This window comes from Pagrus pagrus (genome assembly GCF_965226575.1).
Source record: "Pagrus pagrus genome assembly, chromosome: 3".
In the NCBI taxonomy this organism is placed as follows: domain Eukaryota; kingdom Metazoa; phylum Chordata; class Actinopteri; order Spariformes; family Sparidae; genus Pagrus; species Pagrus pagrus.
Window position 1 is genome coordinate 18,385,767 of NC_140187.1, and position 283,230 is coordinate 18,668,996.

The following is a 283,230-nucleotide window of genomic DNA, read 5'->3' on the forward strand; positions in this document are numbered from 1 at the left end:
CAACAACTCTTCCACCACAAGAATATTTTCTCCCCTTAATAATCTCAGGTATGGCATTTCCTCAGCCGCTCTCTGTCAGTGCTCGTTACCATGTTTAATAGCATGTTGAGAGACTTCCGCAGGAGGAGGCATAATGCGGCAGACGATAGGTTAATTAGAGGTGAGACACATTTTCATCAAGGCTTTTTTTTTTAATCACTGAAACATGATGAGGATCTACCTCTTATAATCGTAAGTAGTTTTCAAATGAGCTCCCCTCATGTCGAGGCTCTGGATCCTAATTCTTTAGCACATGAATCCCAATCTGCTTTTAGATGAGTGATGTATTAAATTCACATGCAATTGCAATTAAAGCTGGGAATTAGTAAGACTTGTGCAAACAATATATCTCCTCTTGTCAATAGCTGGGTTTCTCAATGGTATGTTCATCTGAAGGGTTAACTCAGAGAAAGTCTCAGAGAAAACGGCAGAGGAAATCAAAGGATGTGATTTGAATTGATTTGGAAACTCATGTCGAGTTTGGCCAATATGAAAACTCTTTTTTTTAGGTTTGCTTGGGTAATTTAAGTTTATTTTGGCAACCCACAAATGTCATTTTGTTGTTTGATAACCACATTTTAGGGATCGTCGCAAAATATATATTTATATCAGCTGATGTATCGTTATTGGCATCAGACCAAAAAAAAAAAATCACTCGGGATACAGTCTGCAGCACGCTCCTCACCCCTACTTGAGGTAAGCAGCTCAAGGCTTCATCAGCCACTGATGCCCAAATCACTGACTAGGCCACTATGACAGCATGTTATGACAAAGAAAAACAACATATAGAATAAAAATGTTTTAGCTCTGATTCTTCTGTGTTGAGACCAAGACTGAAAATGTGACAGGAGTGCAGTGCTAAACTGGTGGAAAACTCTTAAGACGTGCAAAAACTCTTTCAACCCATAATCCTTCGTTTTCAAGTCAGCACATTTTGAGATAGATGGTTTTCACTGGAGAGTGACAAAGACTAAATTCATATTTGGTTATGAATGCATTCTGTTTGTTCCAGTGATGCGTGCAAAACACAGTGATGATAAGAGCTGGTTCACAAAAAAACAGAAAAACTGATGACATCCAGGTCAGTAATTACATAGCATACGGTAGATTTTACAGGAGAAAAGTAATGAAGATAATACACAAAGTGTATGTCGTGTCTTTTTTTCTGTGTTACAACATGGTTTTTAGATTAAAGAAGCATACTATAATCATGCACTGCACTCCAACAATGGATACAATAAAACAGACACTTTTAACTGTACTCCAATGAACTTTTTGCTGGTTATGAAACAGTCTCGATTTCATAATAATGCCTCTATGTGACCCACATAGGCAAACACAGCCATCAGCTAGAAGATTGACTACTTCTGTAGGATTATTATAGTTATTCTTAATGCGAAACCAGCCTATCCAGGTTGCATAAGTCACAAAATTACTGTAAAAAACATTTTTTAATGGGCGAGTGCTGAGGATGACATGAGGAGTCTCGCAACCTGAGGAAAGAAGCAGCTCTGTAGTCTGATACAGTACAGCACTTAAGTGAAGGTTACTTAGTTTCAGTCTCTTCATCTTCTGTCAAAAGAGGGCTGCTAGAGCCAACAAAAAAAAAAGAGTTTCTTATAGCTTTAACAATCTACACTGGGGAATAGATGGTAATTACAAACCCCAGTCTGTCTTTTTCATGCAGCTGAACATACTTCAATCTGACACACTGTCCGTGTTCTCCATTCTCATGTTTTTTTTTGTCTTTGTCGATTAGCCGACACTTTCCCCTGAATCATCCTCTTTCTCTGTGTAACCTATTACAGCACTGTCCATTTGTTCATTGTGATTGTGTTCCAAGAAAGGACTAAAAAACAATCTTTTCCTTGTCTGACCTGTGTTCTTTCTTTCAGCAATGCACAGACCTCAATATATCATCAAGTGTATGACGAAACGGACTATAAAACATGGGTCCTTCAATGTTGATGTAAGAAGTATAGAAGCAGAAGCTCAACCTACTAGTTTTCTTGCATTGCCAGACCTTTCTCTGTTATGTTTGCACTATTCCGGCGCAGGAGAGAGTAATATTATGACCTCCTGTACCACCACTTTGAAATATGTATTAAGGGCCTGCAGCACTGACATCATGCTTCAGCTGTGTGGACTCAAAGCTGCAGTTGTCTCCAGCTCATCAATTCATCAACTCTTTAATTTTTTAGCACAGCCTCCCTACTGTTGTCATATTTGGAGAGAAACTCAATAATTACCTTGTTATCTCAGGTCAAGCGCATCCCGGTCATTTGAGCCGGTTATTTAAGTTAGCGCGAGGATAACTTGGAGCGTGGAGCTCGTACACAGAGCCATAGAAGGCAGTGAAGCGGGTCTGCAGCATCTCCTGTGTTAAATTCTTGTCAGCTTATCTCACCAAGGGGGAAGAAAATCCACAAAGGAGGTTAACTGGAGGGAGAACTGGTTTTCTGATTTTGTAACTGCTGTCTGTCTTTTGTTAAGTTTCCTTGTGAATCAATTGAAATAAATGTGTGGTTTGGAATCAATATGCAGGCAGGCGTCATTCTGATTTCTCAGAGCCTTGCGCCTACATGAGATGTACTCTCCCACTAATACACACAGGATAATAATCACTGTTCCTCAGTGCAAATCAAAATCAGCCTTTTTCTTCTGTTCTCATCCATTAGAGCTCATTTGACCACAGAACTATTCCGACTCTGTGAAATATCAATACATCAACTAAAAATAGAAAAATCTGCACAGGTGTTGGATGTTGACTGCAAATGACTTGATTGAACGGTTACGAAACATGTGTTCGTCCACGTTTGCATGCGAGGGAGCTGCTGAGTGGCTTGCTGTGTATCCTGTTTATCACTATAAGCGTTCTATAGGGGACATGACCGCTTCACTAATTTTCCCTATGCTTCCGATAGAACACGACACATCATTACAAATCACATCAGGCTGCAGGAACATCTGCCTTAACACGTCTCACAGCCACTCCCAGTCCCAGTTTGTGACTCACAGTCACCGGGATGAGTTTCAAAAGGTTTCATTTCTGTCTCTGCCTTCTAGATCACTGTTTCAGTGGCATCTCCTCTGGCATAAAAGCAATGCCTTTCTGGGAGCTCATCACTGCTGCAGGGGTTTTTTTCAATGTTTTTTTATTTACATTTATTTTTTCCCTTATCTCTCCTGCTATCAACATGATTTTACTCTTTGCTGGCTGTCAGAACCGGTTCTTAATGTATTTGTCTGGTTTTATGCAAAGGTTGAGTAGAAATAGAGGTTAAATCAGAATAAATATTGGGAAAGCCAGCAGGAAATTGAAAACACCAGACCAATCATGCATGCCCTCCAGGCCTGAACCCCTTCTGAATTTCATGGGATAATTTTTGTCCCTCAGTTACACTCACTGACTCAACCTTGTCCATTTTGTCTGTTGCCTTGGTGGATGGTCACACAGTTACTCTGAAAGCATTTCTTGCGTATGGGATTAGCATTCAATTAATATTTATCAAGGTAATATTATTGCTGTGAGGAATAATTAAAGCATTTGGGAAATAAAAAGCACCCCTAGCATTGCAGAATCCTTGAGATATTTTTATTATTTCCTATTGGCAATATCTTAGCTGATAACAGTGAAACTGTGGCATTTGTGTATTTCACTTCTCAAAGGTCACTGCACAGTCACACAGTGTGAGGAGTCTTTGTTCTTGATGTCTCTCTCTGGGCTCCAGCCTCGACATTTGCGAGGCATGATGGACACTGCTGCTCACGATAACAAGTCAGTTATTTCTAATTTTTTGTTCTCAACTAACTGTTGTTGCAGCTGAGAATGTCATACTTCCTGTGACTTAATTGAAGCTGCGTGTTTCAATCAGAAACTGTAACATTTTTGGAGCTGGGTTGAAACATTGGTATGTTCACGAGTTATACTTGATATGAATGTCTGAAACCGCCCTGTGATGTACGTCAGAGAGATTCAGAGATGGAATGTTACTGAGTACATTTACTCAAGTACTCTACTTAAAGTGCTATTTTGAGGTACTTGTACTTAACTTGAGTTTTTCCATTTTCTGCCATTTTATACTTCCACTCCACTACATGTTGGAGGCAAATATTGTACTTTGAAGGGAGGGAGGGAGTCATGCTATGGGGGGACGAGGTGAAATCTAAACAAGTGAGTCTTGAGTCATTTGCAGAAGTCGCGACTTTGCTGAGCGGCCTTTGTTTGCTCTCAGTGATGGCGGTACCAGCCGGCACATCAAAGACAACATCCCTGGACCAACCGATCCACGGAGGATGCCATATCCACTGCCCTCCACTCGGTCTTCACACACCTGGAGAATAAGAACGCTTACATCAGGATGCTGTTTGTTGACTTCAGCCCAACATTCAATACAATCTCACCCATGAGGCTGATTGGAAAACTTCACACTCTGGGCGGGAGAGCAACACTCTGCGATTGGATATGGGACTTCCTCACAAACAGACCCCAGACAGTGCAATTGGCAGTCACACCTCGTCTACATTAGTGCTCAACACCGGAGCCCCCGAAGGCTGTGTGCTCATCCCCCACCTGTTCACACTTGACACCCATGACTGCACTCCCAGGCATCAAGAGAACTCTTTTTTTGAAGTGTGAAGTGTGTGGACGACACCACCATCATTACATACATCGATGAGAGCTCATATCAGAGTGAAATCAACAATCTTGCAGAGTGGTGCACAGAGAACAATCTACTGCTCATCGTCAGCAAAACACACATCCCTGTCTCTCTCAGAGGAGCCGAAGTGGAGCCGTTGCAGAGTTTTAGCTTCCTGGGAATCAACATCACAGAGAACCTGTCACGGTTTTCACACATCATCCCCCCCAAAAAAAACTACAAAGAAAAAAAGCACAGAGAAGACTCGACTTTCTAAGGAAACTTAAGAAGGCTGAATTCCGCAACCAAGTTCTTGGTAACTTTTACAGATGAGCGATAGAAGAGATAGATAAAGCATCCACTATAATTTTGTCTTGTGTAGTTTGAAGGGACTACAACTTGCTTTCCATACAGCCCTGTGCGGCAAAATGACAATTAATGGACCGTGAATCTTGACTTAGACGTTTAATTTGCGTATTTTCAATAGCTAAAAGGTGAGGGTTAGGTGATAAGTGTCTCCAATTCCAGAAATAAATCCAGAATAATACGATTCAGAATTTGAAACTGAAATAACTTAAACTGGAGTGTCAAAACTTGAAATGTCTTTGAAGGCATTTTCCCACGTATTTTTTTGATAGTCTGTCTTGTTAAAGGTCAGCGAAACAATTCCCTCCAGAGGAGCAGAGCTCTCCACTGGATGTTTTTTATGACATCCCTTCTGAGTCGTCCCAGTACTTTGTTTTTCTTACATACCCCAGCAGTGTAATCCCTCTCTATCACATTGTTGTCGGGATCTAGTATAGCCTGTGGTGAGGCATGCTATGGTTACCGAAGTGTCCCTGCATTCGCAAAGTGGCTTTGCAATAGCAAGAAACACAACAGTTCTTCCAGAGGGCAACATTTCATGTGCTTTCCTCTCATCTGCCAATATGCCACAAACAATTGAATTTGTTATTGCGAGTCGAGGCCCAGCGGGATGCAGGACTGATCCATCTCTTAGCTGCCGATAGGATGTAGTAAGATTTATGAAACACAATTTCAATAAACAAGAAATTCAAGTACGAATGTCTGCGAAGGTGAAAGAAAGGCTGAATAAGACGGAGAGTGGTCATGAGCTTCTTTGTAAAAAGTCTAACTGAATCACTGTCCACTGTTTTCCTTGACTGCTGACATTCTGACTGAGTTTATTAACTCCTGCACTGCCATTTGCATGAATCCTCTACTGTCTCCCATCAGTGTGGCCCTGATTGATCACTGTCAGAGCGTGAAATGGAAAGAGAATAAAATGTGTTTTAATGGAGGTGGATCACGGCACTTTCAGCTCTCGAGGGGATTGTAAATACGACGGGGCGGGTGGGTTGAAGGGGGAGAAGAAAACATCAGCTCTGTGTTAATAGGTTCAGAACATTGTGCATGTAATCATTTTGACGGCTTGTAGATTAAATGGTTCCTTGGAGACAGCACACAGTGTTCATGTTGTCAAATCTATTATCTGAGAGAGGCTCGTCACTGGGGGCAACCTTCATAATCCTGTGTGCTATGACTTTGTAACTGTCCGCACTTACCTTGTGTGTTGTTGGCTGTACTGTCTGTGCCATCTACCACGCTGAGTCATGCTGTAGGACCTAGGCCGACACATTAAAACATTAAATATTCTTTACTTCCTGTACTGACAGACGCTTCAGGATGTCATTTACATCCATAAACGCCCCCTCACTCCTCCTAGCTGCTGCCTTAAACCGACGATGACATTCTTTAAATGACGCTGTACGTACTTTTATTCCCTGACATTTAGTATGTCTCACAATGTCTTCCTCTTCCTATATGGGGAGTAAATGTGTGGAGTTTCCATCTAGATCCTTTCTCTGCTCAACTTAATGCTTGCAGCACATACATTATGCATGGTTATGAGTTCACACTCACATTGCCTTCTGCTGCTCATCAGACATGATTTGGTTTCAAAAAAACTTCCATAAGCTGCTTCAAGTTCGCAGTGAAAAAGCTGACGCGGCAGACGCGGTACAGTCTAACTGAGAGCTGCTGAATGTTGTTTTGAGATGACAACTGCACATAAAACGATGCTTAAAGGGGCTCTGTAACAATCTGTAGCAATTTAAATGTACCAATCTCTTTTTTATTGGCCATATATGAGTGGATTGTAATGTGACGTGATGAATATAAAACCTTCCTTCTCCCTCAGTTGCCTATGCAAACCTGAGGACGATTTGTTTAAGTTGTTTAATGCTGCTGGACTGTGGGTTTCTTTGTAAAGGACTCGGGCCAGATTTACCGAAACAGTCTCAGACTCAGAGCCTCCCTCAGCGCCAAAGTACAATATTTGCCTCCAAATCTAGTGGAGTGGAAGTATAAACTAGCATGACATTGAAATCCTCAAGTAAAGTTCCTCAAAATTGTTCTTAAGTACTTCAGGAAATGTACTTAGTTACTTTCCATCACTGCAAACAAACAGCTCACCACGCAACACAAAAGTTCCACAGAGCCCCTAAAAACACTGGACATCAAATGAGAAGCTGCTGTAGAAAATATAAAACAGCACAAGAACATTCACATTCTCATTTAACATTTTTTTAATTAGCTTTTTCTTTTTGCCTTCAAACTAGAACTGGAGCAGCTGCTTCTGAGAAGGTTTGTAACAATTCAATTAAGCTTCAGTGGAACGCCATGCAGTGGGATTTCTGGATGGACAAAACAACAGGGTCTGACTTCCTGCTCTGTCTCTGTCTCCTTCTCAGAACTGTGAGACTCAGTGTGAATAGAAAAGAGCCTGCAGGTACACAGCATGCCACACAATGCAGGAAACAGTTCAGTAACCGAACACCCATGCCTGTCACGCCGTGTCTGAAGCAGCGAATACGAACAGGACTGATTGTATGAGAACAGTTGTTTGTTTAAGCTACAAAATCAGATCCCTGAGGAATCCTGAAAAATATTCCCCAAACCTTTGCTATTTATTTGTGTTTGTATGCAGCTTTCTGTTTGAGTAGATGTGCTTATTAAAATCTCAGACCCCAGGGTCCATCCTGCCACTCATCCCTTTCTCCTATGAAAATTTAAACCTGTAACATGAAGATTTGCACAATCCTCTCCCTCTGCAAGCCAACTTCTTTTGTTCACAGCATCACAATTCAATTTATCCACTTGTGTGAGTTAACTTTGCCAAAGAAGAGAGCGCAGAGCTCTCAAGGGCCGTTTGACGAATGTTGTCAGTTCCTGTCTTGTTTGGTTAGAGTTTCTGAACATTTAATATGTTTTTGGGAAAGTTTCACAAATGCAGAATGTTAAAACAAAGGAAAGTGTTAAGGCTGCAAAGAATCCCCTCAGTTTGGAGTAGGACACTCACAAAATAATGATTTTGCATCCTGCTATCCGCTCCACACACTTGATAGTACCCTAACCTCGGTGGATCTCATTAGGACCCCACATTACCCCTGCCTCGAAGTATTTCCATTCCCATGCGGCAAATCCAAACCAAGTGTGCAAAACAGCCAAAACAGTCAGACAGTCTGACAGCACAACTGGCCACCATGACTCAAACAGATTTTGGAGGAGAATTCTTCTGCAATAGCAACACTGTCACATTAATTGCACTGTGCAGAGATGCAATGCCTAGTTCGGTGGCCCAGATGGCTCGATTTCTATCTCTAATTAGATGCGCCCTTTCTTTTGTGATTCGTATTTGTGTGCAGAGGCACATATGCTACAAAAATCATTGTTTACATGCTCAGAATGAGCGATATCAGCCCTCCTCTGCACAGTCTAACATGCCCCAGCACCGCTGAGCGCAGTAACAGAATAGCTCAGAAATGAGCTGTTCTCATCCATCACAGCAATGTCGTGACCTCCCACTCTTCAGCAAAATGAAAAACCAGTTATGGCTTAAAGGTCCTTGTCTTCTATATAAGGAAGTAATATATCTTTTTTTTTAATGTCTATTCTTAAATATATTGCACACCGCACTGGAACTTCCAACGCCACTCTGGATTTATTTGTTTTTTTGTCAGAATTTCAACAAGTTTTACGTTGCATAATTAATGACTAGCATCAATAAATAACATAGGAATAAGTTCAAGTTTCAATGTATTTTTTTTATTTTTTTGTGCCATTTAATCTTTAATCAGATGTGTTGAAGTGCGTTTTGATGGCATGTCAAAACATGGTAAGGATTACTTTCCAGTGCGTAAGCAGGCTCTTGAGGGAGAAATATTTTCCAGTTATTTTGTTGGCTTCAGGCATCAGTGTCTTTTCGTCACTCTGAGGAGAGAATTCAGAAAAGTGAATTCTCCTCTTATTCTCTATTTTAACATCGCCTGGCCTGATTATGTCTTTCCCTTTACATCCCTGATGCAATGATGTGTATCATTGGCATGTCATGTGTGGTCAGGATCATTAATTTTTCAACAAGTCTCAGGTTGCATTTCAGACCTTATTAAAGGTTTCCAGGAATTAATTATTGTGCGATTTAATAAAGTGTAATCTTATTTGAGACGTAGTTCATCGTTTTTACAGTGACTTAATTATCTTACGAGCCACAAATCTGATTAGAAATCAAGATGTTTTATGAAATCATTAGGAAGAAATCTACTTTGTGGCTCCCACAGGGCATCCTCATTTATACAGTTAGTCAAAAAATATGGAGGCCGTTGGATGAGATCACACCTCTGCATGAAAGCAGGCCCAAAGTGCTTTAAGGTTAAGATGGTAAAAGACTGCTGCAATCAAGCGCTGTCAAACATTTTCCTCGTATGACTGCTCAATGCTGATAAACGTTTCAAATATCTGTCATGAGCAATGTATTTATAGCCATCTGTTTATTCCCTCATTTCAACTTTGTAATTAATTGGCCTCATATTATTGGCAATAATTTCAATCAGCCCGGTGATGCATGTTCATTGAAGCTGCAGCCGACATCAAACATTTTCTGTAATGATACTTAGCATGGATAAGTCAGGAAATGATGCAACAAATAAAATGAAATCCAGTTACTGCTCTGGCAGAAACTGGAGACATGCATTAAAAAAGACAGAACTGAAGAAGCCTCTTGGATGAGAGGTGAAACGTCTTCAAGAAACTGAAACAAGTCCAGCTGCCTACGATACAGCACTTACCCTGACCTGGATGACTGAGAACCTTCATCGAGTTGCTCAGAGCTTGATTGACTTGATTCAAGAGTGACCTTGAAGAGGTTGTACAGCCTATGATTCTTTGTTGTAGTTTTGTTGCACTCAATAATAAACAAATCCTCTCTACCTCCTCGAATAAACTGTATATTGTGTGTTCCTCAAGTTCATGTGAGGAAAATGATGTGATAAATCCATCTGTCACCAGTAGTTTCACATTAATTTAAGGGTAACTCCACCAATTTTACACAGTAAAATGTGTTAACAGGACTTGTGGACTACTACTGTATATGTGAAAGTATTTTAAAGACTTTTAATCTTGTGTAATCTGATAAATTGTCTTAAGTAATGTCGCTCAGTCGCTGTTGATTTCTGGGTAATGTAGGCACCAGTTTTTGAAAAGGAAGAATTAAGCGTTAAATAAAAAGGTGTAACCTCTGGTTCTGCTGTATCAATCTTGATCTTTTGTTTTCAAACTGTCCACAATCAGTTATTTAATTATACTACTTTTTTCACATGTGTAGGAGTACTCCCAAAGACCTGTATAGAGACTTTAATGTGTTAAATTGGTGACGTCACCCTTTAAAAATGGTTTTGCAACAACGGGTAAACAACATCAACCATTGTTCTGACCAAAGGATGTCCAGGCTAAGCTAGTGTGTAACACTAACTCCCCCACGTGGGTCTTAAACAAAGATAATACACACACAGCTCAGCATTATAACACAAAACAACACAACACTTTTGTCAGGCTTTTAATCCAGGACATTCTGGCGTGGTCAATAGGCCAGGTCTTTGGCCTTGGTGCAGTTTACTTCCTGAAACCACTTTAGACGGGGTGAGCGCTAAGGCTTTCACCAAAGTGACTACAAAATGGGATCTCAGGTCTTCCAAAGACTTTGATTACACTTGACGAGCTGTATAGAGCAATTTGTTGTTCTAAAGGTTTTTTTCAGTTGTTTTTTTTTTTATGTTTTATAACAAGTCCCCATCTACTTCAGTTGTTTAGGAGAATGCTGCAATACTGTTTTGCTGTGAAGCTCCCGAAATGTTTTGTGGACTACGAAACTTCACCTGACTTTCCATCGACGAAGTCACAAGGAAATAATGACAGAATGGGTGAGCTGTTCCTTTAAGCCGCATGAGTTCACTGGCTTTTCTACTGAAATTTGAATTAAAATGTGTTTAAGTCCATTAATTGTTTTTCTCACACATTAGAAGGTCATCTTCTTCCTGGCACAATGGACCCTTCGCCCATGGCTATTTAGACTACATGGAAAACTTGACTGTAATGCAGAGTGAGCATAATCCTCAGTCTATCTCTTAATGGGGTGACAGAGAACTGACTAATAAGCTAAATTTCAGCAGCAAAGCGGATTATGTTTTGTTTCAACTAAATGGGATTATTGAGCACTGAGTCCCCTGCTCTTTGGTGTTGGGCAGGATCAGGAGCAGAAGTTCACTTTCATGATTGTCATCCACTGTCTAACAATAACATCATTACACTCCGGCTGCAGCTGAAGCATGAAGTTGGAAAGTCTTTGTAGTTAGACAGTTACGTAAGCATCAACATAAATCTAATGTAAGTAAAATCTCTGGAAAAATTTGCTGCATTGGAGGAGTTTCACAAGAGCGTTAGTGCGTGAATAAATACAGATCATTTAGGAGTAGGGTTTAATGTGGTTTATTTCATTAAATACATGACATAGCTCAGCAGACATACAGAAATGTGTATCATCAATCTATGCAAGACATAATGCTATTTGTGTGTTGGTGTACTGGCTGCTAAGACCTGACTCACTTCAGAAAATTATTCTTGAAATGCCAAACAGTATTTGGATCTTACTGCTGGCAGCTTCACCAGTTTGACTCCAATTCAGAGATGGCCAGTCAGGGCAAAATCACCTTTTGTGTTTCATATTTGATGAGTCAGGCCAGTTAGTTTCAAGTAGTGTATTTTTTTATAACTTAATTTCAGCCGAGTAATACCTCATGTGCTCAAATTGTAAGAATCGTTTAAGAAAGTTAGGTAAGGGTGTAGATTACAGCCCACAATGTACAGTATAATTCTTCCCATTTTAGCAATGGTGTACTCAAACTTGCACACACGTCAGATAAAGGATCAGTGTGAGTCAGACGGACTAGACTAACATATTCATCTAAACAACCTCTCTGCCCTTCACTCCCTCTGCTACTGGGAGATGCACGGGGGTGGCAGGCTGGGCAAAGTCACACTTAAAGTGTGTGATGCAGGCAAATGATCATCGCCTGGTGATGCTGAATGCCGTCAGTGAGGGATGTGAGTGTCAGTTCGCTGGTTTATAGTGTGTCTGAGGGGGTCGACCACACACACGTCTGCGCTGTTGATTGTGGCTTCAAAGTTCACCAAAGTCAAATCTCCACGCGATGCAAATTTGCTTCTCAATTGGCTGTGGCTGTGTTTTATTTACCGCTCACACGCATAGAATGGAAATAGACCTGAAGCACTGATGCATGTGTGGGACTGTGCCCTAACTGCACTGTGTCTAGATGAATATACAGCACTGTCCATTAGCAGACAGAGCTGTAATTATTCTGTCAGTTTTGTTGTGAATCAGTAACATTCTTGAAACTATAAGGACTTAATTCTTCACTACATTAGAGCCTATATACTCGTGATCATGATCCAAGTGACAGGTAGCAATAGAAGTAATCGTGGAAGAACAAGAGGATCATAGAGACACACTGCTGCCTGTAGTATTCCTATTATATTATTCACTAGTGGCTGTGCTGCTACAAAATACACCCCCCAGACCAAGCTACCTGTGTACATCCCCTAATATTTGAGGGGAGACATGACTACAGACATGGTTTTTACTATAGGGTTGCATGAAAAAGATTAATAAATCAGCTACTGACTGAAGCGTACCTCTTGTTATATTTTAACATTATTAATAATACAAAAACATACACTATTAATTAGAAGGGATTTCACTATACATCCCATCCAGTGGCGACTCAGGATGTTTGAGGGGCAGGGCCTATGTTTTGTCAAACATAGGGGCAAAAGTTGTAGAGTTATACATCGTAAAATGTATTTTTACAACTGTGCCGCATTATGTAATGAGTTAAAATGGTCATACTGATCATGATAGGACTAATACGGAGCACAGACATCCGCTCATCGTGTCACGTTATAACCAGGACAAGGTTTAAATCTCCCTTAAGAGCACTGCGGTTTTATGGTCTGTCACTCACTGTTTGCATTTATTTTATCAGGATATTGATTGGTTTGCTTTGCTGCAGTGTTGTAAATGTGCCACTGTGTTTCTATATTGATTCTGTCATTCAAATTGTAATAAAACTGTTATTTTCTGAGAAGAGCTGGGTGTAAAGTGGTTAGTCGGGATACAAATGAGCCTGAACCTTTCAGATTTACCGTTGTAGGAGAAAGTACACACAAACACTTCACTTAAAGACTTTGAAATGCACGGGCACATTCTACATGAGGACGTCAAGTTTACTGATGGCAGCTTTCTATGTGGTTTCTGAAATCACTGTGACTTAGTGGCTGGAAGCAGAATTAATCCATCGTGAATTACACTTCAGATGAGAGCCACAGGCCTACCGCTGGACAGATACTAGAGCTTTGGATGCAGTTTTTTCAGGTGTATGTGATGGTACAATTGAATCAAAAAAAACCCAGAGCTCACCTCCCACAACAACACACGCTCACATGCAGGATAACAAACAGTCCGATGGCCAGCAGCTAACTGGTGTATTTGGAGGTAATGATCCAAGAGATGGGAGCTACCGGTATTTCAAAGAGCTCTGATTATCCTCCCTCACGTACAGCTTGTTGCCAAGTCTGTTTGTCTTGGTCCAATTTGAAGTCCAATAAGCGAGTATCCCTTACCGTGCTGTGTAGGAGGTAGTATGATAGCTTTGAAAGCAACACTCGCTTCACTCCATGCACATACATGTCACATCTTGTTCAGTTCAAGAACATCTCAGCGGCCCATTTTTATGTAGCTAAAAAGATCAAGTCCAGTCCACAAAGACATTTGAGTGTTTAAATCGCATATTCACGTCTTATCATAGAGCCCAAGGTCATTACATTTGTTCTGCCTTCATCAATACACAGCAGGTGAATTCTTTTTTAATTTAAACAACTTAACAAAAGATTCACCAGAAATCCATCAGAAATAGAACGTGCATTGAACGTGTAGGGCAGATGAGCTTATTTCTTACTCCTATAATTTCCTTTCGTTTGAATTTACCTCGTACAGCGCCTCTGCCTGATCAACTGCTCGGTCACTGAAGCTTTCTTGAAAACTGCTCATCCAAACATCCTACTTCAAACTGAAATTAGCTGAAGCCTCGTTAGATATAACCAGTGCCTATACTTCAGCCTGGCTCATAGCTGGTAACTCATGTTCACCCTCAGCTGTTTCAGAGGTCGTGTTATGTTCCTGCTGCTGAAAACCAAACATTTCCTAGTTTTGGTGCTTCATAATAAAAGCTTTTATATACTGGGGGACTTTTATTGTGAAGGATTTATAGGAAATGTCTTTATCACCAAATTAGCAGAGCTTTTAATTTGACTTCTGCGGCTGCAAACAACACGCATCGTTTCAGTAGCTGTTACACTGCAAACCAAGTCTATCTACAATTGTCTGCAGCTCTGTGTGCGCGTTTGTGTGTTGTGTGTGTTTCTCAGTGACTTTCTTAATATTGAAAGTGTTGTTTGTTCAAAAATTGCACCAAATTTGGCACTGCGCTTCCTTGTGTCCTCAGCAACAGACCTGCCATGTTTAAAGTAGATCGGAGGAATGGTTCTCAGGATATGTGGACCACAGAAAGACAGGCAGATATTTGTGGTTTATAGTAAAATGTTTCTTCCCAAGACAAACATTGAAAATAAGAGTTTCAGTGTTACCTGATTCTACGGAAGCTCGAGGGGCAAGTCAGATTTTTTTTTCTGTTGATCCATTTTCTAAGTTCTCACTTGTGCTTCAGGGCTTCCTTAGTTTCCTTTGTGAAATGTGTGCGTGGAAACCTTTTTCCCCAACAAGCATGTGATAAACCAAGTTAGACAAAATTAAAATTGTGCTTAGATGGATTATCTTCTTTATAGACAATGATTTGTCCTCCGTTAAACATAAAGGGTGTCATATGTATTCATGGAAAAATCAGGAACATTGTGCTTTCTTCTCATTAACTTTTTGTTTCATCTATCTGTTTCTACTTGATCTTATGCAGTGAGATTTATCAGCAGCAGTTTCACATCTGTGTCCAGCATTTCATTTGTTTGTTTAGTGCATGCTAGCTGCTTCAGCACACGGTACACCTGCAGTAAACGCCGGCTTGGCTTCATCTCAACCTTGCAGTGAATTACGAGCAAGGAAGGGATTTGTGAGGCAGGTGCATGTGTGAGGTCAGGATGTTTGAGAGGCGCGAGTATGACTCCTCGCTCCATACAACCAGAAACTCTAAACAATGTCACATTAAGCGCTGACATATTGCGAAGGTGCCCACTGCTCAAACAGCGATGTCCTCTGCTGCGCTGCTTACTCGCCCGTTTGAATTTCCATTTGTGTCAAGGTCACAGTGGAAGTAGTTTTGTTCTGTTGACTCCAGTGTCGTTTATGATCATTATTTGCTGCACTGGATTTATTTTGCTTGCCCATTGCTTAGGAAGAATGGTATAAAAAGTACCATAAACATTGTGGTTTTTAACAATTGTCATTCAGATGTAAGAAAAAGCCAATCACTAATGAAAATGTTCAGTTCAAATGTGACATTATTTTCTTTTTACATGTTAAAATTGTAGTTAATATGTGGAAATAGCTAATTACGTGTGAAACTAGTCAATTCACAACAATTTCACATGAGAAAAGGCAAGTCACAGTCTCACAGATTTCACACATATTAGTGATATATTACATATATAAATCATATACGTATTTCAGCTGTGGACCAAGGTGGTGGACTGGCCGATCAACCGTCACAACTACATTTCCATTCTGCTGATGGCCAAAAATACTCAGGTAACTTCAATCTTTAGACAAAAAGCAACATTTTTTGGATTCATCAAGTCACCTGCTACTTTACAAAAACACTTGTGCTGCTCTGCCAGATCTACAGTAATCAGAACAACATGTTGTGATCAAATGACGGAAAGAGAAGTATAATGGATGAATTGCTATTCATAGTGATGACAGCCCTGATTTATCACATCAATAAAAGCCACAAGAAGAGGAATTACAGTTGACTGGTCACAAAGCATGATAAGCCCAGTGTCCCTGCTTTTATAAACTCAGGCTTTGTGAATGTGGAAAACCCAATTACATTTATCTGACATCACAGCAGCTTGTAATGAAAAGTGATGCACAACAACACATCTCCGATCACTGTGTTCCACCAAGTTTCCAATCTTCACCCCTTTGTGGCATTGAGTCATTTGTATCCACCCATTTATTATACAGTCAGTGTTTTTCTTCCAACAAACAGGCCAAATATGATCTGCGTGTTGCCACACTGCTTTGAACAGTGTGTGCTCTGTCCCACAAACATAAAACGGGCATTAGGTAAGGGGCATTGTTGAGTTGTTTACTTTCTGTCAATTCAAGATCCACTGCCACTTCCTGTAAAATGGCCTTCAGAGTGGGCAAACCCAAATACAAGCAACTTTTCCAGACGCACCACAGGAGGCCTTATCCTGTTATTGTTTTGGAAGCCGATGAATTAGATCCTGACTTTAAAAAAAGCCCAGGGCAGAAACTCAGGAAGCTCCTGTAATGAAACAGGGCATTCTCTCAGAAGTGAGGCCCACCTGAAGAGCCCTGCATGCAATATTGTCTAACACATTTGCAAATTAGAACGCCAAGCTTGAGTGAGATATGTCTCAGGCTGGTGTGATGTATGACTTTAGTTCACTTGTTTACACTCAATCGTACAAGCTTCTGAAACATCGCAGAAATCGCCAACACCCTCTCCTTTATGAAGGTAATGACTCACCATAGTTCTTTAAGTGATATTAGCATGCAGAATATATCATGTACCCACTGAACCAGGATTGGCAGCATCCCTTTGCGCCCTGCTGCGTGTTGGTCTACTTTTTACATGCGCCTCATGTCACGAGATCACCCAGAGGAAAATGTTAGGCTGAGAACCTCATGTACTGACTGATTACATAAGCAGCGGGAGTATTAACGTGCAGATCCTTTGTATTTTACTTCATCAGGGGCTTGGGCCTGAACCTTGTCTCTAATTAGATCTGTCAACTCAAAGCTCAAAATCTGTGGGAATGGCACAGAGAACTGCTGAGCAGCTGGGATCAGTCGGGGGGGATGGGATGGAAACCCTGTGCAGGTTTCCATGGCTGGAGAAGTGAGAGAACATGTTAGTTTATTCCTAAAACACTGCATGTGATCACCAGCAAAGTTATCAGTGGCTAAAACAAGGGCTTTACCAATGTATGTCCACTGCCACCCAGTCATCAAAATGTGTAATAGCTACGTTGGTCCACAGCGCAAAACTTGGTACTTTCTCGACAAAAGATCTAAAATTGTGAGATACTTAAAAAAGAATCATGAATAAAATCAGTTTGAAATAAATGATGGTTTTGTAACAAAAAAAGGCAAAGAAGGACCGGCGGCTGTGGCCCAGGAGGTGGAGTGAGTCAGTAATCAGAAGGTCACAGGATTGATTCCCTGGCTCTTCCAGCTGCAGGTCCAAGTGTCCTTGAGCAAAATACTAAACCCCTAATTTCTCCTGATGAGCAGGTCAGCATCTTGCATGGCAGCCTCTCCCATCAGTGTATGAATGAATGAATGGGGGATTGTGACAAGTGTTTTAAAGCGCTTTGAGTGGACGGTAGACCGCAAGAGTGCTATAGAAATCCAAGTCAATTCAATGGCAGTGGTTGAGGATCATAAATTTTGCCTTCCACCATTCAAAAATGACCAAAAAATCTTTTTTATTCATCAGAATGAAGCAGAAACAATAAAAACTGACAGCCATGACATCAACATATCGTCTTGTTGTATTAGCAAGGACACTTCTGGGATTTTTTTCTGTTATACTAGAAATATAACACAATAATTAGGATATACACAATAATATGATCATACAAAAGCACAATAATAGCAACATAAACATCTTTTCATTCTGATTTAAGACGCCAAATGCTTGTCTTTTTGATTTTCACCTGACTCATTTTTGAATCATAGCATTATATGTCTGCAGAGCTACTTTACCGTTTTGTCCTTCATCACTCTGAACCGCGCCTGACATTACATAAATCTGTTTAATATTTTTTAAAGACTCTCTCCGACAGCATCATTAATATCAGGAAATCCTAGAGCATCACATTTTCCATTTGCCATCTTTCTTACTTCAACTGTTTCCATGATAGCTCGTGCTCACCACAAGGAACCTGGACTTCTCTCAGCCTTGTCATCTTAATTTTCTCTCTTCATGGCAAGAAGAAGCTCTCCTCCACACTCCTCTCTATATTCAGCTCTTCTCGGCTTCAACTGTCACAGTTGTCTATCCTTTAAATCCAGCGGCAGAAACTTCAAGCCAGACCTCATGCTGTTTACCTGCTCACCTGAATTCACAATGCGTCACTTGCAGTTACACTTCGTTTGGAGTATATCACTTTTTTGCCAGTATGAATTATTTAGACCACACCCTAATCCGACACTATACCGGTGTCAGCTTTCAGAAGCTGAGTGTTTTAAAGCATATGGCCCATAAAGATAGATCCAGCTCCTTCTGCCTCAACATAACCTCTCCAACATTAGTACAGAGGCCCTGAGACCCAAGTGAGAAAATATTGCTTTTTGTGTCATCTGTGAAAACAGCTGAAAAGAAGCTTTGGCAGGTGAGAAAAAAAACAAACTTTGCCAGGATCATTTTTCATGTTGTTTTTTTTTCATCTGTGAAAACAGATGATTTATTTTCTTATTTTTGTCCCGATCATTTTTCTAAGCTTTGTTTTTTTTTTTCTATCTGTACAATTAATCAGATTTTTTCTTATAAATGGGCTCGATGTGACAATTTGTTGCAATTTACATGTATTAATCACATTTTTGTTGGCCATATGTGAGCAGATTGTAACTAGACGTGAAAAATGAGCCCTTCCTCGTCTCTCTCTAATGCCTATACAAGCCTGTGGAGGATTCTGGTTGAATTTTTTCAGCGACAGCTTAAAGGATGTATTCATGCACATTCTCAAGTGTCTCGTCTCAGCGCCTCTCTCCGCTCCACAAACAGAGAGCAACAGTAGCTAATGTTAGTTTAGAAATGGAGTCCGCAAACAGAAACTAACGACCAGCTTCCAGCGAAATGCAGAAGTTCCTCAGAGCCCCTTTAATATATCTAATACTCAAGAGGCTCAAGTGCACGTCTGCCTCATGTTCGAAATAGGACCAAAAGCATTCATGTTTTCCTCCAGATGAGTTTTAATTTTACTGTGCACTTTGAACACAAGGTACATAGATGTGCGTTAGAACGTTAAGTGGCAATGTTTTGTTTTTCTTTTGGCTTTAAATGTATTTTAATTGCCGCTAATCTGCTGTTTGCAGTAGCTAAACTGACGTTAGCTGTCAGCTTGCTAGCTAGCAAATGAAAAACATTGTTCATGGCTAAACCAAGGTCAAAATAACCCTTATAACATAAGCTGATTATAACGTTTGTCAAAAAAAAAAAAAAATCCTAATATATAAGACATTTGGAAACTTGCTCATGGAATAAAGTTATTTTGTACATTTAATGATGGCTAAACTACGGAGGAGTATTAGGGCCAGGGGTTAGGGGAAAAATGAGAGGAACAAGTTTTTTTTTCATTATGCACTTCAAGAAAAAAGTCGAAGCATCGAGAATAAACTTGACATGTCAAGATCAAAGTTGACCTTTTGAGACTACATCAAACAGCACGTATGACTGCTTCAACAAAATGCCTTGTGTAGATGAATTGGTGATACTGTACTTCAGAGTTAGTAACAAAGAAGTTATTTCTCTTTTTGCTCACAGTCGTCAGCATTTGGATTTAGGACTAGAGATTGTAACACTACACACAGAACGTTACACTCGTAGGCTCGGGCAGCTCGCATAGCTGTCAGTCACTCTGCTAACTGGATTTGATGGACCAGAAGAGTTGACTTTACTCTCAACATTTCAAATGTACTCACAAAATTGTATTTGAACTTTTTTCTCGTCATTTCAGCTTTTTTCTTGAAGTGCATAATGCAGAAATAAACTTCCTCCTCTCATTTTTTTTCTCACACCTGGCCCTTATACTCTTCTGTACTAAACAGAGCGAAGTATACGCTTTAAGTGGATTTTGATTTTGACATTGTCAATTAATATGGTTATTATTTATATCTATCCTATGATACGGATGCTGTTTTGTTAAATATTACAATTATGATGCAATTTTTTTCAAACAGAAATGTTTCATAATTGCTAAAGCACAATATATGCACTTTGCTCATTTGGAAGGAAACATGAATGCAGTGCTGCCCTTCTGCCTCTTGTGGCTGAAATTAGTATTACAACAACAACGATAATGACAAAAAAAAAAATCACTTGTTTTTCACAGATGAATAAAAAAACCTTAGAAACATGATTTTTTTTTTCACCTGCCTCTTAGGGCTTCCTTAGGATAGTCAAAAATATGAATATATTTTTCTTTAAGGACCATGATGAACTACGTACCCGGGCAAATTGTTTCTCTCGCGTCACTTATTTAAGTCTTGCAGTAGTTTTTTCATGGTGTAATTTGTAACAGCATGTAGCTGGAATACCTGGTAAATATGATGTAGTCACCTCATATTTTTGGACTTTACGAGTTGATGAAGGACACCTGAACGCGCCATTAAACAATTTAGCAGCACACCGTGGATTGTGGGATACTTACTGCAAAGTAAACATAGGTAGTGTGCGCCAAATTCAGACTGTTTCTTGGCTGCACTTGGAGGAATCTTTGAAATGGGACAGACCTTGCCAACTTGTTATGACATATTTAGTCTAGAAATGCAGACTTTGGAGGATCCAGCCCCCGAAATGGGACAAAGCTTATTTCTGACAATAACCCCAACCCAATTACTTTAAGTCTACTATTATTGTAAAAATTCAGAAGGTGCTTTACTGTCACGCCTGTGTCACTCCACAAGAATTTGAGTATCAACAGACCGCACAACTGACTTAATCTCTAACATTTTGCACATTCCTCCATCACATACTCATTACACGCTAACTTTTAAAGCCCACGGTCATAAAACTGTGGAAAAATATTCCTTTTGTCACATCAACGAACACTCATCAATATACTAATTACTTTCTGCTGAGCTGCAATGTCAAGTGGGACTTAACTTTACAGTTTTCAGGTTCTGACTTCTGCACTTGTTATTTTGTTGTTGTTGTTGTTTTCACACCAGCCCCAGTTTCATTACTCACATGCTGGCTCTTTTCATGTGGCTCACCAAAAATGTAATTAGAGAGGTTATTAAACGCTTATTCAATTTGATTTAATATACAATCGCTCTTCTTTTCTTTGTCCATTTAATTCCCCGTCAGTGCTAAATCATCTTCAATCTTCATGTTCGACTTTGAGATTCCTGTGGATGTGCCATTTTCCAAAACCCAAAGCCACAAAGTGAGGGAGCATCTCTCTGCTGCAGATTAGACCAGAGGCCTGGAAATTTAAAGAGCAGAGCAGTAGCAGAAAAATCTCACTTTTCAGCACCTCTAATTGATGCGACTGTGTCCAGAAAATCGTATAATCCGGCATTTCCATGAATGTTTCAACATGTGTGAGTCACTGATAGCACTTACTAATGGACATCATCCACATTTATGGCGTATATTTTTTCAGTACCACGGGGCACGAGAGTGACAGACGATTGGTGTTTTATGTTGAGATGAAGGCAAATCCACCATCATCATTTCAAGTCCTTTAAGTTTCAATGAGGATTTGCACTTGCAACACAAATGGAAGAAATATGTGTTCACAGGAATCACTGGAATGTAGCACATGGACATTAACATAGGCATCACACACATAGGGAAAAAAAACTATATATACCAAAATGTCAATATGGACAAAACATCCCAGAGATGGACTGTGTTGACTTTGTTTCGTTGCACTTGTCTGAAGTGTTTATTTTAATCTTTCTTGGTACTTTCTTTTTTCCCCCACATGTACGAGGGTAACAGGTCATTGTTGAAGCGAAGCAAAGTCAACTCTAAAATAAACCACGTTATTATTCCTGTCATGTTGGAGTGTTTGCTTGATTCCTCAACACACCAACAATATTTTCACAAAGCTTAAAGAAGCCGAGTCATGAAGCCAGTCTGACACATGTTGACGGCACCCGATGTGATAATCTAGGAACATGTGTTTAAAGATTTCTCTGGTCTCAGTGCCTCTCCTGAAAAAGCTCAAAGGGAAAGCCCACCCAAAAATAAAAATTCAGTCATTATCTGCTCACCCCAATGCTGATGGAAAGTCGGGTGAAGTTTCATAAACCAGACAACTTTTCTGGAGCTTCACAGCATTCTTCTAAACAACTGAAGTAGATTGGGACCAGAAAAAAAAAACATAAAATGTATCTGTACAGCTCATCTGGAAGCACTGAGACCCCAAATTGATTTAAAAACACATAATTTACAGCCTTTTTTCAGCTGAAATCTTCACTGCTGCTAAGCTACAGCGTTGAAACTTCACCTGACTTCACACATCAGCATGGAGGTAAGTGGATAATGGCTGAATTTTCATTTTTGGGCGAATTTATCCTTTAAGGATTTTTCACACCCATTCACAATGAGCAGATCACACTGAGTCCATTTATTTTTAAAGCTTTGTTTCTAAACGAACTGTGTAATCTATCCTCTTACAAACACAAAGTCTAGTATTCTGTTCCCTCATGAGCTGTAATGCAATTTGCCGTGCTGTTAAAGAGAAATGTTTGCATGTTTTTTTCAAGCACTTCCCATGAGAAATTCATTTTATTAATCACATTTGCTTGTAATCGTATTATTTTGACTCATATTTTCCTCTCAGTGATGTGGGAGGTTGTGAATGAGCATTTGTTTGTTAAATAGCTGTAACTTATCAACCACTAGATCAAAAAAGAAAACAACTTATCCAAGTCTCCTTCAAACTGTTTAGTCTCGTTTTCTCCCCGGATTTCAGCAAAACATGAAATAATGGAAATGTTTGTGATTTCATACAGTCGCACAGTGTCTGACAACAAAACACCTGCTCAGTTGGGGTTAAAACAAAATGAGAGCTCTGTCTCAGAGCAGATCTGGGGGTTCATGCTCTGAAGAGCTCCGAGCTGCAGAGCAGGACAGGGAGGAGGCTGACAAATGCGTCACGTCGCCACCCCGTGGTGGTGATGGGTAAGGCTGTTTACTGTTAGTACTGAACCAGGGACAGATATAACAGGAGCTTATGTGCTGTGGTGCTGGCCACTCCGACTCTTACCAGAGGTGATGATGGAGCTTTCATTGTCTGCTGCATTTTTTTTTCTTCTAATAATTTAATTTTCACAGTTTCATTTTGGTTTTTTAAAGTTCATATTGTCGCTCGATCATAAAATATTTCTTTGGATTTACTAAACCTAATTTTGTTTTTGGATTAAATTACCTTTGACCACTGAGGTGCACTTCTCACGTATCTGAGACTCCAGTTTTTCTTTTTTCTTTTCTTTTCTTTTCTTTTTTTCTTTTTTAGATCCACGGTGCAGATTTCTGCGCCTTGACTTCACTTTTCTTTTGCGCACAGATTTCGTCATTTATCATTTAGATAAGTGCAAATATTTCTCTTCTCCTCTCAAGCGTCTTCAGTTTTTTTTTTTTGGAAACCATGGGTGATTGAGGCTCAACCACTCCTCGTTATCACTCCAGGGACATGTTCTGAGCCCCACGCTTCGTCTTGTCACCCGTGAGGACGCACGAACAGACTTTGTCACTCAGGACCCATTCAGGTGACCGTTTCAGCCATTGCATGACTGCACAACCCTGACGCATCTGCAGAGGACAAGACTGCGGCAATGGAAAGTGTTTCCAATGAAAGTGACTTTTGGCAATTTAACGAGTCCTGGCGCAACTCGAGTCTCGTTAACGGGACCGGGTGGTTGAACCAGACCAACCCTCTGAAGCGAAATGAGGAGGTGGCGAAGGTGGAGGTGACTGTGCTCGCCCTGGTGCTGTTTCTGGCGCTGGCGGGGAACCTGTGCGTCCTGCTGGCCATCCACACCACCAAGCACAGCCAGTCCCGCATGTACTACTTCATGAAGCACCTGAGCATCGCAGATCTAGTTGTGGCGATATTTCAAGTTCTCCCTCAACTTATCTGGGACATTACATTTCGGTTCTATGGACCGGATATTTTGTGCAGGTTGGTGAAATACCTACAGGTTGTTGGGATGTTCGCCTCCACTTACATGTTAGTTTTGATGTCCGTCGACAGGTGTTTGGCGATTTGTCAGCCTCTCCGCTCTTTGCACAGGAGAAAAGACCGTTTCTATGTCATATGTTCCTGGGTCCTCAGCCTGCTCTTCAGCGTCCCGCAGATGTTCATTTTCTCCCTGAGAGAGGTCGGCGCGGTCGGATCAGGAGTGTATGACTGCTGGGGCGACTTCGTGATGCCTTGGGGAGCCAAAGCTTACATCACATGGATCAGCCTCACCATTTATATCATTCCGGTGGCAATACTGAGCATCTGCTACGGGCTGATAAGCTTCAAAATATGGCAAAACTTTAAACTGAAAACGAGGAGGGAGCAGTGTATCAGCCTGACGCCCAAAACCTCCAAAGGCAACACACTGGCCCGCGTGAGCAGCGTGAAGCTCATCTCCAAGGCGAAGATCACCACCGTGAAAATGACTTTTGTGATCGTCGTGGCTTACATCGTCTGCTGGACCCCCTTCTTCTCTGTTCAGATGTGGTCCGCGTGGGATCCAGCGGCGCCCCGTGAGGGTAGGTTGAATTTTAAAGTTTAACCTTAAGGCGAGCGAGTGCGCACCACTGCTGCGCAAAGGCTGATGTGTTACGCATCTGAAACACTTAAACACTGCCCTTCTTTTCCCATCCTTTGCACATTTTCCGCACAATACTGCTCAGTGGAAATGAATGTATATTTCTGACTGACGCGTCCTTCTGGCTGTGCGCATCAGTGCTCTTTACGCACGAGGATTCCTGGCGCTTGCTTATCCAGCTGGAGACAAAACAGCATTTTTGTGATGTGTTTATTTTGGATTATTCATTCTGGTGGGTCGAGCACTGGGGCTCTGTGGTCGACTCGGTTAGGATCAGGTTCTAGGTGTGGTGCAGATGACGAGGCGACACGGCTAAAGCTCTCAGGAGGTTTTTGACGCGAGGCAACATCCAAAATAAAAAGCCAAAACAGAAACGTAGAACACATTTTGGATCAATTCATGTGTCTGAAACACAAATTGGTGGCACATAACTTAAATACAAACACAAATGTCAAATTGACTGACAGGTCTTACAATAGACTAATGCTTTCTGATGCTGTTAATGGTTTGTTTTCATCAGGAATACAGAGAAGGAAAACAGACTGTTGTTTTTCCACATATTCTTAGATTATACATAATAATCCCCCTGTCTTTTGTGTGGTAAGAACAAACAACGAGGCCTTTAAAGTGCAAAAACTGCATGAGCAATAAGTTTCCTCTGACCTCCTCCTCCTCCACACACTGCAGAGACCGACTGACGGCTAATCATTAATCAAATTAGTGTGCGCCACCACGCGCCAAGCAGCTTGTATTTGTGCCTGTGGGGCACGGTGGAGTGCGTCGTTGACATTTAGCCACAATAGGCCACTAAGCAGCCGTCTACTGTATGTGGTCCCTGTATTTATTGATCTGCTGGGCCGCGGCCACACCCATATAACAACAGACTGAAAGAGATTAAAAAGATTTAATGTGCCAGTTTGACTTTTGCACTCTGGCTCTGTGCTCCATTCATCATTTCATTACGTTTAAGTGGAAGTAAGTAGAATGCACAATTTAGGTAAAAGCCTTGAGAGGAGTAAAGATGTGTTTAATCTGAATGGGGCTGTGATCTGTCTGTTTGTGTAAGGGGGCATTCGTTGTACTGGGAAAGTGAACTGTAAATCTAATTAGAGCTTTTAATTTGAAGGATTTGCAGAATAATGTGTGTGAATTGAATCTGTAAATATATACAAATATTAACACAAAGATACAAAACTTGTTTTCCAGGCAGTTTTACTCATTGTTCCTCAGACAAAAAGTAAAATGAGGAGCATTTTCTTACAAAAACAGACTAAAGTGAGACCATAATGTCAGGAAGTAGAGAGTAAGCAGACGTTGCTGTTTCAGGCCTTTTCTGGTTCTTTTCTTTTGCCTCTGTGTGTTTGTGTGAAGGGATCCAGCTGACTGTCTCTGCAGTGCTGTCAGCCCCCTCAAGCTGCATTGTTTACACCAGCTATTAACACTTTGGAGCTAAACAGTTGCACAATACACTGAGCTGTCAACGCTGAGGAGGCATTTTGTTCCACGCGCTTATGATATGCCAGTAATTGGCTCTGATGCTACGTCTGTCAATGATATTTCAAAGTCGCAGTAGCTAAAAAACTAGCGGCAAAAGTGCATTCATTTACTGTTACAGAGTCTGGATCAGTGCAGGGAGGAGGAGTCTGAATTCTGATGGCTCTCCTCCACGTGAACAGCACTCAGAAAGGCCAGAATAGGCAGCGACACGTGCCAGTGTTTGTGTACAAAAGATAGGCTGGAGTGTCACCTGTGTGTGTATAGATAAAGTGTCCATTAGAGTCATACAGCAGAGTGAGCCAAGACCACACGGCTGAGAGCAGAATGCCCTAAAGGAAGAACCGCCACACGGCAAAGATTAGGCTCAGTTATTAAGTGAGATTGTGTGTTGATGTCAATTTGGAAGAAATACCAGGTTGTGATCATATGTTTTATAGGCAACACATAATGCTCACTTTCAGGTTCATAGTTTTATTATGGGTTACTACTAGAATAAGTTTAAATGCTTTAGTGCCCAAAGAACACATCAGTTTTCTTGTACTGTCCAGTGCTGCAGCTCCTGTCGCTTTAATACCCAGTCTGCTCTGATTGGTCAGTTCACACACGCCTGACTCAGCACCACTAACAACAGAGCACCCGTGCTAAAACAATTATTATTTGCCAAACCAGCCACTAGGCATAAACTATGCAAATGTGTGACACGGTGATGTAGTGTGATGTCATAAAGTCACGGAATTAAACACTGTTTCCTGTTTCCCACAGGAAACAGTGTTTTCTGTGGGTGAGAGGAGCTTCTGTTGGACTTAGACCTTTTTAACTTTTCAACAAATATAAAACACTGAAGGAAAGGGAAAAAACACAAAGCATAACAGGTCTCCTTTAAATTGTAGTTGTTGTGGGGTGACTAAATTACAGATTGTACCTTTAAAGCTGTTTGTGTTGCAGTGAAAGATTAGTGAACGGTTAGGAGCACATACAGTAAAACAAATTATTAATGTGTAATTATTGCTTATCAGGTAACCTAAGCAAATATTTAGATAGCAGCAGATCTCAAACACAGAATATATTGTTACATGGGCCATTCCTTATCATGGATTCTATTATTTTACCATGATAAACATGAAACCTGATTGAAACTAACATTATTAACAGACATGAAAGCAGTCATGCAAACACATTATTTGATGGACATTGCACATGCTGCAGAAAAAAGTCTGTTATTCCAACATGTTTGTGAGCGACTGGCACCGCCATGCCACCACTCGAACTTGAAAGGAGGTTTACTACTTAAAGGTTGCTGTCTGTCTTTAAAAGGCCACTCTTAGCACTTTCTTCAGACCCCCTCCTCTCCACATGAGCCCATTACTAAAGTAATCATGTCTTCTGCTGATGATTCATAAATCCTTCCGGACAATCAAAAACCAGATTTGTCTAATTAATAGTTTGACATTTTGGGAAATACGTTTATTCTCCTTCTTGCTGAGAGTCTGATGAGAGGCCTGGCTCTGTGCAGAGATATTTCCGGCTATGTACAAACTATTCTTTGGCCTTGACTGGTAAATTCCTTGAGTTTCTGCTCGTTAATCCAGCACACAGCCCACCATAAAATGGCAAATTTTTGTTTTAGACAACAACATTTTTAATTACAGACTAAACAAACTATGTACCATATTGACATTTCTACAAAACGTATCACATCACGTTCACGTTACATGTTTATGATCTGACAGTAGCACTTTACCATAAGGTTCATAAAAATGTGAGTAGTTACTGAGGAGTGAATAAGGGATGAATCAGGAATGACTTGATAGTTAATAAATTGTTAATGAGTAATTCCTGAATAACTGTGATTCATGGACTATACAGTTGATAATGAGGAGTTACTGGAGAAAAGACTGGGAGACAATACATTAATGAACCATTAATGATTAGCTCATAAATATCTGTGAATCAACATACTGACCATTTTCTTTATGAGTTGTTCCTGATTAACTATCAACCAGATGCTGAGTGGTTTGAACTCGTGATGACTCATTAATAACTAATAACTGAGTCATTGGTTACAGTTTTTTTATACCTTCAACTAAAGTGAAATATTATACTGAATAGTTACCCAATAGACTCATTAAATACTAATGACTTAATCAGTAATTCATATATTATTAATTAATGTGTCATCATTAGTTTGTGACAATAACATGATCTTTTCCAAACCATAACCCCTACGTGTTTTTTGTGCCTGACCTAACCAGACCACAGGCACTGCGCTGTCACAATAGACAATAGAAAATTGAACATTAAGAAATGTAATGTTTCAACATATCCGCTGTCTGCAGGAACATATATTGCGTATGTATAACATTGTTGTGATTGGGTTGTCCCAAATGTGAAACTACTCCTTTAACCAAAATGGTGTTGCATAAACAACTCAACCATGACGTCTTGTTGAAGAAGTGGTATTAGTATTAGTATAGTGGTATTGTTTCACTTAATCTAAGTTGAAATGATGGAGCTGGAACAACATTAACTATGATGTTCATGGAAGAACATCAACACGGCGATATCTGATACACTGTTGTAGCACGCACACCTTTTTAATGTATGAAATTTTGACCTCTCATGAAAAAATTCAGTGTGATTGTTAAGATGCATGAACAGCATGGAGCTCCAATGGACCTTTCACAGATCAAAGAAGTTCAGCACTGTATTTGGCTTATCAATATGATTTTTGGAAATGTCAGAAGATGGTAATTCCTCGAAGCTTTGTCATCATGGTGACATCAGTGTGATCTCACATATAAAAACTATAAAGATTTCATTAGGCGGAGGACCAAAACACCTCGAGGTTAAAGCCTGACTCAGACACTCACACAAGCTCCCCAAAAAATCTATGCACACAAACATCTCCCCCTGCTGAGCCTGGTGCCCTCGAACGCTGACTCACTCTGTGGGCTATTGATCTGAATTAAGTGCCTGATGGACACAAAGCCCAGAGTTCAATCTCTTCGTGTTTAATTCTTTTTTTTATAAAGGTCGGTTTATATATTCTGAGTTTACAACAGTGAGAAAAGCAAGGCAGACGGAAGCAAGACTTTTTAAACTTATAAAATAATGTCAAATTCGTTAATAGGTAAATGCTAATGGCTTGTGTGCCTTCGAGGAAGCAGAATCATTGTTAAGAATTCTCATTAATGAATCGCAGAAGAGTCATTGTGGCTGCCCAGTCGGTATCAGCCCTGACAGTCAGACAGATGTACCACCCAGGGGATGATTGTTCTGCAGTTTCATTCGCTCTGTGATTTATCATTCTCTTGTGAAAGACACCGTGAGATAATTCACTAAAGACTTTTTTCTGATAATTCCCCCTATTATTCAAATTAGATCCAGGCTCTGCTCTCGTCCAACCTGATAAGAATGCTCGATAGCCCGCCATCTCCAATAAGGTGTATTCTTCCATCCACGTCAGACCATATTCCATATTAGAGCAAGGTGATGTGTGTCTTATGAGCTTTGTTGAACATAGCAGTTGGCCAATTAACACATTTCATTATAGTTTGAGTATTCGCTCGATTTTTCTGCCATTGTGATTTGTAATGTGAAAAATCAAAACGCAGCGCTTACTCAAAAGCAGATTACAGAAGCTATGACACGGTAGTAGAGGGGTAATTGAATGATCTACACTCAGTTAAACGCGTGTTTTAGTTTCATAAATCAAACCCTTAATGGCTCACGGTCGATTCTTATTAATCATGTGTGTGACTCTCGTGCCCTTCCAGAGATCATTTGCACGGACCAATTTCGTCGAAGCTCAGGGAGTGTCTTTAGATACTGTGAGAATAGCGGGAGCGCAGACAGCCTGAGAGACAGATTAGCAATCAGTAATAAGAGGTTAAACACGGGATACGGGCCAATTACATGAATCTGAAACTCATTTGCCAAATGTCAGTTGGGTGGAGTTGACGTAGCGTAAATGTCATCCAACATGCCACTGCAGGTTACTCGTCTGATGTATCACCACAACGTAGTTAGTGCAACATCTCCACCTCTCCCCCTCTGTCACGGGAATTTGCTTTGTTTTAAAACAAATCAGTGCTGTGATAAATTCTTTTGTTTTAAATATACTGGAACTGTTTTCCTCCTCAATGATCCCTCCAGCTATAATCATGCAGTTATGACTGTATGACTGAAACTTTTAATTGAACTGACTCCAAATTGGCAGAAAATGGAAGATGGGTGAAAGTAAACAAGTGTATCTGAGTCGACAGCCATGACAGCTGCTCTGTGAGGCTGTTCTGACTGCTAACTGGTTGACAGTGCGAACATGCTCGTGTTTAGCAGTTGATTAAACATTAAACATTTCAGCCTAACCGTGTTAGCAATTACTGTGTGCTAATTAGATCTTAACACAAAGTACGGATGAGGCTGATCGGAAAATAATTAGTTTTGTAGATTTTCGGTCATAAACCAAGTATTGGACAATTTTAATTAATTCAAGGATAATTCACCCAAAAATGAAAATGCAGTCAATATCTACTCCCCCCCCCCAAGCTATCCACCTTCTCTTCAGTTGCAAGTTAATCTCAAAGCAGTAAAATTATACAAATTTTATTCAACTTGCTACCTGGAACACAGCATCAAAACATTATTCCAGCATTTGAGCGTGGCTTCGGAGGGAAAATGGCTGCCATGTGAATGTAGACCGTACCTCAGAGAAAACAAGCCGCTGGTTCATTTTTGTCGTCACATCACAGTAACCTTCCTCTCTCTTTCTCGTCTCCTGCAGCCATGCCCTTCATCATCTCCATGCTGCTGGCCAGCCTCAACAGCTGCTGTAACCCCTGGATCTATATGTGCTTCGCCGGGCACCTGTTCCAGGATCTTAGGCAGAACTTTCTGTGCTGTTCGGCTCACTACCTCAAGTCATCCCAGTGCCGCTGTGAGCGTGACTTTGACTCCAGTCACAAGAGCAACTCCTCAACCTTTGTCATTAAGAGCACGAGCAGTCAGAGGAGCATCACACAGACTTCCACCACATGAGCACAAGCCCTCTCATCCCTTTAACAAGCTCCCTGCCCTGCCTTTCACCACATGCCGTCAGCCATAACAATATCCAGCAGTTGGACAGATACCTCTCGCCCTGAGGCCGCTGTTCGAGGCCAGAAGGGAAAAAACAAAAGTCTTAATTCTTGGTATTGGAAATGAAATAATGAAATGAATAAATGTACAGAATATCATTAAGGGTGCTTTATTTTGTTTATAAAAACTTACAAGATAATCAGGTCCAAGTTGAGCAATCACCTGAAATCTTTTTGTTGGTATGCTTTCATTTTTGTTGTTCATTTAGATGTACAGTATATATTTACATATTTGCAATGCAGAGAACTTAAAGGAAAAGCAACCTTTCAAGCAGCCTTGGCCAATCACACTATTAATTCAGTTGTTGTCACCAGCAGAGCTAATGGATTCTGTTTGTCTGTGTTATGATGAAATTGCTCACCTGTTGTGAATATTGTGTACTATGTTGTTCACTTTGTTACATTTGCAATGGATTGCATACATGTAAACTGTTACTTGAGATGTTGTTAAATGTCATTGGGTGTCAATGGTAAAGATTTTAAAAAAGCTTAAAAAATAAATAAAGACTCAAGCATTAAAAAGCATGTTATTATTTACACCTAGCTGATGCTTGTTAGAGCTCCTTTTGCCTCCCAAATTGGCTGAAGAAATCTTTGGCACGCTCTCAGGAAATGTGCTGGAGGGATGTTTGTCGGTGATAAATCAATAACGTCACCAAGTTCCTGCAAATTTTTTGGCAGTACATTGAAACTTTGAGCATCCTGTTCACCTAAGCCCCAAAATGCATCATTGGGTTGAGACCTGGGGACTGTGCAGACCGCTGGAGGTAACTTGAGGCAACAATCACTGCGTGACGTGGTGCATTATCCTGCAGGAAGAGATAACAAAGGTATTCACTCTGGCATCCTTTTTTTTTGCAAAGCTAATTAAGTCTGAGGCTGTTGTTTAGTCAGTTGTGTTTATATTCACTGTGAATGTTTCAAGTATATGAGCCGTGCAGGGTGGGAGCTGTGATTTTCATTACAGAGCATCGTTTGTCATTGCCAACAATGAGGAGGGACCTGAATGAAAGTAAAAGCTGTACAACAAGAACAATCCAAAACAATATATCTGGAATAATATTCAATTTTAGTTTAGACAGGTGTCGACTCAGCTTTCGACTCTGTTATTTACACGCTAACTTACACTTACACTCATCAAATCAAATCAAATCAAATTTTATTTGTATAGCCCAAATTCACAAATCACAGTTTGCCTCAGAGGGCTTTACAATCTGTACAGAGACGACACCCTCTGTCCTTCGACCCTCGATTCGAGTGAGGAAAAAAGCCCTTTTAACAGGGAAAAAAAAAATGCGGAAGAAACCTCAGGAAGAGCCACAGAGGAGGGATCCCTCTCCCAGGACGGACAGACGTGCAATAGATGTCGCATGTACAGAGCAGATTGCAATACAACATTATGTATTTGAACCACAATCTAGAGAATCATAATTTAAAGTAGTTATTGCGTTCACCACTGAAGTGTTGCTTTTATTTTATTATCACAGGAACTGAAGGATTAAAGTGACAATATGATACTTTTTGAATAACATTGGACAGAGCTGCAACAATTAATCAATTCATCACTTAGTTGTCAACTATTAGATTAATCTGCAGCAATTTGGATAATCGATTAATTGGCTTTTAAGAAAATGTCAAAACAAGACATTTCAACATCATCTTGGGCTTTGGGAAACACTAATGGACTTTTTTTTTTACCATTTTCAAACATTTTAGACCAAACAATCGATTAATGACTAAATTAATCATCAAATTACCGGCAATGAAAATAATCAGGAATCTTGAACATCTGTAAATATTTTTTTTCATTTCACTGTTATATTTAATGGGAGTTTGCTTCCCTTGTAGCCTTGATAATGTGACCTTTCATAAAACAATCGTGTGGCAGTAGAAAATATTGTATCAGGAGAAATTCTGTAAAAACATAAATCTTTTAGAGGCAGCAGTTTGCCCTAGTGTTGTCAAGATACTGGAATATCTAACTTCGGGACAATACCTTAAAACATATTGATATTTGATATGTCTGATGCCAGAGGGAAAAAATGACACAACACTGAGGGCATAAAATGATAGCTTTTTATTAAAAGATAAATATAACAAGGCTTGTTAACTATGTGTCAAACACAACAGCCTCTAAGTTAAAGCTGAAGAAGGCAGTTCTAGAGAGAGATAGTTGATTATTGACTCTCATTCCCAGGTACTGTAGTCTGAAATGGAAACTTTAGGTTGGCCAGCTTCTCGGTGGCCAACCTAAAGCTTCAGCCAACTGGGACGCTGGCCAACCCACAGTGTCAGTATTTGACGACCTGGGAATGAGACTCGACAATCAAGTATCTGGCCAGAATCGTCTACTTCAGCTTTAATTTACGTCTGAGTATAGTTAGAGGAGTGGGAGGAGGTGAGCCTGTGTGGGCGCTGCAGCAGTGTGTGTGTCAGCTCGCTGTCAGAGAGACGAGAGAGCATTTGCAGCTGGTACCAGTATACAAATGAGTATTGAAGCCTTTTCAAATAATCAGAATTGATACATTAATATTTTTAAGGCATTTAAGATTTACAGACTACATTAAAGGGTAACTCCAACAGTTTTACACAGCAAATTGTGTTTACAGGTCAGTACTACTGCATAGGTAAAAAAGAAAATAGTATAAAGCTTTTTGTGGCTCCAGAGGAAGCTGCATGTGATGTGATAAATGACCTCCCATGGTGTCACTAAGTGGCTAAGTTGCATTGTGGGTAATGTTGGCACCAGGTCTTGAAAAGAAAAAAGAGTGTGTAGAATAAAAGAGATGACATCTCTGTCTCTGCTGTATCTATTATGATCACAAGGCTTATTTTTGTAGACCAACAGTGTTTTAGGACTGCAATACTAGACCAGTTGATGTTTTCAAAACCTGGCACCTTCATTACCCACAATGCAACTTCACCACTGAGTGACATCACTGGAGGCAATTTATCAGATTACAGCAGCTTCCTCTGGAGCCACACAGAGGGCTTTTTACTGTTTTTGAACTCACCAAGACCTGTAAACACACTTTAATGTGTTAAATTGGTGGAGTTACCCTTTAAAGACCTTTACTATGAATCCCATGAGCCGATGTTATATTTTTTTCTATCTTTAAAGATGCTAATTAGTGTGGAGGGCAATTTATGTATGCAATATGTCTGTGATTGTACAAGTTAAATTCATTATTTGCAGAAGGAAAAAATATATAAATATATTGTTAAATAAAATAATGAGATCTGTATTTGTGGAGGATTTGTTGCATGTTGGTGACACCAAACGTGTATTTATTCTACATATTAGCTGTCTCTCTAAAGTTTCGGCCAAAATAAATCATCTTTGCTCGTTAATTACGCTGCTTAATGCAGTTCATTAATCAGAATAATGCTTCAACACAGTGTTCTGCTCCTGTGCTTATCAACTCTGGACAGAAAGAAACACACAAAGGTTATGAACAAAGACAGGTATGCTGACACTGAATCATCAATAATGGATCTCTGTAGACAGGGAAGCAAAGCAAAGATACATGTCAAAAATATCACAACAAAAAAAAAGCAGCAGATGTTTGGTGAATCTTAAAAATGTATTTCTAAAGCCTCTCAGAATGATTTGAAAAGATACAAAGAACTCACTTTCATTCAAACACTGAACCAGTGGCGCAACAGGCTCATTATCATGACGACAGTTGTATAATCGCAGGTACATAATATCAGCAAACATGTGACATTTTTCCACAAAATTAAAATACCACTGTGGAACATTAAAATGGGTCTCATACTACATTAGTAGTTAGGTTCATACTTGTTTACACATACTTGATTGAAACAAGCAAGTAGCTATTAATTCATATTCCACTCATTACACTTTGGTAAAAGGAAGTAGACTGTCTTACATCTGCAAGTCTCCTTATCTTTGGTGGAGTCAACACAAACTAAGAGGGAGATACATCAGAATACATGTTTTGAAAACTTCAAGCAGTCGCACAAAATAATTACACACAGAAAATGTTTTAACTTCCTTTCTTTCCATTAGAGCATTTCTACTTAGGTTACATTAATTCAGTTCAACTCAATCAGAACAAAGTTAAACAACAGCACACACAGCAACATACAGCTTCAATGTAACTTTTAAGAAAGGCCGAATGTAATGCATACAGGCAGTATTGTCCACAGGTGCAGCAGTGTTTGGGGAGCTCATTCATTTATTGTGAATGAGTAGCTGTTGTTGGGATCCAAATAAATGAGGGCAGACGATCCTCCTCATGGCAGGCGGCCCTCCTCTCTCTCCCTCAGTGAGGAGCACTGAGCCCTCCAGGAGTGCCAAAGCTGTCAGGGAACAGGGCCGCCTGCTGCAGCTGTCGCAGAGCTTCTGGTGGCAAAAGGCACACGAGTCATGTCAGGACTGAGAGCAGAGAGGTTGAGAGTGGGAGGGTTGGGTGCAGCATTTGATGAAAGGAGGAGGAGTAGGGAGGGAGTAAGCGAATATGCCAAGACTGATCTTTTGGTGTATAAAAAGATACCGTACTTCATCCGATCATACTATAAACACTACTGTGTGAGTACTTAGACTTCTTTGCGCAGTGCGACGCGCACACTGCTGAAGATCTTGCCCAGGGCTTCGAAGAAGGGATCGCAGAAGGTCTGGATGCAGAGGGAGTAGATGCGGCTGATGCACTGCGACTCAATCAGACAGCTCTTGATGCAGGGAACCACAGCCCAGATGTGGCAGAAGGAGATGCACGCAAACAGGAAGCCCCAGAGCAGAGCAACAGGGATACCGAAGACTGCAGACAGGACGCGGTAGCACCAGTACTTGGACACAGTGAAGGTGGTGTAGCTGAGCTTCCACACCCCATCCAGGCTGTGCGTGCCATCGGGCTCTGCAATGACATCCTCAAACTCCACCTAATAAGAAAAGAGCTTACATTAAAACACAATCCTGAGTGCGCTTTGCTTTTATGCATCTCCAAACACCAGACCTCTGCAGGCTCAAAGTAATATTCACACGCCGTTGTTAAGTGTAAAGATAATGCTTGTGAAAGCTGCAGAGTGTTAGGATCAAATTTATGCAGAGGAACCAATTATCTGTTGCACTTCTGAGAGGAAAAAACTTAATGTAGTAGCATACAGGCAAAGTTAAAGAGGGACTTTTAATGCTGTCTCCTTCTAAAAGCTCAGTTCCAACATCAATTTATTAGCAACTGAAGTTCACCTAATAAAAATGCATGAGAGGAACTGTACAACGGTCCAATTAGTTGAGTTTCAGTATGTGCCAGCTGGTCTTTTTGGCACTTGGCTATAATGTGAATTAACTTGTGTGTAATCATGGCAGGCAGACACACGGCGCATCAAAAAAACCATCTATTTTCTTCCGGACCACTGGATAGGATCAGTAAAGGGAAGTAACAGGTCGCTGTCCATTTCCCGCAGAGATAGCAGGCAGAGATCATCCACTGAATGAATGGCTGGACATGTTTTGTAATTTTCTCTGCAAAGGTCTGGCCTCTTTCAGCTCTTAGAAATTCGGCAAAAGAAAAATCAGACAACAGATGGACACCGGTGGCAAGCTAATAAACTCAAAAGATAAGATTCCTGGAGTAATCAAGGGCACTGCTTCGATAGATATTGCTGATCCACTTTATTTTTATGGTAAGGCAAAGGAAAATAAGAGTAAGAAATGTGTGCAGCAGGTGCTTATCTATCTTACTCAACGGACTATAAAACTGTTCAGTTTAAAATACGTCATCTTTATCAACTTCTTGATGTCTGAAAACACACCCGAGTAAGTCGCTCCAAACTGAGCCCCGCTGACACTAACCATGCTGTACTGATAACTCGTGTTTTACCAGCTGCTTCCAGTCAAACACAAGATAACCTAAATGTTTATTTGGTCCTGACTTCACAGAAACTATTTTGTGGTAATAACATAGCAACAATCACAGGATAAACAGTAGTCCACCCCGGTGTATCAGTTTCACTCTCTTCTACCCCATTCCCAAAATAAACTCTATGTTCTGCTCATGCACGGGAATAGCTCTTGGTCTATTTAAGGATTTTCCAGACAGTGTAATAACCTGTCCTCCTGTCTTTGCTCCTGCTGATCACTTTATTCATTTTCTCCACATGCTTCCACACATGCCAAGACAAGGGTTAAGTTCTTAATCCTCTCAGTAGCAGGGTGGTGTCTTCATGCTGCACAAACCTTCACCACGTCCTCATTGATCTGCTTGGGGTCTCTGTTGATAAGATCAATCTCCTTGGTGTGGCTATCCTTCACGATCTTCTCCTCGTTGGTGTACTGGTACTGATCCGCCATGGTTGGGCTGCAGGTCCTGGCCGGGCCGGAGACGTTGAGAGTAAAAACCTTGCTGGATCAAACCCTCCGTTCACTTCTGAACCCCTGTATCACCACTGTGACGCTCCCTCTGGCATGCCAGTGGACAGCTGCTGCAGACGTCCTGGTAAAAATGGAGGCCTGACCCCCACCCTGCATGCAAGTGTACACACACACACACACACGGAAAGTGTATACACACACACACACACACACACACACATTGTAATGCACACAGACAGAAAAGGCATGCCTTAAAGGAGAACCCAGGGTTGTGTCACATTTCACATGGGGTTGTGGGGCTAGCTGGGCAGGGTTTGCACAGTGGCACGAACTTCCACCACAGAGTGAGGCAGTGAGCACAAACACACCCTCCTGCTCTGGCTTCAGCTGGGACACCGTGTTTGAGGCCTAATACAGGTCTTCATTTTTAAATGAATCTTTTTTCTTTACACCACAACAGAAGAGATGTAGAAAAAACAGATTTAGTGTTAGCATGAGTACAAGGATTACAATGCAAGAATCACACGATTACTGTGAGTTGTCATTCAGAAGGAGGCAGCAGTACCGAAAATCTGTACTCAAGTACAAATACAGTTACATTACTGAACTATTACTCAATTACAAGTAAGACTACTGGTATTAAAATAATACTTTAGTAACAATACAAAATATTCTTCTCAGGCACTACTTAGAGTAGGCTATAAGTTACTTTTTAGCCTTTGACGTTTAATGCATTAAAGTGCTCTGTGTTGTGCTCAGTAGTTATGGTCACCTCTCCAAAACCTGGGCCTGCAGCAGAGTTTTGTTTTCTTTATCCGTATGTCAGGCTTGTCATTTGGCCTGTTAGTGATCAGAGCCTTAGTGGCTACAAAAACGCAGATGAAAAGTTCAGTTATTCATTCAAATTGTACTCAGTATGTAACTATCACTTTAAAAGTAACTAAGTAGATTACATGGTGTAATGCATACTTAAGTACAAGTACAATTAGAGACTTGTGTACAAGTAATCAAAAAAGATGACGTACAGTCACTTTCATCATGTTTAATACTTGCGGTAACTAGATGGCAATAACAGAGTTCATAGACGTCACCTCGTTAGTTGACATTATGCCAGTTTGAAAAACTATACTGTAGCTTTTCTGGTACTGTAACCCTAGAGCTAGTTTACAAACACTCTGTGGAGTAGTAAAGTATTTCTGTTTCACTCAGAAATGTAATGATCAAAGTTATTCTGATGCTTTTGGTTTTTATTTATCAACGTATTTCTTGTAAAATTGACACCAGAGACACCATTCACCCTATTACAAGACACTGTACCATCAACATGATTTTGAAGCTGTTATTTTAAGGTAAAAAAAATGACATAATGTTCCTTTAAAGAGAATATAATTCAGTCATTAGGACGTAGACGAAGAGAAATTAAAATATATAATTTGCCATTACATTAAAATCAACTTACAGTCATAACAATAAAGTGTTTCAGTCCTTTTCTGTAGAATAGCCACTTAACATGGTGGCTCCTGCGCCTCTTATTGTGGCAAGGTCCAATACATAAAATTCAATAGTCCCCTAAAATAAAACTCTGATTCAGTCTTCCTTAAGCTGAGCAGTTGTTGCTATCACTCATAGCTTTCTATATCAGTTTGTTGCATAAACAAACTCCAGAGTAGAAGGAGGCGCCTGTAAAAAGTGATACAAGGGCTCAAAACCCCCCAGCTGCTATTTATCTCGGTATGTGGGGTGTAAGAACAGTATAGGAAGAAGCGTGACTTGGGCGCATTGGATTGGCATCCCTCGCCCCGGATCCCTGGTGGCAGAGACAGGGAGGGTAGGAAGGGGATCAGAGTCCATGTGATCGGGAGCCAACCCAATTAGAGGAGTATTCTTGGCGTGGCAGTGGAGAGATAGGGGCCAGTTAGGCGTGGAGGTAGAGAGACAGAAATAGCTCAGCAGCAGAGAGTCATGGTGGGCATACCTCTGCCTGTATGGGTGTCAATGCGATCAGCTGAGACTGCACTGGATCCTGTCTTCCATTTAATGTAGACAGACATACAGGGCTCTATATTTAGAGTCACATTGAATGCAATGGTAAGAGTGGGTATCAGTAACCCGGGTTACTCTACAAATATCTGTGGTGCTTCCTTTGAAACAGACAGTGCTGTGTTACCAGACACATACAAAGTAATTTTACTGTCTGTTCAGTGCGACACCAGCAGCTGGTTAGCTTAGCTCAGCATAAAGACTGGAAACAATGGGGGAAAGCTGGCCTAGGTCGGTTCGAAAGTAATGAAATCTGCCTGCCACCACCCGCGAGGCTCACTGGTTAACTCGTTCTATCTTGTTTGTTTGAAGAAGAGCTACTGCATGTAAAAACATCAAGTCTTTATGCTAAGCTAAGCTAAGTTACTGCAGCTTCATCACTTTATTGTAGTTGGTCTATTGATTATTTCGTCACATAAAAGGAAATAAACATATTTCCCAAAATGTCAAACTATGGCTTCACCTGTGCACGATCACTGAAAAAAATGTACCGTCCAAAGTTATGTGATCATGTCACAACGAGAAAGCTTTGTTTTCATGTCATGTCAAGTTCATATACTTTAGTTTTGCTTGATTAAGTCCTCGATAGCAGTCTTAAAAATTAGCTACGTAATGTAAATAACAATATTGCGAACTGTACTTGAGGACTCGACTTCAGTGATGTGAGCGGTAGACCTTTAACTCTACTTCTAGTTGTCCAGTGTACTTCACATCTATCCGATTTGAATTCATATAAATGAAACTAGGGTCACCTTATATGTTCTAATCTTTTAAGATAACATTTTTTATTTATATTAACTTAAATTTGAGATGGAAAGATGTTAATATCTGCAGAAATGTGTTGCACTGTGTGATTGCTGCCTTAATATGAACTAGATCTGATCTGAAAGTAACTAAGATGCAAAATAATCTTAGTTACCTCCGCCAAGGAGGTATTATGTTTTCACCTGTGTCCATTTGTTTGTTTGTTTATTGGTTGGTTGGTTTGTTAGCAGGATTACACAAAAACTATTGAACAGATTTCCACGAAACTTCAGGTTCTTTTTTTCTCACTTTCTTGAACATTGCGAGATTGGGCTTTTTTTTTTTTTTCTCGACACTTTCAATAATTTCTCAGGGAATAATTCATGGATCTTGATGAAAAAAATCAATCATATTTGAGTGGCTGGTATCTATACATGAGCACAAATGGTGACTCGTGGGTCTTGGTGGAGGTATGCACTCTGCTAAGTGCCATTCTAGTCACTGCTGTTTTTTGGTCTGTGGCTCCTGATGACATCCTCTGCATCCCTGATACAAAAATAATGGTGCAGTCATGTCAGTGGGAAAGCAAATGTTTTTATTAAATTCAACCCCCCAACAAACCCGATTATGTCAGCCTTATCCCCACACAAGACTTTATTACAATCAAATTAAGACAAACCATTATTGAAATTTGTAAATGTGTTTTCATTCAGCTTATTTACAATTTCATTACATCAATATATATTATTAATACAGTAATTTAGAAAGTTGTTCTCAACTCTATTAACATTCCTGAAATGTTTGTTGGTAAAAAGTCATAAACCTCTAGGTTTATATGTAGATCATTTGTAATTTAATGCTGTGGCTTATACACATTATTTTGCTTTTTTGTCTGTAATTGTGCATTAAATTGTTTTTGGTCCATTTACCCAACATCTTCTCTCAACACATGAGAGTTAATATTATTACAAAGGAGCCAAACATCATGACAGTTGAGAGAAAATGCAAAACAATTAAGGACAATTATGATGCAGCACGTAATCTGTTCCCACTTGCTTTTTCCTCCATATCCTCCATTTTAACCACACATTTACACACAGCGAGTTTTTCTATCTGTCATCCTCTTTTGCCAGACGGATGACGATTCCACCACAGCACTTTCCAATACTGGTAAAGAAGGGAGTGATGAGAATGTTCAGTATGCTGCTCCACACAGTCTGGACCCAGTGCATGTTGATAAGAAGGAGCTGCACACAGGGCATGATCAACCTGGAGTGATACAGGGACAATACATCAGCTCACCTCACTGATAGAAAACAGAAATCCTGCCACACTCCTAAAAAGGACTCTCAGTGGGACGGAAAAAACATCATTCAGCTTCCAAATAAGTGTTTCTTATTTTGTAAAAGTTGTTTTGCACTTCATCCTTGCCTGCGAGTCAACCTCATCTAAGTGTAACAACAGTCCTACCAGATGTGAAGGCAGCTGAGCACGGCAAAGAGGAGCCCTGCTGCCAGAGACACAGGCACTGCCAGGAGGAGGGAGAGGAGGCGGTAGCACCACAGCCTGGACACCTCGAACAGGGCGTGACTCCACACCCACACTTTATCAAAGCTCCGCACGGAGGGAGGCTCTGCAATCACATCCTCGAAAGTGACCTCAAGACACACACAGAGACACTGATTTCAGGGACAGTTTTTCTCATGTGTGTAAAATATGACATGCAGAATGAAATCTGAAGGGTAATGCACACAAATGTAATGCAGCGAGCAGTTTTTAATAGCAGACGATGTCATTTTTATGTCACCTGTTTTACTTTGCGGAGTAGGATCTTACAGGCAGGGGCAAAAATAGAACTGTGTGTATGATCACGTCCACTTGAGGTCAGTATTATGCAGCATATAGATATTTACTGCATTTAATTGCTCCTGAGGACAAAAATTAGAAGTCATTGGTCTAGATAGACATTTAAGTTAAATTTGTGTATTTCATTTGTCCTCAGAATCATGAATCCTCGCCAAAGAGATCTCAGCTTCAGTGTTACATGTGGTTCTGTGTTAGAAAGGCAGAGCATGTGCAGTGGGTTTGTTTATTCAATAGACCCATCAAGTTCTCTGTTTCTCCACACATAAATAACATACCTCAGCTTGTGGCCTGTTCTGTGTTTTTTCTGTAAAAAGGTTAAAGTGTGTTCTATGTGGATTAAATCCCTGTGACACTGAACATTAGTTACCTTAAGACTCTTGTTGACTCTTTTGGGATCCCTGTCGTGAAGCAGAGGCCTCGTGTTGCTGCGGCTGGAATTTGGATCCCCAGATGGCATATCGACTTTGACCTCCATCAGTTCCCCTGCTGGTCTCTTGTCTTTTAATCTCCGTTCCTCCATTTCCACTGAGTCGAACCGCGTCTCGGCTTAGTCGACTGCTGCGGTCATTTCACTGGAAACATGGAGGATGAGCAGGGTGTAGCAGGAGGATGGCTTGTCACTGACACCCAGGTGGAAAATAGTGGAGTGCTGACTGCTTTGCTCCTTGTTGTGGAATGCCTTTATTGACTTTTAAGGGCCTGTCTTCAGTGACATTTTCCATGTGACACACTACAAATCTCATTTAGACCTGCATGACAAATGTCTAATGGCTAACCCTTAATCGCACAAAATCTGCCTGCACTTCCTCCTTAAATGTTGATGGAGCCATGATGATAAGCAGTCAGTATTTTGGCACTTTCATGGTTATACAGTCTCCTCATCATCAAAGCGGAGTTGGCAGTGCTGGTCCATTAAGAACAGACTTCTCTCTACTGCTTCTTGCCAGCTGTCCTGCTAATCGTTCATCAGAGCTGGAACTTTGCTTCTCTGCTGACCTTGTCTCTAGAAACAGACTGTAGTCGCAGCAGCTCGGTTGCCAGAGAAATGTTGCCGTTTTATCTTTCTGCAAACCACAGAAAGGTTTAAATTTTTACGTGCCATATGTTCAATATGTGTCATTTTGTGTGTCAATTTCACATGACTTTCATGTCAGAAGGTGGAGAGGATGTTGCTGGTGTTAGAGTTAGACCCCCTTGTAAACGTGAAACCACTGGATAATTTTAAATGAGGGACCATGGGATTTTCAACATGTGACATCAGGACATTTCCAGCTGTGTTTGTGGCAACAGAACAGGGTATTTTAGACCAAAATGTGATCTCTTACAAACTCTATCCAAGTTTTTGTTGGTGCCTAAACCTATCTAGACCGTAAGCACAGCGTTCTCACATTTGGTAATATAACAAACCACCAGCTTTAATGAGCTGAAAATCCAAAAAATCCAAAAGTCCAAACAATAAAAAGGCATGCAAAGGAGAATACCAAAGCAATAAAAAAAAAACTGAGGACAAACCAGAAACCAAAAGGGAACAAATCAGGAACACAGAGAACACACATGAACTGGGAAACGGAACAGACACAGGACTAACATGAGGACAACAGACGGACTGACAAAGAGAGGGATGCACAGACTGAATTCACAGGAGGCTAATCAGGTACAGGTGAGACTAATCAGGACAATCACAAGGGAGGGAAAACAAGAGGAAGACAGGACATAAAACATGACACATGAGGATGAACCTTACAAAATAAAACAGGAAGCAATACCTAAACCAAAAACCCTTACCATAACATCATTTCAACCTATCTGTGGTTTGCAGAAACGCATCTTACCTGGCAATTTACCAAGTTACTCTCAAGTGTGGCACCACACATAATGCCTGCGTGTGGACTGTGCACACTTACACCTCATCACTATCTAGTGCAGTTGGTGTGGCTCGCAAAAACTTCAAACCTATCTAAACTCCTCACAGTACCCCCAGGAACTAATGCTCCACGCGGTATGATACTAAAGGCTTTCATTTCACACACACAACTTCATGCAGTGTAAGTACATCTCAGTATATCGGTGTGGTGGTTGCAGCTTAAATACATCTCAGTATATTGGTGTGGTGGTTGCTTATGATACACGCCAAACTCTCCACATGCCCCCGTGTAAGTTGTTATTAATGTAATGATGTTTCTACTTCATACAGCCATGTAATCACGTACTTACCCTGGGGCAAAAATGAGCTGTGGCCCACCGTTGACCCACTGCCTCCCACTCTGTGGACATTGTGTATAAATCCTGTGGCCTTCAAATGCCCCTTAGATACAGAGCACCCAGCAAAGAAAATGCTGAGGTAGTACTTTGACCCAGGTCATTAAAGTGAGATTAGGCAGGAATATGAACACAACATTCCCAAATAAAGACGATATCTACCTAATCTGATAAAGATCTTAAACTGCACTTCCTGATGTTTGGTCATACGGGTGCACAGCACTCACATACATTGTTATCACCTTGTAAAGTTGATATGAACTTGTAAGCAAACAGTTGCTTATTTATACATCCAGTAGATGCAAAGCAGCATTAGCCTTTGTTTGGAGTTCTGTTTTTGGCCGCCTGATGAATGTGAATCTATTGTACTTGAACGCATATCCGGAAATATCTGGCTCTTTAGCTGCTCAATGCTCTGTATTCACTTGCTAGTAGCTGACTTTGCCTGTGTGCTGTTTGGTGCCGAGCAGGTACAATGGGTAAAAGAGGTTTTTACCTGAAAACAGCTGCCCGCTGCAGCCAAACACAACTGTATGGGAGAGGTGAGTGTGAACCAAAACAGTTTGCTGCTGGAGGATCAAAACAATAAGATAAAAAATGCAAAGAAAACTGCAGGTGTCAGATAGTAATTCACTTATTTTGTCACTGCAAGCTACTCCTTTGACATGCAAGTAATCATGTGATCTTCAGTTTGTTTCTATTGAATTTTAAGGTGTGCTTATTATATAATTTAGGCCAAATGGCAGTTAATACTGTGCTTTACCTTGTACTTCTTCTTTATTTGGTACATAAAGTCAACTTTGTGTATATATCACTAGCACTGTCTTCATTGAACACTGACTGTGAGTGCCTGTTTTCTTTGAGGAAGACCCAGTCGGTCTTGGCTGATCTCAGCCACTCTCTGCCCAAAGAGCTCATGTTGCCTCCATCTGGCTGCAGAAACATTTTACCATGATGAGGACTGATAGACTTCCAAACTAATTTGTCCCCACTGCCATTAGTCTTTTAACTGACTTAATATGACATGATCATTTCTATTTTTTGTTGCATTTTCTTTTTCTTTTTTGTGTTTTCTTTTTTTTGTTTTGTTATTGTTGCATGGCTGGCTGTATAACAAATTGCCCCTTGGGATGATAAAGAAGCCCTTAACCTTGAATTTGTGTATTTGTTACACTGCATTACTTCATTTCCTCCAGGTTTTATAAAATGTGCTGCCTAGTGCGTTCATCGTTTATGTGAACAGTGTCTGTTTGCTTCGCTTTAACATACAAATGTCTTATCAAATTGCCTCACAGGTTCTATGACAACAGGAGCGGGGTTTTTTTCTGTCCCTCAATAAGCAGCAAGCTGCCTCTCCTAACCTCTGGATTAAATCAACCCTACCTTCTTTCCAAGCGGACTACTGAACCTCCGCACTTACCTGCATAATTGTGCATGTTAACGCACTGTTTATTTACACTGATCACAGACATTCCACAGATAGACAACAATCTGACTCCAGCATCTTGAGTGAATTAGGACGTCATTCACAATTTGAGTAAAATATGACCAGACATTTGGCAGACAACACGTATCTCACTGTTTGTTGAAAATTCCTAGAAGCCTTCTCAGTCAGAGATATCCAAACAGAGGAGGGAGGGGAATTGACTGGTAGACAGCGCACTCTGTTGGTCATGGTTTGTCTTTGTAGTGCTACAAATACAAATCCTCATCATGTGCCATTATTGGCTAAATCAGCAGCGTTTCCACTCACACATGTCCAAATGGCTCATTTTCTTTCAGTGTTTCCAAAACCGACAGTAGTTGTTTTCCTAATCGCACAGCAGCACTACAGTGGCCGTGGAGTGGAGGCAGGGTCTGATTAGCAGATGATTAATGGTGTGTGTGTGTGTGTGTGTGTGTGTGTGTGTGTGTGTGTGTGTGTGTGTGTGTGTGTGTGTGTGTGTGGGAAAACATTGTGATGAAGAGCCTCCTATATTGTGTCATGATTGTGTCTGAGGTCTGTAGATCCTCACCTTGTCACATCTGGCTTATTTCCTGGTAGTACAATAATCATCTGAATTAAAACTAGTATAATGCATTAAATTGAAAGACAAATATCACAGTTAAACCAATTATTCTGCCAATTTCAGATGCAGGCAATAAAGGCGAAACATAAGTGTCCTGCTAAAATTAAAAACATCGAGTATGCTTTATCTAGATTAGGTTCTGTCAGTGCATGCTGTCTGGTACGACTTTCTGAACCAGCAGAAGACACATTTAAGCCCTGGTTTGTAGCGTTTTACAGGTATTTTGGTGAAAAACAATGTGTATACTGTTCATGTTGATATCATTTCTACTACTCTGGAACCTAACCCCTAATGCATGAATTATTAATCCCAAAGTCAGATTTTGTTTGTTTTTACTCTTACAGTTACAGAAATGTCCACTGCAGTGGACACCATGCAACAACAATGTAAAGTGATTCAGGGATAACTGTTAAACCCTTTTATTCTTAAACATAACTAAACTATGGGTAAAAACAATATTTTTCAGCTAAATAAAACCTTGATACACATTTTAGTCATATTTTTTATATTGATAAATACATCTTTTCACTCCAGAAGACATTATGCACCAAAGGGTATATCCCATCTATTGTGCTAAGACTATTTAATATTGTTATTTAATAAAACTATTCAAGTCTAAATACATCAGAATTCTTAATAAAACATACAAAATAAGCCATCAAATAATGAGACCAAAAATAGGCAAAACGCCTGCATTGGACAGATGTATTTTCAGTCACAGGAAAAATGTGAAACAAAAATGTAAGTAAAATGTTTTTGGTAAAATTTATATCTATTGTATTATGTGTAAAGACTTATTTTCAAATACTGCTACAATATATCAAGTTCTTAATGGTTCACAAATAACAAGAAGTGTAACAGTATAAATGTGAGTACTGTGGTCATAAATCTACTGTGAGGATTTCAGACATCTATTGTGAATGTCTTGTCCTGAGTCTGGAGGTCAAATGGTCTAAATGAAAGGACAGTGGTTATGTTAATCATCAATAAGCTTGTCAATAAGATGTCCTCTGCTGTCACCTGACTAACAAAAGATATGCCCTCTGCTCTTTTACATACCAAGCTCCTTAATCCACTTGTCTCATTACTGATTACATTTCAAACAAGCAGGCATTTACTGCTTCATAAACAATGGTTATTATACAACGTTATCGAGACATTAAAGTATGTATGTTACCTTACGTAAGTCTTGTCTGTGTTGTTGTTTAATCTGTTCAGCCCATATTAGACCTTTTTCACCATGGCCACCACATTTTGGTGGCCTTGTCTTTCTTTGCAGCTATTCAGCCTGATGAGATTACAATACTAGCAACACTCTACAGAAATATCAGGCTCAGTAGGTGATCTTTGCTCCTGCTGTCTTCTGTGATCAATACAGTGTATAGACCACACTCAGATTCTACACATCTGGATTTAAAATTTCCAGACCGAGAGTGTCAAAGATGCACACATTATGAACATCAGCAAAGAAGCAGGGAGATCCTTTCATGAAGATAAAAAATGGAAAGATACAAAAATACAAGGCCAAAATGATCCAAACTGGCATTTTCCATTTACCCACATGTCATTTGATTAAATCTGAGAGGAGAAATCAAAGTGCTGAGCTCCAGCAGTCACCTGCCCGTCCAGATGCTTCTGGAACAACATGCCTCTGGAACAACATGCTCTTGTCTGGGTTTTATTTAAAAATCTAGTCTGAAAGCACAGAGCTCTGAATGTAGTGAATAGTGATGTGACAGAGAATAACAGAAAAGTTCTTCAGACAGGTCATAATGAGGGATTTGATGGTCATCCAGACTGTGTCCTGATTTGTATTCATAGCTTATATCTAGGTCCATTTGATGTCTTGTTCCAACTCTATTTTTTATCATTGTCTGTCCACAAGGGTTCATGAACTCCAAATCCTAGCATGCACGTTGTACCTTTTATTTTCTTTACCTCTGTTGTCAGCAGCTGTCATGCCCTGAATTCTGAGTAGCGGATAGATACTATAACATTTGCTCTGCCAGCCTCATTATTAGAAGTTTGGGTGGATAAAATTAGCAAGAGAGAAGGAGTATAAAGAAAGAAATGATCAATAATCCACCATGATATTCATTCATGTCTCTGTGCTGTGTGTGTTCAGCAGTGCTGACATCCTCCTGGTAAAAAGGCTAATGCAGTCCTCACCTCAAAGTATCGTTAAATACACAACCACAGTTATGTAAGAGCAATACAGCAAAATGGTGTTTGCCATTATTTGCTTTAACCTCACTGTTCTTCTTTGTTCACCATTTCTGCTCTTTGTGAAAGACTAATACAAACAGCAGAGGCCATAAAATGGCACTTTGTTACCACTCTCAGAGCATTATCAATGGCCAGTACTGATTTCCATTGCAAATTCGCTATCTCCGCCTCACCGTACCCCTGTCACTATTACAGCAGTCCATACTCGCAGGGACTTGTGGTACCTTACCCTCAGCCTCTATTCACATGTTAATGTGCCTGCAGCTGAACTTAAAGGCTGCGTGTGCGTCAATCTGCATGTGGAAAGCAGGCATGAGACAGAATTATTAGACTCCAATCAGGATTCAAACGTACAGAAAAGCGTACATCCAGCCAAAGAAGGGTCCTTGTTGCTATGTGAGTCACAGGCTCACTCAATTTCCATGACAGCATGAGCAGATGATAATCACCGTCTATCGGCATATCTGCTGCTCACAGGAACTCCAAGGTATTGTCCCTAAGATTCATAGGAGGACACTGTGTCAGTGGTCTGAAGGGATCATTCAGTGATGTGCGAGGCTGCTGTTTATCAAATTGTTCATTAGATTTATGAGACCGCTGCTTGGCAACGTTTACATCCAAATGTTTACAAAATACAACAGTCAGTCACCAATATACACATTGTTATTGACATGAAAAAGATGATACAGGAGAATCAAATCATATTCATATGGAGAACAATGGTTCCTAATTAAATACAATAAAAAATTTCAATATTCATCAAACAACGTCCTTGTTATTGCAGTTACACTCCAGATTTTCACATTTATAAACATATAAAACATTTCTACATACATCATTAAAATCAGGTCCATTGTAATATGAATGGAAAATATGCACAGGGGAACATTTACGGTATCACTACCTCAATATTTTATGTACAGTACAGCCATAGCACCTTGGCCTGAAATGAGAATGCCTCCTGCATGAGATAATAAAAGGCACTGGGCATTTAAGATGTATTTAAGGGATATGTTCGTATTTCTATCTTAAAGGAATACTCACATGTCAACACTGATCCCCTCAAAAAAAAAAAAACGTAAAAATGAAAATTCAGTCATTACCTACTCACTGGTGGAAAGTCGGATGAAGTTTCGCAGTCGACAAAACATTTCCGGAGCTTCACAGCAAAACAGCGTTACAGCATTCTCCTAAACAACTGAAGTAGACAGGGACTTGTCTTAAAACATAAAAAAGTTACAAAAAAAATACAAGATTGCTCCAAACAGCTCGTCTGGCCTAATTTCAGTCTCTACGTTACAGCTTCAGTTGATTAGAAGCATGCTGTTGCATGAAGTTTTAGATATTTTTTGTGGACTACAAAACTTCACCTGACTTTGCATTGGCATGGGGATGACTACTGATTTTTCATTATTCAGTGAACTTGTCCTAAATTCAGCCGAAGATGATATGAGGCCTAAGTAGATTGAGTTATCTGAATCAAGTGTATTTCACTGTAAATATGGGTATGTCAGTATTGTTTTCAGATAAAAAAATACCTTTTGCACACGTATAGATCACCAGGTGCTTATGTAAAGCCCATGGGGTTGACAAAATCAGAATAAAAGAATAAACCTAGATTAAGACAGACTTATATATGAACCTATTAAGACAAAAATAAAAACAAACATACACTGACAAGGCTTAAATATTAGCACAGTAATCCATAACTCCATTGGTCAAATTTTTAAGTGTGGTCCTCGGGTATTTGTCCGGGGATCTTTACCCCCTGGTCCGTAGTGTTTTTTGGACGGGAGTTTGCACAGCTGGACGGTGTTTCAGCTGTGCTGCTGCTGGTTCTCTGGATAAACTGGAGGAAGTTCTCCTGAAGGGAACCCTCGTGGCTGGATGCCCCAAACTCTGCCGGCTGGGTCAAGCAACAGCGCCGAAACTTGATCAGCTCTTCTCTGATCTGCCTGTTCAGCAGGCCGTAGAAGAACGGGTTAACTGCAAAGGAGGAGTAGGCCAGCCAGGTGACTGCCTCCTCTAAGTCCCCGGGGCTATGCATGGAACCGGTTAGAGACATGTGTAGGTGGAAGATGAAGTAGGGCAACCAACAAACCAAGAACTGGCCCACAATGAATACCAAAGTAAGGGCAGCCTTTCCTCCGCTGAAGGCCCTCTCTGGAGATAGTCTTTGGGGCAGAGTGCGGGTGGTGGCGATCATGGTGGTCTGGCTGTTAATGGAGTCTGAGCGATTCTTAGCAGGGCTTGCATTTGTCCAAGTTGGCACAGCAGGGACCTGCTGCAGGGCTGCAGAACGAGCTACCTTGTACACAGCACCGTAAACGGCAAAGATAACCACAGCAGGAACCAGGAAACAGACCACACTGAAGAGCACTGCAAACACATTTCTTAGACGACTGTGGCTCGCGTGGAGAGAGCAGTGAGCTGCAGCTATAGAGCTCTGATGTCCATAGGCTGGCCATCCTAACAACGTAACCAAAGCTAAGAGGACGGACTTAACCCAGATTAGGAGCATGACACCAATAGCAAGGTTGATGGTCATCTTGACCTCATAACGCATGGGGTGTACGATATAGAAGTAACGCTCCACACTGATGGCTGTGATGGTGAGAATAGTCAGACAGATGAGGAAAACATTGAGGAAGATGTAAACCTGACACTCCAGAACAGTGAACACCACGGTGCCAAAGAACGGCGAGCTGGATATGATACCCAAAGGCATGAGGAGGATGGCACACAGCAGGTCCACTCCACAAAGGTGACACACAAAAGCGAACCTCTTCAGGTGAGGTGCGCGAGCAATGGCCACCATCACACCAGTGTTGGCCAGCAAAGCAATGAGGTTAAGGGTCACCATGCAGAACAACCCAAAGAGGTCTTTGATCTGCGACTGGGAGCTCGTGACGACGCCCACGTTGGCAGGAACCGTAGGATTGGGCTCCCATTGGGCAGTGGTGAGATTCGCCACTGAGTGATTTGGCACAGAGGCAATCATGGGACCAGTCTTGTCGGCCATTATTCATTCATAACTTCCTCCATTTGGATCTCAGATGTCATCATGTGGGGATGTCCTGTGTTGAGAGGACAGGAACAGTTATTACAGAAACATAAATAACACAAATATAAGGCAGTTTAGATCATACACCATCCATCCTGCTATATATACTGTACGTTATCACCTCCACCTGTACAACATTTAGAGAAAGTCAAACATCGAAGAATATGGATGCAGGATTAGGTTTGATTATTTCATATCACGTTGATAAATAAACTTATCTCCAATTGAAAACTACAACAGTTGCTTACATGTTTTGAGTGTAAACAGATTCACTTGTGGGTAAATAGGAAACTGTTTACAGTAAAATAAAGAAATGACTTACCTTCATTATGTAAAATCAGTATTAGGTGCCCTGAGGGCCATTCTACACTGCTGTTACAGATAAGATAGAGTTGTGAGGACAATAAGCAATGACATGCTTCAGTAGCCCGAGCCATTCCCTGCCTACAATCTTATTTAAGGTGCTTTTGTTTTAGGTCCAATATATTAGTTTGTTTAAATTTACATATGTGAATCCTCTTTTGAGACACACAAATGTCTTTGATTCTTGAATTTTATAGAAGAAATGAGAATCTATGAAGGAGTATCAAACTGATGTGATATACTAGATGGTGTCGTACACAACCAAAGGACTGCTTTAATGAGGGACCAAAAGCTAATAAAAACAACATTATAATGCTATAATATTGGACATTTGCAAGTCTGTCCTGAGTGCCAAGCATTGTCAAAAAAAAAGTAAGCAAGGCTTTTACCCTCTCCATCTTTAACAGCTCTGAACATGTTGTTTATGCAGTCTCAAGACAAAGATTATCACCACATTAGTCTGAACTCACAACTGTTCCAGAGAATGAAATGTTTAGGTTAAATCCATTTCAGTTTTTAAAACAGAAAGAAACATATAAAAATATCAATACCTGAAATTCATCATATCTGCAGGATGCAATGGTGTCCTGATAGTAAAAAAAAAAAGATTTGAATCATCAGAAAATATAAAAACACATACAGCACTTACCCATGATCCACTGTCTGTGTGGTGTTCAGTCAGTTCAGACTAAACAGGTTAACCAGGTGTCTGACTTGACAAAGCTCCTGTTGAAATCCCACATATGTTTAGATATGCTCAAACCAGAGGCAGCCCACTGTTACTTATTTTTTTCCAGAAAAGTAAGAGTCACACCTCCAACTGAAAATGCAGTTTTCCACGCAATAAGGTCCAGTTAGGTGTCAGAGGTTTGGTTCTTCTGTAGAGAAGATCCAGAGGTCCACACTGATCACACATGTGTATCTCCAGTTAATTAAGAACTGATCACTGATTCCATGATGATTTTAGATGTGACATGATGCTTCCTGTCTCCACTAACACTCTCATTCCTGTCCTGTGCTGTGTATGGCAGTGACTGTCACACATTGTATTGTGAGTGTTTTTTTTTCTCTTTCAAATAGACACACACTCCACTGTCCCACTTCAAGAGCCCAGTCTCCCCTGGGTCCTAATTCCCACCAGTTTAAAGGGGAAACTATTGAAATTAGACTCAACTGTAATGTCACTGAAGAATATAACTGCTCAAGGAGTCAGGAATAAACTAAACACAAAAAATAAAAATGCACTACAACAAAATGCATACTAGTTTAAACACTGTATATAAAGGTGATTGTATTTTTTAAACCCAATCACCTGAATTCAATAGATGTTTACCTAACATTTCTATAATAATGAACCTCAAAAGCCTGTCTTCATATGGCTGCATCAAGTACCTCAGCTGAATTTTCTTTTCTAATTATATTTGTTATAAAAGACAATAGTGCATGTTTCATCCACCCCCCAAAAGTATTGTTACTGAGTTAACAGAACCAGTGTGTCAGGTTGATCTGGCCTGTAGTTGTAGTGACCTTCTTGATCTAATTAGTGTTGTAAAATGCAAAATAGTATGACCAGCATTAAATGTATGAAGGTTAACCCTGAGCAGCGTTAAAACAATATTTAGACAGATGCATTTTTATCTCAATTTAAGAACCAAAAGGTCATGCAAAATTAACTTGTTTATGTTGATTAGATTTCCAAGTTTGAAATTAGAATTAAAAATCATAGGTGGGGTAGATAAATAAAATTCTCTGGGAGACTTATGGACAGACATTTCCTTTATTTTCCATTTCTTAGAGTCAGAGATAACATGAGAAGATGTCGTAATGTATCGTAAATGCATTGTTATGTAATTCCATACACCTGCTTCAGGAGACAGAAACAATTTTCAGTGTTGGAATAAGGTTAGCCTCTACATTATTATCATTATATTTGTCTTTTATAGATTCCCATGCACTTTAATTTCCTCTTCTTTCTGGTAGACCAGAGAGCAGAATTATTATCTCAAAGTCAAGAAATGTGGTACAGTATATCAAAACGATGATCATTTGATGATGCTGTTTCTTCCTTTTACAATGTGATTATGTAAAGTGTCTTTGAGAATCATGAAAAGTGCTATATCAATAAAATCTATTATTATTATTACTGTTGAAAATATACATTTCCAATTTGCTACACAGGATGTCAATTTGAAGCTGAACTTGAACTTGTTCACACACCATCATCACTGTCTTTTTCTAGATGTTTTACTGCTATAAAAGTAATGTGTATTGCCTTTTATCAAATATAGTCCAGCAGCATACTGAAAATGTCAACAAAAACAAAAACATTATAATTAAACAATGACCACCATAAAATGGCAAGAATACAAGTTCAACATCTTAACGCTCATAATCCAGAAGGAAAAACAACTACAGCAAGTAGGAGAGTCACTTTAGTTTATTAACCAAATTGCCATTGATTCAAGTAATATCTTAGTGCAAAAATGCTGAGTTTGCAATTACATTACAAAGGGAGTCGCTCATTACTGACACCATATGTGTCATTACATTTGTAATGATGCTAGAAGACCTACTGGACACGAGTTTGCCCGGGCTGTTCATGACTTACACGTTACATTATTTTGCATTGCAGAAGCACTTTCAGTTTCTTTCTTAACAGCTAAAGGAGGATATTAGATTTATACTAATGCCTGAACATTAGCCACAAATTGCACTTTATACCTTCGCCTGTAAAAATATCTCTGCATAGAGTATCATTTTTACTTCTGCTTTACTATATAGCAATATTCAAAATGCCTATATGACTGCAAAAGCATGTAGAAAATTCCTCCTTCATTTCAAAGATATTTTCTTTCTTCGGGACAGGTGAACATTAGCATTATCATTTGGATTAAATAAAGCAAAATGTAAAAGGTAAACTACTCAGTGCCAAATAAAAAACAAGGTGCAGCAAGAAATTAAAACAAATATCCAGAGGCCTTTTGGACATTAAAAAATCAAGATAAAGTAAGAAGTGAAAAACAACGAGTTTTTCATCATACAGAGTAAATACAATTTTTGTTAAAACAGAAGTGCAATCTATCACACTCAGGCCAATTTTTACAGTGTGCAAAATATAAGGCACAGAGAAGTATGAGTCATTTAGGCATCATGGAAGGTATATCTGCACAATAACTGTAATAAAGACAATATCCATATTATTTTAAGAAAAAGCACAGCAAAGCCTTTTAGGAAGCCCCATATACAGTAGAGAAGAAACGTGATCTTTCTAAAGGAGCTAAGCAGTATTAATACATTTTCAGCTCCAGCAGGTAGCGAATGCGACACTGGCTTTCTTTGTAGATGAGATATTCACTGTTACCAAAGCTGCTACCTGAGAACTGGGGCTGGTCTATGGGCTTACCCTGAGGCACAGCAACTTTCTTGCCATCCAGGGTGATGAAGATGTCCTTGGATGGATCTGAAAACAAAGGAGTTAACACATTTACCAAGAAAAGGATGCTACATGATATCATATTTGATCAACTAGTCACAAAAGGAGGCAGTAGAATTCTTATGGAAACAACATGATCTCAAACACTGACTACGTGTTTGTTTTTGTGTATGTTTCTTGTGAGTTGCTAAAGTATATAAGTATAAAATGCTAAAATGGTTGAAATGGGTCACCAAATATACTTAAGTAGCCATTCATATACCTGAACAGACCGCCCAAGTAAAATCTATGAGGTGATTGTGAAAAGACAGCTTAAGACTGTTTCACTGAGTTTTATTTTGTTTATGTTGAGTTTGCTAACAAGACAATTAAGATCATCTTAGTTTATTAAAGACAGAAACTTGATGGAGTTGAACACAGTAGTATTTTTTCAGTTTAGTAAACAAAATAGATGTGCCAGTATTTATTTTCTTGACATTTGTGGGTTTATTTTGTTAATGTATTTAACTGTCGCCTCTATAGGTCCGAAGTGGAATTAGCATGCCATGTTCAGTAGACATAACTGCATCTCTGCAACACAATACATAGATGTCTTTGACTTAACATCGAGACTGTTATTTCTCCACATTCCATTGATTGTTAGTTAATTTTTTCATTTTCAACTAAAATTTTTGCCATATCTTACACATTACACCTTTAAACTGCTTTTGTTTTTCAGCACAAACTACGTGTAGCTCTTTCAAAATACTGACATAGGCTGTTTATAACTGTATGAATAAAGCTGAGAAAGAATAGTACCTGGTTCCACTGTTCCTCTTGCCACCACACAATCAAATCCTGCAGGAGCCTTCTTCAAGGAAGAGTCGTCTCTGGTGATGGTCTTCTCTTTGCCGAGTGCGACCTCATTCAGAAACATCACTCCAGTAGTTTTAGAGGTGCTCACTAAAAGCACATGGCAGACAAAATGTGACAAACACCATATTATTGTTATGATTGCCGTGTCATTATTCTCTTATTCAATCTTTGTCTATTTATACAGCCTCACCGTAACCTGCAGACTTGCTGTTTTCAGATGCAAAATAGATACCGCTACCAACACGGCCTCCTGAATGGGGCATTATCCTCAGACCGCTCTTCAGGATGGCTGCCACCACTGCAATGTTCGTACCGTGCCACAGCAGACGGCGGTTCTCCAGATTGTCATTCTCACTAAACCGTGCTCCCTGCAATGCGCAATGTATGTGTCAGGTAACGGGAGTGCAGTCTTCTGTAGCACATAAAGTAAGACTGACTGTAATAGTTTTACCTCCGTCTCTCGATCGACCTCGAAAACATTGAGAATTTGGGGTTTACGATACGAGCCTTCTGACGTCATTTTCAGATATTTTTCAATGATCTTTAAAAACAGAAAAAAAAAAGTTAATATTGGTGGACAAGAGGACAACATGAATGGAAGATGACCTGTCATGACAGTAAAACTGCTCTTTAGTTACTGAACCTTGTAATAACTTATGACACAGCACCTTATATGTGTCTGAACCCCTGTCCACGAGAGTGAGTCTGCAGTGAAGAGAATTGTAGTCCTGGTCTACAGGGTGAGGAACTGTCTCTATCATCTCTTCCTGAGCCTTTTCAGTCTCTGACTTCAGAGTCTGTGCAAGCTCGATGTCAGCCAACACCTTTCCAGGGCATGTCGAAAAGAAAGTTACTTTAGGACTGAAAAAACATCATTGAAAGGAAGCTCATCCAAACATATAATCTTAAAAACAATCTTACCATGAGCATCTCTTTCTTCTTCTCCACAATCTCCTTGTTGTCGATGGTTGGCGGTCTTTGGCGGCCAAAGTTGTGCGGGACAGTGGTGAAGAACTTGGAGGAAAGTTCCTCCAGACGTGCACGTCCTCCTTTTTGGTTCATTGCTGCCTCGATCTCCTCCAGCACATCAAAGCCCTTTGCAATCTGCGTCTTACTGAGTTTGCCCAAAGGCATCTTCTTGATGTCTACATAAAACACACACACGCAGAGAAAAAAAACACAAATCCAAATCAAATTGGATTCAGAAAAGGGATTTCACATTCTGTATTTTGCCTATTTTAAGGTGAAAATCTGTTACTTCACTTACTTCCAAAAACAAATGTAACAACAATGATCTTGTTATCACAGCCCATGCCACTGATTGGATATGTTCAAAAGGCTGAGATAAGTGGATATGCTGTATAAATGCAGACTTTACCCTCTGGTCAGTCATTTACATGTCACATTCTGCTCTCTTTGATCTCGAGTTTCCTACATTTTAAAGCAAAAAAGCTCAAGGATTTTCAAACTTTTTCATTTAGAGCAACAGGCACAAACAGGCATGTTACAAAACTGGTCTTCATGTATGCACACTAAGCTTTATGCAAGCTGCATGAACCTGTTTGCATAAAAGGGTTGGTGAATTGAGACACACCTACCTAGGTTCATACACTCCATGGCCTCTTTAAACATGTCATTGCTGAAAATGAGCTCAATGAGGCTCTTCGTGGCGCCGTCCAGGGTGCAGGGTAGGACGTTATTAGTGACTTTGACGCTCTTTCCATCAACAGTGTCCACCTGCAAGTACAGCCAGTGAAATTTCACTAAGGCTTAAACTGAATTGCAAAGGTATAAGATGAAGTACATCATTGATAGTTATGTGGTTCTATTAGATGATGCGCTCCTTGTCCAGGTAAGATGTACATTTACCTTGACCTCGGCGTCCTGCTCCCCATCCACCTCGATCAGGGTGTACTTCCCAGCGTGAGACACAAAGTTCAACCGATCGCTCCAGTTGTTCTTTGTCTTGTCCTTAAACTTTTTCTCAAAGTCCTTGACGGCACTTTCAAGCTTATCCATCTTGTTAAGTTTGCTTTGTCCCAATTCCCCCTGAATTTAGATCAGAGATGAGGCAATCAGCGTCAAAACACGCTATTTCACACAATGTGTGCAATAATTATTTAAACTCATTAATGATCTACTTTAGACATTTGTTTCAACAAGCTTTTGAGTATGGACGGATACACAAATAAAAAGAAGGAAAATGGGAATCAAATAAGTGTTGTCATCCCAGTGTACAAGTACCGTAGTTACTAAAAAATAAAAAATGAGCACAAAGCAGAATGAAGTAGAGAAAACGAAGAAACTCACCACTCTGCCCCATCTGTTCCACGAATAGTAACAGCTGTTTTCTTGAACAATTTGAATTATATAAAACTTATTATTGTTATGTCCAATGTTCGTCTGATTGAGCATGCAGTCATAGTCCTCATACACCTGTTAGAGACAGCACAGAACATTATTTTTCTCTTTGAATATGACATAAACCTGCTGCAAGTGAATGAGGACACACATCACCTGTCTTACCTCTGCAGAACTTGACAATGGGCACTGCTCATCCACCTTCCTCTTCCCTTTCACCTGTGGCCCTGCAGCCAGGAGGGCCTCTTTAGCAGAGGTGAAGGCATCTTTGGGTTTTGCTGCCTGCTCTTTTTTCGCCTTCTTGCCACCTGCTTTGGCAGCAGCAGCAGCAGCAGCTCGTCTCTTTGGTGGCATGATCCTGGCTGAAGACCCTGCACAGAAACTTGCCATGGTTATTATGTGGGCATGATGCCTGGACAAGCTCAGACATGCCCTCGCTGCTCAGCTAACCCTCTGAGGCAGTGCAACAACACGAACCAATCCCAGTCCCCCCATAAATGTACTTACTGAGTTATTACAAGTCAGCTACTGTGTACTACCACAACTGAAAGCGATCCAACAGTAGTTTTGATGTGTTTGAAATCAAGGCCGGAGGAGATCCTCAGCACTTCCCTGTTTATCCCGAAGGCGACCTGAATTCCCCTCAAGCTGAAACTCACCTTTAACTTTAGCGTTCAGTAGTGTCAGTGGAGGACAGGAGCGCAGACGGGCAGGCAGGTAGGCAGGTAGGGTCCCCTTGCTGCTGGTTGTGTCTGAAGTCGGCTGTCTCACAGTGATTATCGGGAAGTTTACATTCAGTTTACAGTCATAGGAAGAGGCGGAGCTCGACTGTATGACTCCGGCTTCTTGCTGCTGCTCGGGTGGAGTCCATGAACTGCAGAGCTAGCTAACGGTTATACCGCCACCTAGCTAGCTGACGCCGGTACGTAGTTTGTACAGTGGTGTTTTAACAAGCGGTACATAATAGTTCTTGTCGTGTTTTAATGTCCACTTGTGTCTTCTGTTAATATCTGAAGATATCATAGCCTCATTGTTGGGCATGTTTGGTACCTAAAATAAGAAGATAACAAGGAGTCATGGAATAAAACAGCTGTCCGGACAAGATTCACACAAATAACGTCAACTAAAGTTAGCCTGCTAACAGAGGGGCTTCAGGTGACCAGCGGGGAAACAACATACTCCTGTATTCATACTGATGTAAAAGTAAGAGCACCACAGTGTTATAATACTCTGTTAAAAGCTAAAGCCCTGCAAATCCTGTTACTGAAGAACTGCTTGGGTAGTACAAAGTAAAAGTATTACCAGAAAAACTGACTTGTAGTATCAAAAGTAAGAGCAAAATAATAGTTACATTATGGAGTTTTCAGGACCATATATGTGTATATATAGTCTATATATATATATATATATATGTGTGTGTATATATATAAATATAAATCTACAGCTTATATCAGAAGTGAAAAGGTACAAAGTACATTTATTTGTACTGCACTTTGCTGCAATTTTGAGTTACTTGTACTTGACTTTAAAACTAGTTCATGTTACTTTCTACTTTTATTCCACTACATTTCAGAGGGAAATAATATATTTTACAACCATAATTACTTTGATTTTACATACAAAACATACGCCCACCTTATTAGATACGATTCATAATTGTTATAGATTAAATGCCCCTCATACCTGCACAGGTGTTTTCAGTTATGTTGCTAATTTGACCTAGTTAGGTTGAAGCAAAACAAAAGAAATTACAAAATTTCCCTCTGAATTGTAGCGGAGTAACAGTATGAAGTACCTTAAAAATTACAGGTAAGTATTATAAATAGTAAATAGTCCAAGACATGTACTTGTACTGTGACTTTTCACCACTGAAATTGGTTGTAGATTTATGCATATGTGCGTATATATATTTATATATATATAAAAGTATAAAAGTTTTAAACAAACCAGAATATGTTTTATATTTTATATTCTTCAGAGTAGCCACCTCTTGCTTTAATGACAGCTTTGCACATTCTTGGCGTTCCCTCAGTCAGATTCATGAGGTAGTCACCTGGAATGGTTTTCCAGCAGTCTTGAAGGAGTTCCCAGAGGTGCTGAGCACTTGTTGGCTGCTTTGCCTTCACTCTGCGGTCAAACTCATCCCAAACCATTTCAATTGGCTTTAGGTTGGGTGATTGTGGAGGCCAGGTCATCTGACGCAGCACTCCATCACTCTCCTTCTTGGTCAGATAGCCATTACAAAGCCTGGAGGTGTGTTTGGGGTCATTGTCCTGTTGAAAAACAAATCCCATCTGGTTTACACTAAGCGCAAACCAGATGGGATGGCATGTGGCTGCAGAATGCTGAATATTGAATAAATCACCAGCAAAGCCTCCCCACACCATCACACCTCCTCCTCCATGCTTCACGGTGGGAACCACACATGTAGAAACCATCCGCTCACCTTTTCTGCATCCCAAAAAGACATGGTGGATTGATCCAAAAATCTCAAGTTTGGACACATCAGACCAAAGTAGTAAAGATAAGTCACCTTATATACGCTATTTGTGACACTGTTATCTTGGATTGGGAGCACTCTACCACTTTTACACTACATTTCGGAGGGAAATGTGCTTTTTTACATTACTAAATTCATTTAACTTCCATAATTACTTTGATTTTACATCCAATTAGAGAGCCTCAAAATTGCGAAAGTGCAGTAGTTGAGGAAATGTTCTTTGTAACTTGTCACCACTATAACTGGCTATGAAAAAAACTACTGGTTTGTTATATGTAACATTTAAACGACAGTAAGGTCACAGTTGAGGAGTTATGCTTTGCTTTTTAAAAACATCTTAAATTCACTTTATCTGACCAGCAAAATAAAGTCTTACTAGCAACTGACAACAGTAAAGTTTTGTTTAAACTGTTATTTGTAAACACAACACCATTTACTTGTCCCAGTTCAATGTTGCTGTTTTGAAATTTAACAAAAAGGTGACTGCAGTTCACCTTTCACCTTGCAATGTTTATTACAAGTACTTAAAGGAAGGAAGAAGGAAAAAATATGTTCATGACCTCCTTATTTTCTCTTCTAGTTTTGACTTCCATAGTACAAACACTGTTAATTCCATTATGAAACTAAGCTCCCTACATGGTACCTCTTTAATAATACATTTAAGTTGGAGGATTTCTGTCCTGCATTCCCAAAATCATCAGAGAAGACACCTCTAAGAAGTGTGATGTAGAATAAGTGTACAGCTGAGTAGTGTGTGTCTTTACTAATTACTAATTAATATTACATTTAGTAGGTGGTGTTGTTGGCATTAATTTTTAATTGCAGTCTCCTGTGTTTGATCACTGTGTTCTCCCTTTTAGAATATATGACATACCAGAATTTTGTCTCTAAATATTTACCTCAATATGCTGGGGCTTATTTCTTCACCTTAACACACCGACTGACACTTGTTCTTACAATTGCAGCAAGAAGATTTTGCAGTACATGCTGTACCTGGTTTATATAATAACAGTAATTTGATGATGGGCACTGAGAAGATCTAATAAAGTGAGACAGTGCTCCGATTATCTGTCCACTTCCTCCATGTGTAAATACTCTATTTACAGCAAGCCTCCGGGCTGCCTACATATTGCAATGTGCAAGATTAGATCAAACAATTTGGACACAAGATGGCAGTGTTAAATCACAGATACAGTATGGGTCTATTTTTCAAAGCATCTTCCTTGTGTACACATGGGTAATGACTGCTGTGTGTATTCCTGGGACAGCTTTGGTAGATTTTATCCCAAATCCAGCAGATGATGATATTTGTGCTGGTAATTTTCATGGAGAGACCGTTTGGTCTTGGCAGATGGTGTAGATTGAAGCTGATTAATATTAGACTGCCCAGAATTCAAACCCAGACTGAGTCCACATTTAATTCAGCTAACATCATCATATATTTTAAATAGTCAATGAGTATCTGCTTTGCTCTACTTCCACAAGTGGCTTTTTATTCATCCCGAGGTTGATGGTTCAATCTCTGGATCCTCCGTTGAAGTGTCCTTGAGTTAGAGCAAAAACATGCATGGCAGCTCTGTCTCCATCAGTGTATTAATGGTGTGAATGGGTGAATTAGAGGAGAAGTACTTTTTTCAAAAACATTTGGACAAACAGTATATGTGCAGTTAATTAAGCATATTATAGATATTTACCAGTTTGCAGCTGTAGGCAAGGGTGTAAGCAACATGTTACATGTATCATAGTGTAGTGTGACAACCAATTTGTGCAGATTACTAAGACTGCAAGGTTAAATTCATTGTTTATAGTCAAGGTAAGAAAATCAACATCTCAAAGCATTTCTGCATATACTACATACACATAATATGCATCTGAGTATGATGTGTAAAGAAATAGTCAGACGATCAGTCATCTCGGTATTAATAAAAAACACATTTTATTTACATAAATTACAAGAAAGCACAAACTGGTTCACCAAAATCTACATTAAAAACGTCTTGTATATATTACATTTAACAGATTTACTATAATTTACGCCATTGTTGCAAGTAGAATCTTCAATAAAAACAAGGGCTATGCGTATGCGACTTTATTGGCATCTCATTTAAAATCGCTACGAGTCAAAGAACAAAATAAAATAATTGGGACATTGTACTCACAGCACTTTGAGGACAACAAAGTCAGGACGATCATCTGTGTGACCTCTTAATATCTGAGACACCTGATTCAGGACTAGTGATTATATAACTGTATACAATGTTTGGCAAAAGGAACTCAGCTAATCTTCACAAAGAGGACGTTGTGGAGTCCACCACCTCTCGTCCGTTACACACTGTTGGAACAACATTGGAGGCTGATGCTGCAAAACATAAAAAAAACTCTTAATTTCACAATACAGACACAGAATGTAACATACACCACATGCCCACTGAGCTGCAGTACTGTAAACAGCAGGGATTACTCCATGCTTTTAGATAAATTAGCAGCATGATAATCAAGTAATGAAATCTGGTGTTAATATCACATTTTCAATTAATTATCCAGAGACAGTGGGTGGCCATTGTCCTCTAATTACTGACTTATAAAAGTGACAGAAAGCTTCTGTATTTTATCTGGTTTCAAGAGTTTGTTTAATGGAGGCGTAGCTCGAGAACACTGGAAAAACTGTTATGCTCTTTTGGTTTTCCTGAGCTGAACCATGCATGTTTTGTGAAAAGGTAAAGAGTAGAGCTGCAAGATTACCTGACTAACCGATTTGTTGATTGACAAAAAAATGATCACCAACTGTTTTTGTGATCGATTAATCGTTTCAGTAATTTACCAACAAAAATTGCATAACATTTAGTTCTCAACCTCAAATGTGGATATTTCCTGCTTTTTATCTGTTTCATATCATATTAAACTGCATATCTTTTGGTATTAGACTTACAAAATGATATTTTTTACTATTTTCTGACATTTAATTGACCAAACGATTAAAAAATAATCAATCGTCAGTGAAAGTAATGGTGAGTTGCCGGCCTAGTTGAGAGGATATAATAGCCAGTGCTAGAGGTGTGAAAAAAAGCAGCCTGATATAGTGATACAGTTCTTATAAAGAATGTAATAACATCACAATTCAATAAAGTTTTGAGTTTTTACCAGCGTTTTTGTTGGTGGTACCTTGAGAGAAACTGGAGCCTGGGCCGGTGGTGACGCTGAAGCGCGTGGTGGCCACTCTGAGATTGCAGACATTCTTCTGCGGCTGGAACAGGATGATGTGGACCTTGGGAGCGAAGAGGCAGCCCAACACCACCGACCCACTCAGACTGACGGAGATGCACATTGTGGTGGTCTGCACCTGGAGGAGGAAAGAGAGGTGAGAAATTCTCTCTCAAAACACAAAACCATGCTTATGTAATAGGTAGTCTGGCTTTGAGCTCTGGCTCCTGCATCTGCTGTGTTTTTCACAGATATTACTCAGTGATTTGAGGTTTATGTAACAGAAAAGTAAACTCACATTTACGGATAAATGTTGAGAAAATTCGGCACAATGTTAATTTCACACCAGTGCCAGTTCTAATGTTCACCCACAGCCCAGGTTCCAGTGTTGATGTGTGTATTTTCAGTAACATTTGTGAATTTAAAACATGTTCATTCATCTATAGAGCCAATATGGCTCTAAGGGGAAGGTTCTTAACAACAAGACAGTGTTATATTGAGATTAAGGATCATTTTGCTGTACAAAAAATCCACTTTATCATTTCTTTTCTGGCTTTTGAATCTCTTACTTATAAAGTCCTCCTTTCATAATTCAAAATCAAAGCCAGGTGAGACATAGGAGGAAGGAGGACGCCATCAGTTAGGGGTGCTGAACAGAGGTGTTAAGCGAACTGTTTATTTGCTTGTCAATCAACTGCTTAACCCTCACTCCTTTCCCCCTCACCCTGCCCACATCTTGCAATGTGTCATCGGTCTGCTGCTCCTTCATTTCCAATCTCCTCTCAGCTTTCTTTTTGTTTTTTTTTCTGGATAACAAGATACAGCCCAGCATCGTGTGGTGTGTGGCAGGTGCATCCTATTTTCACAAGGCACAGCAGGTGTCTGTCATCACCCGGAATGCTAATGTTGGTATTAAAATAATCTCAGCTCCAAGTATTGCGCTGTGCTGTTCTGCAACAAAGATAACGAAGATAATATGATAATAGTGGGAAATCAGCAGCCATTAGTTTGGACGGAGACATAACTGACTAGAGTCAGGTAATACAATCATTATTTGCAGAACTATGTTTAATCATCGTACTTAAATGTTAAGTATGTAATAAATATGTAATTAAATGTTTATCAGTATTATTCTAACTATCTCACAGTTCAAACTTGCTAATTACTGGCATAGTATTAATCATTTGATAATAAATGATATTATGATAGGGAGTAATTGATACAATTATCCGTAGAAAATGATTTAACCTTAACATATTTGATATATGTTTACACCATAGTGGTCACTGACATAAGGTCATAGTGTACCGTGTAATGTAAAACAACTACATCACTGGATTTATGTCTGTCTTTCAAGATGTAATGCAGGTTGCCATGTGCAATGAATTCAACATTAAGATTCACCTCATGCCACCTCTGAAATACAGTACACACACCGACATTCTCGGGTCCTGGGCTGAGATGTAAATGCACAAAAGAATCTACCACGTTACCATTTTTCCCGTATATCTGACCTGTTTATTTGGACATGGGGTAAGATACAGAGGCAAAGTGACAGTTTGTACTTAATAATCTGAGCAATACGGAAGTGCACAGAGGCTAAATGTCCTCTACTGACTTCAGAAATAGTTTTGAATAAAACGGGGGACAGTACTGCATAGGAATGACCTGTTAAGTGGTTTTAATAATTCACAAGATGTTACTTTGGCAGAGCAAAGGACAAGGAATCTGCCTTTGCAGTAATATATTTCCAGATGTCTTCTGCTCGAGTGTGGTGAACAGCATGTAGAGCATGGCCACTATGGTTTCTGCTCCGTCTCTGTTCTGTTTTACCACCTTTGAAGGTATTATTTTATTTCACAAATACAACACCGCTGCTTCTGATATAAATAATGTCTGCTACGTTAAGGTAGCATCATTCCTCCAGAGAACCTCCGAGAGGAGATGAGGTTTTTCCTTTTATTGGGCTTCGTGCTGTACATTTATTGAAAAGCTTTATTGGATCAACCAGCCACAAGCCAGTCGTGGTAGGCTGGCACGGAGAAAGAATTGAAAAATCTACAAGTTATTCACGGATGGAGACCTGTGTGTGACTTGTGAGATTTCACAAGTGGAATGATGTCGGTCTGTACTCTTTTTTTAGCCTACTGTAATTAGAAATAAAACACATGAATTAGGTAAGTGAGCATTGTTGTGAAACAATAAGAACATATCTTTGGTATAAAAAGGAATCTCATGCCTGATTCCCTCTGGTATCATCAGCTGATCAAGATAGTGTACAACTGTACCTGTATTTCCTCTGCTAAGGCTGCATTGCTAGATTTATTCCTATATTTCCTCTATGGGGTACTTCCTGGTTCAACTCTTGTTCCATGATTTCTGGAAAGGGACATTGCTGTTTTTAATTTTTTAAATGCATTTTTGGCAAACTGAGCTGAGTTCTATCTAGTTCCATCATGTTCAAGTCAAAGCAGACATCTATACACCCGATATATCCAAAACTTGTCAACTCACATCAAAAGAATCCAGATGGATAAGTAGCACCACAGTGTGGATATGGAATATGGTAATTTGATTTCGTTCAGGACTTATTGCTTGAATTAACAGAGGTTAAAAATGATTTAGGAAGGGTTGATCTTTATTGATACATTAATGTGACGTGAAGCGGTTGTGAGTCACAGGAAATATTTTTCTGTCTTTCAGTGTCTGTAGCGTTCACTGTTTTCATAGAAGTGCTGTGACTTTTGGCAGCGGTCGCTGTTCAATCAGTTGTGTTTGCTGCTGAGATAAGATGACCAGCAATGGCATATGAGAAGACCCCTCTCCCTCAGGGTGCACAGAACAGCTTTAATATTTCATATGGTAATCAAATGTGTTATTTGTGGCTCAGTAGACTGTATTTAGTTTACTTTAACATTTCATGACAGACGACAATCAAATCTGGATTTGTTATTCAGCTGGAGATGTGCATCAGACTGTGACAACAATTTGAAAGTGGTGTAAAACTAGGAGAACACTGGTAATATGTCGCTGCCTGTGAAAAACTGGGGACACTGTGCCAAGTCAGTTGCCTCAGTAATTATTTATCAGTCAAAGGGGAGTTTTGCGTCTATCGGATGAGGCCGTATCCGATGGCTGTAAATTGCTCATGTTGCCTGGAGGGCCTGGAGGAAGGGTTCCTCTGAGCCTTACTGCAGTCCCAGGACAGAGGGCACAGCTGGGACGCAGCATCCCAGTCTTTCACGCTCTATTCAGCATAGCTACGCAGAGGGACACACTGGGACGCTCGGTTCCCTTTAAGCCCTCATGGTCTTGCCTGCCTTCTCCATGTTTCTGCAGAGGAAGCTGTGTCAGGGGATTCCTCTTGTCTATTTCTCCCTTCTGTCTCTCTCTCGCTGTTCAGATCCCAGAGGAATAAAAAACCCCACTCAGGCCACCCCTTTCTCTGAAGTTCTATCAATTTGATGTTCATTATGTTCCTGTGTCTTCAGATGACCATCAGCGTCCGTTTAGCACGCACATTCAGAAACTGAAACATATCTATCTATCTAGCTATGGAGTAAAATGGAAACGCTCGGGGTGGAAGGATAAAATTACATCCTGCCATAACTTTTTATTTTAGGGGAGAAGTGAAGCAGTTGGTGTGTTTTCCCTCCATTTCACTTGTTAATCTTAACCACTCTGTATGTGTGTCTTGTTCTTAGAAAACCTAGGGTACTTCTTGTCAAAACACTACGTAAGTTATTACCACCACTAGAACTGGGTGTTGTTGTGAAGAGTAAGATATTTGTCAGACTGTTACACTGGTCCACGACTTGAGCATTCATATTTTATAATTTATCTTCACTTCATTAATATTTAATGTTTGAAGGTAAAAATAAGGCTGTTAAAGTTCTTGTCTTAGAGAGCACCTGACAAGCTTAAGTATGCTGCTAATTATGAAGAGTTAAAGCAATACAGTATTCAAGAATATATACTTCTGAGAGCCATGGGCAAGACGGACCTGACTGCTGAATCAATACTAGCTGACAGTAGTTTGTGATATCCTGCATATAAAACCCAAATTCAACCCCATAAGAAGTCATTATCTGCAAGGATGTATTCTGCTCAGATTAAGATCCTGAAGCCAGATGAGCAAATAATTCAAGACAAATCATTACCACAGCATGTATTTCAAGGAAAGTATAAAGAAACATTTCATTGTTATGAGAAACGTGTAGTGATTATTTCAATTTTGCTTCATTCTCATGAAGCATGTATAACCAAAACTGTGACCTTAACTCACCCTGTAGTCACTGGCAGTAACGTAGAAAATAGGCTGGAAAGCCAGCCAGATGATGCAGGTGGTGTACATGGTGAACCCGATGAACTTGGCCTCGTTGAAGTTCTCGGGGCATTTACGTGTCTTGAAGGCGTAGACCGTGCAGAGGATAATGAGGATGCAGTTGTAGGTGAGAGACATGAGCATGCTGGAGTCCTTGCTGTTACACTTGAGGGTGACCACGTCTCTCCTCTCCGGACTCACTTCCTTTCTCACTCCGGGGGTCTCCACCAGCAGCCAGACCACCACCACAACTAGCTGACAGGAGATCAGAGCACCACAGATGGCGACCTGGGAGGCCGGGCTGATAAATCGAGGCCGCTGGGCTCCGTCCTTCACCCCGCTGAAGATCCGAGCGATGCGATTGGTCTTAGTCAGGAGGGCTGAGTAGCACACAGCAAAGGAGGTGCCTAAGCCCAGCCGGCGCAGTGTACAAACTGCCGTGGACGGTTTGGCGATATAGATGAAGGTCATGCTATAACACATCAACACTCCCAGCAGAAGAATGTAGGAGAGCTCACGTCCACTGGCCTTCACCACGGGTGTCTCATTGTGTTTAAGGAAGAGGCCAATGACAAAGAGCGTACACATCATCCCTAGACAGGAAATGGTGACGGGTCCAATGGCCCAGGCATCTTCCCAACGGATGTACTCCTCTGGCAGATCGTAACAGCCTGTCAGGTTGGCCAGTGGCCACTGTCCAAAGCTGCAGTCAGCACAGGTGAACTCATCCTGCAGATACTGGTAGGGCTGACAGGGGATACAGATCCAGCAGCACACATCCCCAGGCTGCATACTCTTCACCTCATTTTTCCTGCAGGGGTCACTGCACTGTGAGGTTGGTGCAACCTGGCCAGCCCAGGGGATGAGGCTAGTGTTCAGGGTCAGGCTCTGAGCCCAGTAGCCAACCTTTTCGTAGACATAGCGTCCACCTTCTTTGTGGTAGTGGAAAATGTTGTAACGACCGAGGCTGTCCCCAAAGGCATCAAAGCGGACTACATTCTCTGTGTCTGGTGGACGAAATGGTGCTAAGGGTGACAAGAAGAAAGAGCGTGTTTGAAAACAAGGGGTAAAGGGGCATAGTATAATTATAATAAGAAAACTGTCAAAATGAAAGCAAATACTAAATCATAATCAACATTTCAGAAGAACAAGGCTGTGCACCATGAACTGATAACTTATAAAGCACGTTTTTCTGGTAGGAGAGTCTCATTTACCTTTTTGCTTATTTATGTGTCTCTGCTGACTTTTTTATTTCCACAGTCTACAGTGAACAGAAACTGTGATGGGACACAGGTGCAAATTGTCAATTTACATGATGGAGCCACAGTTTGAGTCCATTTACTTAAATGGGAAAAAGCTCTGGGACTAAACACTAATGGGAAATCCAGACAGATGGCACTTTAGATGAAATAATGTTTAATTTTCTTTATGAAATCAAGGCTGAAATGAGGCACCACTAACCACCTAACATTGAAGTAAGATGTAGCAGTGCAGGATTTCTGAAAACCTGCGTACTAGAGGGTGAGATTAGTGATTATCTCCATAATTGATTAATCTGCAATTATTTTTTTATAATTTTCCAATTTTTTTTCTCAAAGATTTTGGAAAATTGGTCTTTTTTTTAAAGAAATGCCTGACAGGATTAATCAGTTATTGAAATATTGTATTTGCCATTATTTTTGATTAATTAATTTAATGAAATTAAAAAAGTAATTGATTCATCGACCTTTCCTTCTTTGTATCATTTAGTGGTAAAACATGTAATACTTTACTGTAAAAGCATTATTAAGCAGCCATTATGTTATAGATTATTGAATATTTGAATAGCTTCTTAGTAGCACTAAATCTGCATCAACCTATCATTGTTTTTTACTGTTTATAGTTAGTGGTCCACCTGTTTTTGTATGTTGTCTCCTTAGGGTGTTATTGCGCCTGCAGGGATTGACTATTTTAAGGCCTCTTATCCAATCCAGTCTCTGGATAGTAAAATCCTGTGGGTATTTGTTTTTTTCCACAAATTGTTGAAACACAGAAAAGCACAGCTGGATGGGAGCACAGCGACACACCTCTATCTCCCATCAATAAAAATGTCAGTATTTACATAAATGAAAGGATAAGACAACAGAGCCTTGCTACGAACCTGAGAGCATTTTAATTTGTGGGTCTTTTGTGATGTGTCGATGTGTTGATACAAATACTGTTACATGTTTTGCATTGCAGCTTTGTGTAGACAGGCAGAAAACAAGTCATGTTTGCACGATCGGTATCTGCAGTGTTCAAACTGAAGAATCCTCTCTGTATTCACACTTAAGCCAAGACGCATGAAAAGAAAGAGCCTCTGAGGAAATAGTTTCGTCTTTGCAAATTGAATCATTACAGAGCTTATCTGCAGCTGCAGTGTATAAACACGTAGAATTACTCTTGCACTAATTCAACATTTTATTTGAATTGGTAAAATGAATCTAAATTGATATAACCTAATTTGGCAGCATACAGTACGCGCAGAGTGCACTTGGGGAAATTAAATTATATTATATTGAGATTTTACACAGATGACAGAATAATGAGAAAAAAGGAAGCTGCTTTACATCATGTAAATGTTGAGAGACTGTTAGTATTTCTTTATCAAGATTTATTTTACTCACCTTCAAACTTGACCTTGAGAATGTAGTCCCTGTAAAACTTTCTTCCATTGCCAGGTTTAAGAGCTTCACACACCTTTGTGGAATTGGGGCATAAGGCCTGCCTCATGTTATGTAAGGCAGCAGCCATTGCATAGACAGCATTCACTACAAACATAATCTTAGATTCTGGCTGAAACTGAGCTTCCCGGAGTGAGTGCTTCCCACAGCTCAGATCATGGAGGCTGCATTGGAACTGGTTCTCCCAAAACTCTCTGAACCAAGGATTCCTGGTGTTGTTGTACGGGTGCAGGGCAGTGAAGTAGTCATTAAATTGGGGGATCGGATAGGAAGCCAGTTCAATGGTGAATGCCCCGTCAGCCACAGCCTCACTGCCTCTCACCACGCTCTCCTGTGCTCCCCAGCCATCGCTGGCCACCCAGGTGAAGGTGACGTTCATTCGGTTTGCTGCCACCAGCAGCTCACGGGCGTCTTCACTTCGCGTGAACAGGATGACTACCTTGGCGTTGGACTTCTGCTGCAGGGAGCGAATCACGTTCTCATAACTCCAGCGGCTCATGGAGCGGCTCACCTTGGCTGAGGTGGCGATGCAGATCTGCCGGGCACGAGCCTCCTGCTGGAAGGCATCGATGCCAGTCTCACCATAGTCACCTTCAGACGCCACCGTCGATACGTACGTCCAGTTGAAGTAACGCAGGATCTCCGCCATGGCCTTGGCCTGGTAGAAGTCAGGGGGCACAGTGCGCGCAAAGTAGTCATAGCGGGTCTTGTCGCTAAGCTTGGCACTGGTGGAAGCGTAGCTTATCTGAGGGATTTGGAAGAGTCGCAGAAGGTTTGCCACCTGGAATAAGTGAGAGACACCCCAATGATTATGTTTGTTATTTGAGTCAGTCATTAAGGGCATTGTAAGTATTTATAAGCATGCCATTTTGATATATTAAGTTGAAAACTGGCAATCAACTTATTACAGTTCACACAGAAAACACACACCTGCCAACTGTGGGAATTGCTTAATTGCTTATCATTAAAATAATTAATGAAACTGGCTACACTGCATTGTTTTTCCCCTGCAGATGCAATTAGTCTCACCCCATTCAGACTCTCATTTTTTCACTGGATCCCTGCTGAGCCTTTCACAACTTAGCTCTCCCGCTGCCTGAGTGGTGGGATCCTGCATTTAACAATCATGGGGATTAGATGTCTAGCTCATTTTTTCTGATCTGTCATGCTTTCATTGAGGTTAACCAAAAATTACAGAGGACTGAGTGACCACAGGTGTTAGTCACAGTGGATAGAATTTACTGTACTACAAAAATGGACAGATTTTCAGAAAGTTCTTGCTCTGCTTCAGAGAGAAGAGAGAAGCAGACAGGAACAGACAGAGAGGGGCTGAGGGCAGGGATTTTGAAGTGAAAGGGAGTCAAAGTATCAAAGAATCTTGAAACTTCGCGTTTTCGGTGTAATAGGTTTTGTCAGCGTCGTGACACCGTGCAGAGTCTGCAGACACAGCTACTGACTGGATTTTGCTTCAGGCACATCTGTGGAAGCCGAAGGGGAGCCGGTCTGATCAGTCAAAAGAATGCCAACCTAAATCTGGTTGACTTTAGTGCCAGCTCTCACACCAGCACACTCATGGCACAACATCTTGAATGCCAATGGATCACTTCTGAGAAAGTCAGGAAATTCACAGTCGAATTACCCAAATGATTGTCACGTTGTTATAACAAGTACTACAAATTAATCCTTTTAGAGAAGAAATGAGGCCCCACATAAACTGTTTACAAGTAGCCTTTTGTTTGGAGATCAGCTCTTTTCAGGATAATATTTACAGTTTCTACTAATGATTACATTTTTGGCTGCAGCATCAATTGATTGAAAGAGAATAAAATTGAATATTTCTGGTCGTCTTCTAATCCTTTATACTGTACTGTGGGAGTAACAGGTTGTCACTGATATAATTTAAAAGAAGACTGAGACACATTTTGGGGGAGGACAAAGCATTACTTAATCACAAGTGAAAGGCATCCAAGTAGTAAAACCAGATATTAGATATGTAATATGATGTGTCAGTATTTGGCAATGTAAACAGTTTCTTCCTGCATACAGTATGCAAATTGCAGGTGCAGAAAAAACTATTAAATTACTTGATTTGGATGGAAAACAACAGCCAACATATTTTCAAACATAGACCAAAAGCGCCAGTGCAGAAAAATAGACTGGCAAAGACAAATGAGATTCATAGACACTTCATTGATTAGTTTGTATCCCCACTGAAAAAGCAGCAGTACACTGAGACATTACAGTAAATCTGGTGTGATGTGCTTCAATGGATTTTTTTCATGGAATCTTTGTTATTGTGCAGGATCAGAGAGATAAATATTAAATGAGCCAATGGCAGTGATTTCCAGACCACTAGATTTATTGGAATTAATGAGAGAACTTTACACAGAAAAATGAAACCCAACAGCAGAATCAAAAGAGACTGGACTCAATTTTTTAACACCACCCAAACAATGTCATACTGAGGCAAAGCTGAACAGATTTGCCAGTTACATTAGAGCTATTTCTGACTCGTCTGTGGTGAAGCAACTGAAAGAAAAATGTAATGAAAATCTAGATTGCTGAAACACATGAGTGAGCATTTCATATCAGTTCAAAGGTTGGCTTCCCCTGAGATTTCCAGGTCAGCTGGAGAAAACCCTGATTATGCAGACAGGCTAATAATCACATTTCCACATAAGAATCGTCTCTCTCCTTAAACCGCCTTGACAGCCTTTCTCAACATGTGGTGAAACAGCTTGCAGCAGTCCGCTTGGTCTCGTATGAAGAAATCAGAGTATGATCTAGAGTGGCAAGTGGCACACAAACACTATCTGATTAATCCTTGTCACTTAACTCAATGTTATATTAAAAACTGCAAAACCCATTCCCATCAAGATAAATTCTCAAGTGGGTCTTCTCCATAATTCATTTTTAATTGCATATGAATACTTTTCATAACAAAGTATTGGTATAATATATTGAGGCCAGTCCAATTCTTGGGTTTTGCAGTGTGAACTTAGAGTGAACTGACCTAGTCGTTATTTTCAGCCCCCACAAATATCACATAACAAAGCATTCACCTACTCTAAAGTTTTTTTCAAGTCCATAGAGGGAAAGCAGCATGTTGATGAAAAAGATCACTTGCTAATTGTAAACAATAGATGAGAATGTTATGAATGTTATTGACTGAAAGTACAGACACAATCCTCCACAGGCTATCATCTGTGATCCCAATGAGGCAATGATTTTGCTTCTGGGAGCAACGGACAAAGTTTTAGGGCTTCCGGCGTAGCCAGCAGATATTCGGGCAAAGACTTCTTCTCCTGAGCGCCAGGCATCATCTACATTCAAATTTGCAACTTGAGATGCAAGGGACAACACTTCATCTAATCTCTATCAACAGATATCTGCATATGAAGGCAGATTAATAAGCTAATAATCATAATCATTGAACGATGGGTCCTAAGACCCATCAGCTGTATTTTGGTCAATACATTCTGCCTCTTTTCTCTCCACATGGACTGTTTACCTGCATGCAACCAAAGCCTGCTCAAACATGATTGGTCAATAGTACTTGGACTACGAAAACCAGAAATCTTCTGATACCGAAATCTTCTCCCTTGTCCACAGATATTGCATTTATATGCATTTGAAATATATGATTTTCCCTGATGTTTCTGACTTGAAAAAGAGAAATCCCTCACTACAGAGTCGTTAATATTGGGATTATATCATGTGACGTGACTGAAAAACATTTTCTCTGATCTCTGAGGCTCCTTCAGCATGTGTTCGGTGAAATCAAAAGCTATATGTTAGAGAAACACTGCCTTGATAGAAGAAAAGTCATTGCAGTAAGAATTTCATATTGGAAACCAGAAATGTGTGTTTGTTTTAACAATCATTCATTTTAAGGACATATAACCCTGATTTAAAAACCTGTTCAGAAACAAAAGCATGAAAAGATGGTAGTGCTGGGTCTGTTAGAGTTATAATTTAGAGCCTGATGTATTTGCTTGAGGATGATTAGTCAGATACATGCTGACTGAACGATGAGGATTTTAAAATAACTTAATGACTCTATAAAATTGCTGTGATAGACTTTTTTTTTTTTTTTTTTTTACTTTAAGGAGTGTGGATGCACTCTGGTTACCGTTGGCGTGTTTTAACACAAAGGCAGTCGGAAGGGCTGAGAGGGGCTCCTGTAGGGAAGATACAGGAGGTTCTAGTGGGATTTGAATCCAGGCCAGTAAGAGAGCATGTGATTCTTAAGCTGAGGTTCTTAACCATCTCTGAGTATTAGGTCTTTCTAGACAAAGAAGGCACAGAGCACACGTTGGTGTATTAACATATTGCCACACATAGATACGACTGCACAAAGACAAAATGCAGTCAATTTAAACCTTCACCTGCTCATTTGATAATCAATTGATCTGTCATCCATTTAACTTTGTGGAGCCTTGATCTACACTTTAATATACTATTATAGAGATAATACTTGACATATTATATAAATATGTTTATAGGTTGCTGGCGTAGTTACGTTAATCTGATTATTTTCTCTACACAGATACAACACGCATCCATTCTGCTCAAATTTGGTGATGCTTGCGGTAGTGAATGACTAATTTCTCTGCAGGGTATGTAAGGGAGCTCTATGCCAGTTGTGTAATCCACTTACATGTGGCTTATGGAGGTTATAAAGCACACTGCCAGACATGTCACCAATACAATGGGCTTACTGGAAATCATTATGTAGATGTTCACATGGCTTATATGAAAAGCTAAGACTGCTCCACCTGCCAAAGCCTGTGAGGAGTTAGGGTTATTATCATTACCTTTATTTATAGAGGGAAAACCATTGAGAGCTGCCCTGATAACAGCATATACAAAAACAATAGATAGATTACAGTGTATTTAAGACAATGAAACGAAAATACAATAAAGCAATGGGTGTAACATCAATTCAAATAAAACACCTACATTTGTAACGCTCACTGTCTATTAAAAAGAGATTTCAGATGATTAAAATGGATTAAAACATCGACATTCAGTATCTATTAAAAGACATTTAACATAGGGCGCTGTTGTACAGTATATAAAATGGCATTGTCTGTGTACATATGAATTGAACTGTTTTTAACTTTTCACCTAATTGATTCATAAAAAAATTGTGAAAATAAGTTGTCCGAGAACAGAACCCTGTGGCACACCTTTGTGAATGCCCATAAAATTGTAGACAGCCATCAGCGACAACAACTTGCATTCTACCGCTGAGATAATTTGCAACAACTACAGAAGTATGTCATTTACTGACATTTTCTGATGTCATGTAGTAATATCCTTTCTACAATTATGCGTTTTACAAAGTGCTGAACCTTGCACAGCCTTGCTTGTGTGAATGACTGAGCCTTTTAAGGACGCCCCTTTCATACTCAATCACAGTACTATCATCTGTTACCAATAGACTCTTTTCATGAAAGCACAAGGTGTATAGTATAATAACTTTAATAATGGCTCATTTCCAGTACAGCCTGAGCTATCAAGATAAGTCATTCTAGGTCATGTCAGAGAGTGAACATGCACATTACCTGAGCACTGGAAAAGGAATGCAGACATTAGTGTTATTGTTCCACCTGTGCCTCTCCTGCTTTCAAAAGTTTTAATGTCCACTGTGAAAAGGGTCTATATACTTGTTCATGTGTGAAATGTTCTAGGTGTTTTTCGAGCTTTCCATATTTACAAAAATCAATGAAGTTGTCGACGTAAAACATTACATATATTGTCTTTGCACTGTTTTCAACTGAGTATATGCAAAAAAGGATTATTACATTTGTTTTATTTATGTTTTACACAGCATCTCAACTATTTTGAAAATAGGGTTGTATTTATTCAATAGGATAAGTATTTTTGTGATATGTTCTGTGCTTTCAATGTTTATAGTACTAAAAAAAACTAAATGGTCAGCCTTGTCTTGCCTTTCTCATTTTTATTTAAACACAAAGGACAAGAGGACGGTGATAGAATCAGAGTTTATGAACAAAGGCACTCTGAACACTGATAGACTCCCTCTTGTTGCACCCTGCAGGAACTGTCACTTGCATGTAAAGCAGATCTTTCTTTTGATTCTTTCATAAGAATATAGTGCAAGAAGATATGCCGGAAGTTTAAGCTGCACGGTATGGCTTACAGTCTCACACTTTCAGCTATAGGGATCAGCATGCATCAGACAGCACCTTATTTAATTAAGAAAATTAAGAAGTGGACCGCTGTGGCTTTGCACTGCAGGCTCTGTTACTGAGCAGATTACTGTGAAAGTGGTTTCCGCCCAAGCCGTGAGAGCATACAGGACCTGGTAGCTGCATTTGACACAGAGACAGCGAGTAACAGGATTGTTCTTTTCAGCTGTCGTATACTGTTTCCATAGAGATACCCCCAAGGCACCAGCCAACACCATGAGCTAGAATAACTCAGACTGCCCATGTGAAATGTCAAAATACAGTTGTGTAACACAGCACAAAAGCTATTCATACAAGATAAAAAAAAAAGAATTGATAAAAGTCCAAGATTTTGTATTTCTCACAGAAATTGCCAACATGGTATTTTAGTTTGTAGTTAAAAGGGTTGCAGCAGTACACCATGGTGTGAAAATTGACGGTTATACTTTTAATTTTACTGTGTAAGTGTCATTTAAAGATATTTCAAGTTTATATCAAGATTCATGTCTGTCAGGACATAATATTTTGTGAAATTATAATAAAACGTTTGTTTAACCAAAAAGAGGCTTCCAGTTTTTATTCCTTTAAGGGTCATTGTAACTGATAAAGATACAACCCCAATTCCAAAACAGTTGACAGGGACGCTGTATAAAACATGAATAAAACAGAATGCACTTATTTGCTCATATGCAGAAACACCTGTTTAGACCATTCTACAGGTGAAACAGGTTAATTGGAAAAAAGGCTCAGCTGTTCACAAGCAAGGCTGGGGCAAGGTTCACCACTTTCTGAATTGCATGTTCAAAGGATTTTACTACATGGGCTCTGGAACACTTTGTAAAACCGTTGGGAAAACAGATTACTTGCAAATTATCTTTATTTATGTTTTACACAGCGTACCAACTTTTTTTAAAATCTGGGTTGTAATAATAATGTAATGTGTAGTTAAATTTTCTGAGATGGTTATTGTACCATGAAAATCTTGCCTCCTTGCGAGCCTACTTACAAATGGTGAATTTGTAGAAATTAATCTTACAGTTGATTAAAAATGAAATAGAATTGCGGTTTCATCTCCTGCACATTACACATACTTATTTGGATTTGTCTGCTTAACATACTGTTGAATGGGTGAGCAGTGTAAAAGAGTGAGAAATGAAGAAAAAACAGACGTGAGGAGGGACACAGTTGGGGCAATAGTCAAATAACAGAGCAAGAGATATACAGGGACACAGAAATAAGAGACTGAGGAGAGTGTCCTGGTCCAGGAAATATCAGGCGTACTTTGTAGAGATGTCATGATTTTTTTCTACATGAAAAGCCCATCTGCTCCTCCCAGAAGACTGTCTCAGTATGCTTCAACAGCAATAACACTGTATTCCCAGAGCAGCAGTCCTTAGCTCCACTCAGTATCACACATACACAGTCCACTGCAGTGCCCCGCAACACACGAGCAAACACACGAGGAGCTGACATGCATGCGCATCATAGCATAGTGTATAGTTAGAGTATGCAATGCATTAGATCATTATTAGTTTATTTCTTATGATTTAGTTGCTTGGCAACAGCTTAACAGGCTGGAAAAATGAACTGTTAGATACCTAGAGCAAGGATGTTTTTTGATTAGGTCCTGCCCCCTCATCCTGCAGGATAATATGAATCTCCTCTGTGCTGCAGAAGTCTTTCAAAGGCCCCAGAGTCATGCAACCATTCAGACTACACCACATGTTAAGCTATGGCTGCGCCTCCATTCATTTACAATGTCAGTAGCTCAGCTTTTGACATGTACTTGCCTCCATTCATTTCATTTCTTTCCTCCGTGACTCAGTGCATTATCGTTTCCCTACAATCGGCCCTGTTCTGTCAAACATCACAGGCATGCTCAGTGTGATCAAGCAGGAAAGTTAAGTTTAACTGAAAATTCACATGCATGACAAATGAAAAAAGGAATGCAGCTGACTTTAACATTCATTGAGTTTGTGCGGTGGACATTATACGTATTTCAACTGCACAAATAGTGCGTTCTGCCAAGCCACTGAATAATCCAATCACATGTGAATTATTCACCATTTTTGAAGCACGTTCTTTACTTTTTACACATGAATAATGCATTTTCACTGCATGGCTTTACTGATACGTTTCATCATTATTGTTCTCTCTTGCATGGATTCTGTCATGTGTGTATCCATGTTTAAATCCTCTGTATGACTCATGAATGCTCCAGAGATTGGCACCGTCTACCTGCACATGAAGACAATTCTATAAATAAGGTTGTTTGTGGATGTTTAAAAAAAAAAAGGAGATTCTTCTCATGAATTTATTATTCCGTTCACACAGTTGAGTCTGCAAATGTCAAGCAGTGTGTTGATATCAGGATCTATATCCTCAAATTCCACTTTGTGAGCGTGTCTCATTAATCAGACAGTGTGCTAAAATATTCCAATTAATTCGCAAAGGTGCCATTACACAATAAGAATTTTCATCCAAAAACCCCGGAACGAGCCAGGTTTCTTCCTCCTGACAGCAATTTTTGTACGCTGCTCTGAAAGATTAGAGCAGGTCATTTTTTTTTTCTTTTCAGATTGGTTCCAGAAATTTCCTCTATCCGTGTTTCATGCCTGAGAATAATCCTTCAGCGAGCGTTTCAGTATTTGACATTCCAGAGGTGTTGTTCTTATAATGCGCCCTGGTGATTACGATGTTTTTCCTGGGGGATGCTCTCTCACCAGTGAGTCATATATAGCAGCACAGACTGCTGTCGGGATAACAGAAGTGGAGTCCTTTCCATGTTTTAATCAGAAGCCAGCCCTGAGGCTAGATGTTCCTGGACTGTAATTTTGTAATATAATACGTCTCTGATTAACCCACGCCTTCAGGACACTGAGAAGTAATATTGCTAATGTTCCCTCTAAAAGCAGTTATATTCCCAAAAAATCATACCCCGGATGCAGACTGACAGTGTTTTGAAGATTGTTTATTATTTAAGCATTTTTTGCTTTCAGTATGCGACATTTCTGCAGAAAATCTTGTACTGTAGGTAAATGTGTATCTTTGCACATGAATGAAGATGCTGAATGTAGTGAACATGTCATCACAAGGTCATTACTCACTTTGCACTGATAACCTGCTGTTTAAAAAGACCACAGGGAAGATGTTCACTGCTGAACAGTTGAATCACATAAATATTTCCACCAGCAGATTCATTCAAATTGTCCAGATGGCTTCACAGACTTCCCTCTGACTGTTTAAGATACAGGCTTTTGATTCTCGAATGGTTCGACGCCATATGATGCCACGTGACTCACTCCATCTCCCTAAACCCCCCACCAACCCGGGATCGTATCTGCTCATCGCTGTCTCAGTGTTTCTGTGAAACATGATCTCTCATTCGATCCCTCTACATCCTCTGTGCGACAGGCACACCTCTGCCAAACCACCAGACAGCGCGGCAGCAGCCACAGATGGGGGAGACAGGACCTAGCCTGCAAGAGCGTTATAGAACTTCGCCTCCACACTTAACTCAATCTGTGCCCATGTAACGCCAGCATGGCTAGGCCTGCAGCCAGATCCACCCCCGTATCTGCGATAGTCACACCACAACACCAGCAGCACAGCAACACGCTCCTTCATTGTGACAGATTTAGACAGCACTCAGCGTTCTCACCACCTGTCGGTTCACCATGTTCCACCATGTCACCATGGCAATAAGGGCCTTTGGACCAATATTGCGAGTTGTCCTCTGACTGCCTTGCCTTTTGGGTGAAATACACGCATCTGACTTAACCGCCTGCCGTGCACACGCAAGAGCAGGCACGGTAGCCTTTCGCAAAGCCAGGCTGGTTCACTCAAAGGTCTGGCTGGCTATAGATTATGTACAAACCAGGTGGCTACAAAGGACGGATACGTTGTGTAGAGATGGTATCTGCAGCACTTGCATGCTCCGAATGCATATCTTTGTGTATTTACATTACCCCCGAAAACACAGCTGCACATGTGAACAGATACACGTACCAGTCTTGTTTCCAAAGGGCACATCTGATACGGCAAATTATTTAAAACATTGGGAAGATTAAATTAGTTCCAAGTGAAGGCCAGTGTTATCTTTTGTAGGACATAATTGTTTGATCACAACTCATTTTATAAGATAGCATTTAAAGCATAAGGTATGACCAAATTTACAGTCCCAGGCAACGTGAGCGTTGTTGCTCAACCAACCAGAAATACCAAGAGTTAGCACACCTCATAACCAAGCACATTACAATATAGAGGGTAATTCATGGTGAGAAAGGGATCTGTGTCCTGTGGTGCACTCCTACTGATGAGGAAGATTCAGTGAGAAGCTGGGGCAGACCTCAGACCTCTGGCTCGTAATAGCACATCCATAAATTACCACAAGACAAGGGCGCTCCCTGAGGAGCCCCAGATGCAGGGTGTCACTAAAATTACAGCTCGTTTATCAAATCCTTTATTTCCAAACTGTCCTTTTCACCAGGAATCCCAATATAGGTGTTCTGAATCCTCCTCTTACATCATTCCCAGGAGCTCCCTGCCTGCATAATATACTGTACTATATATTTGGCATTGTGTTTTGTCAGTAGAAAGATTCTCCCACAGAGTTCCAGTACAAGCAGGGAATATTAAACCTAACTTACTTGAGTCATTTAAATTAAAGAAGATATTTTGATTTATTTTCAACGCACTGGTTTAAACTAGATATGGACAGGATTTTTACGTGCCATCTTGAGGAAACATTTATATGACAGCAGACACTAAAGCAGCTATTCACTGTGATTAATTTGTTGTTGGCATGCCAGTGCTGACATGTCTACTGCTGGCCACTGTCCTCTACAAATCATGACTAAAAAGTATGGAAGGATGCCACCACCAGCGCGATTGTCCTGAAATATCCAGTGGGGAAAGCTGCTAACAGCAGACTGCTGCTGGCAGAGGTTCCTACAGTATCTATGGTTTATCAATCATCTGAAGCCAATTATATCTGGATGGGCAGAAGTGTGTTCCTTTCTTCGAACAGGCAGATATCTGGAACACGAGGCTGCGGGTCTCGAGTGAGGTGAACCATGCTCTTCAGCCGAGACAGCAGACACGGTCCTCTGGCTGACTGAGCCGGGATGACGAGTTAAAGTTAATGCTCTACGACATGTATATTTGTAGATATTTACAAAGCTCAGTTCCATGTGACACACTTATCTCTTTTCACAATGACTTGAAATTACACTGATGTGGCAGCCATATTACGGCTGCATATTCGGAGACCCAATTAGCAGAGCTTTCATCACATCAGCTTGAGTGAGCCGAAAGGACCCGCATGCCGCTGCTGCTGAGAGTAACCATGCCGTCACTAGTCATCCTGTCAGACCGTCCTGAGCGCAACATCTGTAGCACGTCTACCTCTGACAGGACTGCAGCTCAAGTGTGAATTACCCGGAAAGAGAAAGAGATCTTCTAAATTAGATCAGCGGAGCATATGGGCGTACAGGTAAACAGATCCTCCTTGCGGAACCGATACTCATTAAGTCCCTGTGTTAACATCTCACAAGGGGTGATTGCACATGGTACTTTAGTCTTAATGGACAGTTATATGACCATCCATCACACTCTCACGCTTGCTTGTTCACTCTCTGTCTCTCTCTCAAGCCCACAGTAGCTGCTGATGGTTAAATGCACATTCTGTAATTGCTCTGTCTGAAAAGATTAATCTAGCTTTTGACAAACTAATTTCATGACATAAAACAAAGATGATCTTCAACACAAAGTTAATTATTTTCTTGTAGATACTATGTAGACATCCAATCCCTCTCAGTTGGTGCGTTTTTATTTGTTCCTACCTGAATGGAGACATCGCTGTAGGAGCCTCCTATGACCCCAGAGATGGCCAGAGGGACGTCATCATGGATGGCGTAGGAGCCGTCGGGGCACGTGTACTCGCTGTCGTCAACTTTGGTGAGGGAGGCCCGAACAAACTCTAGAGACTGCTCCAGAGCGTAGGTGTCCTTAGAGCAAGTGTCTAGTATATGAGCTCCCAGTCTGATCCCAGGCAGGATGCGTTCATCCTTGTTGATTTCGTCTAGTGCCAGCAGCATGGCCTCCAGTCTCTGGATCCCTCTCTGAGCATTGATCTTCCCACAGTCCTCTGCGCCCTCACCCTTCTGGTGCACAGGGAACAGGCCGCCAATCATCAAATCTCCGTCCAGTGTGATCTCCCTCTTGGAGTCTGTGTTATAACTCACCACAGGCAAACCCTGGGGAGCCTGGGCAAAGAGAGACACACAGAAGCACAGCAGGCTGAGGTGGGACAGCCAGAGGGGTCGGGGCACAGGGCGCACCCCCGACACAGGGGATCTCCCCAATGACATATCCCTGGGCGAAACAAGGTCAGCGTCCTGCCTGTGGTTTCTGGTCAGCGACTGGTCAAGCTTTGAAGAAAAGAACAACCAGTGTTTTTATTCTGACAGAGGCCATTTACAGCATCAGTGCCATCCTCTTCGTCCTTCTCTTCTTCAGAGTTTTTTGTAGATTACAGCCTGCGGATCAAACAGAGAGAAATTCAGTAACAGCCTTTGAGCTGGAGTACAATGAACCCTTTGTTTCACACACATTGTGGCTGCCAGGGACCGACTCGTCCCATAGAAATATTTGACAACTGTACAAATGAGTAAATATTTGTGTCTTTTGATGCCTATTGATGATGGATGTGACATGCAGGACAGAAAGAAATAAAGACATTTCATTATCAGCAGCAACCAAACGTGCTACTGCGCAACAGGCGTAGACTAATGAAAGAGATGAGTCTAATTTAACAAGACAGATCTTTCATTTGGTTTAAAGTAAACACAAGGACAGTTACCATCAGTCTCTGTTATGTAGAGGGAGTCGTGAAGAGGCACATGCTGTATATAGTACTGTATTTTATGGAAATAACCAATAAAATGTTGGCAGAAGCTTGAGGACAGAGTTCACCATCAGAGCACAGTTCACTGAGTGCAACACAAACACCCTCCAAATGGTTTTCTTGTCTTTTCAAGCAGCACACGGTTTAACCGTCATTGTGAAAGGCTTCATTCAGTGTGTGTGTGTGTGTGTATGTGTTCGATTTTGAACTCTCTTTCTCCTCCTATTACGTTGTTTATCTGAGATCAAGTTGCTCCCCTTTAGATGATGGTAGGACTCTTTTATAATCACATGTGCACATGCTCCTGCACACCGAAACTCTACAGAGATAGCAAATGGTGTCCCCGAGGAACATTTTGTCAAACCACATCAACTGCTCACACGCGCTCACCAAAAAAAACCAACACAATTTATGCACAAAAGCAAAATCCACATGCAAATAAAAGGAGATAAAGTATTGTCTGTTTCAAGCGTACAAATTGAATTAGTGAGATTTTATCAATACCTACATAAACGTATTCATTCTTTCTGCTGTCTGTAATATGCTAGATTATATATTTTAATTACAAAGTGAGATGCAACTGTGAGCATTTCTCCCAGCTAAAAAAAAAAAACAAACAAATGTGACTCATACTCAGAAACAAACACTGGAAAAACACTGCATATTTGAGGCCTGTCTTCGAGTAAGGAAGGCATTTACTGTTTGTGTTCATTTAAACTAGTAATGACAGAAAATTGATCTGCCAGGTCAGAAGTTGGGGCTAGAAGCAAGAGAAGTTAGGAAAAACTTTATGGCCTTGAAGTTCCTGCATTGTGCTTTGGGAATAAGTTAGTTCATTCTGCAGCACAATCTGTTAAAGAAATATGTTCTTTCCCAAAATGTCAAACTACTCCTTTAAGTTAAATGACTTGTAGAAAATAATTGTGCAGTCCACAAAACATTTCAGAAGCTTCACAGCAAAACAGTGTTGCAGCATTCCCCTAAACAACTGAAGTAGATGGGGACTTACCTTAAAACTTAAAAAACAGCTTAAATAAAACATAAAATGGCTCCATACAGCTCACCTGGCGTAATCCAAGTGTCCAGAAGCACTAATATCGAAAATTGATTTGAAAAGATGTCATTTACACCCTTTCTTAAGCTGAAATCCTCACTTTAGCTGCTAAGCCAAAAGTGCAAAAGTGCACCCCGTCTGAAGAGGGCGCACAAGCTTGATGATCGTATCGAGGGTGTAAATAACATCTTTTCAAATCAATTTGGGATCTTGGGTCTTCCAGAGACTTGGATTACACCGAACAAGCTGTATGGAGCCATTTTATGTTTTCTTCTGTTGCTTTTTCACGTTTTAAAACAAGTCCCCTTCTTTTCCAGTTGTTTAGGATAATGCGACAACGCTCTGCTGCTGTGAAGCTCCAGAGATGTTTTGTGGACTGCAAAATTTTACACAACTTTTCATCCACATGAGGGTGAGTAGATAACAACTTTTTTTTTTTTTAGGTGAACTTTTCCTTTAAGCTGACATAAAACCTTCTACCTTATAAAAGTTATTTGCCTGAAATAGTACAACTACAGTACAGATCAGTATAATAAATCAAATGTGCTTTTTACAGTTGTCATAAATCTAGCATCAGCACTGTGCCGAGCCACATCCCCATTTAATGTGACTGTCATGTAAGGAGTTAAAGCTGATGTAGTTCATGTATGGATTTACAACAGAGTGTCGCGGGGTTATTGTTCAGTCCTGGTGTCAGTCCCCACAAATCCCAGAGGCTTAATTAAGCAGAGTGTTGAGTGTGGGAGAAGTTTATCGCAGTAAATTATTGAGCCAGAATGATCTCTCATATCCACTGTCTCAACAAGACAAGTTGGCCGACAGACAGTAATTAACTGTATTGATGTGCGATTATGAAACCATAGCAGGGGGATATTAACACTCATATTTCTTTCCTTCCCTTTCAAGCTGACCTACCTATTAAAACAACGTATAGCTCTCGACAGGAGTCGGACTGCAGACCATGCTCTTTGGGGGTTTTTCTCTGTTTCTATCCTGTCTTTCTCCCTCTATAGTCTCTCTCGCCCTGTTGTTTCCATGGAAACTTGCCAGTAGATGGAGAGGGTGAAGAGGTAGTGGAAGACAGACCGGGACAAGTGGACCAGTCTGACCATGCATGGTGTCAGACTGGTCCTGTGGGAGAACTGGGAGGCCTGTTCTGTGAACTGACCGAACTGATCCGACTCCAGTCAGAGCTTTTCATGTTCTTCCTTTTAAACACATCCCAAAAAGAACAATGACTAAAGCCTCTGTTTCAAACCACTAATGTGTTTAGATATTGCTTCCGATATCTTATCTATGGTCCATCATTATTGTTACTTGTCCAGAAGTGACCTGATAAAGAATTACCGCTTTAGAGATGCTTCTGGTGCAAACACTGCAGTCTTTTAATAAGAAATAAGATGTGACATGTTGCATTACAGTTGATGAACCAACTTAAAAGGGCTTTTTTTTCTTCCACACAAAATAAGTGCGTGGATGTCAGACTTTCCATTTTCTCCCTCAGCGGCTTGTCAACAAGTGAGAGTCCATTGCAACAGCCGGCACATATGGGCTAAGTCACAACTACTTCCCTGGCATACAAAGGCAGACAAGCGAAGGAGCACAATTGTGTTCTACAAGAACGTTATAATGTTCTGGGAGTGTATTCTGGCTGTAATGCAGCTCTGCAGCGTGTGAAACATTGCCACACAAGTCATAAATGGCCAAATGGGGAAAGAAACAAAGAAAGAAGGCTGTAAGCTGACCAAATGTGATTATTTGGAATAGAATTATGCAGCGAAAAAAATGGCGGCAATAACAGTGTTGAAGCACTTAAGCACACAGCCTCGAGAGAGAACGGTGACAAAAGGATTTCTGGCTGACACATTGTCAGTCTCCTCCCATGTCTTGGATTCCCAAAGGAGGCCTCCCTCTCACCAGTGGACCCTTTCTCTCTCTCTGTCTTCGTTCACTAAACTCCAGTATACAACCCATTATGAAACCATTCCTTTGAATAAAAGCAGCAGTCGATTTGTTAATTTTTAATGAACCCAGTTCATTTCTCTCGCCTGTGACAAGTGAACTGACTCTTTTGGTTGTTTTAGGTTCAGAGCCGTGGTTGGGGATAAAGATTCTGACTTGTACAAAGCTCACTTAGACAAAAGATCAATAAGTAGGGTCAACAAGACTAACATATTCAACTAAACCCACTCTCTGCTGCTATGGAGTGGACGGGGGTGTGGCAGGTTAACAAGGGGGATAGATTGGTCATTTTGCTCTAAAAGGAGATGGTATCGTCCCAAATATCACCTACTGTATTAAAGCTACGAGCAGTAATCTCCATCTCACCTTTACATGTTACAAGAATGCTTATTTTTAGGAAAATACACTTATTTGATTTGTTGCTAAGAGTTTTTTCAAGAAGATTGATATTGCATATAACTTATAAGTGTGAAATATAAAGCTACTAAAAGCAGATGGTTGGTAAGTTCACTTACCAGAAACTCTAAAACGCCCTCATTATTAACATTATCTTGTCTGTTTAATATTTAAGAAAAGGAAGGGGGAAAATATTTGTTTACAGTGAGTTCCATTTTTTGGAGTCCTGCTGGTTAAGAAACAGTCCAACACAGCTCAGTAAAGTGCATCGTTTTTATTACTTTGGTTATTGTAAGGATTAAACAAGCTGAATAAAACATGTTAAAGACGCTCTGTGGAACTTCTGCATTGTCCTGGAAGTCGGTCATTTGTTTGTGTTGACGGACTCCATTTCTAAACTTACGTTAGCCTCTGTTGCTCTCTGTTAGCAGAGTGGGGAGAGGCACTCGAGAACGTGCATTAAGTCACATCCTTTGGACTGTCGCTGTCACAAAGACATCCACAGTCCAGCAGCATTAAACTTGAGAGGGGGAAGGTCTCATTTTCAGTTTCTAGCTCACACACTAGATAACGCAGTGTGAGGCAATCCCAAAATACTGTCTATGCGTAAATGACAGATGCTAAGAGTAATATTTACACTTTAGATGTATTATCCCACCCAGGATTCTGTCGACACGTTAACTTCAAAGAAAAACTATGCCTCTCATTTTTCCTCTCTCCTCCTATGCAGCCATCTCTGTTTCCCTCTTCACCAGATGGCCTTTTTAATTCAAGAGCGTAAAGCCTGCCAGCCTCTTACACACTTCAAACCAGACTGTGTGAAGGAATGAGAGGAGTCGATGGGGGCCGTGAAAAAAAATACAAGAAGAGATAGCAGATGTGTGAGGTGCCGAAAAAAATATAAGAAAAGGAGGAGTGTGGGCTGCAGAGGGATGTGGGTGGGGTTTTTAGAGAGATGCTATCCAGGTTGCTTTTTTATGACACTCGTGCCCCGGGAGTCGAGTGTGGCATTAATATGGTAATATCTCCCCAGGCAATAGTGTTGAAGAGTGGAGGTCATCTGCTGTATATGCAGCCCTAAGCCTGGGTGAGCAGGTTGGAGATCCCCCTGTGGAAATGACTTGGAGGATGGCTAAGTGGAAGCAAAGGTAATGGGAGTCAGGCTTCCCTAAAATCACATTTCCAGCTGACAAAGAGAATGGTCCTGGGTGGGGGGCGACTGGAAAAGGTCTGCTAATGGGAAAGAAGACTCGAGAGTGCACACACACTTACACACTCACACACATTTTACTGAGCAAAAACTATGCATGAAACTTCACATCCTGGAAGCACCTGTGACACGCGGCACTGAGTGTGATCCTGACTGTCTCATACCTTAATGAACCTCTTGAGACGTATTAAAGGATAAGGCCGGTGATGTTCTGTTTGTTTCTTACTGTCACAACAATTCACAACAATTAATCCTGCAAACAAGTATATAATGTCTAAAATTGTTCATCTCCACCTAGATTTTAACACAAAAATATATATTTTTAAAAAAATCAGTGAGCCACACCGTTGAATCAGATCATAGCGTCTCCATCATAACCATGAACATGCGCATTGTCTATTTTAAGATGGTTCCACAAACGCTGTCCTGTTGCTGCAAATGCTCACTCAAGCACCAAGATGTGCATATATTAATCCACAGCCGGCCAGAAATAGTCCCCAGCAAAGCACCATCTACTCTTGTATGAGTAACGTTTTTTATGAATCCTTTTTTCTTTATTCCTGAATCATATTTAAAGATTTGAATCCTCATTCAGAATGTATGAACATCGAGCTGAGTGCCTGGCAGGTCCTTTTAAGACATATGTTCATACTAAAGCTGAAGTCTTCTGCTTTAAAGATATTTTTCACATTGACCAATCGTTACATTTGAGAGGCTGGGAGCAGCAATGTTTTGCTTGTTTTTGCTTGATTAGCCATCTTCATGTAAACAGGGGTGGTGTGTTTGTTTCTCTCATTCTTGGATGCACAACTTCTGCAGTATTTTAAAGGATAGTTCACCCAAAAAAGAAAAATTACTCACCCCCATTTTTGGGTGAACTGTCCCTTGAAGTTTTTCGGTTCCAGCCTCCAAAGAGGAATTGAATCCGTCACTCAGTGTGCTCGGTGCACATGACTGTATAATGCGTTTTTGAGATTTAAGAGGTTTTTGTGCAGGCTACTCTGCGACCTGCAGTTACCCAAAACATCCATCTCTGCACAGGCCGGCAGAGAGAATACATTTAATTTTGCTGAAGCATAATTCAGCTTGAAACGATCGATATCCTGTCAATCAATTCACCAATTAATCGTGTGTAAGAAATAAACTCTTGGATTCTCTTTACACATCTGCACAGTTTGCACATAGAACAGCTATAGTCTGTGTTTTGTGATGTGATTTTCACTGTGTAGACACAACTAATTCCAGCTTTTAGACGCAGTTATTTCAGGGTCTCCATGTTTGTCATCGTGCATTCACAACCCTAACGGCTCCTGGGAGGTGAAGACAATGGAGTGGAAGCGCTGCTGGGTCTTTCCGGTGATCACACACAGGTTCTCTGTGGAAATGTCAGGTTTACTCTGCTTATTCATTCTTGTGAAGGGCTCATTGCATAGGTGAAAAATGGTCTCGATACAAAATATAAAATGCAATTCTCTTTCAAAAACAATGCAAGGCACACTGTAGGATATGTGCAAAATTGAAATACCTATATTTAAAAGGCTCTTCTACCGACAAATTAGAGGTTGTATCCAATTTGTGTCCACACTGGATGCTTTTTCATTCATTATATAAACATTTTTGAAGTTTTTCTCACTTAGTCCCTGTGCAATTACTCATAATGACTCATACAGCAGCAAACATGGCTACTTAGCACAGTGAAGTGCTTCAGCCTATTTAATCAGCGGCATGATCTAAACCGATCTTTACAATATAGTGATGCAGGCGAGACGTTTACAGGAAATCCTACAAGGATTATCTCTGAACAGTCCAGCGCGTGAATCCAGTTCAGTTAATGCTTCGAGGACGATTGACTGGATCAGTGATATCCGCTGAAGCTACATCAGTAAAACGATAAAATCTCCTCCCAAAAATACGACTGCTGACCTTTTCTGATAAGGTCATTTATACAATTAGCAATTAAAGAGTGAGGAGGTCCTTGAACAGGCTCTTTGAGTAGCAGCTACCGCAATTAAGAAGACATGGATCAATTCGGAGAATTCGGATCACTGTCACACAGCCATGCTTACGTTCAGAGGGAAAACAACCTCATATTGAGTTCCTGATTGTCATACAATCCACCTCATTCAACGTGTGCTTTACTGTTTAACTAACAGCTCGCTCCAGCTTTCAAAACTGACTGTGCCGCACCCCCCACCCATCTCCTCCTCCTCTCTCCACCTGAAAAAGAGGGAAATCCTTGCATGTGTTCACCGGTCCCCTCACCTCCCAGGAGCCCCATTCTGCCGTCCTCATCAAACATTCATCCTCTCTCTTTGTCTCTCAGAGATCATTACTGCCAGTCCTATTATTGGCCGGGACCCGGTGATGGATGTATGGTGCTTTTGTTTCAGAGGTTTTTATTGTATCTTTGCATTATTCATCATCAAACCACCACACTGTTCAAAGACAGTGGCCTGAAACAAAATGATTCTCTTTTTTGGAAATCATTAAAAGTGCTGTTCCTGGACTGACAGTTGATATTAGTGAGGCAATTAAAGTTACATTATCTTAAATGTGAAGAGATGAGAGCTCACATTTAGTTTTTCTATGTTTTTTTAAATTGCACCATTTATATGACTGAAAAAACAATATCCCGGAGCAGTAAGGATTGTTTTTTAATAGATGCTTCACTTTCTCTTAATCTGACAGTTTCATTGCGTTCAGACGGAGCTGTGATATTTTTAGGGGAATACCACCACGCAGGGTTACACAGTGGTATTTTACATCTTTATTTCAGAAAGCTGTTGTGGTTCCCAATCTTTTTATTAAAGTATCTGATTTTGATTTGAACTATCCAATAACACGCAAACACATTTGGGGACTTACCTCAACATTTTTGTTGATCCGGTTGATATGATACGATACAACTTTATTGTCAGTTTACACTAAAATTCATCCAGCACACATGCCGCGTAGAATGATGGCACTTAGGCGGTCCACTCCTGTCACAGAATAAACCAGAACTGGCCCAAGTCTGCACCACACTTGATTCTTTTCTGATGGTCTGGATCTGGCACAGGCTTGGGCCAGTGCTGTTTTTTTCAGTTTGCCATTGGCTGACATCTGAGCATCGTATGGCCTGCTTGTGGCTGAGATCTGGCAAATCTGTGTTGAGCCGACAGCCCAAGTGTCATCATTCCACATGCAATATGGGCTTGATGAATGTATTTTCCTAAAATAATGAATACACAGTATGACTGAATTGTTCATAAGGTTTAACACTCAAAATCCTGACTTGAAGAGATAAGAAAACAAGCCCAACCCGCTGAACAGTCAGCGTTTCAGGTAAAAAATGATTGGTTTCTAACAATGAGGATATGCAGGGTTACTGCTAAGGATACAAATGTTAATCATTGAGCTTTAGAGGTGCTGGTGGTCGCATTTTGTTACCCTTGAGCAGAGCCCTCTGCTCCCAGTCCTCAGACTGAGCTAAGCTGAGCTTCACATGTATCAGACATTGGAGCGATATCAATCTTCTCAGGTAACTCTCCAAAAAGAAGCAAAGAAGCGTATTTCCCAAAATGTCAAACTAAAGCTTTTTCAGACAAGTCAATAACAGTCTGATCTGACAGATTACAAACAGTACTTCAAATTTGGGACATGCAGTGCTAAAACCCCACCAGTGGGTTACAAGATGATTCCCAAGGCAGGGAAATGAAAAAAACTTTGATAGAGAACATTATGTTTATTTTTCAGACTTTTCTATAATCTTCTCTCCTGTAAAATAGTGTAGTTTTACCTTCTTGGCTCCTCCATTCTCTTAATGTCTAGCTTTTGATACATTTCTAAGTCTGGGAAACACTTTGCCTTGTGTCTGGATGGTGTTATATAAATAAACTTGCCTTGTCTAGAGATTATTAAGTTGAAACAACTGAGCTGCTCATTACTTATAGACAACCTCTGACAAGTAACTTCAAGGATGTTTCTTTATATTAAGGCAGGTTCAGAACGACTGCTTTCGTGCATCATTGTTGGGTTTCTCGCTGCCATTGACAGCAGATCAGCTTCCAACACTTTTGATGGTTCGAGACAGTTTCTTTCAAGAGCACATTAGCTGCATGAGCAAATTTCAGCAACTGCCTGTCAATCCAGCGTGATTTACTGCCTGTCTTTGTGCCCAGAATGTCCTAAAATAAAGGCAAATTCCTGAGGTGGAAACCACAAGTCCATATAAGATGCAAGCAGAAGAAATCAACAACAGTTCATTATTACTCCTGATTGGAATTATTGATGCAGCTGATGACCCAGAACTCACCTAAGAACCTCTCACACATACTTAACAAATGTAAAATAGGAATGAGTCATTTGCAGTCAGCGCAGCAGTTAATTTTAATCGGAGACTCATGCGCACATCATTAATTAATTGGAAGCTTCTCTATGCTTTCACTTGAGTAAGTCCATGCTTAAACCTTTCTACTTGAGTAGAAATCCACTGAAGGTACAGTGCTTTTTTCTGAGTTTGATGTGTGATTTAAACATGATTTTATCAGTGCTGCATTGTCAGTGACTTCGCAGACTCACTGAAGATGTATGAAATTACATTTTTAGGAAATAATACCTTCAGTGCATCGTTAAATCAATTCCATTCACCCTGTGCATCCAAAACTAGGGTCAGGACTCTCTGTTTTCTGTCATTTATCATCTTTGATTGTCACTTTTACACATGAGGTATATAACTGTGTCTTATTAACACCAGTGCAGATGTACTATCAGCTAACAAGATACAAATCAGTACATACACACCTGTGTTACCATTAGTGCAGAGGGGCAGTAAAAAATTCATTTAACAGATGATATGGGCGTCAGGTGTGTGCTTCAGACCAGGCTTTATGTGGATGAGACTGACAGACGGCCAATCTCACCTGCACATCTCTGTGTGTGTGCACATGTGTGACTGAGGGCATGAGGAGAAGTGAGCTATTAAACTGTCCTTTTTGATACAACCTTTGCAATTCATCCTACAGGAACCGAATCACCGACACACATGCAGCCACTTTAAAGGGTAATTAAAGTGATCTTGCTGTTATAACAGACTCGCCTGTTCCAGAAAGATCAGGCGTTCAACTTGAGCTAATACAAGTCTGAGAAAAAAGCCTTCCCTGCTTTGGCTTCTCTTTGCAGATAATGAGTCGTTTTTTTTTGTTCCTAAACTCCACCCAGCTCTGGTCGTCCAGCACCCGATGTAATTAACACGGTTCATTTATGCTGCACAGTCCCTCTTCACGTCGAGTTAAAAAAAGTAACAGGTGAGGCAGACTGCATCCAGGTCTGAGCTGTGAAAGAGAGCGCAGGTCAGACAGCTCTGCCTCCTCCTGTTACTTTTTGCTCCTGGATTCAGATGATGGCAGTGGAGCATGGTCCTCTTCAGTCAGCCATGACCTGAATAATTTACTGTAATCAACATCTTCAGCTGTGAGCGCTCAGCTCGCACATCATTTCACTTTCTCCGTCTTACAGGAGGGAGATTTATTAATAAGCTTCATTCTGCTGTGAAACGTGCATCTGATTACTACTAATGCTCCTTCAAACACTTTGCTTTTTGTTTCTGTGTGAACCTGTGTGTTGAATGAACTGATTACACTGCATCCTGGGGGTGGGGGGGTGGGGGGATTTCTATTGTGTTTTATCTGCTGAACATGCAGCACAGATGCCTCTGGGACTGGAGGAGGCATCCACAGGACATCTTGCTTCCCTTAATGACTTTGTCCAGCATTGGCGACGCAGCCTTTAAATATTTGCGCCTCGGGGTATATGCATTAATATTCCTCGTGTGTTTAAAAATGTATCCTAAACTCCAGATGATATGATAACCGAAGGATTACACGGACATATAGGATCTCACTGCTCTCATGCTAATTTACAACAGTGAGATGTTAATCTGCACTGATGGATGTCGGGTATATCAATTTAGATTGTTTTTTATTTCGAGAGGGGAACAATGAAATTATGAGCATCATCTGAGAATCAAACTGTCAATAAATGAATCCGAAAATAGAAACCAAACGAACATATGTTCATCTTCTTGTCTGCGGCACACACACTCTTAAGTTTTTGACTTTTAAATCGACTTCCTCTCCGATATTTCCCACTTTTTATCTCACGAAGAGGAGATTGGAGACATGGCGGTTGTTACTGCAGCATCTGTTTAGTAGTTTGTCAGCAGCCTCGCACATGTGGAGGGTTGTGTAGCAAGTACACAGCCCCAGACGTGGTGGTCAACAAAAAAGGGGTGACAATCTGCTCATGATAGGGTAAACAATCGCCACTGGCAACACAAACAATAACGATGGTGCCAAAAAAATGCCAAATTACGCACGAACTCGTTCTGTCATCTCTCTTCGTTTGGAGGTTGTAGGAACATGACAACACTTTGAAGATGTAAAATTATGAAGATCTTGTCAACATAATAAAAAAAAAGATGACCCAACCTGAATAAAATGACTCAGATCACCAGCTGGTAGAAGTTAACCAAAACGCACCAAAACGCACATGCATCCTACAAAACATCTCTTACCTGTGCGGGGTCTCTCAGTTCCCAGCGCTGCCGTGCGGTTAATAGATCGTGTAAACCCAGCGTATATCCTTGTGCAGCAGTTGTTGTTTTTTTTAACAGCCTAAAACCCGGCGCACTACAGCTGAGCAGGGTGGAGGAGTGGAGGAGGAGAGCGTCGCTGCTTGAAGTTTGCGACGCGTGCAGGAGCTGTCCGTGGTGCTGACGAGAAAACACCAGCCGCCGGGCTCCTGGAGGTCTGATCCTGCTGCCAGCGGCTCAAAACTCACATTTTCCTCAACACCCTTAAAACAAGTGCAACTGACGCCCACTTCATTGCGCTGAAGGAAAGAAAAAAAAGGCGTTTGTGAGGAAATATCAATTCAAAGAGCAACCTTGAACCAAATGTGACGTTTATGAGCCTGATAGGATGTCAGATTATCTGCTGTAGCGCTCAACAAAATAAAAGTTGAAATTCTACCTGTTACTCGAGTGAAGTGTGCAGCAATATTTTCGAAAATGATCCTCCTGCTCCTGCTGCTGCTGCTGCTGCTGCACCAGCCTGAGAGAGCTTCAACTCTCAGAAGGTTTGGACACTTGGTACAAAGGCGCAGTTGCTCCACGCACGAACAGTCCGGGAGATGATCTGTCTCATCGCCAACACGGACAAATGAACACAATGTGATTTGGAGCCTGATGGAAGAGGTTTCTGTCAGCCGCTTTGCTCTGTGTTGTAAGCTGCTGGGTGTCAGTGAGGAGAAGGTCTAAGAGTCGCCCCCTATTTGTTCAAGCGGTCAGGAGAGGTGGGGGGTCCGATACATCAAAATAACGATTCTTTGGAGACTACTTGTCGTCGGCGTTGGAAATGTTTTATTTGGGATCCGCAAACAAGTTGTGACACGAGAGAGTGTGAGGTCAGTCCCAGATGGCACAGTGAGGCGCGCAGGGAGACATGCGCTCTGAGAGGCTGAGCTGCGACCCTCTCCTCTCTCCTCCTGTCAAAAGCAGCTTCAGACACGCAATGGTCAGCGTCTAAATTTGTTTGTCGAGACCCCCCCCCCCTCCTCCTCCTCCTCTTCGTCGCTCTCTCCCTCCACGTGCAATGTAATGAGATTAATAATTAACATCATGGGAAGGCAATAATCGCAGTGCCCCCAAAGCTGCATGACACCCCCTGTGGGTTTCACAATTAATTAAATCAGTTGTGGACCCAGTGTGTGTCACGGCAGTCTCTTCCAGAATGATCCTCATTTTTGCCTTTGGATAAAGATTGGGGTGCCAGGATTAAAAGTGAAAGTGCAACAGACGTGTGGTGAGGGCATCTGTCCCTGCAGACTAATCACACCTCTGCAGGCAGCGCAGCTACCAGGCTCATCATCACAAAAACAAAATGTTGCCCACCACTGTTAGGTGAGATGTTTTAATACTTTTACTCCCGTGGTTAGAGAACGGACACCCGGGATGATATGTTTGTTTGTGGATGTGATGCCTCATATCTATACATGCAAGAACAGAGTAAAGATGGGGTACAAATTAAAGGTAAAACCAACGTAAAGTGTCTTAATTAGGTGTACAAACAGTTTAAATGCTCCTTGGATTAGAGTCTCCAAGTCTCTGCACCAGGGCCGTAGCATGGAGTGAAATCAGAGGGTACTAAACCCCCCCACCCCCCAAAAAATAAAACTCTCCACATGCAAAATGACATTGATATTGACATTACCTTTTCAAGGTGACGTGTTATTATTGGTACAGTGTTACAATAACAAGTGTCCCATCAACAGCTGATAGGAACTAGAGTGTGGCTCGGCCTGCCTTTTTCTGTCCGAACCCGACCGAGTCTGAGAGAGAAGTAACCGAACAAACCATTATTTGAACCTTCTATGAAATTGCGATCGTTATACTTCTCTGCTTATTTATTCAGGTTCTTCCTTTGACTTGTCTCCCATCTACAGTGTCTCTTGACTGTTTTCCTTACACCTTGGCAGAGTCAACAATGTTAAGAGCAATGTAGAAATTTAAGGGAAGATACTAATATTGATATTTGAGAGTTTAAAATGATCCGTACAGAAATAATATAATGGCGGATATTCATTTTTATACATTTGTGATGAGGATCCCTTCAATTTTGTACTGAACTGGACATTGTCTCCCCCTCTTGTTAATGGTGTATTAATAGGTAAATTCACTGTGCCTGCTGTGGTGCTGGATATGAATGAGGACATTTGTACATATAGGTCACGATGCTCATTAAGATCCACTGGCTGAAGAACACGTGTGTCCATCAAACATGGATAGTCTGCTGGAGCCTATTCTTCCTCTCCTGCTGTACACACAGCTGATTAAATAAATTGTGGCACAAATGCCAAACCTCTCATTCAAATGCTGCTCAGATCAATGAAGCGCCTGCCAAAGCGACAGGATTCAGATACAATAACATTTTGTTTTATAGTCATATTTTTAAGTATTTGTGCTTCCAAAATGTACCCAAATTTGTATTCCTTTTTGCACATTTTGAAGCGTTTTAAGGTGAGCCAGGGGAGGCTGCTCCCGCAAGAAATCTTATAAAAGCTCTGCTTAATTTGCTCAACTGGCACTAGAAAATACATTATGTCGTTATTGGCTCTTTCGTGAAGATTTTTCTTTTATTCGGCTTTTGAATTCCACAGCACAGACGGTCATTACAATGTGAAACCGCGGAAGCCATTAGTGTTTAAAAGGGAGCTTAATAAGTTATTAAGCGCTTACTGCCTCATCAATAACTTCTAAACAACAATGTGTCCCACTGCCGCCTCTCAGTTTGTTACATCTCTCCGTCTCTGTTGAGAAACAGACAAATAAAAATGGATGTCCTCAGAGTAGAGCAGTAATGATGTGCTTTGTGTGATAAGACTTCAAATAAATGTAATTCTTCTGTATAGAATAAGGGTTATATAAGCGTTTGAGCAACAAACTTTATGCACAACGGATTCCCGTCAACTGAGCTTTTCATTTGAAAATTTTATTACAGACAGAAGACACAACCATGGCAATGTGCTGTACATTATCTCTCACAGCACCGACAACTTCAACCTACAAACATATCACAACTAGTCTCTGGAAGTGAGTGAGTTTTGGCTACGAACAGAACCGGAGAAGTGAACATTACGTTAAAAAACTAAAGCAATTATCAGAGCGCATAGGAACAATGAAATGTTCTGTACAGTATCCAAGGGGAAAAGTTTACATCTTTGAATTGCATTGCAAATCCTCGTCCTGGTGACTCCGAGGCTTTGGAGATGTGATTTTACTTCAGGTGTTGATGACAGTTTGTTTTCTGTCTGCCTCAGATTTCAGGATTTTCCCCCGTGTGATAGATATTCTCCCCAAAAGAATTAACAACACAATGAAATAGGTCCGTCAACATTAGGTCCTGCACATTTTCACCCCATCAACACACCACAGTCAGGTACTGCACACAAACACATGACAAAAATCCCTCAGGACATGATCTTGAAAGTTAGGTACAATATCAACTGTCACACATGGGCAAAAAGATGCTGCATCATCATCCAGGGTAACGGGCGTCAGTCTCTTTCCTTCAACCGAAGTGTCACTTTCTAGTCTGCACAGAGGAATGGTGGTGAATCACATACAGTACGACTACAGTTTGAAATGAAATAAAGAGTTGAACAAATCTTGCCTCTCATTTGCTGCAGAGAAAATTAGGTTTACTCAAGAAGACTCTATGGGGGGTTGTCTGTTGTTCTATCCTGACAAAGTTTAAATATAAGATCAGGAATTATGTTTAAAAAATGAGATTACAGTATAACAAAAAGTACAGGCTTAGGAAAGAGGAATAAGAAGGCGCAGAAATGCGGCATGTTGGTCATGGCATGAGCAGCTTTAGATCCACCAACAAGATTAAATGACAGATAACCAACAAGAGCAACGACTGAGAAACTCTCTAGCATGCCAGTGTTACATGGCCTCATCCCTTATCTCTTCAGCATCCTCCCTACTCCTCTCCATCCCCCAAGGGCTCCTTCTTCTCAGCCACCAGTTCAACTGCTTCTGCAGCTCCGTCTTCACCCTGAGGGACCTCCTCATCCTCCTCTCCATCTTCCCTCTCTTCTCCCTCCTCCTGATCCATGTCAAGCTCTTCAAAGGACGAGCCGCTGCCCATAGACTCGTTCGAGCCTCTGTCGCTCTGGTCTCTGGGCTTAATGTCTTCGTTTGCATCCATTACGTCCCTCAGAGGCAGGGAAGAGGCCAGCGAGGCGGCTGTGGAGGCAGCTAGGGACGTCTCTCTGCTGTCCCAGGGCACGCCGCCGCTCACTGAACTCACATCACTGTGGGAGTCTGCACCTGCAGCAACACGGGAAACAGACACAGATAAAAGATTTTCTGTGAGGATGCAAAGTCAGTCTCACAAACTTAAATGATTGCAGGCAAGCACAACTGAGTTGGAGTGAGCTAAAAGTGCTTACTGCAGGTGCTGATTTATTATTACTCAATCTGTGGTACTTTATTATGTAGGAATTCCCTCAGTGGGACTGGAAGGAAGTCACTACTATGACACAGAAAAATCAAGTTTTGAATACACTTGAATTCCTAAAGATTTACCCTCCATTACAGACATGGTTGGACATGGCTATTTTGAGATTTGGATTAAAAAAACATGGCAGCGGTTAGCCCACTGAAGCTGCCAGCAGCCGTGAACATTAAAAGAGAAACAGGGAATAAACATGATGTTTTTGAAGTTTCAGTGAGGAAACACCATAGTAATATGCATATACAGTCACACCGGCAGATCTGTGAGGTCTGCTAACATCTGCAGCAGGTACAATATTAACCATGTTCCCCGTCTAAATTTAAGGTGTTTGCATTCTAACATTTGCTAATAAGCACTGAACACAAACACAGTACAGCTATTGTGCGAGATACATTTACATTTTGGGCTGATAAAGGGGCTGGATGATGTCAGAGGATTAGAGCCAGGTCCATACATGATTTTTGGGGCCGGTGCCAATATTAGGGAGAACGGCAACAGTAATGCCTAAAACATTTTTGGCTAGAATGACACCAGTGCACGTAAAACGTACACTTCACCGGGAATAATATAATAATATACGATAATATCAGCCATCTAATATATTGGTCGGCTTCTACAGAGGATCACAGAAATGAATAAAATTCATCCATTGCAACCACGAATATCTATATTAAATTTCATGACAATTCATCTAATAGTTATAAAGACATTTGAAAGCTTATCTCAGCCCTAGGGTGGCACTAGAAGAAAAGGCAGCACATTATGATATATCATCTGGGTACCAGGAACGTCTACACCAAATGTTGTCCCAATCCATGAAGAAGGTGTTTAGATATTTCAAAGCATAAGTAAATTTTGATCTGCTGTGGGAGCTAGAGTCAATAGGATTCAGTACTGCCACTTCATTAGCGTGGCTAAAAAACATCACTATTTTTATGTAGAAACGAAGGTTCATTAGCATTATGATTTGTAACAAACCTCATCAATGATGATGCAAGGGTGCACAGATGTTGTGTTTATGCATCTCCATTCTCTGCAGTCCTTTGATCACAACTGAGCAATATGAAGATTGTGTTATGAAACGTCCCTGAAAATTCACCAGATCTGTCTTGGAGAAACTTGAGCTACTGTATTATAATGCTACCGAGCCCACCTGGTTATTAAAGCTCATCAGGAGACTGTGTGTCAGTTGAGGCTCACAAGAACCAGATTAGTATGGTTAAAGGCATAAACTCTATTATATAAACTCAAAGACCTCTCATTACCTGCATCTAATTTCCCATTGCATTGTGCTACTGTACAGCTAACTATAGCGTCGCAGGGAGAGAATGTTCTTGCTGCAGCCGTCTGCAGCACAGAACACGTAATCTGAACTCATCATGAAGAACGTCCATTAGCTTAATTGATGGAGATTTCCTCACCCACACGTTCAGCTTGCTAATGCTTTCTGACTAAACCTGATTCTAATTGGCCTTTGATCTACGATTCTCTGTGAACGAATAGCTATTCATTATCCCTCACCGCTGTTTGTTTGCCAGCGAACCACAAGATAAACGTTGTGATGTGCTCAGAAACATCGTAATTGCAGGAAAAGCCGGCAATGTAAAAATCTTACTGGAAGGTTGAAATTCATAAGGAAAGTGAGTTGTGTCAGGCGGGTCAAAGATTTAAACACAATAAACACAACTGAAACTACAGACCGAAGAATGATATTGTTGCTTAGACAGCCTTAAAATTACAAAGAGGAAAACAGGAATCAAGACTAAATATAAGTGGCACATCACATCTCACACCTACATAACAAATATTACTCAGGCAGCTGTCCACAGTTGGTTTCAGAAGAGACTTCAGAGGCAGAAGAAAAGATTATGTGAGAAAAATTAATACATAAACCCACATGTACAAATGTCTTTGTTTTCCTAATGTGTTTTATTAGACAACTGTTCAAGCTGTGATCAAGACAAGATGAAAGATTCACCTTCTGAAATCTTAAATTCAATAATCAAGGGTAGAGTTTTTCCAATTTATGACTGTTGACTGTTATTACACTGTTTTGAGAATTTGGTCTCTGTTCCTGTTCTTATATTAAATATACTGACCATCATTTTCTTATTAGAGAAGTATGATGTATAGAGCTACAATGATTAATCGATTAGTTGCCAACTATTTAATTAATCCCCACCTATTTTAATGATTGATTGATCGAGTCAACACAATTCTTTGATTCCAGCTTCTTAAATGTGAATATTTTCTGGGGTTTTTTGTTGTTGTTTAAGGATATATATATATATATATATATATATATATATATATATATATAAATATATATATATATATACACAATAATACAAAGATATACTGGATATATATATATATATGTATATATATATATATATATATATATATACAGTATATCATTTGTATTATTGTGTATTATGCCAATAATGAAACTATAGCTGATAGAGCTAGATAATACAAAGCCACATTGCCTTCATTGACTTAAAAAGTGCAGGGGTCGTCCACCAATTGGAGGGTCGGTGGTTCGGTCCACGGGCCCTGCAGCCTAGATATCCATCCTGATCAGCAGGTGGTGCCTTGCCTGGTAGCCTCTGCCACCAATGTAGGAATGTGTGAGTGAATGGTTGAATGCCGACATGTGTTGTTAAGCACTTTAAATGGTCACTAAGACTACATAAGTGCCATATAAATACAGTCCGTTTAGTATCTACACATTCCAGCACAGCAGGTGGTGGTATGCAGCTTTAACGTTGGTGAGCGATCACCAAATAAACACAGAGGAAAGAAGAGGAAGAAGAACGCTGTTGTCGCACTCATGATGTCAAACTGCTGCACTTGTAGAGCCGCACAGTGTAGACTAGACATGTTTTTAGAAACATGATTGTGATTTGCAACACATGTTCCACAAGGGTTTAACAAAACAAATCTTGGAGCAATGATGTGGAAATCATCTATTTAACTAAATCCTAGCCTTTCTTAGCCTCGGGTGTGCATAAATCACAGGTTAGGAACTTCTTTTTAAACTTCTAAAATGTGAGATTATCGACTCTCTGATCGATATCAGTCAAGAGAAGCAGGTATTTTTTTGTATCTGCTGAAAAAAATCCATATTGTGCATCCCTACGTATTAATAACACGATCTTAATACTTAATACGTCTTATCTGGTTTGAAATGTACGGCCGCGATATAAAACGTCTTCCACAAATAAGATCTGACTCAACTTGACTTGACTTTCCCACAGGACACTGAAACACCATCCCTGCTACTTTCCTGCTGCTTTCACACTCCAAATAAATCTCATCCACACATCAAAGTGTGTTTGCACTAAATGTGTCACCAGGGACCCAAATACAATAAACAGAGAGTCTCTGAGCCCCTCGCTTGGGTCAGTCTTTCCTTTTCATTCATTCGAATCCCAACATCACTCAGCAATCTAATTATCACGTCCAGCAGATCGGATCCTGTCTGCGGTGAAGAATATTACATACGAGAAGTCCATTTAGGTTATTTATATGATCTATTTATGGGCCTGTTGATTAGCGAGCAGGTCCAAACTGAACCGCGGGGAACGGTCTTCAGTGGAACAGGCCTGGTGTGAATGTGTCAGAGAGGTGTACGGAGAGATTTATTTTTCATTTGCATGCTTCAGTAAAAGGACTTTTCCAGAGAGACTTGTTTTACAATGCAAGGAATTTTACGGGGAATAATGGGTCTATTTAGGGTAATTGGGTGGACAGCCCCCTGAGGAAGAGCCTCAACATGCTGGACAACTTTCACCCCCTCCACAACTGTAAGCAAGTCCTGAAATTGGTACCCGGGTAGAAGCCAGCCAGCTGTGCCTCTGAAAGTCTTTTAGGTAACATTTGCCTAAATTACTTGCTAAATTGGGCCCGCTGGGATTATTAGCAGAGAATCAAGGTCTTGTTCTCGAAACCGTTTGAAACAGAGGAGAGGATTTTTTTTTTTAAGGAAGTAATTAGACACAGACAGAGCTGAGGCATGCTGAGAGTTTGGAGACTGTGAGTCAGACAGGATGGAGAGAAAGGAGAGATGCATAAATAGAATTAAAAAATTAAATAAAATGCATAAACAGGAGTGAAGAAGTTCTACAGTAGATACATTTTGTTGTTTACAAATTAGGCAGGAGCATTTTAGGATACTGCATGTATTTTAAATTGAGAAAAAATGGAGCCATTGAGAAACGGTTCCAAGTTGTCTGAGCCATCGGAGTTGTACACCACCGAGCTTATCAATTCCTCGGTCCAAAGCATCGCTTCATTTACTGAAGAGTATAGTGCTAGCTGTAATGTCTGTAAAACTATCATTTTAAGTCAGGGCGGAAACACATCAGTTACTGAGGGTAAAAATTGTATGTAATAATAATAATTGCATAGGCAGGCAGGCTTAGTAGAGTCTCTTTGGCTAACAACACCTAATTGAAAACAAAAAACTACACATTTTATCTCATTTCACCCTTTTTAGACGATGACAGACTGTCAAATCAGTCAGGTAATCGAAGAATAATAAGGCCGATAAACAGATTCGATAACAGCATTGGTATCAATAAAATCTCAACAATTCCCATCCCTTTTTCTAAATATGCGCATGATCTGTGGCCTGTGTCGAAGTCAAAAGTTTAATATAATAGAAACAAGCAATAAATACAAAAAAGAATCCTGCAGTGTTAATGAAGCCACCACTGTTATGTGAATATAAGAGTTAGGCACGTTAAGAACAACAGTCGGTGACATTTCTCCAGTCTGATGCTCGTAGGTGTCACTTACAGCTGGGACTGTCTGCAATGCCTTTTAAAATGGCTGATCTTGTCCCCGTCACTTCAAACTACTGTGCTGTATTCTTGTAAACTCCTCTTGTAAAAGGTACGACTGCACTGCCACTTGTGCACTAATTGTTTTATTCAGTATTTTGCCCTGTTGATGCCCCGTTATGCAGGAATTTGTAATTATCCACTCTGACCTTGTAGCAGTCCCCCTCAACACCACTGCCTGAAATAACAATGATTTGTTTAATTAAATAGTGTATTTAAAAACATGTGAATAATATGATGGAAACATGGCATCCATGTTTGTTTCATATATTAATTTAAAGAAGGTTACCGTCTCCTCTTCAGATCCGATGTTTTCTATCTCAGCAGTGAGCGTCTGAGTCACATGTTTTACATACGCCATATGTTGATATGTCTGTTGTTTTGATTGATGCGCCAACCCCTTTTTTCAAGCAATATTTTGACTTTATTAATTACTTGCACTGAAAAACAGTTGGGTGGAAATGCATTTAACGTCTCAACTTAGTTAGTAGAGTCAGGCCCTCTCTTGATGTAAAGTGAGACCTGCCGCAATTATCACACACTTAAGTGAGCATTTTTACCCAATGATTTCAAGTTTTTTGATAAGTCCAACAAGCCTGCCATATTCTGTAAGGTTTGTACCTCAGCTGGGTAGTGAAAGTCCCCAGTGGCTTTCTGTAAAGAAGGTGCCATTCATCAGTGGTCCAAATGGTATAAAAATGAAGCCCACTGGCCCGTTTCATACTCAGGCAGGTTTGTGTCCTCAAAAGATTAACAAGCTTCTCGCAGCACAAACAGTGGCTGCTGTGATCACCAGATTATCATAGAAGTGTTTTCATTTTGTTTGGGTGTTCACTGCTCTCAGTGTGCTGTGATGGTAGAAGCAGGACAAATGTTCAGGCACAGTCAGAGTTTATGGTCACGACGGTCTACACATTGCGGCCAGTGGGGTTGAGGGATGAAAAGTCGAAGGCAATCTCCAAGGTGCCCGAGTGGGATTTCCACAGTTGGCTTGTCAGACAAAGCTTAGCTCCGCTGATTGATCTGTCTCTCATTAAGAAAGCTCAGCCGTGTCTGGGACCCAGAACATAAACACCAACGCACTTTGTTCTGTACAGTCTCCATCCCTGACAGTGGCTACTGAGTCCATTACCTCATGTACTACAATAGAGATAACATAGAGGCACCAGCCATGATGTAGGAACACTGCACACAAATAGGCAGACATCCATACAATATCACACCCGCCTTCTACTTCCTGTATAACATACAGAACCTGTGCTGACTGTGCAAATGTTGAACAAGTTAAACAATAAGAAAGTGCACACCTCACCAAGAACTGCAGTTTCTTCAGTTGAAAAAAAAATCCTGTTTAAAAACTGAACTTTGCAAAGAAACAACCAAGATTAGTTTATATACCAATTTATGGTTTAAGTGGGTGCTGCAGAAGCTCAATATACAGTGCAGCTGTATTAGTTTGATAAAAGTAACACTTCACTTGGCAGACGAAATTCTGTCACTCTTGCAACACAATAGCTCCCTCTCGGCTCGCCTGTGAACAACAAACAGACCCTGTGTTTCTGTAGCCAATAACCTGCAGTAACGTGCTTCACTTTAGTTTACTTAATGACTATTTGATTCAATGTGATTACCTGAATTTGACTATTACCATTAGATTTTTAAAGGTCCCCTCTGCACAAGTATTAGGCCAACTTAATAAAGATTCTGTAATGTGTGTCTGACAAGATGTAGTAATGACTACTGAGTACTTATGGATCAGAACATGAACATGTCGTCTGGCATCATTGCTAACACTGGCTAAAATTAACATTGCCAACACTAGCTAGCTAACATCAGGGCATTACAGTATGCTGGGTGTAGAACTCGGCCATTTTTCCAAGTGCTGTATCGTAAGCAAATGGACGTGTTTCAGTTTCTTGAAGACGTTTCACCTCTCATCCAAGAGGCTTCTTCAGTTCTAACTGACTTGTGGGTCGTTGAGCTGACGAAACACAGAAAACCAACGCCGTTATACTATTGGCTCACAGACCCACAATCATAATTATGTTTTTAAGGAAAAGAGATAGATGTATGTAAGCCCGTGCCGCCTCCATTATTGCACGTTTCTGACTGGATTGTGCTGCACAAGCTGTTCGTGTTCATATTATAACCTTTCTGGTTCTTTAGAAGCAGCTCCACTTCACTCTTTTTTCCAGTATTATATCACCAATAAACACTTCGTCTCGTAGGCAGCTTGATGAATTTTATGAGCTCATCTGATCAATGTGTTTGCTTGAAGCTCCACTTTGAACCTCACGGCAATCAAATCAAATTAGTTTATTCAAATTGCCGAATTCAAAATTATAGTTTAAAAACACTTTCAAATTCTCCTGAGAATCTGCTTCACTTTTTGGTTTCAAAACAAGATTCTGAAGGGAAAAAGATGGACAACTGTGAGACAAACTGTCTGTGTGTGGATGCATGTGTTTGTGTGTGTGTGTAAGTAAGTTTGTGTAATGACACCCTGCTTTAAGGATCATGAAAAATGTAATATCAATTTAATTTTATCCAAATTACACCGCTGAAATGTTTCCTAGCACTTAAGAATTTTTTAATTAAGTTTCTCATTTGTTGAAAAGCAAGCAATAATCAAAACTTTGCTTTGCTCTGGTGACGCTGACAAACTAATTTACAACCTACCGCGCTGTGAATAGTGTTAAATCTCAGTTCAGAGTAATGTTAGTGGCTCCACAGCCAACAATTGTTCTGTATCTGTGTGAAGAATTGCTTTTACCTTAGCTTTGCTCAGATGCCGACCCCAATCTAAACACGCCAAAACATGTACAGGTCATGAAAACCCTTCTTCCTAATACATCTTCTGAATTGAAGATGTGTTTACAAGGGATGTAACACGATCTTAGCTCAAGGCAGACAGCACCAGGTGTACATCAGCCCACCTCCACCCACTCTCTCCCATCAAACAAACACTATTTTCTTTCTCTAGTGATTTGTACAATGACAAAGTCAATACCGCCATAGGTCCTGCCTACAGGTCCAGCAAGTCGTAGCAGCAGAGAGGACATTGCGCTTGAAGACACATACTTGCAGTGACAGAACTATTACAGAGTCTCATATATCACATGTCCACAGTGATCGAGGGCAGGAGGGGAGTCAGGGCGGTGTCGGACAAAATCAAAGTTTCCACATAATTCCTCTTTGTTTGCTGTGAACTGACACAAGCTGTAGTCTCAGTGGAGCTGAAATGTGTTTCTATCAACACGCTTCATCAGACTGCAAAAACAAAATAACACAAAAAACGACCTCTGTTTTCAGTGAAATGAACAAATTGAAATTTTGTTTAGTATATAGAGTTATGTTCAACAGTCAGCAGTGACAACAGTGTATGGTTGGAATGAACAAAATACACAGTGTCACCTGTAATGTCAGTTCCTCTGTCCTCATCAGAGTCCTCTTCTTTAACGTCTGTTTTAACCTCCTCCTTCATCTCTGGAACAAAGAAGTCTGTCTGGCGTGACAGTGGAACCATATAGTTGATGAGATCTGTACCACAGATCTCAATGGTCGGGAAGGCACACAGCTTCCTCTCCTGAGAAATAAAAGAGACAAAATGGACAGTTAGCTGTATAGCATCAGATAAAAACAGCTGCTCTGTATGCACTCTACATCAGTATCAGCTGAGGTTTTTGCACGACGAAACCTCACTAACTTTCCCCATAAAGTTCTCTATAATTAAGATGGCGTTAACCTTTCATAATTACATCGTGCTGTGAGAAAACATGTAGGTTATTATGAACTGCAAATTTGGTTACAAGAAAGTACAGATAAGACTGAACATTGTGGTAGAAAGTCATGTCGCTGTGCTTATTGAAGGTTCTACTAAGATCCCACAAACTCAGATTTACAAAATGATGGTCTTTATATAGAAAAGAGGATATATATTTTAAGGCCCTCATGTGTCGGGGGAATCTGGAATGCAAGAAGAAAGTCTTCTGTGTGGCACATCTACAGTGCGCCTTGTCGTGATTTCTTCTATATTGTTGTAAATTGTTTTTCATTTGGCAGCACGGCGGCTGCTATGTACAGCTTGAAAACACTCAAAGGCATCATAAGACTCACTGTTAAATCCTTCCTGTCAACACCTCTCACATAAAACTTGAGATATGACCACAGTAAAGACTGCAAGAGGGTCAGCAGTCATGGCAGATTTGAGACGAACTCTGCTTAAAACAAGCACTGAAAATACGGACAACGCTGATATGATGATGATGATGATGATGATGATGATGATGATGATGATGATGATGATGATATTATTTTTAGATGAGCAGAAAGCTCAGACAAGCAGAATATCTCAGGGATATGTAGATTTAAAATGCCTTCACTTTGCTGACATAACAGTATGTCTTTGACCCATTAATATGAATACGCCCTCCCATGTGAGTCCATTAAAGTTGCATTACCACATCTACAGTATGTATCTACGTTTGCACCCTCCAGTGGTGTGTACAGAAAGTGGAGAGTTTATAAATATTAGACCATATTTTCTATAAAGAGGACATTAGCATTGCATCATTTTGCCTCGTGCTTTCATATAGATTGCAGAGACGTGAGCTCTCCATCGAGCCATCAGAGTGCAGCTGGGTGAGGCTTGCCCGGGGTGCACAGGTCGGTCTCAGCTATGATTGGTCGCTAAGTGCCAGATGAATGTTTTAGTATGAGATACCGTGCAGGAATACTGACCAAAGTGGACCCAGGATTACTCAGTTGCCATTGCTACATTATTACATGAGTACTCAGTACTTATGGGTCGGACCACAGCCATCTTCAAACTCAGCCTTCATTTTGATCTCAAGTGCACACCTGTGAAGATTTGTGACTGTATCCTTCATGGTTGTGATGCTATTGCGCTGACAAAATGTGAACTAGTAAATCTCTCATTGCTAAGTCGTACATAAGGTCTGTCCTATTTACTGGAGTAGTGAACAATGTTTCTATTGCATAAGGACTGTATAGGACTGTAATGACTCTTTCAGCTATTAGTCAAACTCTCAAAAAAAATGTATATTTTGATTGCAAAATGCGTGAAAATATACATTAATAGTCTTAATGTTTTGCTCTATGGCAAGTGACCATTGTATAAGCAGGATAATGCTGTAATAATAATAATAATAACTTTACTTTTAAAGCACTTTTCATACATTAAAAATGTAGCACAAAGTGCTTTACATGTTTTAAAAACAACCCTCATCCCGCCCTACCCCACCCAAGGCCCCAACCCCAGCACATATAAACGTACACACATGCGCGCACACACACACACACACACACACACACACACACACACACACACACACACACACACACACACACACACACACACACACACACACACACACACACACACACACACACAAATAAAATTGATCTTAAAAACATGTGGCTGAACACAGAGGAGCCAAGTCAGGAAGCGCTGTCACAGGAGGCCGTCTGCACCAGGGGCCGCCCACTGCCCAGGCCAGGACACCTCCACTCGGGCGCCCACCCAGCTACAGGCCAGCGAGGGCCCCACAGCAGCGCGGCTAAGCACTGCCATAGGCCCCCCACCAAGCCCAGATGATTTTCGCCACGAGACAGAGACATCCCAGACACGGCCGAAAGCAGCCCCCAGCGCAGACAGCCCCCCACCGAGGAAATGGGAGTAAACATTTATAAGAGAGGTTTTTTTAATGGTTCTCAGTGTATGAACAAGTTCTTATAAATGTCTTACACTCTAAAAATAAACATGTTTATGATGCTGTTATTATTAACACATATAGTATATATGATAATGAATTATTACCTATTAACTTACACTTATTTACAAGTGAAGCATTTCAAGATATTCTACAAATGATTGTTCTTTAAGAATAAACTATGTAACTATGTAACCATTCTGATGTAACACATTCTGATTTACAAAGCAGGCCTCAGGTTCAGTTTTGCATTTGAACTGCTGACCTGAAGTGACCAGTTATCTAAAGATCTTTCGCGTAAGATGCGGTTTCTCCAAATCTCCACTCTCTCTGTAGACTCTCCACTTTCTAAAACAACAGAAGTTTCACTTCTATAAAGTTACAACTGGATAAATGTCTTCATTCAGCAAATGATACTTTTCTGTTCTGCTTTACTTTGTTCAGGATCTCTTGTGGTTGTATCCTTTCCCACGTGAACATGTTAACAGACAGATCACCCCCTCTTCACCCTACTACACAGTCTAACTCCCTTTATTTGAAGTTTTATGCTCGCGCTGGTCTGCCCCTCGCTGTGCCAACACTCTGAGTACAGAAATGTCTCGTCTTTAAATCTGAATACACAGACTTGCACTGTTGCCATGGTTGTGTGACAAATGGGGCTATTCTGGGTTATTCCAAGAGGGCAAGAAACATGGATGGTCTTTCAGCAGTCACCTGACTCATTTTCCTGTGGGTCAGGGTGATCTGGGCTGATTGATTGGTTTTAATCTAATCCTCTGCTAAATAAGACTGTTTGGGAACTAGTATGAATCACCTGGCTGCTATACACAGGGGTTCCAGCCCGGGGCTGCCTATGCAAATGAGTACCCATCTCCTTGAACCTGTCCCGATAATGAGCAGGGAAATCGAGACAAAGGCGGCTCACTATACTGTAGGCACACACACATATATGTCTCCAAGGGATACTGTCACAGATGAGAGAGAGAGATAGAAAACAGCATGTGAGAGGGATGTGTACCAATACATGTGTGCACTACTGACAGTAACATTTACCTTGTTAAAACACTAACTCGTTCATAATTATCATATTCTCTCTGTGTAAGAGGTTTTAACCCTCGCGCCATGAGGGACTGGAGGTTTTTAGGTGAAGTTACTGATTAACACACACACACACACACACACACACACACACACACACACACACACACACAGCCAGAGAGGAGAAACTCATCATGAAGTCACCTCTCATTATCTTTGGTGGAATGTATGAAATATGAAAACCTGAATGTTCACAGCTTTCCATGACTTTACAAGACCTCGCTCTCCAACGTGAGGACAGATTTTTGCCATCAGCACAGGAAATGACAAACAAGACATTTTTCTACCAAATCAAAATATATTTTGTTGTTGCCGTAGGTGATCAGTGTTGCTATGACATTAGTAGAGGATGTGAAGCTAGGCGGCCTTTCCAGGGAAAAACAAGTTGGATGACTTGATTATGCATCATTCTGCTGAATACTTTCAGTTGTTTTGTTTACAATATGTTTCTGTGAGATTGCTTTTCAGTTATCGTCAGTAATTCGATAAAATGTATTATTCTGGTACAGAGTTTAAGCCACTTTTTTGTTTACATTCCTTTTAAGTCAAATAATGTTAATGTTAAAGAAAAACAGTTTGTCTGTGGTGCTGAAAATGTTGTGATTCTTGTATCTTTATATCAGTGGCGTGTACTTTGGTTTATTACAGGATTATCCCTGATAAGTATATCGATTGATGTATCAGGGTAGGTCTTTTCACTTATTATATTGTCTTAGACCTTTGCTAGTGACATACAGTCTCTACACTAATAATTAGTTTCATTATTTTATCATAATCCCATGAAATGTGTGTATAATCTCCTAATGAGTCAGCAGAGAGACTGAGACTTGTGATAAAAGCTGTAGAAATATTTGCGATGTCAAGTTGATTGTTAAAAAAATCTAATTTTCACCTTGCAACCAGACTCTCTCCAAACTGAGTTGTTTATTAAAATGCATCCCACCCTGCAGTTTTTTTCCAATGTTTAATTTGTGATTATAATATTAATTTCATCTCCACTTTCTTTTGATATTCAGAGCTCTTCGATGAATTTCAAAGAACTCTCTGACTCCACATGTGAATATCAGATTCTTCCTTTTCACTCCCTTTATTGTTAGCATGTTTTTATAAGTTAAACATTAAGGTTTATACATGTTACATTTTGTCTTTCACAAGATATATGCATAAATAAATGCATAAATGCGGTATTTATATATGAGATGCTGAACAACGAACACGCCCCTCTACCACATAACTTTTGTAACGCTGTTTTGTGGGTTGAAGTGTGGGACATTTCTCTGAAGGGTGTCAAGTTGACTGTTTAGTTGTCAGACTGTGAACACCATCCGATTGACACAGCCCTGTCTCGCGCTGCCAGCGTTTCCATTCACACAGACACCGTCTCGACTCTGTTGCGGCTCTGTTACTACCTCAGCTGGCGGAACAAAACTGTCCCCCCACTCTGCCTCTGTAACTTTCACACAGACCGCGGGGCAGACTATCGATTAAGATAAGATTCCTGCCTTGAAAAGGCAGTGTGAATGGGGCTATAGCTACCTTGAGTAGAGGTGTAGATTGCTGTGGGTTTGAACATAGCTGAAAACATTTGGAATAATGTACACAACTCAACAAAATATATAACAAAGGTTAAGTCGTGTGTAGACATTTTAATGCAGAATTTGTACATATTATATATTTTAATCTGCTTGCAACAGTCATCATTTTAGCTGACAATGAGCACCGCCGATAATGTTACCTGTGGGAGAGCATATTATGTGGAGGGCAGGGCTAAATGAACTATCTTTTCAGAAAAATGTATTATTATTGCTCACGTTTGTAGCCAGGGTCACTGTTGCTCTAAGCGTCTATAAAATATTATATGAACTTATTTATTTCCATATTACATATAATACACATCCATCTAAAATCTATTAAAACATTTTCAACCACTCTGTCAGATAAGACAGCCAAAGCAAAAAGAAACCACTAACATCTATTATTAAACAATGATAAGCAAAACAGACCAGGTATCATCAGGAAGGTACATTTTACTTACCAATAATCCATATTTCCCCTCACCAGGGAAATGAATAAAGAAATAGCCAACAGATTAACTGTCCCATCATAATAAAACCTCCCTCCTGGCTTGAATGTTTTAATTATACGACGAGCAAAATGTTCTATTTCCTCCCTGTGGCCTTCTCGTCTCGGCTTGCGTGTCCGCTGTCTGATTGGGTACCATCTATTTCCCTATAGTCCATCATGGAGTCAACATGCATCCACTTAACCTGCCTCTGTGTCTGGTAGCTGCTGGGAATGAAATATGCTCTCCTGCAGGATACGGAGGCAGATGAGAGTGAACTGTCTAAAAACAGGTCAGCCGTTCCTCCCTGCCGCTTCAGAGCACACTTAACATTTATGATCATCACAGTCACACTTACTCACTTGCTGGTTCTTTGTCCAGGATGATGGACCAGTGCTGAGTGATTAACTGGCTGGTACCAGCACCGCAAAACCAATAAATTCCACCGGTCATTATCTTTTCCTAATGATGGTTCTCCAAAATGGGTCACTCTCAGTCCTGGCCCTGCTCTCTATGTTATGCAACCACACTCTTAATAATTTATGACCTTGCAGCAGTTAAGTGTTTTGTCTATTAAGCATGTTACACATTAAATTAGTTAGTTATTAAAGTGATACGTTTTCCTTTACAAAATACTGAATCCCTTAATTATTTCCACGAGCAAATCGCACAGCTGTTCATCATCAAGAAAATATTCCCATGTCTGTGATGTTGCACCTGCAAACAACTGAAAATCAACGTGTACGAAAGAAATCAAGGTTTTTATGTCAACCATAAACTACACCATCTGATTTCACTACTAAATGCTGAACTTAGTTCAAATGACAAACTGAATACTCGCAAGCCTCGATGGTAAAACCACCACACCAAACCACCTGAATAACATTTATCATCTTTGGGCTGTATGAGAGGTACGGATATATATCTGTGAGACAATACAAATTTGTCAACAGTCCAAGACTTTGCTATAACGTTTAAACCCAGGGATCTTTTCCTTCACTGGTTGTATTAGGCGTTTATTCACATCAAAAAACAGATCTGCTTTTTGAGAACATTTAATTTACAGGAGGGGTATCACTGTGAAATTGTAATTTTAGGTATTCAATTCAGCGGATTGGGTATAAATCATAATGCATATACTATGTATCTCCACTTCAACTCAACTTTATCAACATACAGACCAAAGTGCTTCACACAAAGCGAAATTAAACAGCACAGACAAAAAGTACAAAACAAAAGTAGAATCCAATAAACAGACAAAAAAAACTGGCACAAAAACCACCTGGTTAGGGTCAGGAAAATGTTTTGGCTTAAAACACCCATCAGAAACACAGCTGGAGATGTCCTGAGATCTCCTTAAAACTATCCCATGGTTTCACTCTTAAAAGTGTTGAACTGTAGTCTCGGACTAAATTCACTGGCCTGGCAGGCTTCTCACCCCCACCCACCATCTCACATTCTGATATGAAAGTCGAGTTGTAGACATATGATGTGAATGTGTCCGCCACATCATAACTATCAAGCATAAGAAGAAAAAGCACTATTTTGCCTAGTTTTTCTCAGGGGGAAACCCTTGAAATTTAAGATTAAATTCAGATCAGTTACTGAGCCTGTGTAATTCACAGTAGCTTTGTAAGAGACCTGAAAGATCAGAAGAAACTTCCTTGGGTTTTGAAAGATTACTATCTATGATCTACTATCACGCCTTATTAAGAAACTAATTATCTGTAATAAGATATCTGGCTTAATCCTCAAAGTATTTGGCTAAAATTTGAATCTATTGAATAAACAGTAACAGTAGTATTTACAGGATCTCAGAAGAAGGCTGTGAGAAAGAGGTGTGAAAATGATCAAGTAAGAAAATGTTCAGGAGGGTGATATGTCCAGTTGCAAGCTTGTGATTTAACAGATTGAAGGACACGAGTTCAAGCATCAGTTCTGCTGAAGTGCCCTTGACCGAGACGCTGAATCTCTTGCACCCCCAGGGTACTACTCTGTAGTTGACCTCATACTTTAACTGGGAGATACAAGCAGTAATTTCGCAGTAAATCAATAAAAGTGTCAGATTTTTATTATTACGGCTCACCTAGAAGCCTCCCAGGAATAGTATAATTGTAATTCTAACATCAAAATGAGTTTCATAATCTTCACGAGTCTTCTCCGGTGACAGAACACAAACAGCCTTTTACAAATCCAACCAAGTGAAACCGAACTGCGCTTTTGAGATAGATGAAAAAACAAGTTGCCCAAAATGATTGGGGTATCGACAATGTTCATCTCCTACCTAGACCTAATAGGTTTTTCTGTCCACGAAGGCATTCATTTAAGGAAGAAATTAGTGCTGCTAAAGCCACTTTATTGAATTAGGAAGTTCATTAAATGGTGATGTAACTAGACATCGGGGCTAATCAGGAACAATTAGGATGATTGTCTGGGAATAGGCATACACTGTGAATGTAAATCTGTTTGCCTGTATGTGTGTGTTTGGAGGGCGGGTTGAGGGACTCAGAAACAGACAGATATAGGGGAGGGTCTCATGGGGCTTTGTAGTGTCTTTGACCTCTCTGCCAGCTGCTCTGTGAATACACAGCATTCCTCCTCCAAGAGAGAAACCAATAAGAGGAAAGTAAACATAGATAACAACACCCCTGGAGCTTGATTTAGTGCATCACTTAACTAGCCCTGAAATATAAACATGGCCACAGAATAACTGGGCCATAAGTACAGCAGGAGAGCTCAGTACCAACGCTGTACACAGTATTCCAGCCTTTCATATATGACATGTATTCTACATGCTTAGGTCTGTTGATTAACATCGCCGCAAACAATCTTCCACTCCCAGACGTGGCTTGAAGGATGTGACTTCAAGAAGCCGTTTTCAAAGAATTGTGCATTAGCTTCGTTCTTCTTTTCATCTCACAACTCAGTGTTTGTTTTCAGCTCAGCGGCTCTCCTGGCTGATGGCCAGAAAAAAAAAACACAGACAGGAGACGGTGGAGAATCTCGCTCTCAAGAGGCCAGCAGTCTCACAAAGTCGAAAAGCAAAAGCACAAGCAAATATCAAGAGGTCTGACTGGAGACCCGCCTGCACAAAAGGGGAATTTTTACCTCACTCAGTTCTGTGTGCTGGTAGAGATGCGCTGCAATGTTTGTGTGAGGAATGGATAAAACTTAAACAGTTTGTGCTGAGGGGAGGATGTGCTTCTGGCAAATTACCCTTCAGTCTGTTCTCATCAGAAAAACAACCATTTCAGTCGACTGTGAAAGCAGCTTATTATGACCCATATGTATGGTTCTTGTCAGGCGGTGACCTCTAGTGGCCATAGTAAATTATAGCAGCAAAGGAGGAAGTCAGGCAAAGTATGATAAAGAGCAACAAAAACAGCGTAGGGGGGAAGTTAAGGATGAATGATTGGCTTAAACAAGCACAGGACTTTTACATATGTAATGTAGATTCATTAGTAACTGAAGTTACAGAAACAGTTAATTTAACCTAAATCCGGATGTTTTCCTAAACCTAAGCAAGTATATGATGAAGGTGGTACACTGGTACTCTGCAGCGGTCACTCTGTTTTGGGAATGGTCATATGTTGTTTTGGTAGTCACTGGACCTATTCAGTCGTTTAGGTATGAGGATGTGTTGTAATATTTGTTGTCATTCCTGAGGAGAATTGGCCGACTGTGGATGTAGATGTAAAGTGGCATCACATTATTTATTCCTGCCACAACCTTAATGGGATTTAATTAGAGGAAAATGATCTGTATAAGTGGTTCACATCGGTTTTGGGGTAATTATTTCAAATAACCTTTTTAAACACTATTATGTTTTACAGTTATGTTAAATTAAAGAATCAATAACAGAAGGAAGAGGAAATGATTTGTCCTCTGACAGTCAGCTCACAGTTCATGAATATCAGCCTCTACCAAAACTGTAAGACACTCTTTTACGTGAAAAGCTAATGCTCTTTGGTTTCAGCTAAAAACGCACCATCCTGCCATTACTTTCAGTTCACTGTGTTCATTATTCTTTCCAACAACATATAAAACTCAGCTGGACACCGAGGGTCCTGTGGAGTTCTCTGGAAGACCTTAGAAAGTATTCTGGGAAATTGAGAGAATCACTAACTTAAATAGAAGCAGGCACGGCAGACTGAGGAAACATGTAGGGAAACAAAAAGGCAAATTACAACACTTCATCACAGCGGATATCAACAAAGGAGGATTTATATGAGAGGATAAAAAGAACAGTGGCTCCATCTTTAATTCAGGATGGGAGGGTGGTAAGAGGTCCTGCTTCATATCCAGAAGGTCACACATTCTTCCCCTTCTTTCCACTACAGCTCTTCCTTCCATCTGTCTCTGTGTTGTCTCTGCCTCAAGCAAAGTCAGCACAGCCCGTGTTTACGCTTCATCTATGTCAAGGTCATGGGTCACAGATTGATCAGGAAATTGAGCAGCTGCTCTACCACAAAAAGGTGATTCCCATAACCTTTCACAGTGGAAAGTGGAATGGCACTGAATAGAGTGCATACCTCCGCCAAGGCCTGAAAGTCCCCTTTAATTCAGTCAAGCTTAATCCAATATCCTATTAGTTACCGTATAGCGACTGAACAAAGACCACCCCTCTATGAAAACATATTTAAATCCCCTAGATCTCGATTTTTAATAGGGTCCAGATCTAATTTTGCTCACTCATAGACACCAGCCACCTAAATAACGCCATTCATTAACAAAAATGATGAAAAACGCCCTCACAATGTTAATGAAAGTAAGAAAAAATGTTTGAATCCATCCATTTAACCATATCCACACCAAAGTTAATGGGATTAATGAGTCCCATCCTCCAACCAGGTTCGGTGGAAATCAGTTTTTGTGTAGTCTCAAACAAACCAACCAGGCGGAGGCAATAATGGTAAAAGGTAAAACGGTGAATGTCTGTATTTATATGATGCTTTTATCTAAAGCACTTAACAGTTTGTCTGTCATTCAGCCATTCGCTTACATACACGATGATGGCAGCAAGCTACCTCAGGAGGTGCTGACCTGACCAGTGGGAGCAAAATGGGATTTAGTATTTTGCCTAAGGACACTTCGACAGGAGGAGCTGGTGTCACTAGTGTACAACCTACTCTATCTCCAAAGCCACTGCAAGAAAAATCACAATGCTCACCAGAATACTAAAATCTAGACAAACGATGGATTCATCAGCAAGTGTATGATTGAACAAAAGTTACATTAAAATGATGTTACACATGACATGACCACCGTAACATCCCCCATTTCTTTGTCGACTACCATTTTGAAGCCTCGAGTTTGGCATTATGGCCGTCGCCATCTTGGTTTAATGGAGCCAGAAGTGACCATATCTGGATGAGTGGGTATAGCTGGGGAGGATATCCTGATTGGATCGACCGAGACACGCTTTTACTCTAATTTACAAAATTACCATCACGTTGTATTGAAGACGATTTGAAACTAGAGATGAGACCATAAACTCATTAGGAAAGTAATTACTGAGGTAATAAATCAAATGAGAAGCAGGGTCATTTTCTCATGAACTCGTTTACAATTTGGGTTCTTTTTTAAAACCAGCTGAGTTGCCCCCTGCTTGCCATTAGAAAGATTTTAGGTTTAAGGCACTTCCGCATTGGTTTCACTTTTCAGACGTGGAAGCTCCGTACAGAGCCTCGGTCTGCTGGTCTGGACTCTGGGTCTATAACACTTAACGTTGGCTAACTTTGTGCTACATAGCCAAAAGGTAACCATTGAGTCACTGTAATTTCTCTATCGGCAGGGACATCATTTTTTAAAACGTAATAATGGCTTAAACTGGCCATATTTTAAATTTAAAAAGGAGCCATTGTTTTGAGTTAAGAGTTTGGCCGTGATCACAGACATGTGCCGATGCTCAAAGGTTTGATTGAAAACAGCTAGCTCATCCTGCATCCCTGCTTTCAAAGTCATCCCTAATACAGGAAATCATTACTAGAAGAAGATGATGATGAGGCAGCTCGAGGGAAATTGCGCACACTTGAAAATTAAATCACATCTCTTCATCACAGTTTGATAAGACCTTAAAGACGGTCCAAGGGTGGATTTCTCCTTTAAACGTCCCTGACTATCATTTGAAGAAACTACTGATCCTGAGAAGGAAGAAGCTGTTGTCTTGCCAGCGGTAAGAATCAGTGACAGCACACCTCCCCCTCTGGGGAGAGACGTGAGATATGGTTGAGGAGCGGTGGTGAATAATGAAAGGAAGACAGAACGTTCATCCAGCCCTGGATTCACTGTGACAGCCTCCAACTAGCATGGACCCTACAGCAAGATGGAGAAAGACCCCTGGCCCCCTAGCTATGGGTGTAAGCCATTTCATCACAATGGGTTCAGTACAGAATGGACACCCATCTATACACATACACAAACGTATGGACACACTCACACATCTATTTATAGGTGAGATGATTTCTCACCCTGGTCCCCAGGCACACAAAGAGGAAAATTAATACAAAAACTAGGCGACTCATGGTGACAATTGGTGACAGTCCCCTGAGTTCTCTTTCTCCCTTGGTCTATTTACTCCCGCTGCACCATTACAGCCACATCGTCCACCCTCCTCACACCCACTATAACCTCCTCTTCCCCTTCCTATCTGTGGAAAGAGACAAAAACTCTACTTCACACCTCGGTAGAGGTGTCCAATTCTGACTGTCCCTTATGGTCACACACTTCCCCGGAACAGAGTATTTTCATTCTGCCTGCAGTGGGGCTATTTTCTGCATCCGTCTCAGCAAGCCCAGGCCGCCTCCTTCTCACTTCCATGCCCTGGTGGAAGTGTACAAAGTTGGCTGTGGGTGGAGGTAGCGGAGATCTGAGGTCTGAAAATGGCATTGTGGAGCTAAAAGGGTGGAAGGCAGGCCGATGGGTTTGTTGCAACCTCTACATGCACCCGTGCGATCAATAAGCAGAAGCACTGGATGAGCTACAAGTATAGTGACTCTGTCAGCAGCTGCTGTGGTCTCCAGAGCTCCTCTACAATTGATCTGGTGAGCTGGCGAGAGGTGAGAGGCAATAAGAGGATCTGGTCTCCCAACTGTGGTTTATAACCCCCCCACAAATACATTAACTTCCTTTTTGTTCTTCACTTGGGAGCATGAAGGCAAAAGGGTAAACAGAGAATGAACAGTAAAACTACTGAATACACTGTCCCTCTACACTATACTGTATGTGGGTTACAAATCACTGCTGAGCAAGTAATACACCCAAAATGAGTGTGGACATAAATGATGATGGTCTGTCCGACACTTTGGTCCAGATTGAATTATCTCATCTATCAGATGGATTGCCATGAAATTCTTTGCAGAAGATCTTGAGATTGACATTTTTGGCAAACCAACCAGGCGGAGGCAATAATGGTAAAAGGTAAAATGGTGAATGTCTGTATTTATATGATGCTTTTATCTAAAGCACTTAACAGTTTGTCTGTCATTCAGCCATTCGCTTACATACACGATGATGGCAGCAAGCTACCTTAGGAGGTGCTCACCTGACCAGTGGGAGCAAAATGGGATTTAGTATTTTGCCTAAGGACACTTCGACAGGAGGTGCTGGTGTCACTAGTGCACAACCCACTCTATCTCCAAAGCCACTGCAAGAAATTTCACAATGCTCACCAGAATACTATAATCTAGACAAACAATGGATTCATCAGTAAGTGTATGATTGAACAAAAGTTACATTAAAATGATGTTACACATAACATGACCACCGTAACATTCCCCATTCCTTTGTCGACTACCATTTTGTTTATTTACATTTTTGGTTTTAAGTTAAGTGTCTCAACAACTTGGATAACTTCGGTGATCACATAACTTTACATCCAGCATTATCATCAGGTTAAACTTACAATGGTCTTACAAAGTCTTGGTTATAATTTTTGTTTAGATTTTTTATAATTAGGGCTACAAACAATATTGTATTTGTTTGGACAGATATTACGATTGCGACATGTTTCACGATTCATTGGAATTACTAAATTTGCATTACAATTATCTTTTTCACGGAAAAAAAAAATTAAAATCAGGATGATGTGACATTTGTTGGGAAACTTTTTTTCTTACATCTGTTTAACAGCGAAGGCATCTGTACAACACTACAGTACTTTCAACAATTACTATTCATTATAATGCTGTTTTGTCACACATTTGACCTTTATCTCAAAATTGCAGCTTCTCCTCCTGCAGCTTCCAAGATAGTGTGTTATTAATTAATCTGCTGATTATTTCCACGATCAACATTTAGTCTGTATAACGTCAAAACATAGTGAAAATGCTTATCACAATTTCCCAGAGCCCAAAGTGATGTCTTCAGTTTGATGCTTTTTTCCAACCAGCATTCGAAACTTCCAAGTCTTCATTTATTATCATAAATGACAGAGAAAAGCCACAAATCCTTGCATTTAAGAAGCCGAAACCAGCAAATGTTTGACATTTATGCAAAAAACAAACACTGAAGTGAGTTTCAATTATAAAACAAAGTTGCCAATTTTTTTGTCATTGTGAGCATGCTAGCCTGCCTACATTAGCACTAAACTCAGAGCACCGCCCTGTCCAATGCAGGGTCATAATTTCACTGTTATTGTAAGTTGTTAAAACAACATTATGCATAAGATAATGCACAAGATTGTGCATTATTGGTGATGTATCATGTTGCAACTGTATTTGTTTTTTTATTCTTTTTTGTTTGGACCATTTAGATTTACTGCACACGCGTCAGTATTTAACAAATAGTCTTCAATTCAGCTGTGAAAATTGACTTTTGTAGACTCATTTATTTCAGGGAAACACAGCTAAGAGTAAGAGCTTTCCTTTCATTTCAACCAAGTAATACTCAGAGTACCACATTCCCCGTGTGAAGTCCTTGGCCTGAAATATGCACTTTTAAAAAGCAGCCTGAATCCTGGTTAACGTTTACATGTAAAAATCAGGCTGTGTTAATGAGTATTCTTTTAATCTCCAACCAAGTTTACAGAAATGTAGGTTCTCATTAACACGGTGTTGAGAATATAAGAAAAACAACATGAACCAGTTCACTCGAGTGCATGCAATCACGCTGAGTGAGATGCATAGTTCCTCCACAGTTCTTTATGCAGCATTCGAGGAGGAAACTTAATATGCCTTCAAGGCCACGAGTAACCACTCTCTGAAAAAGTAAACAGTACTTTTACAGCAGCTGTGAGAATTCCCTCTGAAAACTGATCGGACAGAAAGCACAAGGCCATTAAGAAAACCATCGGAGAGGTTTGCAGTCAATTAGTCCTGGCCATTAAAGCTTCAAAATTCAGTGAACCATTGCATGGAAAGAAGGGTATGGAAATACATGAATATGAATAGTGATTCATTTTAAAACAGGCAGACAGATTCCCTCCTCTAATTGAGATCTTAATCTGAGAGTCTAATGTTAGAGATATTCACATCTCTTTTCTAATGAGATACAATTAGGAGGGGAGGTGGACAGTAGCTGTGCGACAGAGAGAGACCAGACTGTCTCTTCGTCTCTGCTGCAGGCCTCTCACGTGCAGAGCACCTCAAATATATAACACATAATAAGTCTCTACACACTACGGCAGCTTCTTTGCACTAGCAAACCTGGAGGCATTTATGGGGATCGAGAAATTATTAGTGAATCATTTCTGACCTGTCAAGTGAAGAGGGCTTAATTCTACGGAAGTGGCATTTTGTTAAGAGCTTCAGCGGTATAATGAGGCTCACATAAACACCAAACCTTTAGCAGATCATTAGAACTGTGCCTATGTCCCTGTGGCATTCTTATAGAGACATGTGTAGCCAATCCAATTTGATGCTCGCATCTCATCCAGACATAATTAAAAGTTAGGAAAGGCAGCAGCAGAAAAAAAGTATTGTATGCTACGACAGAAAAATGTGTGATTAATGTTGCAGCGATGTGATTAATGCAGCAGTAATGACTTCTGTCGAGTGTTTTTGCAAGATGTGGCCGAAGAATGAAATGACAGACAGGCCACACTGAAGCGAAGAAAAGACCTGCACATAACAGAAAAGAGGTTATAGGTGATGAAAATAATTCCTTCCACGCATCAAAATACATTTTCAACAGAGAGAAACAGAATTCTGTTGATCAGGCTTCACTTCTTCATCTATTGTCCTTCACAAAGTCCCAGCCTGCCTGGCCTCGTAGCCCTAGAAATGAGCCATCAGGCATTCTACCACCTCTCTATGAATAAACCATGGGTACCAATCCTTGGCATTCACACAGGAAGAGGGCATACACCAGCTCAAAGCACACATGTGGCCATGGTGTACACGCCAAATTAAATGCAGCTGACAGGAATACAACAAAAAAGGACTTATTAACCTCTTCAACTCTAATTTTCTCTTCCGATTTTCTATTAATTTGCATTAAAGTTAAAAAAAAAAGTCACACTCCCAGTATATTCTGTACAATCTGCTTGTTTCAATATTTAATTGGTGCCATGTTTCTTTTAGCAGCACCATTACATCAAAAAGAGCACTTTGGATGTCTTGTGCATCATTTTATGCTCACACACATTTCTCCATATACAACCTGACATATTTGGTATCTCTGGTAACCTTGAGTCCTTGAGCATAATTTAAAATATAATTCTGTGGGTTTGAACAAGACAGCGTGCTTTTCTAAAAGCCCTACCGCACAGACTCGTGACTGGTGCAACTAATTGTCACAAGTCTTCTTCTGAGCCCGGTCTTCCTTCTTTTATAATTCCTCACCTCCACTCCCCTTGCCGGCCATGTGGATGATTGAAAATCCCCAGAGCAGAACACTAAGACCTCAAAATCCTCCTTGTGTCTTGGAGCTCAACATGGCATCTCCTTAACTAGAAAGCCTATAGAGCTGAATTAAAGACAGGGACGGAGAACTAAATATAAAGCATTTCACAAGCCCTGTCGGGTCATGTTGATCATAGTATGGATCCACACAGCCTTGAAAATGTGTAATGAGATTGGAAACAGAAGAAACTCACAATAGGTGATTCACAGTTAGTGCATGAAAGCCATGTTCCTGTCCTTTAGCCAAGGAGTGAGAGAACATATTCTGACTTGGCACAAATTGGTTTGTCTGCTAGCAAGCCAATTTTTCTTTAAACAGAGTTGAGGGTAATGTATTGAGCCAATACTTTGGTTTAATAATGTTCTTTCTTCCTAAGTTTAATTAAAAATATGTTCTGCTGTTAGTTATCAGCTTGATACTGACCTCTAAGTTGTTAGCTTCTGTGGCTTATAATATATTATACAAATAATTGGATCGAATTAGTGCTGGAAAAAGTGGCCTTTTGGTCATCTGGGCAAGCAGCTTATTATGACCCCCCTAACATTTATTGTTAGGCAGCAACCTTCTAGTGGGCGTAGTAATTATGATGGGAGCAGAGCAGGAAGTCAGGCAACAGCTTAAAGGGCGATGAAGTACGCAAATGGAGGAATCGGGATGGCTCTGACACATACGGTACAGACTTTCACCAAGGAGGCCACTGTTCATGTCCCATGTAAAAGCTAAAAGTTAACACTGATTCAGTGAGCATTACTAAGTTGCTCTAAAAGCATTTTTTTTTATATTTGATGAAAACGTTTTGAAGCTGCTGTAAGCGTTGCTGTCGCTTTGGTTAACCGAGCGAAGTCAGTTAGCATAAGGAAAAAACCTACAGCAGTAAGGAGTTACTTTTGCACTTGGTATACCTTTCTGGACTGAGGTACGTTCAGCTACTTTGCTTTTGTTTTTATGATTGTGGCATTTAACAGAGTTGTTTATTAATGTATTTATCAGACTAAAAAACTAAGAGAGCTTGTTGAATGTAGCAAAACTAGTTGCTAACACAACTCCCAGCTGGCCAGGGAGAGCTATTGGGCAGTTGTAACCAGAAAGTTTTAGTTCCTAAACCTAACCAAACTGCAACCATTTCACAATGTTGACCTCATTACGATGAAGGTCCAGTCTGCCTGCTGCTACTGCAGTACTTTCAAATGGTCAGTGGCAACTGACCTATTCAGTCGTTAGGGTATAAGGACGTGTTCAATTAGTGATGGAGGTGTTTCTTCATTGAGCAAAGTGTTGGACAAATTTCATTTTGAACTTATCGCGGTGATGAAATCCATCCAATAGTTGAGACATTTCACTAAAACCCAGAAATGTCAACCTCAAATTGGCATGAGAGGAAAAGTCAAAGGATCACCAAAATAATTTGGGTTCATCCTCTCAGAGCAGAGCAGCGGAAAGACCAACTGACTGGCAGACATTGCCGTCCTAAGAGCCAAGCTGCTAGCATGGCTACAAAAATTCCAATTAAGAGTAAAGGGTGAATGAACTTGCACTTAAAAAAAATATGACTTTCAATATATACTGTAGATTCATTCTAAAGCTTGCATCTTTTCTCCAGAGGAGAAGCAGAGAAAAAAATAGTACAGGGAAAAAGATTTTTGAGTAAACTCTGCCCTGCATGCGTAGCCGTTGAGGAGCACAGTTGGTCAAAACAGAAGGCTGAATGCCAAGATACAATTTCCCGCTACACATGCATCTTTCAACTCTCAATATGAGCCAATGTTTCACCCATCACAATGCATAGTCCTCAAAGCAATAGTATTGGCAGTATCTAATTATGGCACAGCACAGTGACTAATAGGAGTTTAATTCTATTCGAGTCTTTCAATTAACCCCCATAAAATGCTCGTACAGCCCACAGAGCGGTGATCAAGAAGGCAAACAAACTTCACTTCCATGGCCACAATCAATGTGAATGGAACAGAGAGAAGCACACAGGAAACTGGAGCTGATCTTCTGACTAATGGCATGTTTTTAAAAGGGAACAAAGATAACAATTTGCTTCAGCTCTACGCCTCCATCCCAGAGGACCATGGAAGAAAACACAGAGAGGGATGATCCGGTGTCAGCTATAAGACAGAAGCTGTTGGGTCTGGGTAGAAAGTCTCTCTAGCCCTGCCACTGTCCACAGGGCAAAAGCCATGTTTAAACCAAAAACCACCCTCTATTAGCGCTCTGTGAGCCTGGCACAACGGCAGCCTAATGGTTACAATTAACAATCCCTTCTGCTGACAGAGCTCCTATCTGACTGTGCTCCTTTCAGTCGGATCCTGCCCTAATGACTGTGTTTTATGGGTGCAGTGAAAGAGAAACCTGGACCAAGAAATGTGAAGAATACAGGAGGAACAGATTTATAGAGGAAAATGAGACCGAAGCTGAGGATAAATCTAAAAGTTAAAAGCGCCTGGGGAAAATAACAGAGAATGTGACTCTTGGGTTTGGACAAGAGATAGTATGCTGTACTGTGATATGCTGTAGATACAGCCAGAGTCAAGGAAAGCACTATTACATCATAAGAAACATATAAGATAAAAACAACCAATTTAGTTTTAGGGTTTGTTGCATTGATGAACTCAAACACCAACTCTTTAAAACAATTTTTCCAAAAGCCATATTTGATCTGTTGCCCAATTCTTTCTTAAATCTACTAAGGTGAACAACACTCACAGATACCAGATAAAGTTCATATTTTTTTATCGATCGTAAAATAAAAATAGGTTTACTTTCGTTTGAGTAAGTGAACCCCAGAGAAGAGACTCCCACAACAAGCTGAGTAAAAGTGCAATAAACCCCCGCTTTACAGTATGTTGTTTGCTTCACTCCTTTTGGCCACAAATTTTGCTCCAATCCTCTCAAACAAAGAACAATCTGTAAAAAAAAAAAAAAGGAACAGTTACTTCTTCAGTTTTGGATGCAACGTTAATTTAATAAGCTACAGTTCTTCTGTAATTAGTAGGCAGGTTAGGGAGATATTTATTAGTCGTATTAAAGTTGCCATTGCTTTCCTTTGATGCTACTTTTATAGTTATTTAGTTATTCAGAATGACACTTGCGTGGATATTGGCAATCAGAGGCAGACAGGCCATCTGGAGAAGTGGGAGTTTTCCTGGTGGGCTGGTCGACCAGTGGGCTGGCGATGAGTCTAGCAACACCAATATAAAATCAGGGGAAAGAAAAATGTCTCATGTTGTTTGATCCTTCATTAGGCTGACCGGCTGGCTCCGTACAGATGTGAGTCTGGCAGTGTTTAAATTCCCGTCTCATGAGTCCACCTCTCTTCTCCTGCCAACTTCACTTTTGTGCATTCTGCCTCGAAAACCAACCAGCAATGACAATAACAAACTTTTTCTGTTGGGTACTGCTGCATGTTGGAACTACACGGTACAAACAAGGAGTTAAATATGGTGAGTAACAAACAATGATACCTTCTGATTTGGTCATGTACAGACTTAATGACTCAAAATTTATCCATTACAATATTACAGCAACATTATGTAACTTTTTCACCTTAAAATATCAGCTTCAGATTATGTTGATGGTACAGTGTCTTGTTATAGGATGAAAGGTGTCTCTGTCTCAGCCACTCCGCCCCACTATCACTTGTTTCTGCACTATGTAACTTCAGTGAGAGGGTAGGATCAGTGTTACATACATGTTTACTTCAACATACAAGTTTTCAACACATAACATTGTTGTGACGTGATGAGTTTTGTTTGTAGTTAGCACCTACATTACGTTACAGACCTGGAATTTGTATTTGCAACGGTGGTGTTGCACTCAGAAACTTTGGAGGGCGCCAAATTGCACTAAATGTCAATTTCAACATAATGTTGCTTTAAAGGCCATCAAAAAAGTCGTATATGCTTAATACAAAAGACGTTCATTTACTGTTTATGTGCAGAAAAAACACAAGCAATGACTGACCTCTGTGGTGAAGTCCCAAAATTAAAAAGTAGAATCAGATATAAAAGTTCGTCAAGAATCTGCATATTATATCTTTTAAGATGCACATCTTAAAAGATACAATATGCAGATTCTTGATCATGCTGAGTGAGGTCACATCATTGAAAGCTGCAGTTCATTAAGGATACTTTACACTAAAGCTACTAAAGTCACTAAACAGTAGTTCATTGTTTCATTTGATCCGTCTGACCCATTTTGTACCTTTTTATAGACATTTTTATCGACTTGTTGATTTGACAATGCCCACTGATAAATGAAAAAGTTATAATTGTTTAATCTGTGACAAAAACATATTCATAATATGTTACATAAACACGCAGGTAACAAAGAACCCCACAACCTTTTGTCGTTCCTCTTTTCGTACTTTTCAAACTCTTTTCTCTAAAAAGCAGATCACCAGGGGACTCTCAAGTCTGACCCAGCTTTCTCCTAAACCCTATTCAATTTGGCCACACCTCACTGAGTCTAAATTACTATTTAAATACCTAAGAAAATCCTCATCAGAAAAGCCCTGTGTTAGAGCAGAAGCCCTCTATAAGTGTGCCTTTCACTGCTCTCCATCACTGTTTCTGTCCATCAGTCCAAAGCGTCTCTCCAGCCACTGTCACTCCACCTCTGATAGGTGCTCATTATGAGCCGTCTCTGGAGGTTAAACTTTAACTTCCAACAGCAGCCCTCCTGTCTGTCACTCACTTAATCCTCGGAGCTTTTTCCCTTTGAATACCTGCGAACTTTTATAACAGTGAAGCTACACATCAAAGACATCGCTTTATATTGTACAAAATGGGCTTTATTCTGACAGTTCCTGAACAGTATCTACAAAGTTGTATTCAGACTGTACTAGGGCTGTCCAGAATGTCCTTTTTTAAATATATAAATTTGAAGCTTGAGGTTTTCAAATGATGTTTTTAATGTCTGTCAATATAGTTTATGACCTCATTACCCTAAAAAATCCTCAAACAAAACCTTTAATATAAAATATAGTGAATAATCAGATTAAGGAGAGTCCTAAGCACCAAGTGAATGCAGATACACAATATGATCTCTTTTTTTAACAACTTAGAGCAGAAACAGACAACTTATCAAGGCCCCCCCCCCCCTTGTGTTTTCCTGTGGTATTACCACTGACGCTGCTGTTGCAAAGACAGCGCTAGCAACACATCTACTGCAAGCAACCTGGCTACTGTCCAAAGCAAAAAACAACCGTAAAAATCCCAATTTGACTTAGAAACTCCGATCTCAGTGCTGTTACAAAGGAACAGTAAAACACCCTGTTAATGAGCAGGAAGCTTTTGTTACTGATCTAGTAGAACGAAAGCTGATTTTAATTGCTAAGTGTCCCGCTGGTAAGGAGAAACGCACCGGTGAATGCCCGTTCACTCTCGTTTTACCTCGGCTTCCATCACTCTCCCTCCTCCATCAGCGGGGTTCGCTTTCTTTTGCAGTGTAGATTTTTCCGTATTCATCAGCATTACACTGCAATAAGTATGTACAGTACTTCATGATGGTAAAATTAAGTAAAAAAGTTATCTTTTGCCAAGTAATGTAATATAATAGTATTAGAGCTGAGATAGATTTTTTTATTATTGTGGCTATATAACTGTGACTTATGGTGCCGTTAGACTGCCTCATTAGAGGTGAGCGATTCTGGAGAGAGATAGTCCATTGTTGAGTCTCATTCCCAGGTGATCAAACACTGAGCCACCATCCCATAGAGTCGGTATTTAATGACGTGGGAATGAGATTCAATAATTAAATATCTTTCTCGAGAATCACTGAATAGACGTGCAGAATTTGAATGTTAATTTCAATTCAAATGTCAGCGTTATGAATTTAAGCTTCGAACCTGTCAGTACAGCCCGATACTGCACTGTATAATGATGATGCTGCATTCCTTGAAAATGTAACACTAGCATTTCCTGATGTAGACTTTGTTTACTAACCTACAACCACCCAGAAGAACTAACCCCTGAGACACTATGTGACACTGATGGGACGGACATCTGTCCATTAAGTGCTGTGCTGCTGCATTTGATATGGCTGACATTTTCATTTTGGACCTTTACTTTCAGGTCTTTCTATGGACACGTTCTCAACTTGTCAACAAATCACTAATTAGAGTCCCTCAGGAGACGAGGCAGTTCTACGCCAGCAGCAAAGTTGCTTTCAGTCAAGACCTGAGAGAGCCACACACACATGCATTATTTAGTCTTAGAGATTTTGGATGCTGCTCCAAGCGATAAATCAATACATTTTCTCAACCTGAGCTGTAAAGTGCATGAAGGCTTTGTCAGTCCATGGATGTACAGCCTGTCCAATAAAGTTTAGTGAGACATGAGTCAGTTTCACTGTAGCACATCAACAAGAGAGACGTGGCCTCAGACAAAGCTGTGGATGTGAAGGTAAACCTGCAGCTTGTCAGGTAGTTTTTATGGTTTTCTACAGGTACTGACAGGGACATAAATGATGGAAATGTCAACACTGACTGCTTCTTTCAGGGAAACACATGGCACGAGCCTGACAGCCTTCCTTAAAAGACACCGCTGCACAGAAACTCGAGGAGAACTGAAGCGCTCAGCAGCTCTTTCTAACAATCTGCGACACAATGACAGCAGCTCAGTAGCACGCATTCACAAAATGCATAAGTAGGGTGTGTGCGAGGACAAGACAAGGCACTGCTGAGGTATGTTTGACTGCAGATGTCAAAAGTTCTCGTGTATGTTTACCAGTAGAAAGAGATCTCCATACTTTTAATGAGGAAGTCGTCACTACAGCGCTACAGTTTCTGGTGTCATGGCAGGTCAAAATACAGGAGGAGGTAAAGAGAGAAACTTTTAGCAAAAAGAATCATTGTTTTAGGAAAAGTCTTACAGTTCAGACAGTTTCATACTTCAGAAACTTAACAGTGTATCAGAGTGAGAGCCGCAAAGATCCATCAGTCTGTAAAACAGATCTTAAGCTACAGGATTTTTCAACAGCATCCTCCCCACGGTTGTCTTGCTGGGGCGAGACAGGTAGGTGCTCCATCCTGTCAACTGTCTGCCAACTTCCAGTTATCTGGTTTAGTCGGTTGTGTTTTACTTCTGCTCTGGGCAGCTGACTTAACGGAGCTTGTTGCCAGGGCAACCGCCTCTGCCAAAGATCCCCCTCTCTGTTTTTTCACGGAAAGCGGATACTTTGATAATCTGAGGGATTGCAGAAGACGTGGGGGGAGTGTGGAGTGGCTGCCAAATGTCTTTTGAAGCACAGGAGCTCTCTCAAAAGCGCAAAATGAGAGCAGAAGAAGAAATGCCACCAGTGATACTATGCGTTATTGAGATGTGTGTGTCAGCCGCTCATTTGTAAGAGGTGTTTTATCAGTAAGTCTTTCTATCAAATATGAATAATGTACAATTATGTATTGATGTTTTTACTGATTAATAATTTATCTTGTATTAATTTAGGTTAAATACAGTGGAGAGCACTTAAAGATCAAATGGAGAGCGACTGAGAACAAAATTCAGGCCAATTTGATAAAAGACACACTGTCCAACCAAGAGGCAACTCCCAAGCTGAAAAATGAAGCCAATGCAGAAGTGCCAAAAACTGCACGTCTTGGGGCCGCGACATAAGGCTGGCTCCTAAAAAAAGTCGATCCCTGCATACCTCCATATTAAAATGCCCAAAGTTACTTGATTTGAGTAGCTGTAATTACTTACATCCACACCTGTAAAGTGGAGTCGGGCACTGCCAAGATGCAACAGCCATCACACCGAGCTTCAAAATGGCTCTTCAGAAAACTGATGTCACAAAGACTTAAAAGCCCATGTCTCTCTCACCAAGTCCAATCTATGTGTACTACGAAGAAGGTTGTTGGATTTTCTTTACTTTAAAAACTAATTCTCTTGCCTCCCTGTAGTCACACGCATTATGTACGTACAGTATGTAGACTATATTGCGCTACTAGTTTAAACTCTTTCCTCAAATCTCAAATATAAATCAGATTACAAACACAAAACAAGAAGTTAAACTGATCTGCCGATGACACTGGATGTGTACAAACCTCAACACCAATACTCTCCATAAATTTGGCCATTCAGCAATGAAAAGGTTAAGCGAACAAGAGGAAGGAACGTTTGTCTTCCTCCCCCCGCTCATGCAGTAGAAGAAAAAAGAAATGTAAAAAATGATCTGGTTTCCCTGCTCACTTTTTATCCAATCAGGACAGAGACCTCCATTAAGAGTTGGGCCTGCTCTAAACAGAGCAGGATCCTTCTGTTATGGGCCGACGATTATCGGTCCGTGTTCATGTGTGACGTAGAGAGGAGAAAGTGGATCGCTGACTGCAAAACCAACAGGAAGTTAGCTCAAACGACAACGGCGCTTACAGCAGCTTTACCTAATATTGTTTCAGCCAACATTTTCATGCAGATACAAAGCACAGCTATGTGATAGGAGTGCTTCTAAGGGATATGTTTTTGTACAAGGATCAAGTTTGACTCAATACTGACTCAACTGTCGGTTGATTTCAGGCTCTGAAGAACTGCTTTCTCAATGCATTCAACCACAAAGTCTTTTGCTCCTTTTACAAAACAGCAGCTCCCTCCTCTGAATGTTGTTCTTTTTAAAAAAACAGGAACAAATTTAGCTTATTTTTCTATGAAAAAACAGCTAACAAGAATATCTCTTTCGGCTAATGTTTTTCATCTTCATCCTCATCACCAAAAAGGATTGCCCCTGAGTCAACTTCATCATCCTAATAGGATTTGTGGCAGATATGAAAATGATTTTTAAATATGCCAGGGAGATGACGAAACACTTTAGAGATGATTCACAGGCCTGGCTGATGGCTGCCAAGAATAAAATTAAATAAGATCAAAAAGGCAGAAAACCCCACACGGAGAGACATTCGAGTAGATTCCCCCGCTTTCCGACGGACTCAGTTTTATGAAATAAAATCAAACTCTTCTAACATAAATGCTTTTATTAGCATTTTAGCATAAAACAGCAAAAAAGAAATATGTTGATAGTGCCATTATACCAGAGAGTTGTGGGGAGACAGCGGAAACTAAAGTGGATGCTAAATCGGCAAGCAACATTATTTTTTTTAACATGTGAAACTTTAGAGTAAGTTATGAGCAAACACGCTCATTTATATCTCTACCTCATTACACTACATCTTGTAAAGTAAACAGAAAACATACAGTCCAGTTGCCCGTGGGTAGAGAAACACAGAAAATGAGCATATATGCAAATGACTCCGGGAGAGGAGAAAATGTAAATTTGTTCCCTGCTCTCCACATAAAACAGAGGAACAATTTATCTTCATTTCCAGCCAAATATGAAAAAAGTTCCCCAGACATGAAAATATGGAGAACAATAAGCTGCCAACGAGTCTCAGGGGACAGTGGATCCATATGAAAGTATTCCTCATAGCCGACGCTGTGCTGGTGACAGGAGGGAGATGTATGGAGCTGCAGCAGATTGTTCTGCTCTCAGCAGCGGCAGAGTGATGCCGTTGTGTCACGTTATTAATGTACAGCAAACAGGGAGCATCCTGGATTGCAGATCAACGCCTGATTAAAACTGTCAGATGAAGTGACGAGAGATGTAACACACGTGCACATACCTGCGTGCGCACGCACACGCACGTTAAGTTACAATGTGAGGGACGTAGCTGAAACAAATTCGTCTTCCCACTCAATGTGTAAGGGTTCCAGGAAAACACTATTTATAGCACTTTCTCTCCAATTAGCAGACATGTGCAAAAGCAAAGCAGCCCACCCACCCACACACATACACACACACACACACACACAAAATTCAACCCCTCTCTCTTTCTGATATAATCAAATCACCAGTTTTTCGCTCTAAAAGCACCGATATATGTGGAACACAGATATATTACACAATATATTGTGTAATATGGAAAATATGTTGTTCATCTTTGATCAACATGGCAACACACACATCAGCTTCATTATACAACAGAAGACAAGAACAGCTAAATGAGACTGTATGCGGGCATAGATTACTTGATATTCTCTAGAGTAAAGTTATAAAAACAAGCATTTCTTAAAGGGACGCCTCAACCAAAATTCAAAAACCACATTTTTCCCCCTCTTCCATGTAGTGCCATCTATCCAGCATGATTGTTTTGGTGTGAGTTGCCAAGTTTTGGAGATACCTCCCCGAGAGATGTCTGCCTTCTCTTGAATGTAATGGGACTAGATGGCACTCTGCTTGTGACGCTCAAAGCACCAAAACAATACATTTGAAAAACTCAACACCAGTGCCTCTTTCCAGAAATCAGTACCCAGCCCAGTTACTCAAGATAAGGTTAGCTTACTGAGCTAACAAAGCTAGGTACGTTACAGCTCAGCTTAAGAGGTAACAATTAACGATTACAACCGGCGCTGCCACACGCACAAGCATTGAAATGGGTCTATTGAGGTTAAACTACTATCAATCTGGGTTAGACAAATCAAGGTCGAATTTGGTCTTTTTAGGACAAAATTACCTCTGAACAAGGAATAACCCATGGTGATTTAAGGTGTAAATGCATGAAAAAGGCACAGGAATGCTATTAGATAGCAGTCAGGTGACCAAACTAATCTCAGCACGTTCAAAGACCCAGTGTGTAGGATTTAGTAGCATCTAGCTTTGAGGTTGCAGATTCTAACAGACTGACCACCCCTCGTCTCACCGTCACCTGGGGTGGCCGCTTAAAAAAGTTTTTTAAAAAACGAAACAAAAGGCTTTCTCTGGAGCTACTGTTTTGTTTGTCCGTTCTGGGCTACTGGAGAAACATGGCAGTGCAACATGGTGGACTCCATGAAAGAGTACTTGCTCTTTCTGAAGATATAAATGATTCATTGTGAGGTAACACATGCACAAAAAAATATTTTCAGGTGATTTCACACTAATAAAAACTTCATTACTGATATCATATTCCATTTTTGCAAATAAATACCCCTGAATCCCACTAACTCCTAAACACTGGACCTTTTAAAGGGCACCTTACTGTACCTACAAGTACTGCAGTAGCAGTAGCTCACAAGTCTTTACTCAAATTGTGAAAAAAATGAGTGACATGAACAACACGCTCCATTATTACAAAGTTGACCTGTGCCACATATTCTGGGGCTCATCTGTATGTTATCCACCTCATTTCAGATCCACCTTCACTGTCATCGTCCGTGATCTGCAGCACAGCTCACTGGTGTCCTGCTGCAAAGTGTGTCTGCTCCTTCGGGCTTGAACTCGAGAGGTGCCATAAGCCACATATATAAGAAGCCATAAAATATACACACAGGAAACCAGAGAGGAGGAGGAGGAGAGTGTCTGACGGTTCACATGGCAAAAAGCGCTCTTCACCACTCAACTCATGCGGTACTCTTCATTGCACTCGGATGAATCCCATCACCTCCTGCCATCCTGCTCAGCAAACCGCTCAGTGCCATGAAGACTGTTATGGTATTTCACACCCTGCCCTGCTCTGCCTCATTCCTCTGAGCGACAGCTTCATGAATGGCATTAATAAATTGAGTCGCCCTGTTAGCTGTCTTCACTTCAGTTCACAGAGGAACAGGCACTCGGTCGGCATCTGTGAGGGACCTGAGGTCAGAGGGGGAGGTTTGTCTGAAGCATTTTATCAACTTTAAAAAGCCCGCTGTGCGTCGCGAGCCTGTACACTACATTAATTTCTCATTATTCTGCGGCTCACTGAGGCGTGTCAGTAAGACACTGGTCTGTAGTTGTTTAGTTGTTGGCATGATTATGAAGGCACGGTGCAAAGCATGACTGTTCACAACATGATCCTTAATCCTTTAACAGAAGATGCAGTTTGACTCTATTTACATTGCCTGTGATCCAGCATGTTTTAACTCTGCATCTGATCCCGAGGCACGTGAAGCTCACAAAGTTGACTCACTTATCTCACAGCATCATCCATGTTCCTAAAAGACCACTGCTGGTGGACACCTATAAACTGCTTCCATTTGTATTCCCCACCATCCCACATGTAGCCCGCGTGTACAGAGGCAAGTTCGTCTTACTTTATAGGTGGTGGACCAAATGTGAAAACATCAATTTTAATCATTTGTCTCTCGGGGGGTTCACGGGGCTGTTTGGCTCAGACTCACGCTTTGACATCATTTCTGTGTAACATTAACCTTTCGTACGGTTCCTGATGCTTCCAGCCCCCGCGGACAAACAAGAAAATTAGAGCGGGCATGGCAGGGGAGGACAGGCCAATAAGGACACATCCAGGGGTTGTAGTGGTGAGGGAAGATCTATGAGGAGAGTGAAGGGCAGAGGGGGTGGAGAGATGTGCCTTAGACTGCTGATCCATAACCTGTGGCATGTTGAATGTTAAAATACCACATCAGCCCCTGAGATGAAACGCCCTCCTCTCTCCCACGCTCTCCCCACAGCTCAATGATTAACATCGGTGCCAGGGCCAAGCGCTGCTTAAAGGAACATAAAAGTGTTTATCTTGTTGTTGGAACAGATCTTTACATATTAATTGGATGGTGTTACTATTAAAAGGCTTTCCTGGTATATTTTGAGTCATCGTTTCAGTCATCTTAGCTGTTTAAACGAAGAAAATATCAGCTCAAATTAAAGAAACACCTCACATTCTATTCATTTAGTGCTAATACTTCTACAATATCCCTGTAATAAGCACTTGTATATCAGTGATGATCCTTTGTCTTTATTCAGGCTTTATTTGGGTATAAAGAAAATGTATTTATTAGTATTATTAGTATTCGATCTAGAGCTACTGGATTGCGTAATAAGGTGTTAATGTTATTTTAGGGTCATTCCATACTCACTAAACTCCTCTCAGATCATGTCATGGATTTTCTTAAAAAAAATCATGTAAAAACTTCCACTAATTTCACGGGACCATACTAAATCCTATGGCTGTATTCCAAACACTTTTTAAGTTATGAATTTTTTAAGTTTGGCCCTCAGAGGTAAATGACTCTTTGTATATGTGTTCAAAGCCTCACTTATTTTCACTTGATTGGGTTGAAATTTGTCCTGAACATCCATGAAACCATAAGGATACTTGGTAACATGTATTTATTTAAACAGTTGTTCGCTGAATGGCTACAGTAATGAATACATAACAGAAAATCATTTTCAAAGATTAATATATCCACTATTTTTCACATTGTTGCAACCAAATTTTGATTCTCTGTATTATTAATGTAGTTCTGTCACAGCTAGGAGAGGAAATGCCTCCACACTTCACAGAGTGATTTTTTTTTCTCTAAATGATTGACGGGGCTAATAATATCGTGACAAAACGGGGCAGGACCTACCGAATATCACTGATGAGACTGCAATTACACTGCAAACAGGAGCCTTTCCCAAACAAAATTGAGGGACGAACAACAAGTCGATTCAAAACAGTCGTTAACCTACTCTCTGAGGTGTGTACGTTCATTTTGTGGAGGCATTTCTTCATCAGAAGTCATATGACGTAGATATGTTGGGTTTTAGTGTGTTTCTCCATGCATCTCCCATTGACTTTAAGACAGCTGTCACCACAGTCTGGCACCAAAACAAGATTCAGTGACATAATGACGCTTCTTTCTTTTTTAGGTTCCTTGTTTTATTAAAGGGAAAGCAATGTGCCAAAGAAAAAGCACCATTTGCAGAGCCACCTGTAGCTGAATGTTATTTGGGCTGTTTAGTCAGGGGCACGTCTGGCCTCTCAGGTAGGATCTGGATAGTTTCCAAGTCAAGGTTGACTAACACCATGCTGCTGCTATGCTCCACATTACTCTATTAGCAGAGATGAGGAAAGCCATACGGTTGAAAGTGTGAATATAAGGACCTGGTTCCAGACCTCTCTTAAAACAAGTATCACACTGTCTGATAGAGCGCTTATGGCCAAGGCCCAATCCCCAGGTGGATGATAGAGTCAACCTCAATACGCCCGAGCTTTGATGGTGGTGCTGTAGCGGTGAAAGGTGAGGGATGAACCACAGCTTTCATTGTGCTCTCGGGAACAAAGGCCTTTTTGCGACACATTGTGACACAGTAACATCAAGAGTGGTGTTCTCAGGCCATTTAACAGCGTTAAATATTGTAGCATAAATATCTCTCACTCCTGTTAAAAACACACTCTTATGAGTACGCACTTGTTCTTTATTGTCTAGTTTTACACAGCCCTTCACCGTCTTCTTAAGTCAAGCTAGCTGCACTAAAAAGAAAGATCTTTCTTCACACAGACCACTCTTACACTGCACACATTCCTACTATATGCCATTTACTGTCCGTCTGAATACTGTTCAAGCTCCGTGAAGAGTGACGAAATGCATAAATCATCATGGAGACCGCTGTTCTGTCTGCATAGGAGATCTATAGGCAGCTCAGGTATGAGAGCTGTCAGCATGATGCCACTGTCGGACTGGGTCTCAGGCATGCTAATGTGGCATTTGGGTTCAGAAGTGAATGTGACAGGAGATAATGGAAGTGGACAGAGGACAGGCAGGACTCGTATCATCACTGTGATAACCAGCACTTCCTTTCACTCATTTCATATTAAGTCGATATGAATTTAACCACAGAACATGGTTCAGTCAATGCATGCATGCTCCTCTTACTCTATGATGCAATTAGCCTCTGATGCAGAGCTGATCAATGGAAAGAGAGCAGGAGAAGCAATACATAGACTGCTGGATTTAAAAGAAACACTGTGGGGTTTTTGATAAGCAGTTTTTTTTATTATTCTCCCGGCATGTCTACAAGGACCAAGGACGGACACAAGCTCAGATGAGACATGGCAGGCGTGCTGAGGCATATATCGACAATTGGTGGCGCTAATACACTGTAAAAAGTGGTAGTGCGTCAATAAAAAAGAAGAAGTAAACTGCACACTGATTTAAACAACAGGCTTCAAAGATTTTTTTAAAGGAGACTGATTATGCTTTTTCCTTCAGTGTTTTTTTTTTTATGCTCTTGTGCATGTAAAAGATCTTGAAAGTTAAAAGATCAAAGGCCACATCAACAGAAGCTCCTCTCTTCTGCAGAAAACACCGCACCTGAAACATCTTGTCAGGTGTCCCGCCTTTAATTCATGACTTTGTGACATCACACTACATCACCATGTCACATATTTGCAGAATTTATGCCTAGCTGCCAGTTTGGCACGCAATAATTGATTTAGTACAGCTGTTCTGTCTTTGTTCATGGTGCTGGGCCTAGTGTGTGTGAGCTGACCAATCAGAGCAGACTGGGTATTAAAGAGACAGGAGCGTTTCAGACAGAGGGGGAACACAGTGCTGCAGGCACACAATGGCTAGCATGCGAACAGTTGCCATGGCCCAGAGTGCTTTATGCAAATGCTGTTTGAACACGTTGACTGACAACATGCAAATAACTTTTCCAGCTTCACCAAATACTGTGTCTACTGCTTCATGCACGGACACGGGCGTCTTTGTGAGATCCTGTCATATTAGATTTGCAACTTGTTAGCATATTAATTTTATTAAAATGATGGTAAAATATTTATGCTATCACTAAACAGGATGTTGTTATTACTGCATTTCAGAAAAGACTGAGTGTACATGAATAAAATCTGTCTAATCGTCTGGACTGGAGTGCAGCTGTCTTGTGTTTTCTGCGAACATATGGACTGGTCAGCCGCAGGAGGTGAAGGGAAAGTGTTTTGACCTCTGTCACTTCTGTAACTTCTATTGATCACAGCGCTGCCGCGGCGCGATCTACAGCCAACTAACTTTCCTCCACCTCTCCATTCCTGCTCAGCCTATTGGCACATTAATCCCAATCTGCAATAGCTGCCGTAACCCAGATTGCATTAGCTGCTGAGTGATCAAATTAGGCGCTAGCACGCTTACCCGCCTCCACAATCAGTGGCACTTTTCCGATGGAGACAACTACGCGCTTACAATCAATTTGCTACCCTAATCTAATCAAGCAGCTCACACACAGCTCGGTGCCCTGTTTTATTTTTTTGCACACTTGGTGACATGGAAAACATGAGCTCTACGGCTAAACAATGACACACACACACACACCAACACGCCCACAAGTAGTGACACAACTGCTTGAACACACATGCATAAACCCCTTTCCCAACATCCACTCATCCTCATGGACATGCTTCACCACATCCACAAATAAACAAATTTGCCTCCTGCCTCTCCCAGGAGCTGGCTGCCTTCTTGTTACGAGTCGGTTAAGATTTAGAGCAGCAAGCGGAGAACAGGCAGAATACGATGTTGACACTGTCTCTTAATCAACACCATTCATCTCTCAAGCATGCCTTTAGCAGCTTCACAAACAGATGAGAGGTGACAAGAGCTCCACAGTGGGACAGGCAGTGAACACACCAGTATCCTGCTCGATCTCACACAGCAAGTTCACTGAAAAACAAGGACTTAATGAGCTGCACCCCCTTTCCTTCTTTCTTTCAAAGAAATTTAACACAGAATTATTTAATTAAAGTAAATATGAATTCATAGAAGCACAGCGCACCCAGGAGATTATGTCCATTTGGAGCATTGGTAAGTGAATGCCTGGGACTTGTTGTTTCTAACTTTCACAGAAAAATATCCACATTTTTAAACAGTGGATATTTTTTAAATAGTTTTTGTTTACAAACATCAAAAACTTGTCTTCCCCACTGCAATTAAAAATGTCCCTGTCCTCAACAAGTAAACAATGTTTTGTTGCCAAAGCACAGCTCAGAAAAATTAAGAAGGGACAAATACACAAATGAGCTGCTGAACATGCACAAAAGTCCATTTCAGAAATAAAACAATGTGTGTTTACACTACACATGGTGTTTTAAAAATTTAGATTTTCACCTAGATATTGATAATATTAATTTCTTTAGCCAAATGTACCTTTTAAACAATCACAATGAATCCATACAAATTCAGATATTCTTTAATATACATTGAAAACAATGAGCCCTACGACTACTGTCGAGCAAAATCTAAGACACTTCAGTCTTTGATCATTAATCAGAGCAAATATTCAACCACATGGATCTACAACACTCATCCCACAGGGAGAGAATAAACAGAATCAATATTTGCACCCATGAAGCATTTCTCCAGGCTTCGCTGTACAAACCACTGATGTCTCATCTCTTTTAATGAGGAATGGCTCACCAGGCATCTTTAACACATAGATTGTTCTCACTGCAGCTCCGGGCAGCTCCGGGCTCGCTGCTAGTCAGAATGTGACATTCAGTAAGTGTGCGGTCCACTGGGAGATGCAAGAAAGGGCTCAAAACATTAAACAGCATGTACACAAATTTAGACGTGGCATTATTATGCATCATTGATCCTTTATTTTCACACAAGGCAAAACACAACTTTACTGTCTCTTTCATTTACACAAAATATGAATGATTCAAGCAAGGTGAGGCTCCTAATTTGCTAACCTGAAAAGTATCAGACATTTAGGAATATATTAACTATCAGCACTGGTATACAAATTGTGGTGTTGGGCGGTTGAGCCAGCTGAGTTTCAGCTGCAGAACCGATGTTGTTTAAATGATAGGAGGCACATAAACCATGGCAACACTACTGGATATAATGTCTGCTGATGGGTAATTTTGCCTGTCAGTTCAGCCTCATACAGGCTTTTCATGCAGGCAAACATGGAAATGAGGCAAATGTGATCAACATCAGCCTGTCTCTCCATAGTTGCAGAAAATGAAATGAGTTTCAGAGGCAACTTTCTTGAGTAGTTGGTGGCGTGCACACGTCCCCAAGATTTAATCCAATGTGAAACATCACCCTGGGCCTTTCTGTGTGCACGTTGTGTCTGCATGACTTTCTCCAGGTGCTGTAGTTTTATCAAAACTCCCAAGACACGACACACTGTGAACTGGAAACTCTATAAATTGTCATAGGTAGGTGTGAATGTGAGTGTTAATATGTTTGTCTATATGTGTTAGCTGTATGATTGACAAGTGACCTAGACTGGATGCACTGAACCTCTCTCCTAAGCCAGTGATTCAACCAACCACACCTTCAGTTTTAGTGCCACACACCAATCCCTTTGTGTATAAAACTGACTCATTTATCACCATTTGCCTGCAGTCATGCTGTCACTCATCCAGCATCCCCACAGTGGGACCTCCCTTATAGTTTTGATCCTATATGCTCTATTAATTTGCTGCTACAGTATAAGCTAATGATGATGTGCTTCAGAATAAAGGCATTTTAAACTAAAATGAAAATCAGAGCACATACCTCCGCCAAGGCCAAACAGTTCCCTTTAATTCAATCAAACCTAATCCAATATCGACACACCACTCATAATCCTACATGTGCCTTTGACATATTTTAGACAAGGCCCATGCGGATGCATCTATCCTTGGGTCAGTAAAATTTTACTGCAGTGTAATGAATTTTCAAGTGTTTACAGGGGATCTGATTTTGAGTTATGTTAGTGCCTGCTGCAAAATAATTAAAAAGAAGTTAATGCCCCTCTTTGGGACTTAACTACACACAGAAATGAAGGCATACGAGAGCAACGCAGATGAACAAACTCATATACCAACAAACACACACATAGAGAGTATAAGGGAGTACAAGAGTCCTAAGTAAACGGCTGCTTAATTAAAAGGTATTTTATTGGGCAAACTGCTCTCTGAAGCATATAGACTCCCCATCACTGGCTTCTGATGGAGGCCCACACTGATTCATTAAAGGCTGAAATTACCACTGCAAATTGGATTGCCTACCTGAGAATCATCATTGAAGAATCAATATGACTTAGATGGATGTATTTTTAAGGCCAGGTGTTGTTGCAGCAGGGCCACCGTTTTGGAAAACAATCAGTCAGAGATGCGACACCAATCCAAGAAACCTCAAATCGGGTCACAAAGTTCAACAAACACCATTATGAGTCAAGACAAAAAAAGTGAAGTTATGGCTCGGCAACACTGCCAACACTTAGGCCAAACTTTAGGATAACCTTCGGGGAAAAGGTTTGGAGTGACATTTAACTTCAAATGTTTCTACATGTCTCAGCTGTCTTAGCTCTCTCTTTATATTCTTTTTGATATGGTTTCCCTGAGGACTTCTGTTAATCCAATTAAAAGCATGATGACATTTAGTTTCTCAAGGAGGCTGCAAGAATGGACCAGAGGTTCAAAAGTACAATGGATTTGGAAGCCGCCTGGGACAGAGACTGGAAAGACACAGTGGCAAAAACAAAAACAGGTTTCTGACAATTACTTTCACAAGACAGTACAGCATCTATTGCAAGACCTTCCGCTCTTTGAACCTTTTTAATTCCCTCTAAGATGCCAGAGCAGCGAGTGGGCAGTGATGCTGGCAGTGACAAAGTGTCCACAGGACAACACTGATGAGGACAAAGGAGATGAAAGCTCAGGTTTGATCGTAGGGGATTCAGTGTTTTATCTTAAAATGCTACATCACTGAGCCCTATTTCATTTGAGACCCCTGTCAAATAAAACAGGGCGAGAAAACAGAGACACAGAAAATGCTGTGTGACTCTGTTATTATCCCTGCTCTGTTTATTAGAGACATAGGTTCAGCTTCAGAGAGCATGGTGCTAAAGTTTTCATATCGTGTAGGCTCATAAGATAGAGTCAAATATAAGAATGTATGTTATTTAATATAACCATGGATCTCTGAGATAACAAGGTAATATTTCCCCATAACACTGCCCTCCTTACTGTGAGCAAGACGGCTTGTGACAAACCTGTCACCCCCACTCACGTGGTGATACAAGGGCTTCTTTCACACTGTTGTCACAAACACGGGAACAGTAGAAAGCAGCAGAGCGTGTACTCACCTGATACCTGATCATTTCTGTTGAGAGGTGCACATGCACATGCACATGGAGGCCAGTTACAACGTTTCCTTTTTTCTATCCTTAACTTCAGTCTCTCTTTCAAATTCAACCCAGACTAAAAGATGTCTGAGTTCTACTGGAACAGAGATGGATGGAAAAGTATTCATGCAGCAACATCATCGTCCTTCTTACTATTGCATCGGAAAAGGGGCAAAAAAAAAGTCCACCCAGGCGTTGCATTTCTCCATCTCTGCCGATCAGCACTGTAGCCGATAAATAACTACTACAGTCATTTGACAAAGGACTGAATGCCAATTGTCCCCTTTACCACTGAAGACAAAAGCAAGATGTTTGTGGGCATTTGTGGGTTTTTTGTTCAGTGTGAAAGAGGTATAAAAGTCAAGGCTACAGCCTTACATAAAGTACGTCTGTATGCGCCAATAACAAGACAATATACAATATACAGTAATCCTTACGTTGATGTTTTTTGTTTGTTTGTATGTCACTCCCAGCGTCATTCAAGCAGCCCAGTCGCAAGGATAAAATGTTGGCAGTTATCACTTCTGCAAACCACAGACACATCCACACGCACATGTCTGCTTGGCTTGACTAAAACAAGACAAAACATGATGTTTTCCTCACCCGATTTTTTTTTTGTGCCTTAACCAGAGCATGAGCGCAGCATTGTGACAAGAGAGAAACAGAAAACTGAACCAAAAGACAACTAGAGTTTCAACAAAAAGAACCACAGTTATAACTCATCTGATGTTTTGCAGAACTGTACTTTCCTAACATTTATTCTGGCGATTGAGTTGTTGAAGAATGTATCATACATGAAAAGGATGCTGTAGGCTGTAGGTAAATAATCATGAGCATGCTGCCGTGAGAGACAGGCAGGCATTGACAACCATAGGACAGACAAGCGGCCAACGATGATGTGTTGTGAGGATGCGGTTTGCTTTGACTTAAAATAAAAAACATGCATATAAGGTTCTGTATGTCAAGGTACTTTAAAATATTTGCAGAACACAGTTAGGAATCTATCTGTTCGGTCCCTACAAGAGAGCCAATGTACTCAGTGAACTACCATTACGTCAATGTTTAAAAGGCAAAAAATTAATGCAAAATAAAGGAGGCAAGAACCGCAGTGTGACTGGTTAACCAGTTTCATTTAAACGGCATCCAGCATGGAGCAACCAGATTATGACCACTTTTGCAACATAAACACAGCATGCCCCATCTCCTCCAATGTAACTGCTTACCCGTGTTGTTGGTACAGAACTGCCCAAAGGCCAGTGCGTGTCTGTGTGGCTACTTTACATAAGCTCAACATCTTAGTGTGCATCCACTGGAAAACAAACAAACACACAGAGAAAAGCGTCTGCAGCGCAACAGCAGCTATAAAATCAAGATACAAAAAAAGCTATACTTGTAACACATTTTTAGGAAATGTCAACAGCTGATGTGTTTTGACACCTCTGCTCCTGCTCTTCTCCTGAGTCTCCACAGCCACAGGGTTGTGGATTAGCTGCCGTATGTTCCACCCAGAGGGGTCTTTCTCACTAATCTGGCATCTATTTAATATTTGCTCACCCACAGTGGCAAGGCGGTGTGGCCTTTTCACTGCGGGACAGCCAGTGAGGCAAAATGACTGCCTGATAGAGGGGACTGGATTCATGTGGTCCACAGGACAATATCCTTCTGACCTGGGGGGGGGGCTGGGCTATGTGTGAGGCTGAGATCAAGGTTTGGCCATCAATTGTGGGCAGATATAGAGACCTTTGATTGAAGTGAGAATAGCTGCCATGGTGGAGACTAGGGAAGAATTTAAAATACAGTGAGACAGATTTTATCCTCTCCTCACCGACTAAGCTACATGGGCTTTCTCGGGGGGTTAGTACTGCTGGAGCAGGTAAACATAAGAAAGCTAAAGAATGTCCCAAGTTCTTGTGAACAATTGACTGGAAACATAGGATGTGCAAGGCCCAGGACAGGAAGGTTCTGCAGCGGGTGATTAAAACCGCCCAGAACATCCCCGGTACCCATCTACAGAGCATCAGTGACATCAGTGAAGTGAGAGGTCTGCACAGAGCCCACAGGATACTAGAGGACAACACCCCACCCCAGCAACAGTCTGTCACAGAGATCCAGCAGTATCTGCTGCTGTACCACCAGACTACAGAGCAGCTTCTTCCTTCAGGCTGTGAGACTCCTTAACTCATCATCTGCACTTACAATCTAAAAAACTGTTTATTTTTTCTGGCCTATTCATTATTTATTAGTTTTATTAATTATTTAATTTCTGTTCGAATAGTAGCATAGAGGGGCTGCAAACCATACTTCATTAAACAACTTTGTATTGTTTAATAATATCAAATTAAACTTGTATCTTGTGCCTACAATGGCCACTAAAGCATCATTTTGTTTTTACTGGACTATGAGCACTTTTACTTGTGATACTTTAAGTAAATTTAGCAGATAATCTTTCATACTTTTAATTAAGCGAGGATCTGAATGCAGACCCGGTCATGGCTCAATACTGAATGGCATTTTCAAAGCAGAGGCCAGCATGAAGAGGAACAGAGTTTTAGTGATAAACTAAAAAAAAAACAAGAAATTCAAGTTTACAGAAACAATTATTTCTTACCTTTTTATTATATTGTTTATTTTTTATTATTATTATTGTTTATTGTTATACTGGACTGTCCTTTGGCTGCTGTGACGCACAAATTTCCCCGTTTGCGGGACTAAAAAAGGAATTCGGATTCGGAAAGCCAAGTTTACTGCCTCTCGGCACCTCCTCTCAGGATGACGATGCAAAGATACGCCTAATCTTCACTAACCCACCCTTTCACAATCTGCTACTTCAAACAGACTTAGACTGAGCCCAAAGTTCCTGTGGAGAATTGCATCTTAAAGGCCATGAACTTCTTTTTAAAGGCCAAGATGTCCTTGCCGACTTAGCTGGATGTAATAGGCTGAAATCAAGTCAATAAACCTCACTGAGCTATCTGACGAATGAGCTACTTGACACACACAAACACGATTTTGTGAGAGCATGTGTTTGCGGAGAGGTTAATGGCCCTTCCAAAGAGGGATTGTACATCCAGATGGGCGATGACCAGATACCCTGTGGATGCAAGACACCTCTGCCATCCAAATTCTCCTCTTTTGAAATGTCCCACTGCCTCAGTCTCGCACTCAAGCTGCCCTCCACATGCAGTTGAAAGAGGTAAGGCCCACACATGCAAGCAGACCATTATTAGTTTTCTGTGTCAGGTCAGATCAAGAGTTTTAATCAGCGGAAGAAAAGGACGACTCTGAATATCAAGATAACATTATGTGCTATGCATTTATTCATCAGGAGGACTCTACTACTAACAATACTTCATATGCAGGCAATACAATAGCATAATTTGCAGATTTGTATTAAAAAAAACACAAAATTGCCATGTCTTTGTGACATATTGCCATAGCAACTATCATTCACATCAGTACAGATGGGGCCGAGTGGGTCAGAAAGATGTGAGAGGCTGATTTAACCCTCAGCCGAACAAGAACCAGACGAAAATACACACTGGTCACAAATACAAGAGTGAAAACACAACCTGTCAGAGTGTGCTCACAAGAAAGAGTCTAATTGGCAGCATGGTGCGTGATGCCCAGCTGGAGTTTCAGAGGGAGAGTATCCCAGAGCTGGAAGGGAAGCAGGAATCAATAACAACACCACAATCGCTTCTGCCTGCTATCAACCTCACTTACTGCATCACTGGATTGTCACTAAGAGTAGGAGCCTCAGAGCAGCATTACAAGACTGCTAGAATGATTAAAGCCTGGGGGCACTTAAATGTTTACAACAGGGTCTTGAAAGGTCTAAGAAAATGAAAACACTTAAAGGAACTACTGCAACTGTTACTGTTGTTCTGTAGGAAAATAAGATTATTTCGCCAAAAATCAAACTATTCATTTAGCCCTTTAAGACCTAGGGTGCCTGTTAAAAATGCAGTCCAAAACCTGAGGTATTATTTGAAAACATCCCATTAAACCTGACAGAACTGTCAATGTTCACTGAAACCTTTATTTCTCAGCCTTTGGAGCAGATAGAAAGTTAAAATAAAAACCATTCAAGAACTCAAGACTTTGCTTTGCTTTGATTGGAAATAATGGCCTTTGCTCTTCATCAAACATCATCCAAAACACGCCTAAATCGCATCAGTCTCTAAAGAAGAAACACGCAAACATCGCACCCGGTCCCACTCAGTTAATAGACATTTATATGTATCTAGAAACTCTTCAAGTTGTTAGGCACTGGATTCATTGTAAATGTCATTCAGTTTCTCCAGGTTGTAATTTTAGTTTTGTTAGCATTTTGTGTTTATTATATTGCTACTGTTGTTAATGTTATTATTGTGTATAATCTCCCCATTGATTGATTCCCCCCAAGTCATTTTTCTTTTTTTTTTAAGTTTGTCCCACAATTTCCAGATCGAGGGAATAGGGTAAGAGGGTGTTGTATGCTATACAGTTTGTAAACACGGGTTTATGACAATCAGAGGTCCAGATTAGACTAGATCAGAGCCTTTTATTAAATAAAAGTAACAATACTATATCGCAAAAATACCACATTACAAGTTAAAGTTCTGCATTCAAAATCTTACTAAGCAAAAATAATCTTTAGCAGCAGAAATGTACATTAAGTATCAAAGTAAAAGTACCAATCAAGCAGAAATGCTCCTGTCAGCTTGTACAATTATATATATACATATATGTCATGATCAGAGGTTCAGATGTAACCAAGGACACGGTTCTGGATGAAAAACTTAATTCAAAAAACTTGAGCTGCTGTCATTCTCAGAGAGTCTGGTAAGGCAAACAGGAAAGGAGGCATTATATGAATTTTGGGAAGAACCCAGTGTGTACACATGGCTTCAGCGCATCACAGCTCACTCCTTGTAGCAAGAAAAGGAAAAGAAGTGTTGAAAATGTCATCAGCGTCACTGGTGTCTAAATATAGCCTTGTGCATCTACAGCCAAGTGTTTCCTCCACAGACTGTCAAATGGCAGAATGAAGGAATAACAAGACATATTAACAGTAAACACACGATATGAAGAATGGCAGGTCAGAAGCTGCCTCGGCCTCAGGGCTGTCGCTTTCTGCCATTATTATTATTATTGAGAGCCCTCAAGAAACAAGAAGTGTTAACCAATAAAAATGTAATGGAGGGAACAATGCTGTGGAATGACAGCATTAATATTGAAGGAGACTCATCTTGCTCTCACCACATCCTGCATTTTAAAGCGCACAGACACAAACAGACACAGAGCAGACAGACACGAGTCTCTTCTAACTCCAAATTTTCAGCAAGCTCCCCAGCAATCAGTCGCAGAGACACATGCTCGCTCACACGTTCGCACGTCGCTTATTGACTCTTACTCTGCTTCTCTGCACTTTGATGCCATCGCAGCCACAACCCCTGCAATGATTCTGCACCATCCCACGCAGAAATCGCTGAACAGAGAGCAGTTAAAGGGAGTCTGCGCCGTGAGCCTAGGAGGCATTAAACATGTAGAATCCTGCCACGCCTTCGCCCCCTGCCTCCATTTCCCTTTGGGATGGCTTCAAGTTCTCATTGCCTGACAAAAGGGAGCCTGGAGGGTCCATGTAGACCCTTATAAAACCTATCACAGGGCTGGTGATACCGCACACAAAAGAGTGCCAATAAAATGTGGATGCACAGTGCTGCAGTTGGGTGCTGTGGTGTTCTGGTAGAAGGCGCAGGAGTGCATCATGGGGGTTAACCGGGGGTCAAAGGGTAGGGAAGAGATAGCAACAAAAAAAAAAATCCAAGTAATTGTTTACAAAGTTCAAAAGGATAAATATTAGGGGTGAACAAGTTATTATCTTACCAACTAAATTATCTGTGTCCGTAGTAGTACTATCAGTGGGCGGGGCTTAATCTGGAATGGGTGGTGTTTAAACAGGACGTGGGTGGGACGAAGCAGAAGTTAAAAGTTCCAACTGATATGGGTTGATCAATTCGATATTTTAGATCACAAGAGTAAGAAAACTGTATGTTTTTTACAGAACCAGACTGATACATCAGCTGGCCAACATTATCATCCAATACTGGCCTAGCACAGGTATATCAGTATATGTGGTTATGCTGTTTGGTATCTGACGATATGAAAACTTTTTTTTTTAAAGGAGGAAATGATGCCAGAAAAGTTGCTTGGGAGTAATTTAGAATCATTGATTAAAATTCCCAGTAAACCTTACTGTAACCTTATAGAAAATAAAGTTTAATGTTGAACTGTAAAATATCCTGTCTCCGTGGAAACCACTTTTGAGGGTTCATTGAAAAAAATGTGTATATCAGCTGATGCATCGTAGTCGGAATTATTTACTCCCCAATATCAGTATCGGCATCGGCCCGGATGATCGAGAATCAGTCGGGCTAGAGTGTTTTTATAAAATGTAATGAATAAACTTCAGTCAGCTCCCCAATGCAGATTTTGACACACGAGTACAGATATTGACACATTTTACTCGATCAATCATTGTACTTAAATGTAAAATCTACATTATCTCTACTGACTATTGATCCCCTGTGAGAACTCGTTCAACCCTAATAATTATTCAAAGCCTTTTTTTTCTATTTCCCGACCCAAAACCAAACTATCCTTCTAAAATATTGTTGAAAACTAAACTTGTGCAATTACACTTAGATGCATTGCCCTCCTTCCCTCTGTCAAAATATTACCTGTTAACCACGTCTTGTTAAGCCCCCTCTCTCTTGCAGCATCCATCCAAAATAATTAGGAGAGGAAAGCCTATTAGCATATTGCATTATCGTGTACTTCGCACAATGAGACAGGTGGGGAAGACAGGACAAAAAGGAATAAAACACAATCTCTGAACAAAGCCTCAAAAATAATCCTGAATAGATAATCAGATACCACAGAGAGCCTTTAAGAAGCTATACTATCTATGAGCGCAGATGGTTCTGCGAGTGTGTGTGCTGTCAGTATGCTATAGAACAAAGCCAAAAAACGAGTTGTTATCTGCATAACAATTCATTCTTCAAATTGGTACCTGAATTCAGCTCCGTCAGCCAGAGAACAGAAAAAGAGCTGTAATATAAAGCGTGATATTCAGAAATGCTGGGGTGTGAGGCAGCGAGTGGGAGGATTCCTTTACCTGACTTTAAGGGGGAACTAATTGGCTTTAAAACCATGTAACATCATTTAGGATTATTATTAATAAATGGTCTGTGTGAGTGTGTTGCTGTGGATGTGTGTTCAGTACAGGCAGAACTATGCATTGGTGGTGGTGGTGTTTGAAACGGGGTTGTTTTACAGGAGCGTCCTGATTCCCCATTCACTATCCTGCTGGCTGACTGACAGACAGCATATAGTTTATGAGCCACACACACAAAGACACGACAAGAAGAGGCAATACACTAAAAATAGAGAACTTTCTAGAAACCGAGAATGAATGTAAAGGAGGATAAAAACAATATGACTCCATAATTCAGGATCCATTTTGCTATAGGCAGTGCAGAGGAAGTGACTGAGCAGACACATTTATATTCACCAACAGAAGCATCTAACCAGAGCGAACGGCATCTCAGCTGTTGTTTACACGGTGGATACACCTGAAATCAGCGCAGTTCCACTGGCTAACCCCTAATCAGGCTATTGCTTGAAATATAGATGCTGTGGACAAGCGAGGCAAATACTTTATATTTAATTCAACAAATAATAACATCAAAGAAGACAGAGAAAAGTGGCTGGTGAATAAACCATGAGGAGGTGAGGAATCAACACTCAGAGCAGGGAGGTGCCACTAACTAAAGAGGTGAAAACAGACACCAAGAGGCGAGGAGGCGCCTTCATTTTGTTGGCAGATAACACCAGGATTTAACCTCACCACAGTGAGAACGTACACTTAAGTCACAACAGATATTTCTATCTGGATTTATCAAGATCATTCAGCTTGGTATATGTTGTATTAGCAGCCAAAGGATTTCCACTGCTTTTGTTCCATGAGGTGTAATAAAGCTTTTAGAGCATAGGCAAACATTTCCAATCCACCCTGGTCTTTCCAGCAGCTTCCTTCTCCATCACCCAGTCGAGCTATTTGATGGTAGGCCCATTTAATGATCGTTGATCTTCAGTCTTTTGCCTACGGTGTCCAAGTGTGAGGTCAAAGTAAGTAAATCAGCACATTGCAGAGAACTGCAGGCACATTTTGCCTTCATTTACTTTTATTCAGACCATCCGTTTATCTTCGTAGATGCACTCCAATGCGAGCGTTTAAGTTCCCCAAGCATAAGTATAGAGTCTCCAGAACACACCCTCCAGCTCCAGACTGCTGTTTAAGTACAAACTCCCCCATGTTATTAGCTTCACCTGCTGCACAATTAGCGACACAAAAAAACCCATATACCTACAACTGTGTGGGGTCATATGCTGGGATTAGTAATTCAGGCTGAGCTCTAGACAATATTCTTGTCGTTTCTGATTGTGACAATGGTAAACTGCTTGGACTTTATTTCTAGAAACTAAATTTAAACAAAAATATTCTGCTTAAGTTTTTGTTATGCGTTTGTGATCTGAAATTGTGACAGCTCTGCTTATGAATCCTTCTAAATATAACATTATTCCTCTATACACACAGCGTAAACAAAACCATGCAGCACAACAATAGAATACAACCAAGATATTCTAGGGGGCTTTATAGATGATATTTTAATTGTTGTGAGACCTGCAAGGCAAACTGTGAGTTTGGAGTGAAATCTGAAGAAATGATAATGCTTCAATGACACTTTAAGCTTGATTCAGATAAATGGATTACCAAATGGACGGAAGCTATCAGTTTCTCATCGTCTTTCTGCTAACAGGGACTGTTAGTTTTGTTTGATGCAGACACCAAAATAACAACCCAATGATTGTTTGCTTTCATTGTTTAGATCCCGAAAAAGGTGCTTTTGACAAATCCTTTAATATAGTGTGACAGCTACTTCTTTATCTGCTCATGTTTCCGTCTTTCACCACGAGCCTTTTTGACGGGGAGATGACACAATCCCAAGCATCCTGTGCTGATACCCGCTCACTCACTTGCTGTCATTTAGACTGACATGAATACACAGCTGCTGAACTGGATTACCAAGATCTCACATGCAGCTGAAACCACAAATCCACGGATACCCTGTGATTATTACCAGCACGTTAAAAACATCAGGATTAAACACAGTGAACAACTATCAACTACTTCAGATCTTCTAAGCTACAATTTTACCTCCTTGTGTGTGTGAGTTTGTAGCTTAACTGTTGTGTGTGGAAGAGATAAGGCAAGGTAAGCCGGTGTGGAGATGGCGCTGTTGGGCCGGAGAGAAAGCATTGAAGTGAAAAAGGGCAGTTATGCACTTAACCTGCTGTCTGATAAGTGAAGCACTGTAGAGGCCAGGAGGTGTATAGAGGCTCAGAGAAAACACTTTCACGCTTAAGGCTGGGCACAGAGCCAGACACTAAGCCCACCTCACCAGTCTGGCCTCCCAAGTGTCGCTGGCAGCACTGGTTTGCATAATTTGACAGAGGATTTTGAGGCTTAAAACTGCACTAATCAAAGTTTTGTATGAGTCGCTCAAAGTGACAGAAACTACTGCCCAACTCTGTTGTGTGGTGATCCAGTCAGGTAATAGTTCCTGGTGATACCGTGCATTTTAGCGTGGTTTAACAAACAATTTTGGTCCATTCCACCGCAGGATTTAAAAAGCTCCGATAAGCCCGCTGTATGCTACCGTCAAAGTGCCAAACGAACCATAAAATTATCAGCTAGCTAGTGAACATAGTGGAGTATGAAGCAGCCAAAGAATTAGTTTCTTTTCCCCCTCAGGAGGTAGTGAAGACCAAAGCAGAGTTTTAAAAATCTGAATATTGGACATTTTACAGGTGGCCAGAAAACTGACTTCAAATTAATATTATATTAATATAATATTATATTCATACTGCTGAAAATCCAAAGGTAAAAAGTTGATTTTGCAATACCATCAAAAGTGTTTAGCGTGCTTTACTGTGGCTGCAATAACAGGCAGTTAAAAGGGCTAAACAAGTGCTCGTAGAACTAAAGTTACATCCAGTAACAACTGTTTTCCTCCCTACTAAAGCACCCCAATTTCTGCTGTCATCTGCGAGAACCCACAGAAAGATCTTCATCTACTCCCAGCACTATCACAAATTCTCAAAAAGCCTGTGGTTTGCATCATTAACGGTTGCTGAACTTTTGTCTGCCGTCCAGAAGGAGCACAGTCTGAGTATGCTCTTTTGTGCGCTGACCACTTCATCGAAGGTAACTTTGTAACGTCGTGGCAACTATTTAGTCAACTGTTCCTTACTTTGTAACACCAGTTATTGTTTTTTTTTTTTCTTTCCTTAGCTTTAATTGTTCCCCTGTAACTGACCTGTAACCTGTAACAACAATACATAGCAAGAATAACCAACTTTCCTCCATCTAGTTATCATCGAAATCACGTGACTGCAAACAACCTTTTTCACCAATGTTCTGGCCATGTCACCAAACATACTAACAATTCAGTCTACTGGCCTTCATCAGAGGAAGTACGTATTTACCTTTAGGTATTCAACATTTTGAATGCTAACTGAGCTCTGTGTCTTCTAGTTGTGTAAGCAATGTTTCCTAACACATATCTATGTTACTAATATCTGCTTTATAAGACAATGATATTACAGCTTGTTGCAGTTCCATTTCTGTATTTGTTCATAAATTAGCATAAACTTGGAAGTATATTAAGGAAAATTCTGAATTTACAGTAGATATGGGGTACAAAGCTACGTCACACACGTGTTTCCCTCCCTCCAAAGTCCCTCATTCTACAGACCTACTCAATTAATCATACATGCAGTATATAGGCACACATTTCTAGCACATTCACATACCACCCTCTAACCAAGCCTCTCAAAACCATGCTCCATTATTCATTATCCTCGCTCTAGCTAGTATGCATAGTGCACTTGCCACTCCACAACTCAAACTGGATGTTAGTGTGTTATTAACCCATGTAGTGTACAAGAGCAGCTCCTTAACAACATGTCACAGCACTCAGGTCAACTGATGGGCTGCGACAAGCACGTCTGCTGTATTGCCAACAAGTGTGACGGAGTAAAAACTCATGCTTTCTCTACGGTGTTATCAGCTAGCTTGACAACCAGAGCTGCACGCTCACAGAAGATTCACACTGACACTGGCCATGATTATGCAACAGCTTTGGAGCCTAAAAGGGAATACTACTAAATTTTAACATGGAGGGACGCTATGCCATGCCTTGAGACCGTTTAGTCTGTGTCAGTGCACATGTTAAGAGTTTGTCCTGCCCTCTGATGTTGGCTGTTACAGTATGCAAAGTGCCGCAGAGACCAAACTGCAAAAAAGATGAGAAAGCTGGTAAACTATAATAAGCTGACCCGACAGTGGTTCTTTAAGGATTAGAATTTGTAGGTCAGGAGTGATATCGCCCCTGCAACCTAAATGTGTAAAAAAGGTAGTGAGAAGTCTGTTTCCTTTTTAACATCACACATTATAATGTTGCTTTTATTACTTTTAACTCATTGTTTTAATGCAACCAAAGTTCAATTTATGGCTACAGCGCTCCCAGCTCACCCAGGCAGCAACAAAAACAACTGTTAGTGTTTACTTGGTGGGAAGCCAGCGGGGGATCATTTCCTTGTCAATGCCAAAGAACCCAAAAAAAGGAGGAAGGGTCATTTTGTCGCTGGATCTTGCTTTGGCGCCAGACTGTAGTGACAGTTGTATTGGAGATAATGGGAGCATGGCGAAACACACTAAAAGCCGACATATCTACGTCGTATGACTTCTGATGAAAAAATGCCTCAAGAAAATGAAAGAACCCACCTCACCCACTTTAACACAGTCTGGCACCAAATCAAGATTCAGTGGTGTAATGACCCCTCCTTTTTTAAGGTTCCTTGGTCGGTGCGCTAGCAACTTCCACTTCACGGTCGAGCTGCCTGCCTTCAGGGCGGTGATATCTGAGTGTAAGACCCCCAGGGCAGGTGAAAAGAAGCAGCTGCTGACTGTATAAAAAGAATAATCCAAACCAAAATGGGAGTGGGAGACAGTGTTCAAGTCCATTTTTCAACCTAATCCCACATTATTCACAGTACAGCCTTTGTGTTTTCTTACAAATAAACACGTTACAGACTTTGTCATCAGTGCAAGGAAATTCAGCTACCTAACAAAATAAACTCTGAATCAAGGCCAGGATGAACATCAATTATACAACCGAGACCATTCAAAAATGGTCTGCCTACGACACACAGTCTATCTTTAGCATGGCTTTGATATCCTGGCAGAGCTAAATTCAGCAAATGAATGATCAGCGGGGTCCTCAACCCCCTTTACAGTCCCGTGTTCGTCACAACACAGCAACAGATTGAGGACTCAACGCAGTAAAGCACGACTTCTATGGCACGACAGAACCATCACATGCTGATGATGCACTGGGCAAATCAAACACTGCAGTTTACTGATAACGTACAAAAAAAGATTCACAGAGTTAGAGAGTAATACTAATTAATTTCTGCACTCGAATGTGAACCCTCTTGTCATTGAACAGTTTTGTGTGAACGTCATGTCTCCCACCGCCGTGAATAAGAGAAAGAAAAGTTTGTTTCACCCACAGAAGGTGAATGTGAGAAGACATGATGGTACATACATCTTTTTTTTCCTCCTGTGAAAAGACAAAAGCTTACAAAAACAGATGGACGGCGTGCGAGTACGCATGTGCGTGCGCTCACACACCGGCACGCGTGGAGCATTATTCATGCAGTGGGATGCCCCTAAATGAATCCATGTGGGTAAATGTCATCAGTAAATGTCAATAGCTTTTTGAGGCCTGTCCTGAGGACATGGGGCCCAGCATATGGGCCGCAGGACTTCAGACGTACCTTCATTTCCTACTACTTCATCTATTCTTAATCTACTTTAAGGACCTCATCTGCTCAAGTGATGAATTAAACAACAGATGAGTGAGGGTCTTTTGACAAGCAGGAAGCAGAAACGAGGACAGATATGATCACAAGACGATTGCCATCCACTGCATAAAAAGAACATAAGAAAGAGAATAGAAGAATACTCCTGTCTTTCATTTTCACATGGGAGAGACGGCTACAAAACAAGCCAAGAAATTGACACATCCTGTAAACACTGGAGACGCGCACACTGTTCAAACCTTTACACCTGTGTTCCTGAGGGATACATTTTCAATAAAAGAGATAATACTGATACTATATGGCTAAAGACTCCAGTGATTACAGGTTAGGTATGTCCACATTCATACTGTCTGTACCTCAATGTAGGAAGCGAGCCTGGGGTAGACCCTGTAAGGTCCCAGCACGTGAGACAGAGGGGTGGTGCAGGGGAAGCTGGTGGTCACAGCGTGGCTCACTTCAGGCAGAGAAAACACCTTGAAGCCAAACTTCTCATACAGCTTCTGCAGTTCTTCATCGGGCTTCTCTTCACCCTCACACAGGACACTGCCCACCACGTAGCGGCATTTCTCTGCCGGCCTCTGAGGGGGGAGGAAGAATGGAAATATATCAGACATTTACAAATCCACTTAAAACATTTCAGTCACCTCAGAGCACTAACAACTTATTTATATAACCATCAAACACATCGCAGCTCAACAGCTTCTGTTGAAAGAACAATGTGTTTCCATTGGACACGTAACTATCAATAACAATAGGTGACTGGTGAGGTTAATGCTCTATCAGCACAAAACCCGAACGTGGAAGTAAAAATAGAAGTCGTCTGATTTAAACTTGTGGAGACACAGCACCGTCGAGTGGCACTGAACAGAAGGCTGCCAGCTCTGCTAGACCTCCAACAGCAAGGTCATATATGTGGCGGTTCATATTATATCTTAGCTGAGAAGCTTGTTAGTCAAGTGGGCCAGGTATGGTCACGTATTTGACACCATGTTCCATGCTAACATTATCAAAAGTACAATAATAATAACTCTTTGATTTTACCTTTTGCATTTTAACCAAGTTTCACATGAAACTTAACAAATGGTCGCAACCACACATTATTTCTTCTCCACTACAAATATTTGGGAAATGAGGAAATATTGATAAATCTTCACAATGTCATGTTTTAGCTGATCATGACAATATTACTGAGGTATTTAACCCCCCAAAAATGTAATATTTGTAGTTTTAGCTTCAGAACAGCAGGCCTTAAACATGCAGGGATTGTTTTGTTGTCTTGCCTGATGACACTTGAGGAGAGCTGATAGAAGCCGACATGGAGGTTTGGTCTCCGTCGCTACAAAGCGTCTCTCTGCCACCATAATATTTCTTAATGTGCCCACATGTCTGCATGCAGATGAGAGAGAGACAGCGATCACAATCACTGAGCGAATTGTCAGTCAGAAGAGGATCTGACAGAGATTCTCCCACTCACATCTGTTTGCAGACAGTCACATTCACACATTCAGTGGGAGCTGCTGCTGCTGCTGAAGGACCATACAGGCTTTTTTTTCTTTTTTTGCATGTTTTTGTCAGTTAACTAAAAATCACTTCAGTACACTTAACACATTTCTGGTCACAGTTTTCTAGATCTTGCCACAACTTGTTAGATGTCTAAGTACATGTTTCCTAACTTCCAGGCAGGCATGGGCAACAGTTATTGTTATCATTAATTTAGACAACTGCCAATAATAATGGCACATTGTTGTAAGATATTATGTACAGATTAGAGCAATAATCTAGTAGGCCTCAGATAACTAGCGACATCACACTAAACTGTTTTCCATTCATTTCTGCACAGTTATTCACAATATTTTCCCCATAAATTATGATCCAGATCATCTGTAAATCACAAAACAACGTTATTTTTTTCTCCCAAGACTGTTCTGCCTAGTCCCGCCCTACAGTGCTGTGATTGGCTGTGAATGACAGACCACTCATTTAGAGTAGAAATAAATAGAGTGATACAATAAAATACAATATGACATGATACGATATGATACTACACAACACAACTTAATTGTCATTTTAGTAAAAAGGAAATAAATGTTTTTATTATAAGTGATAATTTAAAAGTATTTACATATAAATAAATGCTTTTAGAAATATATTAAATAAATGGGCAAGTAAATACATACAGAAACCAATGAATATATATATGTATATATATGTATATATATATATATAAAAAAAAAAAAGAAAAATCAATTGATGTCACATTTTATAAATTCATTAATTCCTACATTTAATGTGGTGCATTTAATGGCATATTTATTTCAGTATTCCTTTTTTAGATTTTGGCAGTTGCAGTCATAGTAATGAGTAACATCATGTTAACACAAACAATCTTTCAGGAAATTTCAAGCAATTTCTTTAATTGATAGTCGGCTGCTTTAACAATTAATCTGTTAACTGGAGGTTTTGATGATGCTCTTTGATGTATTTCTATACATCTCTGATTGTCGCATAAAACATTTTAATCGGTTAAATTCTTAACAGTGATTCATCGATTAATGAATAATTATTAGCATCTCTATTCACAATTGACCTGAATCTGCAAGTTGATTTTTATTCTGCGCTGAGAACTGGGAACCAGAGCGTGTCTGAACGGCAGGATTAACAACATCAGAGGTAAAAAAAAAAAAAAAATTAAATACATAGAGTATATGTGATTTCAAATATCTGGGATAAAACATAAAAAAAACCCTTGTCTGGTCCTTTAAGACTTGCTGCTGGTTTGTGCTCTGTGACAGTGGCGGTCTGTGAAGGGCTGGCACTGAGGGGGCACAGATGGAAGCCAGCAACACTCATCTTCATGTCCCTGGCATCTTCGCATAATTAACACGTCTAAACGCCACAACCTTCTCTTCTTTTCCATCTCATTTCTCACATTCAGAGATATTTTTTGCCTGCATTGTGCGGCTACACACTGTTCCTGCTGTCCTACTTTGTTCATACAGCAGCTTTTGTGGCGTAATTCAGCGCGGTTGGCTGCCAGTGAGATTCCCCCCCCCCCCCCCCCGGCTGAGATAGATCTATTTGATCATCCCACCCCTAACCCTCATGGCCTCTTAATGTCTGCATCGTGTGGGTAATAATAATGACTGACAGTGCCTGTTCTGTGCGAGCAGATAATCTTTGCTGTCACCTGACAGAGACCCTTGCCACCATGTTGAACAGTGAGTCAGAGAACACAGATCCCCTGCTTCTGACAGGGAATTATTCATTCAAGGCAACATGAGATATAATAGATTTATTGACAATGAAGCAATGAGTCACTGCAAGCACAGTCTATCACAATGGCTGTGTAAGTAATATAGACAGTTCTATTTTAAACCCTGGTAACATATTAGCCTATTGACGAGATCACATTTTAAAATGAGTCGGTGGAGTCAGAAACTATTATTAACATCATCAACTTGATCACCTGACTTTTACTTTACTTGCAAAACTCATAACATTTCCATCAGCCTCAGTTATACCTTGTGTTTAATGCTGATTAGCAAATGTTAGCATGCTAACGTGCTAAACTAAGATGGTGGACATCAACAACCTGCTACACATCACTGCTTTACATTACTTTGTGAGAATGTTAGCATGATGACATAAGCGTTTTGCTCAAAGTATTGCTGTACAGCCTTACAAGTATAACAGCATGGCAGCAGACATGAGTAAACTCTTTTTAAAATATTGCAATGACGATATGACTTGCAATAAATTAACAAATATTGAAATGCCTACAGTACATTAGCTCTTTTATCCTTCATCAACTGTCATGCTAACTAATCACAACCGCCACCAAATTGACAGTTAATCTGAGGGTTTCTGACAGCTAGCTGGGGCTTCATCTTATTTATTTATGTATTTATTTTTATTTGTATTGAGACAAGTATGTAGCATAAACTGATGCCACACATCAGAGGATTTATAGCCAGAGCTCATTTGTAATGCCCGTCCCTAGATGGGCCTTTAAAATACATCACATTCAACAACAAATACACCACAGACAGTAGAATCATGAACTCAGAAACAAATACAGGCAGAATATAAAACACAAACTGTAATACAGTGTAATAGAGCACCAGATCATTCATGACTACACGACTGATCCCTCTTCAAAAACTGCTTCAGGTTGAGTTGAAAGTGATCCCCGTCAGAATCCAGTTTGAGTTCTGTTTGGCCGACTGCTGTGAATGTATGAACCGTGCACCCAGGGCTCCATCTGATGGGTTAAATGTTCACATCCGAAGTGTGAATGCCTGGTGTGTGTAAATAAAATGTTTTCTTCATTCATCGTGTTTACGATGTGTCTATCGCGCATCTTTAAATCACAATGACAATTAAAAACTATAATTTATCAGTCACCACTCAAGTGGACATCTATATTCATCATATGCCAAATGTCTGCAAAAGTACAAGGGGGCCTGGAGCCGATCCCAGCTGACATTGGGCGACGGCGGGATACACCCTGGATAAGTCGCCAGTTCATCACAGATATAAAATAATGACATTGCAATATACGTTCTTCCATTGTTATGCATTAAATCAAAACGTTTTATACAGGTAAAACACATTGCTGAAAATCAAAATCAAGAATGTTTTTGATTACATTTAGCAAATTATCATTAATTTGGACATTATTCTTAACAGTAACACAATATAATCATATCATCATTATTCTAATAATACTAAATCACTCTTCCCTATATGCCATACTAATGCAATTGTTTCTTGGCCTTTTGTTAACAAATTCATTGTATTTCTCACATTCTCATCTAAAAGGATTTATGTGCAGCAGTTGCTCTGCATCGCTCTCTCTCCTACATGAAGGCATTAAACGTATGGGCTGTCAACAAGCCTGCTGCACAGAGCTACTCCCTGTCAACACTGGTGGTCTATGATAAGAAGCAACAATAACCACTCAAACACAGAGGATAACAACTGTCCTCCCACAGCCTTGCTTCTGTATCTTACCATCTCGCTATCTCTCATGCTCTCCGCACTGATAGACTACAGTGTGTTAGCCAAACCAGTAGTTCACTAATGATATCATTCAGGGCTCCAGCTATCATTCACATCCCACACATTGGCAAGAACAAACAGCAGCCCTGACTGCATCTCATCTCTGTTTCCCTCCAGATAACACACCCCTGAGACTGCAGGCAATTAGGAAAGAGAGGAACACCACTCCATGTACTTGACTTGTCTCGTCTTCCCCACCAAAGTTGTTTTGTTTGTGTCTGAAATTCTAACACCGCAAGAGGTAGAAATTCTCAGATGCCGTCCGTGCTGTGCAGCGGTGCTCTTAAAGTCAGCTGCTGCCAAAGCTGTGTTTTCTGAAAGACAGCGTGTGATTCCATTTCTCACTGGTAGCTAAGGAAAGCCGGCTGTGGCTTTTGATTGGCCGGGGTTGAGTGGCAGAGAGTCAGATAATGGGAAGACTTGTGGAGCTTTTACCTCCGAAACTGAACACTGACATATTGTGATTCTGCACCGAGCTGCAGAAAGCCCATTCAGTTAACAGTGACTTGTAAAATCTGAAAGCACACTGCAGAATTTACAGAAATGTCTTGTTTCATGGAAATGTCTCTGTTGATTTCATGCAAACATTCGCTCCCTACATTTCCCTATGCTAAGTGAGCTTGTTAAAACGGGGGGGAAAAAGACATATAAAGCCAACTCCGGTAGAGCTCATGGCCCACGGGACTCTAAGATGGCTTCCCTGCACAAATGGTGCCATTCTCATCTCTACCTGATTCCCCTAAGCCATGTCTCCAAGGACCTGTTGGGAGAGAAAGTAATTTCAAAAGCAATTCTTTGCTTGAGGCTACAAGGGCCTTTTTTTGATGGATGAGGGCACTCCAACAATAAAAAGGTACGGCTGACAGAGGTAATTCTTTATTAGCAGGCACGTAATGAGGATTTACTCTCTTCATCTTTGCTCCTCTTGGCCCCGAATCTCTTCCCTCCTGGCTATCACCACCTGGGATGTGACATTGCTTGGAGCGCTGGCCCCATTTACAGTTGGTCATTTCTAAAGTGTGAGCGGGTCAGGGAGGACAGGGATTGACCAGCAGGCAACCAACACTCTGCCTTACTGTGACATAAAGCCAGAGATCATAATGAGCGTACCATACTCTGCCTGCCTGACCGAGGTCCATTACAACGCTCGTTAAAACACAACTGCCAAGCGACCGAAGAGCAAAATGCAAAGCTAAATTAGCAGAGTGGGAGCGATTAACATTGAAAGAGCATAACGTCAGCTCTCATTTTAAATGAACCATATAAACCATGTAAAGACAACATAGTCGCACCGCTATGAGGGAGAAAACAAGGATTTTAAATGAATACTTTCTCTGCCTCTTAAAGTATGCAATCTAACAACCTAAATGTGCCATTGAAATGTTTAAAAATTGGAAAAATGTCAAGCTTGAGAGCAAAACATCAAACTTGCCCTTCATGCTCTCATCGGCACAATGCCTTTACCATTATACCAGAATGGAGTTACAAGAAAACTGAGGAAATACCTCAGTTTTCTTGTAATAACAAGTTCAATATTATTTGTTTTCTTGAGATCACAAGTTATTTATGTCGTTATCACAGAATAACAAATATTGTTTTCTCAAGATCTCGGGAAATCAAGTTGCGTTATCCACGAATAATGAGATAAATTAACCCTTTTTCACAAGAAAAGGTCGTAACAAATGATCTCGTTAACTTGGGAAAACAACATTTGTTATCTCGTGATAGTGACATAAATACCTCGTGATCTCAAGAAAACAAATCACACTTTACTCATTATCATGGTAATAATAATAATATATTTGACCCATGGCCATATAGGGCTTCTGTATACAAGGGTCCTTCACTGAACTGCAGTCAATAAAAAAATCAAAAAATTTGGAGCCTCTCTGGACCTCTAAGCCATCTTCACATCAACATCTGCTGTGAAGATTACACCAAGTTTATAAGAAGCTCATAACAGCCCCCCAAAAATCCTATTTAATCCGAAGTCCAATCATGCAACCAACACACATCACTGCCTTTACAGAGGAGCTCTCTCTTTGTGTTCACGGTATCATTTTCTATCTATATCAGAAGCACCGAGACAGATGGTGTTCAGGGCACTTCCATGAACAAGCAGAGATCCTGACTCATGGGGAGCAAGAAGAACAGAGGACTACAGGATAAGCAATCTCCCAACAAGATGCTGTCTTTCGCCTCAGCATGTCAGGGCGTCTAACCTGTCTGAGCTGTCTGAGCTGATTGGAAGCCACTTGCCCTCCTGCAGGCGGACAAGGCAGCAGAGACACAGTCACCAGGAAGGAAATTGAAACTAATAGGGCTGCGCAGCACTGGGACAACAGGTATGCTGTGATGGGCATTTGCAGCTGAATTAATGGAGCAGTAATTGCAATGAAGCAGGTATGCTGGGATCTGGATTTCTGCTGCTGGAGGATCACTGCAGGTAATGTCATTAATACTTTCCTTATTAAGGACGTATTTTTTCCCCACTCATCCCACCGTTATTGATCAGGATGATACTTTTTATGACCCATCCCGCCTGATCCACGGACTGAGATTCGCACACAGAGGGACGCAGCAGCGCTCCTCCTCCTCCTCCTCAGTTAAACATCAGTTTATTTTTTCATACGCAGTCAAACAGAGTTGTTGATGGGACAGATGATTGTGAAACGGCGGGGCAGATTGTCCAGCAGCGAGGATCACATCCTTTTCTCTCAGTGCAGATGAGTACTACTGTCCTGGAGCACCTGGCTCTTAAAGGGAATGCGAGACAACACTCGTTTGATCTCTGTTCCGCCCGAAACACACCCATGACTGATTCAGAGCTTCGATACCACCTCTTTGCGCCGTGCGCCGCAATTACCTGCCGTTTAACTAAGTAAATGGACTTGGACATGCCCTAAACGCACCAACACTTTGCGCTTTAGACTGTCCAAATAGGGCCCATTAAGTCACATCAAGGTATAACCATATGTAAAATCTTAGACGATATGTAGTCTCATAACAATATAATATCGACACATCGCCCAGCCCTAATGCCAAACAGATGCACTTAAAGCAAAATCATGAAGCAAGATCACTTTATAATTTGGGCACAAAGAATAACCAACCGTCACACTAACTGATATAATATTAATCAACTTGAAGATGGCAAATTAAAATGTATCGAATTACAAAGATCAATATGTTCTTCTATGGAAGGTGGGGACCCTCAAGCACCCAAATCACATTATCTATCCGCTGTAGTGATGAGGCGTGAGGCCCATTGCCCCCTTGAGTCAGAAGCCAGTGGAAATCTTTTTTTTTCGGTCTCTCTCTCACTCACTCACTCTCTTTCACCAAGCACAGCTCGGTGCCTTTAGGCTGTTCTCAGACTTAGCTGGTAATTACACATGGCATCCTGGGAGTTCTGGCATGTATAATTACTGGCGAGGATAAGCAGCCTGCTTGAGGGAGGCAGGACACAGTTTTCCTTCGCCACAGTTGTTGAGCTGGTTCACCGCTCCTTCGCCAGCTGGACACAGTGTGGCACTCCTCCAGCCAGATGTCACAGAGCAGGGAGATAATCTTGTCCAATAGGACATATGAATCAATTCCTGCCTCCTCTCTGCATAGGCTCACTTCCTTCTCTACAAATCTTCAACTCTCCTTCTCCACCTCCTTGCTCTGTGAAAGCTGCTCTGATAAATATTCGTCTGTGTAATCCAATATCCTGCGCATCATAAGACAGGGTGAAGAGCCAATACATGTCACAGGATTGATGGTGCAGAAGATTTAAAGGCATTCTTCACCATCTTGTTTCACTGACTAATCGTAACATGTCAGCTTGTAGAGTAATGTCTTTCTCTCTCTACACAGTTTGTGGAAAGAGATCAAGATGGCATCCTAAAAATACACTTACAACAGTTCCAGGATTAAAAAGCAGCCGTCCATTTGATAGATTTCTGCCTTATGCACTGTAAAAAAATATATCTTTTTTCAAAATGAGAGAAAATACCTTCTGTAAAGTACAATCAACGTCTTTAAATTACAAGAATCCACAGTTTAATAACACAATTTTTACGAGTGTAACATTATTAGTTATCAGTGTAAAAACACAGTCATTTTCCGTTTTCTGGTTGAGAAGCATTAACACATCAGTTTGGTGTGAATATGTGCAACATTACTGATAAGTTATAAGCTTCCATTCAGCTGACAAGGTCTGAACATAGCAAATGCAGTTAGCTAGCTAGCTAATGTACCAAGTATGATAATCACGTTGTCACAGGGGGAAGTTGTTCATTGACTTTCCAGCACTGCATCTTACCAATTAGGTAACAACGTAGCGTGAAGTCAACACTCAACAGACTCAAACCACCACCATCACACAGTTGTACCACTGAGCTGCAGAATGAGTGGGAAGAGATGCTCTGATCCATAAGTTTCTATCGGCTACATTACTGTACTGACATACTACAGCTGGCATGTCTGACATGATAGCTTTCAGGGACAGCACAGGCTTATATTAGAGTTATTTTGAAAAGGGGAAATGATTGGATGTTGATGTATTTAACTACTAAACATCTTTACTGTGAAGACACCTCCTGCCTCAAACCACTTTGTTCTGCTCTGTGATACGTAATCTGCTGCAGTGCTGAGAGTAGTGTGGCCAAAGACGACCCACTTTTCCCATCATGCAATGTGCAGAGTAGTTTGTCAAGTTTGTTTTTTATGTTCCAAAATGCAAATATTACTTTTTGTTGGTGTCATCCTGGCTGATATCTGTTATTGTCACTCCTACCATTGGTGAGGTGGGTGGTTACATTTATTGAAACCATCTTAAAATAAGAACCTTGTACTCATCTCCCTTACGTTGAATGTCATGAAAAAGTTGGCACTGTAAAAGCTACTTCTTGCAGTTGCAGCACCAGTTAGGGTTAGAGTAAAATCCAGTGCTATAACAGCAAGCTTTGGTGGATAAACACTACATTGTAATAGTTTGTTGGCAGATTAATCAATGCTAAACTGCTGTCCATGCAAGTACACAGGAAGAACATTTACTGGCAGATTACCTACGTAGAAGATATTTAATCAGATTTAGAAGACAGTAAATTTTATGAAATGACATAATTACGCTGTTATTTAAAAGATAGCCACATTCAAAGTTTAGACTTTAAATGTATGTATGTAGTATTTCTTAATCTTATTACCTTTTAAAAATGTTTTCAAACAAATAACATTTTTAATTCTATTAAAATGACAAAGAATCAGAATACGGTGGAAAGCTGTAAATCATATTTAAATTATGTACAGTATTTTGCTGTAATTTTACATCGACTGTTGCCTCCCTACATGTTATCGTTTTTTTATAGTGTGGGTTTGCAGTATCTCACTCACTATAGAGACATACATAAACATTAATGGGGTGCTTTTACTATAGGGAGAGCCAGCATGTCCACAATCTTGCATAATATTGACTTGTAGACCTGTGGGACCAGACTTCAGAGCATCAGCGTATTTATTTCTCATTTTATATCCACCTTTAAAAGCGGCAACTCCTTGCCAGAAGCCCCCCTTTCATGTTGTTGCTGTCGACCGACAGACAAGCGGCAGTAAAATGCTAATAAATTTGACTGGGAGTGCGCCGATGCTCGCTGCTCTGATCTGAAATTCCGATTGATGAATTGGAGCACTGCAAGACTCTCAAGGTGAGTCAGACTCCTACCAATTTAGACCCCTCTTCCAAGGCAGCCCCACAGCTCGCCTCATCTCTCACTGCCGCTCCCATATACGTCTACACATGACATTTCATTTTCTCCTACCTGTCATGGGGAGCCATGAATGGGTTCGCTCCAGAAGCTAAAACAAAGTGGGGAATTCAGTGGATCAGAGTGATGAACCAAACAGCAGCACTAGTTTAGCCTCATTACGAACACAACATGTTATCAGGGTCATTTCCAAGCAAATGTCAAAACACTTTCTGGTCCAGCTTCTTGACTGTTCTTTGTCATTTATGATAGTAAAAAAAAAAAGAGTCTTTGGGTTTTGGACTCTGTCGGCTGGACAAAAGAAGCAGTTTTGTTGTTTTTTTTTTACATATTTCATAGACTAAATGATTAAACAGTAATCGTTAAAATGATCTTTAGTTGCAGCCCCACTGTACTGTATACGGCGTAATGGCTAAATAAATTGTCTATCCATAATTTTTTACGAGCTACTAATTCTACTGAGACAGTAAACTGGCATTTATGTTTGAGTTTCTTACTCTCTGGTAGTTATTTCCTGACATACACACCGGCCTCTGAGTATTCACTGCTGCCCACTCTCATTAATGACTTTTGCTCTGGAGATTCCTCGCAGACAGGCAGCCTGCAGGTGGATTTTTTTTTTTTTTTTTTTTTACTCCTTGCCATTCTCCAACACAACAGAGACCTAGGGCCAAGGAATTCAATGATTTATTTTGTACTTTATCCAGTCTGGGATTTGTTCAGTACTCGTGTCAAAGCTCCATTACAGCAGAGCCTGAGGCAACTCTGCCTCGAGTTGTTTTGTTGAGTTTTAAGTGTAACCTCCAATGCTGTGGGTCACCGTCCAGCTGAGTTGACCCCTGTGAGGCAAACTGCTAAACTGTTCAATCCCTCTGGCCTTTCAGATAATAAGTGATGGCAATTATGAGCGTACATGCAAACACAGGCATGCATGAGTGGACGTACACAAGCTAGACGCATCAAGAAGAGCAGCTTGATTTAGTGCTAATTGGTGTTGCCTGGGGTGTCTCAGCTGAGTGAGGTGAGGATGTCAGCCAGCCACCTTTACCAGTGCAGACCAGTGAAATCAAATGGTCCACAAAGAGCTGCCTGACTTGATATACGACAGCAGATATGTCACTATAACAGAAGCCTGCTTTTTCCGTATTCAGTGATTAATTTGATCCGTCGGTGTAGTTGGTTTTGAAGGACACACGGACCTGCTGGTTTTCATCGCAGTCATTAAATAAAGACTATATTACAACTTGGACGCGGGGTGAATGCAAATGACTGCAATTTGTTTTAAAAAAAACAGCTCTACTCTGAATCCAGGAATGAAAAGCACTGGTGTAGTGTCACAGTGACCAATTACCACACAGCCACTTGAGTAGGTTTGAAAATGTATTCTAATATAATGAAATTCAATTTTGACTGAATGAATTATAAGAGGCTGACTCGCACTGCTTATGCCATGGTGATAAATTAAGTATGAAGATCAACGTGTGCCCACCTCTAAGAAAACTCAATTTCAATGCTAAGACTGCCATCTAGTGGCAGCAGTGTGCAGTAAGCAAACAGGCTGACAACATCCAGTGTATGGTTTACAGCTTTAATACTGAGTGTACTTAATTAACAATATTATCTGATTTAATGCTCCAATGCAACACATTTAGATGTTCCCAAAAACTTCAGAACCGTTTTAGTGGTATATGAGTCCTTCTGTGTTAGTTTAAGTGTTAGAAAACTGAATGGAAGGGGATTCTGGCTGCGACTGCATCAATGAGAACTGTTGTGGACAACATGCAAGCGAGAAAGCATCAATTAATCATTCATTTTCAATAAATTCAGCTCTGCTAGAATGACATTGGATGCAGAAAAATACATCAACGCATTTCAAAAAAACTCAAATATTGATTTGTCAGTGTTGATTTTTCCTCAAAGGACTCCTGACAGGAATAACAGGATTTTTTTTTTTTCATTCTGGACTGGGGATTTGACTGGTCTGTATCAATATTACACACATTACTGAACACTTTTGATGAGTGCATGGCAGCAGAGTGAAAAGAGCAGGCTGCTGCTTACACTGGATGAAGTGGCCACCACAAATATTAAGGTCAAGTCTAAACATAGCAAGTTGCAAAATCCACTGTAAATTAGTCAAATAACTCAGAGTTGACCTTCTAGACCTTTTTAAACATCTCAGTTAGAATGGTGTGCCCATATTTATTCTTTAATTACTGCATTTTACACATAAAAACAAATATTATTATTAAAGGATAACTACCGTTTTTTACAACCTGGACCTTATTTCTAGCAAAATATATGATCATTTACTCACCCAGATAACTTTGGTGTCATTTGGCGTCGTTCGGACGAAATTAGATCCAGTGGAGCGCCGCGTATATCCATATAATGCGAGTGATCCAGGCACCGAAGCGCAGCCTCTATGAGCATTATCTGCCGCGAAACTAGTTCATTTCACCAATATTTCATCATGATATGCTAGTGCTATTCCCCTCTGAGTCCGGGCTTGTCCGTTATCAACATCCGGGGTCTGTAAGTTGATCTACTACCTCTGACCTGGAAGATGTCATCTCTGAGCTGCGCGCGCACCCACCACAGCCGGCTTGTTTACCTGTAGCTGCTGCTGCTAGTTTGACCCCGGATGTTGATAACAGACGAGCCCGGACTCAGAGGGGAATAGCACTACCGTATCATGACAAAATATTGCTGAAATGAACTAGTTTCATGGCAGATAATGCATTATATAGAGGCTGTGTGTCGGTGCCCCGTCACTCGCATTATATGGATATATCGGCGCTACACTGGATCTAATTTCGTCCGAACGACTCCAAATGACACCAAAGTTATCTGGGTGAGTAAATGATCATATATTTTCCTAGAAATAAGGTACAGGTTGTAAAAAACGGTAGTTATCCTTTAACTACAAATTCCATCTTCCAAAGGTTAGCCGTATGGCATCTCTCCCATTTTCAGTTTACTTACAACCCCGATTACAAAAACGCTGGGACACTGTGTAACTCATAATTAAACTAACTTTGTTTAGCGACGACGGCTCCTGACCTCGTAAGTTATATCCTTTGTACCACGAGTGCCCAAACCTTTGCTCTGGGAGGGCCAAAACTGAAACTTAATGACAGGGTCCGGGCCAAAGACATCATAAACAGTTATTTATATCATAGTTATGTAAATGTTCAATATGTAAAAATTTGCCTTTCGCAATTCATACTCAAAGCAAAGGGGGGGGGTCAGCATATCACCAGAGGAAGCGCTTAATGCCGCTAACAGTAGCTGCCTTTAGCTAGTTAGCTCAGGTAGCTGTGCAGCTAGAGGTCCAGACTGTGAGCACCTGGAGTTAGCATGCTAACTTCAGTAGACGTCACTTCAACATTATACTGCACATTCAGCTGATAATTCTAGTTAATTTTTGATTGTTTTCAACTGAAATTCTCACATGTTGCACCAATTTTTTTTTTTTTCCCAGAGAAACATCTGGCAGGCCGAAGTGAAACTTATTGTGGGCCCAAGATGGCCCACGGGCCTCACTTTGGCCAACCAACCTGTTCCCAACAGGTGTTTTCATATTTCCCAGTTTTCTGTTGCCCCTGTTCCAACGTGTTTCCCGTAACAAATTCAGAATAAGCATATATTTACCAAAATGGATTAAAATCATGAGGTAAAACATTAAACCTACCGTCTGGGTACTGTTTTTAATTGACTAAATGTGAAAAAGGATGAGCGAATTATCATATTTTATTTTACACAGCACCTCAACTTTTTTGAATCATGGCTGTGTGTTGTTACTGGTGAGTAAACAGACTCTAGGCTTTTGTAAACTAAGACGGGCAACAAATGCTCAGGTCACAAAACAAACATTGAAAACAGATCAAACAGCTATGATTACAGCCCTTGGTAGCTGCAGTGATTGAGGGTAATTCAAGCATTTAAAGCTTACTGTATGCCATTATCACTCCACCACTGGCTTTAATTCAACTTAACAAGTAAAAATGTTGAACTATGAGGATGACTGGGCTCTTATTCTCTGAGTCAGTGGACCAAGCCTTTCTTAATCTTCCCAGTTCAGGAAGTCAAAGGCTGATGGAACATTTGCAGTTTGGGGTCCTACACTTTGAATCAGTTAATCATAACCTTTTCACGCTTAATTTATTTCTGTAATGTCTATTTGATTTCTACAAGGAAGTCGGAGGTCCATAAATCTTCAGCTCATAGACAAAATAGACAAAAGACGTCAGGACAGTGTCATCAATCCATGAGGAACCCTCTCTGTTCCCTGCCAAGACATCTGAACAATCCTACAATGGTCCCTTATGATCCACAAATTCTGACACCAGCAGAGAAGTTTTAAAAGCTCTTAAATGAGCCTATTGCCGTAACTTTCCACTGGTATGAGTCACAGTCAGTCAGGGTTTCCACTAAAAGCCTTTACTTAAAAAAGGACAGCGTGGTACAGAGAAACTGGCAGAGCTAAGCAGAAAGACAAACACAAAGTGCTGCCAGTGTGCCACATTCTTTCTTCCACAAAGGAGAAATTATGTTTTGGCTCAGTAGCTGGGCATGACTGAACGCTGCATGTCACAGTAGAAGAGAGCACGTTATCATATGCTTTGGTTTTTATGAACTGTGGAACATTCTCCCCTTTGATCTTACAACAGCTAAATCCTTTTAAAAAGTAGCTAAGACCTATCTTTTAAGGCTGGCTTTTGTTTTGGGCTCACTTCGCTGGTATCCGTGTTAATGTTTTACTGTATTGCTGTCAAACAATTTTTGTTTGTTTATTTGTTTGTTTTTCTTGTTGCAATTGTTGCTGTTTATACCTATTTTTATTGTTTATTTTCATCTGATCTTGCTTTGTTAGCTCTGTAAGAGAGAGCCGAGTGCAGAGCCAGACCTTCTGGAGGAATAAACACCTAGAGTCACATCGGCTCTGATCTGAAGACATTTAGCGACGGAAAGAGAGCTCAGTGATTATTTAATAATTTTGGGGATGAAAAAGAGGATTCATCTTCACTCCCGTTTATCAATCTAACTACAGCAGTGATCAGCAAAGTGTTTGGTGTGTGTTTATGTCCTGTAAAGTTTAATTTACTTCATGAAGGTAACATTACAGAGAGGAGAGGGGCACTCACCAAGTGTCTGGTAAGTGCCGAGTTCAGTGGCAAGCCCCTGAATTCAAACTCATACATACCCTCGGTTATTCTGTGGCTAATGTACAGTAAAGTAATTTGGTTGTTTGGGGCAAATGAACACTTGCACGAGTAATGTGAATAAATGCAAATGGTCCTGTGGTGACAAGCGACCAAATGAAACGCACTGTGACCTTGAGTAAAGCTGTGGATTTCTATGGGTTTGAACATTGTTGGAAACATTTGGGACAAACTTAACAAAAAGGTCTGGTTGTTTTTAGGCATTTTTAATGCAGACTTCTCATGTGTTACATCATGAAGTGTCAGAAACCATAAAACACTTGTTTTCTAATCTTCATGTAATAAGTTTCTCGCCTTATGTATGTCTTGTACAGCATTTTGTTGATATTGTTATGTGACAGACAGAAAGACGGACAGACGGACAGTCAGACAGACAGACAGAAAACAAAATAGTATTAACTAGGCTGTCCAACTTTTGGCTGATCTGCCCAAAGCCTCTATTTTGCCATATTGTTTGTCAGATGGCTTAACTCACCCAACCATAAAACACTCAGCACTGAAACGTCAGCAGATCTAACACAATATAAGCTAATCAAAGAGCAAACCATGCTGCACGGTTAAATTTGTTGTTAAGTCATGGAATGAGCCATGAATAGGCCTTAGTCTGCCTTTGAGAGATGTTATCATACTGCACACCATATGTGTGTGTGTACTCTTCCTCTATCAGCTGGGAACTCGATAAACATTCTCGTCTAACAAGCAGCTGTTGTGCAGACATCTCTTGTTGACTAAAAACACAACTCGTGATGAACAGCGGAATGAAACCACAGATCCCATCAGAGAGAAAGACCTATTTATACAAAATTTGGTTTTGGATGAGGATCAGGATGACGAAAGGGGACTCGTTGCTTCTAACAGCTGGATTGTAACCGTAATTTCACAACCATTTCAACTAAATCATAAAGTGTACTTTTACAGACATCTAGCAGCTCTCTTTAGACACACGTGAAGAGGCTGAGTTTTCCTCTCTTCTAGTTTGAGCCTGGTTACCATCTTTGAGTCAGAGGCAGACAAATGCTGAACCACCCTGGAACCACAGACGAGAGGGGAAAAAAGTATCAACAGTGCAACGTGGCATTGAACAGCTGACTGGTTTCATCATTCAGGCTCCGTTCCTTCAAAAGGCTGCTTGTACATTTAACCCCTTAAGCCATGCATGCTCAGTTATACCAAATTACTTAGTTAGACAGTGCATTACACGTGTTATATATCCAAGACTGTTGCTAAGTACACAATCACTAGAAAAACTCACTTAGATTGTAAAACAAAACAATAATTTAGAGCCAAATGATTAGTGTGAGGATAGAAAAATTAATCAGCAATAATTTCGAGAATTGTCATTTTAGTCGAGTTTAAAGGCGCAATATATAAGAATTGACCACTCGCTGAAGCAAGGTCACTCCAAACAAATAGGGGGCAGCATATTGCCTGATTAACCAGTAACTGCTGCTAACTGCTAGCTGTTGCTGCCGTTAGATACCTGGCTCATTTAGCTGTGCGTCTAGCGGTCGAGACCAGCCAGCAGTCCTGACTGGGAGCTCGGAGTGGTTTTTAAGATAAAGGACAGGCCGGGGCTAGCTGGTTCGCATGCTAACTTCGGTATATATCTCTGCAACACAATACATAGATGTCACGTTGTTGAATGTTTTAGGTAATTGTTAAATATTTTAAACCAAAATTCTTATATGTGGCACCTTTAAAGCAAAAATGCAAAACATCTGCTGGTTTTAGCTTCTCAAATGTTAGCTTTTCTTTGTCATATACGACAGTGTGACATATATTGTTGGATTGGACTGGACAAAAAAAGCAATGCTGGTCACTGGGAAACCTGTAATGGAAATCTTTACAATTTTATGACATTTTATAGCCCTATTTGCATTATACTTTCATATCTCCATGGCCTTATAACATGAGTGTTGCTAGGTACACCGCACACACAGTCACACCTCATAAGATACTCACTGAAATGGTTTAAATCTAAGCTTTTAACATCAGCCCCTGTGTGTGACCTTTATGACTGTGTTCAGGTTAAACAGAGCATATCTGACTAACTGTAACATCTTATCAGGAAACAAAGTACACTGGGGTTCGTGGTTATGTCATGAGGTCAAGTGTAAACACAGACTCAGTGCTGTGTAATTAGATTAACAGGTGTTGAGTCCTGGAGTCTCACCTGCTTGGGGTCATCGTAGAAGACACCGATGGAGCTCAGCTTTGGCCCAAGGCTGCAGCTCTCTGTGTAGGCTGCACCGCAGTCCTTGTATGATCCCTCTTGAAATTTATAAGCAATGGTAACATTTCTGACAGGAGGTGGCCCAGTCTTTATAATCACGTCAGACAGTAGTCCCGAGTACAGCAGGAAGCCCCCGATGGTCACCATCAAACTCACCAGGAGCACGACACAAAGGAGCAGCAGAATTAAATCAGACATTGTTTCCCAAAGCGGTGCAGCTACAGTCAATGCAATACTACCAAAAACCTGCCAAGCCTAAACGTCCTCCCTCCGGGTCACACACACCGAGACTGTGCTCCAGCAGATCCAAAAGACACTAGAGAACCGTGTCTGTTCAAGAGAGGATGTTTAACGTGTCTTTCGCTTTCGCAATTGCTGACACGAAAGAGGAAACACTCGTTCAAGTTGACAGTAAGGACAGTTTGTTTATGGGTATTTCCCCAAACAGTTGAACATGCTTCCTGTATAGACCACTCTCGCCTTCAGAGGAGGGGCGCGCCAGCGTATTTTCTTAAAGGACTTATTTAATTAAATAACTTACAACGTCGAAATATTAACTTTACATGCAACACAGAGCCATCAATAAATATTGCTCCTCTTGATCTTTATAAATCTTAGTTAGTCACCATAGCATACGCGTTTATGGCAAAGACACCCCCTTCTGGTCATCACGATGGTACAACCCAGGTGGCTGAGAAAAAATGATGTACGACAAAATGAGGCGATTTCCTGTCATTTCATCAGAATATTTTGTTTTTTGTAGTAATTCCCGGGCTCCGAACATTATGTGAAGGGCTTATTTAGAGGATGTTGGTGCTGTCAGATAGTTTTCAGTCCTGTTTTTACCGCCTGGACAGTCAAACATTGAGGGTTTTGTTCGACCGAAGTCCTGCTGACGTCAAGTTCGTCAAACTATGGAAATTCATTGAGGACAAAATATGAAGCGTATCCAGGGGTTTTTAGTGTGTCAGTACTAATTTGTAAGCCAAAACAAGCTTTGAGAACAAGCGATAGTGTTATTAAAGTACGCCTGACTTACTTGCACGACTTTAAAGCTGCATTACTGATAGTAAGTCTTTGGCCCTATGGAGTAAACTAAAAAAAGCAGATGGGTACACAGTTATTATATATATGTTGGAGCTCTGCAGTTATGGTCATAATTATACATCATGTGAAAGAAATATAGTACAGACAGACGATGTTAACTGTAAAGTGGAGGTAAAAGTGATGCAACTCTCTTCAACTACTTGTTAATTGGACTTTTTGGCTCACCACATTTTGGATAAGAATACTTCCACTGTGCAGTTCTTCTAGCAAACATTTTAGCAAACAAACACTTACTTATGAGTCCATTATTCATGCTCCTTTTAGCTGTGTTTTGCTTTCCGCCAACTCCTATCGGGTAGATGCCAGCAGCTCAGACTTCAGAATATATTAAATGCAAAACAACAAGCTAAAAGAAGCTAAACTGGGATAAGAGTAGAATCAAAGATACTGAAGAACTTGAACAGGTTAAGTTGCAAGTAGGATTTTTTTTTTTTCTTTTAAGATGGAAGTAGATGTGAGTCAAATCTTAACATTCCCAAGATAGGCCCTGTCTCTTAAGTGATGTCATTTACAGCATTGTTCATCAGCCTCTCAGTGTTTATAAATAACGTAGGGTAGGCTATGTGTCAGGCTGGAGAAAATAATGATGGCACACACTTTTTAAACTGAGTGGCCTCCAAACCAGGATTCTGCACTCACTAACCAGTACATACTCAAGTGTTCCCTAACTGACTGAGGACAGTTGTAATTGTTTTAGGCTCTCCCGGTGCTTTTGACAATAATAAACTGCTAAGTCAAACTTAAATGGAGGGGAATGGTGTTCTTCTACTGCTTGACCCCTAAAATACAACATATGAGATGCATTTGAATATCGTAATGACCCTTCATTATGATATTCGAATGCATCTCTTACTGTATGAGCAAACATCAGAGAGCACCATACCTTTCTATGGTAAAAACCTACCCTCAAACTGAATTAATTTGCTTTGTTTTGAAGATGAACAGCAGAGACAGGTTCGAGTCATGAGGTCATCTAGAGACGAAACTGGAAAAACCTACTTACTCACTGGGTTATTTGGCCCTGCAAAGTTCCTGCATAGGGAGACAATGATGTAGAAGTGTTGACTCTAGTGTCCAAAATAGCTCAGAGGAGAATATGTGAATGCCGTTTTATGTTGGAATTTTCCTTCAGCACCCAACATCCAAGTAACTCCCTTACTGTCCTTGAAGTCCTCAAGGGGACAGACTTGGCTAAGTGGCCAAGCCTGTTGCCAGTTTGATTTATTGGGATTCAGGATTATGAAAGCTGAATATTCCAAAAGGGTTGTTAATTTATTTTATATTTTTCATGAACAATGTATTTTGTATATATTGCTGCCTTATGTTGTCATGTGTAACATGGTGTTATTGTTATTGCTACGAGGATAAACCGTTCTCATCAACCATTCTTTATGTCAATGAGAAAATAAATTGAGGGAGATGCTGCTGCCTCCTGAAATGGAAAGCTTTTAGCTGAGACTGAAAACAATTTAAAAGGCACAATTATGTTAGGATGAAAAAACAAACTGCAGGCACTCATGCGTGCAGCAGGAACAAGAATACTTGAATTAGATTAAAAAGCCTTTATTCAAAAACATGGCTACTTACAGAACAATAAATCACAGACCGGTTTTGACCTTGAGGGTCTTCATCAGGGTACAAAATGGTGGACAAAGATCAAGCAAACATTTTATAAACTCAGCTAGGGGTGTCACCCAATCTTAATTGAGTAAACAGTTACGTTGTGTGGTGTTGTGTTCAATAAAAGTTAAACACTGAGCCTTTGAAATGCCACATATAGACTCGAAAGCCATTTATAACATAACGCATTGTCAATATGAGCCCTTTCATTGCCCTGCAGGAACCAGTCCAATCCTCTAAAGCCCGATACATTATTTAAGAGGTGAGATGCATTCAAACTACAAATAGGAATTCTCTTCAAACTACTGCAGATGACTGACAGACTTGTGCCTGTATGTTCCTTAGAAAAGTGATTAAATCATCTCGCATTCCTGTTTTAACATGTTCACAAATGAGACTTCAGAGTATCAAAGAGATTTCTTGCCTTCATTTAAAGCTCATGTTAATCATTGTTGTCCTTCTTTATGGGATTTTCCGGGAACAAAGATCTCAGTGTTAAGTGTGTGTACTGTGGAGCTCTTTTCCCAAGCTTCAGTAGTTTTTGCTTGTTGAAAAAATACCTTTTAAAAAGGCAGTCTTACATGCCAGAGTTTACACTTTAAATCAAACATTTAAATAATTTTATCTTATTGTAAATGTGTGGTCTTGAAAAATGGGAGAAAAGGACGAGCCGTTAAAAAGAAAAGTTTGTCACAAGACCTGGGATACATAAAGGCCTCTAAATTAAAATAATAATATTTTTATCATTTTTAATTGTTTCAGTATCAAAAGTAGCAATGTGTATTTGTTATAGTGTCTAAAAAGTGAGCTTATAAAGGGATTATTTAAAACATTTTTAATACTGAATGAGAAATCAGACCAAAACAATTTCTTCACAAACTATATTTTATTTTGTTGGCAAACAAATAGAATCAAACATACAAACCACACATTTTATTTCAGAAACATAATGTGAAAACACCTAATTATTAGGCATGTTTAATCTTAGAACAGTAAAGAGAAAACCTGTATGAGTACATAAACGCATCCCATGAATTTTTCAATGTGCTAACAGTGTAACTGCCATAAGAATACAGGAACTGTGATTATTAATTTGTATTATTGATCCTTTAACCTGCACATGAGTAGCAGTAGTCAATACATGCAGAAAATGTTCATGTAAAAAGACACTAAAACTCGTTCTGGCATTTGAAACGTCAAAAGATGATCCACAAAATGTTTAAAATCAAAACCAACAGTTTATTGTTCTGTTAGTCGGAGTCTGAGTCTTCTGTAATATCTCCTTGAGCCACATCGTCCTTTCCATTGACCTTCTTACTTTCCTCAGAGTCACTCTCCTGGACCTGATGGAAAGCACAAGGAAAATATTTGGCTCACATGCGAAATTAAAAAGATGAACCCTCTTGCACAAAAAAACCTGAGGAAGAAATCCCACAACTAAGGGTTTTGAAGAGACATCAAATCAAACATTTTCCCTTAACTGTGCCAGCCACTAATCATTAGCGTGCCGGAGCGCTCCACCAGCTATCTTACCAGCCCACTGCCCTCTACGGTCTCAACTACCTGTTAACTGACCTGGATGGTTTGAACTTCACAAAGCAATGGCCCACTCAGCAGAAGTAGAAGCACAGTGCTTATGTAACTGACTGAATTACTACTGAGGGCTGCTTATCCCTTCACATAAAACCTGTGCTGTGGTCAACACTCCTGCTAATCTTTTCAGACACATTACTGACACATTATAATTACTGACACATTATAAAGACACATTATAATTACATTCTCTCATGTATTTATTTGATGTATTCATTTACACATTTTGCTCAGTTTAATGAAAAAGATTTGATTCAGTTAATTATGAACATTACCTGATTTTGTTGTATGCCACAAAATCTTAAAAAGTCACTCAGGTTATTGCTTCGAAACACACCAGTTTACACTAATTATAGAATAAAGTACATAGTATTATATCAAATACCTGCTGGATTCTCTAGTTTTCAGACTATTTTAAGTTTTTTATGTCAACTAATTCTTGGTTAGATCACTGCTAAATGTCTCAAAATGTTACAGAATCAAATCTTTTTATTTCCCATGTCAAAATTCATCTGTACAAATAAAGACATACTGTCATGCATGATAAATGCTGGCGGTGGCGGAGTCAAGTCACGAGAACAGAGGTCTGTTAACTTCTAAAGTAGCCTATTCTGATTTTGTGTCAATCATAGATCATGTCATACAGTATTTCATACATTATGACATAATGATTAACCTATAATCGATTGTTAAGGCAGCCAACTATCAATTAAAGAAATTGCTTAAATTTGCATCTCTGGTTAAGACTTAAGACTTGCTTGTGACTTATTATCACCTCTGAAACAAAGAATACAATTCCTAAACTGGAACAAATCTGATATTCCTGTATCAGATGTAAACATAATGCCTTCTAAGACTCCTGGAAATGCAGGTACCTCATCTCCGGACTCTTCCTGATGCACCGGTGAACGGTGCTCCTCATCATCATCATCATCATCACTTTCTTGGGACCTCTGAGAAAGAATCTCTTCACCCTGAAGCATACAGTGTTCCTTTAAGTAAATGACTCAAATGGACAGAGACACAAACTTTTTTAAAGTTCAGTACTGTTTTACCTTCAGGTTGCGGTTCTTCAGGTTTCCAATCCAAAAGGCCTCCTGACAGTTGTGGAGTGTCAACATGGCCTTCACTCTGTAAACAAACAGCTCCAGGCCCTTCTTCAAGGCTGGTACGTGGTTGGTCAGGCTTGTATCCTGACTAGTCTGAGCACCAACACATTATGACATAATCAATTATTTATAGAGCACCTGAGGATTAACATATACATTGCTCAGGCTCGGACTGTCTTTTCTCTGATTTAACAGGAATATTTTATAATCCCCAATTGGTAGATTTGGCATCAGTGCATGCAGAAAGATGCGCTGTATCCAATAAAAAATATATGATGAATGAACTAGAAACTGATTGATCTGTGGATACCTTAGAGTGTCCACACATGTGATGGAGCTGGCGGGTGCTGAGCTGGAAGGTTTTCAGCAAGCTCTGGACATCCTCCTTAAAAAAAGGCACGGCATCACACACAGTCATCTCACTGGCACCATCTTATTTTGTGTGTTTTTATACAACACATATTGTTTTTCTGTTCTTAGTGCCAACCCATTTTTGAATGATTTGGGAAAGCAGAAGCTGAAAACATGCATTTATATATAAAGCAAGTTAGGAATCAATCCTCAACTATTAGCGGCACAAAATCAACTAAATGTTAGTATAATTATTAATACTGGCTTTTGTTTATATTTAATTCGGAACATGGGGCAAATTCCCTTTAGTAAAGTGTATTGTGGTGGTGTGCTTTTTGCAGAAATAACATCAAGTTGAACCATTTAACACCACTGTCTAGATCTCCAAGGCCATACTTACACTGGAACTGCAACGATTAGTCAATGAATCAATTAGTTGATCAAAAGAAAATGAATTGCCTGTTCTGGATAATTCATCATTTCAGGCATTTTTCAAGCAAAAATGTTCAACATTTGCCGGTTACAGTGTCTTACATGCAAAAATTTGCTGCTTTTTTTGTCATTTATAAAAGAAAAGAAAAATCTTTGGGTTTTGGACTTCAGGGCAAACAGTTTTCACATTTTTTAAACATTTTATAGACTAAACAATCGAAAAATAATTGTTAGTTGCAGCCCTAAAATGTAATATTTAGCTTAATATGACATTCACTGGATGTATTAGGTGTACCTTGTGCCTTTTGAAGCTGTTGTCCAGCAGTGGCATCCCCAACTTCAGGAAAGACTCCAGGAAAAGACGACCATACTACCAATAACAACATTAATTTGAGTTAATACAAAGTGACAGCAGCTTCACCTGAATCTGAAATCTTTTTTAGCATCACAGCTAGCTCACCTTTAGGCACACATTGAGCACCGGCCTAGAATCAAACACCTGTAATAAGAGATGAGTGGACAAATAGGTGAGCAGATGAACCTAACTGATGAATTATAACAAAGATTAGATGAAATACAAGTGATGGCATGTTGATGTTACTCAGAATTCATGAAATACCACATCATAGAGAGTCAGAGATGAGGACAAATGTCAAACTCAGTACATTCACAGCCAGGAAGTTGTACTAACTGACCTTAACTAAGTTGAGCAGGATATGAAAATCTCTGACCGCCAGGTTCCATGTCAGCAGCTTCTGACTCTGAGTCTGGAGGAGGACATGGGACATGTTTTTAAAATAAAAAATAAAAAATCCAGTTATTTGAATCTTGAGGACAAAGTAACCATTTAATGTGCATCATACTGCACAGTCAAACATGCACTAAAGTCTAATTCACAGGGAGTGTTTTGGGCTCTCTGTGCGACACCTGGTGGCTGACCTCAGAGTTGTCACAGGTTTTGACAGCAGGAATCTTCCTTGCAGCCTTTTCCAGCTCTGCCATCAACACTTTATAGAACACCAGGAATGTCTGCCTGAGGGGAAAGAAAAGGTAATGGAAGAATAATAAAACAAAAATACTTTTGTAAAATCATTGTTCCATTTAGAAGACTAAGACAACCAAGCATGAAGGACTGATGATGATGAGGATCTACCTGTTGAGAGTAGGCCAAGATGAAGAGCTCTCATCTTTTGATGCATTGACGAGCTCAGGGATTCCCTCTTGAGCTATTTCCTCCACAGCCTTAAGAACATCATCAACATGTTCCAGATAGATGCTGTAAAAAAAAGGACAAATGCTTCATACATGAACATTTTAGTTGCTTGTTCATAATTATAACAACACAATATGTGATAATAACTGGTGTTAAGTGGCTCCATAAGCATGCCTACATCCCTAGGTGCTTTGGAACAGGCACTGTGTCAACCATGTGTGGCTGGAGAAAATGAAAAATAAAAAAGTATAACACAATGAGTTGCAGTCAGTGTTGTGTAATTATGAGAAACGGTGAACAAAATACAGACTTGATTCATTCTGTGAGTGACTGCAAATACACTTAAACTACTTATGTGGTGTTGTGGCTGGCCAGAAAGCCTTCCTGGAGATAACGCTTGTTTGTTTGCTTCTACAGCACTGCAGACATTTATTAAGCAGTGACAGGTAATTTCCTTAAGCAGTTTGCATTGCAAACAACATCACATACACAAACCACACCACAGACATAAAAACATGAATGTTTTTCTAAAGGTTTTTCAGAGATGAGGTCCTTTTTTATGCACAAATTTAAATCCTTTAACACATCATAAATTATTAATTATCACACAAACTAGAGCCGGATCACTACTGGAATTGTTTAAGAACAACACACATATTTAAGACCTTTTTTTCTTAACTGATACCACTGTGTGATAAGCTAAAATCCATCATCAATGTACATTATCAGACAGGCTCTAATACACGCATCTTTGTCCCTTTCCATCGATTCTACATGCAAATTTGTTTGTCTCCTGTGCAAGATGGCCATGTATAACCAAGGTTCCCACACTTTCCTAAACATCAATTTCAAGAACCTTCCAACGACTTAACAGGCACGGCTCCCTGAATTTTGTTTTGCTAGTTGGATCATTTTATTTTATTAAATACAACCACCCAGTTTGAGTTTGAGATGCAAATCAAAGTTAATTGCTGTAACAACACTGGCCATTTTTTATAATGAGAAATACAAGGCTTTACAGAAGCTCACAAACAATAATAACAAAGAGAGGCATGGTAGTGCTGTGTTAGCGGCTGATCACACCGAGACTCGTTGCTAGATATGCATCACCAGCAAAACCATTTTTGCATGGTACAGCACCTGGTGCGTGCTCCTCTCTTGTGCTGCGCGTTATGTTTTTTAGTAGTTTTAGGAAGTTGAAATATTTTAAGCTTTTCAACGCAAGGAGCAGAGTCACACTGCATTCTCCATTAATTACATATGATGGCTGGCTGCGCACACAGCCCTGCTCCATGCTGTTTTGTCCAAGGCGTTTTTGAAGCAGCCATGGCTGTAGCAATAAATGTTTGATTAGAACCGTAAAGTGATGGCAGAAAACGGCAGGAGACACACATGCAGACAGCTGAACACAGAATATTTACTATTGTAAAGATACAGAAAAATATCAAGAGCATCAGTTTCTATTCTTGCACGAAATATATGTCTGTGTCCATTTTCAAAAACCTTCAATGGCTTGTTTTTTTCCTCACACTCACACATTTTCAAGGATTTTAAGGAGCTGCTGTAACATTGTTTTAGCATGCAGACACACCTTAAGACAGAGTGAAGGGTTTCATTGAATTTGCTCCCTCGTTCCCTCTCACCGCTGGCTGTCACCCACTCTTGGCTCAGGAAACGTTTTGCAAGGGAAGCTATAAAGAAAAATAAAAAAAACGTTTTGTTTAACAACATTGTAACATTTGAAAAGAAGCAAAGTTGATTTAAATGATTTAACATGTCAGACTGACCAGTCTGCTCTCTGTAGGCAGCAGGGTTCCCTCCTTTCTCTGACACGGTGGACAGGAGCTGGGAGAGACACAGGGCGGTGCTGAGACACGGCACTGTGCTACGGAAGTTCAGCAGGTACTCAAAGCTGTGTCTAAGCAGAACAAAACACATCCGATTCTGTTAATTTTGGTATTAAGATTTCCTTGTAGCATATTTTGCAAATGTGCTTTGCTTCTTTGCTTGGCCCATGGATATTACATAATACATTTGATTCTATGACAAGGTCTATTGTTTTGTAAAGAGAGGCCATTTATTTGGTTATGCACAGAATTGTAACTTGAAGCTATACTTTGTAAGAAGAAAAAATATATTAGTGGTTACTCCTTTCTGGTTCTTAAAGTCTATCACTCACTTTACAAGTTGTTCCATGGTCAGTTCAGGACCTCCCTCTTTTAGTCGTCCAGCCAGAACTCCCAGAGCCTTCTTCAGTAAGCGCCGCTGTCCTGGCTGGCTGAATCCAGACCTGACAAATACACACATACACAGACACATACAGTGGACAAAACTCAAGAGGAGCCACAGACACTTCCAAACAACATCTTGTTTCAAGTTAAAAGACTTCACTCACCAGCTGAAGGTGGTGTTCAGGACCTGCAGGAGCAGCTGGTAGCCTGATGACATCAGCTCGTGCTCATGAACATCAGTGGCAGGTCCGTCCACAACCCCGTTGTTCTCAGACAGCAGTGTCTGGGGAAAAAATCACAAATGTTTAAAAAACAGAGCATTTTTTTTATTTATTGACAAATTGGAAGAAAGAGACAATTTCACTCATAGCTGCAGGTGATCTCAGTTTCAATCCAGTTGTAGCGTGAAGAAAACAGGATGATCACAACTCAAACCTCAGACTGTGAACATTGTAAAAAACATGATGGAAACATTGCACTTTGTTGCAATGTTTCCACTTTAGCCAGGTGTAAAACCTATTAAAGATATTTCAAGACTTTTCCGAATTTTCTGTTTCCACTCAGGTTCTTACTTTAACTAAAAATGTGCGTACAAACTGCTGAAAGGAAACCCACCCACTGCTTGTGTCTTTACCTGAAAATGGTTGTGGCAGTTCTCCAGGTGTGAGCAGAGGGCCGGCAGTAGCTGAACACAGCAGGAAGCAATATCCTTGGTGCTCCTCTGTTGTAGATGGGAGAAGCCCACACTCTTATCAGTCCTTCCCTGCAGAGAAAACAGAAGATATCTCATTTAGTTTTGTCTCAATTAAATCAGCATATTACAGTTTAAGACACCTGTAACCCTTCATTTTATTTGAAAAAATCTAGAAAAGCAACAATGATTATACAATGACTGAATGACAATGACCTAAAATGTGTACAGTTTATTGTGACAGAATGACTTTTTTTCTGCTCCCCGTGTATCACTGTATGCCTCCACGGTTTTCTGTACCTTCAGGAAAGGGGCTCTCTTGGCAGGTGCGGCTGTAAGACTGAACTCCAGTTTGCGCTGCATATCTTCTAGCAGGAAAACCAGCTCAGCAGAACCCAGCAGAACCTCCTCCCGCACCTCATGGATGTAAAAATATTCGAGGAAAATATTTAACTTTTTTCATAGTGATGTATGTGGTGCATAGATTTGTGTGGTAGCTTAAAACTGATCTGATTCACCCTCTGACACTGCTTGAAAGTCTTGATCTTATTTTTAAATAATTCAAAAATCACAAAATCATAACTGTTGTGAAGAAACATATAAAAGGCCTACTCTCTTTTATATAAAACACAAAACTTGTCATTCCTTTTTCTTTTTACCTTGGTGTGGAGCTCAGAGTCTAGCAGTGAGCGGGACAGCAGGCCACACTGCAGCATACTGAGAACCTCTATGTCCAGCTCTCTGAAGAACGGTCTGTAGGACACCAGGCTGACACCCGGCCGGATCTCCTTTTCTTTCTCCTTCTCTGGCGGCTCCTTCAGGACGAGAGGAATCCCTGTTTTTTTAAGCTCAGTTACATTAATTATGATATTAATGTGGGAAGTGAAGGTTTACCTGCAGACTTTTGTCTACTTCAGTTCCCTCCTCGAGCTGAGAGCTGCTCTCTGATGAATTCTTACCAGGGGCCTTCCTCTTCTTCCCTGTGCCGTCTAGGGAACATCATGTGAGTTAGTTTTCCTTTTCATTTGGTCTTATTAACGTGTAGTAAAATAGCTCTTTCTAGGCATGGTTACCTTTCTTTGCCTTATTCATCGGAGCAAGAGAACTAAGGATAATCCCATCTGTGCTTTCACCATCAAAGTTGGCGACAGGTGGAACGTAGCCAGGTGTTGCTGAAACACACATTAAAGAAAAAGCACGTTATTCCAAAATAGTCAGTAACATTGACACCACACGGTGAAACAGGGAGTATTGATGGATCACCTGCCAAAGCCTTCTCCAACAGCGTCTGAAGGTAGGTGATGTTCTGCAGACGGGTCATCACTTTCATCTTCATCTCAAGTTCTTTTTGTGTACAGAAGGCGTTTATGACCTGACACAAAACAGGGGGAAGACGCAACTTTAGTCACATACCTATGACGTCGTATTAGGGCCGTTGTAGGTTAAATATAATAAATTATTGAGCTCAGATTGAATCACAAATTACTACAAAAACTCTTTTTAATCAAGGAACAACATCCCTTAACTTTGCAAGGTTGGATCAACCTCATCACACCACAGATACTGGTATTATACCTGCAGTGGATGACCTAATAATACTTTGCAATTGGATTTAGCAATGAAGAAATTCTCGTGATTTTAGCCCAAATCATCATATTTTCATGAGTTTCATGACTTTGAAAAGACATGCAGCCATGTTCCTAGCCATGATTGTTACCCTCCTCCCCTGACCCCAGTATTTTTTGTCTTTCCCCTGAAAGACCCTGATACGCAACTGTACATAACTCCTAACTTTGAGGGAAAAAAGTGCAACAGTACATATCAATTAAACCCATTTGACATGAACGTGCTGTTACCTCTCTGAACCAGTTGATGGTGTGAAACAGCAAAGAACAGAGAAACTCCCTCTCAGCTTTTGACAGGCTCTCCATTTTCTCCACTACGTCCATGTCCGTTAGGATCAGAGGGCAGCCTGTGCTCCAGCAAATGAAAACACACATGAACACGTTATTTTGAACACAGCCATTGAAATGAGAACAAACTGGTCTCAGCGGGAAAAATGTAACCTCCACGTCCTCACCCAGCAGGCCGTCGATCTCTTCGAGGTCTCCAGCGTGCTGCTTCTCCTCGCAGAGTCTCAGGAGGCGAAAAAATGGAGACAGACAGAGAGTAGACACTCGCCTGTCCCCAAAGAAACAAGTAAAACATCTCACTGATCACATGGATGTTTGTAAGACTAAAATTACCCATCTGAATGTACTGCAAGTGAAATACATCACTGACTAAACATTTTGTCGTGGGGAGACTGACTTTTGTGACTTCTGCGTTTGACTCTGCTGCTCTCCTTTGTTCTGGATGTTTTCAGCCAGTAGAGGCAGCAGGTTGATGGCGATGCTTTCCTGCCTCTGGTCCTCCAGGTTGTACATTACACGGGTCGGAAAGGGAAAGGAGCTGAGGTACACAGGTGGAAGGGATTAATGACACTGTTTAAAGGACGGGAAGTATATTAAAAGTAGTAATTTCTTATTCCATCTGTCCATCACTGACCCCGATATTTCTGGACCTAGATCCACCACAAAGTCAACCTGGAAGTCATCTACGACACTGTTTGCAATCGGTTCCTGTTGGTAGCAGGAAGATAACAGGACCAGCGTGTTTAATCATGCCTTAGTTGCATCTTACAAAGACAGGTGCATGTCAATAATGATATCCGTGTTTAATTATACAAATGAAGAGATTAGAAGAATGGTAAATGTTTGTTTGAGACACACCTGCACCTGCGGGTCCAGGGTGGAGCTCTGGATCAGGTTGGCCAGTTCATCGTAGTACAGAGCCGCAGCCTCAGGTGAGCTTTCACTGCTCGACTTCAACAGCTCCAGCAGCGCTGTCACCTGCAACAGGCAATCTGACATGAATGAGCATGTCCAGAGAGCAGAAACCTCCACAAACACCAGCTTTCAGATAACAATAACGCTGTTTCTCTTGAAGTTTCTGGAATTTTATTTTGCTCTTTATTGCACAGGCAGGTTACAGTACAGGGTCAGTTACTAAGGAGCAAACTCGGAGTAACTAACTGTTATTTTCCTTATCGATTGATCTGCCTATTATTTTACCCATTAATTGATTGAAGTGATATTGAAATAAAAAATAAAAAAAATACATTGTAGTTTGTACTAGAAGTAGAATATATCCTTGCAACAGACAAATTGTTCATTCTGATGTTTTAACAGTCATCATGTACCTGTCTGACCGTCTCCGGGGGTAACGACCCATTCTGCTTTGCCTCTTTTACTTTTACCCTGTGAGAGCAGACAGTGTGATCAAGACATAACATGGCAGAATGAACAAGAAAAATACTGCGTGTCCCTGCGAGTTACAGCCCTTACCTCAAGGCCCCCATGCTGCCTACAACCATGACAGCACCGATGATGCCGATACGCTTGTACTTTGGCACAGTGCTGGAGAGCTGTTTGCGGATCACTATGTGCATGTCATCCTGAGGGGACAAACAGAACAGAAGATGGATGTCAGCTATTGAGAGGATGACAAGAAGAGGCAGAATGAAAAGACTGAATTATCTTGTGAATGTGCACCTGGATGTGAGATCCCTGCTGCTGTTGCCCAAAGGCCAGTCTGCTCAGGAGGTGGAAGAGTCTGCGGATCTGCTGGGGTGTGAGATTGTCCATGTAGTCCAAGATTCCCTGTACAAAACATCCTGCTCTGTTAGAAACTCAACACAATGATGCAAAATCTTTGGAAGAACGTCATCAGGGAAAGCTAGTTATAAACCATTGATCGTACAGAACATTAATTGTGCTTGAATTGAATTTATTCTGTTTTTCAGTGAGGTTTGATCAGCAGCTACAATAACAGACATATGAATCACCTCCTTACCTTGACAAAAACAGCATACAGAGCCATTTCTGATGGCTTTTCTGTAACCAGGCCACAGAGCAGCTCCAGAGCCATGTCCACCTCCCCACCCACACCACTGCACACATGGGTCACCAAAGAGCCCACCACCTCCTAGAAAACATAATGCAGGACCAAATTAAAAAGACTCAGACGCATTGATTCAAAAACAAATGTTAGAAAATGAATCCTACCTGTTGGCAGTAAGAGTCAAAAGCAGTGAACGAGTGTCGGTACATGTGTCCAGCGAAAGGCACCACACAGGGGTCAGGGGAGCGCAGCAGAGTCTGAGCCAGAGCCAGGATGGAGGGGAAATACCCTCGCATCACCTGCGGTATCATCATTAATTAATACAACATGTTATTCAAATAACGAATCACTACATAAGTATAACAAAGTGCACTTTTTTGATCTTGTACATCTGCAGTCAGACCCACCTGAGAGTAGTCCCTGAAGATCCTCTGGAGCAGAGCCTCCTGGATTAGTCCAGTCCTCACTTTCACCTTCAGCACCCTCTCTGCCCCCCGTCGGCTCTGGTTGGCATTGGTGGAGTGGAGGATGAACAGCACCAGCAGATCGATCACCTGAAGGACAGAGCAGACCTCATTTTAGGGAGAGACATATGGATTCACATCTCCCACAGACACACCCATACAGGACACATAAAAAATGCGAGTGAAACTTTGTGAGAGCTAGTGCGCACGATGCAGAAAAGTCAATAATCAGAAATTTACAACCCAACAATTTTGACTGCCTGTAACAATTTTGTATGACCGCACTTGTAGGTTCCTTATGGCCGAGGATGGCTTAGAGATAATGGAAGTAAATTAATCTTTCTTTTAATTATAGATTATGAGCATTACTATCTTTAAAAAGTAGCAAATAGTCACACGGTGAGAAAAAATAAATCATGTATTGACATCAAATATTCGATAATGGTATTGTAGTCACATCACAGCCCTGAGTCTCAATTGAATCACATCGCCAGGTGCCAAGAGATTCTCCCCCCAGCGAGCTGATATATGCTAATATCAGCTGGGTATATAAATCCTGGTGGTCATTACATACATGTGATGATGATTCCTTACATCATCAATGACATCATGTTGAAATAATGGTCTCTGTCAGCCCAGAACTTTACCAGAGGGAAACCTGAACTGAGGAGATGACTCTCACCTTATGGTCCTTTGGTTCGTCCACAGACTCAATTGCCTGATAAAAAGAAAAACAACACAGTAAAAGTTCAACAGCAATACTAAAAACTGAGAAGACTGTTAGTCATTTTAAATAAGGTTTAAAAAAGGTTTCCCACCTTGAGCCAAGCTTCAGATATTGTTTTCTGGAATCGCACCGCTGACTTTATGCCGTCCAATACCAATGTAACGCTGTCCTGACTGCTGCCAGCTGCTGGTGTGGAAGTGGACCTGCTCCAAAATCAGACTTGTTAATTTAAAAACTTCAGGAATGCAAAATATAGAACCTAACAGCCTCCTTCAAAACAGGTTCCTGACAAAATGTACTGATGTGTAAGTTGTGAGTGAAGTGGAGGCTGCGTTGTCTTACGCTGCTGATCCTTTGCTCTTAATGTGACTCTGGGAGACCTGCAGCACAGGAGGGAGAACACAGTGCTCCAACTCCAGCTTTTTACGAAGACTACACACCACCTAGTCACAAGAAAGACACAAAACACACTTCCTGATTTCAAATATAAGAACTATAACAACCAGAGCTCAATTACTATCTTATTTTTTTAAATACACAATCCTCTGGATCTCTGACCTCATATGCATCAGAAGCTGAGACAGAGTGCAGGATGAACTTCACCACCACAGGTAGGTCTTCCAGTTGCACAGCAGCCAAAGTGGCCATAACGGCTCCTCGAACCTGAGATAGAAGACGCACAGGCCTTAATAATTCACCCAAAAATATGTGTTATAGTGTGTGAGTGTGTGTGCGTACTACCTCAGACAGTAATGAGGAACTGATGTTCAGACTTGAGAGGGCATCCAGGATAGGGACTGTCAACTGAGTGTTCTCCTGCAGTGAAGAGCTACAGAGACAGAAACCGTGATGAAAATAATCAGCAACTCTGAAACCACACATGCAGTATAAGAACCACAGATATGCAGTAGAGATTTACTGTACACACTTGAGCTCTCTGGCTATATCATTATGCTGGGAGTCTTCCAGTATCTCTGGCAGGCTGGTGATGATGTCACGCTGAACCTCCACCGGGGCCGCTGACACCAGCTCCATGAGCTTCGTTGCCAACTCCTGCAAACAACAAGGAATACATCGTCATCTCGAAACGAGTGATTGACTGATATGAGGAAGAAATACATGATTACAGGTTTAATAGAACACATCAGCAGAAATAAAACTTCAGTGGCCTGTGACGCAACAAGACCTGTGATCATGGAAATTACTACCTTGCTGTCCACAACTCTGTCTAGCCATTTAAGCTGGTTGATAATTATGCGAGGAATACTGAGCCCCACATCTCCAGTGCTGTGAGAGACAGAAAGAGATGACATTTAGACGAATAAGACAACGTTTAAAAAAGTGTGTTGGATGATTAAAATGCAGTCAAGTGAACTCGAGTGAAATACTGACCCATCAAACATAAATTCTGGGAGTTTCTCAAGCAAGATGTTAATGACGACAGTCTGCAAGGAAGAGAAAAGTAGTAGTATTTGCACATTTCGTAGCAGAAACTTGTATTTGCTTTTCTGTGTGACATCCTTTGCAGTTGTCTCTGGCAGAAAATGTTACCTGCAGCATCTCAATCCCCAAGAGCATACGGAGAAGGCTTTCCTGGAATGAGCTGGCACAACTGTAATACGGTGGAAAACATGTCAGTATGTCAAACTATACACGTCCCCTGCAATAAGCCTAGTCTCAGTTTTATCTGTGCCCTCCATAATTTAAAGTTGGAGATAAGCATTCAGTGTTTTTATAACAGTTACCTCGAGTCTCCGTCAGACAACCGTGGGACACATGGGAGGAGGCTGTTCCTAAACCGCTCAGGGTCCTCAATGTGAGACTCCAATCCAGTGGTAAATTCCTGCACAATCTAAACAATGAAATACCAATAATTAGATTTTACTGTCTCATACTAAATGTCTTCATTTTGTATAAAGATGGTGTATACTTACCCCTGGGTATCTGGGGCTCTTCTGTAGTTTTTGCTTGATCCTTTTTTGAAAAACCACTTGGTCAACAGCTGGAGGGGGAAAGAAAGATCAGAAACATCATAAGTGGAACAACGGATTTCATCTACAGGCCTGGTATGTTTTGTGGCTTATATTGGGCATGTTTACCAATCTCATTGGATGTGCCATCTTGTTTCAAGGTGACACCTGCCTCTCGAAGAAAGACCCCAAAGACACTTTCATTTGTCTCTTCAGGAGCAGGTTCCTTTGGTTGGCGACCAGTGCTGCGACTCTTCTTAGCCTCTATAAAGGCAAGAGAATACATTTTTAATAAAACAGTATCTTGCAGAAAAGAAGTTGGTGTACTCATGTCAGTTCAATGCAATGCTACTCTCAATGAGAACAATACAGTTAAGGGTAGGGGTAGATCGATTATCAGGTCCGATATTCAGCATTCTCTGATTATCGGTATCTGTGATTTTTCTGTCAGATTGCAGATACAACATCCTCTCACACAATGTCATGCCCACGACACTATCTGATTGGTAACACATCACAATTAATAGCCTATAAACACTGAATAATCTCAAACTGCAAAGTCACTAGTAACTAAATTCATCAAATAAATGCATCAATGGTTGTTCTAAGTTTTGACACCAAGATTTTCCAGGCCAGACTGCAGCGAGGACACAGCCTCTGTACATGGGATGCACGCTGAATCAGCTGAGTTATTTTGGCACCCAAGATTTTCATTTTTACTGCAAATAAATATTGATCCCAAATATTGGTTTCCTTCAGTCTGCAGTCTCCTTGACTTCTAATAATCTATACTAGTTATACTAGTTAAGGGTACAGTGTGATGGGAATCTGGGTATTTGGATATTTTGGCTGGAAACATAGAAACGCTGTGCTGCACCAAAGTTACAGGAACGGATGTGATGTTAACGTTACTTTATCAAACTTACTAGTGGCCGCAGTAGCTCCTTCTCCTTTACCCACAGATTGCCGCTTTTTGCGCATCATCTAATGAAATACAAAGGTCAGAAGGTCAAAAAAGCTAAACAAGGCTAGCATCCACAATAGTAAATAAGCTAAGAGTATTTATGTGAACTTCCCTGCGGACATGTACAGCAAAATACTTCCCTGTAGCTACGTTGTTAGCAACTTCAATAAATCAATAGCTATGACACACACATATCATACTTTAAGTTCGTAATGTTATATCGTTGTTACATTGCTGGTTGTCGTTATCTTTAGGGATGATAAAAGTTAGACATACGTTGAGAGGCGATGCTCGGAGCTCAGACAGCGCAGTTACAAAACAAACTTCCGCGCCAATGTGCTCAGCGCGTCATCAACAGCAGTTAGGGATCATCTTCGTGTCGTTTAGCCACCAAGGGCTGACAGCAACAATATATTCCCAATACATTTGATTAAAAAATCAAGTAAAGCAACTGCGCAGTATATATTTAGCTCCTTTAAGTTATTATCCTGACTGGAATCTTTGTAGTGCTGTTAAAATAGGTCCGTCGTTCAACGTTACAACGATTACAACATGTTTCAGACGGTCTCTAATGTTCTAGCAAAGGGCTGCGTGTTTTCTCAAACAATCCCGCCGTTATTGGGCGGGGTTAGAGCTCTGTCGATTTATTTCTTTGAGAAGAGTGTTTTCGGGCTACGCCGTGTGGGGAAACATGCCAACCCCGGAGCGCTGTACCTGCGCAACCAGATCGAAGAGTGTACAGCTGATCAAGTGGTTTCCCTCCTTCATGCTTCCTTCTTCGGCTAGCCTCTTGGTTTACTCATACGATTAGTCATTTAACGTCTTGATTTACGAACTTAATGAGCCATTTTATTTTCAGAAGCACACTGCATGTTGTTTTCAAACATTGCTGCAGCCAAATTACTAAACTTCACCTATAAATAAGATAGCAATGGCTGCTGAGTGACTGAGATATAAACCCAACTGGTTAGTACAGCAGTCCAAGACCAGTTCCCTCAGGTATGTTTACATCTACAATATATTGTACAGTAACACAATATTATCTCCTAGCATTAGAGCATCTGCTGATCTTTAATGTTAGCTGTTTTTTGTTTTTGTTTTTTTAAATAAACTTTTTGGCATGTTTCATTGTGCTTAAACGTATTGAGGAAAAAAGACAACATCGTCGTCAACAGTATGAGCCAGAAAATAAAAATTGAGAATTATGAGTTGTAAATATAATAAATAATAAATATAATTATGACTTAGAAAGTCAAAATGTTTATTTACTGTGTCATAATTTGTTTTGTTATTTCCTTTGTAATAATACATTTATTTTAACTATTCAATCATTGCGACACTTTTATACGGTCAAAGTCGGCCAAACCCGCTGACGCCAGGGTGTGAACTATCTTGAGATCTGAATACAAGATCTTCGTCCATACAAAGGTTGGCTGAAGACACAGCAGGGTCAGTGTCACTGAGACGTGAACGAGGTGTTTGGACCCCGAGTGAAGGAAGCAGACAGCACAATGGCGAATTTTTACGACCTCACGGCCAAACTACTAACAGGAGAAACATTTAAGTTCTCCTCCCTGAAGGGGAAAGTTGTCCTCATTGAGAATGTGGCGTCTCTCTGAGGTACGACCACCAGGGATTACACCCAGATGAACGAGCTCCACGAGCGGTACGCCGCCAAGGGGCTCGTTATCCTGGGAGTGCCCTGCAACCAGTTCGGCCATCAGGTGAGGACATCAACACAAAATCCACCAGCTGTTTGACTTTCAGGCAAACTGTGGCTATGATGCTTTGTATATTCATGTATTATATCTCTGTTACTCTGCTACTGCTTTTAGACTTCAGAGGTTACATTTTACATTTTACACTTCTGTAAATTGAGGAGATTAAACCCTTAAAATTCATCTGAATTTAATCAAATGGAAGTAGTTTTGTTCTATTTGTATTTTTATGTTTACTGGCCTGATTTATGTTTATCTTTAGCCTTATACTGGTCAATTTACTATGCTACAGACACAATTATCCAACTAAATGACTAACCTACATAATATAGACATGGTTTAAAGTTTTGACTAAATTGTAAGTATATATTTTCTTTCATGTGAGTAAGTTAGTTTCTGTTGTTAGTTTCTCTCACGAGGGATGTGCAGGAATGAGGAAGTTGTGGTGTTAGTCAAATGTCCAACAAAAGACATGCCAAACTGTTAAAGTTGTTCATTGTGGCATCATGAGTGTAGTCTGTAACTACTTCATTGATCTTTGTGTGTCATTGATTAACTCAGTGTTTACAGCAGCAATCTTAGTGACTCATGACATGTAAGTCTGATGATCGGCAGGCTTCTTCTAACGAGAAGGAAGTTAAACATGGTTGTCTGTATGGGACGGGTTCTTCCTGTTAAAGATAAAGCCATCTTGAAAAGACTGAGCAAGCTTTGTTGAGCGAGGATTAATACAATGTGTGAGTCACACCCTGGCAGACCAAAGGTCACTTGTGCATTAGACTGGTTTGCTGATTTGAAAGCATCAAAGGGTTTATTAGCCATTTATTAATTGTCACCATTTGTGATTATCTGTTAATACAAAGTGTGATTAAAGGTCAAATGTCAGGCTGTTAAAATATAGTTTCCACTCCTCTTAAGTATTGCTGCTTAATGTTTTCTTCTTCTTCTCATCACTTCCCCTCACACAACATCCATCATATACTTGTAATGCTGTAAATGTCTACAGGCACATTAATGCATTCATTTATTTCATTTTGCCAGAACATTTGTATATTTGTCTGTGTGCCACAGCTCTGAACATAATCCTTTGATCAACCCATGCAGGAGAACTGCAAGAATGATGAAATCCTCGTGTCCCTGAAGTACATCCGTCCTGGAAATGGCTTTGAGCCAAAGTTTCAGCTCCTGGAGAAGGTAGATGTGAACGGGAAGGATGCCCATCCCATGTTTATGTTCCTGAGGGAAAAGCTCCCGTTCCCCAGCGACGAGCCATCCGCCCTGATGACTGACCCCAAGCTGATCATCTGGAGCCCGGTCTGCAGGAACGACGTGGCCTGGAACTTCGAGAAGTTCCTCATCGGCCCAGACGGAGTGCCCTTCAAGCGTTACAGCAGGTGTTTCCTCACCAGTGGCATTGAGGGAGACATCAAGAAGCTCCTCGAGAAGGCCAACTAACGGACAGCCTTCGAAAATGTCCCGTCTGAAACACCTGTGAGCTCACCTTTTCCCTCCAAACAGTTTTAATCACCAGCTGCGCTCACCTGTACACAATCGGCTGTGTTCTGTTCTTTTACTACATGAAGACATCCTCTGAAACCAAGCTAGTTGTGAGGAGGGTATCTGATCAAATGTAAAAGGCTGAATGTTTTCAGCTGCATTGGGTGCATGTAAAGTACAGCTGTGGTTTGATGTATTAAGAGGACCAATAAATGTATTTTTTCAAACAATTTATGGCTGTCTCTGAAATTATGTCAAGATTTTACAGTTTTTTGTGTTTTATCTTTAACCCAAACATGACTTCTGAAGTCATCAGTTGCACTGAAAGTTTGCATCCACTTAATATTTTTAATTCAAACGCCATGAAAAAACAGCATTTAAAAATAAACTTGATCTTATACAAAGGTCCCATATGAAAATTATTCAGTTTTTTTACATGAAACCTTCAGATGAAAAAGTTATGGCGTGTAAAAATATCCACCATGAACTTAAAGCCTGTAGCTAATCCTGGGTTTGCAAAGCAGTGTGGTAACTGCACTGATTACAGATCGTAGTACATTTTGCAACAAGTCAGCATGAATGGTGTGTAATTATGGTTGCGTCACCTGCAAGTACGCATCATTTTGCAATACAGGTATTTCACAACTCCCACTGAAGCTACACCAGCTTGGTAGAGAATCACAGCTCAGGGGTGTTTACACAACCCAGATTCCTCAAAAGCTGGAACGTTGCATAAAACATAAAACAGAATTTGATATATTTAATGTTTTATCTTAACTTTTGGATTTGTGTAAATACAAGCTTATTCAGAATTTGATACCAGCAACAGACTTCAAACCAGTTGGGACAGGGAAAGTTGTGGAGTGCTCCAAAAACACCTGTCAGGAACATCCCACAGGTTAAACAGGTTCATTGGTGGCAGGTGATAGTATCATGATTAGGTGCCCTGAGGATGAGGCGAGGTTCACCACTTTGTGAAACACACGACTGCAAAGAATATTACATGGGCTTGGGAACTCTTTGTAAAACTATTGTTGGTAAACAGTTTGTTTGTAAAATATTGCATTCTGTGTATATTTATGTTTTAAAAAGTGTCCCGACTTTTTTGGAACCGGGGTTGTATAGATTTTTGTGCATGTAATTACTCCAAACAAACCAACCTGTTGAGGCTTCCAGTCTTTATTGTACTTTGAATTCAAATAATTCTCAGTTAAAAACAAATACTGTAGATATCGGCAATAAGATAAATATGAGGACAAGAATTTATACACCTATTTTCAATAGTGTGATTATTTACATCTCTTCGGTTATTGTAGAGAGTTTTGAATTGCTGACATGATTTTTAGGGGGAAGAAAACAAGATTCGCTGCATTTTGGCAGCTGAATGTTGTTTTCAACTGAGTATCTAGGATTACAGATATGATGTAAAGCTTTTCTAGTCATAGGCATACATGATTATATTTAGGTAGTCATCTCTGAACAACATAAGGATGCTAAGACCAACCAGCTGAAAGGGGGACCAGGAGGCCCTTCATATCAACATGCTGTTATGCAACAAAGTGCAGAATTGATGCCACAGAACAAGACTTAAAGGAAAAAGTCCGTTAAGTACGAGCTGTCTTTACTAGAAGACCTTTGAGACTGAGTGTTGAAGTATTCCATTTTATACTCAGTCACACTCACACAAGACGCCTGTTATTACTGTGCTTCCTGTGACGATTGTGTGTCTATAAAGACCCCATTAAGATGACACGAAGGGATTATTTTGTGATGCTACCAACAGACACAAGTCATGTTTTACTAAACAGCTGAGAAGGAAAACTATTGGCTCCAAATGGCTGCGTTCAGCGAGAATGCTGTTAAGGTAATGCTGTCCTGACCCTGTCTGATGACACATGATTGTTCCTCTCGACAAGGAGCAAGTTTTCAAGTTTCATGAATAAAGCACCACTTTTATTCTAGTTTATTTTGCTTCACTCAGTGTGCTTTGAAGATATCAAATAACATAGCCATTTCATTACAGAGCTGCATTAATGTACAAGACTAATAAGGACAAGCCATTGCAGGTGAGCTAGGGGGTCCAATCAGGCAGCAATCAAAATATGCTCATAAGACACATTAAAATGATCTGGAAGTGTATGACAGACCATCACCCTTAATGCTAAGGCCGAACCATACAATTCTGTCATGTCTAGATACATCAGAAGCAGGTAGATCATGTACTCATGGAGAATTCAAAGTGCCTCCTTTTTAGTTAGGTTGCAGGAATCAAAAGGCCGCTTTTGCATCATGATTACAAAAAAAAAAGGAAAATAAAAAGTTGCTAGCAGGGTGAGACTCCTCTCATGGGTTTGGGGTCTGAGAGAAAGCAGAGCCCGTACTGTGCGTCAAACAAAACAAAAAAAAAGATGGCTGAACAAGGGCGAGGTCACAAAATGGCTTCTGCCACAACATGTCAGATCTTAAAATCTTGAAACAAAACATGCCTGTCTGTGGTTTGGATTGCAACACAGCACTACTGCCACAGCTAGTCTGCAGCAGCGAGATACCCCATCATACATCCACTCTACACAGGTGGAATAAGGTCGCATTTATCTCAGCACAGCAAGATGACCACAGATCAATCTAGGCACCATGCCAGTATCCTGCTAATGTCTTGTCATCATAAATACCTTGGAGCGCTTTGGTTGAAACAACATTTGGCTTCTTTTTTTCTTTAATATTTCTGACTGTTGTTGTGGGAAACAGAAACATTTTGTTTATCTACGTATTTGAGGGCACTTCTAACATTCTGTTCATCCAGTGAGAGGATCTATATCCATTTATACTCCTCTTAGTTCCAGACTAGTAAACTATGTTCAGGAATCAGTAGGCCACCCGCTGCAGGGAGGAAGTCTCTCAGGTCACTCTGCTGACAAGGCTCTAGTTGACAACATACGAGACAGAAATAAAATAAAATACGGGGGAAGGTAGGGTTAATAATGTTAAAGTCTGTGGAGTCCTCCGTCACTAAAGTAGCTTTGTGTGTGCGTCCGAGTGTCTCTATTTGCTGTGTGTGTTTTCAGTGCGTGTCCCTTCCCACGTCAGGGGCTCCTCAGTTTGTGTCCATGTGGTCGTCAGCTGCTTCTGGTGCTCCTCCTAGCGAGGCCGAAGGCTGAGGTTTGGATGGGGCTTCCTCGTCTCTGCGCTGATAAAACAGCACGTAGGCTGCTTTAGTCTGTGAAAGGAGGATAAGGGTAGGATTACACTAAAAAAACAAGGATACCCGACACCAAGGACAGAGATCCAAGAAGGCCAAGGGCTTATCTTTATCAAACATCAGATAATAGATTAAAAAAAAAAAAAACACACAAGGATTACAGAATACTGCTATGTGAGGGTATTGAACCACAGGATGCACACATCTATTACCGATAAAGAGTCAAAACTCACCACGATCTGGTCCTCTGTGGCAGAGGAGACGCTGCTGTCATCAAAGTAATACCACTTTCCATCCACTTTATTCTTGCCATAGCCTGTGTCTGTTAAGATAAGTGAAGAGCAGCGTTAAACAGGTATTGCTGCCATGTGTTTACCCAGAAGAGCTCCTATCAGAACAGTTCTCTTTGAAGCACATTTAAACAAAAAAAAAAAAAAACTTGTCAGTGAGTCCACTGAGAACAAAGATATGTGAGGCACTTTGCCATATTGTAATGTGAGTGATCCAGTCCATGGAGGCACAGTGGATGTTCAGCACACCATCTGTTGGCACTGAGATTGTCTGACGACTAAACAAACTTTGCTGGCAAAAGAATAAGAGTGTGGCTGAAAATAAAACAGGATACTCAGAGCTCCTTATGGCATCTTGATGTGGAGGGACAGTGTACGGTGGGTTATTCGAGAGATTAAAATGACGGAGAAAAAAAATGTATATATATACAGTATATAAATAACAATGACTTACAGTGACCACCTCCCATTCCTCCATAGTGGTTTGACACGGCGATGAGGTCATATGTGTAGGGGCCGGCCTTGGGGTCGCAAACAAACTCTGACATGTTCAGATCCCTGACAAAGAAAATGCAATGTCATTGAAATTGAGTTATCAAAAGTACAGTTCCCAAGTAAAAAAAAAAAAAAAAGATTCTGTTAAGACGTCCAATGTAAAACAGTTTAAAATAAAACACAGCATTTGGCTCGACTGTGTGTTCAAGCCAGCTTTACCAAGCAGGCAGTCAGCCTTAAAAAAAATAAAATTAACATGATTCCAGTAGCATTTCTCTGCTTCCTTGTTCTAGGTGGATCAAGTTCCTCAACAGAGATGCTGCACACACACACACACACACACACACACACACACACACACACACACACACACACACACACACACACACACACACACACACACACACACACACACACACACACACACACACACACACACACACACACACACACACACACACACACACACACACACACACACACACACACACACACACACACACACACACACCGTGTCCAGAGTGAGACAGGCAGTCGTTAGGACACATTAACCTGAGGCAACTTCTCCATTTTAAAACACAGAGGGAAGTTTTGCACTGTACCAAGTCAAAACTTGGTTGGTTGAAAGGCCAAACAGGTTATACAACCAAATAAGATAAGACAATGACACAGGTCTTATTGTTCTTTGGAGTATGACGTCAATTCTCTGAAGACAAGAGTCCACTTCTTGCAAGTACAATAAAAACAGTGTTTCCTCATCGCTCAGGTCTCCTTTGAGTTTTAACACTACAGCGCCACCTGGTGTAGCAGTAGCACTGACACCGCAGTGATTCTCACTTAGTTTGGCACATTCTTTAAATAACAAACACTACATTTAAAATAGTGAGAAATAATGTGCATCGAACATAAATAAAATGAATGATTAGTGTTGCATTCAGTCGCATGTGGTGTCCAAAATATATAGCACATGTAACATATTGAGAAATATGACGTTCAAACCTTTAGATGCAAGATATTCCAGCCAATTGTGGAATTTATTAAAAGGGCATTATATAATAATTTACACTTTCTTATTGGCCATGACTGTAACATGTAAGAATAAAGAGACATTCCTGACATTCAGTCTCTCTTGGTTGCCTGTAAAAGCCTGTGGACAATTTGTTAAAGTTGTTTAATGCTGCTGGACTGGATTTCTTTGTGGAGGACTCGGGTCAGATTTTTCCTGGCAGTGCAAAGGATGCGACTTTATTAACATTCTCGAGTGTCTCTTCTCCGTGCCTCTCTCCGCTCTGCTAACAGAGAGCTTAGAGCACAACAAAGTACCACAGAGTACCTTTAAGTTCAAGCTTAGATTTAAAGGCTCTGCACATTGACAGGTGTTTTTAATTTGAGCTTTTTAATAAAGCTTCCCTCCTTAAACCCTGAAGCAGAAATTTCAGACCAACTGGTTCCACTGTTCACAACTTTCCACAACACTGCCTGCATACCTGATGGGAAAGTCCACCACTGTGTCCAGCTTGTCCCTCCAACAGCGGTTGTAGGAGAAACGCTTTAGATGAACTACCAGAATGCGGGGCAGCGACCACAAGTCGAACTTTTTTGTGGCCTGTTGGTGTTTCTTACATGTTGGACAATACCTGCATAAAAGGGATTATATTTGTGTGAGACATACAGTGACAAAAGTGGAGGGTTTTCACAATGATTTAGACTGTAGTTGTGAACCCTTACCATGGGTCATGTTCTCCAAGAGTCTCCATGGTTGTAAAGAGCTCAATGCATTCCCTCAGAGCAACAGTGGCTTTCTTCTTTTGGGGCTGGAGCATGCTCTCATGCTTCTCGTAGGCCTGCACACAATATTTACACAAATATAAATAGACCGTTTGCACATCCTGTCACAGGATAGTGTGATGAATATCATCCCACTGACCTCAGCTTCCTGTTCATCATAACACAGTTTCTTTGACTCTGTGTCCCAGTCGATCGCCACTGTGGAATGTGCTACAGAGAGAGGAGGTGGGAGGGAACGTGTCAACACAAATTGGTTTTCAAAATCAAAAGCAATCAATGCAAATAAAGTTAAGAAGATTAAGGCTTACGATTGAGCTTGAGGACATTTCCATCACAAGGCAGCGGGCTGATGTTGGCTGTTCCGTAAGAGTTGACTATGCTGAAAGTGAAGAGCTTGGCTGGAGAAGAACACAGTCTGGCCGCATCTCCTTTAGGCCCATTTTCCAAGTCGGAGGTCTCCTCCTCCTCCTCTTCAGAGTGGCCGTTCTCTGGCTCTGGACTCACTTGGTGGTCCATGGCCTCCTCCTCACCTGAACACATACAGATGAAATCATTTTGGAGTTGTTGTTTTTTTTTGTGCCTAGCAGAATTTTTAAGTGTACTTGGTAAACATTAGTATAAAAATATTCTGATGGGTAACAATACTGATAAATGTTTTCCTTTACATTTATTTAAAGGGACAGTTCAACCCAAAATAAAAAACACAGATTAATGATCCTGATATAGTTCCTACATGGAAAACTTGGCAACTCACACCAGAAAAATCTAGACAGATATATATAGCACTATAGGTAAGAGGAAAAATGTGTTTTTTATTTTGTGGTGAACTGTCCCTTTTGATCTGGTGAGAGATAATATTAGGTGCTTACCATCGTACAGCCCATTACTTTCATTGCAGGTCCCTGAGTGGTTGCTGCCGTTACTGGAGCTGGCACTGCAGGACGCCCCGTCTGACAGGGGGCTGCCACAGCCGCCCAGGCTGGCATTGTGACTGGATGATGTGGAACATTCAGGAGCCTGGCTGCAGCTGGCGAAGGTCGCTGAGGCTGAGGCTGAGGCTGAGGCTGAAGCTGAGGCTGAGGCCCTGCTTTCACTGTTAGGGCTCTGGGCATGTTTTACATAGCGTCTGCAACAGGGAACAGGGAAAAATGTCAAACATTTGCTGGTTTCAGCTTCTTAAATGTAAGGATTTACTGCTTTTATTTGTCATTTGTCATTTTAGAAAGTAAATGAAGAACCTTTGGGTTTTTGAAAGGGACCAAATAGCGGTCGGTTTAACTTATTATGTTATTGATGTACATAAAAAAAACTCACATAACTGGCACTGAAATGTTATATTTTCACAGTCAAATGTTGCTTTACAAAAAAAATAAGCCTCCATTACTAATGTGAACAACATTGGTTAACCGTCTAAGATGTAATATACAGTACGCAATATTGTCTCAGACAATGTTTACCTTCGAGATTATTTTCTGTCTAATTCTGACTGAGTGTTTATTTACTTTTAGACTAGTCAAATACCTTAAGCTTAAACGTCAGGGAAATAAGTCTTTAGGAATTCTCTCTCTCTCTCTCTCCACACATATGAAGTTTCCTCCTTTACTATGCACACATGAAGCTCTTACCCAATCCTCTCGAGGATCTTGTCATAAAGAACGTCTGCTATGAGGTTGTGTTTGGGCACGGTGATGAGTAAAGGCTGGCCAAACAGCATGGTGCTCGTGGAGCTTCCAGCATGCTTGGAGTGGCGCTCCCTGAAATACACAGGCAGGTTCATCCTCTCGCTGTCCTCTTCCTGTACCTCATACCTGCAAAGAGTAACACAAAACATACATATTACACACCTAGTATTTTACAGCAACCACAACGACTAACTCAAAACAGCTTAGTCAACAACAAAACCTACACAAAGATGTCATCTTTTTCCATGATTTGATTGAGGCCATCATCGCGTCTGTAAATTTTATGGAACCTGTGATTGTAAACGTCAGCCACCACCATCTGGAAAAACAAGTCAGTTGCAAAGTTAGCACATAGGATTTCCATTTTAACCTGAGACAAAGAAAATGTACAGCTATAAGTAAAAGACTACTTTATGCTAGTGTTGTTAAGTATTAAGTTCTCACATTTTCTGGAGGGAAACCACAGAGTTTGGACAAGGCGCTGCACAGGTCTGACACTGCACCCAGTTTAGGGACCACCACTCGATACTGCAAGACAAATAATAATAAAGTTATTATGATCCAAGTCAGTGAACCGCTTAATTAAATGCTTCAGCTTTCAGAAATCCAGGACTCATTAATAGTAAGTACAAAGACAACAATGCTACTATCGATTAGTTTTAGTTTAATAGTAGTTGTTCAAGTCTAGAGCAAAAACACAGGAGCTTAATTCCACCTCACCTGTGTGGGTCTGGACTGAGGGTCTGATCGCACCAGGAACACCTCCATAGTACGGTCCTTCTTCATGGGTAGAGGCAGTGTGAGGTAGCAGAATGGGTCGAAGGTAACAGACACCTTAGAGCACTCTGGGCACACCAAAGTGGATTTGAAGAGGCCGTGGAAAATATCAACTATGATTGAGTCATTGCGCAAGCGGTGGTTCGTCCAGGCTTCCTTGGCAACAATCTGTGATTACAAAAAAAAACTTCATTATATGCCTTTTAGGAACCTCGGGAAGAAAGTCTGCAACTTCATATTGTAAAGTAATTCTTCTGGGCCTTTTTTCTGCTGTTCCTAAAAATCAGTGAAGATCAAAGAAAAAAAAAATCCTATGCTTTGTCTAGTTGTCAGAGACTAGCGAGCCTTGCAGCTCAGTCAATCTCCTAAAAATGTAAACGCTCATTTCAATTTCATAGATCAAAAAACAACAAAGTAGTGAATATGTTGAATAAATGAATATGTTGTAAATATAGATGAGAAATAATATAAAAACGCTCCTGAAATAACAATACCACAAAATTTAGTATCCCACCATTCCCACGTATGTGCTATACCTCATCTGGACGGCCCTCTGCGTCCCTCAGGGCCAGGTAAGGCTTCTTCTTGACACGGTTCAGATCTTCATGGAGCCCATCCAGCAGGAAGGCCAACAGCTCCTGTGAGTCCTGCTGCTGGTAGCCTGAGAACTGGGGGGCAAAGCGTCCGACCTGGGTCTGGAAACCAAAATGCAAGTTTTTGTTTTTTTTACTATACTTTAAAAAAAATATGAATAGATCTTCTTATCATTTTTACATTCACTTCAAACAAAGTTTTTTGACACAACTCACTTTGAAGGTGCGTGGGGCCACATAGCTGCTGCGGCTGAGCCACATCTGCTTCACTAGATCAGCGTAGGCCTCGGCTATCTCGCCCCTCATTCCCAGGGGATTCTCTCTGTTAATTTCTGCCTCATACTGGTCATTCAGGAAGTACTCTGTGAGTGGAGATGCATTGCTCAGGCACTGGAAGAGGAGGAACAAAAAGTGGATTGTGTGAACAGAATACCCCCAAAAACATGGTGACAGACTCTCTGAGTGGAAGGTCTTTTTTACCTGGAGGGCAGAGTTCATGAAGCATGTGTTGCCCAAATTACTGAGACCACATAGGCCTGGCTGTGACTGGGACTCTCTGTAGTTGTAGGAGGAGCTGTATGAATTGTAGCCCCCCAATCTGTTGGAAGAGCAGATCTGTTACTGTTGGTATCCTCAAGACATTGCGCTGTGATGAAGGCATTGTTTCAGGCATATGTATAAACATGATATTCAAAATGATATGAGGATTTAATATCAGACTGACAAAATACCACCGCAAGAAACAGTAACCACTTATCAGGAATGCCTCTTTGAACTTTCAGAAAGTAAGAGTGGCTAAGATACTGCCACCACAATCTTGTTCTCATTAGATTACTGGCACACTCAGTCATACAACTCCTGAAGAAAAGTTTAATGTCACATTTGTTTCATGTCTAAAAATGAGGTCTGACATTTGCAAATTCAGTCAAATTTGTCATCTTTTGTTTTACACATCAGTTTGTGTGTCTAGCACACACACATGCAGTTGCATTCAGCAGGATACCAACTGTGGTGCTCTTCTACTTGGACTGCATTTGGATCGTAAATATTGCTCCTACTTTACGTGTCAAACCAGCTCTAGAGGTGGTGAAGGCAATGAAATCACATCAAAGCCTTTTGAATAAAGTGCAGCCATTTCACCAAGTCAGCATTAAATGTAGATGTCACTTCTGTACTTGCATCTTATTTCCATTAGAATTAAATGCCCGATCCCCGACTGTACCAGTACGCCGACAAACATTGTGCTGACTTTGAATACCAGCACAAATCTTTCCCTGTATACTAAAGCTATTCTTAATAAGGACCCATTGGACCATTTTGTTTTGTTCTGGTGTAAGCTGTGGCAATATACTCTACACTGAGAAGGCACCTAATGCTAGACAATACAACAGCCAAGCAAGAAATCCTGCATCCAAGAACTACAGTAAAATTGTGGGTTTGTGACTTTGAAACACAGTGTTCATCTTTATCTAATCAAACTGCATTGTTTACCTTTAATTTCACAAACCAGTTTATCAACTCTTGTGGTGATCCTACTGAGCTCTAGGAAGCAGCGAACTTCATGAAGCGCTAATGCAAGCACCTTAAGGCCATAATGAGTTTCCCAGTAAGCACCATAATGGACCCGTGCTGCCACAGTACAGTAACAGTCTGTTCTTTCATTACATGTTCCTCACCATGACTAAACTGTGCTGCTACAGCAAACGACTGCATGTCTGTACTGACAGCAGCTGGCTTTCAAATGGCTGTTAACGTGCACTGCTACTCTGCACATTAATAAGCAAATAAAGCACACACAAGTTGCAATTGGAAAACTGACAACTATTCAAACAATTGAAAGCAGAAGTAGAATAAGATAACAGGTAGTGATATAACGGACAGAGGAAAAGTACATGTTCATACTTCTGCAGTGTGTAGCGGAAGGACAAAGGGAAAAATTCTGTCTTTGTGCTTTCTTTTGTTCTTTCAAAGACCTCATTCATAAAGTCCTGTCGGGAATGAACCACTCATGACTGATGTACTAATTCACTAATTCAATAAATGTCTTAAATGCAAGAGAACCTTCCCAACAAAGCACCTGCATGAGAAATATTCTATGTGCGAGTTTTTTCTCTGGTCCATTTGGGGCTTTTTCATACACCTGCTGGCTCAATTTGTCTACTGATTTCAACCCAGTGTGGCTGGGATTTTCATTTCCACTACAAGAGGGCTACCTGCATGAAGGTGTGTCTTTAACTAATGACGAATAAAGCAACAGATCAGCTGTTAATACTCGAAAAGTCAAAAGTGCCAACGGAAAAGGCACAACTGTCAAGTAACACACAATGACAATATTAGAACTGGAAACTACAAGAGGTGAGGAAAGAACTGGGGCACAAGTACAATACATTAGGTTTACGGCTAATTGTTGTGTGCAGAGGATCACCAAAGAACAGCCGTCTTGTGCCACATGAAACATACAGAAAATGCCAATAAGATGTAAAGGATGGAAACAGTGACAAGGTGATATATCAGATAACAACTCTTGCCTGTTGCCAGAGGAGGTGCTGTTGTTCAGCGTGTAGCCTGGGCTACAGCTGCTGTCTCCATTGGTTACTGTTGAGGAGATACTGGCTGTCGAGTTGGAGGAGAGTTTTGGGGAGGTAGTGAAATTCCTGGATGGGGTGGTACTGGATCTGACGATGAAGAGCAAAATCATGTCATAGAGAGGTACCTCGAACTTCAGTGTCAACTCTATACTAGGTATCAACATCTGCCCTTTTACTGAATGACTAGAAAGACAACAAGGTATTTGCTTACTTGGGATGTGAGGCTTGTCTAGGCCACGTTCCATCCTCGTTCTTCCGCTCAATCACAAGCACCTTTAGGAAAAACAAGTTGCATGAGAGCCAGACTGGCACAATCAACTGTATCAGATCTGTCATGTTTCAGGCTTGAATTTAATAATATACGAGCTGCGGGTACGTCTTTCGACTCGACTCACTTTGAGGGTAATTTGCCTGTTTTTGGACATTAAGTTTATAGTTTTAGGCCAACGGTTGCTCTGATAAACTGAAGTACTTTATTTCTAATTATAAAATACAACAGCATGAGGCACTAAAGCGTTTACACCTTTACGGTTTAATATATGTCAAGGTTTTGAATAGTACGTCTTTGAAAGGTCCTGTTTCGAAAATGTCATCATCAGTTCATCTGCCAATTATTTTTTGATTAATCAATTAGTCCATAAAATGTCAGAAAATTGTGAAAAATGCTTGTGAAAAAACAAAAACAAATAACTGAAAATCCTCACAATTACGAAGCTGGAACAAGCAGAAGTCTGACATTTTTGCTTGAAAAATGATGAAACGATTCGTCGACTAACAAAACAATTGGCAGCTTATTTTCTTTTGATCAATTAAGCGATTAATCAACTAATCGTTGCAGTTCTGGCACACTTGCAATTCCACACCATCACAGACTTCAGCTTTGAAAATCATTATACACCAAAACCACAACCATAACCACATTAAAACCTTAACAACATAAGTTTTATTCCAGGGCTAATGTATTGCATTAGCCTCTCAGATGTTCCTGTTATTTTGCACAATGCCTGCAAATGAATTATGTATGCAAAGTGAGTACCAGTATGTTACTTGGCTGTGGTGGTGTTCCTCAAAATAAAAAGCAAGGAAGAGAACGTATCAGCGATCTGAAGGTTATTTGAATAACACAGCTTTACGTTACCTGCCCCTGGAAGAGACCAGCGTCCTGTACAGTGCTGTCTGGCTTGTTCAGCTGCTCGTACGTGTTGCTCATGTATTTGTTCCAGAGCCGCGTCTCCTTCTCTGACGGGATATTGAACAGCGTCCTCATCTCCTTCTCTATAGTATCTGGAGAGCGGGGAATAGCGACACTTGCTTATTATCTCACACGAGACACATTCGATGGCCAACAACATGTGGATATTTCCAGTTCATATTTGGACATTTATCTGGTTATTTTCAATGCAAAGTTGAATACACAGAACCCTCACCTATCGTATCAGCTTTGCTGAAATGGCGTGTGACCACATTTTCCATGTTGTCATTCTCACACAAGTTCAGTTCCAGCAAATAGACCTCCACCTTACAGTGCTTGACAAACATGCCATGTTCAACAACCTAAAGACAAATAAAGACATTTAGGAGGCAAATCCATAACTGAATGGTCACAGTAAAAAAAAAAAAAAGTCAACAGCATTACCTTCCTGACGATGGGTCTCTGGCCATCAAGGCAGCCGTACCAGCTGACAAGCTTATTCCACGCCTCAGTGGGTACAAGGACATAGTCCAGCTCATCTATAAGGTGCTCTTTCAGGGCCTGAGTCTCCTGGTCTATAAGAAGAAAAACAAAAACAAAACTTCAGACTGAAAAAAACAACTCTTTTAATGTCAGTGTGGGATTTGTGTTGTTCTCAAGGACAACAACTAATAAATGTTACTTTAAAGATAACAGTTTTACCTGAGAACAGCCCGGAGTTATCAATTGGTCCTGGATAGAGGCTTCGTTCTCCGACATTGTACATGTCCCAGCTGTCAAAGCCTACGTACTTCTTCCATTGTTTGAACCACCGGCTGTCTATAAGATACCTAAAAAACAAAATTTTTGGTGACGGTTAATGACAAACATCTGACACTTTGAAGACACCTTATTGTTTCTTCTGAACATCTGTGACTTCATAGAGGATTTTTTTGGTCACCTGTTATGCTTAAGATATCCAGCAAGGACAGCAAAGTATCAAGAGTCACAAGTCTCACGCCAACCCAGAACATTATGCAACAACAAACAGCCTTGTCATTAGCAGATATAGCAACAGCAAGCTAGTTTGACTTAATCTCATCCCGAGCAAGAATCCCCTTTAGTTAATAGGCTTGCTAGCAGCAAGTGTTCATATAGTTGACACTGGGGTCATGACACTCTGTTTACATGCAGCCACTGTCAGAATTAATGTAACCCCCTTAAATAGGTGTCAGTCACAGTAAGGTGCATTATCTTTGCCCTTTAACCTGGGGTGAATCTCTCCTAGCTATGCAAAAGTGTACATTTCAGCTTGAATAGCAGGAGATGGTAGTTCAGTTGAACTAAAGTATCATGAAAACACCATCTAAAGGCAGGATCTGACTAATCTCAACAACTATGTGTGAACATGTTAGCAGAGTAGTTAGCAGCTGACATGAAATATAGGGCATGCTCTTCCCTTTGTGCCCATTTCTAACAACAAATACGACATTTGAAATAGTGGTTCATCTGACAATTCTCTGTTGTAACATTTAATTATTAAAGTGAAGGATCTTTAATACATCTGGCTCCACAATGCCCCGGCCTGGATGGTCTTCACAGGCTGAAACAATGTTAGCTAACACAGGTCCGGTTGGGAAACCTGTAGGACCACTTCCAACTGGCATGTCACAACACACAGGGAATGACATAGCTTTCGTTTTTCTATAAACGGGCCTATTTCCTGATTACTAACATTACTAAAGTAGCTCCGAGCCGATATCACTGGCAGGAGAACACTGCCTCTGAATCCAGGGCCTCTTCTGCCAGCCGACTAGCCACTTCATCTGCCTTATCACAAAACAGCTATTAACGTTAAGCGGTAAGTAACGTTACTACACCAATAAGCAACTCGGCTAGCTGTGTTAGTTTGGCTGTTTACGATAATAGCTGTTGCTACAGGCACAACTCCTCACAGATCAACTGTAAAGTCTGGCTAGCAGAGAGGGTGCTAACTTGTGAAACATTAGCTTGCCAAAATATCGTTAGCACAGCAGCTTTCGATTTCAGACCTGCAAACGTTGGTGTCGTTAGCTTGCTAGTTTTAGCATGTTAGCATTTCCTGTCTCTCACTCGCTAACGTTAGCTTGCTAACGCTAGCTGAAACACCCAGTTAACGTTAGCCGGAGCCGACTCTTACCATTCGTCGCCTTTTCTTAGAGTTGTTTTCAAAAGTGACCCAATAGTCTGTTTTTGACTTTCCGTTGACGGGGTTGGCATTTGAGCGGCTACCGGCTCCGAGTCGGAGTCAGCCGCGCCACCCGACTCGGGTCCGCCTCCCTCGGCCATCATGCAGCGAGTGTGCCGGTATCGTGAACGAGCGGATGGAAGAGACGCGCCTGGGCGAGCAGCACGGCGCTGCTCATGGGAAACCTTCTTCCTCTACGATCAGAGGAGAGCTGCTGCAGCATCGCCACCGCCACACCAGTCACAGGACAGGACTGTGCCATGCAATCACTGTACCAGAAGGTGGGTACTCTACAAAAACATCCGTTTAGTGTTATGAGCTCAGAGCATCCTCTCCAGGGACGTGTGTGTGACTGCTGGCTGCGATATTAGTCAAATGACTCGTGTGCATAATAATGAATATGAGAAACTAATTTGGGGTGCACTGCCACAAATGATGAACCAAGTGTTTAGTCAAAACAGGCTTTATGCTGTACAAAACACAGGGGAGTTGCATTACAAAATAAACTGTCTACATACTTTAAAAACAATATTTCAGTCACACAAACATGTTCGCTGCCAACAACTAATCAGTTCTGGGCCTGCTTCCAGCTGACACAGAACAGTTGACCTATGATCTAACAAAGGAGTCATTAAAGACTGTTAAAGTATAATTAAATAGACATCATTCAGACCTGGAAAATGGTAGTGCCCTATTTTTTTAAAACACATACATGAAAATTGAGACAGCTGGTCTAGCTGCGCATGACATAAGAAAAAAAAGAAGCACTAGGTAGTTAATTTCCTATTACCTAATGGCATACAGTTAGCAAGCTAATAATAATGCATTTCAATAAGCAAAATACACTCAATTTCTCCCAAAAGTCTCCCCGTCTAAAAGGTGAGATAACAAAGCAATGCTCCCTAATTTGCATGAGACAGCAGCAGAACCAGTGTATTTGAAGTCGTTTCAGATGTTTTATAGACAGGAATGGAAAGGTGATACATGTGAAAAGACAAGGACCACAAATAAGTGAATGTAAACTTTGCATAACATGAAGGGATTTGTCCCATCTCTCAAAAACAAATCCCTGCAATGATCAAAAAATTCAAATCGAAGGCTCCGAGTAGAAGTGAGCGGGCTATCAGAAGATGCCGCTCGGCAGCTCCTTGCTAAACATGCCGTCAAAGTCCAGCTCTCTGCTCATCAGGTCCTCCTCTACACTCTCCAGCGCCCACTGATGGTCAGTCAGTTCCAGTGCCTCCCACTCAGCCTGAAATCCAAGGACAGACATCACATGAACAACAAAGCAAAACCCACCCTCATTAATGCATTATGCCGAAACTACATGACGTACCTTGAAAGCTTTATTTGTATCTGCAGGCATGGCCATGGCAGCACCGCTCATCTGCTCCTGCATGATCCTCGACTGATCTGCACCTGTGGGGGTTGAGGGATAGATAATTATCTGAATGCAAACCATATATATTGCATTACTGAATTAACCAAAGACACATGCTTTATTTAAACTGTAATAACATTAAAGCTTTTATTAAGGTTTCCAAATCAAGTTTAAAATGTCCGAATGTCAGAAAAAGAAACTTATTATTAAAGTGTTGTAGTCAAGAACAGATTATTTGTTATTGTAGTTATATAAATATAATTTATGGGGCTGTCAGATTGCTAGTAGACCACCTTGTTAATACGGGTCCATGCCTCCCTTTTTGTATAGCAAGAAAGAGAGCAAACTGTTTTTTGACCAGAATGAAAGTTATGTTTTTGAAAGGCTAAATGGCAACAAATATAGATTAAAGCAGAATATTTCTTTAGATAAGAACATATAGTGAATTTTGAATCTGATACCATTTATGTTTTTTAAATTTACAACACTCTGGAAATGTTTGGATCGCACAAGCTGGAAACAGTCCCACACAGTCACCACTGGAGTCTTATTGTACAAAATAGTACGATACTAATAATGTCAAAGGGGCTCTGTTGAGCTTCTGTGTTGTGCTGGAGGCCGGTCGTTAGTTTTTGTAAGCGGACTCCATTTCTAAACTAACGTTAGCTACTGCTGCTGTCTGTTAGCGAAGCAGAGGGAGGCGCTGAGACAAGACACTTGAGAACGTGCATAAAGTCACATCCTTTGATTGCGCGGTAAATCAGACCCGGGTCCTTCACAAAGAAATCCACAGTCCAGCAGCATTTAACAACTTCAAAATATCATCCACAGGCTTGTTAAAGATAATTAATAGATGTAAAATGCTAAAAAATGTTACATAGAGCTCTATTAATTGATTTTTAAAAATCACTGGCTCAGATTTATCTACAGCTAAACCTTCAAATGCAACTACTCTCAGATTCTGTTTACTAAAACTGGATATTGTTTTCATGTTCATATTCCTGTGTATAGGATTATTATCAACATTAAAAACTAATGGTCAACTGAACAATATTATCAAGAGTCCACCAAAGAAAATTACTACGATAAGGCTGTAGTCACTATTGTGAACCTTAGTATATGAAGCATTTTCATAACATCATCAACACTCAAAATTATCTTAACATGAACTACAATTACCATTATCTTGGCCCAGAATTAACGAGTACATGCTCCGTAGTCCAAACACGTTGAGGAAATACCATGACGCTGAACTCACCCTGGATGATAAATGGACAAACAAACAAACCAATTAACAAGACAGTCATAAACTAGCTTAAACATCTTGATATTAATACACAATGACTAATGCAGTTTATCTCCATGCATCTTGATATATTTGTTTACCAGGAGGCATCCAGTGAGAGCAGCTCTATTCCTTGCTGCAGCATGGGCTTGAAGCGCAGAGTGAGAGGGAAGGGAACCTTAGCTGTGGGAAACAGCACAGGAAGGAATCAATGTATTTCTATCAGAACAATATCATCTGTAATATATATTTACAAGCTGCAACAGAGTGAGAGCATTACTTGTTACGAATCCTGAAAAGGTCCAGTTGATCCAGCCTCCGATGAGGATCATAGGAAGCACGTTGGTGACATTTCCCTTCATCATGTCAGTCAACATGCTGGGATCTGTTAGAAGACACAGTGTGAAACAAAATGCAAATAAATAAAGAGATAAAGTGATAAATACCTGCAAACTGGACTCTCATACAGGGAAGTATTTCATCTCCTTTAAGCTGTTCTGGACATATTTGTAATAATCAAGGAAAGAGATAAAGAAATGCCAGCGCTGACAAGATGACAGCCCTGCAAATCTGTTACTCTACACTGTTTACACTTTTGCAAATTCAACTATTTAGATGACACATGCATTTTTCTTTTAAACGGGCTTCCATATGGAGGGTCACAACAGTGAAGATAACATCCTCACATCCTGTAAATAAACAAGGATTACCTGTCATTGGAGATGGTGGAACAACCTTTCTTTTGGTCTTCTTGAAAAATCCATCTTCTTGATTATTGAAGTAGAACTTCCTCATCAAAAATGACTAAAACAAAGACAGTTATTCAGTAACATACCACAATTTACAATGTCCAGTGTTGTTTTATTGCCTATATTTTAGACAATAATGTTTAGATGAGTTGGAGAAATCATCTGGTGAAGAACACTATGTATGAAACAATGTAAAGAAGGACTCTCTACCTGTTTGGGAATGTATTTTCCATTTTCTCTCAGGATTCGGCTCCGAATCAGAACCTGGCTGTGTTGGGAGATTGAGCATGAACACATTAATTCATTCAAATAAATTGCAATTGTTTCTACAATATGGTCCCCCCTTTCATTTGAAGAGTACATACCTGTCAGAAACCTGTTCTAACGTCAGCTTCTTGTCACTCTGAAGAAGGATGGACACATAATGACGGATGACCCCGACAAAAAAGGTGATGAAGACAATGGGCAACACCACCCAGAGTCGGATATTGGAGTCCAACAGAAGCTCCGGTTCAGCCATGCAGCCTGGTGGATGAACTGAGGAGTCAAACACACAGCGAGAAACACTTATTTTTTTAACATGGCTTTGTATTCGTCTAACCAGAATGAGGACTGCTTTGTTATAGTTTACTAGAAGCTTTATTTCAAGCTGCGACTGAGCACCGACACCACAGAGGGATGGGCTGTCACTCAGTCCATATAGCTAGCTTAGCTAACCAGCGTCATTAAGGTAACGTCAGCTAATAACAGGTATCAAGCTAATGAACTAGCGTTAAACAACCTAAGATGATTTAAGCTCCACTTCACAAAGTGGAAACGACCCGTTTCTTTAATGAACCAGTAGCAACGACGTGTGAAGCTACCGCACATTAACACAACCGATGCTAATGGCTCGCTAACGTTAACGTTAGCCAGCTGGCTACCTTCTTCCTGATGCCCGGGTCACAGTCGGTGGGAGCGGGCGAGTCGTCTTAGCGCAGCGACCACCACCTGCAGTGTTTTTCCCAGCTGCGATAGACGCAAAACATGCGCTACGTGAGGTAGTTAAATAAATTATACACTATTCAACAGCTCGCATCCACTAACACGGCCATTGCGCTGTGGTGTTGTCTCCAGGGATGAGAGCAGATTTTTTTGCTTCGGCCGCTCATCCGCATCTCACCGGGACTGCAGCGCCACCCTGCGGTGATGGGGGGAAGCGTCCGTCCGGGGCCAGCAGCCGGGGTCCCTCCTGCCTGTGATGTGGTCCATGGCAGCACTCAGGGCTGACTGCACAGGTGACACTAGGTGACGTATTGCAGGGTGTTTACTACACTCTGAGAACAAAAGACATGAGGAATAGCATTTACAATGACTTGATTTAGTGGCTCTTAAATTTGAACAATTTTGTTTGAAGTTTTGGATGCACAATGAATCGAAATACGATCAAAATAAAAAAAAATAACAAAAGAAGCTGCATTTTTTTGGATCAAGGTTAAATGTGTGACAGATATAATAAAGTACAGTGTGTTGCAGACATGCTCTGGCCTACAGAACAAATGTCCCATCATCATGTTTTTCATATTTGTGTGTAGAAAATAATCCGTCCAACTAATCATATCACAATATCTGTCAAAAATAATCACTAGGATTTCTCTTTACCACATCAAGCATCCCCATTGTTAATCGTGGAAGTCAAAGCATCTTCATGATTGTAAAGGCATACAGACATGCAGATGATGAATGCTGGATAATAATAATAATAATGCAGAGTTGTATCATACTGAAACAAACAATAACATCAGAAAACTAGAGAAAAGTGTCATCTATATAAAATTGAATGATTGTTGGGAAGACATGGGGAGCAGGAAGGAGCCTACTTGTCATGTGACCAGGTGGAGGACAAGTATTTATTTAAGTTTTTCTGACTTTCTTTTGATCAGATTTATTGACCAGGTATGTGAAGGCACCTCAAACTGATACTGTAAACTGCTTATTACAATGTAAACAGCCTGTGTAGATTTATATTTGACAGTCATATAATTTCTTACATATTATTGCACAATTGTATGTTATTTTGTGATATCTCTATATTTTAAGGACAGTAGATTAGAGTCATTTAACAGGGATACAGAGTTACAAAACAAATAGCACAAAACAAAATATGATGCATGATGGCAAAAAAAGAAAGTAATTAATGTTGCACTTCTGATTATTATTCCTGCCAGATTAGTTATTTGGTTGTTTTTCATTTTTTAATATTTTATCAGCAAGACCACACTGTACTGTGTATCCGCCCCATTCCCATCCACACCACTAGGTGGCGGTAATGCGCTATTAGCCTGTTAGCTAACGGCTATTAAGAGAAGAGGAAGAGTCTTCAGCTGACTGACCGGAACAGCTCAGAAACCTTCTAGAAACCCTCTATTATCAGGTAATTATCACAACTACCAAGCTTTGTAATTTAAAGGTATGTAACACGAAATAACTCGGTGATTTATTTTATATTTCGGCTAACGTATGCTTTAAGTTTTTTATGCTAGCTGTCCCATATATCCATCACAACGTCAAAGCTAAGACGCATAGCTAAAGTGGCTGCTTGCTGCCTGTTTCTGCAGGACAGTCGCTGTTAAAATAGTAGACCTGTTGTAACTGAGGTTCACCTCCATCTGAAGCAGAATTATTTATTTAGTGTTTTTGTATTAGTCGTTTAAAATCAGGGGTGTGTTATCATTTTCTTGGCATCATTTGACCTCAGCCCCCCATAAGTTAACTGAACTACTGTATGCAAGTCAAGGCTCAAAGTATCCCTTTGTTGATTTCTGTAAATATATCAGAGGTTTTCTCTGGCTGAGGTCAAACACCTAACTGACGACTATTGATTCATTGCTTAAAGATGTTTTCACGTTTCTATAAAGATCCTTGATCAAGCGTGTGCCCTCTTCACTAAACCATGGGAGCTGATAAAAGGTAAGACAAACATAATCCAACCTAGAAGTGTCTCATGTTCAGTCTATTCCTGTATTTCACCTGCACTCACTTTCTGTTTCAGGCTCAGTCGTGGTGAACGCAGTGGAAGATACAGTTCTGACGGGTGGAGGGATGATCCAGAATGGCATGACAGACGAAGGGGCAGAGACGTGGAGAGGGATTATGATCAGCGTTGGGGTGATGATAGACACAGAGAGCGGAGAGACAGAGACAGTCCAGAGGTGAGTGTTTAGGAAGACCTTTGTAAGCTCATGTTATGTTTACACCTCTCGTAGAAAACAAAGCATTGCAGTTTTTAGTTTAATAATAACAGCAATGTTTTTTTCTTTGTCTGCAACAGAGGGGTCGAAAACGACGCAATAGTGACAGATCTGATGATGAATATGATGGGGATTATCCAGACCACCACTACAACATGGAACCAGAGGAGGAGAGCAAGACTATTATGCTGAGGGGTCTCCCTCTTAATGTTATAGAGGATGATGTAAGTGTCAATGATGCCTTTTTCAGATCCTTACCTTTATTACATACAATATTAAATACTATCTTACACCTCCCTTTGATCTAATTAAAAAAACATGAAAGGGCATCACATCTCCAATTTCCAAGTCAGGAGAGGACAGGGAGTCAGAGAGGACAAAATACTCACATTCTGGGACCAACACTCCACTACGAATCTCTCTTTTTCAGCACACAAAGAGCAAATAGACAGAAAAAGCAACAGCAATGACATCAGTAAAGTAAAACGACTCTGAACCTTCTGAAAAGAAGGAGAGAGGCTGAAAGAAAAAGAGCAGAAAGAGAATATAAGGGAGGTGATCAGTCAGGTGATCAGTATTTCCAAAGAAATAAAGTAATCTAAGGAGGGTTGCCATCTTTTTTAAAAAAATTTGGAAGTTTCCTTTTCTGCAGTATCTTACCACTGATGCCTTTTAAGGGTAAAACTGCACCACCACTAAGGTAGAGCTGCTGCCCCCAGTACATTTTTCACAAGGACCTGCAAATGGCTTGTAAAGAGTGCAGTTGTACTACAGGCAGGGAGGAGGCAAGAAGTCAGCTCTAAAGGTAACATTCAAATCTGTGATCTGACCTGGAATCAGTCATACTTGATAACCAAGTGTAAGTTGTAAAAATTCAGAGGCAGCTTCTGCACCGATCTACTTTAACTGACCTAATCTGAAGAAACACTTGGTCTGGCATGATTGCCATCAAGCAGCTGATTGTGGGAGGTTTGATCATTCGATCCGGTGTTACCATAACCTCTGACAGTCTGTTCAGGCAATTTTTATGGTTGAGGAGGTTGTTAAGAGTGTTAGTTCCAACTACTTTTTGTGCTCCGACTAACTAGTATGGAAGAGGCAGCTGAGTGTTTCTAAAAATTGAGAAATTGGCAGAAATTTTGACAGTGTTGGCTGATGATTGTGTACTGCTTTGAAAAGCTTTTGTATTCAGATTAATTTGATCCTCTGCCCGCCTCCATTTTCCAGATCCGCTCAGCACTAGAGCAGCTGGAGGGGCCCCAACCTGTGGAAATTCGCTTGATGAGGAAAAGAAGAGGTGAGTGCTGCTGTTCAGAAGAGTGTCTCACATTCACCGCCATGCTCTGTCTTATATGATCCACTTTTCCTCTTTTATCAAAGTCCCTGAGAAAAAAGCTTCTTATAACAACTGTCAGAGGATCCTTTGTGTCACATAGATTGTCTGGTTTTGATGATATGGCCAGGTAAGGAGGAAACTGTATGTACTATATCTCTACTATTTTTGTACAGACTTTAGATGCCATAATAATAAAAAAAGTGTATCACCATGCCCTTGACCTTGTAAGCACCCTTCCCGACTCCAGTTTGTAGTTGAATCGGACTTTACAAGCCCTTTGTGAGTTTAAATGTTGCACCAAAGCATTCTAACTAACACGCCTCCCGTCTATATTTGAATACTGTCTCTAGGTATAAGCCGAGGTTTCGCCTTCGTGGAGTTTTATCGCTTGCAAGATTCTACCCGATGGATGGAGACCAATCAGGTTGCCTCAACAATCACCAAGTTTAGAATTACTCTTGGAGATTAGAGCCCCAATTAACCGACACATGAGTGACTGATCTTTTGAGAGATAAGCAGTATTTGCATTATACAGAGCTTAAAACTGTTAGGTAAATATTTTTGATTTCACACACTTGGAGATTATTTTTTAAGTGTACAGAAGTTTTTCCAGCTAGAATGAAAGTCTGTCAACTGCTTAGCTTTATGTTTGCTGTGAATTCACATTATAAAGGTTTTTGCTCTTGGAAATTGCATTGAAATCTTTAGTTCTGTTACAAATTTCAACAGAGATACAGTGCAGCAAATACTGAATGAGTCTTTTGCTTCTCCTTATCAAGAGTATACTTCCTGTTCACAGAGTGGCCCAAGTAGTCCATAGCACATTCTGCTCCAGCTCAGTCACTTGGGATATTTTCTCATCTCCATTTAAAATCCGAAGACTGGAGTGAGACAGGGACGAGCTGGCAGCACTCCGTTCCCAAACACTAAGGACCTTTTTTTTTTCTTTCTTTTGAGAACTCATTCCCTCATACACAGAACAGCAGCTGTCTCTCTGAACTTCTTTCTGCCTCTGTTCCTATTTTACTCCCTGAGACACTCTACCGAAGCAACGAGTGTAAAGCCTAGCCACTCTTTCCCGTTCCAGCTGCTCTCACTCATGGGGTGGGGTAGCAGCAGGACCTTACCTGCCTCATTGGCACAAACATGTCAGAATTTGAAATAATTGGTGACGTTTGACTTCGCAGAACAAGCTGGTGATCCAGGGGAAAAGCATTGCGCTGCACTACAGCAACAGGAGACAGAACGTTGAAAACTGGCTTTGCACTGCAGTGAGTATCATTTCTAACTAGTTCAACAAACTTTATTTTCCGTTTGCACAGTTCACCCAAATAAAAAAGAAATGCAACAACAAAAACAGGAAACATAGAAGAGGTGTGGAGTAATGAGTAGTCAAAAAGAACCAGAGTACCTTAGAATGAGCCTTTGATATTTTAAGAGGTAGTGAGTACAGTAGCCCAGAACAGACAAACTGAACACTCACTCGAGAGAGGGCCATTTGTGCTTTTTGCATTTTTGTGGACACTGTCGGGGAAAGTGAGGCGAGGGGTGTTCAGTTGGTTGCAATCTGATCCCCACATTGCTAGATTCCATTAAATCCTACACCCTAGACCTTTACAATCAATGTAAAAAGTACAAAAAAAGAATCAAAAACAAAAATACAATATGTGATAACATGAATTAAGTACAGGTTTAACAAGTAGGCCTGTTGCAAATGGACTCAACGTGGGCTGTAAAAGTAGTGCTAGTATGACGATGACAAAAGTGCATGTGTGCTCTAAGTACTTCACTGTATTCCCAGAAAATGAGGAATCTTTTTTTTTTTTTCCCTTTTTTTTAAAATAAAGATCATAAACGAAAAAACATTGTCATTTGTTTGTCACAGTGTGGTGTGTACAATTTCCGCAAGAAGCTGAAGTGTTTCAGGTGTGGAGCAGTTAAAGTTGGTGAGTCACTTCAACAAAATAAAGCGTATTTTATTTTTTATTGTATATCTTTGACTCTGTTATTGTGGCTTGCACCGCCTAATTGTAACCTGCACGTCACTGTACTTTGTCTTTGCTGAGTATAGACAGAGAGTCACCGGGACGAAGTGGTTCAAATGCAGAGTCTCAACAACAAGGAGATCACAATGGAGACAGTGAGTGTGTTCTTTAACCACCTATTGCAATATTACATTCTTTCCCTAAACATATTCTACATCTAGTTTGTACTTTTTTTGTGTTCGCAGCACTAATTTTGAGAAACATTGCCCCTCTTTCAACCGTGGATGGAATTTTGAACATGCTGGCCTCCTACGCCAACCTGTCAGCGGGCAACATCCGCCTCATCAAAGACAAGCACACAGGACAGAATAGAGGCTTTGCCTTTGTTCAGCTCTCGTCTCCCTTGGTTTGTTATTCCTGTAGTTAACATGTGGTCATGATGTAAGTCAGAATGTTTACATTTGGGGTGAATACATTTGATAATCTTACGTTTTCACTTCTTGTACAGGAGGCTTCTCAGCTGCTCGCTGCTCTCCAGGGCCTTCAGCCGCCACTGAAACTGGATGGGAAAACAATCGGTGTGGATTATGCCAAGAGTGCAAGGAAGTGAGTCACACACCTACAGTTTTATTCAGTTTTCTATGAATAATGTGCATGAAAGCTCTGCACTGTGGGAACTGCATCATGTTGGAAGTTTTATTCCCAGATAGATATTATAATTCATTTGTTTTGTTGTGCACTAAAATAGAATATAATTGGTTCACTTTTGTCTAAAATTTGGAGCCAATAAATGACAGATTTTTATCCTGTATGTTCTACAATGAAGGTTTAACTAATCGCTCTGTATCCTGTCCAGAGACTCAGCGCAGCCTGATGGAGTCAGAGCCAATGTTCTCTCTGTTGCCAGCACAGCCATAGCTGCAGCTCAGTGGTCATCCAGCCAGGTATCAGGTTTTTACTTGTGCCATCTTGTATTTCTAAGTAATTTAAATTTGTTGCAGAATACTGGTTATGCAACTTGGAATACATGCAACTTGGCATGTGTAGATTGGGGTTCTTGTATGTTGTTACTGACTTTGCTGTCATCCCTGTATTGTCTTTAGCTACAGCAAGCTTCAGCTACCACCTCTGACTACATTACTCTTCCGGAGGGTTATGCACAGCAAACACAGGTCAGTTAGTAGACTATTGTGTGACACTGACTTTATCCATCTTTCAAAGATATTAAACAGTATGTATGTAGATGTTTAAATACATTTTTTAAATTACTTTAAATCTTTTTAAATATACAGTGAGTATTACCGATGTAGGTGCTATTATTTGAATACATTTTACCTCTATTGTTTTATATTTATTGTGATTTTTATTGTTTTAAATGTGTTGTAATCTACATACGATCATTTCCTGCTTGAATAAAAGTTATGATAATAATGATAACAGTAATGATGACTGATGTAACAGCTGTTCCCTCTGATGCAGGGACCGAATTATCAGTCATGGCAGCAGCAGCCTGAAGGATTGGCTCCTGTTGTTGGAGATGGATTGCTCGGAGGTAATTTAAGCTGTCACTCACTCAGAGAATAGAGTACTAAAACATCATTTTAGATTTTAGATTGCTAATTTTATCATCACCAACTGTCCTTAGCTGCTCCAGAAATGAAGACACTGCTCCCTGTAGCCACAGGTGTCGTCATATCCCAGACACCTCAACTTTACCAGCCTGTCGTTATCAGCCAGCCTGCCATACAGGTAGATGGTGTGTTTATATGGCATACTTGTACTGCAAACGCAACGACTTGTGTTGTATGGTGAATGCAAAATCTCCTCACTTTCAGTCACAACAGTTAGTGAGGCCTGTCGATGCAGCACATCAGACTGCTGTGAGTGTCTGCGCTGCATCACTGGTAACACCAGCAGCTACCACTGTTGCAACTACTACCTCTGCTGCCTCAACTACTAACACAACAGGTGAGATCAGTTAGTTACAGAATGAGTAGATCGACCGTAGATCAAATTTATGTGTTTTTTAAAAAAAAACCATTTGTTTCATATGCGCCTCTCTTTGTAGCTGTTGTTGCCCCTGACACCTCCACATACCAGTATGATGAGGCTTCAGGTTACTATTACGATCCACAGACCGGCCTGTACTACGATCCCAGCAGCCAAGTAAGAATTCTCTCATCTCAATATATGTACAGAATATCCTGCCAAACATTATGAAATTGTATGTAATAGTTTTCTAAACCTGTTCATACACTTTATAAAGTTTCACTTGTGCGTGTCATCCACAGTACTACTATAACTCTGAGTCTCAGCAGTACCTCTACTGGGACAGTGAAAAGCAGATGTACGTCCCTGCACTGGCTGAATCAGACACAGGCACAGAGCAACTGGCAAAAGAGCCGCGGGAAAAAAAAGAGAAGCCCAAAAGCAAGTCTGCACAGCAGGTTAATGCTACTTTTTTGTTCTTGTTTGTTTTTGCTAAAGGTTTTATGCCTCTGCACCAGTTGTAGGCTGAGGCGTTATGTTATTTGGGATTATCTATCCGTCCGTATGTCCCATTCTTGTGAAAGAAATATCTCGGGGACTCCTGGAGGGAATTTCCTTAAATTTCCTGATTATATTTCTTATGGTAATTTTGAAAAAAATTCACACAAATGTCTCATATTGATGAAGGCTCTCAGTCATCCAGGTCAAGTGCTGTATCGTAGGCAACTGGACTGAAACTGAAACATGTCCAGTTGCCTACGATACAGCACTTAGAAAATGTCTCAAAGAATGAAGTGATGACATTTTATATCCAAAACCTCAACGGCCAACTTCACTGTAGTTTTGAAATTTAGTAATTCAACGTTATAACTCAGGAACAGAAGAGATTGTTAACATATTTCACATTTGGTTTGACACTGAATTGGTGACACAAATCTTTGGTGCCCCACCTCGAAACTGTGCTGATTGTAGAGCTCTCCTGCTGCTGGGTTTAAGATGTGAGTGTAGCATCCAGTTTAAGACTTTTTAGCTTCTTCTTGTTCTGTCAGAATCAGCTTTGCTGGCCAAGCATGTGAACACATACAACGAATTTGACTTTGTTTTTCTTGCAATGAACTTAGACACTAATAGACATCAGCAGTAGTCAGTGTTTTTCCTTATGTTAAGCTCCAGTTGATGTTCTTTGTACCGTGTGACGAAGCTCTCCGTCAGTCCTCTGTACTCGCCTGTAAAAATAGCCTCTAAGAGGAGACGGCATGTTTCTGACAGGAAATGATTCACTGGAATTACACATAATAATAATAATAACAATAATAATAATAATACAGTGATAACCTCCATTTCACCAAGAACTGCAACTGCAACTGGGGCACAGGGGCATACAACCGCAGGCAGTAATTCAAGTTTCTGGATAGTTCATATCTTGTCATTTAAATGATATCTGTTCTTAACACAATTGTAGATCGCAAAGGACATGGAACGTTGGGCAAAAAGCTTCAATAAGCAAAAAGAGAGTTTTAAGAGCAGTTCCCAAGGCTCAGGACCGTCCAAGGAGGAGGACAGGAGAGAGTCTGCAGCTGCTGACGCAGGTTTTGCTCTCTTTGAGAAAAAGGTGAGACTAATGACAGACTAACCTTTCTGTTGTGGACAATTATAACAACATAGTTTGCATGTAAAAATGTGTTGATGAGATTTGTTGCTTCCTTTTAGCATACAGGAGGCTTTGACATACCGTCATTCATGACTGAACAATTCAAGATCCTAGAGCATCAGGAGACTTCAGCTAAGGTTTGTTTAGGCCTTTGGCTTTATTTCCCCACTCCGCAGTTATCAATAAAAAATAAAGCCCATAACACTTTTATCCATTTTTATATCATAGACTGGTCTGGTTGCTGCTTTCAACGAAGATGGTGATGCAGAAGAGGGCGGCTCAGATCGAGCTGCCTATGAAGATGGAAAAATAACAGACTGGAGGAAGATGGTTTGCCTGCTGTGTCGACGGCAGTTCCCCACCAAGGAGGCTCTGCTGCGTCACCAGCAGCTATCTGACCTCCACAAGGTGAGAATGGTGACACAGCAGGCGTTTAATCTGCGAGTAGCCATGAATATTGCGGGCTCTGCCATCTGTTCAGCTTCTATGCAAAAGGAAACTACTGTCTTTAAGATATAGTATATGTGAATATGATATTTACTTTGCAAATGAATTTGTAATTAAAGCTGCTTTTTGATTTGTTTTAGCAAAACTTGGAAATTCAGAGAAGATCGAAACTCACAGAAGCTGAGCTGGAGGAGCTGGAGAGAAAAGAAACTGAGGTATTTTGGCACAAGATTTTTCCCATCAGTTATATTGTCAATGGAGGATACATTGAATTAAGTTTCATGGTCATTTTAACAGCTGAAATACAGAGACAGAGCTGCAGAGAGAAGGGAGAAGTACGGTGTCCCTGAACCTCCCGCGCCAAAGAAGCGATTCTATCCACCGCCAACCCCGACTGTGTAAGTGGAACTTTTTAATCGCCCTGCAAATCATCTGCAGACTCTCATCATCCTGATTAACACCTTTAATTTAAAACATTTTAATATCTCCTGTCATTCATCTTCAACAGAAACTATGAACAGCCCACCAAAGACGGCCTAACGAGCGATAATATCGGGAGCAAAATGTTGCAAGCAATGGGCTGGCAGGAAGGCAAAGGTCTGGGGCGCCACCAGCAGGGCATCACCGCTCCCATCACGGTGAGGAGGCCAACAACATTTCTTTTTGACATTTTTCTTGAAATTAAAACTCTCATCTGCCCACCAGCTCCTGACAGATGGAATATGCATGCCAATGTGTTTTTTTTCCCACTCACAAAGCAATTAACACTCTTACCTGAGGGGAGACCTGTGTCCAATCTGCCTCCTCTAATGACCGTCTCTGCCTCTCCCCACAGGCTTCATTAAGGACCAAGGGCACAGGCTTGGGTATTAAAGGAAGCGCGTATGAACTCTCAGCATCTGACACCTACAAGGATGCTGTTCGTAAGGCCATGTTCTCACGCTTCACGGAGATAGAGTGAACTGGAGAGAGACAAGTAATCAGAACTATTGAATTTGTGGCCAAATGATCTTACTGTGAAAAGGACCCCCCCTCCCCTGCACAGATTGTACTGTACTGTGATTTTTTTTCTTTTTTTTATGTATATAAAATGCAGTTTTGTTTTTATAGCCACATATTTTGTCATCCAAAGTGTTTTCAGTTGAATGAACATGTAAATACTGTACAGTGTTTGTACATCAAATTATGTGGACCTGCTGAGGTTTTGTCTTTGTGAAAATCCAAAGAATAAATGTGACAATTAAATCCGACCTTTGTGCTTCACCATTGTCTGCAACATGTTCTCTCCCTTTACCGGAAACATCTTGTTATGACAAGAATAGCTAACTTCTTCTCAATAAGCCTACTGGGCTGTATACCATATGGAAGTGAGATTGACGTTAATGAACTCTAAGATCAATATCTAAAGGTTGAGGTGGTCTGAGAGCTGGAGAGCAAACTGTCATTCTTCCAAGTTACCTGGCAGCGTGTGTGGTGATTCTTGTCAAGATTGTATCATTAAACGGCCGCGTAGAGCTGCACGTTGATTTCATGGCTCCAGTCTGCAGGTTTAGAAAATGGTCTCTTTGAGTTATGAGGAAGAAGAAGGCATACTTTATTAACCCTCTTTGTGAAATTCACTTATTTCTTTACACACTGGTGCATCATGCACGAACATGCGCAAACAAGACCTATACACATGCGTTAGTGTATGGAGAGATGTCAGAGCAAGAGGGCTGCGCTATAATCAGGCTCCCCGAGCAGTTAACGGTTCAGTGCCTTGCTCAAGGGCACCTTGGCAGAGCCCAGCAGGTGAACTGGCACCTCTCCAGCTACCAGTACCTGTCCGTACTGATTCGTCAGGGCAGGATTTGAAGCAGCCACTCTGCCAAGTCTCTATGGACTAAGCTACTGCGACCAAATATCTATCTATCTATCTATCTATACATCTTATCTTCTCTGTCTTAGAGTCTTAGAGGCTGAACAAGCTGATCTTGTGTATAGAAATGCTCATATCATTTTATCTGCACATGTGCAGGTTAATTATACAAAATCTGTAATGATAAATCAGTTTTTATAAAATGTTTTGATGTCGATTCAAGGTGCATGATTTATTTTAGTTTTAGAGGATTAGAATGGGGTTTATATTCGTCTCTGTTGTGTTACAGGCTTGTATCTCTCCTACCTGATACAAACAACAGATCTGGCTTTTCATTAAGATTGAGTCCAGTCATTAAGGTGGGATGTTAGATAGACTGAGACAATCTTGAGCATCAACATATGTGTAGAAAACACTCCCCTGTTTATGCCGCATCTCCATCTCTTAGCCATCATATGTTGTCGTCTATTATTTCTGCCAGGCCCCCTTGGCTGCCTTCATATCCTCTTTCCTGAGGCTTAATGGCTGGCATGTTTCACCAGCTCTCACTTCAGAGGGAATGACAGTGTTTTTGAAGATGCTCCACAGAATCTTTGCTATGTTTCTTCAGGTCATTCCATCTCACTGCTATTTCCTGCAAGAACCGAGGGAAAGCTTGAGGACAGACTGCTGTTTGAAGGCACAAAGATACAGTACAGTCGCTCCTGACGTCTAAACGGCTGCGTGCTCCTAATTCTGTCACTCTGTAAGGAAAAACTAACAGTGTGGTCGCTCATTCCTTAATTCCTTGGATGAATTTCTCAACTTTGATGTTGAAAGAGGTGAATTTAAAGTAATGTGGGGTGCCATTCTCATTCATTTTAACGATCCAGACCTCAGTTCTGACGTACAATTCAAGTTTCAGGTTTCAGGTTTCAGGTGAAGGATTTGAGAGACTTTATTTTAAAGCTTTATTTATGGTCTGATTGTGTTTGTTGTGTAGATGTCCCCTTGTATAAAGCAAAAATTCACTCTGATCCTCATCACTAGGGGGCAGTGTCACTTTTAGAGGGTATACAATCAACCAGTTACTATTTAGCATGATAAAAAAAAAATACATTACCATTAATCCATTAAAATTGTGCTCTCACATATGAAAATTTAGTTCATACATATTTGTTTCCAAAATCCTCACTTTTTTTGCATATAAATAATTAAAGCAAATGTATTTATTCTGATGATATGAGCACGTTTCATGTGTTATTCCTTTACGGATCAAACGTTTTCTCCATCTTGCTTGCTGTAGTTTTTTTTCTCTGTGCAGCAGCACTGCCTGTCCCACAGTGACACCGTGATGTCCTCACTGCTCTGTGGCACAGGGTGGGGAGGACAGGCAGGGATTAACATCACTGGCGTTGTGTCATAATACAAGTCATAATGCTACAGCAAAAGGTTAATTTGAATCATTTGTTTTTCCTCAAGATATCCTCCCCTCACATTGCTACAGTCAGGATTTCATACATCATACCAGGTGGCATCGAGAGGAAGGATGCCATCTTCTCCCCAGGTCTGCTGTTGAGTGACGGCCAACAACGGTGCAGATTAACTAACCCTGTAGTAGCAGAATGACAGCTTTGATCCCCTTGTTGATTAATGCTGCACCACAAAAATGAACTGTGCTCACTGTCTCACAGGGACACTTGTGAATGCCTACTCAGTTTTCACATGGCACTGGCTCAGCTTACCAGAATCTGTGTCAGTTGACTAAGCCGTTTTGCATAACACAGTCAGTGGCCACACTTGCTGAATAAAACTGGGAGCGGATGAGGTTGGCATAACGTACAGCATGTTCCAAATGTATAGGGAATGTGTTATGAATATGATTTCAGCAAAAACACCCTGTTCTCACTGCTTATGGCACAGAAACAGCCAAGTCTGTCTGAATTCAGGGAAGATGAACAGCTCTTGGGTCATACAACTTTTGCCTCACCGAGTATTATTATAATGTGACATTTACATTTCTAACATACTGCAGAGTCACACGACCAGTTTCGGTCAATGAAACTCAAACTTGCCGTCTACATTTTCATAAAAAATGTGTTTTTGCACATCAATTGAAAATTTGCATCAACATTTTAATGAAGATATAATCATTGCTGAGCTGCAGCCCTCTGATCAAACATCACAACGTAAGACTTTTAGTTAATTGTCTGGTTAAACGAACAAGTCATGTGTTGAACTTTTCAATTTTTAAAGTATCAGTGTTGCACGCCAGAGACAGAGCCTCTGATTTTAGGACCTCCACAATATTATTTATATCACCCTCAGATAGATGAACTGCCTCCAGCTTCTCTTTGAGCTTATGAAATAGATGAAACCGGCTGGCATCATGCACATCCTGTAAATCCTCAATAAAGGTCTGGATTACGGAGGATGGGAGGTAAAACAAAGCCAAACTGTTTAAGAGGAGGGTGTTGGGTCCTGTGGGCCCTGTGTTGTTGGTAGATGCTACTATGAGGAAAATTGGACGGCGCTCCTGTTGTTGTGGCCACAGCGGTGCCAACAATAATACCACTTGGAGACGCTCGGAGGGGAAAAGTTCACTGTTGCCACTATAATTTATTATCCCAAACTGAAGATCATTACTAATAATGTACAGTCTTATTGCTGAGAACCATGGCTTTAAAGCGACATTATGTAATTTTTTTTAACCTTAAAATAACAGCTTCACAATCATGTTGATGGTACGGTGTCTTGTAATAGCATGAATAAGGGTCTCTGTCTCAGCTATCACTTGTCTCTGCACTATGTAACTTCAGTGAGAGGATCACAGCGTTACATACATGTACATCATACATAACATTGTTATGATGTAATGAGTTTTGTTTGTAATAAGCACCTACATTACGTCTGATGAACTGTTACAGACCTACATTAACATGGCCCACAGCTTTAAAAGCCCCTGCTGCAGGGAGAGGCATGTGATGTGGAAATAAATCGGATGATACATCGTTACAACGTGACAAGTATTGACACGAGAGATGGAAGATAAAAACAAGAACTTTGCTACATCATGAGGCAAGCTGCTGAAAACTGGAAGGAAATCATTGCATGTGACAAAACAACTATAAGAGCCCCAAGGTCTGGTGTTGTCCTTGACACAGCATTGTGTCAGATGGCTGTCTCTTGTTTTGTTGTTGCAGTAGCTGACTTTGCTCAGCCTAAAAAAAGGAGACGTCACAACATATTTGTCATGTTGGTATGACTGAGCTTTTTGAGAGAGTAATTCATATTCCATGTGAAACTCTGTGTTTGTACACAGGCAGGTGCTGTGGCTGAAGTCAGTGCCGTCACTCTAAAAAGCAAAGCTGTCAGGTGGATTGTGGTGAAGCCTCACTGATCCGGAGGACACACTGTACAGCGTTGTGTTTTCCTACATCTGACATGTTTGTGTTCGGTTCCTTGGGGATCAAAAAGGAAATACATCTATACTTGGAACAAATGCATGACAAACAGAAGAACCCACACCGGTCATACGCTTGTCTCATGCAGGCGAGCCATTTAAAACTCTGGCCAGCTGTCCAAACACAAGAAAAGTGAATTCAATAACTGAGGAACTTCGGATCCACACATTCATTTAGAGAGAGTTTAGATGTATTATTGAATCTTAGCATTCATAAAATGAGGTATTTCTGCTTTATTATTTACCTATTATTCTAAAACATGTTTGGGATGTTTCTCCCACGGGGCCCATAAGTCAGCTTCCTGACAAGATCTGTTTGGAGAGTTTAAGTCTGATTCTGAACGTTATTAACCAACATAGAGTGAAGCCTATAATTATGTTTGTTTGAGTACTTTTACATTGATTGAAGTATTTGGTGAAGTTATGCGCACGAAATGTCATCAACTCTCTCACGGGACAAACTCTCACAAGACAAATTGTTTTTACTTCTTACATATTCTCTCAGTGTAAGTGTTGTTTTGATGATCGGCCACAGGAAGTTGTTACACGAGCCTTTCCCGACCCCTGCAGGTGCCCCAGGTGTAGGTTGAATGCAGTTGTCCCCAAGCAGCTGGCAAAGGGATGAAATTTGATGAGCGTAAGGAGAAGCTGACGAAAAGTCCCCTTAAAACTGGCATCAGTGAAGGGCGACCGATTTGGATCATATTCTGTCTTGGTTGAAAAACACAAGTGGGGATAACAACAAGTAACAATCAACAAGATGGTTATAATCTAACTGCACAAAAAACTACACAAACTGTAAACCTGGTAAACGGTATTAAAGAGTTTTAAGTGCATCTGTGTTTTTTGCCAACATCCTCTGTTTTGAAGGTATAGTATTTAGTGTTTATCATCTTTTCAATTTTGTGTATTAGGATGCTTTAAATTCCTGATTAGCAAAACACAAAGTACAACTGAGGCTGAATAAAATTTAAGTAGTTCTGAAACAGATCCTGTGTTGAACATGTGGAAATTCACACCAAGTTTCATGGCAATCTATTGAATAGTTGTTGAGAAATTTCCCTCAAAACCACAAATGTCATCCTTGTGGTGGCATTAGAGGAAGACTGGGTAGAAAATAATCAGCAGGTGTCATCTTCTGGGGACCATGAATGTACAGAATTTGGTGCCAATCCATTCAGTAGTTGTTGAGATATTTCGTCCAATGAGCACTGGCACTGTCATGGTTAAAATAACATATATTGTGTGATGTGTCACACAAATGTTTTCCAAACCATGATTATTTGAATTTAGCATCATTTGGAGCAAGTCTCACATTAAATGTATATTTCTGTATGTATCCTAAACAACCAAACAACAGCTTCAATGTTTCATTGTGAATTTCTGAAATTATAAAGTGTAAGGGACAAATTATTTACTTGTCAAACCAACTAAACTACTGAGTTTTTTTTAGTGTTTTTTTAAAGATTTGTTATCCATGATGTGTGTTTTCTTTGCTGCCTACACTCTCTGCCTATACACCCTGACATTGTTCCCTCTCCGGGCCTCGGTGTTGCAGCTCCCTCCTGGAATGGCCAGGCTGCTCCTTCAGGGAATTCCTCCCGCAGAGAGGAATAATGCTCAGGACTCCTCTCTGTCCTGCAGAGCTTTGTGTGTGTGTGTGTGTGTGTGTGTGTGTGTGTGTGTGTGTGTGTGTGTCTACTACAGTTCAGGCTCTTTGATCACAAAAGAGGAGGGTGGGCAGGTGGCCCGAGTGTGTGTTTATGTGTGTAGGAGGGGGACACTTTGTGAACCTCTTCTGTAAAAACTTTCTCAGATGATTGAAGTCTGGAGAGAATAACAAACAGCGTCCCCCAGAATGACAGATGTGTCCTCTTGATAAATGCCTCAGAAACTCCCTGATTACTCCGGCTTACTGCGCATTATGTAACATTCACAGTTGCCGGCAATATGCTGTTTTGTATTCAACCAATGTTGAAGTGGAAGTTGAAATTAAATTATATGAAACTGGGTGGCGTTTTCCAAAGCGGTGAGTTCATTTAACTAAGACAGCTTGCATATGAAAGCATCCATCGCCACAGCACACTCCATCCACTGATAGAGACAGTGTGATATGGTTGAAAGCGCCTTAAAAGAATTAGACAAGTACATCGTCAAACTACTTTCTCCAAAAAAACCAAACACTTTCATGCAAACATCTACTGAGCTCACATATCAACAGATCCATCTCCAACACATCTGAGCAAACTCCGGCCGTTAATGAAGACCATGAACAGTTTGAAGCTCTGGAAAAAGTTCGTAAGTGGAGCTTCAGCTGTGTTGCCCTTCTGTCCGCCACTGATTTGTACATTAGGGTTTTACTCTTAGATAACTACCTCATGTATGTAATTATATAGTTCACCTTCTTCTTCTTCTTCTTCTTCTTCTTTTTTTTTAAATATTGCTCTTTTTATATTGTTTCATTATGATGTTGTTTTGCACAGTATTATAATGAATGAAGTATCTTAAATCCTGAGACAGATTGGTATCGGCACATCTGTTGTCTGATGTGCACCAATATGACAAAAATACAGAACATAATGCAGAAAAAGATGCATGGGGTATTTTATGATTATTACATTCCCATTTAAATTGACTGTTTTAATGCATATATCTTCCAAAAGATATCCTTTTGGACCATAAAGTCCATTGTTAAACTGTAAAATACCCCGCTTCCATGATAGATCTTTGTCACAAAAGGAAAAGGTGTTTTTATTTTTTATATACTATAAAAACTATTGGCTGATATATCGATATCTGAAGGTTTTACACCTAAATATCAGCATCAAACCTAAAAATCGAGTACTCTACTAAAACATATGTACAAAATCTGACTAAATGTTGACATATGGATCATACTCTTCTCTTCCTTATTTACCAGGTTTGTTTGAGCAAACAACCTGATGGACGGAGCAGGCATGTAATGTTCTTTAACACCTACAAACTGACTCATGTCTGTATCCCCAAGGGCATCACGTCAAGTGACGTCAGTGTTGGCTGATGTTCACACTGTATGAACATGAGTCACCACCACTCTATTCACAAGGCATTATTATTAAACCTCCATCGCACTGCCTATAGTCCTACGTAAAGCTCCATCTCACTGCCTATAGTCCTACATAAACCTCCATCTCAGTGAAACCAGCTCTCAGGTAATTGCATAACCGCATCATTTCCACAGCATGGCTATTTCTTGCTCACCCATGAGTGGACTGTGGATGATCACACAGTGACTGGCATCTCATGCCCAAATGATGAATGCATTGGGAGATTGACCTTAATTGAGTTTGATTGCAGCATCTTCCAGCAGGGCTCAGCAAAATAAACTGAATGGGTTTAGTGGTCTGTGATGAGATCTCTTCTTCCTGTTTCTCCCAATTATGTGCACGGCTGGGGCTGTGGAGATGTGGAGGATGGACAGGAGGCCATGACTGACCCTCAGTCGAAAATACAAGATTGTTTTAAATTTGTTCTCATGAAGGCAATCAAGGGACAGGCAGATGTTTTTTGTTCGCTTGCAGGATAATAAGTCTTAGGGAAAAGAGGGATGTTCATACAGTTTGAAAATAAAAGTTAGGTTTTTTTTTCCCACGCTTGCCTTTGAAAAGTCTGAATCCACTTATGTATTTACCGCAGTTACCACAGTTGGAAGCTGTTATGTTGTGAGGCAGATTCGCCTGACCTCCCAGAAGTCACAGGCACCCATTGTTTTCAGAAATCCATTCAAAGCTGTGCAGAAGCCTGTGCTGCTTTGCTGATGTAATACATTAGGTTCAACGGTGTGGGCCATACAGTAAAGATGACGCTACACTTCTTCTATGAATCTTCTAAGTGACACACTACTGTCTTTTGAGCTCATTATTGTGAAAACAGTGACATCTAAAACTGTGTGATATGCTTCTGGCAGCATTTCTATTGGCCAGCAATCAAAGGGTAACTATGTGTGACTATCTGTGGAAGTATTTTGTGCCAAGTGTCACCTATTTCAGCACAGAGTGTACAGTACAAATTCAGCACAAATCCAGGAAAACGGTTAGCATTTTTGCCGTCTTTGCTGGAAAACTTTAGTTACAAACTATTCTAATTTTAACTTGACTTCCTAGTAGATTGATCACTTTACAGAAAACGTGTCCCCTCCGGTCAGCACTGCTGTAAATGCACCAACAGATCAAGCCATCTTTCAAGGGAGACATGAGTACAGATTTTTAAAAATGAGTGAGGTTAAAAATAAACAAATCACCTGCTGAGTTAATTGACTTAACCACGTGGCTCAATCTGTGAGGCACTCTTGCTTATGTCATCTGTGAGCTAAAACACATTAATTGCTGCCAGACTTCATTAGTCTGTGCTCAGTGGTCATCCAGCTTGAACTGCAGACCTTTGCTACACCCAGTTTCTATGGTTACACCTTGCTGTGCACTGCTCTCGGCAGTCAGAAAGTCCTCTGGAGAACCACACATGCATCACCTTTTCAGCTGACAGATAGGTGAGGCAAGGTGAGGCTACACGTACACCATTAAACGAAGAGAGAACAGGGGGAGTTCACACAGCTGAGGGAAAACGCTGTGCCTCCAGAACCAGTTGCCAGATGTCCTTCGCCTGCTCACCCTCTCCTCCTCATTAGTTGACAGCTCTTAAATTAGCACAACCAAATAGGAATACGAACAACCAGAGGACAGTGCTCTGCGGCTGAACCGCGTGCTTACATGCGCTTGAGATGCTGTCTTTGAACTATAGCATACATCTGTTGAGCTCCCCGGCTGCTGACCTCTGGGGATGCACCGGCCACTTTCTCAGCATCTCTGGCCCTTTCCTCTATGGGTAGCCCGCCCCCCACTGTGTCACCCCTCAGACCAGATGCTGAGCTTATACGTCCCAGAGGTTGAATGTCCCCTGCTTTCCACAAGGTCAGGTTTACAGCGACATCTTCAAAGGACATTGTGGTTGACAGAATGTGGTGTTAGTGGGAGAAAATGCAGAAAAATGCCTCAGCTAAGCAAATGAGTCAGTTCTGTGCAAAACGTGTGTTTGTTGGCTCATGTGCTCCAACATGAATGCAGACACAGGCTCGCATGATGGGGGGAACCTGGTCTAATGTGACTGCCAGGTGAACATGAGCTGGAGAGAGAGAGAGAATAAGAGACGATCCCCGGAGCGGCGTGACATCAAAACGAGCTGATGACCTAGAAATGGAGCGTGCGTATCCCGCGTGCGTAAGCAGCAACAGTGGGCTTTGTGGCACATGGCTCAGGCAGCTGTGTACGTTGGTGATGGTTGCGTGTCATACATGCATTTCAAATTGCATCGATTCTCCTTCAAGACCCCGCTTGACTTTTATTTTTAGAGTAGATGAAATAAATGCGTGAAGTGTGTGTACGAGTGTGTGTGTGTGTGTGTGTGTGTGGTCCTCGCGGTCATTCCACGTCTCCATTGTCTCATGATGCGCGCACAAGCACGACGATAAATCCACCATCGTGAGACGCAGCCCCGCCGCCGACACCTCCAGCAGGATAAAGGCGGGTAATGATATCAATCCTTTACAATTGATTGATAAAAAAAAAAGAGAAAAGAAAAGGCGCGTGCCAAATAGAGGGGGTTGGGGGAGGATGGTGGAGGGAGGGGGGGGGGGCTCTCGTGTCCCCGCGCGCACGCACAACAAAACATTTGATTGGCGTCGCTGTGCGTGCGGTCGCGCGGTAGGCGGAACCTGGACACTCTTCACATCCCACTTTTAAGGAGATTATTACGAGGACAGTGTGGTGGGAAACACATGACATTACTGCTGTCTGTCTGGACTGAAGGCGGACGGACGGACGCAGAGGGACCAGAGGCAGGACGACACGGTACCGCACGGCACGGCACGGCACGGGTCGAGGCAGAGCCGAGCACCGAGCAGCTAGCGGAGGCAGCAGCGGCAGATCCGTGTGGAGATATTTGGAGTTGGAGGAGGACGCTGGTACTTCTCTGGTAAGGCGCTGACACTACGCTTTAACCTTGTTGTGTTAGTGTATTTAATACTCGTGCGTATTTGTATGTGTGTGCATCACTAGCCTGCACTGAGGCGACAGCACGGGAGTTAAATGTGAAGTCAAAGTCAAGACATGCCGGAGAGAGAGGTGACATGACAACCGCGCTGCACTTGCTCCTCATGTTCAGATCCAGTGCCCTCCTTTGGACGACACAGAGCTCCTTTGTGAGTGCTTGTCTTCCTCGGGGCTTATCAGAGAGAATCTAGATAAATGTTTACTCTGTATCCCAGAGGATGATGACAGAGAAACCTCTGATTAAAAGCAGTTACCCCAGCCTCTCTCTACCATGATGATCAAGTGGCTTAGAGGGATCAAACTTGGGCATTGGAGTGACCTTTTGGAAGCTCCTCCATGACCCTGTGAAGCACTGCTTCTGAGTGTGGTTTTCATTCCTGCTTTTGCTGGCCCTCACGTCTTGGAGAAACAGCGTGTCAGTGATGCATGTTTTAGTCATCCTTGGCTCCTGCAAATGCATCTCACAGTTTAATTTTTTTGGGATCGTCTGACCATTTTTTAAGTCGTGCTGGCGGAGCATCCACAGCTGGCTGACACCATGAAGAGTCACAGTTTGGCCACAGGTGCCATCTGGTCTTCGTGTTTCCTGATCTCGCCTCTCTGAGCAGGGACATACCCAGGATTTTGGTGGGATGCCAAGTCTGACTTTCAAATCATAATATACATCAGTGGGTTTCAAACTGGGTCATCGAGTGGGTTGTAGTTGTAACTACCCAAATTTTTTGGAAGTTGGATGAAGAAGGGACGAAATAGGGTTGGCTGTTTTTGATTGATGGTGATTTATATTAATCTGAGACTGATCAGTGATTGACTGTTAAGTAGAGGTAGACAGATTATCAACCCTGGATGATTATCGGGCCTGCGATTCAGCATTTTCCAATTATCAGTATCAGTGACTTTTCTGTTAGATTGTCGATAAAAAAAAACTATTATAAAAATGTGCTACAGTACTTTGGCTCTGATGCAACATCCCCTCACACAATGTCCTGCCCACAGTAATATCTGATTGGTAACACGTCATAATTAATAACCTATAAACACTGAATAATCAGAATCTGCAAAGTAACCAGTAACTAAATGTATCAAATACATTTATCAAATAAATGTAGCGGAGAGGAAGTCGAAAGTAGCAGAAAATGGAAATATTCAAGTAAAGTAAAGGAATTAGCATTAGAGCCCAGCCTGTATATTGCACTAGCTGATATTAACAGCCGATATAGGCCTATCCCAGATATATCGGTGTTCGCGTAAATGTTGTCAGATATGTGGCGATATAAAATCTTTTTTAAGAGATTATAATGCAGAAAAAGATGCTTATGGTAACTCATAATTATGGAATTGTTTCAGTGCACGATGTCATTTTGGACAATAAAGTTTATTGCTAAACTGTCCAAGGCTCCAGACTAACATTTAACACTGGCTGCACTGGTGCGCCTAACTTTTTCTTTTAGGAGCAACAACACATTATGGAGGTACACCCAGTAATACATTTTAATTTCATTTCTTGATGATTGTGAACAGGAATAAGGGTACAAATACATGTTTGTCTTCTTTCAAGTTACAGCAAACCAAGAAATGGCGATAACCTCAATTGTTAAAAGAATAAACTACTAAGTCTTCGGTGCAGCGGTGCGACCAATAAACATTTTTTTAGTTGCACTGTTTCCATGCATGTGCGACCAAAATGGTTTCAGCCTGGAGCCATGCTGTAAAACATTCTGCCGTCATTACACGTCTTTGTGACAAGTGCAAAAGAAAAAAAAATATACACTGAATTTTTCGCTCCCTCATATCTGTACCAGCATCGCCCCCAAAAATGTGATATTGGTCAGACTCTAGCATGCACGCATAACAGGAGTTTTAGCAGATTCCAGCATCCTGACTGGATAAAACTCTTAAGAGCAGCATGACTTCTGGAGTCACCTTCAGCTACAGAGTTGCCAGTCATTCTCTCCTCCACGATGAGTCATCTCACAGGCCTGTGGGCAGCAGGTGAGATTGTGACTGCTGGACTGGACTAGCCAGAGCTGGCGTGAGGAGAGCTCTTGTGTGGCCCGCCTGGCCTCTGCTGTTATAATTGACTGACTCCTCGCTCTGGCGTGTCATGGGCCCATGTGCTGCTGCCCCATCCCAGAATGAAATCACAGTGTGAACACTAACAGACTGATCCGGCCTCAGCCTGCATCGGGCGTGCTGAGCTTTTGATCTGCTGTGTGATTAAAGCCTTGTGTGTTTCAGATTGTATTTGTGTACATGTAGCGTAGATTGAAAAGATATTGTGATTTAAAAGTCATTGCCTCGCGGGTTGATTGCAAAATGTATCTATTGACATGAAAAGTCATAGAGAGTGAGGAGGGCATTGCTACAAAGTTCACGGCCCTCATTCACAGCTAGAGATGGTTCTCGTCGATTACAGTCATGTCTCTTTCCAGTCTGCAGCCTTCACATCTAGCCAGCAGCAAAGAAGCTATGACAGCAGTATTTAGTGTACTTAGTAGTTTTTCTTCCTTTTCAGTCAAGATGGATGAAAAATGTTTGTGGCTTTTTCTCCAGTTTCTTCTTTTCTTCATCACTGGATGAGACACAGACTCAGGTGCTTACTAAGTTAATATTAAATCTGATCAAAGCTCCGTGTCCTTGTCAAATACTGTGGTTTCTCATCCTGCAGCAGTATTGGTTTGCCTCTGTAGGAATGAAAAGAAAACATGAAGGTATTGTTCACTCTTAGGAGGGTAGTGGAGTGCAATGTAGTTCGCTGTGAGAAGAAAGGAACACCCTGCTGCGACTTTGTCGACGGTATTAAACTCTGAAAGGACATGAGCTCCTGTGTGGCTTTGAGGTTTTACAGAGATTTGATTTTGGTCTTTGAGAAGGAAAACAGAAGTATTGTCTTAACTCTTTCCTCTCTCTGGTTAACGAAAGGCGTTGTTGGGTTTGCAAGGTCAAAATGATATTTTTTCAGTTTAATAGATGATTTAATTTGATGGGATAGAAGATGTAGGACGTGCCTGATGATGGTGTGTTTTGAGAGCACATACTTTTAACTTTGACATTATGTATCAAGCTAGTTGTTGCCAAGGGAAGTTGAAAAATTAAATCAAAATAGAGGACAAAGATTGCAGTTTGGATCGTGGATCGTGATTGCCAAGCCCGAGTTTCAATCTGATATTTTGTCGAGGTCAGGTATATCCATCCCTCTGAGGGCGAGGAAGCTCATTAGCCTGTGCTTAGACAAATCACAGTGTTTCTACATTTTCCAAGCGCAGGCTGGTTTATGAAAGACTTCTGGTATGTGAGGACATATTAATGGATATCATAGACGATCTGCTGCTTGGAAAAGGTCATACCACTTTAAATAAGTGGCAGCCCATTGGTTAGAGGAGCTCCAAGTAGGAGAAAATTATTAGACCCTCATCACTGTGCTGGCCACTAATCAGGAATAGATTAAGAAGAGTCTCGAATCCGTGTCTTATGGGAACAGCTGTCTAATGTAATTGAAACTTCATATTGGCTGAAAAAAACGTGCATGCACTGTTGAATTGTGACAATAAAAAGAATGTGAAAATGTTACGACAGTTGTGAGTGCATAAAACCAATGATCCAGGGCTCCTGGGTGTGACTGCACGGTCACACATGTGGGCAAAAATGTAGTTATTTATTCGTTTTTTAAACGGTTGAGGTTATCGCAATTTCTTGTTGCGTGTGCTGTGTTTCAGATGAAGAAAAACACGTTTTCGCACCGTCATTCTGTTTATAATAATTAACAAAAACATGTTAAAAAATGACATTAAAATGTTTTAGTAGGTGCACCTGAATTATGGGCTGGTGCACCTAAATGCGACCATTGTGAAAAGTTAGTCTGGAGCCCTGTGATCTGTTTGCCTTTACAAGTCCAGATGCAATGGTCGAACAATGGCATAGCTGTCAGCTCTGAACATTTTTCAAAAATTGAAAATTTGTGGATTTTGAAAATTGTGACAAAAGGACAGATTACCATTGGGCCACCTTGCACACCCCAAAGTCTAAATACAAACCTTTGACTCTCAGCTCGAGCTGTATTTTTGCTCATTATCCATCGTTGGCCTATTGTACCATTCTTAGTTCTATAAGGGATTTGATACTTAAGCCTCACATTGATCTGCTCACAGTGGCTGCCCGCTGTGCTTGTGAGGTCTCTGTCAGTGGATTGGGGATTTGGACTTCCGTGGTGCTGCGGCATGTGACAGTGTCAGCAGTGCAACATCCACCATGGTGGTCACACATTGCGCGAGTTGTACTCTCAGCTCTCTTTTTCTTTCGCTCTCCTCCCATGTGATGAGGAGGAAGCAGGAGGGAGACGGGTAGCAGATGCCAGAAGAGGATGGGACTTTGTTTGAGGGCACATGATTGAGAGAAAGACAGAGCTGCCACTGAACAGTGTGGTGTTAAAGGAGGACTGTCTCTGTGGTTAGCTAATTCTGACCTATTGTTCTAGCTAATGTACAGCAGGCATACGGTTTCCTTATAGAGACTGTGCCCTTGACTGAGTCACTGCTGTCCTTTATGTTCAGTCCCTTTACTTCATTGTGTGAAGGAGCCACAGCTGACTGGAGGAGACAAAATGTCAAATCCTGTCTCTTTTACATCAAGTAAGAGCTGCTCAGCAAACAGGTAGAGCAGCAAAGATCAAACATGATGATTCAAATCTGAAAATGTGCTACTTGTCTTGCTCTTACATTATAGTTAATGAAGTGTGACAAAACAAGACATTTGATGTCATCTTGTGCTATAGGATAATGTTACAGGTATTTTTCCACTTTTTTTCTGATTAACTGCGAAAAATGGAATAAATGATTTAATGAAAATAATTGTTAGTCGCAGCCCCATACTTATTAAACCTAGATCCAGTTGATACCTAGATCAACTGGTATTTGCTGTAATTTAACAGCCTGGTATAAACATAGTACAGAATAAGGGTTATGTGACATCTGAGTCAACTTGATTTTAGTGGATTTGCATCATTAACAGCCTGGAAGTGAGATGAAACATGGGCAGAGGGGGTTCTTGTCATCGTTTTCTCTAACTAAGTAAAAAATAGTTTTCTTTGTACTTTGATTTTTGTCTTCAGCACGTCCCAAACAATCATAGTTTCTTCACAACAGAGCTGCCACAAGAATGAGTCCTACAACCTGGACATCAGTTATCAGATTGATCAATTGAAAGTGAAGTGTTTATACTATAGCATAATAAGATGCTTAGTGCAGGTGACGTTGAAGTCATGCAACTGCAGCGTAGTTTGTTTGTTAGCTTTTTACTTCTGGCGATTTCATTTAGGCTTCAAAAATCATAAAAGTGGTGTTCGTCTGTGGAGATAATCTTGCTGAACAAAACGTGTGAGTATCATAAACTTGTGTTTGCCACTGAGCTTATTTTTCAATAACCCAAAATCCAATTAAAGTTTTTTTAATTCCTTCCAAGATAATTGTGTTAACCAGCGAAAGTCTAGTCCTGGTCTCCATTAGTATCATTGTGTGTAGCTGGCAAGATATTTAAAATATGGCTGCATTTATTGTGTTCATCCAGGAAAAAACAAGTGGTATGCAGATGAAATAGTTGTGTTGGCCAGCTGATTTTTAAAAAAATATTTGCACACATCATTTACCATCAATACATCATCACCTGCAGTGTATCAGCAGCACTGTGTGTTTGTCAGATATTTTTGGTTTACATTTATATAGCTATACTTAAATCATCTTGATGTGAAGAGTCTGCAAATCATGTCTGCTCTCACCATGACTTCATCTGGCAGTGAGTGTACCGGCATTCACTTTTTCCAGTGCTGTATTTGACAGCAGTCTGAGAACAGGCCAGATTTGATTTGGCATTACCATGCCAGCATTGTGTTACTGTCCAGGCCAGCACTTATCACCCTGATTTAGTTCATTCAGATGAAATGAATGTAACACATGTGGCATGTGAAAATGCATTTCCTCTTTGTTCAAGGATGTTACATCCATGCCAGTAACTCTCTGCTTTGGGCAGAAGAATTTAATCTGATCATGCAATTGGGCAAAGAAACTAATTCATCTGTATCTCAGCACTTTCTGTTTCTCTCATGATACTGCCAGTACCTCCGTGAATATAATAAATATGTTAAAGGTATATTGTTACATGCATTAACCTCTAACTTTAACCATACACCTTTTTCTGACTTTTCCTTCTACTTTCATGATTTCCTTCTGCAAATGACATGTACACAATATCACATTGTGGGATAATGTTCTTTTGTAATCTCTACTGATTTTTGTGTATGAATTGAGGTGATGCAATAATGTAAATAATGTAAAAAACATTTTCATAGGGATGCACGATATATATGTATCTGACCGATTAATTATCGGCTCGATATTTGGAAATTAATATTGTTGGCTATTTATCGGTATCTGTGAAATTCTAGGCAATAAATACAGCTGGTAATATCAAGCCAGACTGATACAGTACTGTAGGTGGCTTGTCGTGCTTGAAAGTCGATTTGTAAGACATCAGTAAACACAGAGAAAAAGAAGAATATGGAATATTAAGTCATCCATCTTTGCTCACTACTGTACATCTTAGCTCCTCTTACCCTCAGGTGTGCATAAACTACATGAACTTCTTTTTAAAATGCAAACATGTGAAATTATTGGTTATCGTGTAAGTATCAGCCATGAGAAGCAGGTAATTATCAATTATCAGTATCAGCTGAAAAAAAGGTAGATAAAAAACACAGTGTGGCATCATGTAATAAAACACTTACACTGTTGTACAAGTGGTCAGTGCACTGCATGTAAAATACGTCATAAACTGTGCTTGTGACAGTTAATTTGCTGTTTTGGCTTTTAGGCATCATAGCACAGTGTTTGTGTGTATGCACAGAGGTGATGAAGGCAGCTTGTGAGCCAGAAAAGCCACAAGGCTGAGAACTCATTCATAATAAGTGTATAATTTGAACTAAATAGGTAGTGTTTCATCGAAACTGCACAGAATCTCAAAAATCTGTCAAATATTTGAAACAGCTCATTAACTTCAGAGCAACATGACGTTCAGCATATTTTTTCTTAATTTTGATTGGCTGTCTCTTTTTGTGTGGACGCACATTCCTGCTTATAGGTTTTCTCAGAAGTCAGACCACAGCACTCAAGTTAAGTCAACGAGCGACTTAAATTTCCTTTCCTTCTAGTTGCTTCCAGAGGAAGTGTCTGTGTTATACTACATGCACATTGTCTGCAGTTGTGTTTGATAGAGAATTGTGCAAATCACAGGAGGAAGTCTGCTTGATTACTGATTTCACTGGATTTAATAACCTTCACGCAATTTGCAAGGACCCGGAAATATCTCCAGAGGATTGTGACAGGGACTACAATTAGATAAAGGCATGCACAAATAGAAAGTAAAAGACCGGTAATGATAAATGCATCATATTTCGCTATTTTATAAAACCAAACAGACAGGGGAACAGGAAGTTTTGGTTTTATGGCACCTGAACTAGGTAATGTACTAAAGCAATCTAATTCCTTTGGTTAGACATTTGCAGTGTGCTTTTGTTGTGTTTTACTCTGGTATTCGATCGTCTTTTATTTCCTCTTGTGTTACAGCCCCAGTCTCTTTCTGTGTAATTAGTGACTATAATGACCTGGTCTCATTTATTGAATGAGATGCTAATTACATTCTAAGCACAAATTTAAGCAAAGCTCAGCGCACTGCACTTTCATGTACATAAATCTGACCCTCAATATGGTATTGATTACTTTAGTCCTACATCTTACCGCTTCCCTTTTGTTTTGTCTCGTAGGACTTTACCTCTGTCCTCTAGACCATCTTTGTAGCTGCCTGCATTGTTTTAAAGCCCAGTTTTTTTTTACTTCTAATGTGTGGTTACGCTGTTGCCTTACTGTCCCCTCTTGTCTGTGGGGTGTCCAGTGTTAGAGTTGAGCCAAAGTGACAGATAGTTTCGTACGATTCTATAAATAAAACACATTGTCAGTGAGTCACCAGGCTGGGTTCGCCCACTCAGGCGCGTCACAGTAAAGGCGACGCTAAAGACAATACACATTGCATCATACCTCATTCTGTCCTCGTCCAGCCTCACTTTATTGTGCAGACAACCATCATCCTTGTGCTACATCACGCCAGTCAGGCCAGGAGACAAAACAGTAAACTTTTGGCTAATTTTAGTTTTACGGAGAAAATATACAAATTACATGACTACCCAGAATCAACATGTGGGATATGTGTTATTGAAGAGGAGGTATTGTGGAAAACAAGTATGGTCTTGGAGTGGATTTTGCCATCAGAGTAGAGTTTTTCTACCTGCCAAGAACTCAACAAGTCACACAAAGTATTTGGTTCTGGATAAGATTTTGTTGTGTAATGCGTCAGTCTGTGTCAAACTACAGTATGTTTGATAATTTCTAAATATAATATGGAAGGAAATTTCTCCCCTTCTCTCCCTGACTGTGCTAATCATCTGTGCCCTTGTGTGTTGAAAATAGATATACAGTGCCCAGCGGGAAGAGGGAAAGACTGGTGAGGGGATAAAATAGAGTAAAAATAGCTTTGGATATTGGGTCAGGCGCTGTTCTCGGTTGCACCAACTTTTGCTAATTGGACAGATGATAGTAGGCAGTAAGGGGAGAAAGAGAAGGATATGTATGACATGCAGCAAATGTTACCAGCTGGAATCAAACTAAGAACATTATAAGATTAAAAGACGTGTTTGACGCCCACTGTTTCCCCAACTTTCTGATATGATGAAATTGCACCATCTGAGTAAATTTTTTTAAACCGCTCCCCAGTGTGATGTCACGGTCAGCTAATCACATGGGTGCAATCGGGAAAGACAAGTTAACAAGTTAATGCAGAATCTTTGCTTGGTAAAGACTTTGCGTCGACCCTATCTATTATATAGATGTACAGTAAAGGGATAGAGCCCTATAAATAGCGGCAAAGCAGCGATCCCCCAAGGGCGACTTGACTGTGCTGGTGTTGATGGTGGAGGGGTGGAGTGGCATAAACAGCAATGACAGCAGAGAGAGACAAAATAGGCAAAGATGGCTGATAGATGACAGGGAGCCCTGTGCACAGAACTGAAGTAATTAAATAGTTGAGATGGGGAGCCTCAATGTGAAGCAGAAATAGGCTGGCAGTTGCCTTCCTCTTTGAACTTGTGCTAAAAGCTTCATTAGGCTTGAAGAAAATGTCACAAACAACAAGCCTGTTTAATTAGAGCAGGCTGTGGGGGAGGAAACCAAATGTAAGACCATGCAGCCTTTGGTGGTACAAATGTCACCAAGGTAATCCAGTTCTTATACCAAGCACACATCACGTATCATAATTGTTGTCTAATAGTGTATTTACATCAGTACAGGCATCATACAGATGTCTTTCAAAGTTATATTTTAGCCCTCTCTCTTTGTTTCTTCAGCACATTGTCGTGAAAACGACGGCAAGAAAATAAAAGTCAGTTTTATTTATATAGAGCCACTTTACAACAAAAGTTATTTCATGTCACGTTGTAATTAGATCAGGTCTAGACCATAGTCTGTAATTAACAAGGACCCAACATTCCCCCATTAGCAAGCACCTGGCGACACAATGCCTCGACTAAACTCTGGTCCTGTTTCTCTCTGCATCAAAATAAAACCTTACAGGCGGAGCACCAAACATTGTTTTAAGGTGGTACATTTTAGACACAATTTTAATCAATGTTACCTTTTAACACCTTATTTCTTACATTTTAATCACTTTGTAATGGCTTTAAGGATTTAATTAATCATCAACTTCTGACAGAAGCTCTAAGACAGTTACAAATAGTTTAGTAAATAACTGATCCTGTATGATAAGAGATCTTGCCTATAACTTTGCATAATTTGGATGTTCCTTAAAATCATCAGGCATGTAGAGCAGACATCATAATTATGTGTTGTGATGTTAAATCAGATTACTGTTTCTTTGACAGTGTGCCATGCAATTCTCCATTCCTATACCGCCCTTGCACACGTCAGCATCCATCTGTAACGAAATGTAGGTTACCGAATCATCAAAGAAGATTGGAGAACAAATTACTGCAATCTTTTTTTCCCCTGCTTTGAACGTACACAATAATCCCGATTAGAGACTCTGTATGAAACACTTGACTTGCTGTGAGATTATACCTTCCACCTAATGGTGTTTATTTAAATACACAGCCGAGTAGAGACCACGTCCTGCATCATTTTATAGCCTCTGACGTGGGCATCTCACAGCAGCTTATAGCAACCCTGGAGAGACGAGGAGCATCTTAGAAGCTGACATACAAATCTCTCAGTCAGAAGTTAATCTGTTATTCTCCCTGCTGGCTAATCACAGCACAGAGAGAGAGAGCAAGAAGAGATGGCAGGAAAAAAAGGGAATTGAGGACAGAGAGGCCCATAAGGCAAGTAGTGTCTAATGATGAAATTCTCCTCAGTTTTATTGTACTCTGACGCAGCAGGTATGTGTGTTTCAACATAAGAGGTATGAATGGAAATAATGGGAGAGAGATGGGTAAAGATATACAGCAAAGGTCCTCGGCCGGACTTCTTGTGGTCCATTTGTTGCATAGTTGGTGCCCTAGATCTCAAGGCCACAGAGACTCATCTCTATCATTCCTATTAGTACATGTTGTCCAGTAACCTCACCTCCACTAATTCCCATCATAGCTCCTCGCGAGCTGAAGTCTGATTAGTGAGAATGATTAAAAACACTTGTGTGGCTCTGCAGTGCCTTAAATTATATCTTCAGTATTTCTCAAAATTAAAAACAGGACTAGTGATTTTAACTACCCGTCAGATCTTCATCAATTTGTGACGGTGAATGGCTCTAAATGCTACACTACATTACTGTGGAGGAGAAGTCAGTCAGAGGCTCAAATCAGAGCCGTAGCTGGAGGGAAAATAATATACTTTGCTGTTGCAGGAAACCAGATATTTTTTTAACAATGCTAACATTTTCTTTTTCAGAAACATATAATATGTAACATTTTCACGTTTAAATGTCTAAAAACGACTGGACCTTTTGTTATATATTGCAGAGTTGTGTACTTACATTATCCCAAATGTTTCCTACAATGTTGAAACCCAGACAAAATCTGTAATTTAACTCAAGGTAATGGTGCATTTTATTTTGTAGCCTGTCGCTTTGAATGCTGGACTTTAAGTTGTATGGAGAATTTCTACACCTTGGTATTGCTATTTTTACTTCAGTAAAAGGTCTGAGTACTTCTTCCAATACTGGTCGCTATAATTTACAGGAGAGAGTCAGAGTTCATTGAACGGCACTAAACGTAATATGAATAAAACTCACTTGGGTAATACATTACCTCATCCATTATTTCTGCATCACATAGAAACATTTACATCTGGTGTTCGTTTAATCATGACGACAACAACTTCTTTGATCCCATACTACTTGTCTTTTTGATTGACAGACCCCTAGCAGCAGAAATGACATACTGTGCATTCAACATATGAATTATTTGTGGCATGTCCAACACAAAAAACACAGACAACTCTACAATACAGAAATGTAGTATGACTGAATAAATGAAATAAAACATTCTGTAGAACAAGGTTGGCAGGGGGTAGTCATGACACCAAGACAAGAGGGTAATAACAATACAACCACAATAAAATAAAATAAAACAATGATGAGCATAAAAAATACAGACAGTATATGAGACATTTTGAAGATTTGCTAGACACACTGTGAGCTACTATCATTGGGATCAAGAGATGACTGCAGGGATGCTAACATTTTCTACACAGAAAATAACAACACTTTTTATTTCAGGCACCCTGGATGTCCAAAATAGTTCCTCCCACTTTGCAGCTCTGTAATTGAAAGACTGACTCAGCAGACTTCAACATGGTGAACCTGTTGTTAATGCTGAACATGTCATATTCTGACTCTCAGAAACTCAAATACCTCCTTTATTGTTTCCTAATGCATTATCTGTTTAACTGCGTATAATTACATACTAATGCTGGATGAATTTATCATGTTCTACAAGAATTTAGTAAAAGTTTACGAGCACAAGCTCCTTCTCATAGGTCAAAAATAGCTGATAGCTGTAGAAATGCAGCTGCTGAAATACAGTCGCATCTACTTCATCTCACATACAGAGCTCACATATCGCAAACCCAGTTCTACACCGCTCTCAGTCACACAGTTTGGTAATGATGATAGCTTTATTGTCTGCCTGTAGCTGTTTGGGAGGTGTCATTCATTCAACAACAGCATGCAAGTTTCCCTGTAATTACACTGCATATGTGTTTGTGTGTGTGCCATCATGTGTATTTATGTGCATGTTCACCCTTGTGTGAAGAACCAGAATACAGACAGATGGTTGTTGGGATGTGTTTGCCGAGTGTTTCCTGCTTATTTCAAGCAGCTGCTGTGATCAGTGGCACGCGCAGCAGCAGCAGCACTTAAACACAGCTTTGTGTGTGACATGACGTTGGGTTACGACCAGGCTATTCACTCCTCTGCAGCTATTTTTAGACAGGAGAAAGAGTGTATGGATGGAGCGACCTGGGCTGTTTGATCCTGATTTCCTGCCTGAGCGAGATGGGTCCTAATCTGGTCTACTCGATCATCCCTGACTGTCAGAGGTCACGAGTCTCAACTTACTGTTTTACAATAAAATGATCTCTGATAGATCTATTAGCTGCTCATCAGTGAAATTGTGGGCATGTGTAATCTCTTAATCTGCACAAAATCTCTTCCTGTTCATGGATGGGGAATTTGCTTCAGACGCTGTCTGTCATTTTTCCAGTGATTATTAAAGGGACAGTTCACCCCCAAATCAAAAATACATGAGAGCTGTTTCTATATCTAGATTGTTATGGTGTGAGTGTCCAGGTTTTGGAGATATCGGCCACAGACATGTCTGCCTTCTCTCAGATATGATTGAACTAGATGGTACTGGAATGAAATTGTGACCCAGTAACTCCACAGAGACAGAGACAGTCAGGCAGAGATAATCCACAGACCTTTGTGTCTAGTTCACTGCTGGAACTTTTTTCTTTCTATTGAACTACACCCACCAATTGTAGCACTGCGAGGAAGGACGTGTGCATCTACTCATGGACTAAATAAGCTAACTAAACTTACTCACCTTACAGCTCAGCTGAGGAGGATGCTATTAATGTTTACCTCCTGAGCTGTCACGAGTCTCTCGTCCATGAGTAGATACACGCTTCCTTCTCATGGATGTATTAAAATAGTTCATACACACTATCACTATTGCTGTCTTTCAAATGACCTGCATAGACAAGATGATGCTGTAGAGGAAGGTTATGACAACTTCTTGATGGCATTTAAAACATTGTAGCTCTGCTTTTACTGCATCCGCAGAGCTGGGTGTGAGGGAAAAAGAGTGAAAAACAGTCATGATTGTCCACAAGCACTGCAACAGATTAAGAGAAATTACAGTCGACACTTAATTAAGAAAGCTTATGTGGCCAGAGAGGCATGAGAATGTCATCAAGTAGTGACGGAGGAAGCAGTGTTACACTTTGAGATTACTCATTGCATAAACTGCACACACACACACGCACACACAAAGCCACACATTTAATTATTCACAGAACGAACTACAAACGCAGATGCACACATGCATAGCAATAAGTGAGGATGAATCAGCATGCACAGTGTTGTTTGGTTCAGGTATCAGTTGAGGAATAACAATCAGTGGAGGTGCCTGGCTCCGTTTGCCTCCTTGTGGAATGACGTTTCTCTGCAGAGTCGCTGACGTCAGAGCCAGCGAAGTGGGGCGCATGCACTCGCTGTGTGTTGGCAAACTGAGGTGATGTTTTGGACGAGGGCTTGAACAAACATAGCCTCTGCTGTTGCTGTGAAAAGACTCATTTACTCTCACCAAAAGCATCACAATGTAGCTTTAACTCTTGCATAGGTCTTTGGAAGTTTGATTATCAATAGGGAAACATTGGATTTCCAATGCTGTTTTTTTCCATCTAGTTCTGCTGTTTATTCTTATTTTCTCTTCTATAAAACTACTATTTTATTATTTTTTTTCTAAGGCTTTATGAAACTGTGCGTCTAAGAAATGTGGTTTATTGGACTTATTTTATCAGTAACAGATGGCACCACTGAGACAATCAGGCTGTAGAAGAAGACTGATTATCACCCTGTCAGCCTGGTTATGTGTTGCACATGTAAACATCATACCCTGATTTCAGAAACCTAGATGAGCGCTTATCACAGCTTTTATAAACAGGATATGCGACCTGGAGTACCCTGATAGAAACATGGGATACTGTGGCATGTAAATACCAACTTATCCAAGTTATATTGAGTGTTCTTTGTTGATAGAGAACACACTGACTGAGATGATGAGAAATCAACACAGCTCCAGGAAAGATGATCAATGAATAACCAGGTTTCTCTTTCTCTATGAGGAACCAGCACAAGCACCGCCCTGTCTTCTAGGGGTTCACCTCACAAACAGTCACACACTATAGCCACATAAACATATCAAACAAAAACAGATAATTGAATTAATAATGAAGTATGGATTGCACAATATAGATTTTGTCCGCTGATACGATCACAGATAATTGATCATAATAATTTCACATTTTTGTATTTTAAAAATAAGGTTTGTAGTTTATGCACACCTCAGGATAAGATCGATGTAGTGAGCAAGAGTTGCATAATGCAAAATGATATTTCTTCTTCTTCTTCTTCTTCTTCTTCTTCTCTGTCTGTTGGGGGATTTACCAACTTTTAATACTTACTGTATTGCAGTTTGTAAATGTTGTGCTTGTTAAGCCAATAAAACATTTTTTGCTTCATATTACTGAATCTAGAAATTTCACAGATACGATAAATACCCAATAATATGAATTTCCTAATATCCGCCTGATATGTCATGCATCCCTAGTACATACAGAAGAGAGACAAAATTAAGTTTCTTTAAAGAGGCATTAAGCCAAACATTGAATAATAAATATAAATAGCACAATTCCCAAAATGTATCATTCATCCCAATTTTCTTTTTCTTTATCATACGGAGGAATAGTAATTCTTCCTAAACATAAATATTTGGCTGAATGACCTTATTAAAGTATAAAACTATCCATCCTGCACTTTCTCATGTTCCTTTTAACATTATATCCAGAATGAGATTAAAACCATCATAAGGTCAACAATGTTATGGGATACTAATGTAAAATGTATAAGAATGTAAACTCAAATAAACCTACATTATTCATTTGTATATCTCATAAATTGTTGTTGTTCTTCAGTCACATGGATGCTTTTGAAAAGTGAAAGTCTGCCCCCATTACAATGTTTTTCTTTTGGCAGGAAGACGTTTTGAAGTCAGGGTAAACTAACTGTTCATGCAGATAGCTGCAATGTGTTTTCGGATGACATCACGTCTACAGACTACAGAGCATTTCAGTTTTGCTGAGCAGTTCCTTACGGACACACAACTCTTCCTCTGTTTCATACCACAATGGTGCTATGGTAACTGGCGTTCAGGCCCGGGGGGCTGAACTCAATTGTGTTTGTGCTCGTTCTCATTTTCCTTCATTTCGGGGTTGTAATTGTCGGGGGTGGCTCGTCACTTAACAAATTTGATCCTAATACAACAGATAGTGGTATTAAGATTTGGGCCAATTATTTAGTTTGACTTTATGTAAATGTATGGACAGTATTATTACTCAAATAAACATGCATGTTAGTGAAGTTGAAAATGCTAAAAGGTCTCTGTTAGATAATTACATACAGAATTTGTCCTATATGATACTTGATCCTTGTCCACAGCATTCAGATCTTCCACTGAATCTCTACTGTTTCAGTGCAAATATCTTTTTTTTTTTTTTTTAGCACATAATACCTGATATCAGAATAAGTATTTCTGCTGCCAAAACCATGTCCTACTTTTAAAGTAGGAGCTTTTCCCCCACAGAGTTTCAGCTACCTCCATTTCACCTTCATTTGCTTCAAACTTGAGGAGGGCTGGAGAACAAGCTTTCTAAAAATAAGAGCTTCAGACTGAATGAATGTGCTTTCACTCAACTATTTCCAAGGATGTTATGTATTGCCCTTGTTATTGAACATAATGATTGTAGGGGCCACAACGCACCCTTGGAGCCGGACAGCCCATCGTGTATTGTCCTTGAATGGCTCCCCCCAGCCTCCTTGTGATTTGTAGACTATCTGAGTGACAGTGTGGTTCTGTGCAGTGATTTGTCCCACGAGAGGGGCCCTGCCTCTGCCATTGCTGTCGTCAGCAACTCTGCTACAACTGTGCATGCATACAGGATACTGGCATTTGCTGAATTCAAGGTGGCGTCTTTTCAATTAGAGCCCAGTGAAATACCTTTTCAGCCTCTCGAGTGGCCTGGCGAACTACAGCCAAGGGGGCCCCAGCAGTATAATGATGCCTGGCACAATAGTACCACTGTTCTCCAACCCGTTCCCAGGAAACCGCACAACATGTGCCATTGTGCCTCTGTGCTTTGCTGCCCAACCACGTTGCCTGGCTTTAGCTAGAGACACCGAGAGGCCTGGCTGTGCAGTGAAGCTCGCAGCAGCGTGGTTGGTCAGACAGGTTCAGAGGGCTGCTCGATGAAGTCCAGGGTTTATTCACCTCACGCCGCGTTTGATGTGTTAAAATAATTTTTACAAAAAGCTACATTTTAAAAGGGCAGGGTTGTGGAGCGGAAGAAGCCCGAGGGAAAAAGGACAGCTGAGTGGTTGCCAGGAATGGTAGTAGAGAAAACCCTGAGCATTGTTGCGATGTTGAACCCTCCTCAATAAAAGAGGAAACCGAGAGAAAAGTGACAAGCAGAAAAATGGGGGCACAAAGACGGCTAGAACTGGTTCGTGGCTGGTCCTAGCTGGTTCTTCTCTATTTATCTCAATGCTGGGGGTTTCAACCGTTTGTGTGAGTTCCTCCTCTATGGCCCCCAACGCGCTCTCCATTATAGCCTCCAGTGCTGTTTATGCATCAGAGAAAAGGAGATCATTCAGGACCAGCCAGATAGGGGGCTTTGGTCAACAGCATCCAGGAGATACATGGCACAGGGGCCTTTCTGGGCCCCTCAAGCCAGCTGGGCAGCTAAGACACCGCAGGAAATAGAGGGCTGAATTAAAGCCCAGTGTGTCACAGTTAACTCAAAGCTCTGCTTCCTCTGAGCGTAGACCTGTCAGTTGATGTGTCAATTATTCATGGGATTTGCCAAAACATCCATTTACTGTCAACTCTATTCTTTGACTCTCATAGTAGCAGTCGGTGTTAGTCGCACAGTCACTCTGACTTTAAAGTTACAGTATCAAGGTTTCACAAACGAATGACACAGTATTTTAATCTGAATCCCCAAATCATTGTGGCGTATTTGAAATGTAATTTAGTCGCTTCATTACTTTTATAGGTGTGCAAGGAATTTTGTTTTATCTCTCCATTTTGACATCTCTGTTGCCATCCTGTCTTGTCAGCATTCATCAAGTGATTTGGAGTTCAGTCACGTCCCTGTGGGGCCTTCAGGCAGATACAGATTCACTTGAACGCCCTCATGGTGGCCTCTTTTATCTTCCCACGTGTCTCTTGTTGTTGTAAACTAGGAATTAAAGCATTTCTAGTAGAGTCAGGCACCGTTCACATTTAAACTGGAATTCACCAATGTTACCCAACGGTACTGTTTCTTTGTACATTCCTGTCTCTGCAATAGCGAAGATGTCATATCAGTTGTAAACTAGAATGGCACTGAGTAGAGCTCGTACTTCCACCAAGGCCCAACAATCCTCTTGAACTGAATCAAGCCTAATTACTTACTAACTTACTTACATCCACATCGCATTGTATTCACTTATAGATACCAGCCACCTAAATATGCCTGATTTTTTCTATTGAATTATTATTATTATTATTATTATTGATTATTCCCTGAGAAATGTACAAAAATGTTGAAACCCTTATTTGCAATGATAAAGAAAGTAAGAGAAAAATTCCTGGATCCGTCCCTTTATCCACATCCGCCCCGAAACTTAAAGGGGTCTGTTCTGGACTTAGACCCGTTCTCCATCCAAGTTTTGTGGAAATCCATTCAGTCATTTTTGTGTAATCCAGCTGTCAAACCAACCAGCAAACAAACAGACAAGGGTGAAAACATAACCTCCTTGGTGGAGGTCAGAAATAATCCCAAATAATCCTTTTCTTACTCTTCAGCTTTTTGACATTTTGTGTTTGACCAGGTCTTTCTTCAGGTAAGATGTGTTGCCCTGGCCATTTTGCAAAAAAAATATTGCCACACGTGTCGTCTGCATCAAGTTTTGTGAAGCACCGGCTCACTGTGACTTAAACACACTACAGGGGCGATGTAGCCTCTGCTTAATCTCTCACCTAGGTGCCCAAATTTGGCATGGATTGATTTAACGTGAATCAGTGCTTGTTAGAACTGACGCAATTCAAGTTTTAAGCAACAGTTCCATATTGTTGCTGTCCTATGAAGACCATGGATCTTCAAAATGTCCGTTTTTCATGAGCTAATGATGATGTGAAAAATTATGATATGACTCATTTAAAATCTACATCGATTGATGAGTTTCACACTTCTGTTTTGACAAAATACAGATATGATTAAATGAGACATGAAACAAAAGTGTGATTGCTCTTATACATTCCTATCTTGCACCTGCACTGTCTAGGAAAAGCATTAAAAAATGGTCAACAGGCTTCCCAGTGACTTTATAAACAAAGACAATGCCATTGCCATTGTGAAATATTAGGCTAATTTGTTCATATCTTTTCTTCCACAGATCCCAGGGGGCAAATAAAAACTTAACTCTCAGAGTACAAACACTGACAGCCTCAAACATTCACACACTTCAACAGACTGATCATTACAGACACACCAAGGCACCAGTGCAGATATGAGTGAGGATAAACCAGCCGACACTGTGGAAACTGCCCCTGCTGAGGTGAACGCTATTCCTAATGGGAAAGGCCATGAGCCCGGGGAGGAGATCACAGCATCGGCCAAAACACCGCCTGCAGGGGACGCTGATAAGTGAGTATAATCCTACTGAACCTGGTCTGTGTTGATCAATCAGTAATACCTTTCTAATTCATTACAGCTCACAAATGTCACTCTGAGAATCTCTTTCATTTGAGCGTCCCGTCCTCTACTACAGGCCGGCTGCCTCTATTTAAGCTAGGTGATCTGATTTACTGTCCTCTTGCTTTCACTTGTCGTCTTAACTTGCCACTTACTGAAGATCTTACATGTCTTTCTCACGCATCGCATCAAATTACACACTGTGTGTTAAGAAAACATCAAGTGAAATAGGTGTCGTGTGTCGCCTGTTCCTGTTTCTGTACCCGTCTTATTCAACACGACAAGGACCAGACTCACTTTTAGAAGAAAGATACGGTATGATGTACTATATTAAGCTGTAACTCCATATACATCAGCTAGTAGGGTTTGGCGACGTGTATCCAATTGGCAAATGGCGACGTCCACAGTAAAACATCGCTTTTTGAGATAGAGTGCCGCCTCAAAGTTGCTGTAAGATTGGAGTTTTTGGCTGTATTAGGAGGGCTGTTCCACAGCTGAAAAGCAGACTGCTCAAGTGAGTAGTGAGAATCCTCACCAGCTTACCACTGTAGTCACTGCCTGCTTCCCACTGTACCCAACAACCACCTCCAACTGAGAAAACTCTGACTTCCGTCAACAGCGAAGGGAGCAGGAAGAACGAGCGTCCAGTATACATTTAAAAGGCTTTGCATTTATGTTCTGCCTCTAAAGCTTAAAACCAAATTAGACAGCTAGCTTTAGTGAGGAAGCTAAGCTAAGAAAAGGCAAATTATCAAAAACACGCTTGAGAAAAACACACTAAGACCCTGATCACACAGAGACTCGTTGCCACAGGTTTGGTTGCTTCATAAAGGCCTTGGAAGAGGTGTTTGTGGGCAAAACAATGTGGAAGGAAAGCAGCGCCCGCCAGGTGCAATGTACTGTAGGAAAACAATGGTTTTGCTGGTGACACGTTTCTAGCGACGTGTCTTGGTGTGATCTAACAGCGTCCTGCAGATAGGAAACACTGCTGCCACCAATGTAACCGAGTATCTTGGGTTCGCCTAGCTGAGTAGGTTTGATATGACCCTCATTTATTGAGGAAAGATCTGATCTGTATTTGTTTTGGGGGCTTTCTTTTGACTCAAGGCCTAAATGCTCAAAATACATCAAGGAGACATGAGAAAATCGAACCCAATTGTGTGTTTTGTGGTGAGACCGATTATGTCACTCTGCTGCCTGAGGTGGCAGTTGAGCCTTGTTACCAGAGTGGCTCTCTCATAACCTCAGGCCCTCGGGCACAATCCCTGTAACAGCAAATACTGTAAGTCCATTAACTGCCTGATGATGTGCCTTTGAGCAGGACTCTTACTCCCACATGCTCCCTCATTGTACAATAATCTGTGCTGGATAATGGATTGAGCTAAATGCCTGATTATCATGTCACTGGTTGTCTAGCAATATTTTTTTTCCTCCTCTTTTTATGTAATGGATGGTTTAATTAAAATGTCTCTCCCGGGATGCTGATGATAATTTATAGCTGGTCCCTTCACTGTATTATTTGCCTTATTGTATTATGACTGAGGGTGTTGTTTTTCCACTTTGTGCTCTCGTTGGATGATGGATGGCCTCTCTCTTCACTGCTTGTAGGGAAACTGTACCCAATAGTGCCCAGAATGATAGGTACGTATGTTATAATAACAGAATGTGTTCCAGATTCACTGTGTTATCCGCAGAGACACATGAAACAGAGTCTGCTCTATATTAAAGAAATGACAGTTTGTGATGAGTCTTGAGTGTTTTTGTTCATTGTGGTGTTACCTTTCGTTCTTTGACATTATTTATTTCTATTCAGTGCCCACAGAACTGAGAACACGGAGGCCAACCTCCCAGAGAGCCAGGAGTTCTTATCAGGCGTGGATGACAAGAAAACAACACGCTTTACAGATGTGAGTTCAAACACAGCCCACTGGCTTTTCTCAATGACTACATTCACATGCACACTAATATTATACACGCTAATATTCTGAATTTGACAGTATTCTGAATTAAAATACATAATCAAGACACCAAATTCTGTTTGGTTATTCAAATTCAGACTCGGTATAAAGTATGTAACTCTGGGCCTATTCCCTCCTCTATGCTTTGCCTTGGCAGCCATTTGCAAGGCTGGGGTAGAAATGCATGCACAAAAGAAAAGCCCGTGTCTCTGGTTGAAAGGAGAAACACACCTACTTTCTAACATTAAGAACGACTTAGATGTAAACAGGTTTTGGATCTGCACAAATATTGCAAATCTGTCCTTTCAGGAAGGCGATTGGAGTTTGCACAGCTGCATGTAAACAGGACTATTAGTCATTTAAATATTTATTTCTATTACCAATGCAAACAGCTTAGTAGAAATAGTCTTTTTCAGAATAAGAGCAAAAGCTGGACTGTTTTGAGCATGTAAACATGGTCAGTGATATCACATACTGCGCATATTCAGTATTTGAACGCACTATTTGATGATCTGACATGTTTATTTCTCTCCTCCTTCTCGTATCGGTCATAGTTTGAGGGGAAAACCTCGTTTGGGATGTCCGTCTTCAACCTTGGCAATGCAATCATGGGAAGTGGAATCCTTGGACTGGCCTACGCCATGGCCAACACAGGGGTCGTCCTCTTTTTGTAAGTTATTTATATGCATTTGGTACACTGAATATGTAACTCCATGACGTGAATAATGGCTTACAGATGTTGTCTGACTCATTTTCTTCCCGCTCATCCAGTGGAGGGCTGCGTCACGTATAAATAGCACCTAATTATATTGTAATTGTCTTGTATTTACCAGGCAACAGTCCCTGTTTATGACACAAAAGCCGATGACATAGGGCACATTTGTCTGATAAATCAAGGCTCAGATCAATAGCAGACTGGAAATCATTTACTTGAGCTATAAATGAGTGTAATCACAGCAAACACAGATGCAGAAAATAACCGTGTTGTTTCTGTGCAGCTGATTCTCTGTGGGTGTATGTACTATATACATGAGGGGCTTAACATTTTAAAGCCTCCACAGCATCATTGTCTGTCAGGATGTTGACGTCACAGTCCACTGCAGCTTCCAGGCTCGTCATTTCTGTTTTTCTGCCTGATTTTGATGCACCAGAAGCTGCAGCGAGTTCTCTCACCTCGACTCAGTGAAACGAGTCAACGTAAAAACACTTTTTATGACTTAATGTGGAAGTAAAGATATTATAGCGTTGTTTCTGGTGTTGCCCTTCTCTGACATGGTTTACCAAGGTCTCATCTCTCTTTAGCAAACAATTCAGTAAATTGGCGCAAATAGTGCACTTGTTAGGGACATTTTTTCACCATCATAAGAGAGACATGTCACCCAGCGTAACAGTGAGCCTTGCTGATTGGTTTTACATTCTTATGGATCAATAATGGACCTCTATGGCAAAGAAAAATAAGCTATATCAGGTGTTAGACCGTACTTGTTGGTGGCATCAATGTATTGTTGTTTTTTACCTTTATGTAGCCTGGCATTGCCAAACTGATTCATTAAAGGCAGATTAAGCTGGAACCTCTTAGTTCATGTTTGATTTCCAAGTGGCGTTATCTGACTGGATGCAATTTGGTAGACCTGCAACCAGTCAGACCGACAAAAATGTGTGATGGTGCACCCAGAGCCCTTTAGTAAAGAGAGTCGAGTCATCTCCGTTTACTCCAGTGGACCATTTTTTTTTTTTTTTCAAAGCAAAGGCGGATCGTGGTTCTTAGCCCAGTACTGTAAATCAATCAATCAATAAATCATGTATTAACTACGAACTGCTAAACAACGTACCACTGTCTTTCTGTATTCATGCATTTAAAAAGCCTGCTCAGAACTAGAACTTTGTGAAGTTTTGAACTTCCATTGTCGCGACTTTCTCACCTCAAGGGCTCTGGTTGCAACAAGAAATAAAACATTTGAAGCAAGAAATAAACAATAAGAGAATCTTGATTATGTTTTTATCAGCAGTTCAACAGTTTGATTAGAGTTTTGTGAGCCTTGACTTAACTGCAGGCTGGATGACAACAGCAGAGCAGCACAATGTGTGATATGTGATTTTTCAAGATGCTCCTCTGTCAGTCATCGAATCAAACCCGCCTCATATTAGAGAAATGGTCGTGATTGTCCCGTCACAAACCACGAAGCAGTGAAATCTGTCTGAATGGGAGGGTGGCCCGATTAAACAGCTCGCAGATTCGTCTGGTATTTATTGACAGCAAGAAAAGCACAGGGTATCTCAATCTTTATCCTTTAAAGCTTGTAGACTGAGTAATAGCTTGCTTTCAGGAAATTGTCAACATTTCACTGGCGTCATCATTAAATTGCAATGTGTGCTGTTGCTGTTCATCATCAGCACTTTAGTTGAGCGTCCAATCTGTCTCAGACTTATCCTGCCATCAGGGAGAGCAGGTCCAGTCTGCTGGATATTACGCACACAACAATTTCAGCTAGTGGGCATGGATTTGATTTATGGTGGCTGGATTCTGTACAAGCATACTGGTGGCATAATATTGGAATGATGGGCCGTCACAGATTTACAATCACGTGCCACTGCATTTTAAACTTGCCCTTTTTCATGAGCTTTCCAGTTGTAGGGTTGATCTTTGTCATTGCATGTCTCAAAAATAACTCATGTTGGTGTTTCTAGAGGGTGACATCGACACTTTCACCTCCTTGTCTTCCTCGTGCTGTTCTGACACCTCTTCCTGACGATGCTAGATTGTAAGGTGCTGAAGCTGGCTGAGCTAAGTGTTTTTCTGCGAAAGCTAAATGGACACTGCTGTAAGCTCCCCAGCGTTGCATTTCTTAGAAAATCGAGGCAGTGCCGTTTATTTAACTACAGTAAGCGTCCTTGAATAAAAATACAACGCAGAGCTCCGGTGAGAGGTGGAACAATGTTTTGGATGTTTGTGTAAGTCTCTTTTAGGTGGATTTGTAGCTGTGGTGGATAACTAGCGGAGAGCCTGTTTATTGTTGAGCAAACAGAAAAGTAATAACATAGTTACATTAGCATTCATATGGGAGAAATGTCATGTTAGATAGTGTTAGACAGCTACCACCACCCTTGAATATTATTCAAGGAAGGTTTTTAGCTGTTTTCCGAGGCAGTCATGTCTGTAGGATTTTGCCTCGTGTTTGAGAAAGCTTCTTAATTTGAGCTGAGTTGTGTGACTGTGGTTTTTCGAGCTATCTGCTGTCTGTACTTGCTGAACCCAAACGCCAGTGTATTTGACACTTGACTAGGCAGGAGCTGAAGTGAGCTCCGGCTGATTAGTCTACTTTTTACTCTGATGAATGCATGTAATCGCGTGCGAATTAATAGTACGTGACTGAATGCAAAAGAGAGTGTGTATTTATCCATCCAGTTACAGATGAAAGGTCTTTGTGTGCATATCTGCATGATCTTGTATCAAACAATAGAGTAGCCAAGCAGGGTCAGTGACATGTTTGGCAAAGAGATACCGGCTATTTTTCTGTGTATAACATTGGACCCCAGGCCGGTGATCACCTCAAACAACATTAAATCTTTCTTTCCTAGCAGTGTACTGTGCCATTATGAACCTCAGGTTCTGCTCCTAAAGGGGAGGGGAGACCTAAAAATGAGGCGACCATGTTCGCTCAAACATGAGGAGGTAAACAAAGGCAGAAATAATGGCCGGCAGCACAAAATAAGCCTGTTGCTGAGTATTTTTGTGACAGGTCGTGCCGTTCCCACCGCTGACTGTGTCGCCTACTGCAGACGTCTTAAGCACATTGGACCTTGAAGTATTGTGATGCAGTTCATTCATCCACTTCAAGCTGAACACTGATGTGAGGCAAGATGCATCAGTTCATTCCACATGTGTCAACATTTGCACATAATTGTGTCTATTGATTGATAACTATAATTATAGCTGTGGATAAGTTCTGAAAAGGAAAATAATCAAGTGTGGTGTTGTTGGAGGGATTGGTTGAACAATAGGGATGTTTATAGTTGTTATGGCATTAAGTACATCCTGTATTGTGTTAGAAATTGCAAAACTTGTTGACTATAGTGAGGACGGAGGTGACGAAGGACAGCTTTTGGATAATAGAGAGAGCCACATGCCCTTGGCGTTTCCAAGCAGATGTAGCCGCTGCAAAGACAACCTGATCACTCACCTTAGCAGCCAAAAACAAATATAGAAGTTTGTTTCTTTTGTTCCTGGCTTACCTCGCAGCTCCTGGTATATTTTCTGACTGCTAGCATCAGCTTGTGATAGCGTAAACAACAAGGCTACTGCCAGCAGCCTGGCTACTGTCCAAAGCAAGAAGGAATAAGCAGGGCTGTAGTGGGGGATAACTTTTGAAATAGCGTTCACTCTTCTTTTTTTTAATAGTTTATTCACTTGTCATTGATACATTTTAATGCATTTAATGGTTATTTTTTGTTGTTGTAGATGGGTACTAAACTACTACTAATAGTGTTAATAATACAAATGTGTGGTTGTGCAACGGCAGATGCGCTGCCTTAGTGCTGTAAATCAACAAGAATAATCTAAACATGGAGTCATTTTTACTGCGCAATCAGTATTTTCTTCATAATGATTAGTTCATGCAAAAAATAGTCTATTTCCACTTTAAACTTAATGAATTAATGAATATTAGTTGCTTAGGAAAGTCATTTGTTTCTGTTTGCCTTGTGGCCCGATGTTTCATATCACACAGATTTTTGTTGGCGGGTGCAAAGGCTTCAGCGGGTCAGTGGCCCCGGCCGGGGTAGGAATGCAGCGGGGTGGAAAGCTTTGAGCAGAGCTACAGTGACCCAAGTGTGTCATTCTGTCTGACTGTCAGCAGATCTGTCCTCCCACTGCCACTTGACTGACCGAATCCTCCACCTCAACACAACCCAGCATTCTTCCACACCGCCTGAAAAAACTAGCTAAAAACAAAACCAGAAAAAAAAAACAACTGTTAACTGGCCAAGAGTTGAAGTCAAGATGAAAGACGTGCTGTCTGGCGAGAGGAATGGAGAGAGAGAGAGAGAGAGAGAGAGAGAGAGAGAGAGAGTGTGGACGAGAGAGAAAGTTAATGTTGCCAACAGTAACAACAAAAGAGGAAGAAAATAGAAAATAGTTGGAATGAGGTGGACTGGGTCAGGGAAAGTCTTTAGACCGATGACCCATTTCACAAAAAGTCATAAAAAAAAGTTAATACTCGTAAAGGATGTAACATTTGCATCTTACAAGCCAATAAAAGCATCATTAATGGATGTGGCAGCTTTTCAAAGTGTTGTTGGTTTACAAACTCCGACTCAAAACCATGGCAGACCTGCTGCTTTCACAATCTAATCTCACTCAACAAACCAGTTTGAGATGGCACTATCCAAGGGAAAGAGGATGGTAGAACTGGCGTTAAAAAGAAAACACCCTGAGTATGGTGAGTGATGATGAATGTATGCATTAAGAAAGTATTAATCACATTATAAAATACCTCTCAGCCTGCTGCATAAGCTCAGCTAAATGACAGGCGTTACCTTACCTGCCCCCTAAAAGCTGAAACACCATCCTCTATAACTTCACATCATCTCTGATGCCATGTCAGGTACGGTTTGTCATTCACATCACAAAGTCAGTCCATGAAATGTCAGGGAGGTTTGACACCGCCTGAGCGTACTGTCTTTATGTTTAACAAATATACTTAATCATATAAATCATATAAATCATAGAAATCCTTTTAATTAGTCTGTGTCTTAAATACAGCTACCTCTGATTTTTAATGCTCATGCCAAAATTATGAAATTAGGATTTCAGTAGACATAGTTTGGTTGGGTCCAAAAAAGTATTGAGGTTTAATATCCTGCCATTGTCTTAAAGCATTACGTGAACTGCACATGTTAACTGATAAAGTACCACATCCTCATAAATAAAAACATCATGAATCACCCCGTGAAGGCCACATACTCGTAAGTCTATGCTTGCAAACATTTCATCAAAAAAAGCAGAGTGTTTGTGAATTTGGCCCCAGGTTTTTCATGGCTCAGGCCTCTCCGGATGGTTGGGTATATTCGAAAAATTAGATTATCATCTAATCATACTTTATTATGTTATACTCCTCTGTAATATTTTTTAATGAGAGCAACAGTGTAGTATGATTTTTGGAGAGGATTAGAAGCTTCACTGCAGAAGAGTACATGAGAAGGAATAGCATGTAAATACTTATAAACATGAGACGAGACATCTCTGTGATTGAAGTGGAAGGACTGACTGCTGTTGTGACTGAAGCGGGTTATCCCACCACTGAGAAACAAAGACGAGAAGATTAATGTTTACAAAAGGATTTTCCTCATTCTGTCAATCTCAGCATTGCATTGGAAATGTTTCTTGTGAAACTGTCCATCTGGTGTGTGTGTGTGTCACTACTTAGTGTGTCAGAGGGCAGAGGGGCTGACGGGAAAGTCTCCTTGGCTAAGCTTGAGTAACAATTCAGGGTAAAGAAGAGCCACAGGGGCTCTCTGTACGACACAATCTATGCACCGGCATCCAGGAAATCTGTGCTCATACTGCAGCTGTGTAAACAGCCTGCAAGGTAATGTACAGTTCACTAATGTAACATATGAAACTGAGGTTTTCATTTGTTGTGGGGGAAAGATGAAGTCACGTTTTATTAGGGCGATTAAAATTGTGTTTTTGCTGGTAAAAGAAGTGACAGTGTGACAGTACATTTTTAGAGCGGCAACATTATTCTCATTATTGATCAATCTACCAATATCATGGTTAACTGGTTAATCATTTAGTGTATAAAAAGGTCAATAACTTGTGAAAAATGCTCATCACAGTTTCACAGAGCCCAAAGTGGCATGCTTCTTTTGTCCAGAACCCATAAACATAAACATAAATGACAAAGAAAAGCAGCAAATCTTTACATTTCATTTACAAATGTTTGACCCTGTTTGCACGAAAAATGACTTAAACCAGTAATCCACTGTCTTCTTGATTGTCTGTTTCAGGGTACTTCTAACAGTGGTGGCAGTCCTCTCATCGTATTCTATCCATTTACTGCTAAAGTCATCTGGTATTGTAGGTATGTATGTAGCCTGACAAACAGCATCTTCTGATTCTATGATTCAAGAAATGTATTGTCATGTGCATTAAAATGGCACCCGTGCATTCTCATACATCGAAAATGTCCCCTTGCAGCGTCACAATTTAAAACGTATACTACAGTATGAACTAGTACATAAAATAGATAAATAAGTGGCCACTGTGCCCTGCAGACTGTTAAAAATGTGTGACTATAAAAGCTCTGTTTTAAATGACTGGTGGGCACGTAATGCTACAACATCGTGAATGACACCTACGTGGCGTCATCTTCAGATTAGCAAGACCTCAGATCACAATGTGTGAACCCCCAGTACTCTATGAACTGCTACACAACCAATGTAGAGGCTTAATTAGATTGACCGTCTTTTTGAAGTCCTAGATCTTGTTAGCATGGATTGAAAAACATTGATTTCTATCTGGTATGTGTGGCTCAGGTATTCGTGCGTATGAGCAGCTCGGCTACAGGGCCTTTGGGACCCCGGGGAAGATGGCGGCAGGTATTGCCATCACGCTGCAGAACATTGGAGGTGAGGTCACGCTGCCATCTGTCCTCACGCTTACACATAAACACTCTAAATTTCCTCTGACATTTCTGGGATAATACTCATAGTGCTCTGTGATTTGTTGGCTGCGATTAGTGTGTACGTGCTAACGTGTGAGGGCGCTTTCATTGTTATACTGTGCATAAGCTTGAGCGTATTTTAGTCTGAACTCATTGTGTGTTTGTATCTTCTTCCACAGCCATGTCCAGTTATCTGTACATTGTCAAGTATGAGTTTCCTTTGGTCATCCAGGCCTTTCTGAAGGTGGACAAACCTGCAGGGTGAGTGGTCAATGCATGACATAAGGGTTTTCATTCACACTATGCAACAAAATGAGTGAACACATACTGATATAGTAGTTCATGTCTGATTTAATAGTTAAATGTGTGAAACTTACAAAATAAAAAAAACTCTGAACTTCAGAGAACAAAAAGGGCAGGTAACAAAATCAGACTGATAAGAATCCGAGGGGATAAAAAACTAAACAACAATTAAAGAGAAACAGTTAAACTAAAACTTAAAAACAAACCAGAAAAGCACTGAGAACAAACCAAAACTGAAGATGAGGAGCAAAGGCAGAGCTGAGTTGCCTTTTCCCAACATGCCTTGAGCTACCACCGAACCTGACTACATGCTCCACACAGAACAGAAGGAGCAGCAGAAGTTGAAGGAGTTAGTCACATTGCTCAAGGTGTGCTTGTTAGTGTGCAGTCTGCGACTCCTCCATCCTAAAGGTCGCTGTGGCCGCTGCTTTCTGGCTGTGACTATCAGCTCCATAGGTCGCTCTGTTGGCTGGTCCGCAAAAATTCCCCATCTTTTGGCAGCCACAGTTTTTGCCCTAGGAGGCTTCCTCTTCCATCTTCTTCTTAAAGGGTGTGGCAGTAGGACTGGCACATATCTTTTTAAATGATTCACATAAGATGACCAGAATTAGTAGAAAGACACACACAGTTTTGCCATGTCCCCGTTCATAACTCCTGAACTGGTTGCGGTAGACAACCAGTTCAGGAGTTCAGAGGCATTGTTGGACCGAGCAGAGTTCCTGTTTCATCGCTCGATCTCCTCCTGTCGGTCCACTAGTTCACTGGTTCACAAAGCTGTGTCAACACTGTAGCAACTGCAACTTTCTATCTGCGAGGCTGAAATTTTCCATAAAGGAGGCTTGAATGCATAAACACGTGGATGCTTGCACGCACCTGGTCGCAGCTGTGAAAAATATTTCTAACTTTAAGTTTTATGACTTGTGCTATAAATCATGGCGATGATCATTGTTTTGAAATGAAACCTAAGAGTGCTGGCCTGTGTTCAATTCTGTGCAAATTTGATGTAACTAAGCACAATTTGCAGGTGTTTTTCAATTAGAAGCATATACTCTGCCAGAAATGCTGCAGGATTTTCATATTTTTGTACTTAATAAGTTATCCTACGAGCGTGAAATACTGTGACTACATCTGGTTCAGTTTGACATTTGTAGACACTGCCATGCCTCCCAAGGATTAAAGAATAATCTGCTCATGTTTAAAAAAAAAAGCAGTGTGATATCCCATCACTTCTCTGTGTACAAAGATTTTAGCCTCTGCAGAAGAGTTCAGTCAGGCTGCGCCAGTTGGCGGGTCTGATGCTGCTCTGGATGTTCTGAGCAGCTGGCGTGAGAACAGCTGTGATAGTGACCCTGGAGGAGGAGAGCAGCACGGCCACAGAGAAACACTCACATCAAAACACAGCGAGACTCCACGGCGGAAAACGTAAACCATGGGATATCACTGGCCGGCGCAGGTGGCCGCAGAGACAAACAACGCTCACTTCCTCGGATGGGATTTCGAGTGTGAACCTTTAACCCTTCCCCCAGTTTGAGTCTCTCTTCACCTACAATTCTGGCTTGAGATAAGTGTAGTGAAAATTGGAGTGATATTCCCAGGTAATGGGTAAAGAGTTTGGTGGAGCATTTTGCCTCAGAGGTTTAGTTCCTTCAAATTAAAAAGTGGAGTGATGACATTTTGCTGCTTCTCACAAACAATACAACAAAGATAACTAAAGACAAAAATGTGCTGGTTTTAACCTATAGGGAGGAGAATGAAGACTATCCCGGTTGCTCATATTGTTTATTCAGATTGATGTTTCCCACTATAGAGTGTGACAACATGTCCATGTTGTTTTCTGTTTGTTTCTCTGTGCAGCCGCGCTTGCTGCTGTTGGCTGTGGTCAACAATCACTGTTTATTTGAAATGACAGACGAGATTGTTCCAGTGGCATTTTATCTTGTCGGTGGGTGTGTGTTGATAGTGCTAAACTGTACAGGGGGTGGACAAAATAACAAGGACACCTTATGTTCTAATGCAAAAGACAACAATAGGTCTAAAACAAATAAAGCTTTGTGATGTAATTATGCTGTAATGATAAAGCTTATAATTATACATCTAAAAATGAAAATAATTACAGCTTGCAGTGTTTGTTGGCAGCATCTATGGTTAATTACTTTTGGATAATATTACAAAAAAGATTTTAATCCCTAGGAATTATTCTGTTTATTTAGATTTTTTAAGTGTTTTTTTTGTGTGTATGAATTTTAAATATCAATCTAAAATCAGATAAATCAAGAATGATTACCAATACATACATTTCAGTTGAAAATCAATAATTAAAACACCATTTGCAGAGCAAACACTGTAGCTGTTTATTGTAGCATTTTGAGGGACTCTGGTGGTGCATAATCAGGAGATGATTTGCATTTTCTCCTCATTTTGTTCTTCAGTTTCTCTCTCTAGTATACGATGCTGTGTTCTCACAGCAGGAAACACAAGAATGTTTACATGCCCAGGGACATAAAATCCACTTGAAGATCAAATCTATTGAAATTGATGCGTGTTTTAAAAAAAAAATGAAAATGAAAATGACTAAAGTTTAAGGGAAGATCATTATTAATAGTTACTGACAAAGTCCCTGTTTTAACAAAATTCCTCATAAACATTGTTGTTGCATGACTGTATAGTATTATACTGCATGTATGTGTATGTGTCTCTGGATGTGTGTTGTTGTTAACAAACCTGACTCTGGTCAGCACACATGGACAGTCAATCAACACCTGGTATGTCAGTGCGGAGAGTGCTACTGTATATGTCTATTTGCTTATCATGTGTGTGTCACTGCTTGTGATCATTGGTGATTGTGCGCTTGTGTGTTTGTAAATTATAGTACTCCTATGTTTGTGTGTCAGTGTCCAGATGGCCGGAGGGCAGAATGACAACGGGATAGATGAGCATCGTCTTTTTTGAGATGTGTGTGTGTGTGTGTGTGTGTGTGTGTGTGTTCGAGTGTGTAGCCAACAGATGTTGCAGCTCTGCAGTGTTTCCCACCTGATAGAGGACAAGAAATTAATCAGCCCTACTGTGATCTTAAAATAGCTCAAAGAGGTTTGATTCCTCGACATGGCTGTGAATGAGAGTCACATGTGGTAGGTCGTCTGAGTGGAGTCTGTCTGTCATCTCATATTCATGTGCTCCATTCAGTCTAAATGGCCCTTAATTGCCCATAGTGTTGTAATGTGAGCGTGTCTTTGTGAGGCTGTTCACATTTGGTATCAACATCATGCAGCCTGGACCACATTGGAAGATGGTCTGGGCCGCGTGTGACCACATTCTCCTGGCAAAGTGTCCCGAGACACAGTGAAGGTCCGCCTCCTCGTCTGACTTACCTGCCAACATTTAGCAGCTGTTTGAACGCACGATTCAACTGATTTAACCATTTACACAAAATTAATGAACGAAGACAACATTTTATGGATGGTAAACATGTCACATTTTATATACAGTACAGTGAACAGTAACCAATATAGGCATCCTCTTTGCCCACAGAGAAAGTCCCCAGCCTCCATTTAAAAACCACTCAATTTTGTCAGTTGCTGAGTTAGGAGAAACTTTATAAACTGTTTGAAACGCTGTCTTAACTATTTTGGCCGTCTTGTTAATTTGGCAAATGTAATGTAAGGTTCTTTATTTGTGTAAAAAACATGTATATTGTATACATGTGTGCCATTGATGTACGTGTTCATTTGCATATAACAAGGGAAAGTGAAATCTGATCACAAGTGGTCACTCAAGGTGCATGTTAATGCCAGGTGTGAGCTGGGATTGGCTCAGCCCCTTCAAAGATAAGCAAATATAGGTAACAGATAGATGGATGGTTGTATTAGGCCAATGTGGGCAATCTTTATATAATTCTACATCAGTGTAAGTACCTGTAATGGTCCAGTATTTCATTTTGTTCTGGTCCGATGATATCCAGGAAATTTACTGTATCACAACACATTTTGATTTTGATCACACTGTTATTCGTGGTTAGTGCAACTAATTAAAGTATACTAGTACTTTTCGCCTGGCCGAGCCTGTCTGCCAGCCACTCTGTTATCCAGTGTTTTGCAGAGTCTTTGATACTAAGTTCAGGTTCTCACGAGGGCTTGTTATAAATACTGGAGTCATGGTTCCAGTTTCCCGCATTGCAACCCCACGACTTAAAGAAATATTTGACTAGACATTAAAAAAGTCTGTAAAATATTTTAATTGTTTATTTTACTCTAATTTAATGGTCACATAAATAGAACCATTTGATTATATTTTCAATAGATTTTATGTTAAGATGCTGTTTCAAAGCTTTCTCCACACTAGGATTACTATTCTGCTAGACACTGAGACTCATTTATTTATTTATTTATTTATTTCAATGATTGTTGGTGTCAAATGTAAAGATATTGACCCTAAAAACCTGCCATGTAGTTTGTGTGTTAACTTCTCTAAAAACATTTATATAAACAATAGTGAGCACATGAGCCCTGTGTCCCAGCTACAAAAACAGTTCTTTGTTAAAGGAGCAAAGAGGCTTATTTTTTTTCCACTCTCAATATTTGATTTCAAGGAAACCAGTTGAGTTTGGTTTTTTGTTTGTTTCTGTTCAGCTAGGAATAAAACTACTTAGCATAGTTGTGTAGATAAAAAAAATAATCCTTAATCAGTACCTCTGTTTTGTTTTTCCATCACAAAAGCCTCATTTGTGTGCGCCTCATTTTCTAGCTGTACACGCACTTTTCTCCCCTGTCCTACAAATCAATATCTGACACTGCAAACACTTAGCAGAACTGTGATTGAGGAGAGCGTTTGAGCCGAGTAATTTCAAATCAATGCATTTAATTACGTGTCTTTCTGCTTCTCTGCAGTGAATGGTTCATGAATGGGAACTACCTCGTGATCGGTGTATCTATCGCAGTAATATTACCACTGGCTCTCATGAAACAGCTTGGTGAGTATAATATATCACGTCTTTAGTACAGTGTATTACCTATCTCATTATTGTTTCGATGTGGGTATTTAGATTATGTGTTGTGTTATGATTTGCATAATCAGGTAAAAGCGAGACTGTCACTTTTACAATAGCGTTGAACGTGTTTTTTGGCATTTAGCTAAAATGCTGCACTATTGCAACAGCAGACAGTTGGAGAGGTGTAACATTGCCAGTTGCCTTTGTAACGTTTGTTATGCAGCAACATTTCCTTTAAGTTTGCTAACATAAGATAACATTAGCAGCATATCACCAGAGTAACCGCTTACTGCTGCTAACTGTAGCTGCTGTTAGCTAGTAAGCCCAATTAGCCATGCAGCTAGCTGCCCTATTAACGGACTCTGCCCGGACTGGGAACGTGGGGCACAGAGGGAGTTAGACCATTTTTACCCCAAAATTAGCACATATATGCAGGTTTTTTAAACACAGCTACACCCACTTAAAAAAAGGTGATTGACTCCTTTCCCACTGCCAGGAGGCGTGTTTACGAGTTTGCCTTCCTGTTCATCACAGATGATCGGAACTGAAGCCGATAAATACCCGTGACTAGTGCAGAGTCATTTGACGCGGGAGTAAAGGCCAGATGTTAGCGGGTGTCCGTGGACTTTTTGTCCAGTGTGAAATGGGTATTAGTGTTTGCACAGCTAGCACAGGAGCTTTGGACGGCTTGGAGGAGGAGGTTTTCAGGCCGGGGTTGGGGGGGGGCAGTGTGGAATGCTGGCAGGGATCTGTGCCGGGATGGGATCATCCCCGGGGTGCCAGCAGCCAAATCCGGCAGTAAAACCACTTCGGTGTTGTTGGACTGAGGGCAGACTGGATGCCACAGTGACTCACTATTGCCTGTTGAGGTACAAGGTTGTATTACGAGACAGGATGAGCGGGAGCAAGCCGGTTAGCATGCTAACTTTCGTAGATATGTCTGCAACACAATGCGCAGACATCTTTGACATAACGTCACCAGTATTATCTCTTCACATCTGTTGATAATTTTAGTTAATTTTGTTTTTAAGCTAAAATTCTTACATATTGCTCTTTTTAATGAAATGTTCTGTTGGGTAAACAAAACTATTTTACTATTAAATCAACATCAAAATACTTTCTTTGCCAGCCAACTTACTTTATCCAAACACCCTGCAGAGCTAGAGGCAGAAAAGGACCCGTGGAGCTCACTGGGTTTTATGTAGTGACTTGCTCAAGGATGCTTCATCCAAGGCAGTTTTGTTATTTGTCACCACCATGGCTTGAACCTTGGTCTTTGTGCTGGAATAACAGTTTCTCAAACTACCCTTCAAACCATGGTAGCCTCCTAGCGACCTTCTGAATTGCACAATTGATGCCATATTGTGCATTGAAATATTTTGATGGGTGAGGTTTTTATTGAAGGGCTAATTTCCATAGCAGAGCTGAACTCTGCCTTCTCACAAGGTTGGTTGAGTGTCCTGTTGTATGTCTGCGTTACTGTGCCTGTTTTAAGTACATGAAAATAAAACAGATGGAAAGAAGGGAAAAAAAAGCTGGGGAAGCCAGTTTGGAAGTGAGAAAAAGAGGCGTATTGGCTGACCTCTTGTAAGAAGTCTGTCTCCTGCCGAGACGTGAAGGACAACAGAGCCAGTCGGTGCAGTCGAGTAATGAGCTCCTACTCCCAGCACACTAAATCAGCCTGTCCGCCACAAGACTTGAAGAACATACAGTGGGAAATACGGTTCAGCAGGAAGATACTGCTTTACCTTCCTAGCGATTAGTCATCACTGTAGAGATTAGCAGAGAGGGGGGCGATATTATACATAGTTTATATTAGCATTTAGAGTCATATAATTCAGATTAGGCATGACCGTGTAATCCAAGATGAGAGGAATGCTAATGAAGCGCTTGTCTTTCAGGATACCTGGGATACACCAGCGGCTTCTCCCTGACCTGCATGGTTTTCTTCCTCAGTTCGGTATGTCCTGGCATACATACATGTAAATTACTCATCAACATGTCTTGCTTCTTGTTTCTTGTCATTTGGCAGAAACATCAAGGCACAATATTCAGATGCATTTTTTTTTCTTTTAGCCTTCCCACCATCTCTTTAGTATTCCCTGCTCTCTCTACTCATTGCTATGGACGAATGTTTGCACGCTGCGGTTTCAGGCTGTGTTGGTTCTCTGTCTTTCTCTGACCTAGTTTTGGCTGTGTGAGCTTTAATCCACACATTTCTCTCTCTCTCTCTCTCTCCCTCTGTGCCATATCTGTGCCTGTCTGTATGCTAACCGTGTCTCACAGCCTTTGTTTTCTCCTCTGCACTGTACAGGTCATCTACAAGAAGTTCAACATCCCCTGTCCCTTTGTGGACTTTGCATTCAATGGCACTGCCAGTGTGCTGAACGTCAATGCCACCGATCTAGGTGGGGCGGAAGATCCTGCCTGCATTCCCAAAATGGTCAACCTCAACTCTCAAGTAGGTTCACGCATGTCACTCAAGTCTGCAAATCCACCTCCACTGCCATGGCCACAGACAGACACCCACTTAATGGCATCTTCAGCATGTTGCCAGTGACAGTTCACAATCCAAGCATGGAAATCACACTTTGTTTGAAGCACTCAGGAAGAGATAAGGGCTTTTATCATGCGGTTAATGATAGAATATAGTCTGCGATTAAAGAAACGCTGAAAGGTGGACAGTGACCCCTGAGCTGTCAGCAGAAGAATAAAAATTGCTTTGGCATTCTGTTTCTTGCAGTGAGATCATCAAGTTTGCCCTTTGTGAGGTAATGAGTAAAATGGGAAAGACCTGACATTTCTCTCAGTACCATTATTTTTTACACACAATACATACCTTCACAACAGGAGAGGACTCCTGAAAGACTCTTACTTACAGTCATAATTGATTGTAACTTGACATTACCTAATTTTCATTGAGGCACTTTTACTTACCATAACTTTAGCAATACTGACAACTTTTATATTACACTTTTCCAACCCAGTCTAGTAAGAAAAATCCCTGCTGCTTAGCAGCTTTTAAGTAAGGCATTCCTAAATAGGCTAAAGCTGGGCTGCAGCCAGGCCCAAGTTAATCACAGGGAAACAATTAGCTCTCTGTGATGTGTCTGAGGGAGTAATGGGCAGTAAAGCGCGAGGTTGGTGGTAAGACGTCTGGGATGGCGCTGCTGTATCTATGGTGACCTGTTGGGGTTCATTTTCAGACGGCCTACACCATCCCCATCCTGGCGTTCGCCTTTGTGTGCCACCCCGAGGTCCTGCCCATCTACACAGAGCTGCGCAAGTATGTTCCTATGATGGAAAACTCCCGCTAACTTTTGGACAGGAAATCAGCTGCATAACAAAGAGGAAAGCTACGATGTCTGATTTCTGTTTGGCTGCTCATAAACGAGTCACATGCACCGCTTTCACTTTATTTTGAAATGCGTTGGCACTGCTTGTTTGATATAGCATGTTTAAATTTATCATCCTGCTTTGAACCACCGTTGCTTGTTAAGATTAATTGTGACGTGTTATTGAATTTTTGTGAGGCAAATTAGCCCTGCAGCTGAAGGTGGTATGTTATGCTTTCTGTATGGGCAGATACAGTAATGTGACAGTGGATGCCCTGATGTTATGTGTGTGTGTTTATGCGTGTGTGTGCGTGTGTATTGCATCACATGGCAATATCTTCTGATTTCAGTCCCACCAAGAAAAAGATGCAGCATGTGGCCAACATCTCCATTGCAGTCATGTACGGCATGTACTTCCTGGCTGCCCTTTTTGGATACCTAACTTTCTATGGTGAGGCCTGGTCCTCCTCCCATTTCATCAATCTACCAATCACTCTATCTATCTATCTATCTATCTATCTATCTATCTATCTATCTATCTATCTGTCTATTTATCTGTCTGTCTATCCGTCTGTCTGTCTAACCATTTACGCTACACTGCCTACTGTTGCTTCTTTATTTCTTTATTCATGCTTCTAGTTAATCGTAGCAATGTCACATATTTGTCCTCATATCAGCACACAGTTAACCTGTAGGCTGAAATGCATCACGATGCAGCTGCACCCTCTAGTGGTCATGTATACCGCTAACATGCTGTAATCTTCTGCAGTGAAAAGGCATCATGATTTATCAAGGTTTCAGTAGCTATAGTAGCATATAAGTCATGTTTACTGTATTTATGATTTCACGTTACCATATATTTATACCATGATATATAACAGTACACATCAGTATTTTACAAATTTACCTGTAATTATTTGAAAAATGATTGAATTAATTAATATTATTAGTATAAATGATGTTTTGCAAGTTGTTCTTCAATCATCATTCCTGGCTCTCCTCTGTTTTCCTCTCTGTTGATCTCTTTCAGGTGAAGTGGAAGCGGAGCTGCTTCACACATACAGCCGTATCGACCCGTATGACACTTTGATTTTGTGCGTGCGGGTGGCTGTGCTCACCGCTGTCACACTCACGGTGCCCATTGTGCTCTTTCCTGTAAGTACAATTTTAGCGCCTTAAAAGTGCACGATGTTGTTTTAAATCTTCATTGATTGATTTTCATGCTTACACAAACTAAATAAACAAACTGTATTCATTTTCATGACTGAATATACAAACATACCTTTAAAGGACAACACAATTTCATACTGTTTTGCACTGTTTATATGCGGCGGACCCTGCCAGGTTTCTAGCTTCAAACAGTGTTCTGGGGACTTTATTTTCCTCTGTGAACAGTTTGTTTATTCGGTTATGGAAAAAATATTTCTCAGTTTGCATAATTACCATATCAATATGATAAATATGACCTTTCTGATTTTCTGAATTTCTTTTCTAAAACTACATAGTGCACCTTTAAGTTTACACATTTACTGTTTTTAAAATACAGCCACACAATCGAAAATGACTCTTTTTTTTACTGTTATTATTATCATCATTATTATTGTGATCAGGTGCGGAGAGCGATCCAGCAGATGATGTTTCCCAACAAGACCTTCTACTGGCCCCGTCACATCGCCATTGCAGTCGTTTTGCTCACTTTCATCAACCTGCTGGTCATCTTTGCCCCCAACATCCTGGGCATCTTTGGGATCATTGGTAGGTCAGACCAACCCTGGGACAAGGTGGTGTTGATAGATTTGCACCAGCAAATAAACATATTTAAAGATGCACCCTGAAGAGTCATGAGTAACTTTAATGATCTCTTTAAAGTCTGGATATGGATTATGCACGGTTACTTATTCCACCTCAAATGCAGAGTACTTCAAACGCTGAGCATTTGATGTTAGAGACTGCTGAACGTGAATGGAGGAGAAAAATCAGTAGTGACATCCAAGATTTCGAGACGTTTAAATGATTGGAAAGGGATCTTATTTTCGGAAGTGTTAAAAACTAAGCAGTACTTATAAAAGTTTGTCCAACAGGCTTGTTTTCACTAAATTCTTAAGCCTCATATGATCAATATTCTTTTGTGTTGGTGCAACAAAATAAATACATCTAATTTTGTTCCCCACTTTTCATCCAATTTCCATACCATCACTACAGTGCTGTCAGACTGGCAGCAGCAAATAAGGAGAACGGAAGGCAGTGAGAACCCATGGAGAATAAGTTTTAATTAATAATTTGGTGTCTTTTTGTCTGCCTCCCAGGTGCCACATCTGCCCCTTGTCTCATCTTCATCTTCCCTGCTGTCTTCTACATTCGTATTGTACCCAAAGAGGAGGAGCCACTACGCTCGGCCCCCAAAATCATGGTGAGCAACTCATGAGAAAAAGAGGAAATTTAATTCAGTTTAGTACAATTAGGTCAGATCAAGTTATATTAAGCTGATCTGTGGACTGAAAATGACTAAAATCACAAATAGAATAAATAAACTTGTGCATGTGAACAAAAGCAAGGGATGTAATTCTGGACTGACATTTGACATTTTTTCAGTTAAATAAATTAAACATTGTTTTTTTAGCAACAGTTATTTTAGGTTGTTCAGTGCTGATTCAAGTTTCTCCAAATGTGGACCTTAAATACATCTTTAACACAAGAAATATATGTTATTAGAGCATATTTGTTGGCCGATGAGTAACAAAAATTGCAGTGCAGAGAGACTAAAGATATGTTTGAGAAAATTTAGAAGCAGTGAGGCCATCAGAGAGCACTGACTGGACTTTATTTTCAGCTGTAAAATGTCTCACAATGTCTCAGAACAGTATATTGTTCACAGTCCTTCAAAGAAAAGAGAGACACCTAACACCAGACTGAAAAGCTGTTTTACTGTTCAGTCTGCTGCACCTCTGATCACACCTTGCATCACTGAAAGGTGTGGTTGTGGTGGGAAGTTTGCTCTGCTGGACCTGTAATCACACCCAGCAGTGAGTTCATAGTGTACTGACACACCCTACAGCAGTGGTTTTCAAACTTATTGTGCCAAAGGCACACCAAAGGGCAAACCAAAATCTCAAGGCACACCTGTATTCATATCCACGCTAAATAGCCTCCATAACACATTTTAATTAATCACTCTGTACATGTTTATTTTTTTCTACTAATGCCAAATTTAATTTCACAAACATACTGGGTACCCTGGAAGGGATTAAAAGGATTATTTTAGGGTATATAATTTGCCTCTGTATTATGAAATGAATGTGAACAATGAACTTAAACTGAAAACTCGCTCCTTACTTGTTGTATAGTTATGTATTGGGAACCATTGCCCTAGAGTGCACGTCTACATCATCGAAATCAGAGTTAAAGTGAAGTCAGCTAACGCTTTTAGGGACCTTTTATATATATATATATATATATATATATATATAAAAAAATCCTAATATCGGTAAGTCAGATCTCAAAGATCAATGCCTGTATCAACCTCAAAAAGAAGAATAGTTGAGATTTCTGCCACAATAGGTCTGGAGGCCAAGGGCCACAGGTGCAATTATTTTTGATAATGCTGTAATCTTGAGAAGTTTATCATTGCATTATCTCGAGATAACAAAGCTTGTTTTCTAATAATAACAAGTTCATTTATCTTTTTATCTCGAGAGAAAATGAAATAATTAACTTGTGATCTTGAGATAACAGCATTAAAAAAATATTTGCACCTATGCACATTCTTGGCTGCCATACAAAGGCAAAACAGCAATGACAAAATCATTCAATGATTTACACTGGAAGTTACTGTAAATATGATGACACTCTGAAAATGATGCATCCAGTTAGTGTTCCCACAGTGATCTCTCTATCTCCTGTTATCCGTCACTCTCTAACTCAGTCACTCCTTTTCTCCTCAAGGCCGCCTGTTTTGCTGGGATAGGCTTCCTGTTTATGATAATGAGCCTCAGCTTCATCATCATTGATTGGACATCGGGCACCAGCAAAGCCAGCAGTGGTCACTAGGCACCACCTTCCACTTTTTATTTTTTCAGGTTTTATATTGTTAATTTAGACCTGTGTTGTAATGTTACTGTTTTTACTTTGAATAATGTTTAATGTTGAAGATGCCCTATCTTTTCCATGGGAGAACATTGGCCACAGAGAAGTCTAGAGTTGAAGCTCGCACTCTCTAATGACGTTACATTGTACTGTGCATCCTGCCACTGCAGATCCAGGCCAGTAGACTTCAATGGAAAGTTGATAGTGAATTTTGAAAACAGGTCAGGTGCATAAAGATTGATGTTGACATTGGGAGGCTGTGCCTTGTGAGATGGATGTAAAACAAAAAACAGAAAAATAACAATATAGAAAGTTGCTGTCTGTCTTTATACGCCTGTCCCTGCGACTATCTGTCAACCCTCGCTCTCCCTGTCTTGTCCTAAGGAGATCTACAAAGTGCTGCTCAGAATCTAACATGCAATCTGAGGCGCCTCCCTTTTAACAGCAGAACGACAGAAATGTATCGAATGATAGACCATTATTTTATTATTTTTATGTCTATTATTATTATTATTATTATTATTGTGAGTTATTTAAGAGAAACGTGATAGTACAAGCACATAAAAAACATACGTTAAAGGAATAGTTCAGCATTTTCGATAACACTCTAGGCCACAACAGCAGCTAGTTAGCTTAGCTTAGCATAAAGGCTGGAAAATGTAGAACTATTCCTTTACGGCGCAGCCTTTAGCGTCCCACTCCACTAACTTGTGCTGCTGCTGCTTCTACTGCAGCTGCTGTTGCATATTTTATGGTTTAGAGGTGTTGACATCCTCACCTCTGACAGAGCAAGATGCAAAAAAACACAAAGTATGTGGTGCAGTGTCGCGAGCACTTTTATCATAACATTCCTCAACAATATGATCTAGATGTATATTTTTTATTATTAATCATCACTCGATGAAACCTCAGAGGATGCAGTATGAACTGATGATATGATCCTCAGCACTTACCGAGGCGATCTATATCAGAAATGCAGGAGCATTTTGAAATAGTTCTTGGGCGTCCATATAACTATATAACAGAGTTTAATTTTCAGTATTACTGTGTAAATGACAGTGATAAATGGTATTGAAGACCTCATTAGTTGGATTGTACGGATCGAAGCGATAAATGAAATGAAAAGAAGGAAAAAGTTACTGCTCAGTGATCTTAATCATCAAGCAGGGACCTGGAAGATTCGATGTGTTGTTTCTGAACATTTACTGGAAGTAATCAGAGATAACCAAAACATGTATTAAAAAAAACCACAGGGTCACTTTACAACAGTTAAGTGTCTGTAAATATTTCTGTATTCAGCACAAGCTTGATCTGTAACGGAAATGACAGGCTGTCTCTATAACAATCTCGAAAGGTTTATGGTTAGCAATAGCACTTTCCTTTGATAAGCACAACTTCATGCAGCCATTGATAAGTTGCACCGCAAGCAAATGATGTGTGAGGCGTTCACACGTTTGATAGATGTGATTTATGGGCACGTCCCTTTTGTTTGACTAAATCAATCTAATGTAGATTTCGAGAAAATTAGCAACATATCGATGGGATATTATGGATGTCTTCTCCAACATTACTTGAAATAAACAAAGTAAGCTTTCCTGTGAGGCCCTGCCATGATTAGTTTCTTCCTCTCGTCCGCTCTGTAGATAAAATTAGTTGGATGTAATGTTGGAGGTTTTTCAGTGTCCGTGTTGTTTAAAAAAAAAAGAAAACATGGCTCCACTGTATTTCAACTATAGTACCTATGTGCATTTGTGCTGTTAAACATGGACCTATACTCTGATCAGAAGTATAATTGAAGTCTCCTACCATTGATGGATTAACTGTTTTAACCTTCATGTTCAGTGTTTATTCTGGCGTATCAGTTGAATCTGATTCAGTGACGAAATGCAAGATGCTAAACGATTGATTTTATGTTTTTTTAAACTATGTCTAGTGGTTTATCATCAGTGGTAACGTTTGGGTTGTTTCTAACTTCCTTGCTGCTTCTTGGCAGACAGTAACCTACTAACTTGGAGTTGTTAGTGAGCTGGTGTACTTGCCTATATTTCATTATTTTTAAATGATAAATCCTTTCACACCAGACTACAGTGACCGCTGTATGGGTAAGTTAGTAATGTCCTGTCAATTTGTTACACAACAAACCCCTTTTTTAATCCCTTTGTTTCCATTATATCTAGATATTTGGTTGTCTTTATGTGTCTGTACACAGAGGGAATCATCTGAATCAGCCACTGGGGCATAACTTAGTGTTGTTTAAAAAATACAAGCTTATATTTATCCCAAACTTCCTGTTCGTAGTTTGACTTTAGTTTTTGGCAGTATGTATGACAAAGGCATTTTGGGATATCACGTGTCATTTTTCAGTGGTGCACACACACAAAACACTTTAAAACCTCACAACATGCAAAAAATAAACAAGAGGCAACACAGCAAGGGGACACACTGTGTTAGTGGCTGATAGAAGATGATCTCTGAGGACCTCTTTAGATGTCAGTGTTGTGAGTCTCCCTCTTTGTGTGATCTATTGAAATGTGTATGATTGAATAGTAACATATTAAATACTGACATTGGCCAGCATTTATAAATAATGTATATAAATGTATACCCTTTATATTCTATATGCATATCTAGTTTGTACAATGTAAATAGCAATTAAAGTTTTAGTCCGATTAAAAATATAAATGTAATCATTTTCAAAGTGCTTTTAAACCTTTTTGTCCTTCATGTCGATTTTCTTGTATCTCTATATATTTTAATATGTTGCTGGCAGTTTATTGTACTGTAAACAATGTTGCAATAAAGATAATGAGATAACAGACCTTTGATCTTTCATCATCTGTCATCTTGTTAAAGATTCTTGGAAACAAGATTGTATGATTGTATTTGTGACCTTGAAATCAGCTCTAAAAAACCCCACTGGGACTATGTGTAGTTTATATATTTCAATTTTACAGTGTTTCACAAGTAAATATAATTATTTTCAACAAAAAAACAGTCCACAAGGTGGCACTACAGAGCCTTGGTAGGCATTAGCTGTGGAGCTATGACCATCATACAAATTCACAATCAAAGGGGTTTTTTAGAGCATCTAAGTAAAGTATTAATAATCTAGATTGTTTTTGGTTTATTTTGAGTCACAGTTTTGACTTCAAACTGTCATCATGTTCATCTTTTAAAAGCATATGCAGCCGTTATTCTAGTACAATAACTATCTTACCTTGGCTATTTGCATAATTCAATTTGGATAACCAACACTTAAAATACAGTGACCACTAATGCCACAACTTTGCTTTCCTCACTGCCCTTAAATGCTCGCCAGAAGCTCTACCAGCTACAACAAAAGGTGCTTAAAGGTGCACTATGTAGTTTTGGAGAAGACATTTTAATCAGGAGAGAAAGATCTTCATTCACTGATATTTTTATGGCAAAACAAGCTTAATAAACGAAACGATACAGCACTTAGATTAATAAACAAATGTTCTTTGTTTTCATGATGGAACAAATTAAATGTACAATAACCTAAAGGACGACACAATTTCATACTGTTTTCATTTGTTTATATTTGGTGGACCCTGCCACCTTTCTAGCTCCAAACAGTGTTCTGG

At 40.6% G+C, this 283,230-nt stretch overlaps 13 protein-coding genes across 17 annotated transcripts; 4 read left to right on the forward strand and 9 right to left on the reverse strand.

Moving 5' to 3' along the window:
* The first annotated feature begins 23,301 nt into the window (after positions 1-23,301).
* Positions 23,302-31,971, forward strand: oxtra (oxytocin receptor a). The gene is made up of 2 exons (XM_084348480.1): positions 23,302-24,790; positions 31,130-31,971. Exons 1-2 carry the CDS (start codon positions 23,863-23,865, stop codon positions 31,381-31,383), a joined length of 1,182 nt encoding a protein of 393 aa, XP_084204606.1. The 5' UTR covers positions 23,302-23,862; the 3' UTR covers positions 31,384-31,971.
* Positions 31,972-33,543: 1,572 nt separating this feature from the next.
* cav3 (caveolin 3) lies at positions 33,544-37,928 on the reverse strand. Its single transcript, XM_084350028.1, has 2 exons — positions 37,684-37,928; positions 33,544-36,386 (listed from the first exon to the last, which is right to left on the reverse strand). Exons 1-2 carry the CDS (start codon positions 37,795-37,797, stop codon positions 36,045-36,047), a joined length of 456 nt encoding a protein of 151 aa, XP_084206154.1. The 5' UTR covers positions 37,798-37,928; the 3' UTR covers positions 33,544-36,044.
* A 3,383-nt stretch (positions 37,929-41,311) lies between these two features.
* LOC311253342 (caveolin-2-like) lies at positions 41,312-43,735 on the reverse strand. Its single transcript, XM_084347238.1, has 3 exons — positions 42,836-43,735; positions 42,073-42,260; positions 41,312-41,871 (listed from the first exon to the last, which is right to left on the reverse strand). Exons 1-3 carry the CDS (start codon positions 42,986-42,988, stop codon positions 41,712-41,714), a joined length of 501 nt encoding a protein of 166 aa, XP_084203364.1. The 5' UTR covers positions 42,989-43,735; the 3' UTR covers positions 41,312-41,711.
* A 5,775-nt stretch (positions 43,736-49,510) lies between these two features.
* On the reverse strand, positions 49,511-53,456 carry gpr61l (G protein-coupled receptor 61-like). The gene is made up of 2 exons (XM_084348213.1): positions 53,099-53,456; positions 49,511-52,099 (listed from the first exon to the last, which is right to left on the reverse strand). Exon 2 carries the CDS (start codon positions 52,042-52,044, stop codon positions 50,749-50,751), a length of 1,296 nt encoding a protein of 431 aa, XP_084204339.1. The 5' UTR covers positions 52,045-52,099; positions 53,099-53,456; the 3' UTR covers positions 49,511-50,748.
* A 1,412-nt stretch (positions 53,457-54,868) lies between these two features.
* On the reverse strand, positions 54,869-60,095 carry parp3 (poly (ADP-ribose) polymerase family, member 3). The gene is made up of 11 exons (XM_084348470.1): positions 59,758-60,095; positions 59,264-59,469; positions 59,048-59,173; positions 58,607-58,786; positions 58,336-58,474; positions 57,659-57,882; positions 57,406-57,561; positions 57,189-57,278; positions 56,928-57,105; positions 56,681-56,824; positions 54,869-55,909 (listed from the first exon to the last, which is right to left on the reverse strand). The coding sequence occupies exons 2-11, from the start codon at positions 59,450-59,452 to the stop codon at positions 55,737-55,739; spliced, it is 1,599 nt and encodes a 532-aa protein (XP_084204596.1). The 5' UTR covers positions 59,453-59,469; positions 59,758-60,095; the 3' UTR covers positions 54,869-55,736.
* Positions 60,096-63,509: 3,414 nt separating this feature from the next.
* Positions 63,510-97,077, reverse strand: grm2a (glutamate receptor, metabotropic 2a). Of its 2 annotated transcripts, none has more exons than XM_084349123.1 (7): positions 96,562-97,077; positions 96,105-96,421; positions 83,866-84,561; positions 71,769-72,606; positions 69,085-70,148; positions 64,761-64,938; positions 63,510-63,957 (listed from the first exon to the last, which is right to left on the reverse strand). In XM_084349123.1, the coding sequence occupies exons 3-7, from the start codon at positions 84,391-84,393 to the stop codon at positions 63,884-63,886; spliced, it is 2,682 nt and encodes an 893-aa protein (XP_084205249.1). In that variant the 5' UTR covers positions 84,394-84,561; positions 96,105-96,421; positions 96,562-97,077; the 3' UTR covers positions 63,510-63,883. The 2 variants fall into 2 exon arrangements, with proteins under 2 accessions (XP_084205249.1, XP_084205248.1); XM_084349122.1 differs by having other exon boundaries at positions 64,740-64,938.
* A 1,980-nt stretch (positions 97,078-99,057) lies between these two features.
* tex264a (testis expressed 264, ER-phagy receptor a) lies at positions 99,058-176,757 on the reverse strand. Its single transcript, XM_084348194.1, has 4 exons — positions 176,240-176,757; positions 158,387-158,608; positions 108,873-109,044; positions 99,058-100,424 (listed from the first exon to the last, which is right to left on the reverse strand). Exons 1-4 carry the CDS (start codon positions 176,495-176,497, stop codon positions 100,075-100,077), a joined length of 1,002 nt encoding a protein of 333 aa, XP_084204320.1. The 5' UTR covers positions 176,498-176,757; the 3' UTR covers positions 99,058-100,074.
* Positions 176,758-179,901: 3,144 nt separating this feature from the next.
* On the reverse strand, positions 179,902-195,269 carry fancd2 (FA complementation group D2). Its single transcript, XM_084349391.1, has 44 exons — positions 194,990-195,269; positions 194,676-194,733; positions 193,879-194,013; positions 193,714-193,781; positions 193,525-193,631; positions 193,331-193,391; positions 193,172-193,224; positions 192,988-193,066; positions 192,708-192,832; positions 192,521-192,608; positions 192,338-192,442; positions 192,122-192,222; positions 191,871-191,982; positions 191,735-191,770; positions 190,996-191,142; positions 190,753-190,887; positions 190,541-190,672; positions 190,240-190,347; positions 190,033-190,142; positions 189,888-189,945; positions 189,418-189,537; positions 189,194-189,267; positions 188,957-189,097; positions 188,727-188,827; positions 188,503-188,618; positions 187,910-188,018; positions 187,720-187,818; positions 187,541-187,635; positions 187,306-187,461; positions 186,947-187,063; positions 186,590-186,718; positions 186,120-186,238; positions 185,904-186,014; positions 185,512-185,642; positions 185,316-185,415; positions 183,665-183,787; positions 183,451-183,544; positions 183,207-183,278; positions 182,972-183,010; positions 182,807-182,881; positions 182,039-182,113; positions 181,675-181,821; positions 181,495-181,593; positions 179,902-180,369 (listed from the first exon to the last, which is right to left on the reverse strand). Exons 2-44 carry the CDS (start codon positions 194,731-194,733, stop codon positions 180,277-180,279), a joined length of 4,353 nt encoding a protein of 1,450 aa, XP_084205517.1. The 5' UTR covers positions 194,990-195,269; the 3' UTR covers positions 179,902-180,276.
* An 861-nt stretch (positions 195,270-196,130) lies between these two features.
* gpx1b (glutathione peroxidase 1b) lies at positions 196,131-198,158 on the forward strand. Its single transcript, XM_084348698.1, has 2 exons — positions 196,131-196,437; positions 197,536-198,158. Exons 1-2 carry the CDS (start codon positions 196,225-196,227, stop codon positions 197,884-197,886), a joined length of 564 nt encoding a protein of 187 aa, XP_084204824.1. The 5' UTR covers positions 196,131-196,224; the 3' UTR covers positions 197,887-198,158.
* A 933-nt stretch (positions 198,159-199,091) lies between these two features.
* usp4 (ubiquitin specific peptidase 4 (proto-oncogene)) lies at positions 199,092-212,858 on the reverse strand. Its single transcript, XM_084348693.1, has 22 exons — positions 212,691-212,858; positions 211,235-211,362; positions 210,977-211,107; positions 210,768-210,894; positions 210,479-210,624; positions 209,552-209,613; positions 209,281-209,427; positions 207,233-207,350; positions 206,969-207,142; positions 206,696-206,854; positions 206,103-206,327; positions 205,827-205,910; positions 205,607-205,701; positions 205,326-205,508; positions 204,570-204,826; positions 204,009-204,230; positions 203,840-203,910; positions 203,641-203,756; positions 203,400-203,549; positions 201,872-201,975; positions 201,361-201,449; positions 199,092-201,145 (listed from the first exon to the last, which is right to left on the reverse strand). Exons 1-22 carry the CDS (start codon positions 212,840-212,842, stop codon positions 201,023-201,025), a joined length of 3,063 nt encoding a protein of 1,020 aa, XP_084204819.1. The 5' UTR covers positions 212,843-212,858; the 3' UTR covers positions 199,092-201,022.
* Positions 212,859-212,963: 105 nt separating this feature from the next.
* LOC311254749 (RNA-binding protein 5-like) lies at positions 212,964-228,041 on the forward strand. 3 transcript variants are annotated; one of them, XM_084348696.1, is made up of 26 exons: positions 212,964-213,019; positions 217,270-217,430; positions 219,051-219,102; positions 219,185-219,344; positions 219,464-219,607; positions 220,611-220,680; positions 221,070-221,143; positions 221,907-221,990; positions 222,605-222,665; positions 222,791-222,859; positions 222,950-223,110; positions 223,213-223,310; positions 223,561-223,648; positions 223,808-223,876; positions 224,184-224,256; positions 224,350-224,453; positions 224,540-224,672; positions 224,773-224,870; positions 224,996-225,151; positions 226,156-226,305; positions 226,404-226,481; positions 226,573-226,752; positions 226,932-227,006; positions 227,089-227,189; positions 227,300-227,429; positions 227,627-228,041. In XM_084348696.1, exons 3-26 carry the CDS (start codon positions 219,086-219,088, stop codon positions 227,750-227,752), a joined length of 2,499 nt encoding a protein of 832 aa, XP_084204822.1. In that variant the 5' UTR covers positions 212,964-213,019; positions 217,270-217,430; positions 219,051-219,085; the 3' UTR covers positions 227,753-228,041. The 3 variants fall into 3 exon arrangements, with proteins under 3 accessions (XP_084204822.1, XP_084204820.1, XP_084204821.1); XM_084348694.1 differs by lacking the exons at positions 212,964-213,019; positions 217,270-217,430 and adding an exon at positions 218,450-218,602; XM_084348695.1 differs by lacking the exons at positions 212,964-213,019; positions 217,270-217,430 and adding an exon at positions 218,450-218,566.
* On the reverse strand, positions 213,186-217,267 carry emc3 (ER membrane protein complex subunit 3). The gene is made up of 9 exons (XM_084348697.1): positions 217,077-217,267; positions 216,519-216,690; positions 216,364-216,421; positions 216,115-216,208; positions 215,685-215,789; positions 215,506-215,587; positions 215,299-215,378; positions 214,075-214,157; positions 213,186-213,990 (listed from the first exon to the last, which is right to left on the reverse strand). Exons 2-9 carry the CDS (start codon positions 216,671-216,673, stop codon positions 213,862-213,864), a joined length of 786 nt encoding a protein of 261 aa, XP_084204823.1. The 5' UTR covers positions 216,674-216,690; positions 217,077-217,267; the 3' UTR covers positions 213,186-213,861.
* Positions 228,042-237,787: 9,746 nt separating the features above from the next.
* On the forward strand, positions 237,788-282,444 carry LOC311255179 (sodium-coupled neutral amino acid transporter 3-like). Of its 2 annotated transcripts, XM_084349443.1 has the most exons (17): positions 237,788-238,097; positions 257,000-257,250; positions 258,907-258,939; positions 259,112-259,205; positions 259,811-259,926; positions 266,265-266,338; positions 266,793-266,885; positions 267,100-267,181; positions 272,107-272,189; positions 274,109-274,167; positions 274,522-274,668; positions 275,414-275,493; positions 275,893-275,993; positions 276,573-276,697; positions 277,153-277,297; positions 277,849-277,952; positions 279,485-282,444. In XM_084349443.1, exons 2-17 carry the CDS (start codon positions 257,114-257,116, stop codon positions 279,587-279,589), a joined length of 1,578 nt encoding a protein of 525 aa, XP_084205569.1. In that variant the 5' UTR covers positions 237,788-238,097; positions 257,000-257,113; the 3' UTR covers positions 279,590-282,444. The 2 variants fall into 2 exon arrangements, with proteins under 2 accessions (XP_084205569.1, XP_084205570.1); XM_084349444.1 differs by lacking the exon at positions 258,907-258,939 and having other exon boundaries at positions 237,789-238,097.
* The last annotated feature ends 786 nt before the right edge of the window (positions 282,445-283,230 follow it).

Coding starts and splice junctions, on each gene's coding strand:
- emc3 (XM_084348697.1), bottom strand. CDS start 216,673: ATGGCTGAACCGGAGCTTCTGTTGGACTCCAATATCCGACTCTGGGTG. Junction 215,588..215,684: donor CTTTTCAGGATTCGTAACAA/GTAATGCTCTCA, acceptor TGTTTCCCACAG/CTAAGGTTCCCTTCCCTCTC. Junction 213,991..214,074: donor ATACAAATAAAGCTTTCAAG/GTACGTCATGTA, acceptor CTTGGATTTCAG/GCTGAGTGGGAGGCACTGGA.
- usp4 (XM_084348693.1), bottom strand. CDS start 212,842: ATGATGGCCGAGGGAGGCGGACCCGAGTCGGGTGGCGCGGCTGACTCC. Junction 209,614..210,478: donor CTGGTCTCTTCCAGGGGCAG/GTAACGTAAAGC, acceptor TTTTTCCTAAAG/GTGCTTGTGATTGAGCGGAA. Junction 205,911..206,102: donor CTCAGTCCAGACCCACACAG/GTGAGGTGGAAT, acceptor TTTGTCTTGCAG/TATCGAGTGGTGGTCCCTAA.
- tex264a (XM_084348194.1), bottom strand. CDS start 176,497: ATGTCTGATTTAATTCTGCTGCTCCTTTGTGTCGTGCTCCTGGTGAGT. Junction 158,609..176,239: donor TCTACGATGACCCCAAGCAG/GTGAGACTCCAG, acceptor CTCCCCCCTCAG/AGGCCGGCAGAGAAATGCCG. Junction 109,045..158,386: donor GGCTCGCTTCCTACATTGAG/GTACAGACAGTA, acceptor TTTATTTCTCAG/GAGAGGAAGCTGTGTGCCTT.
- grm2a (XM_084349122.1), bottom strand. CDS start 84,393: ATGTCATTGGGGAGATCCCCTGTGTCGGGGGTGCGCCCTGTGCCCCGA. Junction 72,607..83,865: donor ACAGCGATGTCTCCATTCAG/GTAGGAACAAAT, acceptor CACTTATTCCAG/GTGGCAAACCTTCTGCGACT. Junction 63,958..64,739: donor TACCACCAACAAAAACGCTG/GTAAAAACTCAA, acceptor TATGTTTTGCAG/CATCAGCCTCCAATGTTGTT.
- oxtra (XM_084348480.1), top strand. CDS start 23,863: ATGGAAAGTGTTTCCAATGAAAGTGACTTTTGGCAATTTAACGAGTCC. Junction 24,791..31,129: donor TCCAGCGGCGCCCCGTGAGG/GTAGGTTGAATT, acceptor CGTCTCCTGCAG/CCATGCCCTTCATCATCTCC.
- LOC311254749 (XM_084348696.1), top strand. Junction 219,608..220,610: donor TTAATGTTATAGAGGATGAT/GTAAGTGTCAAT, acceptor TCCATTTTCCAG/ATCCGCTCAGCACTAGAGCA. Junction 226,306..226,403: donor TTGCTCTCTTTGAGAAAAAG/GTGAGACTAATG, acceptor GCTTCCTTTTAG/CATACAGGAGGCTTTGACAT.
- cav3 (XM_084350028.1), bottom strand. CDS start 37,797: ATGGCGGATCAGTACCAGTACACCAACGAGGAGAAGATCGTGAAGGAT. Junction 36,387..37,683: donor TCAATGAGGACGTGGTGAAG/GTTTGTGCAGCA, acceptor TTTTCTTATTAG/GTGGAGTTTGAGGATGTCAT.
- LOC311255179 (XM_084349443.1), top strand. CDS start 257,114: ATGAGTGAGGATAAACCAGCCGACACTGTGGAAACTGCCCCTGCTGAG. Junction 259,927..266,264: donor ACAGGGGTCGTCCTCTTTTT/GTAAGTTATTTA, acceptor TGTCTGTTTCAG/GGTACTTCTAACAGTGGTGG. Junction 272,190..274,108: donor GGCTCTCATGAAACAGCTTG/GTGAGTATAATA, acceptor CTTGTCTTTCAG/GATACCTGGGATACACCAGC.
- LOC311253342 (XM_084347238.1), bottom strand. CDS start 42,988: ATGGAGGAACGGAGATTAAAAGACAAGAGACCAGCAGGGGAACTGATG. Junction 42,261..42,835: donor GAGTCAACAAGAGTCTTAAG/GTAACTAATGTT, acceptor GTGTGTCTTGAG/GTCACTTTCGAGGATGTGAT. Junction 41,872..42,072: donor CTCAGCTGCCTTCACATCTG/GTAGGACTGTTG, acceptor GTATCACTCCAG/GTTGATCATGCCCTGTGTGC.
- parp3 (XM_084348470.1), bottom strand. CDS start 59,452: ATGCCACCAAAGAGACGAGCTGCTGCTGCTGCTGCTGCCAAAGCAGGT. Junction 58,787..59,047: donor GGAACAGATGGGGCAGAGTG/GTGAGTTTCTTC, acceptor ATCTAAATTCAG/GGGGAATTGGGACAAAGCAA. Junction 55,910..56,680: donor AAGAGGAACAGTGGAACCAG/GTACTATTCTTT, acceptor CTTTGTTTTCAG/ATCCATCCAAGGACATCTTC.
- fancd2 (XM_084349391.1), bottom strand. CDS start 194,733: ATGATGCGCAAAAAGCGGCAATCTGTGGGTAAAGGAGAAGGAGCTACT. Junction 189,538..189,887: donor CCCCGGAGACGGTCAGACAG/GTACATGATGAC, acceptor TGCCTGTTGCAG/GTGACAGCGCTGCTGGAGCT. Junction 183,011..183,206: donor TCCTGCTCAACTTAGTTAAG/GTCAGTTAGTAC, acceptor CTCTTATTACAG/GTGTTTGATTCTAGGCCGGT.
- gpr61l (XM_084348213.1), bottom strand. CDS start 52,044: ATGGCCGACAAGACTGGTCCCATGATTGCCTCTGTGCCAAATCACTCA.